This window comes from Leiobunum rupestre, chromosome 7 (genome assembly GCF_980474605.1).
Source record: "Leiobunum rupestre chromosome 7, qqLeiRupe1.1.hap1, whole genome shotgun sequence".
NCBI lineage: Eukaryota > Metazoa > Arthropoda > Arachnida > Opiliones > Sclerosomatidae > Leiobunum > Leiobunum rupestre.
In genome coordinates, this window is record NC_143390.1 from 36,702,700 (window position 1) to 36,971,925 (window position 269,226).

At 39.6% G+C, this 269,226-nt stretch overlaps 9 protein-coding genes across 24 annotated transcripts; 5 read left to right on the forward strand and 4 right to left on the reverse strand.

Annotated features, from left to right (window-relative positions):
* Positions 1-804: 804 nt before the first annotated feature.
* LOC149936139 (uncharacterized) lies at positions 805-1,626 on the reverse strand. Its single transcript, XM_090153638.1, has one exon. It carries the CDS (start codon positions 1,624-1,626, stop codon positions 805-807), a length of 822 nt encoding a protein of 273 aa, XP_090009764.1.
* A 170-nt stretch (positions 1,627-1,796) lies between these two features.
* Positions 1,797-5,630, reverse strand: LOC149936140 (uncharacterized). Its single transcript, XM_090153639.1, has 3 exons — positions 4,347-5,630; positions 2,506-4,296; positions 1,797-2,426 (listed from the first exon to the last, which is right to left on the reverse strand). Exons 1-3 carry the CDS (start codon positions 5,628-5,630, stop codon positions 1,797-1,799), a joined length of 3,705 nt encoding a protein of 1,234 aa, XP_090009765.1.
* Positions 5,631-7,614: 1,984 nt separating this feature from the next.
* Positions 7,615-16,397, forward strand: Rok (Rho associated coiled-coil containing protein kinase). The gene is made up of 24 exons (XM_090154895.1): positions 7,615-8,034; positions 8,205-8,311; positions 8,382-8,463; positions 8,530-8,690; positions 8,750-8,827; positions 8,894-9,154; positions 9,224-9,368; positions 9,431-9,661; positions 9,725-9,884; positions 9,949-9,997; positions 10,316-10,762; positions 10,829-10,994; positions 11,061-11,167; positions 11,225-11,703; positions 11,767-11,836; positions 11,897-11,979; positions 12,042-12,228; positions 12,311-12,404; positions 12,462-13,065; positions 13,128-13,206; positions 13,272-13,340; positions 13,403-13,538; positions 13,601-13,802; positions 14,088-16,397. Exons 2-24 carry the CDS (start codon positions 8,210-8,212, stop codon positions 14,164-14,166), a joined length of 4,071 nt encoding a protein of 1,356 aa, XP_090011021.1. The 5' UTR covers positions 7,615-8,034; positions 8,205-8,209; the 3' UTR covers positions 14,167-16,397.
* Positions 16,398-17,223: 826 nt separating this feature from the next.
* On the forward strand, positions 17,224-21,603 carry RabX5 (RAS oncogene family member RabX5). Of its 4 annotated transcripts, none has more exons than XM_090153008.1 (9): positions 17,224-17,501; positions 18,937-19,006; positions 19,138-19,229; positions 19,291-19,356; positions 19,425-19,526; positions 19,591-19,786; positions 19,860-19,950; positions 20,015-20,140; positions 20,779-21,603. In XM_090153008.1, the coding sequence occupies exons 2-9, from the start codon at positions 18,956-18,958 to the stop codon at positions 20,847-20,849; spliced, it is 795 nt and encodes a 264-aa protein (XP_090009134.1). In that variant the 5' UTR covers positions 17,224-17,501; positions 18,937-18,955; the 3' UTR covers positions 20,850-21,603. The 4 variants fall into 4 exon arrangements, with proteins under 4 accessions (XP_090009134.1, XP_090009132.1, XP_090009133.1 ...); XM_090153006.1 differs by lacking the exon at positions 17,224-17,501 and adding an exon at positions 18,278-18,553; XM_090153007.1 differs by lacking the exon at positions 17,224-17,501 and adding an exon at positions 18,583-18,732.
* A 38-nt stretch (positions 21,604-21,641) lies between these two features.
* PIG-F (phosphatidylinositol glycan anchor biosynthesis class F) lies at positions 21,642-22,082 on the reverse strand. The gene has a single exon (XM_090153640.1). It carries the CDS (start codon positions 22,080-22,082, stop codon positions 21,642-21,644), a length of 441 nt encoding a protein of 146 aa, XP_090009766.1.
* A 169-nt stretch (positions 22,083-22,251) lies between these two features.
* LOC149936144 (2,3-bisphosphoglycerate-independent phosphoglycerate mutase-like) lies at positions 22,252-24,499 on the forward strand. 2 transcript variants are annotated; one of them, XM_090153826.1, is made up of 6 exons: positions 22,252-22,320; positions 22,415-22,826; positions 22,888-23,252; positions 23,316-23,611; positions 23,671-23,966; positions 24,041-24,499. In XM_090153826.1, exons 2-6 carry the CDS (start codon positions 22,430-22,432, stop codon positions 24,214-24,216), a joined length of 1,530 nt encoding a protein of 509 aa, XP_090009952.1. In that variant the 5' UTR covers positions 22,252-22,320; positions 22,415-22,429; the 3' UTR covers positions 24,217-24,499. The 2 variants fall into 2 exon arrangements, with proteins under 2 accessions (XP_090009952.1, XP_090009951.1); XM_090153825.1 differs by having other exon boundaries at positions 22,256-22,343.
* Positions 24,500-46,579: 22,080 nt separating this feature from the next.
* Trim9 (E3 ubiquitin-protein ligase Trim9) lies at positions 46,580-196,652 on the forward strand. 2 transcript variants are annotated; one of them, XM_090181261.1, is made up of 8 exons: positions 46,581-47,816; positions 165,821-165,916; positions 169,674-169,907; positions 170,310-170,466; positions 186,104-186,243; positions 189,033-189,171; positions 192,507-192,731; positions 193,675-196,652. In XM_090181261.1, exons 1-8 carry the CDS (start codon positions 46,776-46,778, stop codon positions 193,998-194,000), a joined length of 2,358 nt encoding a protein of 785 aa, XP_090037387.1. In that variant the 5' UTR covers positions 46,581-46,775; the 3' UTR covers positions 194,001-196,652. The 2 variants fall into 2 exon arrangements, with proteins under 2 accessions (XP_090037389.1, XP_090037387.1); XM_090181263.1 differs by lacking the exon at positions 192,507-192,731 and having other exon boundaries at positions 46,580-47,816.
* A 31,312-nt stretch (positions 196,653-227,964) lies between these two features.
* On the forward strand, positions 227,965-235,971 carry LOC149936146 (uncharacterized). Of its 11 annotated transcripts, XM_090154591.1 has the most exons (19): positions 227,965-228,141; positions 229,431-229,911; positions 229,975-230,397; positions 230,487-230,911; positions 230,970-231,067; positions 231,127-232,114; positions 232,182-232,406; positions 232,466-232,558; positions 232,629-232,688; positions 232,761-232,772; positions 232,889-232,972; positions 233,124-233,150; positions 233,306-233,407; positions 233,477-233,662; positions 233,741-233,809; positions 234,037-234,150; positions 234,469-234,518; positions 234,928-234,946; positions 235,411-235,971. In XM_090154591.1, exons 2-19 carry the CDS (start codon positions 229,506-229,508, stop codon positions 235,429-235,431), a joined length of 3,402 nt encoding a protein of 1,133 aa, XP_090010717.1. In that variant the 5' UTR covers positions 227,965-228,141; positions 229,431-229,505; the 3' UTR covers positions 235,432-235,971. The 11 variants fall into 11 exon arrangements, with proteins under 11 accessions (XP_090010717.1, XP_090010721.1, XP_090010724.1 ...); XM_090154595.1 differs by lacking the exon at positions 234,469-234,518; XM_090154598.1 differs by lacking the exon at positions 234,037-234,150.
* Polr2I (RNA polymerase II subunit RpII15) lies at positions 235,962-236,719 on the reverse strand. The gene is made up of 4 exons (XM_090154600.1): positions 236,547-236,719; positions 236,402-236,456; positions 236,264-236,337; positions 235,962-236,194 (listed from the first exon to the last, which is right to left on the reverse strand). The coding sequence occupies exons 1-4, from the start codon at positions 236,624-236,626 to the stop codon at positions 236,005-236,007; spliced, it is 399 nt and encodes a 132-aa protein (XP_090010726.1). The 5' UTR covers positions 236,627-236,719; the 3' UTR covers positions 235,962-236,004.
* Between the last annotated feature and the right edge of the window lie 32,507 nt (positions 236,720-269,226).

The window sequence follows — 269,226 nt, forward strand, 5'->3', positions numbered from 1 at the left end:
GGTCCCAAACTTGAGGCAGGGGCTGTGTGCCTGTAAACCTCCAACTAGCACTCTTCGTGTCATTAATCAGTCGGTTATAGACAGCCTTCTCCTCTTTGTAGGCAACCTGGGGCCTATTCTGTAAATATTCTAAATTACAATTTTCGATCGAAAACTAGATTTCGAACTTCGAGATCTCGACGAATGGTATTCGGTAAAGATTTCGAATAAGCATAAATCAATGCATAGTGTCGAAGTCGATCTCGACATGGGGGGGCGATTCTGTAAAAAATCGAATGGGAATTCGATCTCGATACCTGTTCGTGATAGATGTCAACAGAATAAACGACGGTTCATGATATGCAAACTTTTAATTTAAAATCATATTTACAGGAGACGAACAGGAATCAAACTGACGCCTTTTTGAGATTTACAACGGTTTTTATACAGAATTTAAAAAATGTAATATTGATTAAGAAATGCTAATATCTGATTGATAAGCGTTAAAAACAATTATGATATAAGACAAACAAGAAGTCGCGTACGCCCAAACATCCCGCCCACCTTAAAATGTGAATTTTAAAGTTAAGGCTCCAACGGAAGTTTGGTGACCGGTCATTGCAATTCCCTGTCCGTAGTCTTGACCGTGACGACGCGAACAAGTTGATCGGCCCCTGGATGGATTTTAATGATTCTGGCCATCTTCCATTTGGTTGGCGGTAACTCCTCCTTAAGTAGTACCAAATCTCCGATTTCTAGATTGCGAGTACTCTTCGTCCATTTTGGACGTTGTTGGAGTCGTGACAGGTACTCGGCTTGCCAACGTCACCAAAAGTGTTGTAATATCTGTTGTCCGAGCTGCCATCGGGAGAGACGGTTGATGTTGGTTGAAGTGAAATCGGGTTCTGGTATGGACGTCAAGGAGTCCCCAATCAGAAAATGTCCTGGTGTCAAGACTGCTAAGTCGGCTGGATCTGATGTCATTGGAGTCAGGGGACGGGAGTTTAGACATGCTTCTACTTGACATAGTAGTGTCTGCATCTCTTCGAACGTCAGTCGTGTCACCCCGATGACTCTCTTCAGGTGATATTTCACTGATTTCACGCCCGCTTCCCAGAGGCCACCAAAATGCGGAGCTGCCGGGGGGTTGAAATGCCAGATGGTTCCTTCGTCGCTCATCCATTGCGCTATGGTCTGGTCTTTGGTGTTAGTTGAGACAATTCGGGTGAATTCCTTAAGTTCCTTGTTGGCTCCAACGAAGTTCGTCCCGCAATCGCTATAGACGTCGGTGTATTTGCCTCGACGGGAGACGAAGCGTTTGAAGGCTGCCAAGAACGTAGCAGTAGTCATGTCGCTGACCAGTTCGAGGTGCAGTGCACGGGTCGAGAAACAGGCGAATATGGCGATATAGCCTTTGAATGATCGGCATCCTCGTCCCTTCATGACTTTCAGATTGAACGGACCGGCGTAGTCGACTCCACTTTTGAGGAACGCTCGTCCGGGGTTGACTCTAGGAGCTGGTAGATTGCCCATAAGTTGAGTGATGGTTTTTGCCTGTTGTCGGACACATCTCAAACACCTTCGGACATGAAAGCGAACAGCATCACGAAGCCCTATGATCCAGAACTTCGACTGTAAGGACGCCATCATTAGTTGCGGCCCTCCATGTAGTGTTTTGGCATGTTCGTTGTTGATGATGAGATCAGGGAATGTACTTTTTCGAGGCAGGATGACTGGGTGAATTTGATCGATTGAGATTTTCGCATGTCGGATTCGTCCGCCAACTCTAAGGACACTGGCTGCGTCCAAGAATGGTGTCAGCCCCAGAATTTTGCTTTTTGTTGGTAGAGGTTTTCATCTTCCAGTTGTCGGATTTCTGCTCCGAAGTGAGCCGATTGAGTGACTTTTATCCAATGATTGAATGCGCGATCTTTCTCTTCCTTCGTTAACGGGCCCAGTTCTCTTGATTCCGGCAAGGTTCGGCTGTTGCGAAAATAACGTTGAATGTACCCGGTAACGTGAAGGAGCTTCGTTAATGATGAATATCGTTCTAAGAGACTGGTATCGCTCTTGGAATGCACAGCGATGACTCGTTTGATTCGCTCCTCAATTCTGCATTCGGGATACTCTTTAATGGGTGATTCATCGGTGTTGATTGGTTCAGTTTGTAGCCAGTTTGGACCATGCCACCATAGAGGGTGCGTTAGAAGTTCCTTGGCGTCAATGCCACGTGAGGCACAATCCGCGGGGTTGAGTTTACCCGAAACGTGGATAAACGGGTCGTATGTTTTGAACTTCTGACACCCGGTTTGCGATGAATGTCTTCCATCGTTGAGGATGTGAGGCCAGCCAGGACAGTACGATGCGACTGTCGCTCCATCCATGAGCTTCTGATATGGTGCTTCGTAGAGACTGTTGTACGAGCGTGATAAGTCGTGCGAGAAGGACTGTAGCGCATAGTTCTAGTCTAGGTAACGTAATTTGTCGAAGAGGAGCAATTCTGGTCTTGGCGACGATCAATTGAACCGAGACCAGTCCGGCTTCATCAATAGTTTTCAAATAAACCGCCGCCGCATACGCCTTTTCCGACGCATCGCAGAAGCCATGTAAGCTCAAGTTTGAGGCTTGAGGTTGACTGATGAAGCGCTGGATTCGGATATCTTCAATGCCGGTTAGATCTTTTCGAAAGGTATGCCATTTGTGAACGATCGTCGATGGTAACTCTTCATCCCAGGTAACCTTGATTTGCCACATATCTTGCATCAGGATTTTCGCTCGGATCAGGATTGGAGACAAGAGACCTAAGGGATCGAAAACCTTGGCGGTATCAGACAGGATGGTGCGTTTAGTAACAACTTCTCTGGAATTCGGTGATGTAAGAACAAATGAGAGGACGTCTATTGCCGGTGTCCATTGTAGGCCCAAGGTTGGGATTGATTCGGCGTTGTTGATATTTAAGGGAACCAGGATTTCCCTCTGCTCCGAAGGTATTATTTCCATGACGCCTGGATCGTTTGACGCCCATTTCCGCAATGGAAGTCCTGCTTCGCTCGTGGCTTGACTGAGCTGTTGTTGTAGTTTTATGGCGCTGATTGTATTGGTTGCGCCTGAAAGGAGATCGTCCATGTAGAAATCGTCCTTGAGGACTTGAGAAGCCAACGGGTACTTGGACTCTACGTCTTTAGATAACTGTTGTAAGACCTTAGTAGCCAAATAGGGTGCTGACTCTGTCCCGTATGTCACCGTACGTAGTTGATAATCTTCGATCGGATCTTCCTTTCGATGTCTCCATAGTATTCGTTGGTAGCGGAGGTCTTCGTTGTGAATTAAGATTTGGCGATACATTTTCTCGATATCGGCCATTAGTGCGACTGCGTGGCTTCGAAATCTGATGAGTAGGTTTACGAGATCTAACTGTAGTTTTGGACCTACGAGGAGGATGTTGTTCAAAGAGACTCCGTTGGAGGTTTTAGAGGACCCGTCAAATACGACTCTTAGTTTTGTTGTCGAACTTGATTCCTTGAAGACTGCATGGTGCGGTAAATAGTAGGTGTTATCTGCGAGTCTGCTTTCAGTGGCAACGAGCTGCATGTGACGCAACTGGATATATTCTTCCATGACTCTTCGGTATTTCTCGTAGTTCAACGGATTAGCTTCTAAACGGCGTTCGACGTATTTGAATCTTCGTAATGCTATACTCCTAGATTCACCGAGCGGCTCGGGACCCTCCTTGATTGGAAATCTGACAACGAACCGTCCACTAGCGTTTCGGCTGAATGTGTCTTCAAACTTCTGTTCGCACTGGATCTCGGTAGATGTGAAATTGGACTGATCTGCTAGTTCTTCGATTTCCCAGAACCTGGCGAGTTGGGTTTCAAGCTGGCAATGATGAACTTTAATTGACGATGTGGTACTGTTCCGGTCTTGGGTTCCGGTGGTACCCGCTACCACCCAACCAAAGACGATCTTGAACGCTCCAGGTACTCCAGATCTTCCCATTAGTTTACCATCTCGAATGAGGTCTAGGAAAACGTTTGCTCCAAGCAGTATATCGACTGAGCCTGGAATGTTGAACGTTGGATCTGCAAGTTGTAGTTGCTTGATGCGCGACCAGTTACGAGTATTGACGGCGAAATTCGGAAGCCTTTCCGTGACGTCTTTAAGGATCAGGACTTCAATTGTTGCCTTGAAGGTGGGATCGCTACTGGAACTGATGGACAGCGTTGCGCCTCCTCTAGATTGGCTGAGACTGGTCGCACCAATTCCACCTATCGTCAGGGTCTGATGAGTTTGTCTGACTTGTAACTTTTGCATGAACTGTTCGGAAATAAAACTCGCTTGCGAGCCAGAGTCGATCAGCGCTCTACTTGGCCAGATGGAACCGTTACCACCCCGGACCTGAATGATTGCTGCGGCAGTATAACTTGAGTAGGCTCGATATGCTGGCGGGATACATGTGCAAGGACTTCGCTTCTCGAGTTCTCACGGGACGTGGAGTTCATCTCTTGCGAATCTTGATGCAAAAGAGTGTTATGCCTCGCCTTGCATTTTCGACAATTACCGGATTTGCAGTCGTGGCTGACGTGGTCGTTTCTTAGGCAGTTGAAGCAAAGTGAGTGCGATTTGACTAAATTCCATCGAGCTTCATGCGTAGCCTTCAGCAAGGATGGGCATTTGAATGTGGGGTGCGAGTCAGTGCAGATCGAGCATGCGTTGTCTCGTATGGAACCGTGATGTGATACCGGATATTTCCTGGGAAATGGCGTTGATGCTTGCTTGCTTCTGGTTTCACTCGATGTGGATTGGGAAGCGGCCAAGGCTCGAGCTCTCTGTTCGAGAAACGTGGTTAATTCCTCATACGTAGGTCTCGTAGTACCTGTCAGCGATAGCTCCCATTGTCTTCTAGACTCGTTATCGAGTTTTTCTCCAATTACATAAATGAGTATGGCATTCCAGTGTTGGACGGGCTCTTGCAGAACTTTCAGAGAGCGAATACACTCTGCCGTCGTGTCAATCAAGCGTCTTAGCGAAGCTGCTGATTCGTCTCTGACAGAAGCTTGATTAAGTAGCCGTTTGATGTGAGCGTTAACGATCTCTCGAGTGTTGTTGAACCGATTGAGAAGAATATCCCATGCCTCGGCGTAGTTTCCATCCGTGACTGGGATCGCGTGGATAAGCATAGCTGCCTCACCGCGTAGAGATGTTTTGAGGTACTGAAACTTCTGGGCCCTTGATAGAGTTCCATTGTTATGAACCGTGGCTGTAAAGAGGTCATGGAACGGGAACCAGTCTATGTAGTTTCCTCCGAAGACTGGAAGCTCTAGTTTCGGTAGCTTAATATCAGCTGTCGGTAGACTACTTGGTACGGTTGGCACTTGAATATTGAGCGTGTCGAAGAATATAACTATGTTTTCCATACGGGTGACGAGAGCATTGTACTCTGCTTCGTGCGCATTGAAGTCATCTACTGGGCAGTTGGTACTGATGTACTGTTGAACTGTTTCCAAATCGGCGGCTAATGCATCGGCTTTCTTTTTGTACGTTGCCACTGCGACTGGTGTGATGGGCATGGTGGCATGATTCGTGATGACCGCCTCGAACCTGGTAATCTGACCCTTGATCGATCGTCTGCGAGCTGTATGATGATCCATACCGATTAATGATAATGGAAGTTACGCACTTGAATCGGACTCTGAATGGTGACACTACTTCCCACGAAGACTGGATACTGGTAACGGCAAGGAATTGGAAACCTCAACTAATTACCGCGACTGTATCCGGCTCGACGGACCAAAAATATGTTCGTGATAGATGTCAACAGAATAAACGACGGTTCATGATATGCAAACTTTTAATTTAAAATATTACAGGAGACGAACAGGAATCAAACTGACGCCTTTTTGAGATTTACAACGGCTTTTATACAGAATTTAAAAAATTTAATATTGATTAAGAAATGCTAATATCTGATTGATAAGCGTTAAAAACAATTATGATATAAGACAAACAAGAAGTCGCGTACGCCCAAACATCACCCTATACCATGTCGAAATCGACTTCGACAATTTGCATTGATTTATGCTTATTCGAAATCTTTACCGAATACCATTCGTCGAGATCTCGAAGTTCGAAATCTAGTTTTCGATCGAAAATTGGATTTCGAATATCTTTAGAATAGGCCCCCATGGTATAGGGTATCAAGATCAAATTCCCATTCGATTTTTTACCGAATCGCCCCCCTGGTCCAACAGGAGGCCCAACCGCTGGACCCTGCGATGGACCCGATGGACTTCCTTAGCCTTGTTAGAACAGCGTTCATCCCACCATGGAAGCTGACGAGGAGCCTAGCCTCCCCCACCCTTTTTATAGGAATCGTAGCCAGGAGAAGAATTTCTGCAGAGCGTTCCCCAGTGTGTCATCCAAAACGATTCTAAAACGTTTCCAGTCCACCGTAGAACGTGTAGTTTGTGCTGGATCACCTATAAATATAAGGAGGTGATCACTTGTTCCTCGGTTTAAGTCCAGGTGGGGAAAGCCAATGCGGAGCTCACAAAAGTGAGATCGAGGGCAGCCTCTGAGCCCAGGGTTAGCAGGCGGTGGGTGGTGTCTCCAGTGTTGAGGGAAATTAGATGATCCTGGGCTTCTAGCCAACTCTGGATGAGGTGTGTCAACTCGTAGGAGAAGATCATCGAAAATAGCTTGGTAGCCACACCACCCGGGTCATAGATGTTAAAAAGCGTAATCCATCCAGTGGCGAAGCGGATCTTAAGAGCCAGCACTTCCACACTTCCTGGGGAAGGAAGCGGTATCGTCGGAAGAGACCTAGAAACTAGATTCGCAACGTCGCTAAGCATCTAGTGTAGTAGAGGATGAACCAGACAGAGGAGGCTCCAGGTGAGGAGAGTCCTGACTTTGGGGGAACCGCGGTGCAGAATGAGCCCCCACTTTAGCGATCAGAAATGAGAGGTCACCCGCCGTCAGATAGACCGGTGCCGCCGCTACAGTGGACGCTGGAGGAGGTAGCCCCTGTGGAGGGGTTTCGCCTCGGCGTAAGACGTCTGTGTATGACCACCACTACAGCGCGAGCCTCACGGAAAGTTACATCATCCATGCGACTGACATGAAGAACTTATTGGGGCAGCCTTATTGAAAGGCCATCTGATGACTTGGAACTGAGATCCCATTTACAGTTTACCGTGAAAAAACTGGTTTCAGCCCCTTTCTCTCCAACGTCCATTGGAGAAAATGTTTGCCTAAACCGTCGAAAACGCTGGCCAAAGCTAACGATGAGCCGGACGAAAAAGGCTAGGAAACTAACGGGATGGGGACTGGAAAAACCTAAAAAAAAAAAATAAACTATGACCGAATGTCATTTAAGAAAAAAAGAACTAGAGAAAGGCGGAGAAGATGAAAAAAAGATGAGACGAACCACAACACGTCCAAATCCCCTAAAATAAATTAATTAAAGAAATCCTTGGCAGATGGCGTTTAAATCCGAGCGCTGAGTTCCTCACCTATTCCACCAGAGAAATTGACGCAAAGAGCAAGAAGTCAGAAAATTTCCCAAATCTCCGATTTGACGTCAATGCGCTTGTGGCTCCATCCATTATAGTGCTCTAAAAATAATTTTGACGAAGTTCGTCTAAATGTTAACGGTTGCCGATGGAGTTGCGAGATAAATTTAATTATCTATGGCGTTAATTTATATTTTATTATCCAAATGAAGAAATTTATTTCAAATATGTGGAATTAAGTGCGGTTTGCTTATAAATTATTTACAGTCACTTATTCTTCCTACCGAAACGAGTGCGATCACTGTTCGGCAGTTACGTACTTACGTTACGCACGGGCCTAGGCTTAATAATAAGCCTACTTCAAAACTGAAACAATCAAAATCAAAAGTTCAAAACCAACTTGCAAGTTGCACCTTGATTCAAAGAGTATCGACTATTATAATGAAATGAAATCATAAATCTACTTCAAGTTTTTTACTTGTTGTCAGCTATATATCATTTACCCAAATGATCCTTTTGAAAAAGTATAATCCAGTTAAAGGTAAATATGAAATTTAGATTATTTGATGTTCAAGGTGACAGGAAAAATATTGCAAATACGTTAGTTTTTTTTATTAACAATCAAAGCATTTTAATTTGTAAAACTAATTTTGTATTATGATCAGTGACTTTGGTTTTTATATTCTTTAATTATCATTGTATATTAACCAGGATAAATGGAATGCCATATCAGAGATATGAATAGATACAAACGGCTCAAAGAGCTGGAGGACAGGGTAGTCGATAGAAGATCAGAAATTAATCTTGATGGATTGCTGGTAAGCTTAAAAAAGGAAAAAACCTGATTTCCTTTATTATCAGGTTTTAAGAAATGTCATTACTTTCAAGGACACAGTCCAAGCTCTTGTTGTGGATTGTGATCATCCTGTTTTAAGGAGAATAAAAAATATAGAAAGCTTTCTTCAACGATGTAAATATTAACAGCTCTTCATATTGAATATTAACATCAGGATTTAATTAAAAATTTTAATTTTAGATGAAAAAGCGGCAGAATTGGTTAGTAGCTGCCGCATGAAGGCAGATGATTACACTGTAATTAAAGTGATAGGTAGAGGTGCTTTTGGAGAGGTTCAACTGGTCAGGCACAAATTTACCAAGCAAGTTTATGCCATGAAACTTCTTAGCAAGTTTGAAATGGTAAGAAAATTGTAAAAAAGAAAACCTAACACATTAAGTGAGTTTATAAATATTTTCAGATAAAACGATCAGACTCAGCTTTTTTCTGGGAGGAAAGGTTCATAATGGCACACGCTAATACAGACTGGATTGTTAAAGTACTATTATTATTGTAATTCTTCTCAGTTATAAGTTAACATAACGTATAACTTTTTACTTTTTAGCTTCATTTTTCATTTCAAGACAGCAAATACTTGTATATGGTAATGGATTACATGCCTGGAGGTGACTTGGTCAATTTGATGAGCAATTACGATGTTCCTGAGAAATGGGCTAAGTTTTATTGTGCTGAAGTGGTATTAGCCGTAGACTCAATCCACTCAATGGGTTTTGTCCATCGTGATATTAAGCCAGACAATATGCTCTTAGATCAGCACGGGCATTTAAAGTTGGCTGATTTTGGTACTTGTATGAAGATGGATCTGGTCAGTATCTGTAGAAAAAATGGTACCTTAAAGAATTTTATCGTTATTTACATTATCTTCATTGTAAAGGATGGATTAGTTAGATCTGACACTGCTGTGGGAACCCCTGATTATATTTCTCCCGAAGTGCTAAAGTCTCAAGGGGGAGAAGGTTGCTATGGCCGTGAATGCGATTGGTGGTCTGTCGGAGTTTTTCTTTATGAAATGCTAGTTGGTATGTTTTAGATTATGCTTGATTTTGTTCATTCTGCATTAAATATTATATTTTATTTCAAGGTGATACACCTTTTTACGCTGACTCTTTGGTTGGGACGTACGGGAAAATTATGGATCATAAAGATACATTAGATTTCCCAGAAGACGTAGACATTTCTAAAGAAGCCAAAAACCTGATTCATGCTTTTCTAACTGACAGTTCACACCGACTTGGTCGAAATGGAGTTGAGGAGATAAAGAGGCACCCTTTCTTTCAAAATGATCAGTGGACATTTGACAATATTAGAGAATGTACGTTTTTCTTCCGTTAACGCTATTAAAAATAATATAATAATAAAAATCTGACGTTTTAAGGTGTCCCTCCCGTTGTACCTGAATTAATGAGTGATGATGATACTAGTAACTTTGATGATATTGAGAATGACAATACCATGGAAGAAAATTTTCCCGCTCCCAAGGCCTTTGCTGGAAATCATTTGCCTTTTATTGGATTTACATACTCTGGGGATTATCAGTAATTGTCTCCTATTTATGTAAATGTTTTTCTTAACATCTTTGCTAATTAGCTTTTATTTTAGACTTTTAGCCAAGGTTTCTCAAAATGATGTTGTTTTAAACAGTGATGAGGTAAAATATATATGATTCAATTGTAGTCGTATTGAAATTTCTATTGAGTAACCTCTTTTGCATGTTTAAAGTCACCTTTAAGAATTAAATACCCTGCATGCTTTAATAAAGTAATCTAATTTTCTCTTTCTCCTAGTTTATTTTTATTTTACTTATTTTCTCTTTTTTTTGTTTTTTGCATGATTATTTTCCGCATCTTTTAAAGACTGATAAGGTATGTGCTAATGAATGCCCTTTTTTTTTATTTATTTTGAATTTACTCTTCAAACTTTTCTTTTTTAGTTTTGGTTCTATTTGATTGTTTATTGTAAATTTTAGTCTCTGGATCTCCAAAGGAAACTGGAAAGGCTGGAGAGTGAAAACCACGCTCTTTTGAACACTAAAGAAGAACTGGATCATAAATACAGAGTTACTCTAAGTCAGTTGGAAAAGATTGCCCAGCAAGAAGATCATTTCAACCAAATAAATATTGAAAATCGGGAGTTAGAAAAAACTATAGCCATCCTAAAACACGATTATAAAGAACTGCAGAGGAGGTTTGAGAATGAACAAGACAATCGCAAAAAAGGGGACTTTAAGGTTCAAGAGCTATGTCAGAAAATTGCTCAGGAACAAAGTGCTAGGGCGCATCAGTCACAGTCCACTCAGCATGTCAGTGAAAAAATTGCCAGTTTAGAAAAGCAGCTGATTGAGATGAAGGAAAAAGCAAAGATCGAATCGGAATCAGCCATGAAACTTAAAAAACTAAATTTAGAGCTTAATATGGTTGGTATTAGTTCTAACTATGCCTCTCTAGATGCAACTCACCTGATGAATCTAATTTTCTTTTAGTCAAATTCTGATAAAGAACAAACTATTTCCGAATTAACGAACAAGGTAACGTCTCTACAAGGTCAAAATTCCACCAGAGAAAAAGATATTATTAATTTGCAAACTCAGCTGGAACAAGAGAAAAACTCCCGAACGCAAGTTTCAGATAAAACTCAGGAACTTGAAAGTATTATATTTGAATTATTTTTTCCTTGTCAAAATGTTAGTTTTATTTATAATTTATTTTCAACAGGTCGTAGACAAGCTTTACAACTAGAGTTAGAAAGGCTTCATGATAGAGAAGCTTCTTTATTAGATGAAAATCATAGACTAGAAAATCGTATTATTGACTTGGAGAAGGTATAAATTGAAATTGAATATTTTAAGGGATTCCATCTAAAGTTACGCATTATTTAGGAAAGGGCCATGTTAGAACTCGATGTTAAAAACTTCCAAAAGAAATACGAGCAAGAAGTGGCTGCTCACCGAGAGGACATGGCCAATAAACATCATTCTACTCTCGATGAAACCAGCATTCAAACTATCCAAGTTTTGCAGACGAAACTAAATGAAGAAAAGAATGCCCGTACAAAAGCTGAAGGGCTTTGTCAAGAGAAAGAGTGCCAGATGTCCATGTTGTCAGTTGATTATCGCCAACAACAGCAACAGTTACAAAAATTGGATGGAGAATTGAGGCAAGAAGTGGAAAAGAACAAAGCCTTGACCATTTCAGTGGATGAAGAAACCCAGAAGAGAAATCAATTGCAATCCGAGCTGGCACAAGTCACTAATCAACTAACTCTGTTAAGGGTTAAAGAAAGGCAGCTTAACGTGGAATTGGATGACCTTCAAGGTGTTATTGCTGGCCTTAATGAAGAAATGAAGAAGATGAAAGTGTATGTATTTTATTGTATTTGATGTTCTTTGTTATTTTATCTGACTTCATTTTGTTAACATAGATCAAAATCAGTGGATGACCTTCAAATGAAAGAGCTACAAGATCAGTTTGAAGCGGAACAATATTTTTCTGTAAGATTGTTGAATATTTTATTAGAAAATGCTTTTCCAACACAATACGATTTTTTTCAGACTTTGTACAAAAATGCCAACTCAAGTTTGAAGGAAGATTTAGAAGAGAAACAGCAACTTTGCCAACAATTAGAGGAAGAAAAGTAACTTCTTTTAAATTTTTTTTTAAATTTCAAAGGCTAATATTGATTTACTGCGCGTACAGATTGAAACTTTCTCATCAACTGGAATTAGCAACTGCTCGAGCAGATGGAGATGCTTTGGCACGATCAATATCGGAAGAGAATGCTGCGGAACTTGAAAAAGATCTCACTCTAAAGGACTTAGAGATTAAAAATTTGAAGTCCATTTTACAGACTGAAATTGTAGCCAAAGAAAATCTCTCTTCCAGTGTACGTTTTAAATCCATTTTTTATGAAACTCAATTGATCTCCTTCAGGTTTTTATTGTTCTTGCGTATTTCTCATACCCTAGCTTAAAGACAAAGAGAACGAGTTCAAGAAAAACGCGGAGAAGTATTTGATTTATCAGGAAGAAATGGAGACCAAACTAAAGACGACCCAAGAAGGTAGATATAAAATTTAAATTATATCTTAGCTTTGCTCAACTTTACCTCCTTTTCCAGATCTGAACAATTTGAGAAATCAATACGCTTCCGTTGATGAGACTATCATGGCTTTAACAAAGCAAGTTCAGCAAGAAAAGCTACTGAAAAGTCAAGCTGTTAATAAACTAGCTGAGATTATGAACCGCAAAGACATGACACCCAATAAGAGCAAAGGAAACATTTCCGATTTGAGGAAGAAAGAAAAAGAATGCCGCAAACTGCAACAAGAACTCACTTCGGAAAAAGACAAATTTCAAAAAATGCAGTCGAGGCTGCAAAAGGACATATCAGAGCTACACGGTTTATTGTACGAAGAGAATCAAGCTAGAATGAAAATTCAAATGGAGCTGGACTCCAAGAGTTCCGAAATTGAGCATTTGCAGCAAAAACTTCACAGCTTGGCCAATAGCGAAACAATCAGTATAGGTAGTGGTCAGGATGATGTTGATGAGAATCTGTCGGAGACACGTCTCGAAGGTTGGATGGCTATACCTAGCCAGAAGAACATAAAGCGTCATCCGTGGCGGAAACAATATGTGGTTGTCAGTAGTCAGAAGATAATTTTTTATAACAGCGAAGCTGATAAAGCTAACGCTGACCCAACGCTTATTTTAGACCTTAAGTAAGATCCTTTTAGCCTAAATTATAATACACAAAGGGGTACTAATTATAATTGTTTTGCAGCAAATTATTTCATGTTAGACCTGTTACGCAAGGAGATGTTTATAGAGCTGATGCTCAAGATATACCTCGAATTTTTCAAGTATATCACGCTAAAATATTTTCCTGTTTAATATTTCAGTTGTAAATTGCCATTTTGTCTGTTAGATTTTTTACGCTGGTGAAGGTGAAAGCAGGAAACCAGGAGATAATCCAGACTTTCAGTTGCCAAAAGAGGTATCAGATTTGGAAATAATTCATTATTTACGTTAGATTAATAATCATTTTTGTCCCAACAGTCTTCCCAACAAGGTAATATTATCCTAAAGGGGCACGATTTTATCCCCATCACCTACCATATGCCAACAACGTGTGACGTATGCTCCAGACCAAACTGGCACATGTTCAAACCCCCTCCAGCACTAGAATGCAGGCGTGAGTATACTACAAAAATATTTACGTTAAAAATTATTAAAACTGCTTAATTTTTTCCAAAGGCTGTCGATTAAAAATCCATAAAGATCACTTAAACAAAAATGAAGATGAAATTAACCCGTGCAAAGTAGATTTCAACATGGCCAAAAATATTTTACTGCTGGCTGGATCAGCGGAAGAGCAGCAGCGTTGGGTTTCACGCATCAAAAAGAAGATAGATGCTGGAGGCTTCGCAGCTCATCAAAATACTAGGAGCTCTCCCAGGTTTGATAGAATACTTTATTTGGATGACTCTTCTTACGCTTGAAATGCATGAGTGATACTTCTTTCTGTTAAAAAAAAAGAAGCTAATAACAATTTGTCCGATACAATTGGATGCTTGCTGGTTTTAAAGTTTATCTTTTTGGGTTGTTTTTTATGTCATTTTGGTTTTTTTATTTATTTTTATATTGCTCATTTTTTGCATGCAATGCGAGAGCATGTGTAGTAAAAAACACTTAAAATATAATAACTATATTTTCTGAAACCTCTTTGATCTGAATTTTATAGAAATTCAATGAGATCTATAAACAAATATCAGCAAAAAGCCGCAACTCTACCTTCTTCGAACCAGGGGAGGAAAACCTAATTATATTTAAAAAAAAGTTTTAAATATAGGCTTATTCCTGACTATTGGATATTTATTTTCCACCTAAAACCATTTATTATTACTTTTTTTATTCACAACTTCCAAAGAAAGCTATTATTATAGTTGGTGTGTCAAAGCGAAATCAAAATGTTTCTCTCGCACCCTCTTGTTATAGAAATTGCTTGATTTTGTTTTTAACTAGTAATCTAGACATAAAATGACCAGAATTTCTACAAAAACAAAATTTACCGTAATATTTTTGAAATATTTTTTAAGGTTTTAAAAATATTTCCTGTGCCATGTTCCTTTCATCTTGTTGTCTACAAAATAATGTCGTCAGCAACCCAATTTTCCTATATTATACGGTATATATATTTTAGTTTAGTTAAGGAAAGCAACCCAAAGAAATATTAGAGTACATGTATAGAATTTCTCTAAAAAATGACAGTTTTTATACCCAGTTTAGGCTTATAGCGTGTTAGAGTTGTAGAGGATTATATTGTTTTGTTTTAACAAAATGTGAAAAAGGAAAATTAAATAGTTCCAGAGGGTTTTATTTTTTACCATTTTTAAACTTTCTCAACTTAATTTTAGTAGCTTGCCAAAAAAACTGGAAAGAATCAATTTAAACTTTTTTAAAGAATAATTATAGTACATGTACGTGTTGTTGTACAAAATATTATAGATCTAACGAAAATAAAACTCAAAGGAACAAAATGTTATATATTATGAACAGTTGTCAAACTTTAACAAAAAATATTTAGGGTATTGGTTAATGAATAATAAATTAGGCGCTTAATAAATCTATCCCTTCAATAGGTTATCTTTGCTCTAAAAATCTTTTTCAATTTAAAAGATTTGAGAGTCATAAATAGGTTCTAGAGGGGCTAACCACTTCACATTTTTCTGTACACCAATTACATAATCAGTGATTGATTACGGGTTGAATACAGAGTGATTACTGTAATTGTAGACAGAGTGTACACTGATTACACCCCTCGTAGGTTCTGCACTTTGAGCTTATAAATATTGGATATTTTACTGTAAAGAGATTAAAATAAGTTCATTATATTTTCCCCAAATAGATGCTAGATTTTTCTCAGAGGTTAAAACAAATGTAAGCACGTTAGTTTATTACCTTTTATAGAAAGTAGTTAGTGGGCTGTAGGTCGCTGTGAATCGAAATTTATTGCAGTGAGGGTTCCATGTGCAAATGAAGATTAGTGGGGAAAATAATTGGGAATACAAACCCAATGGGACCGTCGTTTACTTTTATAGAAAAATTCTATAAGCTTCTGTTTACACATTCTTCAAGGTACTTTTTAAGCTGTTATGCACTTTACATTCCTTTTATCTTCGCAGTTATTATTAAAATATCTAACTTACGAAATAGACCCATAGAAGGATAAAAAAAATCATGCTCAATATTTACAGTTTACGTCTTTTTAACTAATCGAAAGTTTTGAAACAAAATGTATGCGTGAACTAGCTAGATTCGGGGCTAGTTTATCATACCCTCAATTTTTAAATCCCTGTAAATTAGACCTATACTGCTCATACGCAGTTATTTTGATCAAAATGCCAATATTAAAACCAATTATTTCTTTGAATGGATTTATAAAAGAAATTAGCAATTTGTAGATGGCCTTCGAAGACCTATATTGTTTGGAGCCAAAACAAAATAGTGTAGATTCCATAAACGAAAATAAAATGCAGTACTTAAAATTAAAGTTTATTCGTCTTCCGTAAATTATACCGCCTTTAATGAGAAAAACCTTAATTGGTGCTCCTTTTTAGCTTTTGAAACAAGTTTATTACTTTATATTCTAAACTCTGTCCGTCCAAAAAAAGTTTCCTACTAAACTGGAATATTAATTAGGGTGTGTTGTTAATTTCCGTCACTCTAAAACGCCTCCCTTTACAGCCCACTATTAATATTATCATAACGGCGTATTTTGTATATACACCCAATATTTCGTTGTTTTTTTAATTATTGTACAAAAAAAGATATGAAGCGATATTTTTCTCGCTATTATAAATCGGACGTACTCTATCAGGAACAAACACCTATGCAGCTTTTGTAAATTTGTTAATACATAATTAATATAGGTGTTTTAAATATTTTTTCCTCCTATATTTTTTTGGCTATATAGAAACTCCGTTAAGTTTAAGATTCTTTCTTATTTTGATACCTTTTTTCAATTACAATGCCATTGTCTTTAAGTTATTGTCTGGAAAAGACTCTAGTCTTAAAATTAGCTTTGTATTTTATGTCATTTTGTCATTAAAATTATTGTTAATTTGCTGCAACAGAACTCATTTATTTTACTTATTACCAGAAGTATATAATATATTTCTCATATGAAAGAAGTGCCTAACTCTGTACATTAATTATGATATATGCTTTAAAACATGTTCCTTCATAGGATCCTATAATTTTTCGAAATGCGTTTCAGAAATGAAAAATTGTGTCAGGTGAAATAGAACAAATACTGACTTAGTATAGGCAAAATATACTCGGTTAAGATCCCTACACTTCTAAAGACTAATATGTCTTCTTTCTTATAGTTAAACTCAGAAATTCGAGGATTGGAAAGTACATTTATATCGCCTAAAATATTAATTTTATAATTCTGCTATTACTCGTTGCTGAGTTGTGGTTTGTCACCGCCAGGGGCCAGAGTATAGGATAAAAATACGACGGTGAAATTCGTCCTATTGAAATTATCATGTAATGAATTTTTAGGTAGATTCAATTGGAAATTCGTATCAAATAGCAACCACACAAATAAGATATTTTGATCAAAAAATGTTTATTGGCATATTCAGTTACAGGGAAATGACTAGACCCATTATACCGTACATAGTGTAAACAGTACTAACAGGGAATATATCCGTCAACGCGTTCCTTAGGGAATAACGACTTAACAATCAACTGAGCAGCGCCATCGGAGGGAGTGGTTAATATGGGAACCCCTTGGGGGGGGGGGGATGACAGAAATGCTAGAGGTTATATTCCCCTTTGAAGTTAATAGTGTGTCATTTGCAAATTCTTATTCCTCTCACATCAAATCGGCATTTAGTAAAATTGTAGAATTGGTGATTTCGATTAGGCATATTATTAAAGTGCAGTTGATGATTGTGATAATTATAGTAGTTAACGTTTGCGTCGTAGTGATTTCGTCCGCTCGTCATCATGGTAGGCGATATTGGTTTGGCAATGTAAGACGGTAAAAGAAATCGTTGTCTGGGTCCTCGAAAGTTAATTACGTTCATTCTGGCTGCCATTTCATCGTACGGAGGGTTTTCGCGTATCCATCTCGCCTTGATACCAGGTAATATAAGAATCCATAACAAAAGCAATGACAACTAAGTAATTAGAGAAGTTAGCCATGTGAAACGTGGTTTAGAAATAAAAATTACCGAGACAAATCAATCCATCACCCGACCACAAAAGCGAAAACCGAAAGACAATTAAAACTAACCCCAAAAAACCAAAGATTGGCTAAAGTTTAAATTACCTTTACAACTGATGCGCTCATAATTCAAAAATCGGAGAAAGCGCTATCGCAAACGTTACGAAATATTTAAAACCAAATATTTCAAATTTAGAAATTGACATCCCTTATTTATAGTTTGTGGTTGAAATACGCTCTCCCACCCAAATATAAACACAAAGAGATGCATTGTAAGAATGACGCTTCTGGTACTATATGCTGCCATTGACCTTATAGGGGTAACATTATTTTGACCGGATTTACGCTAGCCAGAATTTATTGAAAAAGGGACTGTTTTCATTCCTATTTTTCAATGTTAAATCTCCTACACATCCGAATTTATTTTTATTAAACACGCAAACATTAATATCCGCATGACCATAAGTCTATAAAAATTCCCTTAAGTATGTCTTCTTTGGTAATATTTTACCTCTTGAAGTTGACGTCAACACGAAAAGAAAATCGTCCCTAGTGGCGTTCTCTAAAAGGCTGCGTGAGACGCAGGAATGAGCGGATGTAAATCTTAATCAAAACTTGCTATGGAATCTTTGTCGCGAAAGTTTTGCGTGTGGAGAATAGAAAGTGTTCGACAGTAATATAGACTTTTGATATAAAAATATACCAGCGTAAGTTTCCCTTGTTTTCCGGAAGCTCGGTTCAGTTTATAATTTTGTTCCTATTTAAGACGGAACAATGTAACGTTATGCAACAGTTCGGGTTCAAAATAAAGTAGACTGTAGTGAAAGTTATGCGGAAACGTAATTTTATTTTTATAATATATAAAGCTCTCCAGTTTCCTACAAAACGCGTAAACAAACTGAACAGTGGAGTTTATTCATGCGTGCTTCTTCAGCAGTAGCGACTCCAGTCTGGAAAATTTCAAATTAAGCGTGAGTTTCATATTTTCCAACTAAATTCGTCCCCCAAATTTCGCGGCGTTTCGTTCTCACCCAACCGCTACATCGCCGAAGGTCCATTGTGGCCAGTTCACCTGTCGCACGTTTCCGAAAGAACGCTTCGGGTCTTTATTCCATTGAAAAGTTTTGTCAAGGTAACCTGCGATCGGTAGGTAAATCGAGTGCGCTATGATTCTCCTCTGGGTGGGGTTCTATAGTGGGGGTTTCCCGAGAATTACCTTATCGCGAGATGGTGCCGTATCCTCGCTGTCATTGAAAAGAAAAATGCTATTGTTCGTAGACTATGGATGTCGGACCGCGTTTATTATCTCAATTTAATTTACGATGTTTTTAAAATTAATATTTGAAAATTAAAGATTTTGATGCTAATAAAGTATGCTCAGAGATCAAGCCGCCGAAGATAGAACGCTCATTTTCTTCCCAAGGGTAATTTGTCATTTTTGCATTTTTTGAAATTGGGTCAATTTTCCTTTGCTTTAGTTTTGCTGTAGATTTACGCTAGACAAATAATAGACCAAAATGGCTATTTTAAAAAATATTTATTCCTTTACTGATAGGCTTTTTTCCCTGATGTCACCCCTCATCCAAATATTGATTATGATCAAAACGTTGTGGAAGCCTGTAGATCTGATTTATCCATTAGGATTAAGTAATTATCACATTAAATTAAATTATTTTAATTATTGAAATAATTAAAAACATTTGATTAGTATCAAGGTAGCCAAAGCGGTTATAGTTGGTGATATAGCAGTGGGAAAAACATGTTTAGTTAATAGGTATGCTCAATTTTTAACATTATCAAAACTTTTTTAAATATTAAAAAAAACTTCTTGATTACTCATAGGTTTTGCCACGAAGTATTTGACTCAAATTATAAAGCCACAATTGGAGTAGATTTCGAAGTGGAACGATTTGATATTCTTCAAACTCCATTCAATTTACAAATGTAAATGATTTTTATTATTATTTATTCCGTAATAATGACACTATATTAAATTGATGTGTTTCAGCTGGGATACTGCTGGTCAAGAACGTTTTCAGTGCATAGCCGCTTCGTATTATCGAGGAGCCCATGTTGTGATTGTTGTTTTTGATCTGTCTAACATTGGAACTCTACAAAATGCGCCTAAATGGCTAGAAGAAACTTTAAAAAATAATGTCCAGAAACCCTTAGTTTTTTTAGTTGGTTCCAAAAAAGATTTAATTGTATGAAAATAACTTAAATTAAATTTAAATAAATTTCATTTTGCTAATAATTTAAAAAAATATATATTTCCAGTCTGATGCTGCATATGCAGCGGTTGAAACGCAAGCAGTTAAACTAGCAAAGTCTTTAAATGCAGAATATTGGGCTGTATCTTCCAAAAATGGTATGCATCAATTTATTTCCACACTTTTTGTATTCTAATCATAAAATACGTTTATAATTAACAGGAGAAAGTGTTCAAGATCTCTTCTTGAGAATAGCAGCCCTGGCTTTTAACAACTGCGTATTAGCAGAACTAGAAGAGATAGAAGCTGAAAATGGAAATGTTCCGATGCCAGCGAAGGATTTTGTTAGTAAGTACCCCAAAGAAACCCCAAAATTTTAAACGGTCATCTCCACTTAGTATCAATTTTATTCTCATTGTTATACGTACAAGGAGTATATAATATACCTCTTAAAAGAGAAGTATCCATCCCGCTGACTATTTCTTCTTCCGAAACGTATTTTGAAAAATCAGCTGGAGCCTGCGAATAACATTATCAGAATAGGGAGATGCTAAAAGAGATTTGTTATATATTTCTAACAGGGTTGTCACAATATTATCAGATTAAAATTCCCTGTTTTCCCTGACTTTTAAAATTAGACAGTTTTTAATTTTACATTTATCAGAAGTTAGTAAATTTAATCAACTTGTATTTCAGTACAAAAGTTATTTCAACATTAAAAAAATGTAAATAATAATAACAGGATTTGCCATAGATCTAGAGTAAAATTATCTTAAAATAGTGTCCAGATAAAACTAAATTCCCCGACTTTTTACAAATTCTTAAAATTCCCCGACTTTATAGGCCCATTTTCAAATTCTCTGCTTTCCTTGATCTGTGGCAACCGTCTAATATACTTGCAGCTGAATGGCCTTACAGCCTATCATATCAAAATCCAGAGCAAATAAATGGGCTACAATTGATGTTTATACCTATTTTAATTTCAGAGTTGCACAAGGACAAGAACATATTTGAAATAGAGAAACCCAAGTGCAGTGCAAAGTGCAATATCAAATGAAGTGACAGGGTAGAGGGGTGTGTGTGACCTTATGCCCGAATTATTACCATAAAACCATACTATGTTGTCTATCTAAGTTCATTGCCATCAGAGTAATAACAATCCTGCCACTATTAGATTAATTTGCCAAGGTTATATTAACCGAATCCATTATGCCAACTCCTGTTATTTAAAAAAAAGGAGTATCAAAAATTTATAGATCTACTTATTTTTTACAAAATATAAATATATAGTTACAATTTAATAATGCGTAGAGAAAAAATTAATTCTAGCTCTACTCAATATTGAATTTTCAAATGTTCGTGCCTTTTTAGCCAGATAAAACTTAATTTTTATTTTTTAAATAGTGAAATATGAAATTACAAATATATGACTGGTTACGCGCCGCGCTTCAAAAGGTAAAACATTGGTTTTGAGATTTTAAATTGTTTTTACTCAAGTTTTTCACACCAAAGAAATTACAAGTACACCTAAAGAGATGTTTTAGAGATTATTTTTATTCGAGATCTACAAATATCTTGCGTAGTTTTATACCTAATTTATCCTTTCGTTATTTTAGTCACAATTTTTACAACCTATTACAAATGTTTGCATTTAAAATATTCTGTGATATTCAAATTGAATATATTGGCTTGTTTTTGACATTGTAGTTTTTATTTTCCCAAGCACAAATGTGATTTTTCTATTGAAGCACCCAGAAATATACGTTATTTGATTTGTAGTCAATAAAATGAAAGCACATCAAAATGTTTTATTTTAAATGGAAGTGTCTTAAATCTATTCTTTCTCGTTTTAAACTATTTTATCGCGTCTTTGAGTTAATGATAAAAAGGAATGTCCAAAAAATCCTATAATTGCCAAAACAGTTGATGCAAAGCAGCATGGAATTGGGAACTCTTGCCACCAACGATCCCAGTCTAAAGGTATGACAAAAACTCCGAACCAGGCCCCAATGACGGCACCGACTGAAGATCCCATAACTCGGGATTGGGAAAGATTGTTTGGTCTTTGCAACAAAAAGAGATTGACTAGAGACGTTGGGCTGCTGCATCCAATGTAACATAATGGCCCAGCAATCAAAGCTGTCATCCAAACACTGAAGCACACAGTTTCTAATATGTCACTCAAAACTGGGGCTCCAAACAAAATTGCTATGATGTAAAAGCTAACAAATACCATGCCCATTAAATACAAATGGTTGTTCCATTTTTCTGCTTTTTTGGCACTTCCCATCGTTCTTTTATGACCTCAAACAAACACAAAAATTAAATAAATTCGTTCATTTAAATTCACTTCCCATTTGTAAAATTTTATGTAAACCTTTACGCGGTACTCGGTGGTAGTAACACCGTTTGGCAATAGATGGCAGCAAGCTACCTTGACCATAAAATAAAAAAAATCGATAAAGGGAACGGAAAGTAGAAAGGTCAGCTGGCGCTGAAGGTCGTTTCTCGATTTCTTAGGGAAGTAGGTCAGTCTCTTTCAAAGCCGGTGGTAATTAACTCTGATTATTTATCTATTCATTAAACTTTTCAAAGATAATTATATATTTATAAATATTCCAGATATTAACAAGAAAAATGAGTGTTTGTTTAATCGTTATTGATGGGTGGGGTATCTCCGAAAACACTGATGGAAACGCTATTTACCATGCAAAAACGCCGGTTATGGATGAATTGGCGAAAAGGCCAAATCAGTACACAACCTTGGATGCTTCAGGTTTGTCTGTAGGTCTTCCAGCTGGCCTTATGGGCAACAGCGAAGTCGGGCACATGAATATTGGTGCTGGACGAGTTATTTACCAAGATATAGTGAGAATCAACTTGGATGTGGAGAGCAAAGACATTCACAAGAACCCCAATTTCGTTGAAGTTTGCGAAACTGCTAAGAAAGGCAATGGAAGATTACATCTCTTGGGTTTGATCAGCGATGGTGGAGTTCATGCCCATATCAACCATCTTTTTTGTCTCCTAGAAGGTTGTAATTTATTAACTTTCAATTGTCACTCTATTTAATTATTAACACTTTGATTATTTAGGTGCCAAAGTTAATGGGGTGCCTAACACCTTCGTTCAGTTTTTTGGAGATGGCAGAGATACAAGCCCAACTAGCGGGGTCAAATACGTTCAGCAGGTTCTGGACAACTTAAAACAACTTGGCTATGGTTCCCTTGCCACCATAACTGGTCGCTATTACGCCATGGACCGTGATAAGCGCTGGGAAAGAATACAATTGGCTTACGAGGGCTTGGTCCAAGGAAAGGGTGAAAAAGTTACTCCTGACAAAGTTGTAGAACTGATCCAGAAAAGATACGACGCTCCTGGAGATGAAAGACAATCGGATGAATTCTTAAAACCAATAATTGTTGATGAATCAGGATTAATACAAGATAATGATACTCTTGTAATTTGAGCTATTGATCTCCGTTTTTGGAATGTTTTTAAATAGATTTTAATTTTTTTTTAGCTATTTATTAATTTCCGAGCTGACAGAATGAGACAAATAGCTGAAACCTTCGGTATTCAAAGGAACTTCAAAACTGACAAAGAAGTTACGGGCAATAAAATCTACACCATGACGCAATACAAAAAAGAGTTTCCATTCCCAGCATTATATCCAGCCACGGTACCCAAAAATGTTCTTTCAGAATGGATTTCCACAAAAGGACTACCTCAGTTCCACTGTGCAGAAACAGAGAAATATGCTCACGTAACTTTTTTTTTCAACGGGGGCCAGGAAAAGGCATTTCCTCTTGAAGATAGGTAAAAAAAACAGATAACAGTTTACAAGTAGTGTGTATGTTTAAGATTATATTATTTAGGTCAATGGTTCCTTCACCAAAAGTTGCAACGTACGATTTACAACCAACTATGAGTGCTATGGGTGTAGCTGACGAAATGGTTAAAGCCATTGAAAGTGGAAAATACCCCTTTGTAATGTGTAATTTTGCACCACCTGATATGGTTGGTCATACGGGAAAATACGAACCTGCGGTGATAGGTTGTGAAATTACTGATACTGCCATTGGAAAGATTTTAGTCGCTTGTGACAAACATGGCTACACCATGTTGGTAACTGCAGATCACGGTAATGCGGAGAAGATGCAAGATGATAAAGGTAATTTAATAGGAAACAATTTCTTTTCAAGTCATCTTTATCTCAACATTTCATTGTTTTTCTTTCTTTTTCAGGAAATCCTCATACAGCGCACACAACTAACAGAGTCCCATTTTCCATGACTGGATGCCGAAAATTTAAAGAGATCAAACATAATGCAGCTCTTTGCGATGTAGCTGTCACTGTTTTAGAGTTAATGGGTGTAGATAAACCCGCTGAAATGGGTGGCCAATCATTATTAGCAGAGTAAAGCGTGTTAGAAGATTTAATGACATCCATGTTATCTGTTTTTAGAAATTTTTCTATTTAAAAAAACCAAACGGTGTATTCTTAGACCAAAACCATCAATCTAAATATTTGAATCTGTTGAAATTGAGATTGTTAGATTGGTGTAGATGTAAAAACAAATATTTTACAATATAATATATATATAATGATTCTTCTTTTTGAAAGAAGAATAATTAAATGAATTTGCTGTTAAATGTAATAAATACCATGTGGGATGTTAGAAATTGTAACATGTTATGTTTATTATTAAAATCTGTAAGAGTTAGAAAAAGTTTGATTTTTTTATTGGGTAATATTATTGCTTTGCTGGTGATTATGTGGCCTTGTTAGCTCAGTACTAAGAGGTGAGTTAAATGCTCTATGGTGTTCACCTCGTAGTCAATCCCAGGCTCTTCCATAGTTGCTGCATAGATGAATCTACTTTGGGCCAAAAAGTGCATTCCAATCCCAGCAACATTCCACTGTAGAAATGAAATGGGCTTTTAGCTCATTACTAAGAGGTGAGTTCAATGCTCTATGGCGCTCTGTCTATAAACATTTTGAACTTTCCCACCTGCTAAAGGTGCATAATCCAGTTTTGTGGCAATTACTGAAACTCACTGGGGCCCAGACCACTCTGATGCTGAACATAGCATTTCGGGATACTCCGTCTTTCGCATATGTGAAGAATAGGAAGGGTCACACTTATGTAACAAAATTATTAACTTATGATAAAACGCAACACCAACACTGACCCGTCTATTAGGGAATATCGAACTATTTATACAAAAGGTTAAAAAACAATATTATTGGTTTTGATATCATTTGTAAACCTTTATTGGAGACGATCTATTAGGATGAACGGCGAGTGTTGCCGGCTTCCGCCTCACCCGTTCTGACCGGCGTACGAGTTGAATCTGGGTATCTGCCTCGGGTATATTGAATCGGACATGGCGCTCCATGACTGGAACAATTTCCGTAGGTGGTTCTCGGGCTGGTAACGGAAGAAGAATACAGCATAGGAGTCGTCGTTGGGCCGGTACCCGTCCAGTTGCGTGTGAAGCTGGTTGACATGGAAGGTTTTGGTAGAGCCATCATCCATGAGAACGCTATACACGACACCCCGAACGGCTTTAACTCGTCCCGGGAGCCAGGTCTTGGAACTTTGCTGTCTGGAATATACGATGTCTCCAAGGTTGAACGTTCGCTGTCTGGCTGCATGATGACGGTTGGACTGTCGTTCCATATTACGGTCGTGGACCGACGATGGAGATTTTGGAGGGTGTAAAAGATCCAACCCAATTCGAAGTTTATGCCCCAGGAAAAGTTCCGCCGGACTTTAGCCATCGATAAGATAGTTTGTCATTGATCGGTACGTCAACCGGAAAGCATTCAGCATGTATTGAAAATTTCCCTTCTCCTTTCAGTTCCAACAGGGCCCTTTTGAACGTATCCACAAATCGCTCGACCTGGCCATTGGACTGCAGGTGGTAAGGCGGGGAAATATGTGCTGGATCCCTTTACTGCGACAGAACGTAAAAGAGAATTGCCTTTCATTGTCACTTACGATAATTTCCGGGTAACCGTAGTGTGCGAAAAGGTTGTCCAGCGTTGATATTGTGGCTAACGTCGTGGTGGATTTCCTGTTGAATATTTCAGGGTATTTGCATCCACCACGAGAAGGTACTGATGTCCGTGGTAAATATTAAACGCTTTAATATGTCCGTGGTGGAGACCCACCTAATCAAGGTGAATTCGCTGCCATGGCTTGTCAGTTTCCGGTCAGGCACATAGTACCACCTTAGGTGATAGTTTCGCTGCCGATACGCATTTAGGACATCGTGGGACGTACTGTTCGATTTTGGTATCTAGAAATGGCATATAGGTATGGGCGCGAGCTAAGGACTTCTACTGATTCCTGGATGTACGTGATGAAGGAATTTCAGAACCGTGGTCTGCAGCTTGCGAGGAATTACGAACCGGTCTCGTAGAAGTATGCAATCTTGTTCGATGGTGAACAGTTCCATGCGCCTATAGAATTGCTCCAGATCTGTCCCCTCCCGCAAGGTTTGTAGTTCCTTGAATGAAGGCCAATTAGTTTTTAAATAGGTCATTACCGTCTGCTGTTTGAATTTCCTGAAACGCTACGGGCAACTGTCTGACTTCGGCTTGAACATCTGATACTACTTGCAGACTATAGCAATGATTATGTCATCCTCTGGGGAAGGCTGCGATGAGATTAGGTGGGACAGCGTATCCAAACAACGTCGTTGTGCGGTACTTGATCTTGAAGATGTAGGCTATCAGAATGATTGCCGGCTGGTGGTGTGCACCGGAATCCCCTTCTTGTTTCCGAAAATTTACAGAAGCGGTTTATGGCCCGTAAGCAACGTAAAATGGCGACCATAAAACCTCTTGTGAAACTTCTTAAGAGCGAAAGTAAGAGCAAGGCCTTCTTTCTCTATTTGACTGTAATTTTTTTCAGCAGATGTTAACGCTCTGGAGACATGGCTTACGGCCTGAATCATCCCATTTGGCAACCGATGCTGAAGGACAGCCCCAATTCCGTAGTCCGAAGCATCCGCCGCCACGATGAGATCGAGAGTTGGATCGAAATGCGTGGGGAGAAGGTCGGATAGTAGAATTCCCTTGCTTTTCTCGAACGCTTCCTGACATTTGAAAATCCAGGACCATTTTCGGCTCGTATCTAATAGTTCATTCAGTGGCTGTTGGATAAATCGCATATTAGTGACAAAAACCTGGAAATAGTTTACGATTCCAAGGAACGAACGGAGCGTTTAGAGGTCGGTAACGGTTAATCATTATCCATGTTTAAATGGATTTTTTTCGGGGGGAAAATGTAATATTAATATTTCGGAAAATGATTAAAAAACATGTATTATTCGTAAAATTTGAGCTTTTTATCGAAAAAACGTCGTTTTTCCGATTAATTTTACAAATTTATCAAAATATTAATCGGATAATACAGAAATATAAATTAATTGATTAAAACATTTTACGAATAATTTTTAGAGCTTTATCTATTGAATAAAAGTTAACCATCCCCGACCTCTAGGAGCGTTGGAATGTCCGTCGGCGCTGGCATATGAACTATTGCCCTTATCTTCGCCGGGTTAGGGCGTCGGCCAGCACTGTCAATAATGAAATCAAGATATTTAATTTGCTTAGTTAAAAACTTGCTATTCTCGAGACGATGTAGGAAGCCATAATCTTGAATACGGGCGAAAACTTCCTGAAGATGTCGCTTGTGCTCTTCGAAGTCCCGACTGACGATACTGATGTCAACGAGCTAAGCTTTTGCAAATTCGAGGTCAGCAAGCATGCTGTCCGTTATTGCTTGGAAAGCGCCAGGAGCAGATTTTACTCCAAACGGAAGTCGTTGGTACTGGAAGTTTCCCTTGTGTGTGGAAACCGAACACAGACCTTTTGTTTCGTCGTCCAGCTCCACCTGCAAGTATGCTTCGGACAAATCCAATTGTGGGAAAACCTTTCCCCGTTGAGTGTGGCGAAAATGTCTTCCGGCAATGGTAATGGGTGCTGGTTGAGTGCTATGGCGTTATTCAACCCAGTAGAAAAGTCTGCACAAAGACGAATAGTACCATTAGGTTTCCGGATACTCACTATCAAAGTGGCCCAATCTGTAAGCTCGACTGCCTTCAGTACGCTTAACTCCTAGAGTCGCTTAATTTTGGTTTCGATGGTTTCACGAGTGGCGTAGGGAACTGGCCTTGCCCTACAATAGAGTGGAGTGCTACTAGGTTTCAGGGAGAGTCTAGCTTTAGCTTTAGTACACCGGCCAACGCCATCACTGAAAACGGCTGGGAATTCGTCTTTCAATGAACGGATGAACTAGCCTTCTTGGGACTTCTGGGATTGTTCGGTCTGTGTGCCGCAGAGGTTGACTGCTGGATCCGCGGTCGGGCTAACTTCACGGAGACTATAGAGCAGACAAAACAATCCAGCATCTCTACCCCTAGTAAATGCAATGAACCTTCTCTGGGGACATAGAAACTGTATTGAACCTCTCTCCCACCCAAATTGAATGCAGCCGTTCCTTTCTCAAAGAACGTGGTAGTAGTCCCATCAAATAGGATTTCCTGTTCGTGACAATGGTTTAGTTTTGGCTTACTGTTGTATGTTCAATAAAGACTTCAGTATACAATTAAAAGCATATATTTAATAACATAACTAATCGTGGCTGCTCTCAGAGCCGTGTCTACAAAAAGTGCCTAACTTCCCAAAGCTCACACGCCCCCTCACCTCTGCGCTCCACTAGCGCCATCTCTAGTTAACCTATCAACATCTCCCCTTCTTCATAACTTGAACATGTACAGAGATTAAATATTTAGTTACATTGCATATATAGTCAACATTTATGTATAACGACTTGGCTGGGCTATTTTGGAACGGTCCCGTAGCTGGTGGTGGTGAGGGTCCAAATGTTCTAGGAATTGACCATGACTAGGTTCGTGTTGACAATCCCTTTGCTGGAGTGCTTCCGTCTGTTCCATATTGTTGTGTCCTTCTTATTTAATAAGACACTCTTAGTTTAGCACAAATAACATTTTAATAGGAACAAACCAAAAACGACTTTATTACATCAGCCCACCGCTTGCTGGACTCCAGACCATATCTCCCATTATTACCTGGGAAGATGGCCTAAGATATTAAATTAAAGTTCAATGTTGAAACCACCAAAGTGGCGCCATCTATCCATACCTGGCTGGGTAGGAACATAAAAAAGATGTACAGTTTGTAATGTATATTACAGTTCCTTGTAGTGACCTTCTGCATCGTAGAAGCTCTCCGGGCTGTCTGCTCTTACCTGAACCCCCTCTGCTGGGTCGTCCGTTCGCTTCTGCCTGTGGATGTTCCAGCCTGGTAGAGCTGTGATATTCTGGGCCACCTGGGAATTGTAAGCGCTCCTTGTGGGACTTTGGATACGAATCCCGACGAATTGTTTTTCTCTGGCTTTGCTCTTTCCTTGTATGGGTCTATTATCACTCATTGACTCTTCTTCCCTCTCAACAGTCTGATGAGGCCACTCCGACTGGTGCTCTTTATCCCTCTCGTTGTTTTGTGTTGTTTTGTGTAGATGATCTTCGTCGCCACCTTCGTGATGTACTCGTGCATATAAACTGGGAGCGTTATGTGTTACAAGATCCGGCTGTTTCCATTTCGTCCTACCCCTGTCTGAACACATTGGCGCTCTGTTTCTCCTGTCTGTTGCCTTAGCTTGGTCGCATATTTCGCGTTCGGTAGTAGTTGTCTCTCTGTTGTTAACGGGGCGGAGATGCCGCCGATTCCTTCTATAGGTACGACTATTCGAGTATATGTCCACCATACAGTCTCAACTGGGTATCCGTCTGCTGTAAGTGAACACCTTCCTCCAATCTTAGTGCTTCCAAGTCGAAAATTTAAATGATGTTACAGGTGGCCCCGGTGTCCAGCTGGCATTTAATCTTGGTTGCTGGTCCGTGGTTATCGTATACTGTTAATAGTTTGTAAATTTTCTTCCTATTCCTTGCATTGAGCGCTGCGACATCTTCCACAAAGAAGAAGTCATTATACTCATCCTCTGTAATATCACGATCCTCGTCATCCAATTGATGTATATGTACGTTTCGACCTCTGCGGTTGTTATGCTGTTCTCTCGGTGGTCCCTGGATTCGTGTATGACGTAATTGGCCCTGCTGATTTCGAAATTGATTTTCATCTGGACAGCATTCAGCAAAAGGGTTTAGTCTATTACAGTTCGTGCACGCTCGCCCATATGCTGGGCATTCTTCCCTGCTCCGCACATGCCTGCGACGACAGAAACGACAGTCTACGGTCTCACTACTTCTTGTCCGCCCATATGGTCTACGGCTTCTCATCGGTCTACTGTTGAACCGGTCGTTTCTGCTGCTTGTTCTGTTCTCAAGGTTATTCCGGAAACCGGATCGCTGCGTAGTTTCTCCTAAATAGTCAATATCACTCGTGTCCGTTGCCAATGAATCTTCCGTATGTAGTATAGTCTGCGCGCTATCTGTAGTTTCATTGATAGTCTTCAACTGAACCCGTGAAGTGGCGCTCACCTTCAGTGTATGGATCACGTGAGCCAGTGAAATGTCAGTGGCATTAAATAGTGCTGCCCTGGCCTCTGTATCCGTAGTGGTAAGTACCAACCTATCTCTGATCAGCTCATCTTCCAGGCCTTGTAACTTGGGGTATTTGTACGGTTTGATTAGTTCTCGCAGACGCACGTAAAATTGGTCGACGGTTTCATTACGCTGCTGCTTTGCTTTATTGAACCTGTCTCTTTCAAATAGGACGTTATTCCTTGATTTAAAATGCTCTTGGAGGGTGTCTAGCACTTTCGCCTCGCAGCAAGAGGAGCCGGGTTCGATCCCAGCTTGTGGCACTGGGTGAAAACTCGGAACAACTCCTTCTGCGTTGAGTTTGCAAGTTCTCTCCCCACTGGTTTAAGGGGTTTTCCCCCGAGTTCTTCGGTTTCCCCTTCCATAAAAACTTGTCTAGGTTAACGGTAATAGTTAGTGTAGGGAGCTGTTGGCTCGATCTCGTGGCATGCAGGGCTTGCCACCACCCTCCTACGCATTGTAACCCGGCCACCTGAATTAAGGGCTTCAAAAGTCGCATGATGACTTAAGCCTAAGGTGGTGCCTTGGGTATTAGCCTAGCTGATTATATTAATTTTGTATTTAATTCGTCATTCTCACCCAGTGGCGGCTGTGGCAGATTCCTCCATATTCGTTTACATTCATCACCCATAATGCTGCGTAGCGAGGCACACTGCCGGACGTTTTCAGTTTTATCCATTTTAGTTGCGAGGTAATAATCTTCGAATGCATCCCTAAATATGGCAAAATGTTCTTCGGTATCGCCGGAACAGCACACAGGCTTAGGGATCGGCACGCTGTACGACGCCATCTTGATTGCCAAGGGTTAAATTCCGTCAATGGGGCCAATCCTTGGTGCGAAAATGTTCAACTAGCAATATAAACTACGGGACGGTTAAACTTGGGTACCTTTTCCGTCTGACACCATGTTGTATGTTCAATAAAGACTTCAGTATACAATTAAAAGCATATATTTAATAACATAACTAATCGTGGCTGCTCTCAGAGCCGTGTCTACAAAAAGTACCTAACTTCCCAAAGCTCACACGCCCCCTCACCTCTGTGCTCCACTAGCGCCATCTCTAGTTAACCTATCAACACTTACCAATACGCTCATCCGTTGATTGATTGATAATGTTGCCTTCGGCACCACTGTCTAAGTAGAACGTTACTGGTACGTTGTTATTTAGGAATTCGTGAGTGATGAGCTTCGATGGATGCATCGAATTTAGTTGAACCGCGGGGAAGAAAAAGTTTCCCCTTTTCCTCGAGTGCGGTCGACGCAAATGTTGATTCTTACATTGGGAGGCGAGATGACCAATTCTGGAACATTTGTGACACGTAGTCTTGGCGTGTGAGCCGTTTTTGACCCAGTGCATCTCCCCACACCGGAAACAAGCGTATGTTGGTGGTTTCGCTGACCTGGACGCTTATCGAGAGCTAAGCTTCCTTGGCGGTTTGGACGAACTCTGCTCGGAATCCTGGTTGTGGACGGTGTTCACCGGAATAGTGTTCCCTTGACACACGATCTGTTCAGCCCTCGTGGTAACGATGATTAGGACTATTACCTCCTTGAGTTTGATGCTGACCTCGGCATTCAGTCGCCGCAAGATTCTCGTTCTTATTGATTCATCTTCCGGCCGCGATAATCCACACAGGGCCCCTAGAATGCCAAATTGGTCTTCGGTCAAGTCGGCAAACGTGAACCGCCTTAGAAGTAGTTTGACTCGATGGAAATCTGACTATATTCTTCCTCTGGTTGACGCTGAATAGGCATGAAATTGAAACGTTCGGTGAAAAGAGCTTGTTTTTTACCGAAGAGTTTCTTGAGATTGGTTACGGTCGTGTCGTACGGGAATTCCGTTGGCTCTTTGGGCATTCACGATTTGTAATAATCGCTGAACGCTTCGTTCGAAAGTTTAAAAACTAGGTATTTGACTCGGTCAAGATTGGTGAGATTGGGAGCGCTGATGTCCAAGATATATTAGAATTTCTTCAAGCATTGTTCGAATTTGTCACCATCACTATCACCCCATTCCAAAACTGGAAATGTCGTGGAAGTGGACGTACTGGGAGGCCCGATATTTTTGGTTAGGAGATTGATGAGAACTTGGTTCTGTTGTTGAGCCGTCAGTTGTTGTCACATTTAAGCGTTGAGGAAATCTCCCAGATCAGCCGTTGCGGCTTGCGTACTGTGGGTCTTCTGTTTTCGACAACCTACACTGACCCCTCTACAAGGGAATATCGAACTATTTATACAAAAGGTAAAAAAAACCCTATTATTTGTTTTGATATAATTTATACACTTTTATTGGAACCGATCCAACACATCCCATCAATGGAATTGAACTATTTTTCATTGAAATGGCTTTCTCCTACGCGACGGCGCATCTCGAAAGTTATGTAGTTATCTGGTCTGTCTCCCGGAGTGCCATCTACTCTGCAACCAAATAAGAATTTTTCCTTATTTTAACCAAAAATGTTCCAATTTACCCAAACTTGATGAAATTTACCTAACTGTGGTTCAAATTAGTAAATTACCCATTTCCTGATTTTCAATTTTTTTTAATATTTTCAAACAGGGTACCCTGTGAAACCGAGAAAATCCCATGCTTTTTTAAATGGAGATTTTTTTGTTTTTAAGTGGTCCAAAATATTTTCGGTTGCCATGGCAAATCGAATGGGTAGTGCAACGTCTAAATTACGCCCGACTTTGAACAAAATCGGCAAAAAACACCTCGGTTACTCTCCTTGTTAGTCCCACGGAAGCCTGCCCCCTCTTCGGGATGTGGGAAGATGCTCTCCAAGTGTTATTTGACTGCTCTGCACATCAGGGTTCTCTTCGTTGGTCTCTTCGGAATCACGCTTTTCCTGAGACATTAGTGGGATTTGGGCCGCCTTCGTTACATGTCGCAAGATCGACTGGCAAAACAAGTCTTCGACTACATTAGCCTCCCCGGCACCCACACAAAATGGCTCAAGAGGCTAACGTATCTTGATCAGTTATACGGACAGGGCACTAACAGAGGAGCGGCGACGAATGAGAGAGAGGGGCGCGCCAAAGTTGGCAAGGGTGTACTGGAGAGGGCCCAAGTGGACTGGGTGTCCGAGGTGAAGAAACACCCCAGCCTAGCCCTGTATTCCTGCAAGAATCTCCGGCCACTGAAGCGTTCTATTCCAATGGCCTAGGAGGTCGTCTGTTTTTCCAGGCCCGCTGTGGAGCCCTCACCACTGGCCGTCGATTTCAGGAAATATTCCAAGAAGACCCGGCTTGCCTTCTTTGTGGGGCGCCAAATGAAGATCTCCTCCACATTATCCGAGATTGTCCAGAATTGGATCGCGCCAGAGTGGAAGCCCATCGACGGTTAACGCTTAAATCTCTCCTGGCGTTTGATAATGAGCCCGATATCCGGCTGATTGATAATACTAAAACGCGATGAAAAACGAAAGGCTACGCCATAGTGTTTGCCCCCTCTGACCGTGTTATACGTATCATTTCACCAATTTGTATATATTTGTATATAGCACTTGTTCATTTAACTTAAGTCTTTTTTTATTCCTTTTTTTATATTAACTCGAAACTTATTATATCAAAGTTTCTTATTGTTGTTTCTGTATTACCATTATGTACCTGAGAGCCTTTGCTCCTCCCTGATTTAAAAGGGATCTTATGCGGAAATAAAATTCATTAATTCATTCATTCATTCAGTGCTCACGGCTGTCCATAGATTTCAGATACTTGTGCTATCTTACGCCAGGCCATTCGTCCTTAATCGTCTCCTCCACCAATGACTTCCTTTTCCTGGCTCTGCGGTCCATGGTGGGCCTGGTGTGTAGGCCACTCAGGATAGACACCAACCTTGATTTACACAATACCCTTCGTTTTAGATGGGCGTTTTCCCGAAATCAGTATTTGAATCGGTCGACAAATATCGCCAAATTAAAAAGGTTTTTCTCTTTCGCTCGCTAAACTATGCGGATTATATCAGCGTTTGATTTTCCAGTCTACTTATTATTCCGTTTTAGAAAGATATCATTGAAATTTCCCCATATAGGTGCACTTTTCAGCCCCATAACCCCATGACGAATTTCTCATCAGTTGCATATGTCATAGCTATAAGTCTATAATATTGATTAATAAGCGTGACACTTTCAATTATTTTTTCACACGCAATTGGTTTTTTTTAACAGTGGCGGTTAGCCAACATACTGACAAGGAGACTACCCGAGGTGGTTATCACCGATTTTGTTGAAACTCGGGGTTTAGGTAGACCTTATGGTAGTATGAAAATTTCCAAAGGGAAAAGTTGCAATGGGCTTTAGTTTTTCCATGGCAACCGAAAATGTTTTTGATCTCTCAAAATAAAAAAACTCCATTTAAAAAAGCAGCAAGAGGAGCTGGGTTCGATTCCAGCTTGTGGCACTGGGTGAAAACTCGGAACAACTCCTTCCGCGTTGAGTTTGCAAGTTCTCTCCCCACTGGTTTATGGGGTTTTTCCCCGAGCTCTTCGGTTTCCCCTTCCATAAAAACTTGTTGCGGTTAACGGTAATAGTTAGTGTAGGGAGCTGTTGGCTCGCGTGACAAGAAGGGCTTGCCACCACCCTCCTACGCATTGGAACCCGGCCGCCTGAATTAAAGGCTACAAAAGTCACTTGATGACTTAGGCCTAAGGTGGTGCATTGGGTATTAGCCTAGTTGAAAGTCCAAGTGGGCCTACTAAAGCTCAAGCCTTAGGGGCCAGGGGATAGGCTGGTAGCTAATCATCCACTGGTCGCGTATAGCCTCTCTAGGGGACCATTGTTCATCTCTGATGACATCACTCTGTTAATAGCTTTCAGCCAGAAACATGATACTTACGAAAAATAATTATACATTTATGTCATAACGTATTAGCTTATTTAGTACGTTGATAAATAACTAGATGGCGTAGGCGTCTAGACGCAATGATTTTTTTGTTCTTTTAATGGTAAAATTTTACGTGAGAGTGAGTCAACAGTGGGAAAAAATTTTACGAAAAGTTGAAATTACTTCGTCGTTGAAAAACTGCAATAAATATCTCGAAAATAGACTTTCTTTCATCAAGAAACGCTGAAACATTCTCGCGCCAGAAATAAAAATAAATTGCTGGAAGCATAAATTCCAAAATATCAAAAATCATTCTAGTAAGAGTAAAAAATCGGTGGTTTATTTTAGGAAAGAACGGACTTTTTTCCTTTAGTGGCTGTAGGCCTAGATTCCTAATAGCTTCAGAATGGGAATTGGGAGGACGGTATATGGACCCACTTTAAGCAATACCCCTTTATCTCGGACAATAAAGCTCGCGTATAAAGGCTCTTTTTCTTCGCCGCCAATAGAACGTCACGTAAAGTGAAAATAGGGGGCCTAGTCTGCCACCAAAAAGAGAGGAAAACATTCTCGAGAGGAAAATACGATCGAAAATTGAAATGGCGCTATAAATATGTTTGCGCGGTATGGCAATATTCTTTATGGCGGAATCGAGGATCACCGAACGCTACTGACAAAGCGCACCGCGAAGGTATAGTTTAAAGGCCGAAAACATAGTTATTCCGTTTACTCTATCTTTCACTGGTAGCTGGCTGCGTGCCTAGCACATGCGTCTTGCAGCGAGCCAGCTTCCAGTGAAAGACAGAGAAAACCGAATGTAGTCGGCCCTTAACTAGATTTACTATGGATTTGCAATTACGTAGCTTTTTTTCGTTTCACCCAGTTTTTCGTTGAACTTCCACACGGTATAATGAATGTTAGGAAGGCACGCGAATAATAAGCCGATTCTTTTCTTACGAGTACAGAGTGACTTTCAACGATTGGTTCGTGTAGCATTTTTGGCATTTTCCTCGGTGCGACTTAATCGAAAACACCCTGTACGATAGCCACTCATTTCCTTCGTATTATTTTTGGTAATCACGTCGAAGGTTGAACTGAGACTATTCCCTTATTGGGGAGAAAAACTGAAGTCGTTACAATGTCTGGACCTTATGATCGGGGACTTATTTCATACGACCAATTCGACACGAGCGACATGGAAAGATTTGTAGGTTTTCGGTACGGCGTTACTAGCCATGTCGACTTCCACGAAACGGTACGTGCGAGATATGACCACAGCCCGAAGGAACCGCGCGAACGTGCTGCAGTCGCGACCCCTCCGAAAGCCATTTATTTGCGGTTTGGGCCGCGATTCCGAAATATACCGGGGTCCGAGGCCCTTAATTTTCCAAACACGTCCACGGATTAACTTTGGACCTGGACTATTCGGGCTAGCTGCTAGGTAGTTACCCTCGTACTTACCGGTACGCCGTTGTCTATTGCCTGGTAGAAATCAGAATCAACAATATAGACCGCGAGATTTAGACCTACAATCGTTGATGTTTTGACAAACAAACTTTCTCAAAGGCCAAATAGGGTCGAGTAGTACTATTTCAACCAGTAAGGACGCGTGTAATTTCCTCTCGGACCTCCACCCCGCGCCGTTCTCTCGACGCGGTTTAAGCGCGATCTAGTCACGCGCCGGTCATCTATCACGTGACGCGGCGGGTAGCTTTGATAGTCATCCGAAGGGGGAAACGGTCACAATGTACCTTTTTCGGTGGGAAAAATATAGGATGTTCTTTCCGCCTCGACACCGTAACCGGAATCCAAGATGGAAGGAAATTGCGCCTCTATTTGGCCTTCCACGGAATTGTCGGGTGATCCTATTTTTCGGTAAAGAGTACTTTCTTTGCCACTTAGTTTTTGGGACTGTTGATATAGGTGTTTAGCCGTAATTCGGGGATTTGGATTGATAAACGAGCTCGAAACCGTGGTACCGCGAAAGCTGTGGCGAAACACTCCGGAATAGACTTCCCGTCATTTCTTCCAGCCTTTCTGGCTGGCATCTCTCTTTGCTTTCTTATCAGTCAAAAACTGAACCGCACTCTGTGTTTTCTTTGAGGCTTTCTTATCCTTCTCCATTGCCGATCTTCTCGCTACTTTTTTTTATGGATCCTTAAAAATCGCCTGTTTTTCTTTCGGACCCAAAAAAAACGCTTATTTTTTGGAAAATATATTTTACGCTTCGGGACAATGACCGCGTGTATATGAGGCGGATTTTATGTTTGTGTATGCCGAGGTCGGGTACCGTATTACTCATTCTTTAGAAGGAGCCGAGTTAGTGTCAAACGGCTTTGATAAGGACATTTTTCAGAACTCCCTCCCTTCCCTCTACATTCATGATATGAAAATTTCAGCGTTTGCGGTTTTAGATTTGAAATGGGCGGTTTTAGACGAAACTTGGAACTAGCACAGCCAAACGCGATAGGCTTCGTCCCTTGTACTTATTATTCTAAATCACTGCCTCGAGCGTAGTCAGTAGCGTTTACCCACTTCCTGCCGGAACTCGGAAAATATTGCTCTCTGAATTCGAATCTAGGGTACGGAGTTCTTTATTATCTTTCTTCGTGAAACCTAGGAGCAACAAACACAGCACCCCACACAAGGAGAACGCAACCCGTCAAAAGTCGTGCATTTTCTTGTGTACAGTTATCATTGGTTAAATGCTTTAGCGCCTGCGCGCCGTTGGAAGGCGAAAATTCGGAAATTGTTTTCCACCTTTCCGTAAAACGTTCAGCGTAAAGGCTCGTCCAATTAAATTTGTACGCAAGACTGCGTTAGCGTGTTTAAAGACTAGCTGCGTTCTCTGGTGTTTGTTGCTCCTAGGTGAAACAGTATCAGCAAAATCACTAAAGCAACGAATTTCAATACACTATTTTCCGTAATTATTTTAACATAATAGGCGAAAATATAAAGTCAATGGGGATTGAAAAAATGGGACTCACGTGACTAATTGACGTCGTTAACTCGTGAATAGGTCTTTCTATAGGGTGTTTCAAAAGGTTATGCTAAAACATTTAAGGAGTTTTAGGGGGTGAGTTGAGAAGTATGCCTGTTTCCCCCCCCCCCCCCCCCATTTTCCTACGATGAGTTACAAGAGCGCTAGAGCTTCAAAGTGTGGCCTACTAGCCCCTGGAAGTAGGCTGCAACAAGCGCAAAACCAAGCAACAAGGACTTTAAATACTGTGTAAGTTATTTTTTTACGCTGGTAACCTCGATTTGTTTACAAAGTCCTTTTTTACCTATCACACAAACCCAAACCTTAATGTTCGCATTTCCCTGCTGCTTGGTTTTGCGCTTGATGCAGCCTACTTCCAGGGGCTAGTAGGCCACACTTCGAAGCTCTCTGGCACTCTTTTAACTCATCGTAGGAAAATGGGGAAAAACAGGCATACTTTTCAACTCGCCCCCTACAACTCCTTAAAAATTCTGCATAACCCTTTTAAACACCCTGTATAAAATACGCTGATTTTAACAGGTTGTGCAAGACTAAAAGAACTTTATAGTTTCACCTATTCGAAAATTAAAGGGCCAAACCGGCGTTTGATTTTGATCTGTTTCACGCGCTAGATTCCAGAATAGAATAGGTCGTATCTGCTACGTGCTAAATTCAGGTAGAATTTTTCAAACGCCGGTGTGGCCCTTTAAACGGGAGAATGCGAAAGTACATTTTTCAAGTGAAAAAAATTATTCTCGTTTATTAAAATTGAAACATTTATTTCGTTGGTAAGTTTATTCCATTTGGTATTGCTTCGACGCTTTCAGCAAACCTTGGTTTTGTATGTTTGCCTGAAACATTCGGTGTCGTAAAAAGAAACTAAATACTGTACGCGGAAATTGCTTTTCCCTTTGCCCAGTTCGGTCAAAGTTTGATCGCGCAGACTCTACCATCTCTATAACTTCGATTCGGCTCTCGGCTGGGTCGGACTGGCCATTAAAAATCCATTAAAAGAAATTGGCTGGCTCGTGACTGTCGCGGCGCGGAGAGAGAAGGACGTCGGGGGTATCACTCTTCTCCCTTGGCGCCCTATCCCAAATTCGCTCTAGTTCTTTTCAAATTACCCTCACGAATTTTTATCACAAATTGCTTTAAAAATCTACCGGGAAATCTTCCGTCGTCGGTCCACTTTTAAACGACTTTTTTTCTTCGTAAACCCTTCTTTAAAAGATGATCTCGGCTTTATCAAACCAATCGTATTATCTAGGGTCAAACGAAAAGGATTTACGAGCAGTCGACGCCGTAAAGGGAATATAAAGTTCCATATTTATGGTGGATCGCCTAATTTCAAATCAGTCATGCCCTTAAAGGCCCTATAAACCTTGTTGACACCTAAAAAAAAATATCGACTGGCTAACGTAGTTCATATATACGACGCTAGCTAATTCGGCGCTGTTTGCAACTTCTAGGTAACGATGACGATCATGGACTAAGAATCTAAGGAGACTCACTGTTCAGGCTTTAAAAAGCACGCATAGGAAAATGGCGGTAATTTTAGTTCAATGTGGACAAACTTGACGTCCCTGAAGTCGATTTCCGACGTAGTTTCGCAAAGAAGCTGGAGCATTCACGTTCAATTTTGACAAAATGGCGCCGTTCTTGTCCGTTAAATGATTAGGCTTAGTAAGTTTTCGACCTTTTATTTTTGAAGATGGTTCTTTAAAAGTTTAAGTAATGGTAATTAACCATTGTGTTAAGTAAAAATAACCAGTAAGTCGCGTATGGCTGAGGTTTTTTAATCAAATTCACTGGGAACCATTTCATTTCTAAACTTGATGAACTAAGCCTAACCTAACTTTATCGCGTGTACTGTCACCTAAGCCATAGAAATAGAAATGAGACTAGAACCACGATCGGATTGGGGGTGATGTACCATTTAGAAGGCCGCCATTATAGTGAAATTGGGCATAACCGCGCCATTTAAGAAAAAAAATTAAACTAAATATGAGCACGTGACATTGTAGAGTTGTAAAAAAGATTTATTATTTGAACGACATTATATAAGTTATTTAAACAACTATGAAAATTATAACTTTCACAAGAGTCTACATTACCTTAAATTAAAGTTTTGTAAACGTTTTAAATTTACTGGCCTTGAAATAAAATAAGCTTAGAAAGCTTATGTCTAATTGCTTACCCTTTCAGTTCCAGGTTTTTCTCTTTGGAAATTTAGTTCATGTGAACTTTGGCATACAACATCAAACATATGGTCTTGAAGTTCGCTGAAAATGGAAAACACTGATATTCCGAAATTAGTATAAAATAGTTCTTATAATATCACATAAAAAACGAAATTTTTTACAATTTTTAATTTTCCGCGGTTATGCTTATAGACGCGAAAAACGCAAACACAAAAGTAACGTCACGGCGCATGACGCGATGAGCAGTGGCTCGCAACCTTCAAAATTTCCGAAGTAACCATGGCGACAATGTTTAATGCGATTGTCAGATGGCGCGGATAACTCGATTCCATCCTAATGGCAGCCTTCTAGCTTGCCCGTTTCCTTGGGGATTTGCGAAAAGCGCAGTGATTCTAATCTTATTTCTATTTCTATAGCCTAAGCCCATAGATATTATGAAATAGTATAGATACCTTACGTTGCATACGGGCCCGTGGGGAGAACACGGAAGTGACAGCTAGCAGAAGACATGACCCATATTTTCTACGTAATAGTGCCATCTATCGGTGGCCAAAATTAGTATTTGAAAAAAAGAACGCGGTAGATTAGGCCTAATAATGTTGATAGCCCTAGAGTAACGTGGAGTTGAAGTCACGTGTCATTTTTTTGCTTTTGGTTAAAAGATGCCGCTATAATAATAATAATAATCAGCTAGGCTAATACCCAAGGCACCACCTTAGCACATCCAGAAAATACACGTTGTCTGCTAGTTGTAACTTCCGCATCAGTCCCTCGTAGAATTGCTGATCTATACTATTTCTTATATCTATGTCTAAGCCCCGACTAATGTTTTTAGACCAAGGTCTACCTAAACTAAGGCTCTCCTCGGCAGCCACACATTTCCCGCAGCTAGGTTTAGAAGACGCTAGAGGTGATTGGCTCTAGTTACGTTAAAAACAAAACGTTAAGTGCGTTAGCAGGCGGTTTTTCGATATAGTTTCTACTCCTTTTAATCGAAACATAAAATTTAATATAATAAACACTCGCTGCCTATGTGTAGGTACTCATTTTGAAGTTTTATATCGAAAACGTGTTTTTGCCATCAACGTAACCTGGTAGCATATGTAACAAAATCACACATTTTAAGTAAAACTTGGTCACGGGATATGACGTAAATTACGTCACTTCCTACACGGTCATCAGCTGCTTTACTGATTAGAAATGGAAGCTATAGTGAAGCGGATTTTGAAATCGCGCAGAATTAAAAGTGCTGAAGTCGTAGCAGAAGATTTTTTAGAATAGACTATACCCTCTAAGCTAAGCGTTATTAAGTTGAATAAGTGGGTATTTATTTAAAAGACTGCGATTTCCAATGAAAATACTTTAGTAGGCCAAACTGTAGAGATTAACTTCACCCTGAACACCTGTGTGCTGCGTATAGAACACTTTTACAGGCGTTTTAGCCTATTTTTCACCCTTTTCCCATTTTCACCCGATACTTTCGCGGTTCCTAATCTAATCTTTAACCAGTACCTTTAAAGAAAAGTGTTAAGAACGATACTTCTTTCTCCGCTAAGTAGCAGGCTGCGCTGTATCAATCCATTTAAGTTTATTTCGTGGCGAAAACCTGCTTTTTCCATCTTCTACCTATAGATATATATTTCCTCCATCCCCCCATAGATGGCACTCGAAAGGCCAAAATTTTCATGAAATAAACACCGAGCTCGAGCTGCTCTCTTAACCGTCGCGCGCCGTGTCTTTTGTCCTGCCGCTCGATGCCGTGGCTCCTATTTCCAACGCGTTGCGACTATGACAGCGGATACAAGTTTCCTGGCACAAGTCCTTGCTTGAAGTTGGCTCGTGCCGGGAGAACTGAATGGAAATATCTCGCGGTAACGCGTCGGTTGACGGTGACTGGACGACACTGACTTGACCTATTCGCTTTCCTCGATGGAACAGTCTGGTGATGGCGGTGTAGCTCCCGAATTCCCCGGACGCTAGGTGGCTCTGGGCTAGCATTGACTGACAGTAGCGCCCCCTTTTCCTCTTGGCCGTTGAATTTGGTGGACGAAAACGGATCAGGAAGAGGGAGAGCGCAAAATCTGAACGCGAAGTGCAGGAAACTCCAGGATCTAAACGAATTTATTTCGATTTTTTTTCTTTTGTTTTGTTTGGTGTGTAAACTATTTAGGGTTTTGGCTACGAAGTAAGCTTATTTCTGATAAGGTTTAAATTATTGCTAACGACGTCTGATTTATAGTTGTAAATGTATGTTACATACATTTACGAGTTAATGAGAACCACCTATGGACTGCAATTAAAATAATGTTAGTGTAGGGAGCTGTTGGCTCGCGTGGCTTAAAGGGCTTTCCACCACTCTCCTACGCATTGTAACCCAGCCACCTGAATTAATGGCTTTAAAAGTCGCTAGATAACTTAGGCCTAAGGTGGTGCCTTGGGTATGAGCCTAGCTGATTATTATTACCATAAGTGTATAATATTATTACATAAGTGCTGACACTTCCTATTATTCACATGAAAAAGTTTTACTGAAAGCTATAAGCTTCGTGCGTAGATTAAACTTTGGTCAGACGTATCGCCGCCTATCGACTGAGTTTTAAATCGAATGTGTGAAAGCTGTCTGCTCATTCAAAATCATCTCGATATAAAGACTGAATGTTTTAGTTAAAGAACATTAATATTCAAAAGTCGTCTGCTATTTCTTCACACATTTAGTTGACAGGTATTAAAGTAGAGGGCGCTATCTTTTCTAAGATCGAAGCCTATTCAAAAGACAGACTGCATTACGGGCTTCATCGCAGTTTTGCGTCCGCTTGCTAACGCGTCACACGAAGACTTTGACCGCAACTCGCTAGGGGGAGATTTTCTTCTTGTGAGGACGTCACTCCGTTACTAGCTCTCAGTATAATATTCCCCAAAGTAACAAACTTATGGAACAATATTATAGACTTATGTTATTATTAATGGTCAAACACGTGAAAAGGTAGAAAAGTCCATAATGAAATGAGGCAAAAAAAGCTAAACCTTAAACAAATTTAAAGAAATTAAAAAACCTACGAGTTACTCGTACCATATGTAACATAATCACTCATAAGTATGCCATAAAAGCATTTTCTTTAATGAAACCTTGTTCACGGGATATGACGTAAATTACGTCACTTACAACTCCGTGACGAAATACGCGTCATCAACTTTACGGAAGTTAATGAGAATTCCTCGCGCGTTTCGGGCTTTGCCCTTGTTAAGTTTAGCTCGTGCCTCGCGATCACATGATTTCATTTCCATGGTAACCTTTTCAATAGCGCAAGGATTATACGAGTTTTTGCATTTTTGGGTCCGCTTAATGTATGTTCCGTGTGAAACAAAGTCTCATTGAATTTTTTTCAATGGAAATGTTATGAGTAATTATGTTACATATGCTCGTACCAATAGGTCTTCGAGAGTTAATTTAAAACGCGAAACTCGAACCAAATAGATCTTCCGAGTCAAAAACGATTTAAAAATTAAATTAAATAGCCGGAATTTCCAACGATAGACCGGTTTCGCCCTATTTGGGGCTCATTAGCGGGAAATCTGGTTTGCGACTAACACTCTGAAAAAATAAGCTAAGCCTAATCATTAAAATTTTTAAAAACTCGTCGCGTAGCAACGGAAAGCCGAATAGGAGGAGGATAGTGGTGGCTAATAAAATATACGAAAATTTTAAGTTATTAAGAACTAAATATGAACTGCAATGCAAAGAACGATTTTATGGAATTTTTCTTCGTGAAACTCTAGGTACTCAAACTTCTAGAGTGGTTTGCTCAAAATTTCTACTTAGAAAATAGAAATATGAACGAGAGTCGAGCCATGTGATCATTTTCGGCGTTTTTCTTTTGGCTTTCATACTTCGAAGTCGAATACTTCAAGACAACTATTTCTGTCAAGTTTATGTAAATTAAATCGTTAAAATAAGAATACTGAATACTTCAAATTTCATTCTCAATAAATCGAGAGATAATTATTGTAAGTTGTCATGTTCTAGCAGCAAGCGTATTAAAAAGCGAATACTTTTAATACAGGTTTAAATTGAAAAGCTCATATGCCTTGCATAATTAAGGTTTTCAAGGAAGTACAATTGTGGTAACACCATTGTGTTGGGAATATAGTACTTCTAGAGTCAAAATTGTATTTGATGGCAGGGGGCACTTTCTGAAAAATCGTGTACGAAGCAAAACCGTTATCATTAGTCAGTGGCGCCATCTACCGCAAGTTCACGATGATAATAATTTACGCCAGTGCCGCTATCTACCACTAGCGTGAAACGAGTATACGCAGACGACATTTATAAAAAAATATATTTTCTTTGAAAGATAGGCGACGCCACCGACTAATGATAACTGTTTCGGTTAGTACATGATTTCCAGAAAGTGTTCCTCAAGACCCCAGCCACAGAAGATATAAATTGTGGCTCTTTAATGGGTTTCAAATCATTTTGTGTTTAGACAATATTAATACGCGCTCATAAGGAGCTTTTTAGCACTGTTTAAACACGCTTTTCTTTTCGACGTGTTAGGCTTAGAAAAAAATACTAAAATGTGTAAAATTATTATGGAGCAGTAATTAAATATCTAAAACACTTTACTTAACCTCTCTAATGACATTCAAAATACCGACAAACAAACCAGTGGGATAGACGGCCTGTGTTTTAAAGTGCTTTGAAACACAATTCGTTTTTCGCAATTTAATTGTCAAGAAAACGCAAACGAAGATCTAAGGAGATATTGATTGGTCTCGTGTAGATCTTCGTATACATGGTGAAATCTCCCTTTCCATGTTAATATTGGAACGCATTTTTGCGAATATTTTGTCACAGAGAGGGGGGAAGATTAATGGATTTGCTTCCCAAATTTTGTACGACATTATTTCAGAAGGTAATAAATTGGATTCCACCCTCTTTGCCCGCACCCCCCCCCCCGCCCTTGCAATGCCACTTTTTTTGCATATCTCGCTTAATTATTCCGTGTCGATTCGAGTACCAAATGTTTTGTAGCCCAAGTTGTCGTATTTGCCCGACTACTTATTTGGTTTTCGGTGTGATTTCTTTTAATTAGACACCGATAATTAGCGAAAGCTACTTTGCTTGCCTATTCAAATTATTCTTTGATTTAATCTATCTTGAAGTTTACTCCCACGTCTCATTTCACTGATTACTGCTTTTATTAGCGAGCGAAAACTATCGCAACGCCCCCTTTGGTTCGCCATTGAAACCTATATAGGTAGCGGCTAAAGCAGACGCTATTAGTTTTTACTCATTCGTAAATTTAACTTTATAAGTATTAATACTTGCATTTTAACATATTTTTTGCATCGTTTGCTTATATTTTGATAAGTTTACTTTTTAATTTGTCCGTAACAGACGCAAGATCATAGGTGCCACCTCTGAGAAGCTAGCGCTGCTAGGCCACCTAGACTCGATTCAGTCGCGAATAGATAATTAACATCTGTTAAGTCGGTCACGACGTCATAGCTTAAGATAGCAGACGATAGTTCCGAACATTTATTAAGAATATAGTAAATTTCTATCACGTTCTATAAGCCTTGCCAACCCAATGGGCGTCATTATGTTTTTAGGAATTCTTTTCGATACATTTTTGTACAGTTTACTATTTTCTAGGTGATGAAATATGTTCAGGTATTCTTTAACTTTATTTAACCATCGACTGAACCAACCAAAATAGCGGCCTATGAAGGTTGAAATCGTTGTCAAGCCTCACGACCTTTAGAAGAATTTCACATCTTACAACTGTTTACTCCCTACATTTTGTCATGATTGTTAAAATCTCTATAAACTTTAATTTAATTTGAAATTTAGTAGATTAGAGTATTAATTAAATTTATATTTCGTAAAAAAGTGGGTAAATTAAGTAATCATTTCATATTTATTTTAAATTTAACTAGCTGAATTTTATTTTATAGCTATTTTTCACTCATGTTTTTCAAACGCCGTTGTGGCCCTTTAAACAAACGCAATAATATCAGCTTTAGTTAGAGGAAAGATTCGTACAAGCTTCCTTAAACGTATATAGATGGCGCCACGGGTCCCGCGAGCTTAGAAAAACAATCGAAACTGTTCCTCTCGATTCTCGCTCTCCGTGGTGACGTCACATTTCCACCTACCCGCCGCGTTACGAAGAACGCGTCCCCCGCCGGCGGCTAGTCAGTCTTTGCGTCGATTGGGGAGGAAATGGAACTACGAAACTCAGTGTGGCGTTTCAAGTTGGAGCTATTTTGGAAAAGTTTACTTTGAAAACTTTCTCGATTATTCGTGCGAAAACTTTGTCCAATAGATCGTCGTTTCGGGAGTGTTTTCGAGAAGCTACGGCTACCGTCGCGATGGAGGAAGAACTGAAGTGTCCGTCGTGTAAAAATTTCTACCAAAACGCGGTGTTATTGCCCTGTTATCATTCGTTGTGCTTGAATTGCGCCGTGCTTCTGCAGCAACCAGCGGGGCCCGGAACGGGGAATCCCGCCACCGCGGCCGCCGCTCACACGAACGCGGCGGGGACTGGCGCGTCACCGCACAACGCCGGACACCACCACTCGCTACACCAACAACAACCCACGACCGCCGCCGGACCCAGTGGAAATGTCAACGTTCACGTTAACAACGTGCACGTCACTGTGGTGGCCAGTACGAACAATCCGCCGACCTTGGTTCAAGTACAAGGCCCGGCTAGTACCAGCAGCGGCGCCGGCGACGAGACCGCGTTGAGCGACACTCTCAGCGACTGTCCTTTGGTGGACGCCGACAAACTAAGCCTAGTCAGTGAAACGGATTCCGGGGTGGTTTGCAGTAGCCGCCCCAACAGCTACGTCGGGACGCCCAACATTCAAGGGATCTTGTTCCCGCCTTTACACAGCCCGGCTCTGTCGGTCACCTGCCCCCTTTGCCACAAGACGGTGTATTTGGACGATAACGGAGCCAACAATTTGCCCAAAAACCGGGCTCTTCAGAACATCGCCGACAAATACAGCGAAGTCAAACTCGGGAGCGTTCAGTGTCAACTCTGCGAAGGCGACGCCAAAGAAGCCACCGTCATGTGCGAACAGTGCGAAGTCTTCTACTGCGACGCTTGCCGCGAGAGCTGCCACCCCACTAGGGGCCCGCTGGCCAAACATTCCCTGGTCAGTCCTCTGGGCAAAGCGTCGCAGAGGTCCCGCTCGGTGTCCACGTCGGGCGTTTTGGGGCCCGGCGCGGCTACGGCCGCTTCCAAGCAAGCGGGTCGCGAACCACGATGTCTGGAACACGTCGAGGAAGCGCTCAGCATGTACTGTATGCTGTGCAAAACGGCCGTTTGTCTGTTGTGTCTTCAAGACGGGCGTCACATCAACCACGACGTTCAAGCGTTGGGATCCATGTGCAAAGCTCAAAAGGTCAGATTACTCTCCGTTTATTCGCCCCTTTCAGATTTATATTCGTTAATTAGCTTTTATTGGCGCTTTGGGGGAGCTACTAATTTGGCCAGAGAGCTCCTGATTAATTTGTCGCGCTTGTAATCTTACACGCGCCGCTTTTGTCTATGAATGTCATTAACGCCATTTTGATGGATAGGGCGACAGTTAGTGGCCGAACAATCCCCTCTTTTGGAAGGGCCCTAATTATAGCGATACTCTCCGCTATGCCCAAATTTAGGAATTTTGAAATCCTTTGGTTATTTTTATTGATCCTCGGCGCTTATCTTTGGATTATATTCCCCGAATTTCCTACAGAAATCCCAAGCCGTTATTAATAATATTATCTTAATAATGGCGGTGAGAATGGAGTCGCTGTCAAAAGGCATTCCCGGCCGAACAATTTTAGATGGACCAAAGGGAGCCCTACAGATTTCCGACGGATATCCCCAATTAATTGTCGGAATATTCAAGTATCTCTTTAAAGAGACTGATACTTAAAGGTTACTTATAAACGTACGCTTGGATTTTATATTTAAAATTAACCATGGCTATGAAAGTTTCTGTTAATGATTAATTGTTGAAATTGTCGCGTGGGTAGTCATATGGAAAAACTTTTTTCTCACCATATTACTGTTTTCCAAACACATTGTGATTACCAGTGATTTATCACAATATTTCTCAGATTTGCAAGGATTTCTGACCATATTTCTGAGATTTTCAATGATTTCTGACAATGTTTCTGAGATTTTCAATGATTTCTGACAATGTTTCTGAGATTTTCAATGATATCTAACAATGTTTCGGAGATTTGCAATGATTTCTGACAATGTTTCTGAGATTTTCAATGATTTCTGACAATGTTTCTGAGATTTTCAATGATTTCTGACAATGTTTCTGAGATTTTCAATGATTTCTGACAATGTTTCGGAGATTTGCAATGATTTCTAACAATATTGTTGTGATTTACAGTGATTTCTCACAATATTTCTGAGATTTACAGTGATTTATCACAATTGTTCTGAGATTTACTATGGAATCTGACAATGTTTCTGAGATTTGCAATGATTTCTGACAATATTTCTAAGATTTCAAAAAAATTATTAACATTTTTTCACTGATTTCCTATTATTTTTCACAATTTTTCGGTGATTTCCAATTATTTTACATAGTTTTTCGGTGATTTCCAATTATTTTACATATTTTTTCGGTGATTTCCAATGATTTTTCATAGTTTTTCGGTGATTTCCAATTATTTTTCATAGTTTTTCGGTGTTTTCCAATTATTTTTTAAAGTTTTTTTCGGGTATTTCCTGTGACTTATCACTATTTATCCGTGATTTCCATTAATTCCCCTCAATATTTCATGATTTCCTTTGCATTTACCTACGATTTGTACACCTGATAAGTTAAATCATGACTACCTCGTTTGAACAGATGCCTTCCACCCCTTTCCACCGTAAAATAGACCCGACCTCCGTCTCAACCTGACCTTGATATTTCCCCTCGTCTCCCTTATTTGAATTTGATCAACCGCTAAACCCAAAACAAGTCTAGAAAATGAGCGCTAAATATATGATTAGTCGCTTCTCCCCTCGTCAATTTTACCCTCAAAGCAAACAAACTCATTTTTCTAAATTCCTACTAAACTAAAGTGATATTTTTCGTCACGATTCGCTCGTTTTGAGAAGTTTTCTTTCGGGCTTTCGCCGTTATAAGCTTCTTTTGTGTATTAAAAAGTTTAAAAGGCGAGAAAATTCCCTTTTCACGTCCATCGTCAAAAGGTATAATCGGAGAGACAATCGGCGAACAATGCGGTCAAAGGCAAACGCGCTTTGTGCCTTTCGATACAAGCCTGAGCCGCATCTCGACGCCTTTAATATGTGAATACAAAAAAGCTTTATTTTATCGTCTATCATTACCCTCAATAGCCTCTTTTTCTCCACCGATAAGTCGCTCACCCCCTCAACACGCGCCCAAACAACACCCTCTCGCTTTAAATACGCTTTATTTATCCCCCTAGTGGCGGTCGCTTTAAGCTTTTATTTTCCAGCCAAGAACTAAAATATAAAAGTGACGAAAAAAGCCTAGTTTAATTCTATACTTGTTTTTGTTTGAAAATTTTTTTAAAGGGAGATTTCTGGAGTTATTTTGGTCTCACGTGACATGACGTCACCAATATTATTTTTCCATAGATAAATAAAAAGCCTTAAGAAAATGGCCGCCATAGCGTAAAGCTGCGGAATGATACCATAAGTAAAGTGATAACCGTAAGTATGACCATTATAAAAAATTATCATCGAACTGATTTTCAAAGTTTGATCAGTACAAAGCCCCCTAGGGTCCTAAATATTTCAAAGGCGAAAAACGCAACTACCCAGGACGGTTATGTACAAACACAGGGCTCGTACACGACCTGGAAAAGTCAGGAAATTTTAAAAAGATCCTAAAATGTCAGGGAAAAGTCAAGTAATTTTAAAATGGTCCTAAAATGTCAGGGAAAAGTCAAGTAATTTGGAAAAGGTCCAAAAAAATTAGGGAATTTTAAAATGACCCCAAAAAAATCAGGCAAATAAATTTTTGAAAGAATATTTTCAAGATTTTTACCTCAAACCATTCATTTTAATCATTTATTCTACAAAAATGGTCAGGGAAAATTGGTCAATTTTATTCCGGAAATTTTGTACGAACCTTGTAACAATTGAAATTTGGGTTGCGAGTCCAAGTGGGAGCTGTCAGTGTCGGGGAAGAGGTTGCTTAAGAAAATTAGCATTAAAACAATAGGAAGTGTGGAACTTACGGTGATAATAATTACATTTGAATAATTTCACGTGTATTTAAATTAATATGTAAATCGTCATTATTCAAATACAAGAATACATTTTCGTTTAAATATTGTCGGTTTAATTTACCTTTGGTTGAAATCGTTATATTGATTGCGTGTTTTTCCCTCGCTGCTACGCCCATGAGTAAATTACAAACTGCAGCAGCTGTTTGATTTGTCGGGACCCCGCAAATGGTTTTACAACGGCGCTAATGATAGGCGAATCGAGTGAACAATTTAAGTAACACGAGTTGACTTTCATCCGCTCTATGAAATGCCTGCCAGGTTCACTCTTAATCGCTCTCGCAGCCAAACTACCAAAAGACAACAATCAATTTTCCAGCGCGTCTCCCTTTCGCAATTAGCCTTTGCCTTTGCCTTTGCCTCGTAGAGAGATGGGAAGAACCTACAAAAGTACGGACTAAAGTTAGCTTATTTTCCCCGTAGGTTATTTTTAAAAACACGTTCAGTGTGTCGTCACCCTCTAGTCAATTTCGCTTTGCCAGGGTAACGTCGCGTCGTTCTTGGAATTAAAACGTCATTTTCCATCCCGCAGACTGTACCTTACAATTAGCCTTCAATTATAGCGTCACCTAACTATAAAATTTAAAGACCAGTATTATAGTTTCGACTGTAGCGTCAACAACGAATGACTAGCGTTTGGGAGAAAGGCGCCACGCAAATGTATTCCAAATGGAGAATTTCCAGTGAGATATTTCTTTAAAAAAAAGTACTTCAGGAAGGAAAAAAAAATCCTTCATTCTTAGGAAGTTAACGTATAAAAAAATATAAATTTCAAAGAATCCGAGAGAACGGGAGTCGCTTAACAATAGGTTATTGCGCCACGCTAGGTACAACTTACCTGCCCATTTTATAGGCGAATATACGCGTGCATAAGGCAAACCCCGTAACTTTGCAACTGATATAAGGTGAGGGGTGTTAGACCCCAAAGGACCCGTCATTTTTGCAGGCGCAAAAAATGGCTGTTTACCATTCCGAGTATGGTAAAATGTAGGGCCCCTCAGGTATTTCTTTTATTACGTATTTTTTTTTTGGGAAATATACGCCTTATAGACGATTTTTATGGCCCATGATGCCGCGGGAATTTTCATACATGGCCTTTAAATGCCAACTCTCGCGTAGATCATTGCACTATGGAAAATACGGAGATACGTAACCAACAGCGTAATGCTTTCACGTAAGAGAGATACGCGGTTTGGAAGTAAAAATGTATTTTTGTAAGATTTAATTGCAGGGCTCCCGTCAGGTCCCTAGACTACCCTAAAGTCCCTTATTTACTTAGAAGTCAGGGTTTCTACAGTATTTGGAAAACCTGGAATTCTTGGAAATGTCAGGGAATTTTTACTATGGGTCGAAAAGTCAGGGAATTTAACTATGGGTCGAAAAGTCAGGGAATTTGACTATGGGTCGAAAAGTCAGGGAATGCGACTATAGGTCTAAAAGTCAGGGAATGTCACTATCGGTCTAAAAGTCAGGGAATGTGACTATCGGTCTAAAAGTCAAGGAATGTTACTATTGGTCGAAAAGTCAGGGAATTTGATTCTGATAAAAAATTGGGTCTCTTAATTTGGTGACAAGCAGCCGAGGGTGTTCGACATTACTAAAAATCCGTACACTAGAGAAAAATATGGGAATCGACTTGAAAATCCCAAAATAAACTAAAAATCGGCCTAAAATAACAGAAGTAAACACGAAAATCATACTCTGAAATCTCAATCAGTTTCGGTTTTCTGAAAATCCAACATTCATTTTGAAATATGATACTAATGTCCCAGGGCATTTTAGAAAATGATCAAAGCTAAGGTGTTAGTGTACACAAGGACAGTTTTTGTAACCTTTAGGATCCAATAACTAAGTCAGATTCTACGATTAATTAGTTAAAAAAATTAAGATATCATTTTGCTTTACATTGGTCCTTATTTAAAAAATTCTGTTCATATTTGACCCATTTTTAACGTGAAAATTAAAATTTTTCTTTAATTATTTAACAGATTTCCATGTTTTCCCTGCAAATGCAACTGTAATTTTCAGTGAGATCTTGTACATAGCATAGGGAATATCTAATTTTCCCGACAAAAGCGATGTTATTTTTCGCGGTGCTATTTGGGATAAATCGAATAACGGGCCATAACTAAGTCCTTGTACCGTCTATGTTTATATTGCGATAAAAAAAAAGAGCGGGGGAAAGACTGTTGGTGGCAAGGCCTTTGCCCTTTAACAAAAACATCTGATTCTGGGAAATGTAACGCGAGCCCAGAAGAACTTCTTTTTTTCCTGGATAATATCGCAATCACCGAAGATGACTAACAATGCTTATTTATTTTAATAATTTCCACCGAAATTGCGCGATTAAGGCTCGCTGAAATTCACGGGCGCGTTTACTCTTCATCGTGTGCCAGTTTTCGCTTTTATAAGAAGACGAGTCGATGTACGATCACGAATTCTTTGGAGCCCACTTTTTGTCCTCGCATCTTCTCTTTTCGGGCGTATCCTCCCATTTCGGCCGACCGTACCATTAGTATTTATCTAGATATAAAAACGTATCGAATCCATATCTCAACATTCGTTGGCTCGCCAGCGCTGCAAACAGGAAGCGGATGCCGCGGTGTGGTCTCCTCCGACGCGTCGCTAACCGGCTATGAAAAAGATTTTCACTGCTTGACGCAACACCGTGTTCTCTTCTTATACCCACTGGAGTTACCTCGTAGTACCCCCGACTTTGACGGACGCTTAAGAGTAGTTTCGATCGAAGTAGCGGATGGAGAATTGGGAAAACGAAAGGGTTACCTGGTATTTCTACTAACCCGCGTACGCTCTATTCCCTTTCCTTAGAATGAAGGTTAACTTATCAAACGGGGGAATCAAAAATAGGTGGTTTGAAGATTTTTACGGTCGAGTTTCGCTAGCGTTATCGGACGCTTTATTCGAAGGTATAACCTTAGTCTAAAACGCGGTTCATCAACTGTCAGCTGAACGTTTTAGACTCGTTTGAGTCCCGATGATGATAATATTTTCTCTCTTTTTGCCTTACCAAAGACGCGCCGAAATCTTCGAAATCTCTTCCACTATTTTAGAGGCGAAAAATAAAAGTGAAGTTTTCGGGAGAGTCTTCAACCGGCTGGACTAGTTTCCGAAACTAGAACTGTTTTTTCTTTCTCATTTCTTTGGTTTTTATTTTTCGGGCGGATGAAATCTCCCAAGAGCGAGAGCATCCTTTTACGTCCTCCATCCATAGTCTGTTATTTTTGCAAAGTTTTCTGAACTCCTTTTTTTTATTTTCCTATGTAAAAACCTTTATCATTTTTGACAGAGAGGGCTCAGGGGCTGTCTTCTTTGCTCGGAAAATACATGCACGACTTATTCAAAAATATTAACTCTCAGAGTCTTGTTTTTCTTTGGGTGTCATTTTTTTTGGGGGGTAATATTTCTATAGAACGTTTTTTTAATGAAATATCGATTGAGGCTTAAGCTTTTTTCTTATTTATAAATATATCTATATATCCTTATCAAACTAAGTGTCATTTGATAAATTGAGAAAGAGTAATGATGAAATAATCTAGTCTTAATGACCTTAAGGAATAATTATTCTTACAGCCGGCCGCGGCTATCTTTTCTAATATTCATTTTTATTCTTAAAATTATATCTTGGCCATATATACCCTCGGGTTGTCCATTTTTCATTAGGCTAAGTAATTTAAAAATTTGAGGTTTTAATTAATTATGGTGGAAATAACGTGGTTAACAAAACGATTAAGACGTTCGTTACTAATGAATAACGATGTCTAAAATTAAATTGGGAATTTTATCCGGCACTGTTAAGTTCTGTTAACTCGCGAAGTAACGAACAATAATGGTTTTGTTATTGCGGTTTCATTCTCTTTAATCACTGTCACCTTTAGTTGGCATAATGGGGCCTTTCTTTGAGAGGCAGTAAATCGTCTCGAAAGATTGTTAGGGCGTAGAAAAATAGTCGATGCGAATAAAAGTGCCGATTTCGATAGGCGTATCCGGGTTTAGCACCTTCTCTTTTTCACATTGCGCTTATTAATCTACCGGTTTATATTTTTGGAAACTTGTAAAAAAAAATATATATTGGTTAAGATGGCGACTACCGCTTTAAAGCGATGAATAATGGGGGGGAGGGGATGACATTATCCTTCCATTATAGACCACGTCATCATGTTAAAGTTACGTAAACTTGCTTGATTTTTTTGACTTTTTCAAAATAGATTTATCAGTCTAGAAATCTGATTTTTAAAAACGCGAAATTTGAACGTGGGCGTTCGTATAAAACAAAAAATCTTCATTGCGAGACGAAATTTGCATGAGTATCTCATTTCGAGAGAATTGTTCGAAACTCCGAGCTAGTACGCGGACAATTTCAAAATTCAACTGAAAATAAAAAATGTATAATTTTTTTCCGGTTTTGGGCAAACTTTATTAGATTTTTTTTCTCAAGGATGAATATTTTATGGCATCAAGAAACGGTTGAGCGAAGTGGATCGAATCTCTCAGAATGGAGTCTCGACTAACATCCATTGTTAATAGTTCGGCGCGAGTAGAAAAAAGCCCGCTCGCGCAGTTAATTTAACGTAGCATTGTACAGCTGCGGCGAAAGATTCGGTTTCCCGCCCGTTTTCGAGTTCTAGGACCCCTTAACAAGCCAGCTGCTCACCTCAACAAAAAATTCGGTTTCTTGATACATTTACTCTAGCTACGTTATAAATGTATTTTTACGTTTTGAATACGGTGCCGAACGCCAACACGCAAATTCTAAAGGGACAAGGCGTAGCTGGAACAACGTTGCCAGACGTTCGATAATTATCGTACACTTCGATAATTTCTAACTAACGTACGATATTTTCAATGGCGTACTCGTAAAACATTGTACGATAATTTTTTAAATTATGTTTAAAAGTCGGTTTTCAATCGGTAGAACTTTAGGTGTTATTAAAAAAAAATATTTCGCAAGTTTAATGTCAGAATTTCACACAAATCTCTAATTTATCGCCACTTTTCAGGCGTACGATAATTAATTTACTGAAATTGATAATTTTATGGCTCTGGTAAGATAATTTGAGTTTCATGAACTAGCCACGCTGACTGGGTAGTCAATGCCGATTAGGATTTTCCATAAATTAGGTACGACTGTCTAGCTTGTTCTTAAAATAGTGGAGTCAAGCCTATGGACGAATTCACTAGCTCTCTTTAGTGGGAGAGCCGGGGAAGCATTGTAGAAGTGGAAAAATAAAGTAAACAAGAAAGCTACGTTATTTTATAGAAATGCCATTTATTCTTTTGTCATTAAGTTGTAGCACATTTTTTATTGGTTTTTAATAAAATAAAATTAATAAATTATTTTGCCTCGAATTTTTTATTTAAATATTTCTTAATTTATTGAATTTTTAATAATGAGTCTTTTATAGTCTAATTTATGGATACAGAATCTAAAATTAAAAGTAATTTTAATAAAATTTAATTATTAATTAAAAATGTAACAATTATGATTTTGAAATTTTTTATTTCTCGATTTAAATACGTGATTTTTGAAATCAAGCAACCAGCCCTGTCTATAAAATTACACTGAATGCCGTATAGTTTATCTCTTAATTTAATAACCGCGTTCGGATTTGGATATTAATTTTTACGGTCTCTGTTTACGGGTGGTCGGGTCTTAGTGACGGCGGTTTCGGGTTTTATGAACGTTGTTAACAGCGTTGTAACCTTCGTTGGTGGTTTGCTAATTTTACTTTCCATATAAACTGGCATTTTGCAGGAATGTATAAGCAGTTGGTAAGGAGTTAGCAATATGTTTGCGTGGGCGTTTTTACGATTGGTTTAAAGAGGAAATACATAACTATTTTGCTATTAAAAAATAATAAAAATCAAATGCAATAAATAAGAACTCTGAAAAACCAAAAAATGGTGGAATTTTCTCGTACAAATGCTAGAATACTATAAGGATATTTATTAGTTTTTTCTATAGACAAACTCTCATAATATAACCATAGAATAACTTGAGTCTCGACTTGAGTGTTGCTAATTTACTAAAGATTTTTGCTTTATTAATAATTTTTTAATTTAATATTTAATATTATATTTTTTTTTTATTGTTTCTTATATTAGATGACCTAAAATGTATTTACATTCTTGGTATTATTTATAGACACCCTTTATAATGATTTTCTCTAAAGGTTTTTCGTTAGAAATGTTTTAGAAAACTCTTTAGGAAGGCTGTAGAAACCCGTGAATTCTCTAGAATTCATTATAAATTATATTGAAATGTTTGGTACACATTTCGGTACTTTGCGCAGTATTTTAAATTTATTCGTTTTAAAAACGGGGTTTGTACACTAGCCCCTATCACGAGGTTTTTGAGCTAAACTTCATATTTTCGAGATGATTTCAATAATTTTTAATCAAGATAATCTGCTTATTTGGTACCGCGCTAAATCGGCTTGGTATGAATAAATTTCGCTATTGTAAAGGAAGCCAATTTTGGTGGTCGTGTCGTACTAAACCTTTCGGTTGTATCCTTTTGTATCGATTCGTTGGGCTTATTCGCTAGTCATACTCGCGTACGTAAGATAGCTTAGTGGGCCATTACTTTAAAGGCTTTTGAATCTTGGTATAAAGCGCGTACGGTTCCCCGTTTTAATTACATTTAAAGTCCCTTCATAAACCCTTATCGGGTCACCCTTGTTATTGCCCCGTGCCTAAATCCTCCCCTCCTACCCTCCCCCCCCCCGAGGGCTCCGCTCATTATTATTATAGTAGACCCCCCGTCAATCCGTTTCCTTCCCCCCCTCTATTCTCATTCTCTCTCTCGTCGTTCAAATTTGTCATTTTTAATTTTCTAAATTGATATTTAATTGATTTTACGACATGAGAGTTTGTTGGCCCTCCTGTGGGGGTCAGCGACAAAGGGAGTTGCAATTTTCACCGGGAGATGGCTCTGAGTCCGGACGATTTCTGGAAAGTATTTTCCCCCAATCACGAAACGTACTTTTTCAAGATTTCAACGTACTTTTCAGTAATACGCTTAGTTCGCCATCTATGGTGAAACTTTCATCATTATTTAAAAAGGCGCGAAATTTGAATTTAAAAAAACTCCAGCGTGAACAAAAAATCAAAAGGTTAAAACCCGACGCCTTCAAGTCACCAAACATACATCAAACTAAATATTGACATTTTACGGTTTTTTACTGAGAAAATATTCAAATTTATTTTTACTAAAACCATAAAAATTATTTCAATTTCTATTGAATTATAAATCGAAAACGTGTAAAATATTTGGAAACCAAATCCGAAAAGTACTAAAAATTACAATCGTGAATCAGGTAGACGTTTCGGAGGTATTCTTAATCCCTCGTCTCGCTTCTCACGGTTTCTATCGATTCAATTATCAATAAGGGTAAAACCATTTTGGTAATTTTCCATTGTTCTATCTCCTTTATTTATAGTCATAGGTTTTGAAAGGTGGCGCTGTCGTCGCCTCAATATCGCGGAATGTGGCGGAAATAAAATGACTGTTTCATTTGGCCGCGAAATTTTGATCGGTGGTGGCGGCGTGATCGGCGTGCGCCGTTTTTTTTTGTAGGCGGAGGCGGCGGCGGCGGCGGCGTGGCGCAGCGTTTATAATTGAATTCTTCGCCCCGAACCGTTCGGTTCGTACATCTTTAAAATTAGTATTTCTTTAAAATTCATAATTTTTGCACCATTAGGTTCCCTTTAATAAGTACGTTGGTAAGGTGGAACTAAAAAGTGAAAAAAATGTGGCGGGGCTAGGGTTCAAAATAGCCGATTTGGATAAATTTTCGAAATGAACATTTTGAAGGTCCAAATCACCATTTTCAAGGTCGAGATTACCATTTTCTAAAGATCTCCTATTGACCACCCTTCGAGTTGACCATACTACCAATCTCTGTAATATTATTTATTTTAATATTGTAACTTTATTTGCCAAGCAAATCGATAACAATATAACATTGCAATCTATATCTTCATTTTGATATAAAACATGAAAGATCTTATAGGGACCACGCCTAGACGATACTTTTTTTACACGTGATATCCTAAGTCTATAATATAATTCTATAAGTTTGTCACTTTGGGAAATATTTTACTGAGAGCTAGTAACGGAGTGACGTCATCACAAGAAGAAAATCTCCCCCGAGCGAGGCGCTGACAAATGGTACGTGTGACGCGGGAGCAAGCGGCGACGAAGCACATAATGCAAGTCTGTCTTGTGAATAGCTCACAGTAAATTTTTTTCGTGTGAATAATAAGAAGTGTCACGCTTATGTAATAATATTATACACTTATGATAATAATAATCAGCTAGGCTAATACCCAAGGCACCACCTTAGGCCTAAAGTAATCGAGCGACTTTTAAAGCCATTAATTCAGGTGACCGGGTTACAGTGCGTAGGAGGGTGGTGGAAAGCCCTTTAAGCCACGCGAGCCAACAGCTCCCTACACTAACATTATTTTAATTGCAGTCCATAGGTGGTTCTCATTAACATTACAACTCTAAATCAGACGTCGTTAGCAATAATATAAACCTTATCAGATTTAAGTAGTGTTGTTAATTTTCCGGAAAAATAAAATGCGGAAAAATTTCCAGAAAAATTTCCGAAATATTTTCAGCAAATCGGAAACTTAACTTTTTATCGATATAAAATTACTAATATCAGTAAACATACTACAAAACATTAATAGTGTTACATTGTTAATCAGTTTAAACTAGTCTAGCAGTTTAGTTTTACTTTCAGATCAGGCGAAAATGCCGCTTTATTTAAATTTACAAACAATATATTGGACTAATCATGGAACTAAAACTTTTTTTATTTTTTCGGAAAAATACGGAAACCTTTCCGGAAAAAAGGCCTCGTACATTTTCCGGAAAATTTTCCGACTTACAACACTACGATGATTTAGATAAATTTCATGGCCAATGACCTTTACTTTTAAACGAATAAATTTGAACTCGTAGATACACAATAAGGGGATAAACCACATCCGAATTCGTTCCTTACCTGGTGGTAATTATCATCGCCCTGGGCTGGTCTCATTTGAATACGGGTCATTGGAAGAGAGAGGACAAGAAGAGAGGGTTTTGTGTTTTTCTCGTTGATGACGGTCGCGGGTGGGGGCAGCGCGTTTCACTCGGCTTCATTCTCAATTGCTTGATTATCATTCCGGTTCTTCAAACAATAACCTCTTCATCACGACTCTTCCCCGCGCTCCGATTCAGACTTATAATCTCCCCCCTCTTCGACTCGTTTTGCGTCGCTCTACCCTTTTGTTTTGACTCTCATTAGAATTGCTGGCACGGATTTCGCGCGAGACGACTCGGGATTGCCTCCGTAAATACCGTCATCTCGCTTTCGTTTTTATAAGGTATAAGCGCAGACTGTACCTTCAATAATACCGTTCCTCGTAGCGTCTAGCGAGGAGTGTTGGTCGCGACTAATGACGAAGACGTTTCGCGAACGGGCTGACTCCAAATTTCGAGTCTGCCAACTCTTTGTTTCGCGCCACTTTTTCTTCTTCTTCTTCGGGTTCTGGCGTTTTTTGTCGACTAAACAGATTTTAATCTTATAGCTTGATGAATATGCTGTAAATGGTATAATAATTATACCCGATAATAATAATTATCCGTATACATGTATGGCGTGGGTCCTTGGGTCGCGACTCGTGCTTTAATTACTACAAGTGGTGATAATTACATCCGTTAACGGCAACTGCCTTTATAATTACGTTGGGTTTTTTTTTAAAGATTTGGAACATTTATTCCTTTTTGTTATTGTTGTTTCAGAATTTTTGGACAAATCGTGTTAGCCTTGTATTTTTTAGCCTCTTCCTCTAGTATAGAGGAAAGAGGCTGTTACTTTCGTTGCTGATGTAGGCGGTGGTGAAGGTGAATAATACAGTGTAGGCTAGGATACAGTGCAGCTATAACATTAATTTTGCTGGGCGCGTCCATGTTGAGTTTACCCCCCTTAACCCCCATTCTCCATATCCTGGGACCAAAGACCCGAGCCTAGACCCCCCACCGGTGGTTTCAGGTAATGGCCGACTAGCGGGCGGCCAAAAAGAGGGGTCGAAAAGACCGCGAAAAAGAGTGTATAGGACCCCGCGAAACGGCACTCGATATAAATTTAATTCAGGCGTAATTCTATTGGTACAGTTCTCTCTATCTACCTATGCCAGTGCCGAACCGCAGTTTTTAATCAAAGTGGTAAAATCAAGTGTGTTAGGAGGAAGAGGCTACTATTGTGGTTGTGCCATCTTGTTATAAGGTTTAAGATTAATATTCGGCTACCGATATCCTGAACAAAGTTTTAACGAAATATCAAGGTTATATATTACGCCTATAGACAGTGTTTTGGCTTTGCTATTAATAACGGGTTTAATTTGGTTTGAGCGGTTTAGCTTTTATGTGTTTGATATATTACGGAAGCGTGTTAAATTGCTAGTCACTTAACCAGGCCACCTTGTAATTTATTCACCTTCGTACCTTCGCGGGTAATTGCCTCTTAAAAGGTATGTCTTTTTTATGATGATCATTATTTACCCACCAGGGGGAAAGTTGAACAGTTTCATATCTCAGGCCAAAGTTTTAAAAAAAAAATTACAACGCTATAAGCAGGGCGCTCGATTATCGTATATAGTTTTGATTTGAATCGTACTACATTAAGAAGGATCGTATGTATGTCTGGAAAATAGTCAATTAAGCCGAGAAGCGTACCTTTTAAATTTATGTTTTAGAAATATTTCAGATTTTTGTCGACAAAAGCGACTAATTATCATGCCCAAACCAGAACCGTCCCTTGAGTAGGGCGAGCGGGGCAGTGGCCCAGGGCGCCAAAGTCTTAGGGGCGCAAAATCAAAGATTTTCATTTAAATTGGATATTGAAAAAATAAAAATTTCTACCTAAGGTTCTGGGGGCGCCATTTTTTTTTTTTTTTTGCCCAGGGTGCCATTTGGGCTAGGTACGACTCTGGCCCAAACCAAAACGCAATAGGTGATTATGAAAAATATCGGTGGTCACGTGATTTGGTTAAGTACTACCAAGTTGAAAGTATCAAAATTGGCCCTTTTTGTAAATTCGTCTGGCTAGTTGGGCAAGGGTTAGCGAGATTTCTATTATTTCATTGTTCAATCGAAAGGATTTTTTCGTTTTTAAAAGAAGTACGCAAAGTCGTTAAATTAAGGTAATTGATTTATTAAATGAAATATTTTTAAATTCTATACAAATTGATTTTAATTCTTTTTCAGGAATAATGGAAACATGTATGTAAATATAAGAACTATAAGAAATAAAAAAATATATAATAAATTTGTTAACTTTATGTATTTTTAATAATTTTAGAAAAATACTAACTTTTCAAACAATCAATCCATGGTTGGTGCTTTTTACTAAACGCGGACGACCGCGGGCCTCGGTAGGTGCAGACGAATTTAAGCAGCCGACGCTTTGTCAAAAAATAACCAACTCCCGTGAGCCTCTGCGCGCAATTCTTTTTCATAATCACCTATAGCGTGTTTAGAAGTGCGAGTCTGGAATTCGGGAGATAACCGCAATATTTACAGAAATAAAAAGGTTTCCGCTCTAAAGAAAACAGTTTTTACACGGATCGTACTTTGGATCGTATTTTTGTCATACGATCCAGCCTTAGGATCGTATATCGTATCGAGGGTTCAATTATCGTACAAACACAATCCGGATAGTAACGCTGGCATTAAGGTTGGTGCATTATATTTGGGAGGAAACGTTTTGGGGTGGAATGAAACGCACTCTTGACGTCACAAGCTGCCGAGAGAGGGAGAGTAGGTTGCAAAAGGGCGGGGAGGGGATAACAGGCCATCTTATGACGTAGAACAACCCGCGCTGTTGAAATAAACCTTGCGACCTTTTTACACTATTTACATCTCCCCAAATTTTGTGGAACCCACCGCGACAACACTGCTGTCCAAATAGGCCTTCCCATAAATTCGCTACGACCGCCCAACTTGTTCTTGAAATTGCGCAGTCAAACCTATGGACGAATTCATTAGCTCTCTTCAATGGTAGAACCGGGGAAGCATTGTAGAAGTGAGAAAAACAGTAAACAATAAGGCCACGTTAATTTATAGAAAGGCGCAGTCAGGGATGGCAAAAACATGTGGGAAAAACTGGTAAAAACCGGAAAAAACTCTTTTCATGCTAAATTAATCATTGGTATATCTATTAAGTGACTAATTTGGCCGTTGCAAATAGGAGAGATGAAAAAAGGCCGGGAGAAGAGTGAATAGCATAGAAGAATATACTGCTTTTATTATTTATTTTTTATTGAATTTTGCGACTAGAGGTGGAAAAAACCATAAAAGTACGATTTTCCCCACGGTTTATAACAGGAAAACAAATAGGTGAAAAAAACCGCGGAAAAATCTAGTTTTTTCTACCCATGGCAAAATTGTGCCAACTCTGGGCCGCGCAGTCAAACCTATGGACGAATTCATTAGCTCTCTTCAGGCCTATTGTACGAAAACTTTAATTTCCGACTACAGAGATAAAGACGTCACGTGAAAACTACATATAATGAAATATAATAAGAGCTTCAATAGTAGTGCCAAGTAAAACTGTCGGAAGATGAATATTTCAAATATATTTGATACGATATAACGGAACTGTACTTGGTTTCGATTTAAATGTTCACAAATACCGATTAAAATTATTCGTAAATTTTGCTGAATGGGTATCTAAAGGAAGAAGGGGGGGGGGGACTATGAAACGAAGCGGCGGTCTATCGCAAATTGGACGTTATTATTTCAGCATTTGCATAAATCCTTTATCTCTCTCTCTTTGCAGCGATGGCGTATAATATTGACTAAATCCCCGCCCGTCGGTCGGTTGTTGATTTGAATGCTGGCAGGGGTACTTTATACCGCGGGCATTCGAATCGCCTCGAGCCAGCGCCTCCACCCGAGACGTTCTCTTTTAAAATAGAGAGCCAGAGATTGGATCTCGGTATATTTCGGCGGGCCAACCTTCTTGTCTTTATCATATCTGCTCGGGAACAATAACAGTCTCGGGGAGAGCCTTTGGGCGACGGCGCTCGGTGGCAATCAACGAACGGCTCCCCATCCATCCCAGCCCTTACGGAGGCTTCCGCCGATATTCGTCCAACCCGTTCCATCTTTATAAAAGGCAGTCCGCGATCTAAAACGCCATCTAGCGAAGGCACTAGGAAAGGCTTTGGCCCGCCGTAAACAACGCTCACATTTCCGGTTGACTAGGACGGGTTGCGGAGCTCCTCGCGGTAGATTAACGGTTGAAAGAGGGCTAATTAGACACGTACCCCCGGCCGACCCCTTCGCTTTTAGAATGCCCCCCCCCTCCTCGACCCGGGTTTAAGATAATGAACTCACTTGTTTCGGACAGCGGGGAACGGTCCCTTTCGGGGGTTTAGGTCGTCTATTAAAATGCTCGGACTCGTGTTCGCGGATTTCCGAACTTAGATGCCGAATGCTTTCTCCATCCTTAGCTGATATTCGCGACTAACGGGTTTTCCTATCTCCTCCGGCTTGGACCGCGGTGTAACGTGACCCCGACACGTTTTAGCGAATTCTTCTATAATCGGAATGGATGTCGTTGGGCTTTTCGTATACGTCCCCGCGTGTTTGTCGTGGCCAAAAGAGCGCGGAATAAGGCGGTAATAATAGCCGAAAGGGTTGCTTCCGCGAGAAAACCCGAGCCCAGATCCTAATTGGAAGCGAAATCCCCCTCGCGGATTTATATTCGGTGATTTCAGAGGCTACCAACGAAAGGATAAATCTCTGGCGACGTGAAATGGGGAAATTTTCCCGCCCAATTTTAAAGAATCCGCCGCTTTTGGCGGGCAGTTTTCCAATCTTCGTACCGCGGCTAAATCTAAATTTCCACCCATATTTCTGCCATCCCTCCCAGTTCGTACTCGTTGACATTGAAAGATGTCGCCACTGTCACTCTTCGTTAACGTTTTATGATATACGATTTCCCGGTGAAATTGAGAAGACTGGGAAGTCACTATTTTCTGCCAGAGAGAGTACATTATATCAGCGGGCCCCAACGTTGTAACGCGCAATTTGAAGCTCTCGGTTGATCTATATGAGAGCTATATATATTTTAATGGGGGCTACTACGCTTAAGCTTCGTTCGCATTGTACAGTTTGTTAAACCAGGAAGTTATATAAATATATACTTGGAATTTCTGTCATCGGTTGCTACGAGAAACGTAGAATGTAAAACGTAGGGCGTGTTTTCAAATTCATTGCTAATGGAAGATACCTACTTGCAAAATACACTAACCAGAAAATGGATTTAAGAAATCATTAGAACAATTTTTAAAAAATGTGTTATGTTATTCACGAAACTGGTTTAGTTCCGCGTAAAATCACTTATTTAGATGCTTAAAAAGATCAACTGAGATCTTATGAAGGCTAAGGCTTAAGATCAGTACAGATTTTAACGTACGCGGCGATTTAAAACTCACAGCCTTCCTTAGACATTCCAAGTGTAGAAGTAAATATTTTCGTGGTTTACCCTTTTTATTCGCCAAATAGGTGTTTTCATAAAATAAATCAATAAAAGAAATTATGAATTGTTTTTATCAGCGTCACGAGCTTAAGGTTTTTAGTACTTTATTGGCACGCGCGTTTCACACGTGGACTTCGCACTCACTATCTTCAATAACATATAGTTAGTGACGTAGAAAAAAACATTTACACCCGACCTCCTTAAAGGGCCACACCGATGAAAAAATTCGACCATTCATATTCTGGAAACAAGCACGTGAAACAGGTTAAATTCATACGATGGTGTGTCCCCAGGTCCCGACAAGAGAGGGGGAAGCTGGTACAAATTCCCGGGGCCTGTGCAGCGTATGGGCCCGGATTTCAACAAACGAGGTATACTTTTCCAGTAGTAACGGCTCTCTTGGGGCCCGGAACTTAGGTTTTCCCGAAATTTTTGCGAACTTTTGTTACTGCAACACAAGTATTTGTTTTCATATTACGCATTATAGTTGAAAGGATCATTAAAGCACTGAAAAGTCGACCAACAAAGGCTGTGAAGTGTGAACTCCCCTTAAGATTCGGGATACTGAAGATGGTCGTGGTGGGAGTATCCGATTAAAGGGAAGGAGACTCGGGGTTTAATATCTGTGGCGCCGGGCTTGTTGCAGTTCTTCGAAACCGACCGTTTGAAACCGAAATTTCTCGAGTCATCCCTTATATCCGAGATCTGACTGCAATAGCGGATGACGGTTGGTGAGAACAGATCGTACCCTACGGTCCTACTTAGTCTCTAGTTTCGGTTGACTATTAACAGTCGCGTGATATATTACGACCATTTATCTTTTTCACTTCATCTCTCGCTCATTAACGAAGCAATTATTTTGTAAACATGAAACGGAATCCGAGACTATTAATTAACCGTTATGATTGTTGTCGAAACAACGTTACATGGTTTGGGATTACAAGAACATTAGGTTACAGCAGTGGCGTTTCCGTGACAACCCCCGCTAGGACGTAACTTTGACAATAGTCCAGTGCTGCCACGGTATCTGGAAAACTGGAATTCCTGGAAAAGTCAGGGAATTTGAATATGGGTTTAAAAATCAGGGAATTTTTAAAATTAGTCTAAAAGTCAGGGAATTTTTAAAATTAGTCTAAAAGTCAGGGAATTTTAAAAATTAGTCTAAAAATCAGGGAAATGTCAGGGAACTTTTTCTAAAATATTGGATAAAAATACTAAATCTTGGCGCAAAATAAGTCTGGGAAAATCTCCGGAGATGGTCAGGGGAAAACCTGGAAAAGTCAGGGAATTTGATTGTGAAAATACTGTGGCAATCCTGTAGTAAATTTTAACCCCCTACTCGACCGCCTGGATGAATTTAGGCCTACGCTACTGGTTGACACGTAAATAATTTAAAAGAGAGAAAGGAACTTTCCAAAAATGCCAGTGTATAAAAAATAGTGGGTCTTATTCTGGAAAGCCAGCCCGGAGAAGAACCCTTCCATTGTTTTGTCCGCGTAAGAACGTCACAAGCGGACGATCAATCTTTTTCTTTGTGACCGGAAGTGGGCTGAAAAATCGGAATTCAGGACGCTTTGACCGCTTCGGGTCGCGCGCCGCGAGTCACGCGAGGATGAATCGTTTGCCATTAATAGCTTTTAATATCTCCGGCTGGGTTGACGCGACCGCTGTTGCTAAAACCGTACATCGATAAAAGGCCCTATCTCGACCATAAATCGACCCTTACAGACAGGGCCTGTGGCGAATTCACTTCGTGCCCGGTTAGCTTCTTCCCTCATTACATCGAGGTCCACGTTTAATATCAATAATCATTACTTAAAACCCCAGCGGGTGGTCCCACATCCACCTTCCGGGGTTTCGTAGACGGCAAAACAAACCAGGCTTGGTCTTTTTCGAATTGGACCCACCCGTTGAGATTGACTAACGTCATCCAACTCCGCGTATTGAATCTACTCGAAGACGCGTTACGAAGTAGTGAGAAACCCGGAGGGCATTTCGAGCGAACTGTCCGTCCATCGATAGGGTTTAGGTATAATACGCTAGTCGTCGTTCGACCGACAATGGCTAGTTTATCGTTTGGCGAGACGGAGGGTGAAGTCTTTGACCTTCGAAACTGTCCGAAAGTGTCAGCGGCGAAACGACGCGTTCTTAGGCATCCTCTAATGGGTTGTGGCTGTTATTTAGACGTCGCGTTGAATGAAGGGACGAGCCGAAATTGGCTTCGCCTTTAAACGCGCGATGGTCGGTCCGCAACGCCGCCAACTATTGACTTTATATTCTCATTACGAGCGCCTTCCTCGGCGCGCTGTAGCTCGAAATCCGGATCGCCTCTCTTGATACGTTCCGAATTGGTCGCTTCTAATTCACGGCTCGTCGCTAATGTCCCGGCTCGTCTACTGGATGACGCCCGCCAAATACACTGGACGCGTATTTACGAAACAGATGGATTCTATATAGATATAATCGTCCTTATCTAACGCCTATTCGCCCGATGCTCGAGAAACAGGTGGACCGACTACGGCGATAGAATATTCTAATATATCTATTCCTCCGATCAAAACTAATAGTGCGAAAGCGGGAGGTACCGTATAGCGACTGAGCGGAAATTCCCTACCCATCAACATTAACGTTTCTAGTTCTTGAATGGGAAAACAAATCCAGAGATTTACCATGCAGCACCATTTACGCAATAGCGTATCATCTTATTTCTAGAAAATAATTTCCAAATAGTTTTTACTTCTCGACTCGCTATTGGTAAATAAGACATTTGGTCCTAAAATGTAGTCGCTAATTGGAACCGAATTTCTAAACCTAATGGTTCTGGAGATAATTTTTGAATGACCCTGAAGACGTGTGTCAAGGCTATACCCGTTTTCCTTGTCCAATGACAAGGAAAGTTACGAGGGAATTTCGCAGTGTTTAAAGATTTTGACTTATTAGCCATCAATTGATCATTTGTCTAAAGCCTATTTGAAAAATGACAAAAAATTAAAATACCTAATTTACTAATTAAAAAAACTTTAAAAAATCAATATTTTTTTACCAATTAAAATTTTAAAAACAACGGTATTTATGGCACAATATACAGTGGCGGCGCCAGGAATTTTCACGAGGGTAGGCAAACCAAATAAATGGGCCCCCGACCCGGGACCTCCCTTTTCTCAACGAAATGCTTCAATAAAATAAAGTACTGATGTACATGACGAACAAAAAAGTTCTAACAACAGTAAAACGAGTCCAAATATAACAGAACTGGTTTTATTTACTAGGAGATACCTAAAAAATTTCTAAATACATTATCGACAATTGTTTCATTGTTATTTATAAATAATTTTATCTCTTGGGACAATTTTGAGACCCTTTCTAGATCAATTTGGGGCCCCTTATAGGGTGATTTTGGGGCCCCTCAAAAATTTTCAGGTAGGCAGTGGCCTACCTGGCCTACCCCCTAGCGCCGCCACTGACAATATATTTAAAAAAATAACCTTTATCTGCGTCACGAGCGCAAGTTATTTAAATACTTTACTTGCACGCCAGATTTGCACGCGGGTTTCAGATTCTCGCGACTGCAGCACGTGCTCTCTACCTTCAAGAGCTACAGCTAAGTGACGTAAACAAAACATTGTCACATGACCTCCCGAATTTTATAGAAACACCTATTAATAACAAAGCAAAAAGAAAGAATGGTTGAAATCAGCGGTCCTCATTGAAGCGAAGCGCCATTGCTAAAAGGGTTCATGTCGAGATACGTCATTCGTGGCGAGGGTGATTAGCCTTCTTTCGCTCTAAATGACCCACCGACTGTTAATTAAATTAAAAGAAAACGATTGACAAGGTCCATTAAAGGGATACTATTTATTGGGCGTCACGATCGCGAGCCCATTATCATTTACATATCTTAATTGTTGGTACGGATACGCCTTCTAGCGGTGACCTTTCGTGGTAGAATTGATGTCACCATGATTTTTCAAAGTTGGCCGGAAATATAGCGGAGATAATATTTTTCCTTTGATCGCGTGTATCGTAGCGTGTTCCCCTCTTAAGTGAATTGTCTGCAAAGCGAAAAAGAAGAAAAGTTCTTATTATCGTGTCCTGGAATTTTCTCAATGCCCGCGGATATCGTGTTTTTTTTCCGCCGAGACAACTCTACCGTGAAATTTATGTATCCGATTTTTCCCCGTCTATTCGTCATTGGGTTACCCGCCTTTTATGGCGAAAGCGGCTGGAATGGTAAAGTCATTCTCTACTAGAACAACGACGTATTTCGGTATATTTGACTGGAGAAGAAACTCGCAATTTGTATTTAGACTAATACCTATTATAAGGCTCGGTGAAGTGCGTGATTCGAGTCTTTTCATCGGCGGCATAGACAAGGCGATGGTCGGTATACGTTGTCAGGTGTGGCCTTCTATATTAAAGTGAGGCTAATCCCGCGCTACAAAACGCGTAGAGGGAAACGTGTACGTGGCTTGTTTGTACGCAGACTACACGTTCCCTCCTAAGTGTTCTCCTCGTCGAAAGTTGTTTTAATTATAAATTGCTTCGTGTATCGGTGGTGTTTTAATGGTAAAAGGATATTTGATTAGGTTGCGAAACGAGCTCGTTCGAACGTTAAGTCAGCGGGCCGGCTTCTGGATCGGTGAAATTCGGCCCGCGAGGCGTGTCAGCGGATGAAAATAGACTCTGACAAGGCCGCTCCGAGATTGTTACGGTTCGGGGGATTTTCCAGGCGGCGCACTTTTCTTTCTGGAAAATTTCTCTTTATTCTCTCGAAGAGTTAAGACCGTTTTAAAAGAGAATTGTTCAGCGCTCTGAAAACCTTTGTAGGGCTGGCCAGAAATTAGCATTTTGTTTCAAGGGGCTTGTTTTGGGGTGGTGTGGCCAGAGAAATTCGATAGCCTCCTCGTAATCCCCTAATTATCATAATGTAAAAGGAGTTATATTTAAATCCACCCTCTATCGCAAACACGATGTTGGTGTGGTCGTTGACCCCATAATAACTAATTTATTCCATTATAAATTTATTTTAACAAGAATTAACTAGAGGGTAACTTAATAAGACCACCCTTTTAAATCTCTTCGAAGTGAGGACTCGGACATTGGTCAAAATCTCCTACACTTAAGAGAAAAACATTTCTTTGAAATCCACTTCAAAATCCCTAAATATGGGTAAAAATCAGTAGAAAAATCACGAAATCAGGATGAAACAAGATGGCACCGGTCATAATAGTAGTTTCACCCCTGCTCTTTATTATCGTAATTGTGTCATCAGTGGTCGCTGGAAAATGAAGGGCCCAAAGTTACGGGCCCCCGAGTGCCCAAACGGGGATCGCCCCTGAGAGCGTTTTCATGGACGTATCGTTCATATTTGTCACCTCTGTGCTCGCTGAAAAATCAAGGGCTTAAATAAAACTGGACAGTTTCGCGGGGACTTTTACGTCAGAGTTTTATTCGGGGGGCGAAATAACCCCTTTTGAACAACAAAAAAGGTTCAGCCCTGGTATAGTTAGATTGAGGGAACTTATACCAATCGAACGACGTATCAATTATTTTCTTATCGAGTGCCTTTAATGAGTAATCGACTTTTCGCGGAGTCCCTTAAGGAGCTAGCGCTGCGGTGTTATCACCATCACCAACAACGTCAAGAGTTAAAATAACAGCCTCAATCGCTCTATATTTAACTAAAGGGGTTATGCTAAAAACCCTCAATACGAACAGGGTTGCCACAAATAAAGGAATTTTGAAATAGACCTAAAAAGTCAGAGGTCATTTTAAGAATTTGTAAATATTGCAATAATATGACATGAATACTAAAATTTAAAAATATTTATTAACTTCTGATAAAAGTAAAATATGAAGTAAAAAATAATATAATTTTGGCTTTTTAAAGGTCAGAGAATTTAATTCTGAAAATATTCGAAGACTGAAGTTGGCCGTCCATATATTTGATACGGTTCATTAGAGGATTTACAGATTTGGTCGCGCGCACTTTATAGCTGCATCAGGAAAACTTTAATTTAGTTTATCCGTTACCTAAATAATAGACGCGGGTGAGCAACCTTTCCGTTTCGAGAGATGAGACTGACTTTACCCCCTTCGCAGTCTGTGTCGGAAGTGTCGGGTGATCCCGTTCGAATGCTAAATTGTAAGCATCCTGCTTTTGTCCCGTCATTCCGTCAATAATAATCAGTCCTCGGTGTGTCTGATAAGCGCGGCCGCTGTCGTAGTCGCTCTGCCTTGTATAATCGCTTCCTGCTCCCCCCCCCCCCCCCGTCCTTTCGTCCAGGGCGTTTCTAGCTTCGCGGTGAAGTATTTCCAGCAGGGGCTCTTACGGGGAAAGGCAAGGGAAAAACAGAGTCGCGTCTGAAAATCAAGAAATTTCTCGCTTTTAAAAGCGGCGATCTCGGGGTCCGCCGCGATAAGCTAATGTTTTAAACATTTAATGAGCTTTTTCGCTTTTAATGGTAATGGCTGGTCGGCGCCCTCTGACGGACCTCCGCTTTTGACGCTTTTTGCTATCCCTTTCATCGATCTTAATTCGATTGTTTATTTAACGGGTCTTAAGCTTCTTCGATAAGTGTCGCGCATGAAACTAGCCACCAACTCCAAAAAGCTTTTCGCTCGTTTCTCCACTTAATGATACACAATTTTTAGATTTTCTCGTTAAAAGGTTTTCTTCAGTACTTTTTTTTTATAAAGTACTTTTTGCCGTAGTTGAGTATTTTTTTTTTTTACCATAGAAAGAAAATAAAATTGGCAACGTTTGTAGACACGTTTTGTCTCTTAAGGGCGATGTATTCCTTTGAAATAAAACCACCCTTCTAAAAGAAATTTAATGTTACTTTGTTAACTTTCCCAACATTGCTATGGATCTTTTTCGTGTTGCGGTCACGTTTTTTGCGTTTCGTTTTTTTTTATACAAAGTTTTTATCTTTACATTTGCTTGGAAATTTTTATTATTTATCAAATGTACCATTTCAACATAGCCCTGTTTTTGGTCACCTTAATATTATGTACACTTACGAGTTAGTAAAGGTAGTCTTGAATAATACAATATATAATTGAAAATATAATTTCAGGGTTGCCACACGTCAGGGTAAAGTCAGGGAATTTAAAATTGGGCCTAAAATGTCAAGGAAAGGTCAGAGTTTTTTAAGAATTTGTAAAAATTCATGGAAAAGTCAGTTAATTTAAAATTGGGCCTAAAAGTCAGGGAAAGGTCAGGAAATTTAAAATTCTGCCAAAAAAGTCAGCGAAAAGTCAAGGAATTTTAAGAATTTGCAAAAATTCAGGGAAAATTCAGGGAATTCAATTTTATCTTGACACTTTTTGAAGGTAACTATACTCTAGATCTATGACAAATTCTATGATTATCATTTATTTCCTTGAAAATTTGGCTAATTTTTACCGAAAAGTTCATTTAAATTTAGTAACTTCTGATAAAAAAAATTGGCTTTAAATGGTCAGGGAACACAGAGAATAGAGTGATATGGGCGTGACGTATGTCGACGTCATCCATGTGTTTTCCTATAGATAAAAAACTGCCCTCAAAATGGCGGCCATAGTTCAAAGCTACAGAGCGATACTACTCTATAGTCAGGGATTTTAAATCTAAAAATTTTGTGGCAACCCTGATTTTTATTTAAATACATTCAATATATGCGTATCAGGGAGAATTACTATGTCTAGACGATTTTTAGCATTATTCCCAATTATAAAAGCACCTAATATTTCATCAAGAATGTATTTATTTATACTCAGGGAGAATGAATATGTCGAGACTATCGACGGACACGTTGAGGCCCTAACCCCGTCGCGCTAAGGGAGGGAGGGGGGAAGAAGGCTGTCTTATTTTTCCCGTCCTCGCAGCAGCGTTAATCGCGTCGAAAAACGTAATTTTTAAGAACCAATGATATTGCAGTATTATTTGATTTTATTAAAGCGGAGGAGCATACCGGGGGCCCCAACGGGTGGAATTGGAGAAACGCTAAAAATAATCTCGACATATTCATTCTCCCTGAGTATAAATAAATACATTCTTGATTTCATATATGGATATATAAAAGCACCTAATATTTCATATATGGATATATAAAAGCACCTAATATTTCATATATGGCTATATAAAAGCACATAATATTTCATATATGGATGTATAAAAGCACATAATATTTCATATATGGATGTATAAAAGCACACAATATTTCATATATGGATGTATAAAAGCACATAATAATATATGGATGTATAAAAGCACATTTAATATATGGATGTATAAAAGCACATATTTCATATATGGATATGTAAAGCACATAATATTTCATATATTATACAAATTATGTAATATAAAAATTAGTTATTTCACATATATCCCTTTATCCAACTTTGACTTTGGTTTCCACCTTGGTATAAGGAGCAGTGGGACGGAGGGGGTATTTTTTCTCGTTTCTACTTTCGCAGTTTTATTGAAAATAGTCGAATAGGCATTTCTGACGATATCGTCCTTACGTAATAGCGAAATTTGTGTGCCGCCCCCCTCTTTCACGGCGGGAATGCTTCCTAAATATAACTCGTGTATTACGGTCCCCCCCCCCTCGTTGTTTCTTTTCCCATCATTCCGCATTGTTCTCTCGCGTATATTGCGTAATGGTTATTCGATATTGTATTTCCCCATAGGTATTCGTCGTTACCGCGTGACTGGGCACAGCTGTTGGAAGCGGCCACCCGTTCCGACCGTAACTCTGCCTCGGGCCGACCACCTTCGAGCTTTCGGGCGCTGCCCAGCGTCTCTGTCGGACTTCGTAAATTTCCGCGGCCAAACGACGCCGAAACGAGAAAACGATATCCAATTTCTACGCGACATTTTTTCTTCTCGCGATAGGCACTTTGTTTCGTACTCGGAATTCGGCGAAGATGGAAATTCCGGTCGTACCTTCGCTCTTAGTGACGAGTTTAAATTGAGTAGGCGAGCGGTACGATTTATCCCAGCGTTTCTCTCCGGTCAGTGGGTATAAAGGCGACGGTAGCTCGATAGTTTGTTGACTTACGACGGTGAGGCGCGGAGGTAGTCTTCGGGAACCTTTCGACCGATTTATTGACGAGAGGGGTATGAAATGATTTCCTCCTGATAGTTTTCTTTCCCTCGTCGCTTTCTCAAACTCGCTCTCTGGCTTTCCGGCGAAGGCACTCCAAAAGATTGACTGCGGCGTATCTCTCTTCGCTTCTTTCTCGTATCGATGTGTTGTTGAAAATCGTCGACGCCTTTTCCAGACTTCATTCTTTTTGGGTCCCGCTACTAAAAGTGACGATTTCTTTTTTTTTACTTTTTGATTCGACGAATGGGCCGGCCGGGACTTATGTAAACTGTGACACGGTTCGTTCGAATTGATTTTAAATTCAAAATGGACGTTATATATATATTTTTTTGGTTCCCATTTTGTGTCGCCGTAGTTTTTCTTGCAAATGGCATTGACTTACGAACTCTTTTTCACCCCGCGGGTCAAGTCGAACGCTTTTTATAAACTGGTTTATTGAATACGGAATTTTGTCTGTCACTTTTCCTTGTTTGCGATTTTCGATTGAAGGGTTTTATTTTATTTTTAAATAATTGAATTGGATTAAACCGTTAGAATGTGTTTTTTAATTAAATAAAAAACCCATTAAAATGTCTTTATTTTTAATTAATTAAAACAAACTTTAGAATGTCTGCTTTTTTAGGGTGTCTTTCGTAACAACCTTGGGCTGAATTGTGGGGACTGTGTACTGAAACACATGGCGTGTCTTCATTTCGACACTTATCAAAACTGTTTTCCCCCCGTCGCGTATAACCTTGGATGATGTCTTCGGGCCTCCAGCTCTCCCTCTTGTCACCCACTTGAATACACAATAGCGTCAAATCATCGTGTTTTCCTTCCAAAACGTTGCCTCAATTTAATGAGGCCAAACAATTTTTTCTCCTTCTAAATCGGTTTATTTAGGGAGGGGGGGATGGGGGAGAAACTCTTGGTCGGGTCTAGGCTGACCTTTGACACTCCTCGATCTAGATTCCCTTCCTTTCGCCGTCTCATTTTGGTCGGCCGATGAAAGCTCTCCCAGATGTCGCTTCGGACGGATGACGTCATTGGATGACTGGTTTCTCATAATCCCCGTCTCTCACTTTTCTCCTTCGCTTCGTCGTCTATTCCCCTTATTACAGCGCCGCCTGGAAGAGATCATTTTCACCAAAGAGAATAGCGTTTGGCGAAAGTACGGTTATTCAACTAGTTAATAAAACATTTTCCGCAGATATTGAACTTCTAAAAGTCGTTATAAAGTTGTCTCGACCAACGGAGCAGTTTCCGGATTTTATGGGCGTAGCGGCTAAGACATCGGCGTCGGGGAACCTATCGATTAATAGTAGCTCTTCCATCGCCGACTTTGGAATTCTGTCACCGCTAATGGTTGAATAATGTCCCGCACTCTTTGTTGGTGTGAGACGCTGCCGGGGTCAGCGATGTTGTCAGCTTGATGCTTTTAAAATAACTTAGCCCCCCCCCTTACCATTTTCCCCCGATTCCCCCCGCATATTTTGATACCATTTTCGCTGTTTTGATGGTCATAAAGTTAGCTCGTACGTCATCAGAGCAGCCGAGTTTGTTAGCTCCATTAAGTTGGCCCCCCCTCTCTACAATTTTAAAAACTTTCATTTGCGATCGAATGCGACCTCGATGCGACGTTATGCGAAACTAAAAAAAAAAGATGCGACATAATTGTTAAGTTGGAATAATTAAAACAAAAGGGGGGGCTAACTTAATGACAGCCCCCCCACTTTCAACTATCAACCCGGAAACACAACCAATAGAATGCGACCTCAATGCGACGTTATGCGACACCCTTACTTTCGAATGCGACATCTTAGTTAACGAGATAATCGCTTTCGTAAGTGGGGGGGCTAACTTAACGCGAGCCCCCCCTATAACAGTTGAGGCCTCCAAACACCTTTATTCGATTGCGACCTCAATGCGACGTTATGCGACACCCTTACTTTCGAATGCGACAGCTTATTTAACGAGATAATCACTATCGTAAGTGGGGGGCTAACTTAACGCGAGCCCCCCCTATAACAGTTGAGGCCTCCAAACACCTTTATTCGATTGCGACCTCAATGCGACGTTATGCGACACCCTTACTTTCGAATGCGACATCTTAGTTAACGAGATAATCGCTTTCGTAAGTGGGGGGGCTAACTTAACGTGAGCCCCCCCTATAACAGTTGAGGCCTCCAAACACCTTTATTCGATTGCGACCTCAATGCGACGTTATGCGACACCCTTACTTTCGAATGCGACATCTTAGTTAACGAGATAATCGCTTTCGTAAGTGGGGGGGCTAACTTAACGCGAGCCCCCCCTATAACAGTTGAGGCCTCCAAACACCTTTATTCGATTGCGACCTCAATGCGACGTTATGCGACACCCTTACTTTCGAATGCGACATCTTAGTTAACGAGATAATCGCTTTCGTAAGTGGGGGGGCTAACTTAACGTGAGCCCCCCCTATAACAGTTGAGGCCTCCAAACACCTTTATTCGATTGCGACCTCAATGCGACGTTATGCGACACCCTTACTTTCGAATGCGACAGCTTATTTAACGAGATAATCACTATCGTAAGTGGGGGGCTAACTTAACGCGAGCCCCCCCTATAACAGTTGAGGCCTCCAAACACCTTTATTCGATTGCGACCTCAATGCGACGTTATGCGACACCCTTACTTTCGAATGCGACATCTTAGTTAACGAGATAATCGCTTTCGTAAGTGGGGGGGCTAACTTAACGTGAGCCCCCCCTATAACAGTTGAGGCCTCCAAACACCTTTATTCGATTGCGACCTCAATGCGACGTTATGCGACACCCTTACTTTCGAATGCGACATCTTAGTTAACGAGATAATCGCTTTCGTAAGTGGGGGGGCTAACTTAACGCGAGCCCCCCCTATAACAGTTGAGGCCTCCAAACACCTTTATTCGATTGCGACCTCAATGCGACGTTATGCGACACCCTTACTTTCGAATGCGACATCTTAGTTAACGAGATAATCGCTTTCGTAAGTGGGGGGGCTAACTTAACGTGAGCCCCCCCTATAACAGTTGAGGCCTCCAAACACCTTTATTCGATTGCGACCTCAATGCGACGTTATGCGACACCCTTACTTTCGAATGCGACATCTTAGTTAACGAGATAATCGCTTTCGTAAGTGGGGGGGCTAACTTAACGCGAGCCCCCCCTATAACAGTTGAGGCCTCCAAACACCTTTATTCGATTGCGACCTCAATGCGACGTTATGCGACACCCTTACTTTCGAATGCGACATCTTAGTTAACGAGATAATCGCTTTCGTAAGTGGGGGGCTAACTTAACGTGAGCCCCCCCTATAACAGTTGAGGCCTCCAAACACCTTTATTCGATTGCGACCTCAATGCGACGTTATGCGACATCCTTACTTTCGAATGCGACATCCTTACTTTCGAATGCGACATCTTAGTTAACGAGATAATCACTATCGTAAGTGGGCAGGGCTAACTTAACGCAAATGAATGGGCCGCCATGTTAAATGAATGCAAATGAATGCGACCTCATTTTAAATGAATGCGACCTCATGTTAAATGAATGCAAATGAATGCGACCTCATTTTAAATGAATGCAAATGAATGCGACCTCATTTTAAATGAATGCAAATGAATGCGACGCCATTTTAAATGAATGCAAATGAATGCGACGCCATTTTAAATGAATGCAAATGAATGCGACGCCATTTTAAATGAATGCAAATGAATGCGACGTCAATGCGAAGCAATGCGACACCATAATTATCGAAATAATCACCGCTATTCGAATGCGACAGCCGTGTTAACGAGATAATCGATTGAACCAGATCGAGAATCATCAAATATAAATACGGAAACACAGGTCGATTAAGTTGGCCCCCCCTTTTTTGATTTCCCAGAAAATTTATCTATGAATTTTATGCACCCACAATGCGACAGCAAGTGAAAGAGATGTGACTTAACCATTATCGAGATATAATTAAAATTAAAAGGGGGCTAAATTAACGTCAGCCCCCATAATTTCGTTATTCAACCAGAACAGAATATCATAGCCACTACATGGCAATGCGAAGAAATGCGACCGATATAATTTTGATTGCGAAAAATAGTTTATGAGAAAATTAATAGAGAAAGTGGGGGGGGGCTAACTTAACAGTAACCCCCCATATTAATTCATAATTTTAATTAACCTTAATATAAAGAGACGTCAATGCGAATTAATGCGACACTATTTTTAACGAATGCGACAAATTAGGTTATGAGATAATAGACAAATGAAAAAAGGGGGCTAATTTAATGGCAGCCCCCCCCCCCCGAAATATAAAAAATAAGTTCTATAAAAAAATGAAGTCGTCAACGCGGACCAAAGCGACAACCATTTATCCAAATGCGACATCAATAAAAATAGTTCTTCCTAACCAGATTGTTATGTGACCAATAATAGATAAAAAAGGGGGCTAATTTAATGGCAGCCCCCAAATTTTATATTTATAATTTGTAATTAAAAATAAATTACGTCGTTAACGCCAACCAATGCGACAATCATTTTTCCAAATGCGACATCAATAGAAATAGTTCTTCCTAACCAGATTGGAATATGACCAATAATAGATAAAAAAGGGGGCTAGTTAAACGGCAGCCCCCAAAATATAATGAAAAATTAAAAAAAAAATAATTTGCGAGTGTAACGCTAATTAACACGACAATCGTTTTTTCAAATGCGACATCCATAGAAAGAGTATTTCCTATCCAGAATTTTTTTTATCAGATTTAGAAAAAAAAACAATCTAAGGAGACGGCGATCAATTTAATGCAACACTGTTTTACACGAATTCAACAAATTAGGTAAAGTAAAAAGCTAATTTATTGGTAGCCTCAGAATATTAAAAATTAAAAAAAAATTAATTATGTTTTTAACGTGGACTAATGCGACAACACCTTTATTAATTGTGACAATATTTCATACCTGCGAAACTGACTACTAAATGCACTCCATTTATGTTTTCAAAGCGATAGTTTTATTCAAGAAAACTGATAGTAGCGACTGCGTATGATTACGAATCATCTCTTTTTGATAGCGACATCTGGGTGACTGCTTGAGACATAATTTTAATGAATGGGACATCATTTTAAGTGAATGCGACATCAATATAAATGAATGCGACATCAATATAAATGAATGCGACATCAATATAAATGAATGCGACATCAATATAAATGAATGCGACATCAATATATATGAATGCGACCTCATTTAAATGGACTGCGACCTTATTTTAAATTAATGCGACAATTTTAATGTGAAACCTTAAAATTAATGCGACATCAATATAAATGATTCCGACATCAATATAAATGAATTAGACCTCATTTTAAATTAATGTGACCTCATTTTAAATGAATGCGACCTCATTTTAAATGAATGCGACCTCATTTCAAATGAATGCGACATTATTGAAATAATTGCAATATAATTAGCATTGAATGCGATATAATTTGAATTGAATGCGATATAATTTTTAAATAATGTGACTTTAATTTAATTGAACGCGGGACCATATTTATGTCATCAAACCGCAATTGTACGACGTAAATAAATTCTATTGAGGGTGTTAAAGATAAGTTTGTCAAATATTAAGAGGAGTGGCGTAGACAAGGGGTTTCTGTGTCCAACGCCCCACCCCTTTTCAGCCAACCTTTTTCTGTTTTATATATCAACTCCTTCTTAACATTGACACTCGTCGACACCTTTGACGTATTTCCGGCTACGTCACAGATAAGGAGCTGTTTTCTATGGATCCTAATGAGTTGAACTTGTCTAATGAACATGAGTTGTAAAGTGCTTTGTTTCAGAGATTTGGCTTCCTAAAAAATTACTTGGAAAACCCAACACAGCCTTAATACTGATAATCGGTATTCTTCCTTAAACCAATTTTGATTTCATAAAGTGATTAGATATTTTTTATCAGTGAAATGAAATACTTTAATATGTGGCAAAAAATCATTATTGTACCTTTAGAAGTAATGTAATTCTGAAGAGGGATTCATGTTTTTTAAAATTAAACGCTCCAAAATAGTTATTTCCGTTTCGATGTCAATTTGAATGGCTATAAAATCACCGCCATTTTGTAATCCCTCAAGTCATTTTGTACCGCCTCCTTGCTAGAGGTCGGCGGAACAAATAAATTAACCGCAACAATTTCAATTAATCATTAAAATTAGTATTATCTGTTTTATACGAATAAACAACGATTTAACATGCACAATTTATAATTTTTTTCGAATATTTCTGAATAATTCTCGGTTATGGATAAATATTAACAATCGTATAATTTCTTATTCAAACGCCGACCTCTACTCCTTGCAGAGACCCTCTCAAAGATCAAATGGTTGTTCATCACAAAATCAAACTAAGACGCTGCAGTCGCTCAGAAGTGAAAATAAGAAAACTATAAAAAATAATTAAAAAACGACCGCTTTATGTTTTTAGCGTGGTTTTCGCTTGACGATTCCCCTGCAATATTACGAGATTATAAAGAACGATCTAAAATAAAATAGTGGATATTACTTTAAATTTAAATTGGGGCCCAGTTATTAACTGTTAGAAGGCCCAGAAAGTTGATATGGTGAAGCCCCAACCCCCCTGGAAGTTGGGCCAAATTTGTATATAAAAATACTTGAAACATTTTAAAATACTAGCACCACCTCTGGTTGCCCGTTTTTTGTGACAAACAAATTTATTCCGTTAGCCACAATAATGTTGTAACTTTACAATGCCTTTAATTAAATCGCTATTTAAAAAATGAACCAGGCTTAAATGAAAAACTCATTCACATTCATTTAAAATGAGGTCGCATTCATTTAAAATAGGGTCACATTCATTTAAAATGAGGTCGCATTCATTTAAAATGAGGTCGCATTCATATATATTGATGTCGCATTCATTAATATTGATGTCACATTCATTAATATTGATGTCGCATTCATTTATATTGATGTCGCATTCATTTATATTGATGTCGCATTCATTTATATTGATGTCGCATTCACTTAAAATGATGTCCCATTCATTAAAATTATGTCTCAAGCAGTCACCCAGATGTCGCTATCAAAAAGAGATGATTCGTAATCATACGCAGTCGCTACTATCAGTTTTCTTGAATAAAACTATCGCTTTTAAAACATAAATGGAGTGCATTTAGTAGTCAGTTTCGCAGGTATGAAATATTGTCACAATTAATAAAGGTGTTGTCGCATTAGTCCACGTTAAAAACATAATTATTTTTTTTTTAAATTTTTAATATTTTGAGGCTACCAATAAATTAGCTTTTTACTTTACCTAATTTGTTGAATTCGTGTAAAACAGTGTTGCATTAAATTGATCGCCGTCTCCTTAGATTGTTTTTTTTCTTCTAAATCTGATAAAAAAAATCTGGTTAGGAAATACTCTTTCTATGGATGTCGCATTTGAAAAAACGATTGTCGTGTTAATTAGCGTTACACTCGCAAATTATTTTTTTTTTAATTTTTCATTATATTTTGGGGGCTGCCGTTTAACTAGCCCCCTTTTTTTATCTATTATTGGTCATATTCCAATCTGGTTAGGAAGAACTATTTTTATTGATGTCGCATTTGGATAAATGGTTGTCGCTTTGGTCCGCGTTGACGACTTCATTTTTTTTATAGAACTTATTTTTTATATTTCGGGGGGGGGGGGCTGCCATTAAATTAGCCCCCTTTTTTCATTTGTCTATTATCTCATAACCTAATTTGTCGCATTCGTTAAAAATAGTGTCGCATTAATTCGCATTGACGTCTCTTTATATTAAGGTTAATTAAAATTATGAATTAATATGGGGGGTTACTGTTAAGTTAGCCCCCCCCCCACTTTCTCTATTAATTTTCTCATAAACTATTTTTCGCAATCAAAATTATATCTGTCGCATTTCTTCGCATTGCCATGTAGTGGCTATGATATTCTGTTCTGGTTGAATAACGAAATTATGGGGGCTGACGTTAATTTAGCCCCCTTTTAATTTTAATTATATCTCGATAATGGTTAAGTCACCTCTCTTTCACTTGCTGTCGCATTGTGGGTGCATAAAATTGATAGAGAAATTTTCTGGGAAATCAAAAAAGGGGGGGCCAACTTAATCGACCTGTGTTTCCGTATTTATATTTGATGATTCTCGATCTGGTTCAATCGTTTATCTCGTTAACACGGCTGTCGCATTCGAATAGCGGTGATTATTTCGATAATTATGGTGTCGCATTGCTTCGCATTGACGTCGCATTCATTTGCATTCATTTAAAATGGCGTCGCATTCATTTGCATTCATTTAAAATGAGGTCGCATTCATTTGCATTCATTTAACATGGCGGCCCATTCATTTGCGTTAAGTTAGCCCTGCCCACTTACGATAGTGATTATCTCGTTAACTAAGATGTCGCATTCGAAAGTAAGGATGTCGCATTCGAAAGTAAGGGTGTCGCATAACGTCGCATTGAGGTCGCAATCGAATAAAGGTGTTTGGAGGCCTCAACTGTTATAGGGGGGGGGCTCGCGTTAAGTTAGCCCCCCCACTTACGAAAGCGATTATCTCGTTAACTAAGATGTCGCATTCGAAAGTAAGGATGTCGCATTCGAAAGTAAGGGTGTCGCATAACGTCGCATTGAGGTCGCAATCGAATAAAGGTGTTTGGAGGCCTCAACTGTTATAGGGGGGGCTCACGTTAAGTTAGCCCCCCCACTTACGAAAGCGATTATCTCGTTAACTAAGATGTCGCATTCGAAAGTAAGGGTGTCGCATAACGTCGCATTGAGGTCGCAATCGAATAAAGGTGTTTGGAGGCCTCAACTGTTATAGGGGGGGGGCTCACGTTAAGTTAGCCCCCCCACTTACGAAAGCGATTATCTCGTTAACTAAGATGTCGCATTCGAAAGTAAGGGTGTCGCATAACGTCGCATTGAGGTCGCAATCGAATAAAGGTGTTTGGAGGCCTCAACTGTTATAGGGGGGGCTCGCGTTAAGTTAGCCCCCCCACTTACGAAAGCGATTATCTCGTTAACTAAGATGTCGCATTCGAAAGTAAGGGTGTCGCATAACGTCGCATTGAGGTCGCATTCTATTGGTTGTGTTTCCGGGTTGATAGTTGAAAGTGGGGGGGCTGTCATTAAGTTAGCCCCCCCTTTTGTTTTAATTATTCCAACTTAACAATTATGTCGCATCTTTTTTTTTAGTTTCGCATAACGTCGCATCGAGGTCGCATTGGATCGCAAATGAAAGTTTTTAAAATTGTAGAGAGGGGGGGCCAACTTAATGGAGCCGAGTTTGTTTATAAGCTCTTTTGTCGATATTGCCCGGGCTTTTTGGCGAGTTATGGCTTTCCAATAAACGTCGCCATAGAGGTCCCCTGAACCTTAAGAGAGCGCGGACTTTACCCCAACTCCCGCTTTTAACATCGCTGTCATCTCTCGGAATAGACTTTTGACATTTCATTCGTTTCATCCCCTTTATTCGTTGTACTTGAACGCGAGACAAACTGCACACTGCACCCTTCCACGCCACAGCGCCGTTAATTTGGGGTCCCTGTTTGCTTTTGAATAAAGTCGACGTGCCCTGTTTTTCCAAGCGTCGGATGTTTTATAATTTTAGTCCCGGTTTCAAAGTTGATCTTTCCCGCTGCCCCCTCCCTCGACGCAAACATTCTCTAATGAAGCGCCACTCTTTCGTTTCATATAAAATGAATAATTTGTTGGACTTGCTTAATGGCGTCCCTTTATGGCTACTAGCTGGCACCTGCCCACGCCACCGACGTGTTATGACGGTCTTAGCGCCTACCTTTTATCTTTCTTGGCCAAATGGCTTGATATCTTCCTTCTCCGGGTCTTTGAAGTTGGTGGCCGCTTTACTTTGGGGGGGGGGGGGGGGGTATCCTCACGCAGCCACTTCTTATGCACCCTCTTCTCGACAACTTTTAGCCTTTACAAGAGATGTGAGTCCGTGATAAAACAGCCGCTTACGGTGGAGTGTAGCTTTATACACCGTAACACGTAACTTCTCACCCCATCCGAGCGTGTAAAAGGGGATCGGATGCCCAAAGCCGGTCTGGATTTGTATCCTGTGTGGTCGATATTTCAGTTCTACCGTATCGTTTTCCACAACAGAAATGATTAAGATCGATTGCTTACTAGAATTCCGTAAAATGCGGAATCGTATTTTTCAAATTTTCTCTATACTTAAATAAATTTGGTATATTTCTTAATCTTGATAAAATCTAGAATTGTATTTTTCAATTTTCTTATATATCTCAATTAGTTTTATATTACTTGAAATCGATAAATCCAGAATTATATCTCTCCATTGACCTATATAAATAACTCAATGAATTTTATATATTACTTTAACTTGATAAAATTCAAAATCACATTTTTCAATTAATCGACGTACTTCAATAAATTATATATATTTCTTTTAAATCTATAAAATATTAAAATTAATTTTAAGTATTTAATAAATTTTAAAATTATAATTCTAAATTTCATTGATTTTAAGTAATTTATCGTAAAGTCATGTTAATTTGACCTGTAATGCTAAAACTTTTGATAATAAAATTTATTTAAAAAATATATTAAATTGCGGCAGTTATTTGACAAACTTCCTGTCACTGATAAATAAACGCAAAACTAATGTTGTTAATTTTCCGGAAAAATAAAAATTTAAACATAAATTACTTTTTAGGGTTTTTAATGTTTTTGAAGGCCTAATATTTCTTCTGTCTGTTTTCCTTTAAGTTTACTTCCCGCCGCGCAAATATCCTGGTGGTAGGCCAACCGCAAAACACGTTGGCCTACCACCAGGATATTTGCGCGGCGGGAAGAAAACTTAAAGGAAAAACAGGCAGAAGAAATCCTAGGCTTTTAACTTTTTATCGATATAAAATGTCTAGTATCGGTAAACATACTACAAAACATTAATAGTGTTACATTGTTAATAAGTTTAAACCAGTCTAGAGTATTTAGTTTCACTTTTAAATTCGAAAAAATTAGGTAAAAATGACGCTTTATTTAAATTGGCAAACAAAATATTAGACTAATCATGGAATGAAAACTTTTTTTTATTGTTTTCGGGAAAATACGGAAAATGTTCCGCCTTACAGCACTACGTAAAACACAATTTGTCGTTCGAAGAAATATTTCAATATTTAATTCTAAAAAATAAACATCGTCATAATAATAAAAATATTTAATATTTCAAACTTCAATTTCGAGAATCTCGCTTTTAATAATGAATAAATCAAAATTGAAATGAAAGAGTTTTCTCGGCGAATCGATACACGCCACCGGCAAAGGCCAATTCAACACCGGCAGAAAGGTGAAATGAAGTATTGGTACTCGGGAAGGAATGCAAGACTGCGAAGCGAGAAATAGGCTGAACAAAAGGGGAGGACGGAACAAGAAAATCCAAGTTCTAAAGAAAAAGCCAAACTGATTTTCTTTTAAATGTTAAACTTGGCAATCTTTCTTTCGCGAACCCCCCCCCATTTCTGAAATCTTCAACACTCTTATCGATTTACATCTATAGCTAGGTCGCCGTTCTTCTGACGGTACATCCGAAGGCGGGGAGAGGATACGGGTTTCGCCCGAAATTTGATCAATATGGCGGCCATGGCTCAAAGTAAGTGGGAGATGGAGGATAGAAGAATGGCACTAGCCTTCACCTAAAGTTACGATGACGCCACGCGAAAGTTACCTACCGCGAGTTTTTCTGGTAGCCTTTCCTCTCGCTAAGTAAAAGGATAAAGTTTTCCGCGGATAGCTAGTTTTAGCTGGCAGTAAGTGTAAAAGGTGGAAGGGAAGTACGGTAGGCGGCGCGCGGTATCGGTGTAGGCGGGCGGAAGCGACTAACCGTAGAGAACTCTCGCTTCACTCCCGATCTTCCTTTCTTGGCGCTTTCGCTTCTTATCTTTTTCAAAGGAAATACGAAACTGCGGGATAACTCGGATAAAGAAAAAACACAAAAGGAAAATCTGCCCTTTTTTAACGCTTTTAAACAATGTTAAATGTAATTAAAGAGTTTCGTCCTACAGGCGGAAGAAAGAACAACTGGCGTACGCCGTTTCGATGCGATTTCACCCACGCTAATTCTTTTCATCCACGCTCGTAAAGCGATTAAAACCAAACAGTCGATTTCAAATATTGCTAATGCGTTCACGGAATAAGCGTTAATTTATGCGTACGTGAACTTTTTATATTTTAAGGTTTAAGCCGAGCCCGAATGGTTAAAGGGGAACGGCCCAGCTTTTCCAAATGTGGCCTTATTTCCGTATCAAAAAATCAACAAGACGTACCTTTTTTTGTCTTGAAAAAATAGCTTTTTGCCAAAAAGGTTGAAACGAAAAATAACGCCAGGGAGGCTATTCTCTAATTTATCTCGATCTCACTCTCGATGTCGATCTCGAAGGCGATCACTTCGATCGAGAAGTCATTTCTCGATAAACGCTATTCTATACTTCATCGAAATCGACTTCGAAGTGATACATCTCGACTCTCGACAAGCGAGTAGACCACGTGGGTTCTACATATTGTAGTTTTTGTTTTATAGTTTAGAGAAAGGATATTTATTTTTATTGTAATACTGCAGTATATATTTAAAGTCCAAATAGAGCTCGGCGAAACAGCTAAATTAACCGCTAAAGTTTTGATTAACCATAAAAATTACGATTAACTGTTTATCCATGGATATTATACACGGCTATATAGCAATTTAACATGCAAAATAATCGTTTTTTTTTTCGGATAATTTTCGTTTGTGGATAAAAATGAATAAAGTTATTATTTCTTATCCAAACGCCGAGCTCTAAGTCCAAAGGATTTATTGTTTGGTCTCTTATAAATCTTTATCTTTGAAAATTACGCCTATTATCGATTTCTAAGGCTATATTTAACAATACAAGCCGAGCTATAGCAAGCGCCATTGCTTTTTTCCCTAAGAAAGACGGTTTGGGTAGTGGTAGCTTTTTGGCAACACGGGAGAAGGGGGGGGGGGAGGTAGTTAAAAAGAACTACTAGCTCGATGATTGGTTGAAACCTCTGTCGAAAGCGATCTCGTAAGCTTCGGACACGACGAGATCGACTTCGAGAAGTCCATCGAATTCGAGTAGCATTATTCGACAAATATTTGATAGAATAGCGTTTTTCGACATCTCGTGAGAGCGATTCGAGATCGAGAAGTGCTTACAGAATAGGGTCCCAGGTGTTTGGGTTTGAATTTTCGCCGCCATCTTAGGGGTTGCCGTCAGCGCCCCTAACCCCGTATGAGCGATTTGCGAACTATCCTAACTTTTAAAATCGCGCAATTTAGGCTTAAGTCTCTTATAACTGGAACGCGCCGCGCGTTCAAAACAAAACTTTGGCGTCTTTAGCAGCGCGCGTTTTTACGTTGTTTTTCTGTCTCACCGACTTATCACCAGGTGTCGCGGCGAACGTACGCTTTTCGGTTTCCCGAAATTTCTTTATTTTATTAAAAATTAACCACTCAATATTGTTTGATGCGGTTTTCGCCATAAATTTTAGTTTTTAACGGGCTATAGGGCTATCTAACTGGTTAAAGCTTGACCGTTCCCCTTTAAGTTTAGATCAGGTAATTGTTTTACGGTTAGTATTGGGCTGTTCATAGAAGAATGAAACCTATGAATTTATAAGCAATATATTATAAAAGGTCATTCAATTGGCCCCTAGGCCTTTCTTTAAGAAATCTTTCCCTTTTTCTCCGCTAAGGGAAAGACACTTCTGTACCCAGTCAGGCTCTCTGCGTGTCAGGGTTGGCTTAATTTAATCATGATTTAAATTAGAGTTGTGAAATTTCCGGAAAATTGAAATGCGGAAAATTTTCCTTAAATCGGAAAAATTAATAATTGAAACATCAATTACTTTTTAAGGGTTTTTTATTCTAGACTAGTCTAGAGGTTTAATATTACTTTTGGATTCGACAAAATAAGGCGAAAATGCCGCGAAATTTAAATTTGCGAACAATATTAAACTAATCATGGAATGAAAACCCTTTTTTCTTTTTTTTTTCGGAAAAACTCGCCCCTAAAATTTCTAATTTACCTGGTCACCCTAGACTAGATTAGAAATTTGTTTTTTAACTTTTATGTATTTTCTTTTGAAATTTTTATCGGTGACTGAAAATTGTGATTGTTAATCAAACCTAGGAGCAAAAAAAAAATAAAAACCACAGCACCCCACACAAGGAGAACGCAAGCCGTCAAAAGTTGTGGATTTTCTTGTGTACATTTTCCATTGGTCAGACGCTTTAGCGCCTGCTGCCGTCGGAAGGGGAAAATTTTGAAATTGTCTTCCCCCCGCCCGTAAAACGCTCAGCGTAAAGGTTCGTCCAATGAAATTTGTACACAACACTGCCTTAGCGTGTTTAAAGGCTAGCTGCGTTCTCCTTGTATTTGTTGCTCCTAGATTAAACGAAGACAACCAATAGCGTTTGGGCGTTTCTTGGTTATTTACTCGCTTTTGTATGATAAAACGGAAAGGCTCCTCGAATTCTCTTTGATCTCGTAGCAGCGCCGTCTTTCGCGGAGTTTTGAAAGACTAGGAAATTATTTATGAATAGACTCGCAATTTCTAAGTAAAATGTTGCTTAGTATCGAGACGGAAAAGCCGGGTTTAAATTCAAAATGTTTATTTTAAATACAATGTTTCCGAACTATTAATTAAGGACATTTAATCATGAATTATTTTCCTATTTTATGAGCTTTGTGAAGACGTGAGTTAAAGATATATTATTTGGATGATATTTGAGCTACCGGTATTGGTGCTTAATGCTTATGTACAAGAAAATCTCTCTTAATCGTAATATTTTGTGTGTTAGATTATAACCGCCTTGGTCAACTCCTCTTTTGTCTTAGCTGACGTCACTGTTTAAGGGCTCTTGAAATACACTAATTTGGCAGTGAAATCTAAAACTAACTTTAACTCTCGCGGCTGTAAAGTAATTGACCTAATTACCAACGAACTCTTGGCGGAAATACACGCTGTTCACTAGAATTTCAAGCTCTGGGTTGTCGTTGGCACTGCAGATGCAACATTGCTTGGGTCAAATTAGCTAGTTGGTGTGAAACTAACCCGCGTGCGTTACAGATGTTTCACACCTAAATGCGAACGGTCCGTGATATCAGTCACTTTCGATAAGAAATTTGTGCTTCCGAATCAGATCTGCGAAATATAAAGTTTAGGTTCCCCGTTTTTTCCCATGCTATTTTACGTAGACAAAACCAATGTCCATTAAAACTTTTCCCTTTAGGAGCTTTCAAGGTACATGAATGTCTACTTAACCCCCGAGTTAGCGGTTCCAAGTGGATCGTCCCAATATAGTCATTCTCCCTAATAGATGCTAGCATAAACTCTATTTATGTCTTATTCAACTTGTTAAAAAGTTCCACGCGCGTCTTGATATTTTAGCGTAAACGGGCTCGAGTGATTTCGCGCGTGCTCCCAGAAATATAAAAAAACGCGCGAGCCTTTTACGCTAAAATATTAAAGAGCGCGTGGAACATTTTAAAAAGTTGAACAAGACGTGAATAATTTATGCTAGCGCCTATTACAAATACGTTCTGGGTTTTGCCATAGATTACTCTCCGTGATTCTAGGCTAGTACTTTATTCGGCACTTTGGGACACTGGGAATATTCAAGTGAACTCGAACGTCTTTATAAATACTTTGGCGTTTTCGATTTAGCTGTCACTAGCGACTATAATTATTTGAAATATTCCTTTAATTATCGTAATTATTATTATTCAAAATCATTCGTTCTCTCTTTCCAACCATAGGACATATATTCGATCAAAAACTTTGCAAATTACTCTCGGAAATTACGTATTGAATTAGAGCCCTTCTTCCACCCTTTCGGAGAAAGTGTTCCTAATACGCGGCCCTGTTTTGGTCGCTTTGGTCTCGTAGATTGATAATCGGCGACCTGGTAATTAAACCTAATTAAAACTCGTTCGTGTTCCTCTCGTGGAAGAATCCTTTTCCGTGGGAGGAGCAATTATCTCTCTGGTGGCGGCCTCTGGCGGCGGCCTTAACGCGTACCTTTGTTTCGGCCAGGACGTCCGCCGCCCGAGAAGGCCCACGATCCTCTTTTGCAAATGGAAAAATAAAAAGTAAATAAATCGACGTTTGGCGTGCGCCCCGTTTTGGATTGTTAAATCAACTGATTAAATTTGGCAATTTTCTTTTTCCGGTATATCTCTCGCGTTTTTCATAAACACGTTTAATTCAATTTGGAAATAGTTTATGGCTAGCCCGCTCGTAAAAATAAGAAATTCGGCGCTAATTAAGAATCTGGTCCGGAGAAACATTTCCCCGGGGCTTCGTTCTCTCGCTGGCCGCTTTTAAGGATATGGTGGCGCCATCTGGAAAAGGCTTTTCGATTTCGGCCTTCTGGATTTTGTATCGGCAAAAGCAAAATGTAAATATTTATTCCCGCGACTTGAGCGGCCAACTTCTGTTCGGGTTCCTTTTAAGTCGGCCTTGAATTACGGCAGCGGCTATAATGGAGGGCGCCTTCGCCTCCGCTGCCATCTGACCTCTTCTTCGCTCGTAAAGCGCTTATCAGCGCGGGAGAGTTTCGCGCGCGAACGCGTCGGCCCTATCTTTTTGAAGGGATAAACTCGGTATCCATGGCAACCGCGTGTTGGGATGTTTTCTTTGTTTTGATAAGAAGTATTCGCTCCCTTCAGACGCGCCGAGGTCTAGTTTCGCTTATTTCCCCGAAGGGAAGATCGCCGCGAAAGCCTATTTCGGGCACTTTTCGAAACGGTTCTGTTTTTGCGTCTCCGACTTGATTCGGTTATCCGATTCCCGCCGTTTTACGGAAAATCTCTCTTTCGAGATTTTATTCCTGTTAGTTTTAAGGGTGCGTTGGAAGACCTTTATTTTGAAATCGTGGAGCGACGTATTTTACCATTTATTTTAATTCGGCCACTACTTCCGCCTTGGCTTTTCGGGCCTCTGTCCGTCCGCCCACTCTGTCCCTCCGTCCACTCTGTCCCTTTTCCATCTGGGATACGGACAAGGTTTTTCTGTCCCTAGCAGGTTTCGCGGTAGTATATAGATGATCTGTCCGGGGTTAGCGTAGGGAACCTGAAGAGGCTTTAACAGGCGGTAAAAGCTCTTGTTGAATTGTCAACGGGAATCGGGGACGGGGCTAATGGCGCGGATCCAATCGCTCCGCAGTCGAACATTTTATCCTTTTTTCTTCCTCTCTATCTCGACCCCTTTTCCCTCGCTGGAGGTGCTGGCTGGGCCATTCCTATTCGACGATCTTCCTGCTTCGCGAAGATAATCCCCGAAACTCAGCACCGAAGAATTCCTCGAGGGTCCCTTCCCCAAATTCGCGAACGGCGCATTTGCCGTAGCTATCTATGGTGTTTTAGATACCGGCACGTAATTAATTTCCGCAAATGACTCATCCGCGAAATCAATATATGCCCAGTTTATTTTATTAATTTTCTTTTATTAATTGCTGGTTTCCATTAATCCGGCTCGTTACGGCGTACGCCGTAAACAAATGCCATGGAAATAAGTTAACGAAGAGCCGCAATATTGACTATCCATTAGAGACGCGTTTTTCGGGGCTCCCATAGTTGCTCAAATAGTTTCCGCTTGTTTGTTTATTAAAAAATAGCGGTATTAGAGAGCCGTTTGATACCTCACATTTAGAGGGCAATTCTGAAATGGTCTTATTAAATCCTGTAATTCTGAAATGATTTGATCAAATCCTGTAATTCTGAAATGGGTTTCTAAAATCCTGTAATTCTGAAATGGGTTTCTAAAATCCCGTAATCCTGAAATGGGTTTCTAAAATCCCGTAATCCTGAAATAGGTTTATAAAATCCCGTAATCCGGAAATGGGTTTCTAAAATCCTGTAATTCTGAAATGGGTTTCTAAAATCCCGTAATCCTGAAATAGGTTTATAAAATCCCGTAATCCGGAAATGGGTTTCTAATATCCCGTAATTCTGAAATGGGTTTCTAAAATCCCGTAATTCTGAAATGGGCTTCTAATATCCCGTAATCCGGAAATGTCTTTCCAAAGTCCTATAATTCTAAAATCGTAACTATAGGTATTGTTATCAATACCATTAGATTAAACTATAAAATTAACAATTTATTCCGTAATTTTGTTTTAAATGTCAAAGGGTTCGGTGTGAGATAGCGCTATTAAATTACAATAAATGGGAGGCGGATTTGATAAAAGTTGGTCTCGCTTGGGAATCAATATTGTGACATTTTTTAGATCGCTAAAATATCTGGAATTAAAAAGGGAATGATTAAATCTGTGTAAAGTGGATTACCTGCCGGTGGAAAATGTCTCTCCCAGCGACCCTTTCGTTATTTGCCGGCAGTTATGATTCGATCGGCATTATTCCGCCGCAGCCATCAAACGGGGCATCTCTCTTTGGCTCTCCTCCTTTTCAGTGTAATCATCAGTTCTTTTGTCGAAAATCGCAGCTTCCCTCATCATCTCTAGCCGCGTCGCGTAAAGAGACTCGCTAATTTATGCCCACCCTGAACGCCCAATCTAATGGTACCTTTTTTGGTATGCCTTCTTCGAAAGATATCCTCCCCAGGTGAACTGATCATCTTTTAGTACATGTAAATCAATTTCAACTCCATAAAATAGAGAGGTTAAGAACGTTGGGCTGCACGGACTTTTTCGACGCGATTCTTAAGCCTAAAGACTTCCTGTCGGCTCTCTGCACGTGTTTGGCTTAAAAATTCCTTCGCGTATTCCTTAAACGTGTCTTGCGTTTCCAACCTTGATTATCGTTATGATTTTCATTGATTCTTCGTTTAATCTTGGAAAATTTTACCTTCTTCTGAATACGCTTTGTTGTCTAATATTTCCCATTTTATAGGATTGGCACTTTTTTTTAAATTTTATTGCATTGAATTTTAAACATTGTTTTTTCAAGTCTAATTGAGGATACTTTTCTTCTGTTGGTTATACAATCTAGAAATAAAACGTTAAATAAATGTAATTCAATATTTTAGTTTTTTCAAATTACCTTTTTTTGCCATTTTTAATTCAACGATTGAAATACAATAAGTGATTTAAATAAATATGAAAAAAACTTCACTTGATATTTACTAAATGGCTATCTCGCCCTTCAAAATGGTGATCTGTAAAATATACCTAAATCTTATTAAAAAGTGTAACATTAAAAGAAAATATTGATCTCGATCTTCAAATATTTTATCTCTAAAATATACAATTTTTTTTTAAAAGAAATAGCTAACATGAGCAAGGCGATCTGGACATGGAAAAATGATAATAACCACCTTAAAAATGGTTTGCAAATTGGGACTTCACCGAATTTAGTGATTAAAATCAGTCAACCCGGTCACTTTACCGAAAATAAATTACAAATCATCCGTATGGTTGAAATGGACGCGAATCCCAGTTTCCTATCGTGCCATAATGGTACATTATCGTACCATCCGCTAATATATATTTATTTCAGAAAGATAACGGGGCAACGTCTACGCAGAGAGGAGATGGTCGTTTAGTGGCGGATGCCCTTAAATGTCGTCATTTCCATCGAATTCCGGCGATCCCCCCCCCCCTTTTTTTTGGAGGACACGGCAGTGTCGCGCGAGGATATAAATCAGGGCCTTTCTGCTAGCGCATATTGCCTCCAAATAAGTGACAGGCGCCAGGTTTATCTCTTCTTCTTAAGTCGCCGATATTACATAGCGCCGCCGTCTTGGTCTTTCCGATGACGAACTAATGAAGTCTTTCCAGATTTTCTCCCTTTTCGAGCCACGCGACCAAGTTTGGGGACTGACGCGTGCGCTCCCTTTGGAAATAGCTCCAACAAATCCGCGTTAGAGGCTATAGAGATCTCTCCACATTGGAACAAGTCGTCGCGAACGTTGTAAACTAACGGGTACCCACTTTTAGACGGCTGCGAATATTGTAAACTATCGGGTACCCACTTTCAAACGGCTGCGAACGTTGTAAATGATCGGGTACTCACTTTCAAATGGCTGCGAACGTTGTAAACTAACGGGTACCCACTTTCAAACGGCTGCGAACGTTGTAAACTAACGGGTACCCACTTTCAAACGGCTGCCAACGTTGTAGACTAACGGGTACCCACTTTTAAACGACTGCGAACGTTGTAAACTAACGGGTACCCACTTTTAAACGGCTGCGAACGTTGGAAACTAATGGGTACCCAGTTTTAAACGGCTACCAACGTTGTAAACTAACGGGTACCCCCTTTTAAACGGCTTCGAACGTTGTAAACTAACGGGTACCCACTTTCAAACGGCTGCGAACGTTGTAAACTAACGGGTACCCCCTTTCAAACGGCTGCGAACGTTGGAAACTAACGGGTACCCAGTTTTAAACGGCTACCAACGTTGTAAACTAACGGGTAACCCCTTTCAAACGGCTGCGAACGTTGGAAACTAACGGGTACCCACTTTTAAACGGCTACCAACGTTGTAAACTAACGGGTACCCCCTTTCAAACGGCTGCGAACGTTGTAAACTAACGGGTACCCACTTTCAAACGGCTGCCAACGTTGTAGACTAACGGGTACCCACTTTTAAACGACTGCGAACGTTGTAAACTAACGGGTACCCACTTTCAAACGGCTGCGAACGTTGGAAACTAACGGGTACCCACTTTTAAACGGCTACCAACGTTGTAAACTAACGGGTACCCCCTTTCAAACGGCTGCGAACGTTGTAAACTAACGGGTACCCACTTTCAAATGGCTGCGAACGTTGGAAACTAATGGGTACCCAGTTTTAAACGGCTACCAACGTTGTAAACTAACGGGTACCCCCTTATAAACGGCTGCGAACGTTGTAAACTAACGGGTACCCACTTTCAAACGGCTGCGAACGTTGTAAACTAACGGGTACCCACTTTCAAACGGCTGCGAACGTTGGAAACTAACGGGTACCCACTTTCAAACGGCTGCGAACGTTGGAAACTAACGGGTACCCAGTTTTAAACGGCTACCAACGTTGTAAACTAACGGGTACCCCCTTTTAAACGGCTGCGAACGTTGTAAACTAACGGGTACCCCCTTTTAAACGGCTGCGAACTTTGTACACTAACGGGTACCCACTTTTAAACGGCCGGTCTTCGTTATATCCGCTCCTGGTATAGAGATATGTTTTAATCAGAATGATCGCGAAGACCTATTCGCTCGGGGATTTGACCGGCGAACTGTCCTCTACTTGGCAACGTCTTAAGTACGGCGATGGTATCAGCTGGCCTCATCCTCTTTATCACGGACATTTTTCCTCATCTTCCCGGATTCCTTTTCCCTCTATACATCCTTGACTGGCGACTGCGGAAGAAGAAGTAGCCGGGGAGACGGGTCCGGCTTAGTGTAATCGCCCAAGGCGGTGTTATTAGACACTTTCGCGTCTATTTCCGGTCTGTCAGTGTAGCTATACGGAAGTTGCTTCCTCTTTTTTTGCCCTCCCTCCCCACCCCCTTTCTGCACGAGAATGCTTAGCCAGCCTTGTCTAGTCCCCCGACGTTTGTTGACACTGTAAACAATGTTACGAGACCGGGTGGAGTCTGTGTGTATCTTTCCCGGGTCGAGTTGCCCCTTATCGAACGACCTCTTCCCTTCGGTGCGGCTGAGAAACGGGCCGACCTTCTTGTCGGTGTCACTTTCGCGCTCTTCCAGCTTATCAAAAGACGGCCGGGGAAATCCTTAACTGGTCTGTGCGCGCCTGGAAGAATCTTCTGATTGTGGAGGGGATATCGTGTTTTGAGAGCCGGATAGAAAAATCCGAGAAATCTTATTACTTTTGAGAGATATTATTGACTTTTGGAAAAGTGGAACCGAAACTTTCCATTTGGGGGTTCAAGGTTATTTTTTATACGGCAAAATACACTCATATTGGAGGATTTTATAGACTCGAAAGCACCAAGCAGACAGTTCGAACTTATCTTATGAGAAAAGTAATAATATCCGGTATGTCGTGCTAGACGCAGTTATTTAGGAAGATATAGGTTTGTAGGCAAAAATAGTATGGTGTGAATTTAACTTCAACTTAAAATTTAGCCATTATTTTAATTATTATCATCCCGCATTTTGTATATCGTAACCTATTTTTGAGCTACAAACGCCTGTAAAAGTGTTCCAACCTCAGCACACCGCTGCTATGGGCGAAGCTCCCCACCAGGATCCTTTTTTAACCCCTATTGCCGTATTTTTCAGTTTGATTATTTGGTCTCGTTTTATACGGGTATTTCCTTCCATTACGCGCGTGCGCGTTATAGTAGGGATTAAACTATAGTTGAAGCTAATTATAGGGTTATCTAATTATTTAGCTAGGGTAAATGGTCTGAAGCCCCTTTCCATCATAAACCTTGCAAGAGGAACCCTAAAATAGGGTCGGTAGTCGTCTCGGAGGCACGTGCCCTTTGGCCGGGATGATCCGGGCGTGTAGGAGGGGCTCTAATCTACGGCGTTTGTCATTGAAAGTTTCCGAGACGCTCCCATTGTTTATGGTGGCAATATCGATAATGCACTTTTGGATGCCTAATGACTTTCCGTCCATTCGAGTGTTTCTGCTTTTGTCCGCTGGCGGGCGCTATCGTCGCGCGGACAACGACGAGGACGTCTCGCGGGATCGAGATAGAAAGTCGGTTGCCATGACGACCGCGGAGTAGCTTCATTCTTATCCTCATTTCGTTCTCTTTTAAAAACGTAAACGTCGCCCGCGAAATAAACATTAAACGGGAGTTTTCCGGTTAGTTTTTCCATATAATTCTAGCCGTTACTCGCGAATCCGCATCGTTATGCCCCTGGCCTTCGCGTTCCTCGCTTTTATACGTCAGTAAACAACGCTCAAGAAGGGTTCGGATACGTTCCGGAGTAGGGATTACCGAAAATATTTAATTACGAAAAGTGTACGCCTAACATTTGTTTTGTATTTGCTATTTTGCTTCTTGCTTAGTCATTTTATTTTACCAAATGCGTATCTACAAAAGTATATAATATATCTAGAATTACAGAAGTATGCATCTCCCTATATTGACAATATTGTTTGCTTAAAACACGTACCTTCGCGGGCTTTTCTAAAACTATTACAGAGTTCAAATTTAATTTATAAATAAGTAAATATCCTTATGGAATATAATTTTAACATTTTCTATCCTTATGCGGTAAATATTGTGCCATGTTGAGAATTAGCAACCATTAAAAACCGCGTCGAGCCTGCTAAGGTTAGTGTTAAATTTTTATGACCTAGCTAGAGATACATCATATACCTTTGGTATTCGATGTATACGATTTCTGTGTTGTAATTCCCAAACACAAACAGTCGACACGTCCCTCGTGCCATCGTCTAAATTCTTAAGTTCATCTTAATGAAATTCGGATAAGTAATTCACGAGCGTGTTTTTATTTTTTTTACGTCTCTTACGGGCTTAAGGGCTTTTACGGCGTATGTAAATTAGAATGTTTCCTGCAACCCTCCAAAGCGGCAAAAATAAGGCGACATCGTCTGGCGCCGGTTCTAAGTTATTCCGGCTCATTCGTTTTCAACGGGCCGCGTTCAATATCGACTTTTTTAACTTTCCTTTTTCTTAGTCTGTTGAACGAGCTCAAATGAGAAAATGTTTGGTTTCTTACGACTGTCGGCTGGCTCGTAATTGAAAGCGATCTCCCGTAAGGTCCGAAGAAAAAGGACACCCGTTAGTTTTATTTTCTCGTTCGCTTTTGCTCAATCCGATCTTTTTAATTTAATTAAATGTACTTTTGCACAACGAAGTTTATTTCATTTTTGTTCCCACGTTCTTTCAAAACTTTGTCGCGAACAAACATTTCTTGTTTGCGTTTTATAAAATTTAAAGGTTTATTTTTTTATCGTTTATAGGAGGGCGTGTTTAACTTTATTTTATTGGGAAAATAATATTTTTGCCAAAAACCGAACGGCAGTGTCGTCCATCCAATCAATACGTCTTAATGTTTCAGCCCATGAACGCCGTGAAATCAAATTATGGGAAAGGCAGTCTGACCAGACTTCCTATATTTCCTTTATTTTTATTGCCTTCCTATAATTTCCTTTATTTCCCTATATTTTCCCATAATTTCACCGTCTTTTGAAAATGAAAGAACTTTTTTGTACGTGTCACGAAACATATAGTGTAAACACTGCCACTTTCGAACAAAATCTGGAAATGTATGAGCTTTGTAAATCCGCTCAGTTATACAATAATGCAAAAAAGCAGCAGTGTACAAAAATTATTAATATTCTAAGTGATTCGAGTCAAAGTATATTGATATGCAATAATTACCTTACTATTTTGCCTATTTTTTCCTAAATTTGCCTATTTAGTTTCCTATATTTTCTTATAATTCGCCCCTAAAATTTATATTTTTCCTATACAATTTTCAAAGCTTTTCCTTGGTCACCTTGGCAAGGTCTTAATTTTTCAGTATACGTTGTTAAGTAAGAAATATGGACAAGTTAAAAAAAGCCCACATATCACGACACTTGACATCAAATATGCTAGACCTGTTTGTACTATACAAAATTCTCAAATAAAGGTCTATTTCAGTACTAACTAACATCAGAAGAAAATAGGGGAAGTACGTATCTGTAGCTTTGAGCTGTAGAAGTCATCGTGTGACCCACGAAAACGCATTTTTACGCAAAATTAACCAAAATGAAAAAGTAGTTCCCCTTTTGTTTTGTTTCAACACGGCTATAAACGACGAAAGCAAAGACGCCTTAGCTCATTTAGCAGATAATGAAAAGGAAAATGTTACAATTGTTCAATTTGAGAAAAATTGATTATTTAAACGATGTATTCATCCGAGATTTCCCGCCAAACCGTTTTGGCGCGAAAATTCGTGAAAAGTGACGCCTTTCCAATGCTGACTAGAAGCGTACTTCCCCCTATTTTCTTCTGCTAACATGTATTTCGTTTCGCCAAAATGGTATAAAAATTGGCGACAACGCGAGCGTTTGAGTATAAATATTTTTCAATTAGGTAGATTTGAGCCTTCTTATGGCAATTTAATCAAACTATTTGCATTTCTAATTATATATGTTTCAATATTTGGATAAAATATCGTGGTGGGGCTAACTCAACGACGGTTAGGCACTGAGGCTTATCCGTTGGAATGCGACAATGGGAAACCAAGATGAAGGTGGATACTAATTTTCGTGCAAATCCCATAAGTAGCGTTTGCTCTAGAGCGGTCTGCTATTTATGACTACTTCCCATTATTAGCAATAACGATCCCAGAGTGATATTTTTAATAAATGTTTGTCGCGGCCTGTGGCCTTTCCAACGGTATATCACTTGTCTCTCTACTATGAGTGGTTGAGGAGTTGCAACGGGGTGAAATCGGCCGTTAGTTGCTTCGGGATAATATAACTTTGCCTCGGAAAGCTATAGTCACCTTCCCGGACCTTTGCTGTACTGGGCTTATCATCCCCTCTGATTTTCTCGAATAAAGTAAAAAAAAAAATTCGTGAAAGAAAAATATTTGTTTGCTTGAAAACAAAAACCTCGTAACCTTTCGGCGGGCAATTTTGAAAAATATTGATTTAAATACTGGAAACATAAGTGAAATTGTGTACAAGAAGGAGATACTTTTGGGAATATTTGCGATTTAAAGGCTGCGGGGTTTGGCAGTGGTTTCAGAATGTATCGTAGAATTTAATTAACTTCTAAACGGAAAAATAATGTAATTCGTTTTACGAGGTTTTTGTTTTCAGTATCCTCGTGATTCTTATTTGATGACTCTTGTTGGCAAAGTGTTGAGTTCGCGTGGTCAATGCGAGAAGACGCGAATGAGGTTAAACGAAGGGAAATTTATTCATATCATCATTATTCCATCAATAACGTAGTCCCAGACTCCAGTTACTATTAATATTACCATATGTAACATAATTACTCATAAGTGTGTCTCTGTTTAACATCTCGGTATTAAAAATTTAAATTAAACCTTGTTTCACAGCCACCAAAGAAAATACAGACTAACGCCGCGTAAAACTGGTTTTAACTTCCTTCCCTCCCCGCCAAAACTAGTTTTGATGACGATAAAACCGTCATCGACTGGGTAGTGACGTCAATTACGTCATATCCTTGCAACAAGGTCTCATTGAGAAAACGTTATTTCTGGTTGAAATTTGTATTTTTGTTATTCGCGCTTACAAATATTGTTCATGTTTCGAGTAGTATTTTAAGTGACCGGTTCTCGGGAAGTAAACAGTTTTTCTTCCTTTCGACGAAATAGGCCAGAAATGAAATAAAACGAGCATCTATTTTTATCGTCAATTTTTTGACCAATACGTTGGTGTAAAAAATAGCGTTGAGGGGCTCGTCAGAATCTCGTAAAACAGCTCTCCAGGCGGGGAGAAAAAGAACAGTATGAAGGGTTAAAGGCGGCTCTCGGGGTCTATATTTTGGTCGGTTTTCTCTCTCCATTGTAAGGGCCCGGCTATGAATACCAATAAGCCAGCCGCGCTGCGCGGAACAGACGAGAAGGGAAAGTATTTTCCAGCCCTGAAACCCGGGAAAGAGTTGCGGGCCAATCACGTTTCTTTCTTTTTCCTCTTTTCCCCGCTTTTTAAAAGGAGAGCGAGGGGATTTTCTAGCCGCTTTTTGTAGAGTAGACAGCTCGTGTTTTATTTGATGTCTATTATCGTTGTTGTTTTCGTCTGTCTGGTTTGCGAAATTGGCAATTCCGCGTAAATAACTCCGTTTTCCGTCTGTCTGTAGTTATTCAATTTATACAAACAAGGGATTCGGAGGCTTCTTCGAGTACTTAGAATGTTGTTTATTTACCCTAAAGGATGAAAGTTTATTATTTTTTCACGAAGTGTTTTTAGTGAATCGTATGTCTGTAGTGACAGACGAGAAATACGGAGGTTTATTCGGGTTTATTCTAGTAATAAAACGTTTAAATGCTATTTATTTACTTTAAAGAATACGATTTTTAAATTTTGCGGAAGATTTTTTAGATATTGTTTCAGGTTATTTAGTGTATCGGAAACTAAAGCCCACATTTTTTGTGGATTTCTGGTGTAATACTAAATAGAAATACTTTGATTAATAGCAATTGCATGGTCTTAAATGAAATCTATCTATTTTATTTACCTTTATATTTCATAAATAATAATACTTACAATTTATGGAAGTTATAAATGCAATTAACACTTTTTTAAATGCCGCCATTATTTTCACAAACATGATGGTGTAGTTTTTCATCTTAGTGGACCGTGGCCTAAACTTTTCAAAAACAAGGATCAATAGTTTATAGCTATAGTGTAGGCACTTATAAATCAGATTATTTATACTCTAGTTTTCACCCACTTTTACTTACTATTCCACGTTCCTCCGATATATCTATCCCTAGCTAACTTAGTTGTACGCGAACAATCCACGGACAAAACGGGATTGCCAGTTTTGGGTGCTAGTTATAAATCAAGTCGCGTTCGCACTGAAACATTCGCTACACCGAGCAATATTCTAGATGCAATTTCTAAATTTTAATAGGATAAAGCGATTAAAGAAAAGAAAACGCATTCTAGAAATTCAATAAGAAGTAGGAGGAGATACCGAAGGAACATTATTTTCCGCCGTTCGGAGAGTGGAAAAAAAGGCGCGGGAAAAAAGCGAAAGATAGGATGGCGAGGTAGAAACACCCCTTTTTTCGGTGTGATCTTAACTAGGGGCGATGCGGCCGACTCATCGCATTATGCTCCTTTCTCCTTCATTTTGACGGCAAATTTCTCTTCCCTATCTCTCGTTCACCACCTAGCCCGCCCCGAACGCTTCCGTACCGCGCGGATCGTACCCTCTACCCCGACTTTGAATGAACTGGCGGGTGAATTTGGGAGGCGGTTGAACGGGCGCGATGGCGTAAGAAGAGAGATCTCGGCGCTCGGGGCTATGGCCAACTGTTAAAGCGAGGAAGAGAATGTTGTAAAAAATAGTGACGGGAGAGTGGAGGCTTGCTGCGGAAAATCGTTGGAAAAGATGGTGATGATCTTTCCTCTCTCTCTAGTTGGCGGTGTTGGTGGTGGGCTCTTTGCGGATATTTTTTCTTCCTCCACGCTAGACTCGATTAAGAGAGCAGTCCATGTCAGATAGTGGCGCGGCAAGAATTCGCCCATGTACCCCGCGTCTCCTGGCTTACTTGACGTAACATTGGCGCATTCCGCTTAGCCTCGACGTGGCTGTAAAGCGAAGCGGAGGAATGGTATAGTCGGGCCGAGGGTCTAGAAGGGTGGCTCGCTCGGGGCGAAGTATAGGCTTCGAGATAGGACCGCCGCTTGATTTCCAGGGACATAAACACTATGAGGCTCGTAACGTCGCGGGGCCGTGAGGGGTTAGTCTTTATATAACGCGCGCACTCTCCGGTTGTTGCGCTCGAACGGCGCGCGAGAGAGGATCGAGAATGACACGTGTTTTGGAGCCTATTTTCTTCTTTTTATTCCCTTTGCTTTTGGGACGGTAATTCCGCCACTGGATGAACCCCAATTTCCTCTCCCGACGCCGTTGCTTCGATAGGTGACTTTCGCGTGACGCCATCTTCTCTATGGTTGAAATTGAGCGCCCCCCTTTAAGGATATGACCGCCGTATTATGTTTATTTTAGAGTCCGCAATTCAGATGGTTCTCGTTAAAGTTTTTATGGAGACCAGGTGTAAAAACAAATTTTGGGTGAATCATCGTTCCGAAATGACACGTCGCCGTTAAAAGACTCTTTAAGTACACTTATCGTCATAGGGTTTGCAAGCAGTCACTTTTTTCCACGGCGCTTCATTCTTACTTTTGTAAATAGCGAGTTAATTTATTTTTCAACAGCACATCTGCGGCATGGGCGTCAACTTAACGATGGGATATTATACTAAATATTTCCAAAACGGGAGAAGTAGATATTTACGTTTGTAAAGCGCATTTGGAAGATACCAAATTTTTTATCAAATAAAGGTATTTTACCTTTGATAAAAATTTGGCTCCATCAGTAACCCTAAATATTTTGGTATTTTAAAATCGTCAAAAGTTTCGAAATATTACGAAATGTTTGAAATCGTCACTACACATGTTGTGATTAATCATGTGTAACATACTCACTCATAAGTATGCCTCTGTATAGCATTTCCATAGAAAAAATTTCAATGAGACCTGGTTTCACACGGAACATTCAAGGAGCGAACCGAAAAATTAAAAAAAAAACTTATAATCCATGCGCTATTGAAAATCACTTAATCGCGAAGCACGAGCTTAATATACCCTCAAAGCCAGAAACGCTCGAGAAATATTGTTTTTTTCATAATTAATAATCAGCTTGGCTAATACTTTTAAAGTCATTAATTCAGGTGGCCGGTATACAATGCGCCCATTATGCCACGCTAGCCAACAGCTTCCTACACTAACTATAACCGTTTACCTCGACAAGGTTTTATGGAAGGGGAAACCGAAGAGCTCCGGGGAAAACCCATTAAGCCAGTGGGGAGAGAACTCGCAAACTCAACGCGGAAGGAGTTCACTTCACTAACTTCGGCTTTCCATGGAGTAAAGTTGATGACGCGTTTTTCATCACGGAGCTAGAAGTGACGCAATTTACGTCATATCCCGAGAACACGGTTTCATTAAAGGAAATGCTTTTATAGAATACTTATGAGTGATTAAGTTACGTATGATCCAATTTCATCAATCAGCGCGAAACACGTAATAAACCTTATGGTGTATTGTCGTTGAGTCCTCCGGACGTCATTTTCCTTAGGCTTAGTTTCCACTAGCACGCGTAACGGCGCGTCACTCAACTTTGGGACGTGTAAACGTTTTGACGCGCGAAGAAAAATGCATTATGACGCGCGATAGTGGAAACCGAGTATTAGGCGACAATTCAAGTCGAAGCCGAAGATTCACTCTTGACACACAGGCGAGTGCAATACGCAAATCGATGGCGGATATATATATCATTGGGAGGAACGAAGGGCGGGGGACCAAACATATTGGCGGAGAGGGTGGTCCCCCGGGAGGACCACGTCTTGTCGCGACTTCTCATCACTCATCGGAAGAAGGTGGCGCTGCGGACCCCCTAATCAGAGACTGTGCCACTCTCCCGGGGAATGGAATAGCGGCGAACGGGACTTTTATCGTAAAGACACGGTTTTTTTCCCCATCCAGTCGGGGCCTATCCCTAAACAAATCTGGAGCTTGTAATTTCTTTTCGTAAACACCGTAAAAAGGGAACGATCGCAGTTTTTTCGCGGACCTAAAATAGGAAAAGAAATTCGCTGTTTTCTTTAGCGGCAGGGCGGCAAAATGGCATTTCCCTTTAAGAGCTAGAGCCAGTCGTAAAAACAGCGCCGCCATTCGACTCCTACTTATAAACTTGTAAACCGAAGCGAGCTGACACGGACCCTAATTTAGTTACGTAGTAAATGCTATCATATAGCGCCATAACCTAGGATGGTGGTATACGGTAAACGTGCTTGGCAACGGCTCCCAATTTTCGTTGGACGAAATTCCTCCTGCAACCCAAAGTAATTAAGTTTTCGGAGAAAATTTTAAATAGAAGAACTACCCATTTGTAATTCTCCCGTTTAAAATGTAAACTAAAAGATCTTATTACTTTCGACAATCGACACGCATCGTTTTCAAATCTGAAAGCCAGCTCAAAATCGCTTCGTAATTTATTGTCAAACAGCGTCACTAAAACTCAGTCTAGGCAAATTTCGAATTGGATTAGGGGCCTCCTACCTTTGGACCCTATAGGTCTACGCCTACTTAGCTTTTTGCTTAGTATTCACGTAGGAACCTAATTTAACCTAAGCTTCAACTAATCTAATATAAATCAAACGTAAAAAACTATAGCCAGTAGTAGGAATCCATACCTCTACTTGGAATGCTTATCGCGGCAGACTTTCGTCTCGATGTGGCTGACGGTTTTTTTGACGTCACTATGTTAATTTAACAAACAACTTCGTGAGAGGGGAGCACGCGCTGAGGGGATTTTTCATATCGTAGGCGGGGTGATCTTACCATACGCGATACGGCAGGATAAGCATTCCAAGTAGAGGTATGGATTCCAGCCAGTAGCCATCGATTTTTAGTAGACTTAACAAACTACTTTTCTTAGATGGTTTATTATCTAACACACGCGTCCTATCTTTGTAACCTTACAATTTAAAACATGGTCACGAGAATTTAGTGGCCAAAAGTGAAATGATTGAACTTCCGCTTCTCGTTAGAGTCATTCCCGAACCACGTTTGTAGCAACTGAATTTGAGCAGATAGCGGAGAACGTCGATTTGGTCCCCGATTCCAAGGGTTACGGAGGAGACGGCCGTTTCGCGACACTATCAGGAAGAAAGGAGTGAATATGTCGGCAAAAATGGAGCCATAATTCATTATTTTGGTTGAATGGGCAGTGGAGTAGGGCTTCGGCGTCGTCTGTCAGTTGGCCGGGTCTCCGCCATCACATCAGAGGCCCCTGACGCCGGGGAATTGCTTTCTGTACAATTAAGGTTCTCCTCTACGCCGCGTAATGTATCAGAGCCAAAGGCGGATTTATCAGCGACCTACGCCTGCAATGGCGAGCAGAGGGGGACCCCGTGAAATAATGAGCCTTAGTTACTATTAAGCAAGAAACCGACGACTCAGGAACTCTTTTGACAACCGGGGAGGGGGGTTAGTTCCTCGATAAGGCGGAGAGACGGACCCCTTATCGAGGGCGAACGACGCTGCATTTAGAGTCCCTGTCTATCGGATTTTCGGTCCACACCGTACCCCTCTTCCTACCTTTGAATCTACCGTCAACTTTGACGAAACTGGGTGCAACCCTTTCTACCCCATCAGCGAAAGGTCACGAATCATCGTAACCCGTAAAAATACACCAGCTAGAAATAATTTTTCGTCTTTTTGAGAGAGAGAGAGAATGTGGGTGTGTGGTTCAATTAGCGAGGGGGAAATACGTCTCGTTGGAACAATAAGCGAGAGTTTATGAGTTTAAACTCGACTTATAGCTTTGGTAATCTAACTAGTCTTTTATATTACTTTGAATTTAAGGGCTTTAAAATGAAGGGTTTACGTTCGCACTGGGTGAAATTTGACAGGGTTTCGGAGTCGATTCTACCGTCTTTCTCGGTCTGTAGGGCGTGATGTGCCAGATATGGACGTCAACTTAGTCTGACGTTGGGTCTCTATAAATCGACGAACCTAGTTTGTCCAAATTAAAGGCTAAAGAAGTTAAAATGAGCCTATTTGCGGAGGAGACGCGTAAAAAGGTCGTCATGTCGTCCGGCGCCGGACCGTCTACGCCGTTACCACTCTCTCTGGCCAACCAATAAGCCTACGCCCCTATAATGTCCTCTCCGTAAAAAAAAAACGGGATTTTGTCAGGAAGTTTACCGGACTCAAAAGGGTAGTGAAATCGTCAACGTGTGTGTCAGTTATGTCGCGCTATAAACCCGTTATTCAAATCCTATCGTGGTACCGCCAATCTATGAACATATTTGAAGTTAGCCACGACCATCCAAAATTCGAAGCTTGGTAGTAAATCGAATGCAACTTCTCTATTTCCGATTGATTCCAGCTGGCGCGGTTCTAGTATTGCGGGAGAGCGTTTTAGACTGAAATTTTTTATATGGCGCGCGATATGAATGAATTACACTGGTTTAAATTTAATTGAACTTTAATGAGAATAACTACTGTAAAGGGCTTGTTTCATTGGCTGTGGCTTAGCTATATCAAAATTTTAAATATTTTACTGTATTGCCTAATTTAACCTTCTTTCCTACACTACGGTACGGGGGTATACAAATGTATTAGTCTATTACAAGATTTCGATTAATCGTAAATTTTTTGGTTAACTGTTTATTTATGGATATTATCCATGGATAAACAACGATTTAAAATGCAAAAAAATAATTTATATTTTCGGATAATTGTAGGTTATGGATAAAAATAAAATAAGTGGTTTATTTTTATCCAAACGCCAAACTCTAATCGTAAATTATTAGGAGGTTATTGCCCCTTATTGCAAAATGTGTCTAAATGCTGATCTGTCCGGTAAAAGTTATATCTCAAACCTGCAGAGCTACTGCCATCTATTGTCGGCTTACGACAGGTGGGCCCATACTTCAGGAAATAATAGGTAATCGAATATAAGTTTATTTAAATCGTAAATTTTTGGGTGGGCACGGGCCCACTGGGCCACCCCCTAGAACCACGCCTGGATACCAGTATGAGACATCGTCAATGGAGTTGAAACTGGACGCGATTTCCCTCCGTAAAACGACCACGAGACGCGTGAAAATTCTCGAGTCTAGTGGACCGCGGGTGATCTCCTTCCGCGCGTCACGATTGTCGTCTTGATGACTACGAATGGTCTCCTTAATATCCGCCAAGACATTTTGGGGCTTTTGTAAACGTACGTTTCAATTGAACAAGTCCCGGTGCTTCGCGACAGCCATCCACCTCGTCCTTCCCGTTTGGCTGTATCTCCGCGATATCAACTCTCAGAAGAATCAACAGCGCGTTTCAATCGCGGTAACAGTTTCCACTTAGACGACGTTTCCCAAGGCGGATTCGACCTAGCTCCCGCCGTTCTCTAATCCCGAATCTCTCTCCGAGACAACATCTACGCTTCTATCCCTACCTCGTTCTTAGCGGACGACTTACTTTAAGGCCTAGAGACGGGTTAAGTCACGCGCGCTTGACATTTGACCGGAGTGTCGGATCGGGTCGGTCTAACTAGCGCTCTAATAACGCGGGCGACTGCTAAAAGTTTAATCCAGAGTCGGTCTCGTCTCTCGGTTGGGTTTCCATCGCGAGCTATGCTGTAGCGAGGGGAATGTATCGTTTTATTCGATTAAAAGCGTGTAATCCGTCGCTCGTAGCTCGACTTTTCGGCCCTACGCGGGAGCTTTAATTAAAAGCGGGGAGAGGTGAAAGGGCGCTGGCCCCGGGCCCGCTTTTAAGGCCACGTACCGCCAATATAGAGCGATGATGCGCGATATATTTAACAACTCGATTAAAGTGTCACTCGCGATTTGTTCCGACACGCTCGAGTGACGCGTCAATGGATATATAGCCTAATTACGCGTCTCTATGGCGAGTCCTCCGTATAATCTACAGCCGGAGCCGTCCTGTTTTCCTCGCTGCTCGATCTGTTTGAAGAGTGACGTTCGTCGGGGATCTAAGATAGGAATTCGGGCAATCCCCTTATTTGGAGTTAAGGAAAATCAACCCTAGGATTTACCGAAACGAGGTTTGCTTCGAGAGAAATTGGGCCAATACCGCGTTTTATTTGATTAGAAATAGAACTGATGTGAAGTCCGCTTCGATGGCAGTTGCACCAATTTACAATAACAATAGTCATTCTCCGTGTCAAAAATAACGACATTTTAACATAAAAGCGATAACTAAGTTTATTTGTAATTTTCGAGATAACATACGGTAGCTCGGTACGTCTTTGAAATATTTAAGGTCCAAGGTAATTAATTTATTAATGATGCGCCCAAGAATCAAATTAGCGCAGTATTGTTGTAAATGTGAGTAATAGCATTAATGCTTGTTTAGATTTTTCGCTGTATCTTGGTATATTAGATTTATACGTGGTAAAGGTTGTATTAGATTTACACGTGATTTTACTAGGTAAAGGTTGAGAGTATTCGGTTTTGTTTAAGGCGAAAAGTGCACGCTAACTTCAGCTTTAGCCATCAACGTCCCAAAAGTTGTCACTACGGCAAATACGCCATTTGTAGCTTCTATTAGAAAATTTTTACTGAAGTGAAAGTTACCTTATTTCCATCTTGGCGATTTAATATAATTCCTTTAATTAAGCTTTTAATTTTCCAAGAAATTTAATATACGAAAACCCGTAAAATATTTTAGATAAAAATAAATTTGGGCTTTTCTGTGGTCACCCTGTTTTGGGAATTCCGATGGGCTTCTTGAATTTTCGTGGTATATTAAGTATGGGGTTCTCGGCTATCCAAAGATTTTTACGGGTGGACTTACAAATTATCTGATTTCTTTTAATTTAATGGTATTGTAATTATTTTTCCGAAGTTAGCTGGGAAAGTTAAAAGTTGTAAGGTTTGAAATGGTCAGGAATCCTTTAGTGGTTTTGCAATTGCTCTACGATGAGTAATATCTTCTAGTGCATGTTCTCGCTTTCTAATTTCCAATCTCAACATCTTTTAGAATTTAGTTTAATTCTCTTACCCCCGGTAGAAACTAATTATATTGTCCATAGCGCCGACTGAAAAACGCTATTTATACTGCATGAGTTTTGCCCGCTCGTATTTAGGGATTTCAAGAATTTAACTATTGTAACGAAAAGAACATATTTTATTGGTTCTGGTGAGAGAGTACCTGAATACATATTTGTTTGTTTGAATCGTCGTTTGTAAATTTTTAAGTTTGAATTTTTTTATTTAATATTTTTTTCACATACATTATTTATAATTACAAAAATAATTATATAGCATGTGACCCCTCTTACCTAAGCATAGCTTGTATTTAGGAGGGAGGGTTAATGTATCTTATAAAAATAATAGTATTACAGACAACATAGTATATTCTGATCGGGTGAGTATATTATTACAGTGAATTTTCAATAATGGTTATGAACTCAGAGGATTTAAATAATGAGTTAATTTCTATATGGAATTTGTCAAAAGATACTATTTTGTGTGTATTAAATATAGTGATTAATCTCTTGTACTAAGCTCGGTGTTAGAAAAGGACATCGCTATTATATCACTATTATATATTGTTAGTTAAATTTATTAGAGTATTAAAATTTTAAGTGTTTACGCGCAATGCCCAAGAGATTTGTGATTTTTAAAATCACGTACGGTGTGATCACCGTATTTTGTACGTAACTCTTCAACCGTTAGTTACATACGATGCAAATGGTATATAAAAATATTGAGCCTTCGCTGCAGTTATATCAATTTGGGTATTTGCCCGAGCTAAGCTTTTCTCGATATTCTGAACGCATCGTGGATGGAAGGAACATCTTGTTTTGAGTTTCATCCGAGTCTTAAATGAGGACTTTTATACGAGCATTCTTGTTGTTATAGACTACGCTCTACGTCAGACTTTTAAAGCATTCCTATCCCTCTAAAACCGTAACAAAACTTTGGCCACTTTAACAAATTAGCCACCGCGGCGGCTAAAATTCAAAAACCTTTTCCAGGATTAAAGCGAGAAAAATTTTAATAAGCGCTTTCTTTCTCTTTTGGAATTATATTCTCGCGCGACCCCAAATCTAGCTCCGAAACTTTCGCCCACAACTTCTGATGGTCCGCTACGTAGTTGTCATAACGCTTTCCACTAAACGGACCCGGATCCCGTAAGTTTACGAATTCCAACGGCGAAGTTGTCAAGTTTGACCCAGAGCGCGAGTGCCTCGACCACGGTGACTTTATCCAAAACTAATACCCTTCGCGACTTCTTAAGCGACGCCTCGCGAACGAACTGTTGGAATGGCAAAGGGCCTTCGCTCAGGCTCGAATGCAAATATTATCTTAGCTTCGTCACAAAGCCGTTTCCAGCTTAATTAGCGGGGCTGAGAAGTTACCCGCGCTTTTTACCCCGTTATAAATTTTTTCCTTTGGTTCTTTCCTTGTCAGATTAAAAGTCATCAAGCGGCTAATTTGAGGCTCCTTAACGCCGCCATTTCGACTCCTTAATAAGGGGGGGGGGTGAAACTTTACCCCCCAATTTTTGGGGGTCGGATAACTCCCGTCCTTTAACAAGGGATGTTTCTTTTTTGGCCCGGAGAAAGGGAAAATGATGAGCCCTACCGAAAAAACGCTCCCGCCCGTCATTCTCGCTTTTCGCTCGTTAGTTTCACTGGGCCTCTTTAATTGACGAACGAGCGGTTCGCCGTGGACCGTTGTTTTTGCGCCATTCAGTTTGCTATCACTTTTGACTCTCGCTTTAGTTAATAGAAGATAATTGTTCGGCTAGCCCACATTTGATGGGCTGCTCAGCCTGCTCTTCGTACTTCACTTTCTTTAATTCCATTTTGTGGCTGCTAGAAACCCCGGGGAACCTATAAGAGCAGTCATCCCACTATTCCTATAATTCTAAAATTATCTTATGAAATGCTACAGTTACTTTTGCAGGGCCCCCAGAGGTTAGCCCTATAGGCCCTATAAAATCCTATATTTTCAAAAATGTCCTATAACATCCTATTATTTTAGCAAAATCCCCCAAAAGTCCTATAAAATCCTATAATTTTGATATTTTGCCCATTTCAAATCCAACCACTCACGAGGAGTGTACCCGAGGTGTAAATCACCGATTTTTATGAAACTCGGGGGGTATGTAGACCTTAGGGTAACATGAATTTTCACCAAAGGAAAAGTTACGCTGTCTTCCGTTTTGCTATGGCAACCGAAAATGTTTTTGACAACATAAAATGAAAAATCTACATTTAAAAAAGCATGGGATTTTCTCGGTTTCACAGGGGGGTACCCTGTGAAAATTTTGGAAAACCAAAAATAAAATAAAAAATTTAAATTTCGACTAAAATGCTAAATTTGAACAATTTCGGGTGAAATTCACCGAGAAAATCCCATGCTTTTTTAAATGTAGATTTTTTCATTTTATGTTGTCAAAAACATTTTCGGTTGCCATAGCAAAACAGAAGCCCAGCGTAACTTTTCCCTTGGTGAAAATTCATGTTACCCCAAGGTCTACATACCCCCCCCCCCGAGTTTCATCAAAATCGGTGATTTACACCTCGGGTACACTCCTCGTCAGTTAAATTGCTAGATTTAGCTATAGGATCAATTCTTATACCAAGTCATTCTAGTCTATACTTTTGTTATTGTTAACATGGTTAGCTACTAGTATATTTTTGTGATAAAATGGTTAAATAGTTTCAATTTTTTAAGTGAAAATCAAAGATTTATTTATCTAAATATATATTTTGTTTTTAAATGCATAAAGTTAGTAAATTAAATTGCATATATAGTCCTATAAAATCCTATAATTTTGTAAAAATAGTCCTATAAAGTCCTATATTTTTAGAAATATATTCCTATTTTTCCTATAAAAAAATTGAATATTTGAGTGGGGGCCCTGCTTTTGGTATTACGCCTATTTTACGATGTAAAGTTTAGCTTTTAGACCCCAGTCACAATGACATTGGAAGGAAAATATTCGGTGGGGTACCAAAGTAAAAATCCGGGCCAGCCCAGAGCGTTCTGAGAAAATTGTTTTTTTGCTAAGCGAAAAACACTGATGCGGTTTTTTGTTGATTTTTATAAATTTGTTATATTAGATAGTGATTTTCAAGAGAACAGAGCAGTGTTTAGCAAATAGCAAGTCAAATTCCGTATTTAATTAAATACATTTATTAATTTGTATAATTATATGAATATATTATGTATAATTTAATTATTATATCTGAGGGTTTGTGAAAATTAATGATTAAAATGTAAAATGAAATTTGTGTAAGGGAAATTTGGGGGTACAAATACATTGCATTGATTGTACCTAAGCTTGAAATCTAAGAGGGTACAATGTTAAAAATATGTTTTTAAGAAATGTGTAAAAAATATAATCATTTTGCCGAGGATGTACTAAAAACCAGTAGATTCGGTCTTATTAGCTTTTCTGTTCGTCCACTTATGTTAGAGATATTTCGTTTAATGACCAAATTGGATTTTTAATTTTTGATTTATCGACTTAAAATTGGCCTGTTAGGTCGGCGGCTTAAGGTCATCCGAATGTTCGTTATATGACAGTAAAATATAAATTACGTGGAAAAACAGATTTTTAATTATAAACTGCGTATCGTTCCTTGAAGTAGAACCACTGTATTTAGCGTATCTCAATTTTTCTATATTTATGTCTGTAATTTTAGTTCTGTAAATCTCGTATAATATTAGAATTGAATCCTCTGGAGAGCTGTACGAGTATAGGCGCTATATTAGAAGCCGTAAATGCGCGAAGAGGTTTGGCAATCATCGGGAGGCACGGCTCCCCATCCGATTAAACGAGGTTTGCATCCTTTCGTCACTCCCCCGGGAATCAACGCCGCTACTTCGACTCGATTTGTGATGGATGAGAATCATATGAAGATGCCATTTCTCCGCCCTCCAATCCTCCCAATCTCCTCGGGATTATACCCTCCATCGCTCTATATAAATCAAAAGCACGCTGTATATTCTTGACCTCGTATATCAATGAGATTTCTAAGAGTCCAAGTTTAGCAAGAACGTATTCGGGTTAACGGAGAAAATGTCGCTTCGTGATACCCCGAAGAAAAACTACGCCTCTCCGCTTTTCCACTCCGGTTCGTCTCGTGATACCAGGAAAAAAATCCACGCCCCTCTGATTTCAACCCCTGTTCGTCTCATGATACCCGGAAGAAAAACTACGCCCCTCCGCATTTCCTTTCTTGTTCGTCCAGTGATACCAGGAAAAATTTTCCCGCCCCTCTGATTTCAACCCCTGTTCGTATCGTGATACCCGGAAGAAAAACCACGCCCCTCCCCTATAAACCTCAATTCGTCTCGTGATAATCCAAAAAAAACCACGCCCCCCCCCTAAGTTATAGAAAATTATTTGATTAATTAGATCGTGCTAATAAAATAAAGACCTGTTAAAATTTTAAAGAAGTACATTTTTAGGCAATATTTCAGGGATAAAATATTATTGCCATTTTATGCGAAAACTTGTTTTTCTTTTTTCGACAATTTAAAAATTTTGCTGCTTCAAAGAGTTTTTTGCTCAAATCTCGTATATATTTATAAACAGATTCAATATATTTCGAATTTGGTTTTAAAGAAGCGATATCCTTATTTCTCTGGGGTTTGGTCCCACGGTTTTATAGAAAGCTGTTTTATTTTGCTACAAAACCAAATAAAAGTATACCCAAATATAAAGAACGTTTTCAGGATATTATACATGGTTATAGCCGTTGTAAATATTAAATTGCGAAGAGAGGAGTGTCGAAAAATAAAATTACGAAAAAAAATGTAGCCTGAATATTTTATTTAGGTAAAATTGAAAATTTAAATTGATTTACTGTGTGTTTTAGAATAAAAAAATAAAATGCACTATTTCGTTGTAGGTTAAGAACGAAATAAAATTAATACGAAATCATTCGAAATGTGTTTACAAGTTTTCCTAAATCTGGAAGTTTGTTTGAGGATCTTCCTTATTATAGGCTATTTTATCGTTCACCAATTCGCTGATTATTAACGTATCGGTTGCCATGGAAACCGCAAATTCGGCCAGGCACGTATTCGCCATATATAACGTCTCCATTTTGTCTTTCAGTGCGGCTAAGGATTAACAAACTGCGGCTCCGTAAAATGCCGGATGAAACCGAAAGATGAGAGCGTAGACTTTACTCATTCTATAATAGCTGGTAAATTATCAGGTTAGCTAAGGGTCGTTGGCGAATTGTATCAGCTTTTGCCGTTTCCTTCGATATCAATAAAGGGCCTCTTATCTCATAGAACGGCGATAGAGGAAAGCTTTTTTTCGTCGCTTTTTCCTCTAAGTTTAAAACGTGCTTTTTTTTCGCATTTCCTCTTTTTTATTTTATTTCTGCGAGCTTAAAAAGGATCCCCTTCTAAGCCGGAGCAATTTCTTTTTTAGCGGGCAATTATTGATTGTTCAATCCTCTTAAGTCCCTGCGCTTCTTCGTCCTCCCTGCAGCCTTCCTCTTGAGCTTCTTTTTTCTCTCCATCTCTCTCCTCATCCTCCTCTTCTATGGTTCTTTTCATTTTCTTTCCTAATAATTGGTGCCAGGCTTCTAATGAAGATGTTTTTCTTACTCATCCTCTCTCTCTCTCCTTTATTCTGAAATTTTTTCCAACTGCAAATTAATTCGGAAAAAGGGGAGGAGGGGTGGAAAGATGGTAATTAATATCGCTCTGTATATTTTAATGATTTTTCTCTCTGGATTGTTTTCCAAGGTGTTTCAGTTCGGAATAAGAGGTATATTATATCTGTGGATTGCGAAAAAACCTTAATTAGGTTTTATATACCGCTGTATTAACGTAATACCAGAAGCCTATAATAAGAGAAGCCTCTAACACCCTATACCACTAACGGAAAACTTTTGAAACGTCTTGTTTTCGACACGGAGCAAAGATGAAATTAACGCGGCCTAGGACTAGCAAATCTAGTGAGCACTATATTTCGGCTTTGTCGCGAAAAAGTAGTTTGTTCTCCAAAACGTCGGTTGGCAAACCTGAAACGTAGGTATAGATCATCCTTTAAAACTTAAAACGTGAAAGGTGGGCTAGGCTTAAGGTTTTTCAAAGCGTATTGAGAAAATCATACGGAGATATCGCCTTCAGAATCACAATTATTGTTTATTAGTATGTATATTTATGATAGCAAATAATAGTTTGACATTTATTACCTTTATAATGTAGAAATTACCAAGTTCAATCTAAACGAGGCGAGTCTCTCAAAATTTGAAATCCTAAGCAAAATCCTATGGGAATTCTACGAGCTAAAATGTACAGAATCGTCTGAATTTTTCAAATGTTTTCTCCAATCATTCCAATGTTAGAAATTTTGTACAAGTTATTTCAATATTTAATTGATTAAAGTTATTATAGCTACTAAATTAACGTGATTTCAAGTTATTTCACTGCTGATTTGTACACCGGAAGTCCCTCGGTATGAATATATCGAAAGGACTTTTTTTCTGGCCACATATCGCCTTAACAAATCTGTATCCCTCCGAATACCTCTAGTTCGAAAACGAGACGTTTCACGAATTTGGGCTAGTTAGAATCTTCTCTTATTATAGGCTTCTGGTAATACGTTGGAAAATAAATTTTGGCCACGTCGATGTAGAAATTTAATATACTTCGGAGTGTCGGTGTTTTAAAATTTAGTTTGAGAAGATTCGTTTGGTTATAAAGTGAATAATCAATATGGTCGGTGAAAATTTTATTTTTCGCTCAATTTAGCCCGTTCTGCCGCCACGGATGATTTAACATTTAAATTGAATATTTTCTCCGTAATCTCAACTAATACCATTTCTTTAGCCAACTTTTTATTTTAAATTTTCTTTAATCTCCCGCGCCACTCCACCTTTTTTATTTTAATCTCTTCCCCGACCCCGAGTTCATTTTAAACCCGTACGAACCTTATTTTGTAGATGTTAATTGACAACGTGATAGCTATACGTGATTTGTTTCGCCAATTTAGGCTTATTATTTTTTGTCAAAAGTAACATAGTTAAGTTTATAAAAGAAATTTCCTTTTAAAACCGATAGAGGTCGTGACGAATATTAGACACTCGTTTAATAAACTTCTTTGGGTTTTATTTCTTTAATACGGGATAATAATCGGTTTTGAACCTGATCCACATCGACAAGAGGAGAGATAAATCTCAGAAGAAAAAGAAAATACCATCTGTGTGAACTTGACCTTAAAAATATTTTGCTTTTGTAGTGAGACGGAGCAACTGATTATGCCTATCCGCGACGAACTTGTTTTTTGTTACGGCAATTTCGTTTTTTTTCCTCTTCCGAGTTTCTATTTTTCTTTGGCTCATCGCGGAAGCGTGGATGGAATGCCGCCTTTTTTTGGAAGATCTCTTGGCGTCATAACTTGTTCATTTTTTTAGTGCCAAAGATTGTCGATAGGGGGCAGGAAGAAGGGGCCCCTAATCACGTTAAGGACGCGTCGCAAAAATGATGCCTCGCCTTCCACTCCGATGACTACTAATGGAAAATCGCGCGTTTAGAACCCTTTATAAGAAGTTGGAAAAAACCGATAAGCTAGTTAAAGAGGTGCCAATGGACCAGATTGCCAATTTCTTTTTGGATTATTAACTTACGGCGTTGAAACGACGACGGCTTGTTATAGAACATCAGTTAATTTTCTTGCTTTGGTCTCCATGGCAACGGGTGCCCTATATTCCGAGCGGATTCTTTATTTTTGCGCTGTCCGTCGCGTAAACGACACTTTATTCTTTCAAATTAGCTGCCATGGAAATCAGTCTAATTTGAGAACTACACTGACGTCAATTCGTCATCTGTTCGACGGTGGATCACCCAATTTCAAGTTAACTAGCCACGCTGTTGAAAAGTCTGTAGGGTCCTTAACTTCTATCGCTTTATGCAAAATTCGGACGTTCTTGTTAGCTTAGTCAACAGGGTTGACTGGTTTAAATTTGGGTTTAAGCCAAGTGGTTTAAAAAAATTACCTTTGTTTTTTTCTACGATTTACTCTAAATTATTCCCAATTATTTGTAAATTTTCTTCACTAAAACGTCTTCTTGGCCAAAATATTTGTGCATAATCGAAACTAAAAAACAAATTATGGACTAATTTACTTATTCGCGTATTTTAAAACACTAAAACATCGTATCTGGCGAGACGTTTGTAATAATTAAAATCGAAACTAAATCTAAATGTATTACAACTACACATCATTTTAAAACGATACTGCTGTTCTATAGTGGTTTATTGGCTAGACTGAGACTAGGCACAGAGAAAGCTTCTAAACTAATGTTTTTGTTTAAAGTCTTAAACAAATATGTTAATGAGAGTCAAACAAGTGTAATTCCTTTAACTCTTGGTATATAATTTTGGTAGTTTAAATTTTTAACTCAAATTAAGTTTTAGTAAAACATGATACATTCAAAGAAGATTCCACCCAACGACGGTCAGAAAAACCCCCGTTTTAGTGCAGATTTGTCGGAGTGTGAAATGGGAATTTAAAATGAAGTCACATCCTCTACAATACTTCCCCCAATTTTCAAAACACTTTCTACTCCCTTTAACGGATAATTAAAAGAAAAAAATTGTATATCCGACAGACTGTCTTGTTTGTACTTCCTAATAAGTCTTAAGCAGTCTTTTAAAATTGCCGGTTTGCCGCTCTCTGGCAGGCAGCGGGTAAACAACCCTCTGCCAAATGGCCGTGAGCGATTACGTCGCGGTAATGTCAGGTAAAGGTGGGTGTGCCGACATCGATTGCGCCTTATTTTAAAAACCCATTGAGGTCGAAATCTTGTTGCGTGTTAAGCCACCCCCGATTTCCGCCTACTGGCCCCTTTGTAGTGGCTTCGTTCGCTATCCTTCGACGTCACCCGGCATTGAAGGGGAAGGCGGGGAGACGCGCTTGATAAGCGAGTAAGGAATATCGCGATCGATGTACGAGTTTTTAACTCTGAAAAGAATGACTCTTGTTATGTATGTCGGGAAAAACGAGACTGGCTCTTCACGAAGCCTTTTTTTGAGGTTGGAACCGCTTCTCATCCCCCACCGTTCTCTTTTTACAATGCGGGTAGTGTATGTTTTTGCATAGAATTATGGCTACAGCCAGCCGCTTTTCTTTGCGAAAATGGCGCTTTCCGCGGCAAAGGATGTAGAAGAGGAAAACGTTGTACGGGCTTTGACTCTGTCGTATATATAACGTTCAAAAGATAACTTATTGGATTTTCTTTGGCTGGATGAAGAATAAACCCCGAATTACATCCCCTTCTCTAGTTTTCGATCAAGACTGCGAAACAGTCTTTTCTTCGGGATCAAGAGTGTAGGTGAGCGGGGGGGTTGCGATTGGGTTATCGATGCCCGACCTTTTTAGTCAGAATTTCAATTTTGGGGCTTTCCTTAAATTACATTTTATATACTTACAATCTTTGGTAAAAAAAAAGTCTTTTTTTTATTACGTAGCTTTTTCAAAATTTCTTCCAAATCGACCCTCCCTCGAAATATTGATTTAGCTATCTGGGATCGTATACGTGTTCGGAATTACTAATTTCGGACATTATTCAAATTTATTTCCGATTTGACGTATACAGAGTGATATTTTTGAGTGGTGAAACGGTCGGTACTTAACTTCGTGTATTTGAACTATAGTCGAATGACTATAATGCTGTAGATTTCTGGTTCGACGTTGTAAGCTGGTTCGAAGATGTAAGTACTTTAGTTAAGCGGTTTATTTTAATAGATTAATTTTGTTAGGTTGGAGAAATGACAACGATATTTAAAAAGAGGCACAAAAAATTGTTTTATTTCAAAAATTGAAAAAGAAAATGTTATTAAAGCCCAACTAGTTTCAGAAGCATCATCGGTCCTTCATCAGAGGTCATGATGCTTTAGAACTGAGAGGCAGCTCACTCCAATGATTATTAGGATTAGATTACTTTAATATTAAATCTGTAGCTTTGGCGTTACAAAGATTAAAAATGATTAAATCATGATTACATTTTTCTGCACCTCGGTTTGAACCTAGTTGGGCTATAATAATAATTTGTTTTTAATATATAAAATAATTTCTTGCGCACCTTTTTAAACATCGTTATCATTTCTCCAACCTAATAAATTTGTGCAAGTTGCTAACTCTTAAACTAAATATTAATTTGGTTAAGAAAATTGATCGTATAGCTCTTCTCTCTATAGTCGATGGGTTATTTTATCAGTAGTCTATGGGTTCTGTTCTTTAAAGTTCCTTTGTTAAATTATTTTATCTATTTCGCAACATGAAGGTCTCCATTACAGCGAAGCGCTTATAGGCCTAGGATTTCTTCCGCCTGTTTTTCTTTAAGTTTTCTTCCCGCCGCGCAAATATCCTGGTGGTAGGCCAACGTGTTTTGCGGTTGGCCTACTACCAGGATATTTGCGCGGTGGGAAGTAAACTTAAAGGAAAACAGGCAGAAGAAATAATAGGCCTTTAAGTAATACGTTACCTGTCTCTCTCGACATCTGGCTGCAGAGAATCGCGAGCCAGAACCAGATCTTTTAGCGTCTGGGCGGAATTCCTTTTAATTTCAACCGCGACGAAAACCAGAACAATATTTCTTCCTACTCTACGCTACCCTACTTCGCTAAATTCACTGAGATACAAGTTTCACGATATATCACGCGGCGTTACGTGCGCTAACGGAGCCAGGGGCGCGGGGGGGGGGGGGGTAGGGGGGTGCTTCCGTGTAACCACGCAACCGGGAGAGAGATCCGCTCTGTTGCGTGGTCGGAGGGGAAAACGAAGAGATAGAATGTGGATAAACGACGCTTATTTCTTTATAGGTTCGTGATGTTCTAAAGTTTTCATCCCATTCGCCTCGCACTCCTATTTCCGTGATCTTCTTAAAAGGGGAGTGTCCGGGTTACCACGTGGTCGAATTAACGCCAAGTACCCGGTAAAGTTTACTCGGAAATGTAAACGGGGGGAATGTTTAGACGCTATTGTTAAGTCTTAGCCCCCGCGCACCCCCGCTCGGCGCAATACGGCTCGCGGAGAAGGAAGAAGAAGCCAGCTGCGTCTCTTCAACGGCACGTGCCTTCCCTCCGCGCGTCACTCGTCAGCGAGTCTGGAAGGCTCCCGCCAGCCGTTAATCGCGGCCTACACTTTATAAAGACTTCAACTTCCGTCGCGATGACGAGCGACTACCGCGGCTTCGTTCTCCCGAACTAATACGCGCCGACGCTACGGTAGCCTTAATACCAACTGACTAGTTAAATGGTTTTTTTCGTAATAGAAAATCAAGGCGGGCCGTTACTTAACTTGTCAGTGGGTATTAGCGCGTACATGGCTTTAAAGGAGGTTGAATCCGGGAACGGGGAACGAATGACGGAGGATTGGAGAGCTTGGCACGTGCCTTTAAACCAGGCGGCGCTTTTGCCACGGGAGGAGACCATCTGGTTCCTACTCTAAACCTTCGCGAGTAATAGTTAGTAACGTCGGAAGCGTCGGCGAGGGTAAAGTCTGTCCTTCTTCTCGTCGTGCCCGACTGTCATCTGAGACCTCGGTTTCTTAAGGTTAAGTATACCTCTCGGCGGCGGGTCTCCAGCGAGGGTGTGTGATGTAGATGTATATGTACTTACCGGCCTGCCCAGAAATAATAAATACGCTTCTTTCTCCCGCTTTCAACCTTTCCCTTCGAGCTCGCTTTTTTGGGGGTAGTCGAAATTGAAGTCTTTCTTTAGTGGGTTTCTAAGGGTTCCGCGGTGTACTACCGTATGATGGTGGCCTCTCTCTATACTTCCTCCGCGCGCGTGTCTACCTTTATTTTTTCGCGAAGTTAATCCGGGTTGCGAAGACCACGCTGAAGGAGGAAAAAAGATATTTTATGTAGTCATAAAAAATAAAGGTTGTGTTTTCTCGCCGCGTCTCGAGCATCTGGTGTCGTAGTAAATGTTGCGAGTTTTATGGCGGTGTTGGTGAAGTGTTAAGCCAGGCGCCAAAGCTCCCAAAACCAGCCTGAGGTCCGTAAAAATGCTTAGCTTCAACGACGTAACTGGGGTACTATGTATAAATCGCAGATTTAGAGATTTAGTTACGTCAGTAAATTATACCCTGTTTGACCGGATTACAATTGAAGTTGCGTGAATCAACTGATTTTGTGACCAGGATATTTATCTCTAAAACCTCCATCCACGCGGACCTACGAGAAAAGCTTTTTCTACTCGGAAAAAAATAAGTCTTTCTCGTCTAATTAAATGGAATATCCCCCATATTTCTTTACTTGAATTATTAACGATATATCTAAAAGTGGACTTTGAAAAAAATATGAAAATGGCAAGGTGGAATGACTAAGGGTCAAGCGTGGTTATTCTATTAAAACCGGGGGGGGGGGGGTCGTTAATAATGGGTAGGGGGGATGACGGTAATTTTTGGGAAGGAGGCAGGGCGTAGTTGCAACGTTTAATAACATATCATTAGCCAGATAATTACGGAGGCCCTCTCGGGCTTACGTTTAATGGCTCCTAAATAGCGTTTTAAGACACTTACCGCAGCGGAGAGCGGCCAAGTAGGGAGATCTCCCCCTGGCCCAAATTAAAAAAGATAAAAAAGTGTACGGGCAATGTTGTGCCCGACCAATAAATGATTGGATACACGCGCCCATTGGTACCTTAATTTGACGTTTCGACCGCTTCATAAACGGAAGACCGTCGTGGTTGTTCGGGTCACTGACTTCACCCTCTTTTTTTAGCCGTGACTCGGCTGTCAGCTGAGTGGCGTGTCTTGATAGGTGTTGCGGCGTGGAAAAGCGTCCCTCTAACTTGACAAGAGATAAGAGAGGGGGGCCAAGTCTTGATTAATGGTAAGAGATGGCTTCTAATGCCGTTGAGAAATCGGACGGGGGGCTATTCGGTGCAGGGTCAAAATCTCTATCCACGGCGTGTTCAGGGTGGGGTGCCCATTCCCCGCTTTTGTTTTAAGTAAAGGAGCACTAAATTTTGGAAAAGGGGCGTGAGGGATATTCGTGGCACAGCCTGCCTCCCCGCTCTCTCGTAAATTATCGAAATCCAGGGTGTTCTTTTACAATGTTTCCGGATAGGATTCGTGACCATAAGCCTGATGCCAATATTCCGTTTTATTTCGTTTCTAAGTTAATTAATAATTTGTTAATTCGTACACTATTATTGTTCATAGTTTATTATACTTTAATATTTTATTTTAAAAATTGTTATTACGCTATTTCACGTGGGTTACCCTTAGTGTATCATTTTTAGACTTTGTTTATGGTCATAACATTTCGAAATTAATGTTTAAATTGTTTCGTATCGTTAGCTTTGAATTTTATATTTGCCTTGAATGTTCCACGGCCAAGGATTTTTAACGGTGCCCCAATCGTCTATCCCTTAAAAAGTCAAATCAGTTCGGTTTCTCATTGGTTCCCTAAAAGTGACATCTTCCGCCGATTTAAAGTTTACGTCGGGGAAATTTCGAACCCGATGCCCGTGGTCTTAAGAATAAATAAATACATCATCGGTTGCAAAATGTTCTAATTACCTACGTCGTATGCTTTGGACAAAGAATTAACACGTTAGAAATGGAAGCTCTAGCTCCCTTTGGTGGAACTTGTTTGTCTCTCGTTTCCAAAGGGAGGGCTGTGTCGACTCACTCATATCCGGTCCATTTGAACAAGGTTCCTCTTTAAATTCCTCGGGGCCTTACTTTGGTTCTCAGAAAATACTACGGTAGAAACCTATATTTGAAGATCAACTTTAAGTACCCAAATACTCCCTTTGCAGTTAATATAACCTTCCTACCAAAGGTGGATGTATTTCTAGAAGACATTTGTTGCTCCTCAAATATAATTATTCTCGTTTTATTTTGACAGTCCAGTACTTTGCCTGCTAAGTTATTTCTGTTAGCTATTTCTAAAAGCGTTGATATTATTAAATTGTATCACACGTTTCTTATTATTTTTATAATAATTTTAATATCCGGGCCTCCTTTGAAAATAATAAACATTGTTTTTCTTCTCAGTCCGCAAAACGGTTTTTCGAATACCGTTTGAAATGAGGTACATCTGTTGGAAGAAACGGTGTACGAGCATTCATTAGCCCGAGGGTGAGATATAACGAACTGCAGAAACGGAGAAAACTATCTGGGAAATTGGTGGCTGTGTAAGAAAATGGGATTCTCCCTTTTATACATTTCGAATGAGAAATGATCGAATAAAAACAAAAACACGGAATGAAAAAATGGTAAAAAACGAAATAGGATAGTAACGGAAATCGACTCTATGATAGCCCCGAGTTCCGAAATCGCCGTGCCAACATTCCAACTCGCCCGTCGTACCGAAAGGTAGCGTGGACTGTACCCTCTCGCGGCCTTTAAATTCCATCGTCAACTTAGCCGACTTTCTTTTCGCGAGTCTCCATGGCAACCCTCGTAAAAAGCGAGCGTCTCGGAGCCATCTCGGATTCGCGAATGTCGCCGGAAAAAAATGTGATGGCTGGAAATGGCGGCTATGGAGCGAAATTTGAGCGCGTTCGACTCGATTTGTATCGAGTTTTTGAGCGCAATCCCCTCCCGCCTATCGTCGCTTCTGTCGAGCTGTAAGCCACGCTGGAAAACCCGCTGGTTCAGCACGCGGCGTTGACACGAAAGGGAGTTGGGGAGTTTACCGGCGGGGTTCAATATGACTATGGCCTCCGCCTTTGGGGAAAACTTTCCCCTTGTTGGTTCTATCGGGCTATATGTTCGCGACAATTTTAATAAAGGTGGGGATCCGTAGTCTTCGTATGCCAAATTCGAAGCGCCGCTTTCGGACGGGAAAAGGCGTCTCCGGCGATTGTTTTCCGTCGTTCTCATCTCGAGGATACCAAAAGAAATCGGTTCTTTTACCAGGATTTGGAATAAATTGAAATTATAGGAATTTGACTGCAGTCGATTTTCACTCGTAATCGGTGTACACACCTGTAGCTTTGACTGTACTAAAGTGATTACGTAACTGATCACCAAAGGCTCACCAAAGGCTCAACTCAGTTTCATATGTCTGTAATTGGTGTACAGATTGTTAAGAGGTTTATTGCCCCTAGGGCAAATGATGGAAACACTTTTTTTTTTAGTTTTTAAACCAGGGGTGGACAAGTGGGAAATCTTTAGTAAATGGTGTTCTTAACCTGGAATCTGGGCATCATAACCTTGAATCTTGGCATCATAACCTTTAATCTGGGCATCAACCTTTAATCAGGGCATCACAACCTTTAATCTAGGCCTCACAACCTTTAATCTAGGCCTCATAACCTTTAATCTAGGCATCATAACCTTTAATCTAGGCATCATAACCTTTAATCTAGGCATCATAACCTTGAAACTGGCCATCTCGGCCTGGAAACGGTTTATCTCGTAAACATACTAAAATCTTTAATAAAAAATAACTAATATAAAAGAACGATCTTAACCTTGAAAATGGTGATCTTTTGAATTTGAAATTTAAGCACTCCTGTTTTAAACGAAGGTTAAAAGAGATGTTATTATTTATAAATAGTGTTGTAAGTCGGAAAATTTTCAGGAAAATGACCGAGGCCTTTTTTTCGGAAAAATACGGAAAATTTTCCGGAAAAAAATCATTCCATGATTAGTCTAATATATTGTTTGCAAATTTAAATAAAGCGGAATTTTCGCCTCATTTTTTCGAATCTAAAAGTAAAACTAAACCTCTAGACTAGTTTAAACTGATTAACAATGTAACACTATTAATGTTTTGTAGTATGTTTACTGATATTAGACATTTTACATCGATAAAAAGTTAAAAACTTTAAAAACCCTTAGAAAGGAATTTACGTTTCAAATTTTTACTTTTCCGATTTGCGGAACATTTTCCGCATTTTATTTTTACGGAAAATTAACAACTCAATTTATAAGTTAAAAATAAGTGAAACTGTTTTTGGATTATGTCACTGTTTTTATGCTCCGTAGAATAGAACATTTCCCCCCCGCCATTGGTCGTCCACAACGTAAATAGACGTGATGGCATATCGATCGAGGGACAACTCCCACGAAAGGGGAGGAAGCTTTATGTCTATTTCCTTCAAACACGCGTTTTACTACGTTACCAATAGAACCGAGAGTTCCCCCGTATCTGCATGGGTCCCAGGCGCCCCCCCCCCCTCGCGTCTCGTCTATAACAGAGAACACGCCGTAAGTGTACTCGTGGATATTATTTTGAGTTATTTCCCCCGCGCTCTCTCTCTAACGCCAGAGCTTCCTTGGCGTTCACGTGACGTAATCGTCTCTACAGTGAAAGGCCTCGATCCACCCCCCTTTGCTCCGTCACGCGCTTCCTTTAAACTACGGCCGCCATCTTGATACCATTTTCGGAGAAACCTACTGATACTGGAAGACAGGCCTCACCTGAACGCCCCCTTACGAATCGCCCCTCCTCGGTCGTGTTCGCGTGCGACTCTTGACGAATGTTCCGCTTGTAGATTAAAATAGGCCTATTTAGGAGTATACGACGGGATAAAATAGGCCTCGGAGGAAGGTATTTCGTAGCGTCGTACCTGTTTCCGCCATATTTCACTTTTATTAGTCCTATGACAGTCGCTTATTTCGTCCTCGTTAAGTTATCGAAAGCGAAGCTATCCCGGTCCAAGGACTATTTGTTACGCTCTCTCTGTGGACTGCGCGTTCGGTTCAGGTTGAAGACGGCGAACGTCATCGATTTCGGAAGAAGCTAATTCCGTGACTATAGAGGCTACACCGGCGAAGGTACGGGATAAAGGCGGGTGGGTAGCGTAGATTAACCCGCCGGGGATTGGCATTAAATCAAGCCCCTCTTCCGAAAATTACTTGGTCGTGATAGCCAGGAGAGAAAACTGGCGAATTTGTATTCATCTTCGACGCCCCCCCCCCCCCCCGAGCGATTTTTCTTTACTTTAGGAATCTTTGAGAAATCACGTGAAAAAAGAGCGTAGTTCTCATTTTAACTACAGATTGTTCCTATATAGGGTGGAGTTCTAGGGACGCGCCTTGTTTAAGCAAATTGCGGGAAACTGTAACACTCGATACAAATGTAAAATGATGTAGATTATGCTAAAATTGCGGTTTAAAACACGCAAGGTTTAATATAGAACGGCTCCTATGCCCTTTGAGTTAAATCAAAGAAATGCTACTATGATAGCGCTGTTTTCTCTAGCAAATGGCAATCTATCTTTATTTCCTGGCATATTAATAGTAAACTCATTTTGCGTGCGAAACTCGCTTATGCCCGAGGCTAGCTTGTTCGATCTGTTGTGCGTTTTTTTTTATTGTTCGCTTCTTCCCGGCCTTTTGGCTCTCTTCTTTTATCATAGGAATGAAAGAGGTTTAGCATTTCACTTAGCGCCCTCCCACGCCAAAAGGCCGAAATAACTAGCGTACTTATAGGACGTTCCAAGTCGAAGAAAAATATATAATAACGCACGCACCTCCTCCTCAGGGGTGGGGCGGCGATTGTTGGCTCGCGTGATCTCCTCTCATTACCGAAGACGCCGCCAGGGCACCGCTCCATCCAACCTCCGTTCATTCCGCTCCTCTCCGAATCTTCGTGCGGACGAATTTTCCTCGCAATTTAACGTTATTGCGTTTTAGTTATTTAAGGGCGCGGGTAAAAAAGTGGGCCGATCATCAACCTAGTCTCTTCCTTCTCTTAAAGGAGCGCTCGCTCTGACCCCAGGCGGGCATTTTGTCGACGGATCTTTTCCCTTTTCGATTTTCATCTTCATTGGCCAAATATATTACTCCCACTTACGGGACACCCGTTTAGTGGCTTCGCTTACATCACTTGGATGTACCTTAAATCTTCTAAGAGTGCGAGATGAGGCGAAATTTCCAACAGCGTAAAATTGTCGATTTAAGAGTGTTTAAAGCCATTTCTCCGCTCATTTGGTCTTATTAATAGTGTCGTAACGGGGAGTCAATTGAGTGTTTACTCTTCGTCATTTTGGTAAAATGCTCGTTATATATTATCGGTCGAGCGAAACGAGGTCTACTACTTGGCTTGAAATTCATTTTATCCGCGCTTGCGAGTAAGTAATTTATTTCCCGGATGCGGTAACTAACGCTAGATTCATCGGAGAATCTACAAATTCAAAAGTGCTAAGTTCGTTTCTCGCTGGACAGCGGTGTACCGCGGTTGGAACACTTCTACAGGCGTTTTGGGACGAGCCTTTACGCACGTTTTACGGAAAGGGGGAAGACAATTTCCGAATTTTCCCCTTCTGAAGACAGCAGGCGCTAACATTGAATTGGGAATAGTACCGCTAGAATGACTATTTCAATCTGCCTTCCGCGAAACAAAGTTTTTAAAATTGAGAACTATATCCTATACAATTGAATTAATAGTACTAATGTACTTTGAAAGTGATAGATGGCGCCACCCGTATAATGATAGAGTTGACGGCTGAGTGCGCTGACTCGAAATTTCAGAATTTATTTCGCGAATCCACGACTCCCGAACGCGGCTATGTCATTCTAGCGGTACCATTCCCAATTCAATGGGCGCTAAAGCGTCTAACAATGAAAATTTTACACAAGAAAATGCACGATTTTTGACGGGTTGCGTTCTCCTTGTGTGGGGTGCTGTGTTTATTGCTCCTAGCTGGTTGTAATTTCAATATTTTTGTCTCGAATGCGATGTGGCTATCTCACGGCAAGTAGGGGCAGTTTTGAAGATACAAAGATGAGCGACAAAAAAATGAATTGTAGAAGCTGACTCGCTAAAAACTTCACGCGCTATTTACTGTTTGCTGTAAAAAAAGCAGCGTCACTTTTTTTTCGAGGTTGATGCAAGTTCTTCTTGGGTAGGTGGTCTGTGGTTTGACAAAAGCGAGCTTTTCATTTTATTGATATTTCGCTGATGCGAGTGCAATTTTTGTGGAAACGACGATTCATTTTAACCCAAAGAACACCTTGGAAATCTATCACACCCTAGATTGTTAAAGATATACTACATATTCCCGTTATAGCAGACGAAATTTAGTAATTACACCACCGCCGTCTCTTTAGCAGACAACATATTCTAGAGTACCGAGAGCTTTTCTAATTAATAGTACAGCAATGAATCTAGAAATGGCGCCACGTTGTTGACAGTCGCGCCAGTCGCCATGTCAGTGTGGGAACGGTTATTTCGTCATATAGGTATTAAAATTCCTATCATTTTGTTCTCGGTACGATTCTTACATAAACCCGCGTTTGTATATTTATCTATTTTATCCCAATTACCGCTGTACACATCGTATATTGACGTCGATGGCGCTATAACGTTGCTTGTCCGTTTTATCACGTCATTAGAAGGACCCGAAAGACGGAAGCGGCCAATGGGGAGGGGTGCATTCAACGGCGGGACGTTATTCATATAAAGAGAGCCATAAGGAGTGCCTCTAATACTGATCATATCCTCTTAACATAATCCGCGCCAATTAAGGGCGGCCAAATAACAAGCGCTGTCCCTCCTCTCAATCTCTCTCCGTCTCATCTCCGGCGCTTGGGCGCTCGCCCCGCCCGACAGATATACGGCGGGGGCGGGCCAGAGAGAGGGGGTTAATTGCTTATAGCGCAATTTAGCCTAACTAATTAAGCAAACGAAATGGGTCAGGCAGGCCATAATATGCAAAACTGGGAAGGGGCGAAATTCCTCCTAAAAGCGACAATCTTTGGGAAGGCCAAGCGCGCTGTCCTTTTAATATTTAACAGCGCGCGCTTTTAACTTCGCCGTGATGGACATTTATTTATAGCCGGGATGCTATTTCATTATTTATATTTTACGTTTAGTGCGCTACAGTGTCGAAAGGGGTCGCTGTTACGCGGAATAGTTTGTTAACAGTTATAGTTGGGAAAATAGCCGCTTAATTGCCCTTTCGGGTCACGAGGCTTTTAGACTACGCCGTTCTGGAATTGTCTACTAAACTTGTATATAAACGTAACGTATTTAATTATAAGTGTGGCGGCTGTAGCGCGCGCAGTTTTTATCAATTCTATCTGAACAACATCACGACTGTGCAGATTCAAAATTTTATTCTCAGTATCCGTTGCTATTTTGTTAGTTTTGAGCGTCATGGTGAAAATTTAACCTATTAATGATGTAGTCTTTTCAATTAACATAGTGCCGTCTAGCGACCAAAGCGAGAAAATTACTTTGTGGTTGGATTTTCGTCTGTTAACAAAACGCTGTGTTTTAAAAGAACAAAGTTAATTCTTAGCGCCCTCCCACGCCAAATGGCCGAAATGATTAGCGTACTTGTAGAGCGTTCCAAGTTCAGCAGTTAATGAACTTCTCGCATTTGCCGCTACGTGGCCCTATATAAAAGCGAATTAACCGCTTCGGCATACTTATTACGAAAATTATGTTATGTAAAATATCATAAGAAACATATCATTAAGTATGTAAATTAGGAAAAATTATCATCTGATTTTCAGAGAAATTTCGCGATCAAGGTTTTGTTCTCGGCACAGAGCCCCCTAGTGTCTAAATATGCCCAAGACGAAACATACTTCTACCAAGGACGATAACACGCTACTCAGTTCGAGTGCGAGTCCAAATCGGAGCTTGGAGAGAATTAATTTTCAGTGTCGAAAAGAGGTTCGGTTATGGAATTAGCATTAAAACAATAACAAGTATCATACTTACAAGGAGAGAACCCGAGGCGTTTATTGCCGTTTTTGTTCAAAGTCGGCCGTAATGTAACCTATATGAGATATGAAATTTCCCAAAAGTAGACGTTCAGTGGCGTAACTATACCATCTGAGGCCCGTGGCAAATTCTTTGGATGGGACCCTCCCAGTAAAAATTGTCACATGGTTTAATTTTGTTAAAATATTTAGGCTATTTCTGAACTCGCTTGGGCCGGGGCCCTCTCGGGTCGGGGGCCCGTAGCATTTTGCCAGCCCTGCCGCCCTATAGTTACGCCACTGGAGACGTTGCACTACCTATACGATTTGCCATGGCAACCGAAAATGTTTTTGACCACTTAAAACAAAAAATCTCCATTTAAAAAAGGTTGAGATTTTCTCGAAAAGTTTTAAAATATTTAAAAATCACGAAATGGGTAATTCGGACCACATTTAGGTAAATTTCATCAAGTTTGGGTAAATTGGAAATTTTTGGGGTAAAATGGTAAGAAGTTTTGTTTAAAATAATGAAAAAATATTATTTTTGTTTTAAGTGGTCAAAATAATTTTCGGTTGCCATGGCAAATCGAATGGATAGTGAGTGCAGCGTCTCCTTTTGGTAAATTTCATATCTCATATAGGTCTACATTACGGCCGACTTTGAACAAAATCGGCAATAAATACCACGGGTACTCTCCTTGTTAGTGTTACTACGTTACTTACGATAATATAAATAATAACATTGAACTCGGTTTTAATATTTTTATTTTTTACCATATCTTGACACCACGCCGTCGTAAAAGGTAATTTTGAATCCTTTCGCGAGAGAAGCTGAAATACCCGAACACGGATGGATATATTCCCGGTACCGGGTGTATATTTTTCGTAGCGCCAAGAGATAAGACAACGGCTTGGCTTGGCTTCTCCGAAATTCCACGCCTATAAAATAATGGCGCCTTTACAACTCTTCGAGGCGGGTTCATATAATATAACGGGCGCCCCTAAACATAGGTGGCGCTTTTAGTGATCGTTAAATGTTGGTCATAATTTTAAAGGAGAGTGAGCCAACCCTTACGTGACCCGAATATAGCTCCCTCTACTTCGATTCTTTGTCATAATAATAAAAAAAGAAGAAAGAAAAAACGCTCATAAAGCAACGATAGCGGGCTTGTCCCTCTCGCACGCGGAATCATTTTTACGGGGGAACCGAATCCCGGTGTATATATTAATTCGAGCCCAAATATGGCCGCGTGTATACTTTACCCCACCGCTGGGGGGTCAGAAAGCGCCGGACACGGTACGAGACCCGAGGCCGGCTTATGGTCAACTACGAGAGAGTAGCGCGGGTATTTGACAGGGCGGCGTAACTACGAAGCGACCATCTGCGCCTTCTATTTCAGTGTCGGGTGATGCGTCCTCGGTATAGCGGAGTCGCTGCGAAAGGTTATTCGTGTACGTGATTGTGAAACCAATTACGAAGACGCCGAATGTCACCGCGTTCTAAATGAAATTTACGGGCTAGTAGAGAGAAGGGACGCGTATTAAAATCAACTCGAACTGGAGGGGCTCTTTGCCCGTGTACTGGCCAAGACTCATTACCGAACTCGGAGACAACTGTTTATTATAGATGGGTTTTTCGACCCAGCTACTTTAACGGTGTATGGCTCCGCTGGGAAAATGGCTTCTTGTTGTATTTACCGCGCTTTCCTCCGCGACAGAAAATGTTCCCTGATTTTTATCAGCGGCCAAGATTTACGTGTTCGCGTTACCAAAGTTATACACATTCGTTTCTTCACGAAACTTCGCTCGTTTGCGAAAATTGTTAGTGATTAGTTAACTTTCTATTTCTTCTCGGGTATTATTTATTTATAGTACGCGTTATTAATAATCGAATAACGATCTATATTTACATTAACGCGTTAACCGCGTACTTAAATGTCTTACGAGACCCATTCGAGTCGACCGTAAATTTTATAAACCATAAAACGAAACGTTTATAGAAAAATCGTTAAGTGACTAAATTATGGAATCGCGAACGAAAATGTAATTTGCCTCGGAAATAAGCTTTCACGTGACGTCACTATCTTTGTAAGTTAAAGCTAGTATCACTCTCCCTATTTGTCTGTCTTCGAACCATTGAAGAAATCCATAGAAAATATCAAAAAGGAATAGCGACTCTAGCCGTGACAAGGCCTGGAATGTATCTGTAGGCTCCCAAGCCAAAGTTTGCTATGAGTACTTCCGGTTGATATTGACATTACTGAAAGTTAATAGGCATAAAGTTGTATCACCCGGTCTTCGACACAAGGTAGCGTCCCATAGAAAATATAAGAGATGAATAGCAACAAGAATTTAAAAAAATATAAGAGATGAATAGCAACAAGAATTTAAAATGTATCTCCAAGTTTTCCAGCCAGGGTTTGCTATGAGTACTTCCGGTTGATATTGACATTACCGAAAGTTAATAGGCATAAAGTTGTATCACCCGGTCTTCGACACAAGGTAGCGTCCCATAGAAAATATAAGAGATGAATAGCAACAAGAATTTAAAAAAATATAAGAGATGAATAGCAACAAGAATTTAAAATGTATCTCCAAGTTTTCCAGCCAGGGTTTGCTATGAGTACTTCCGGTTGATATTGACATTACCGAAAGTTAATAGGCATAAAGTTGTATCACCCGGTCTTCGACACAAGGGGCGCGTCAAATTTCTAAGAAGGAATTCTTCTCTTGAGAAGAGTTCTTCGTGAGAATTTTTCTCCCCGTGAGAAAGCGTCAATTGTAAAAAGATTATTCTAAAGACGGCGGCTTATGAGAATGCCATGAACGTTGTAATCTAAGCCTTTGACAATAAATATTATTTTCACGACAATATATGAAAGAAGAAAACATTTTATATATAATTTAAAAGGGAATATTTCATTATAAATTAACTTAACATTCGGTTTTCTCTGAAATTCATTTTCGGCCACAAAAATATCATAATGTTTATTTTCTTCAGCATCAAGTAAATTGACTAGAATATTAGCTGCCATTTTTATTTATAATTTCCCCCTCTTTTGGACCAAGTGAGAATGCTCGGAGAATTCGTGAGAAGAGATGACGTCACCTCCTGTGAGAAGGAACGTCAAAGTTATGGGAAGTGATAATTCTTACTATCAAGGGAAGAAGTCTTAGAATTTTGACGTGACCAAGGTAGCCTTCCATAGAAACTACAAGAGAGGAATTGCAACAAGAATATAAAATGTATCTCCATTTTCTATAGCTAAGATTTCTTTGGGTACTTCCGGTTACTATAAGTTTCTATATAACCTTAACGGAAGTTAATAGGCCTAAAGTACTCCGAAACGATAAATCAGTAGAGTTGCTAACTCCCTATTCCTCCTATACGTTTTTAAGAACCATATCGGGCAGATTTCTGGGGAAACCTTCTTATATAGCGTGGGATTTAACAATGTTTAAGAAGTTGAGGTGGGCTGAGCGTAATATACAAACCGTAAGAACACGAATCTTCCATTTTCTCCCTTCTTTTTTGCAGTGAATATTTTTTCCCTTCTACAGTGTACTTTTTTTTCTACAAATCGAAACTCGGCTTTTTATGGAATGTCACGTTTCACTTTAGTGTTTAAGCGTCGTACGCTACTTGGAAGTAGTATTTAAGGCGGGTCGTAAGGTACAGTCTGGCGACTTTAGAGTTGGCACTCTATTTTATGTAGAACGAAAGGTTTTTATCCAACATTTTGAGTTGCCCCTCCTCTTTCTCATTTTTTCTTTCTTTCCTTTAGTGGTTGGTCTTTGGGGTGTTCTGGGATTATCATAAAACGAATGCACCTACGCGCGTTTCGCTAAACGGTTAAATTTCCTTTCTTCCCTTCTAAAATTCCTGCCGTTTCTACGGAGAAAAATGTTTAAGACGGCGCCTAGTAAAATGTAAAGTAAATACACTTCGGTATATCTATAACCATTTTTATACTTCCTTTTTTTGGCTTCAAAGGGACGAGAGGGGGGGGGGGGATCGGAAGAGGGTTCAGAGACCTTGTTATTTTCCAGAAAAGCGCCTGTGGAACGTTTTATCCACTAGGCAACGATGTATTGCCAGTAAACCCCACTAATGATCGTATTTTTTTCGTGCGTTTTTTTATACGCCTGTGTATGTAAAAGGGATACTCGGGGATTACTTTTTTGCTCCGTTTACGAAGTCGCCCAAAATAGAAACGTATTTCATTTTAAATTCATTTTGCAATTTTGTGGAAAAGCGCGTCCGGATCGTTTCCGGGCCATTAAACGTGAACATTTTTTCCTAAAGGAATTTGTCGAGATATTATTTTTTTAAGGTTTTTTCTGCTATTGGGCCTTCAATGTTAACTTTAATTTCTTGGCGCTCTTCGCTGAAAGATTAAATTGGTTTAAAGATTTGAGTGTATGCCCTTGTCGACACCGGAAATAAAAGTAATAAATTTATTTAAAACAAACGTTATTTAAGTTGGATCGCCTAGTCTTACGTTCCTGTCAGTTTTACCATAAGCTAGGGATGATTGGCGCTAGTTACGTAAAATTAAAGCGTGTTAGAAGGTGGTTTTTCGATTTAGAATATACTGTCTTTTAATCAATTAGGAGCATCTTAAATCAACAACAATATCAACTTGGAGCAACGCGGGACTCCAGCTGTTTTCGGCCACTTGTCTACTCAAGCAAAATTCACGATAAATCTTCAAAAGCTCAGAGCTGATCACGTGACACAAGAGTAGATATATTTCAAATCTTTACCGCCAGAGGACGCTCTCAACGCGTTGCCATTTGGAAACAATAAATCAGGGCACGTTTTAGTTCATTTCGCACAGACTTGGTACCTCCGCAGTCAGTTTCCGGTTATTTAAGCTCTTTCTTGACTTGAAAGGTAAGCCTTCCGTGTAATGTAGCAATCTAAAACGTACTAGCAAAGAAAGCTTCTAGTTTTGTCCATGATGTCAAATAAACGCCCGTATTAAAAAACAATTAATTTCTATACTTTTAGGAGTGTAGACCGAGGGTCATATAATTCCAATATTTGATTGTTAGGACACCCGCGTATGATTAAATCATGATTAGATTAGATTAAAATTAAATCTGTAGCTTTGGCTGTACAAAGATTAAAAATGATTAAATCATGATTATTGTAAAACAGTGATCTGCCCCTCGGTGTAGACTGTTCGCCATAAATCTACTCTTACCCCTTCTCCCTATTGACCTTTCAATTAACTACCTGCTTCCGTCTAAACACCTGATTAGCCCAATTAGAATAGCTAATAAGCAAACAAATGATCATAAATCATCTAAAAAGTACTAACACCCCTCTGAATGTTTGCGGAATAATTGTTGGATTAAAAGGTGTATACTTAATTGTTCGTAACAATTAATTAACGTCATTTTTATTAATAAATCTATCCAAGCGGTCCCGCCTTCGTGTCCCCCTGTCAAGTATTGATTGATCGCTCTATTAACGTTTTAGATTTACAGTAGGCACGTTTATTTATCCATTACACCGAGCCTTTTCTATTAAGCCAGGAATAAATGGATTCCGCATTTGATAGCAAAAAAAAAGAGTCAATTTTCGTTACGTAGTTTGTGTCGGACCTATGGTTAAATTTACTAAATGTGACTGTAATATCGAGAAGTAAGTATGGAAACGTGTAACTAGAAGCTCTTTTTGTAAGGAGGAGTGGAACGGCCCTCGCTCGCCCGCTTCGATGCCGCAATTTGGCCATCATTCCACCAACGAAGTGCGTATCGATTTCGACAGCGTCAAAATGAATGTTTCTTCCTCTATTTTTTGCACTCTTTCTCCCCACTTCTTCTAATTCGCCCAGTTTCCTTTCAATGGCCCGAGTCAGCTTTACCCGACGACGTAGAATCGAGCTGGTCCGCGCTTAGATTTGAGGACTCCGGATAGCTTTCACTCGTATAGCCTTCACCTCTTCTCGTATTTTGGCGCGCGCTGTCGTTCGACGAAGGGAATCGCGGGGTGTTTATGTTCGCGTGGCTGCACCGCGAGGATGTCCGCCCTTTTCCGGCGGTGAAACTGGCTCGTTAATGCATCACCTTCGCTTGTCTCGTTTTTGCCCTTCTTCTTCACTCGCCAGTAGCCGCTTCTTCTTCTCTCCTGGAAGACGCTTCTCTCTTTAAGTGTTTGTCAAAACAGCGGGAGTCGATTCCACCCGTTTTAAAATCCCAAATCGGCATTTTCCCTCCTTTTTTTCCGAGACCTTGAACGGACATTTTGACGTCTGTCACGCCAGAATGTTGCTGTAGTTGTAACTCGGTTTCAGTGAATAAAAACTATTAAACTGCCATTACAGCTTTTTATACCCACATTTAACATATGGAATTGTAGCTTGGGGAAACACGGCTAACTATAATATAGATAGAATGAAGAAACTTCAAAAACGCACGCTGAGAAGTATATATAATGTAGAATGGCTGTCCCCAACGAAAATACTGTTTAAAAAATGTAAAATGCTAAACATAAACCAGGTGTATAAAAACGCATGTTTAATTTTTATCTACAAAAACGCAACAAGTGATTTTAACCCATTTTTTAAAATTAATACAGCTATAAGAAATACAAGGTCAATTATATATTTAGAAATACCCCGGTGTAAAATTCAAAAAAAAAAATACTCTCTATTTTCTATGCTGGTGTCAAATTATTTAATGAAGTTTATTCGGAAGTAAAAAATCTCCAATCACTTGCGTCGGTTAAAAAAAAAATTAAAAATTTATTGGTAAATGACCTAATTTAAAAACATTTTTTCCCTGTTACTTTTGTTTGGTAATTGTTATTTTTAAAAAATACTCATTTATTGCATTATATTTATTGTATGTTGATAACAAAATAATTGCATATTTACCAATCGGGCTATAAGTCACTCATGACTTGGCCCGTAACCAAATATTGTAAATTTACTACGAATTAACAACAATAAACTTGAAACTTGAAACTTGAAACTTTATTTGACGCTCAATAGGTGATTCTGAAAGATAATATCGACAAATATATGTACAAAAGAGTAAGAGTTAATTTTTTTTGCTCGCTTTGTGACGAAAAGAATACACCTTTTACCCCAAACTACCAACTTCTTCCATTCAATAACAGCCAAACTGTATTTTAAAATTGCTCGCTATTTCCTAAAAATTACCCCCAAAACTAGCGAACAGGTTTCGCCTATTAGTAGATTGTGGCTCGCGTAATTTTGCCCGCGCGCGCTCCATTACTTTAACTACACAACATAAAGTTACCAAATCATGTGACCACCGATCTTTTTCGGAATGACTTATACACGCTTTCAGTTGACATCGGAGTCATCTCTAGAAAAATGTTTAGGTTCGTTTTCGTTGTGGGTTTTTTATTGGAAAAATAGCGTGTCTACCAGTAAAAGGAACTTACCGTTTTGGTCAGGAGATGTAGTACACTAAAATTAACATTTTAGCCTGCCTATAGTGTGGATAGAATTAGAAGAAAGTCGTGTAAAACTAAATATCCACAGCACCCCCACCAGTAAATATCGCATTACGGAACCGATGTCAAACCAAGATTCGAATATTTCAGGTAAATTATTTTCATAGACATTAGAGTCTGATAGTATCAGGGTTGCCACAGTACCTGAAAAATTCCTGGAAAATTCAGGAAATTTTAATGTGAGCGTAAAAGTCAGGGAATTTTAAAAGTTAGTCTAAGAATCAGGGAAATGTCAGGGAATTTAATTTCGGTTGCAAATAGAAAACCTTCACTATATAGGTTAAAAAATAAAAAAAATTGGCACAAAATAAGTCGGTCAAAATCTCCGGAGATGGTCACAGGCAAAACCTAAAATAGTCAACCCTGAGTATTTACGCTCAGCCAAATCTACCCATCATTATGTTACAATAGGGATTTCCCCAAGTTTACGCGGTGAATTGTTTGGCATAATCTTCTTTTGGAAGAATCATATTACACTAACAATGTAAGTTAGGAGTTAAGTGACGGCTCTTGAATTTTGCAAAAAGTTGTAGAAATAAAGTTGGCAAACAAAAAGTCAATCCGAAGTGCTCCTAAAGATAAAAACATTAAATTCGTTAGTCCACCGTCGAACGTTCTACTTTACACTCGTCGAATTTTTAGTTCTGTTCTTATCGATGTGAAATATTGGGCGTTTGATCAGGCCCGCCTTGTTGATTGCCTCTGACTGTTCGTCGTCTGGAAGCGTGTTGGGTGAAATGGTACCGAGCCGTGACCAAATCATACGTACTAGAGGAGGAGGAGGAGGAGGAGAGGAGTGCCCGCCTGTTGTAGGCGGAGGCTTAGTAGGCGGCCAATATTGGCGCCAAATAAGGCGTCGGATCGTCACGGGCTGTTAAACTCGCCTTCAATTTTTGACGCGTATTTTTTCCCTAGTTACTTTCGGCGGCCACCGTCCCAGGCTGCTGGAGGGAAGGGGGTTCGCTGGTGTGAAAAAGAGCCGCTTTACGGGAGCCAGTGAGAGAAAGAGAGCCTTTCCGGCTCAGTATTCTAATTGATTTTCGCCGGCTAAGAAAGAGAGAATGCCGGGGAGGGAGGCAACGGCATGTGTGGCTTTTACAGAATCGTAATTGCGTCGCATTCCGTCCGACGCCGAATACCACCACCAGGGGGAGTCCGGCTCTCGGGCGCGCTCGGGGGGCACCCTTCGGGAATGACCTTTGACCTTCATTAGGCTAATAAAGCGACCTCTCTTCCATAACGGCGAGATATTCTTCGCCGAGCTGCCCTTTTTGTGTCGCCGCGGCGAAGAGGCAAATGGCGCTCCTCGAAAGGGAGGACATCCATAATTCAACTGGTTCCTGGCGCTGTCTTTGATAGACTGAGACGATAGCGGCCAGCGTCATCCGGCTTTATTAATGGCCGCTCGCGCGTGTTCTCTGTTTTAAATGATTTACAACTCTCCCAAGAATTCTTTCCCCTCGTAATTGTCGTCGCGTTTCCTTTCGACCAGCGAGAGCGAGTGTCCACGACTGTCCACTTTTAAACGCTAACAACAACGTTTCGTGTCAATTAACGAACCTATTGCGGGACTCCCGCTTGGTCCCTAGAATACCCCAAAGTTACTATTTTTCTTCCAGCTCTTTAAACCACCCTTATTTAAACAGTCCCTTATTTTAAAACAATTTGGTTTGAAAGCGTCCTCGACTTGAAATATTTTTTACTACTTTCTGTTAGAAGGCAGTTTACAAAATAGTCAAAACTGAGGAGTATCGAAATGCAATTCAACTCTTGTCAGTTTTTTGCTATAACAGGGTTGCCACGGTATCTGGAAAACCTGGAATTCCTGGAAAGTCGGGGAATTTGAAAATGGATAATCAGGGAAAAGTCGGGGAATTTTAAAATGGATGATCAGGGAAAAGTCGGGGAATTTTAAAATGGATAATCAGGGAAAAGTCAGGGAATTTTTAAAATTAGTCTAAAAATCGGGGAAATGTCAGGGAATTTAATTTCGGTTGCAAATAGGAATCTTTTTCTAAAATATAGGTTAAAAAATACAAAATCTTGGCACAAAATAGGTCAGGGAAAATCTGGAAAAGTCAGGTAATTTGAATCTTAAAATCCTGTTGCAACCTTGTATAATCAAAATTTAAGTAAGTTTCGACTTCCAACAATTAAAGATTAAGTCACTTTGTAGAATAAATTAGTAATAGAATATCCATTACAGATTATGTTTCGTACATTTAAATTAGGGATAAAATCTTCACTAGCGTTCTTAAATTGAAATATGCAAATCTTCACATTATCGTAGAGACTGCAATATCCGGTTTGTTCCGATTGGGGTTCAGCATTGGTAAAAATCCTTTCACGGAGGACGTGAAAAACTACGGTGCAAAGTATAGAAGGAATTCGAGAAGAGCATTTCTCTGCCTTGGACCACAAAAGAGAGAGAGCGCGCACCATGCCCGAGAGGCGAGAGGGGCGGAATAGGTCTGGATAATTAAAATGCGCCTTATAAGCCAGAGGGCCGGGTGGGATGGGGAGAAGCCCCCTAGGAGTTCAGCTTCCGCGTACGGGGTGAAGGCTGCGCTTCGTGCCTCGGGCGGCAGTGTCAGGTGACAGCGATGTCGGGCGCAGTGGGGAGGGCGGAGTGCATTAGCCCCGCTTGTTTTATATGGATGGGGCCCTAGAGGGGGACGCCGATGGAAAATGTGTGCTTTGCAGACAATTGGAGTCTCTTTAAGAATTATAAAAGGGTCCCTCTTTCTAATATTGATCCGCGATTAATAATATATATCGGGCCTACCTCACCTCAATCCGATAAACGTTGGAATATGGGGTTCGCCCCGCTATTGTCAGCGCTCGTAGGTGAAGTATTATGGCAACGGCGAGAACCTTACGGTATAACGTAGCTTCAACGTACAGGGTGTTTATACTTAATTTTATCCCTCCATATCCTTTCCCTTGTGTATGGCGATTTTCAACAGTTCTCACAAACCTAGCTTAAACACGAAAGCTACCGCGGAGTCATACCCGGCGTAATCCCTCGTAGGAAAAAAGTGTTCATTCTTTAAAATACCCTGTATTACTGGCGAATATCAATGGGAGCTTATGTAATATACAGTGGTGAAAATGGTGGGGTTTTTTTTTATCAAGGCAGACTTAAGGGAATAATTCCTTTAGCCTGCCCGCCTTTTAATGTCTGAGGGAATTATAATCATAAAAAGGTGGAGGGAGAGGAGACTGCCTAATGGCTGTGTCCTAAGGAGGGGAATCTCGTAAAACGACGGTGACACACGCGCGCCGCCGGATTCCATTCTTGCGCGCTGACTTGAATTTCCCTCCCTCTGGTTTTTATTAAAGCCGTTTATTAGGGCCGCGCTACCATATCCTCTCCCTCCTTTAAAACTATTTCACAATGCGGGCATAAAATTTGTATCTATTAGCATTCTGAAGTAGCCATTAGGTTTCAAAAACTTTGTCGCAAAAATGCATCTCCATTCTTCCCAAGATATTTTGGCATACTGGCGCCTGTAGAAGTGTTCCAACCGCAGCACACCGGTGTTCAGGGTCAAGTTAATTTACAGGGGTTCGTATACTACCGCCATCTCTACGAGGACGCGTGTAGAGGCGGAATTTAACTCGAGTATTATATCAGAATAATATTATTATTTAGGAAATGTATTATTATACAGATTATTAAAATATTATTACGCTATATAAAGGATTATGTTCTTTTTGGAGTCGGGCCGACGTCAGCCAAAGCCGTTACGTGGCTAAGCCAGCCGATTGTCGGCTGACCTTCGGTTTTACAGTCAAAATGTCCTAGGGGAGCTAGGGTCGGCCGTACTTTAAAGTTTGAATCTCTGCCGACTAAAAATGTCTCTGTTATAAAAGAAACTTATAACATTTTAAATATCTTTTGTAATAGTAAAATAAGACATTATTAAGTTCCCATATTTTTATACGTTTATAAATACTAGTGGTATTTGATAGTTGAATACCTTAAAGTTGTTTAAAAAAATAGTTTTGTAGAAAAATATCTTGACAATTTTTAAGTTTTATTTTTTTAATAAAACTAAAGATGTTATTGTCTCTAACAATTTATAATATATACTTGTAGGTATATGATACGTGAACTAGAAATAAAACCGCACTCTGTTGAAAATTTACTGTTCCGTTTTATTTGTAATTCATGTATTACATGATATTTAATCATTATTAACATTGATTCTCTTGATTTCTCTTTTTTTGTAATACCTAATTGAGTCTATAATTTAACCCGTAATTGACTAAAGAATTTAAAAACACCCCCCTAAGTACAAGCACTGCTTAGGTAGGGGGGTTCTGTTGTGCACTATTTTATGTACTACTTTATTTTCAAATTTTTATTTTTTTTTCAAGCGCAATAAACAATAAATAAACAAATAAATAGTCAGTTTTGAGTCGGAAATACGAAATTTTATGCAGTCGGCCCAACGTCGTTTTGGAGTAGGTACTTTTTTAGCCGGTAGAGAGTCAACCTTTAAAGGTCGATCGACTCTAACTCCCCTAGGACATTTCGACTGTTGGCTTAACCATTTGAAGGCTTTGGCCGAAGTCGAACCGATTGGAGTGCTACAGCGGATAATAAAAAAGATTGTTACTTGAAATATTCACAACAAAACGTCATTAAATATTAGCGATATTTTTCGCAATTGAGATCCATTAATTTAATTTTTTCGAGTTGGCAAGTTTAGCGTTTAGAGTCGGCATTTGGACCAGGTCCCAAAGCGACTTTTCGACCAAGCCCGACCCTAAATCGACTCTTTGTGCTACAGGCGTTGCTATCTTTATAGAGTTTAATTGAAATGTTCCAAATTGTAGAAAAGTATTTTTCCGCGTATCTCGTTGGAACTTAAATACGTATTTCCGTTCCCACACACCTAACGAAGCCTTAAATGTTACGCAAACCTATAGAAATGTTATAAATAATCCAAACTCAATAGGTAATTCTCGATGTTGACAAATCCGAACTGAATAAAATAATAGACAATTTGAGATCAAGCGCAGCACCTGGAGAAGATGAAATCTCGCTAAAATTAATAAAAATCATAAAAACATACCTCACTGACCCTCTAGTATATCTAATAAACCTAAGCTTTGAGGTTGGAATGTATCCATCTCGACTAAAACAAGGTATAATATGTCCAATCTACAAACAAGGCGACATAACCGACCCAGGAAACTTCAGACCCATTACAGTACTCTCGCCGTTTGCTAAAGTTTTTGATACATGCAATTATTCACGTATTTCTAGCTTTTGTGACAAATTTAAGGTAATATCGGAAAAACAATTTGGTTGTGTGGCAATGAAAGGAGTAGAGCATGCTGTAGATAGAGTATATAAAAATAAAATTGATAATCTTGATGACGGCAAATATGTAATTGGTGTTTTTCTAGACTTTAGAAAAGCGTTTGACCTAGTAAGCCACGAAATATTATTAAAAAAACTGTTTATTATCTGAATTCGTGGAAGATCGCACGATTGGATAAGTTCTTATTTACATGCTCGTAGATAAAGACTCACCTACTCTATTCTTTGTTATTGGACAACAAATATAACTTAACTAAATTAGTCGCCAATATCAATTCGGCACTAAATAAAATAAATAAGTGGCTCGATAATAATGCCTTGGAACTGAATCTTTCGAAAACAGTCTATATGCTCTTTTCAAATAAAAATATAAAAATTGACCTTAACTTTAATTTATGTATCAATAATTATAATATTACTAAAGTTCAGGACTTTAAATACTTAGGCGTCTGGTATGACGAGAGATTATCTTGGAATACACATATAGATAAAATTGCCCAAAAATTTACTTACGGTATATATACAATAAATAAAAACCGAAACCTATTCAATGAAAATTTTTGTATACAATTGTATTACGCGCTAATACACCCACATATTATTTTTTGTATTTCCGCTTGGGGTTATACATTTGAATCGAACCTAGACCGTATACATAGACTACAAAAGATAATTGTTAGGATTATCAAGAGAAAACCCTACTTTGAAAAATAACTTTTTGGCCCTCGGTTTACTAAATGTACGCGAAATATATAAATATAATTGTCTAACTTTTATTCAAAAGTCACTGCTATGCTCCAATAATAGGTGATTCTGAAATATAATATCGACCAATACATGTAAAAAGAGTTAATTTTATGGGCGCGCGCTCTTGATTTATTAGTAGATTGTGGCTCGCGCGATTGTGCACGCGCGTTGAAAATGAAAAATAAAGCGCGCGCTCAAATACTTTAACCATACAACAGAAAGTAACCAAATCATGTGACCACCAATCTTTTTCGGAATCACCTATTGGTTTCCATTGGCTACTAATCACTTAAATTTAAGATATAATACTTTTCTTCATATCTCGCATGTTAACACGTCTAAAAAACTAAACTCTATTTTCTACGAAGGCATTAAACTATACAACTCCCTAAAGCTCCATGTCCAAAGCTTAACTAACCTAAATTCATTTAAAAAATATGCCAAGCACTTCGTATTAGATCTCTCAAATCGAGTTTTTCTTTTAACGTGTCTTGATACCTGAATTATACTTTGTACTTTTTCTTTTTTCCTTTTAAGCCAATTTTTTTTGTATTTAAATAAGAAAAAATTGTTTACTGCCAGTTGCGAGGCCCAAAGGTCTTTTGAGACTTGGCCAACATCAATGCTAATAATGTTTTTTTTGTTGTAAAAATAAATTTTGATTTGATTTGATCTACTAAACCTTTTGCCTATTCTTCCCCCTTTCTTGAATCCCAATATACGATAGTACTGGCATCTTGTAGCATATAGCCGTAGTGAAGGGAAGATTCTAGAGCCGAGCCTCCGCGTAAATTGGCGGCCTAGCTATTTTTATTAGGGGCTTTTGTCCCCCGAAACACCAACACCCTTCCCTCGCTCCTCCCCTCCCCTTTCTTCGAATCTTTTACAAGGTTACCCTCACTCGGACCTTATCTGACGGCTCTCTAAAGGCACGAAGGCCTTCTCCCCGCCTTTGACTCTACTGGCAACTAACCGCGCCTCTCGTAACTCGCGATTCTGGCACGCGAAAATCCACTTGCCTCGCTCGTAACTCCGAGGAAAAGGCTAGCTAGGGAGAGAGTGAATTGAGATATTCTCTATGGCAACGTTAGGTCTTTTCTATCTCATTCTATCAGAAATGACCGAAATTCCATAATGGGGGTTCTTTGCCTTATCAAGAAAATAGCCTATTTTTTAAACTCAGTTTACACTTACAATGAATGCCATCTAGTGGTGACTTTTTAAATTATAATTTAAAGAATTTGTCAACCATGCTTGACTTTTTCTTCGTAGATATTGGAGAAATTTTTTCATATATTTTTCGAATGTAGAAAAGTTTTTAATAAAGAAAAAAATCTAAGGTATTCACCAGAAGCGGTTTATTTTCAATTTGCAATAGATCTTTTGATAAAGTAACGTGGCTTTTACGTCACAGTCTCTTACTTTTAGCATATGTAACATAATTACTCATAAGTATGCCATTGTACCTTTATTCCATTGGAAAATCTCCACTAACGGTTTGTTTCACCACTAACCAGTAAAAAGGTGGACTACGTTATATTTTAACTTTTTTTTATTAATCCTTGTAATTTTGGGAGTCACACTATTGGCTACTAACATATGTATTTAAGCCAATGGACAACTTTTAAATTGAGAAGGAATTTTTTGCGTCGGAATTTTAGTTAGCCCAATGTAGCTTTATTGAAATTTATAAACTCGCTCGGTTTGTGCGGATGAAGTTAAATTATGAGTAATTAAGAAAAATAAAAGGTTGGGGAAAATTACCTATAAGTGATCGCTTTCTGAAAATGGAACAAGTCGTCGAAGTGGGATATTCCACCAGCGTTATTAAAACCCATATCAAGCCTAGAAGAGTTAGGCCTAGGCTCAAAAACCTTGTAGATGGCCCAGAAAAGCTCAACCTGAATTTCAACTATTTTTTCCAATGAACCTGCTTCTTTTATCTCACAATGAAAATTTATTTTAGACCCTGAGTCTCCAAAAACATTAATTTGCATATTAATTGCATTAACAGCAGTTGATAGTATATTGCAGTTCAAACCGGTTGGTTTACTAAAATAATGGCAGTCGGTTTATCAAACGTAGAGCTAATTGTGCGACGTCATAATCGGCATTTGAAATTCGATGACGTCAAATATGACAACAAATATTACGTAGGGTACGGATGACGCAATATCCGTGAAACAAACCGTTAGTGAAGAAATAGAGCTAGTGGCATACTAATGAGTAATTATGTTACATACGCTTTTAGACGTCTACGAGCACGCGCTACAGCCTCGTGGAATTAACCGTTTTCTAGCGCGCCTGCAAATCGCTCGTGCGAAAAATACGCGAAAAAAACTGTCTTGTGACGTATGAGCAACATTTTAACAATTTGGGCGAGACCACTTTTTATTTTATAAAGGAATTTAAATCTTGCTAGCTACGTTAAATGAGCTATAGAAATGCCACAATATGATTGGCCTTAGGAAAGAGGCGGAGCTGCTAAATTTTCACCCAGATTTTTGGAACGCCGGATTGTGTCCCTTTAATATTGATACTCGTTGTGTTTTATCAGTTTCGCGTTCCGACAGTAGATCTCGCGCTAGTATTTTTATTTCTCTTATCTGGGCACCTTTTCGCGCTGGAGAAGGAAAATTTTCCGCGCAGTTTTAGCAATCTCTCATTCCCCGCGTGATATGCAGTCTGCGTCGGTGTGCCAATGATTTATCTTTCTGGCAATGAAGAGGGGGGGGGGGGTAGAAAGACCACGTATTCAGGGGCGCTTTGTCCCGGAGGTTTGCGTGAGACTTTGTCGCTTATTTTCTGTCGCTGCGTTTAATGAAAAAAGCCAGAAAAAAAGAAGGAGCTCGCTGCTGCCTCTTTTATGGCGCGCGGTTTTTATAGTTTGAAGCGTTTTCAGATAGAGAGAGTCGAGCTAGCTGCGGAGAAAATTTACGATGTCAAACTGTTATTAACAACGCGACGCGTGTACGTGTAGGCCAATTGCCATCCTGCCTCGCCGTTTTCCCCAAATATTTCACAGGATGGCGGCTACGGTTCGAAGGCGAGGAGTGACGAGGAGAAAGGCAGTTAATCCTCGCCTTCCCCAGTAGAAACGATGACGTCACGCGAAAGCCACCTATTCTTCATGAGGGTAGGCCCGAAAATTTAGTGTTTAAAAGAGAGACGACAGTGGAAACGTGCTCTCTATTAATAACCTGTATTGGTCCAAGCAGTCGCCTAATGGAAGTTTATCAAAATTCCAGCGATGTGCTGCGGTCATTTTCCCCGTATTTTTCAGGTACTTCAAGTTGATAAGAATTCTTACTAGAATAACTACTTAAGGTAAGAATGAAGAAATTTTCGCTGTTCTTGCAAAATTTTACAAAATTGCTTTCCTGGTACTTTACGACGGTCGGGTGTTCAATGGAAGGATGACCTATATGCTTCGTTAAACATTTAAATTTAGATTAAATTAAATACTTGGATGTACAAGTGTCATCTAACGATCGATAATTACAGTAGTTGTTATTAAGGTTTATTTCTAACATAGCATATACGTATTTTCCCCAAAGGATTCATGCTGAAAGTAAGGAGTTAAAAAATATACAAATTTGAAAAGTGACTTTTTCTAATTGTGAAAATTGGGAATCATTGCTACGTTCAGTGACGCTTAAAATTTCAGTAACTGCTTATCTATGGAATTTGAACCCCCGCTTTTCATAGAAAAATTTATTCTGTTAATTTTTTAGTGGGAAAACATGTTAAGCGCGTGTTAATTTTAAAGTAAATAGACTTTTTTAATTCTTTTTACGATAAAGATATGGCCACCTGGAGGCGCTTTTAACCTACTAACTCTAAAAAAGCGTCGTGTTTTTTCGGCTTAAGTAAATAGAGAAGAAAAGCATTTTCCTTTGGCAATTTTCCCGGGGCACGTTTTCTTGAAGCGCGCGTGTAGAAACTGCATTAAACCTGCCCCTATTCCCGACTCTTTCCCGCACCATTAATACCTTCGCACCCCCGCAATGAAAAAAATAAAATAGCGAAAAAACCCGATTTTTATTCCATAACGCGTTGAAAGAAAAACATTTTCCTTCCCTCATACGTTGCAGTCTGAGTTATTACACGCTAGAAGTCCCGTTCGGTCTATTTTAATGGAAAGCCTCCGCTACAGCAAAAAAAAGAAATGAGATTTAAAAATGTATCACGCTCCCTGAAAGCAAACACCGCGTAACAACACCGCGTAACACGAGTTAGCTGGGTTTTGCTTTAATCGTTGATTTAAATTCTACGTGGAGTTTATGATACCGCAATGACGAAAACGTAATCTTTTAGGACAAATATTTGATTTGAATATTTTTATTTTAATGAGCCCGTAATATGAGAATTCATATTCACCACTTAATATTTAAATCTATATTTTTCATAATGACCGCCAAAATGTCACCCGTATTTTGCTTTCAGTCGACGTTAAAGTTCGTAGAGAATTTATGCGGGGTACCATCGTAAAAATGGCGAAGCGTCAGACACATTCTACCCACGAGAAAGCGCTATAAAATATAAATATATTCATCTCCCCATATGGCTAAATATACCTTTGCAGGCTTCCGTTAATTTTTCAAAAGACGTTAGAAGAAACAGTATTTGGCGAAATACATCATATATAGATTTTAATAATAAAAATATAGATAAATAATATTATTTATAAATCAGACAATACGCTTAGAGGTAATACATTTTACATCCACAGGTGGAGTAACGGAAGCTATGAATTTTTACACATAACTGGAAATTCGGGTCAATTGAAAACTGCCTCGAGCCTACTACTACTGCCATCTATCGAAACATAACTAAAACACTCAGTGGCCATATGATTACGGTTTTATTTCATTAAATTTCCACGTTTTAAGTATAAAATAACTTCACTAATTTGGTTTATTTCGCAAAATTTATCCTTTCTGGATAATTTAATCAGTCTTATATAAATTTGTTAAATATCAATACGCTTTAACGTTTAATCCTGTTTGAAGTATTAATTTTATTTTCCCTTTGCGTGGTTTAAATATTTAATGACAGCTTTTGTTAAATTCTTAAATTATGGCCTATTTTCTCCCATATTTTTTTTTCATTTCCAGGAATTTATTTCAGAGGGAGGCTCTTGAAATGTCGACTTATTTTGAAAAACTAAATTATTTATTGCCTTTCCGTCACGGCTGCACGTATGTCGCTGGTGCAGATAATTATGTTTTAAACCAAATCGTTTGTTATTTTGAGGGTGGGACTACATAATCACGTGTTTTGGGAAGCTAAAATGTATGTCCGAGTCCCGTGACGAAAGGGCTTCCTGAAATTGATCCCGAATTTTAAAATGATTTTGTAAACTTTTAAAAACCGAGCTCAAAGTTATTTTTTTTTGTGCTATAAGACCATTCTTTTAATGTTGTCTAGAAGTGCAGGGGTTAAAATCATAATATAAAATAATAGTTTTTTGGGTGATTTTTCTCCGGGAATTAAAAGGCGAAAATTGAGTTGCCCATATACATTCTTGCAAAACTAAATTTTTAAATACCATATGAAACTTTTATTAATGATTGTAACTGTACTTTTAACACTCTTAAGTGAAGGAAACGTAGTGAAGTTCGTAGAGTTCGTAGAACTGGTGTTTCTGTAATAATCATTTCATCATTTTACATTTGACATTGAAATACGTTTCGGCAAACCCTTTTCCGAAACATATTAATCGAAAGAGAGAGAAAAAAATATAACTAATATCCCATCTCATTTCTTTCGTCCGTCGTTTGATGGTAGTTTCGTTTGATGATCGATTATTATTCGAGAGGAATCGATTAGCGGCGATGCGAATCTATATAACGTGGGCTTTCTCTTTTATTATTAATGATGCTCTCTTCATCGATTAATTTTATCCGCACCCCCCCCCCCTCTCCTGTCGAGATTGTTCCCCCCTTCTACTATTATACGGTGGTGGCGCGTATAGTGAAATGTCGAATCCATCTTGTTCTCGTGAGTCGCGTCACGGCCATATCACAATGTAAGCAATTAAAGGGATGTTACTCGAAACTCAATCGCTGACGCTCGCCGCTACTAGTAAACAAAAATATTTTTATTTTATTTTGGCAGATTATCTGTAATGTATCGAACCGAGTACAGGGTGGAAAATAAAGCGGAGTATTTTTTCAGAGGATAAGAGTTTGCTAGTGTGGTTTGGGTCATAACCAAGGCGGACTGTCCAAGGTGGGTAGGTGGGTACGAGAGCAAATATTGCGTTCGGGGGCCAGTTCGTCTTTGACTGCAACGTAATTCACTTTAGTGTCATAACAAGTCAAATCGACCTTTCACCCAACCATGTGTCAACCGATTGCAACGCACTCCGAGTGTCAGTAAATCGTACTTTGTTCCGTTTTAGTTTTTGATGGTTTATGTTGCACCAGCCGTGTGCTGAGTCTTCAATTTTTGCTAGTGACGCTAATGTAAAAACACGAGAACCACCAATGGTCTAGAGAGTGAGGAGTAAAAACGCGAACAAGTAAAGAGACCAATAAGTAGGGGATAAAACTAAGCTTTATTGGGGTACTTCGGCTTGAAGTCCCGAACAAGGGCTGAAATCCAATTTTGTACGGCAATCTTCTTAGGCGCTATAAGCGATTTGATAAATTTCTAGAAATGTAACGCTAGTGATGCAACGATACCCCGTAGAACGTAATTTCGCTGGGAGTAATGTTATTCGACGGAGGCATCTTGGCGAGTTGTTTCGAACGGCAACCAAAAATTACGCAAAGAAGAACGGAATCCTCCACGTGGGTTTCGAAACGTATTTTGTAAAATTATCAGGAAACCTTTCGAGCGAATAACATTATCAGTGCAAGTACACGAATGCTAAATATCAGTGGGAAAATATGTCGAAAACAATGCGCATTAAAATCCGCAACCGACTTACTGGTCTACTATACAACCGTAACATTTTCGCCATTCGATTTTGTAATATTGACACGATTTCGACAAGCTTCGGCGACGTCTCATTCGTCAAAGATGAGAATAATAAACTTCCATCCATCATCGAGCCCCTGACGGGGTCATCGCTTACCGCCGGGCTTAGATCCCGCGTGGCCCGAAGCTTTTGTTGGTGGAAGAAGGGATTTATAGACCTATAAGCCGATACTCCGCGGTTTCGTTTAAAAATCTATCTTCGGTGGTTTGATCCTTCACTAAGGGAGGGAGAGGTTAAATGAAGAACCTCCAAAGCTGACTGGCGTCTTGTAGGCTTTGATTCAGACTGGTATTAAAAGGACATCTTTGACCGCCCACCGCCCTCCCCTCGCTACTCTTCGCGATCGAATATTTCGTCTGGAATCAATCCGTGGCCCTCGCGACAATTTGACCTCCAACCCACCCTTCGCTCTCTCTCTCGAGTTAATTCACCGCTCTCTTTCCCCTCGAGACGACGCGATTGATTTTTAAACCGGAGGATCTAGCGTGGAAAAATTGGGTTCTCGGAGTTGAGTTAGTTTATTTTTGAGAAGCGCAGTCGCGTGACCGACCTTAAGGGAACAAGTGGTTTTATTTCGATTGATTCGTTTCTTCTTCGACCTGTTTCATTATACACCCTCTTCTTTAAAAATAAACTCGATTTTGGATGATAATTGAATTAGCATCAGTCCTTTAAAAATTGAATATGCGCCGTGTTTTCAAAACATTTATTTGGTTGGGAGCGAAAGGAAATGACTTTTGGATGGGACGCGATTAATGCCACTTTTAACGCTTTTTAAATTCGGACGTTTGCAAAATCGAGTCGTCTGAGATCGTCTGATTCAATTTGGAAATAGTATTTTGGTGATGTAATAGCGGTATGTTTTCTTGTTCGTAAGCCACACAAAGTGTGTCTCATTATTTAAAAGGGATGTGAAGTTAAATATATATGGTGGATCACCTAATTTAACATTTATTCCACCAGGTTTAACAGAAAGAAGGGTAACTGGTGCTAGCTACGTTTAAAACAACTTGTAAATCATTTGAGCCGTCGATTTTTCGATTTAAAATCTACTTCAGGGTTCATACACGACCTGGAAAACCTGGAAATTTGAAAATGTTTCCCAAATATTTGGGAAAAGTCAAGGAATTTGAAAATGGTACCCAAAAGTAAGGGAATTTTAAAATGACCCCAAAAAAAATCAGGCAAATAAATTTTTGAAAGAAAATATTTTTCATACATTTTATCTAGTGTTGTTAATTTTCCGGAAACATTTCCAGAAAATTTTCCGAACTGCGGAAAGTTTTTCGCAAATCGGAAAAATAAAAAATTGAAACATAATTTCCTTTTTAGGGGTTTTTAAGGTTATTAACTTTTTATCGATATAAAATGTCTAATATCAGTAAACATACTACAAAACATTAATCAGTTTAAACTAGTCTAGAGGTTTAGTTTTACCTTCAGATTCGAAAAAATTAGGTGAAAATGCCGCTTTATTTAAATATGCAAACAATGTATTAGACTAATCATGGAATGAAAACTTTTTTATTTTTTTCGGAAAAAAAAACTTTTCCGACTTACAACACTATCTCAAACCATTCATTTATTTTACAAAAATGGTCAGGGAAAACCTGGAAATGTCAGGGAATTTATTTCCGGAAATTTTGTACTAACCCCGTCCGACATCTTTGCCTTAACACTAGCTAGCTTTTTTACATCAGTGATGACCAAATTAGCAACGTTAGTCTGTTAGATTTACACTCGTTGACTTATTCCCATTTATCAAAACTATCCGCGTCTTTCGAGGGGTCTGGGCTGAAGATGATTTTGATTGGGCGCGAACTCCCTGGCACCTCGTCTCGCGTTACCTCTTATCTTTTGTTTCAATACTTATCTCTCTCTTCTCATCCTCGAGACGGCTCCCCCGTTCTTCAGTCGGCCTCCAGGAGGCTCGAGGCTGTCAAACAGAGCCAAACGAACCAAGTGAGAGGTCCTCTTCCATCCCTCATACGGCTAAAGAGCCGAGACGCCCTCCTCTCCTTTCGTCATATTTTAAAGCGTCGATATCGATTAAATATTTTAAGAGTGTTAAGTGAAGCGTCAAAACTTCATTAGAATTTTTGAGGATTTTCAAAGAGCGAAGAGCTAGGTAGGGCCCTCACCTCGAGATACCTTTGGGCCCTGTTTGTCCCCGTTCAAAGGGACGAGAGGAAAACGTCTCCCGCTCCTCGACTATGGACCATTCAACCGGGATTTTGCTCTTATGACTGTCGCGCCTTCTCTATGTATATACAGTTTCCATGGAAACTGTTCGCCTTGGCTATATATATATATATATACGTACTCGGCTCTTTATCCCCCTCTAGCGGAGAAGCTAGCAAAAGGGAATGTTTGGACTTCCGCTGTTTGAGATTCTTTAAAAGGGAAATGATTGTCTTATCCGTAGCGGACTCTCTCCCCTAGAGATATTTTACTTATTTGTAACGATGGGTCGTATAGCGTTACTTGGTATTCCGTTTCGAAAATATGACGGCTAATTTTGTCGCGTGTGGAACTGCCCACGGGCCATCCGTTGCCCTAATGTAACAACCTATTTATCTTCATAATACGCGAATTTCAAACGTCCGTTCATTTCCTTCTTCGTTATATACAGGGTGTTTCAAAAGGATATGCAAAACTTTTAGGGAGTTGTAGGGGGGAGTTGAGAAGTATGCCTGTTTTTCCCCCATTTTTCTACGATGAGTTAAAGGAGCGCCAGAGAGTTTCAAAGTGGGGCCTACTAGCCCCTGGAAGTAGGCTGCAACAAGCGCAAAATCAAGCAGCGGGGACTTTAAATACTGTTTAAGTTTACTTTTTTACGCTGGTTACCTCGATTGGTTTACAAAGTCCTTTTTTACCTATCACACGAACCCAAACCTTAATGTTCGATTTCCGTGCTGCTTAATTTTGCGCTTGTTGCAGCCTACTTCTAGGGGCTAGTAGACACTTTGAAACTCTCTGGCGCTCTTTTAACTCATCGTTGGCAAATGAGGAAAAACAGGCATACTTCTCAACTCACCCCCTACAACTCCATAACCATTTGAAACACCGTGTATATTCGTTTCTCTTTAATATTTTAAGGTCATTTTTAGGCTTAGTCTCATTTCGTCCTAACAAATAAACAATTTTTGGGCAATTTCAAACCCTTATTTCGGCTTCCTTAGCTCGTGGCAAACGCTTATTGTTTATTTAGTCGAAATCCCATTCAGCGTTTTTGTTTGTTGTTCTTCTTTGCGTCTCCACGAAAGGAAATTGGGAGGCTAATGGATAGTCCCGTAACTGCCGTCTTGTCTGAGCCTCCTCTCCGTTAGAGAAAAACCATTTTTAGTAGGCGATAAATCTTTATATAAGATCCAATGTATATAGAGCTTGGGTGCAGCGGGGATGAAAAGCGGTTTCTTTTTACAACGAGCCAACGCGTACATTTCCATTTTGTCGGCGTGGTGTCCTTGGTCGCGCTGTCTAGAGATTTGGGGTGGTGCCGTTGGAGGTCAAGGGTCCCGAATCCCGACGACCACCCTGACGCCTTGTCGGTGACAAATGAGCTTCGACCTCTCTCGACCCATTCGCGCCCGTTGCTTTTTTTACATAAGAGTTCCATTGTGTGGAAGATTCCCCCCCTTCTTATATCGTATAGGAATAACGTCACTCCCCTTTAAACAAGAAATCACGTCTAATCCGTTGGTGCGTCAAGTTCGAAAAGATTTTTGACTTCTATCGCTATAATGATTCAAGTTATACCAGGTTCTATTTATGAAGAGGTTTTTTGGGGAACTGGCTCGTCACTTTCAAATCAGCAAAGAAATCTCACTCTGCTGTTTTACGCCATCTATACTGGCACCTCAAACTACATAAGAAATGTATGTAAAATTCATTTTGTGGTAACAATATAATAATTTTCCCTTAATTATTTTTAATAATATTATAATATTTAAGTAAAAGTTCTATAATAGATGAAGATGTCAGTCTATTGTAATTTTATCGCAAAACATTACATTAGTTTCAATAACGGACGTTAGATGGCGCGACGAGACACTCGAATATTTTTCGCGTCTATGTACTCCGTTTCTCCCCACGAGGAGAAGATTACGTCACAATACACAGTTTTATTATTATATTCTTCGCACACGCGAATTTCACGCGCGCTCGAAGACATGTAAAAGTAAGAGACTGTGACGTAAGATCCACATTAAAACAAGAAAGCCACTGCTATTGAACATTTTTAATTGTGGTTGGCATGTTTTTAAGTAACATTGTACTGTTCTAGAGGGTTACGGGAAGAGCTTGGAACTTCTTTTGAGAATAACAAATTATCCAATTATATAGATCAAAAAGCATTTGAAGTCATGGTTTCAATATTAGAAATTAAAATTTTTTATGTATGCAAAATTATAATGATATAAAATAATATGATAATATAAAATAATATAATAATATAAAATAATATGATAATATAAAACATTATGATAATATAAAATGTAATTGTATAAAATAATATAATATAAAGTGAAATATGTAATATTTACTGCGGTAAATAGTAATGTTTTTAAAATAATTTCTAATTAACCGATTTAAAAAAATTCAATCATATAGTATTATTACACTTAAATTATTTTATTTAAAAACAATCATTTTAGTAATGGAAATAAATAACAGTGGAATGTAATTTAAACAGTAACAATTGTAAGTTTAGTTTTGCTTAATAAAGCCTTTAAAAGCGGTGAGATTGAGGGTTGAAATCAAAATCTTTAAAAATAATATTTTCCCTACAAATAGTTTGTCAGTGCTAGCCAACCTGTTCAAAACTTTCTCCATAGAAAGATCTAATTTTTAAAATAAATCACTTACAATAGACCTTGCCATTCAAAAGTGTTTTCTTTCATTCGTAGTGTGACGTCATTACTCGCAGTCGGGCATGAATCAACCGTATAAAATTCCTAGAAAATTCGTGTTTATCAGTATATGTCCTATTTATATACGTTACGTTAAATAAATCCTAGGAAATATTCGGCTTTTTCCGCTTAAATAGTAAAAGTGTGAGACAAAAAAAGAGTTCCTTTCCTCGAAGTTGGCTTCTAAAATGCCCGCTATAATAAGCGGGCTGGCCTTTTTTGGTGAATTTGTGTGTGGAGAGCCACTGAGACTATCATAGCTCTCTCTCTCTCTCTCTCTCTCTCTCTCTCTCTCTCTCTCTCTCTCTCTCTCTCTCTCTCTCTCTCTCTCTCTCTCTCTCTCTCTCTCTCTCTCTCTCTCTCTCTCTCTCTCTCTCTCTCTCTCTCTCTCTCTCTCTCTCTCTCTCTATCCTTGGAAGAAGAAGAAGAAGAAAAGCCATTGGGGAAAGAGAGATAATCTGGATGAAAAGAGATCTTTCACGATCAAGAAAGCTCTTCTTCCTCCAGCGCGCTTCTGAAAAGCCCGTTGCGAGGCGCTGCTTGTAGAGTTTCCATCGAACCTTACTCGACACTGAAATCAAAGGCGGCGTGAGAGGTTAAGTCTGGATCTCTCGTCGCTTACCGCCCACATTCTATATATTCACTTTTAGGCGTGAATAATGAACCCCATTTTTTTTTGCTCGGAGTATTCGTTGGCGCTTTCGGTGCGGCCGCCATTGTTGGGTTTTTGTGCCTCGCCGGAGCCGACCTCGATCGTCATTCTTCAAAGAGTGACGTTTTGCTTGTTTAAATCTTATATAAATCTCGATTACGGTCCGCGCTGCCCTCTGGCCTATTTTACGCACACTGAGGCGCTTCTGTCGTGTCGTCATTGCGCGCGTTTCAATACATTCACTAAAATAGTCATCTGGTAACACTGCTCCTTAAGGAATCTATTAACAATAGGCGAAATTATAAAGTAAATTTGGTCTACCTTTTCACAGCCAACTTCGATTCGGTAACTCGTGTTCAAAGTTGGCCGTGCGACGTTAAGGGAAAAAATTATTCCTTTGAAATATTGCAGACAGCTAATTAACTTCCACTTTTCTATTACAAAGTGTTTTAAATAATAATAATAAATAGATAATCGATCGAAATTTAAACCACCATTAGTAAAATGAATAATAGTTCGTATTTCTTAGGATAGATGCCGCTGCAGCTCTCCTCAAAGTCACGTGACTACCATCTTTTCAGCGCCTATGAACATAATAGTTTCGCCTATTGTGTCTCCGCTAGTGCTGAGAAATGATAACGAGTAACCTACTGATTCATTCATTCGGGTATATCCGCTTACTTTTATTAGAAATCTAGAAGAAGCTTTTAGAATTCTTTGTCACGTGTCTATACGCCTATATTAAAAGGTGGGTAAAAATGCCGACCCACCCAGCTAAATTTGAATTTATATGAAATACCAATAAGAAACTATTATTTTTTTACAAGTCGTCTGAAACCGAAAACACGAAACAAGACAGGAAATTCTTCTCCATATAAATTCAAATTTCATAGGGTGGGTCAACATTTTTAACCACCTTTTAATATAGGCGTATATATAGTTTGTATTGAAATTTATCAGATTCTACAAAATTATTAAAATAAGAAAACTTACCAAAATGTCTGATTTTAAAATTTACAAAATCATCAGCTTCTAAAATTTATCTAAAAATCAGAATCTAAAATTTACTAAATCATCAGCTTCTAAAATTTATCTAAAAATCATATTCTAAAATTTACTAAATCATCAGCTTCTAAAATTTATCTAAAAATCATATTCTAAAATTTACTAAATCATCACCTTCTAAAATTTATCTAAAAATCAGATTCTAAAATTTACTAAATCATCAGCTTCTAAAATTTATCTAAAAATCAGATTCTAAAATTTACTAAATCATTGGGTTTCAAAAATTACAAAATTATCACATTCTAAAGTTTACAAAAGATCAGATTCTTAAGTTTACAAAAGATCAGATATTAAAGTTGACCAAAAGATCAGATTCTAAAATTTACAAAATATCAGATTCTAAAATTTACAAAATATCAGATTCTAAAATTTACAAAAGATCAGATTCAAAAACTTACAAAAGTTCATATTCTAAAATTTACAAAAAATCAATGTAAATAATTAAAAAAGATCTGAAATTTGAAAAAAAAAGCATCAGTTTAAAAAATTACATTGGATTCTTACTATATTATTAGTTTACAAAATATGCAAAAAACATCGTAGTTTTACAAAAATATCAGATTATAAAATTTACTAAATTATCAGGCTAGAAAATGTCGCCGTTCTTTTAAAATGTCGGCGTGGCTAACCTCTTTTATTATTCTCCAATCGCCATACGAGAAGGGAATTCAATGAACTGTGTTAAAGATACGAGAAACGATAAAATACAGTTGTAAATAAGAGCATCTTAAAACAATAAGAATTATTTGTAACTACACACTTATTTATCACTTGTGGTATAAACAGGTCGTTGTCTAGGTGGGAAAATGAATTTATTTGCTCGCCGCTGTGTCGGCCGACGTTATATTGGTATAATTCTTGTCCGGCGATATTTCGCCATGAAATTGACCAGCCTAGCGTCATAATAACGGTCATTTCTTTATTGCCGGCCAAAAGAACGCCTGCCAGTTTCCAGAGCATTATAAAGCCATTACTTTTACTTGTTTCTTTTTCGGAGCTCATAATCCTTTCGATTGGTGTGCGCCAAAAAAAACAACTAAAAAAGAAATTGGGGGGGGCGAGCCTCGAAAACCATATTTTTTTGTGGGCACTCTTCTTCGGCATCATAGATATAAACGGATTGGATGATATCGCGTTATTCGATAGTGGCGTTCCAAAATATCGCGATATTTTTATAAAAAAAATTCGATTACTTATTATACATAAACATAAATAATCAGACTTGAAATCACAAGTCACAGTGTATTTTAGCTTTAACTGCGTTTGACATGTTTTGAAATGCGCTCCAAACCACGTGACTAAAAGAGCCGATAGAATGGCTAGGAACTTGCGCCTTTTCCTTTAAAAGCAATTGTTTTATTGATAAGGCAAAATTATCCAATTATTGCACTTCTATTACTTTTAACAAATGAAATAAATAACTACGTGAGAAACTGCAGAATGTATTTTTTATTTTTTTTAATTAAAGCTAATAAAACTTAAAAAAAAACTTTTTACCGATGTAGAGTACATGTTTAATAAAATGGGGGATGAAGTCTGAAAAATAATTTACCACTCAAATAGCTTCATGCCTTAGAGAAAACCGGCCCGAGACTTTTTCTCCTATTTACTTTTAATGTAGTACAGTACACGAATCAATGAAGTTATTTACAATAAGCAGGGTTAGGAAAAAAAGGTTTTTTTTTAAAAAATACCCAAAAAATCAGGTTTTTTTAAACACTGCTTTATTTTACTTTTCATGTATTTTTCGTTTTTGTTTAACAGTGTGTAATACATATTACAATTCAACTAAAAATTGATATGAGTATTATTACAAAGTTTTAGTTTTGGTTTCGTTTTTTACAAGTCTCACCAGAACGAAGTTTTAGTTTTAGTTTCATTTTTGATTTTGTAAAAATGCAGGGTGACCAGGAAAATGCCTTGAAAATTTTATAGAAAAAATAGTAATTTTTCAAGCTAATTAAAGGAAAATATAGGAAAAACCATAAGCAAAAATAAGGATTATTATCGAAAAACACTAGATAAAATAAAGTTAAATATAGGATGAAGAAGGGTACACGACGACGGAATGTTTTCGGGGTATATACTACATGAGAAAACCTAAGGAATTTATAGGAAGGTATTGAAAATATAGGAAATGTGGTCACCTTGTAAATGTTTTAGAAATGTAATCATTTCGGTAAGAAAAAGTACGAACATTTTATAATAATTTTTAGTTAATTAAAAACACAAATTATTAAAAAAACCATTGGTTTTTAAAAAAAAATAACTTGGTTTACACCAGTGTGGCTTAAACCAGCTAACCCTGACAACAAGTAAGAATATTAGATTAGTACAGGTAACTGCATTTAATGTTATTTTGAAACTGCGCTCTATTCCCTTAGCGTAAGAGTATCTCTTCCAGGTCGACCTCTCATTTCTGATAAAGCAAGATATCTTTTTCTCTCGCGCACACTTCTTTCGCTCGCTTTTCCCAATTACTTTCTTTACAGTTATTGATCGTTGCTTGGTAACTCGTTTTATACGTTTTTAGTGTTTCTTCTTTTTTTTAGTTTTCCCTCCCGAATATTTTTTTTCAAAGCCAGCTTCGCAGCCAGTTTTTCTTATTTGTTTTCTATTACATCTTCGGCTTTTTTCTTTTTTGATTGACTATTTAATATTTTTTGCCGTTGCTTTACGACCTTTGTAAAGAATTCGTCGTCTCGTGCGATTTAGTAACTTAATCGTTAGTTATTTGCTTGTAGGTTTGATATTACGCGTTTGGAAGTTGCGCGAAAGGAAACGTTGAAACAAAAACCCTTTGAATACGAAGGCTTCCTTTCTTATTTCTTTGAAGGATCAAAAAACGGTTTTAATTGCCTTTTTAATCTTATTGGTTTTGGAGATTCTGTGAACATTTTTAATTAAGGTAATTGTGTTCTTTCGTGGGTTGAAAATAAGAATTTAATTTCATTACGAAATAATTTGTATTTACGGAAAACACTTCACTATTTCCCATATAAAAATAGGTGATTCGCAAAATTGACATTAGATTTGTTATACTTTATACGGGATGTTCAAAAGGTTATGCAAAAGTTGAGAAGTATGCCTGTTTTTCCCCCCATTTTCCTACGATGAGTGAAAAGAGCGCCAGAGAGCTTCAAAGTGGGGCCTACTAGCCCCTGGTAGTAGACTGCAACAAGCGCAAAACCAAGCAGCATGGAACATTAAGGTTTGGGTTCGTGTGATAGGTAAAAAAGGACTTTGTAAACAAATGGAGGTAACCAGCGTAAAAAGTTAACCTAAACAGTATTTAAAGTCCCTGCTGCTACTTCCAGGGGCCACACTTTGAAGCTCTCTGACGCTCTTTTATCTCATCGTAGAAAAATGGGGAAAAACAGGTATACTTCTCAACTCAGCCCCTACAACTCCTTAAAATTTTTGCATCACCTTTTGAAACACCCTGTAAAATATAAATCCTATCCAGTCCATTCTTATCGTAAAAAACACGAGGAAGAAAAGACAAATTAATTTTAATTGAGCATTACCTATAGATATAATTTCCATCAACTTGGGAAAACACGGAGAAGAAAAGGAACTTTATGACTAATCCCTTACAGCCCTTCGGAGAAAAATTCCGAAGCTATTATACAAGCGGAGAGATACTTTCTTCATTCCAGCATTGCGGGAAAGAGTGCGTTAAAGACGGCGAGCTTACCGGCATCCCCCGAATATTAAAACAAAGAAGCCGACTATACCCTCCCCAATAACCTCGTCTTTACTATCATGTGTGAAGAGTGGCGTCGCCTTCTCCTCGAGTGTATAGTTCTTTCGCCGTCCGCGGCTCGGCGCCTCGCTCGCCCGACGTATCCCGGATCCGTTTGCTCCCGCGCTTCCTCTCCATCCCGGAGACGCGCTCTTCTCTTCTGGCCGTAGGAGAAACCAAGAACGCGTGAGATTAGATTATTCTTATCGGCTCTCTCGTTACACGGCCCCTGCAATACGGAGAACGGACGTTTGGGCTAAAACTGGGATGTGCCAGAGCCGGGTTTACCCTCTCTCTCTCTCTGTATCGGGGATACGTATAACGTAGTGGATGCGGTGAACTTCACTACGTTTGATATGGCCTTCCTCCTTTATAACCCCCCCAGTTGCGTAGTTTGCGAATTTCCGGATTCAAAGCTGCTCCTTTTCTGGCGAATACCATTTGTCAGCGCGGGTGGGGCATTCCCCCGAGGTATTTCCATCCACCCCCGCCATCCCTATATTTTAGCGAAGGATCCTTTCCCTCGCCGCGTTTTTGCGCCTTTCCTCGCGGGAATTAATAAGGAGATATTTAGCAAAGATAGTTTCGCCGCTTCCAGCCTTTCCTCTCTGCCCGAGAGATACCAGAACTTATTCGTTGTTTGCTCGCTCTCCGGGTAAATACGATTGTGTTTATACTGTGTTTCCTTCTAGCGGATTCGCGATTAATTTAAGCGTTTCGTATCTTCGTCGAGCTCCGAGTATCTCTTCAAAATAAATTGTATCATGTGAATGATCGTTGTATGATCAATTGAAAACCTTGTTTCTTTAGAATTTTTAAAATTTATTTTCAAGGTATTTCCCTAAAACGAATGTCCCTTATATAATAGGAACTCTGATGAATTTCGCAAATTCAAAAAGGAAATATAATGAATATACAAAGTTTTTCTTTTGAAAATGTCCCTTACATAATATTAAATCTGGGAAATTCGGTAAATTGAAAAATGAAAATAGATCAGGATTGTTTTCCTAAAATTGGTTAATTTTAAAATAAAAAAACTGACGTTTGTAGGTTTTTATGCACCGAATTAGGGCACGTGTTTTTGACTTATTGACGATAGCCACGATCACGTGACAATTAAAACCAATAATATATTTGGGTTTTACTTAAAGGGAATAAAACCTCAGGTATTTGGTGTGGAACACCAACGTTTGTAGCTCAGGCCGCTCTTGCCTTTGGCTTTAAAAAATTTTGGTTCCACTGTTCAGGGAAATTTGAGAAATTGTAGAGGTCTTCCATAAAGATTGCTTTGCAGGTTATATTCCCTTTAAGTGTCATGGAAACACGCGTCATATGTTTGTTACTTGGCTATCAATAAGGTCCCATTCCGGCATATGAAACCCGATGACGTTTTAAATTTGTCTCCTAATTCCTGAAACCTCGTGTATTCTTAAATTTGCAGAAATAATTATTTCGATTCCTCCCGCGACGAGTGCGCCAGATTTCTTAATCTCGTGCCAATATTGAAAGTCATGGAAAAAGTAGTTCCGAATGCAATAGTAATATGGCTCCGCATCCAATAAGGGAAAGTGGCGCGCCTTTTTGCAATCTTCTCTTCCTTCGCTGTTGATTTAAAATACTGATATTTTAAACATAAGTTGCTACAGTTTGACGTAACGCGCGTTCGTATATTGAAAAAGGAAACGGAGCCCATATAGAACTACCATTATAGAGCCCCCTTATCAGAACATATACGCGCGGCCTTTACCCTATCCTTACCATTAAGTGGCACTTCCAGTTGATACATTTCGTTGCCAGCGACCCGTCGTCCATTTCGGAAATGATGCTGCGATCATATTCCCGCGCTTTTTATTCGCGTGTTCGGACTCTTCCGCCGAAAGCCGAATTTGTTTTTCCTACGAATATACTCTTCCGTTTCCGCTTCTTTCCCCGTCTTTGTATTCCTTAGCGGCTAACGTCGCGCGCGCCGACTTTACTCCGTGCGCCTTCCTTCGAGGTCCCTGCCAAGTGACCTTATATTTATTCCAAAATACATCGGAAGAAGAGAGAGAAAAGCGGAGGTCTTCTCCGGTGTTTATCATTTATTGCCGTTTTATTCGCGAAATCTCCTTTGTCACGCTGATATCCCAGAAATGGCGCGCGAATTGAGAGTGCGGGCTACGCTAGGCGGCGCAACAATCGTTAAATTTAAACGACATGCTCCCCGTTTTTACTTTATTATTTCGACTGGGAGGGAGGGAGGGTCGGAAGAATTCAAAAATGTACGCCTCCGCGATGGCTCTTCTGCCCCTCTCGCTTCCTCGCATATTTACGATGTGTCCGGGTAATATTTATTGTCGCGTACGACTAGGGCGCCATCTCATTGTTGATATAGCGAATATTAATTCAAACAAGTTTGCCGTAATCATTTTTGCGTTAAACCAGAAATGTTAAAATTCCCCGTTGTATTTTTACTTTTTGATAACGGCGATTCCCGCGTGCAATTGTCGCTGAGTTTTGGAAATTCAGATTTAAATGATCAAAGAAGTATCTAATATATCTCTACGCAACTTTAACGCTGATTTATACAGTTTATACCATAAGTAATATAATATAAATAAGTATAACACTTCCTGATCTCCAGACAGTGACCATATAAATAATTGCTTTGTTAACTAGACTTCCGAAGTGGTAGGTAACAGGCCCCAGAAATAGCTGCGGCAGGCTTTTTATCAGTATCAGCCAAGGCCTATTAAAAAGAACCTTTACTTTTTCAAAATCACACCAACTTGGCAGTATTAGAAGAAGAGATTAGGGACTTTCCTCTTCCGTAACTTCCGATTACGCAATCACTTCGTGACAGACTATCATTAACCAAAATCGTTCAATGTCATACTTTCGTGATTAATTTACTTATGCTTATAGTAAATTTGTGTATAGGCAATAGACAAGCTAAGTAAGTACCAGAAAACGCCCACAAAACGCGTAGTGGTAAATTTATAGGAGGTGCAGTCTGTCAGGGTTGCCACACGTCAGGGAAAAGTCAGGGTTGCCACACGTCAGGGAAAAGTCAGGGAATTAAAAATTGGCCTAAAACGTCAGGGAAATTGTATGATTATCATTTATTTCCTTGAAAGTTTGGCTAATTTTTTCAACATTGCGATCACGATTTTACTGAAATATAAGTCGATTTAAATTTATTAACTTCTGATAAAAGTAAAATAGAAAGTAAAAATTTTTTACTTAAAAGTCAGGGAAAATATCTTAAAATGGTCAGGGAAAACAGGAAATAGTCAGGGAATCTGAATCTCAAAATTTAGTGGCAACCCTGTCTGTTTGTGTAGACACAAAAGCAGTCTACGCATTTTCGGGTGCTAGCCTAACCTCTATATTGTCTAATGAGATCCACTAAATGAACTAATTTATTTAAGAATATTAGCACTTTCTAAGCGTCCGATTTATTAAAATTATCTTAGCGAATTCTATGAAATACGACAATATTGATGGTATGTAAGATGGCTGAATAAATGTTTCCTCCAACCGTCATCGCGAAAAAATGGAATGACTGGCGAATCAATTTTGGTTTCCTGGTTCTGGTCAAATGTAAACGGAAAATAGACCTAAGAAGGAACGATATATGACTTGGATTCCGAGAATTACATCTCTTACAAAAGGGCAGCCTCAAAGGAATAATGAATAGGGTCAATGATAGGTCTCTATGCTGGCGGGGAGTAAGGCTCAATTCACGTCGCGCTATGTTGAAAAATGAGCGCTAGATATTCTCAATTTTGGGAGGAAAACACGGTGGAGGCCCGCTTTTCATCTTGAAAGTAGCATACCCCAAACAAATCATCTCTATAGACCTATAGAAAAATAGGGAATACGACTTTTTCGTCTTTAGTAATTGTTTATAGTTGAGCTAAGTGCCACCCGTTTTCATACCTTTGAATCTGGGTTGGAAAGAACCAGCCAGACTGGTTTAAACCACCAAAAAAATCCATCGTTAAAGCCACTTTTTTTATAAAAAAAACAAATATTGAGAAATGAATTAAAAATATTGAAAAAAAACTAAAACTTAACCTTCACTTTTTGTCGTAAGTAATGAGAGCTACATATAAGCCATTAGTGGATCTTAAAATCCATTTTGCGCGCGAAAATACGCCGCCATGTTAGGGTATAGAAGTAGGTAAATAAGTCTGCTATACCTCACAATGTAAAGGTACTGTCACGCGCAAAAACGTAATTTTGAAATCGGGCAATTTGAGCTAGTTATAAGCAATTTGAGCATTTTTTATTAATAGATTTAATCGGTTTCAACCACCGATTACAACAGGTTTTAAGAATACTGGATTTTTAAATTTAAAAAAGCCGGTTTTTTGCCAACCCTGCTTTTAACATTTACTTGTCATTTGAATCCCTCTTTTAAGACTTATTAATAATAATAATAATCAGCTAGGCTAATACCCAAGGCACCGCCTTAGGCCTAAGTCATCAAGTGACTTTTGAAGCCATTAATTCAGGTGGCCGGTTACAATGCGTAGGAGGGTGGTAGCAAGCCCTGCATGCCACGCGAACGAGCCAACAGCTCCCTACACTAACTATTACCGTTAACCTCGACAAGTTTTTATGGAAGGGGAAACCGAAGACTTTCATATTCGAAGTATTTGTATTAAATATTCTGTTCCTTTTGTCTCTTTTCAGACTGAACTGTCTCAGAACTTGCAAGCGCTGTCCGAAAAAGCCAAAAGCGCCACGGAATTCATCCAGAGACTCAAAGGCATGACGGATAAAGTCAGCGTAAGTCATCAAATATTTTTTTCTCTTTAACAAAGAACGAACCCACTAGAGTTTTTTTTAGCTTTTATTTCCTTTAGCTTTTATTTCCTTTCTATATGGGAATTAAATTTTATAACGACGTTCTCGGTGCTTGGCCTCACTGTTGGTCATTTCACCGCGAGAACCATTAACCACGGTAGTCACCTTCTTCTCGAACACCCGCGTACTGCCACGCGAACACTTCTACAGGCGCTAGTAGGTCAAAAATAGACGGGCATAAGTTACGATTTTATTTTAACATTTGTTTACGTTTACAGATATTTTGAAGATTATATTCAAGGTTAGAATCAACAGACGCTAGCATAAACTCTATTTAGGTCTTATTCAACTTGTTTAAAAGTTCCACGCGCGTCTTGATATTTTAGCGTAAGCGGGCTCGGGCGATTTCGCACGTGCTCCCTGAAATAAAAAAAATGCGCGAGCCTTTTACGCTAAAATATTAAAGAGCGCGTGGAACATTTTAACAAGTTGAACAAGACATGAATAATTTATGCTAGCGCCTATTTAACGGCTTAAGCCCCATTTTCATGCTCGCTGGTAGCGGGTAAAAATCGACAAAATCCGCTTCAGCTATACACTTTTTCACTTTCCGCGTCGATCTGTTTCAAACAGATATTTTAGCTTTATTTTCACGCTTGCGAGTAGCGGATGCGAATTTTGATTATTTTTATCCACTACCAGCGAGCATGAAAATGGGCCTTAAGGCCCGGTGCAGAGACATTTTTAAGAATCGGCAAATTGCGATTCATCGCCAAATTAACAGAAAACGCGCGTGCTATCGAACTTCGCGCCGAATCGGTGTGCAGAGACATCTCGCTCGCAAAAATAACAGGAAGTCGCTCTGTTTATTTTGCGAGTGGTCTTGGGCAGTCGCTAGCCGCCGAAAAGCTCGCAAAAATAATGGCAGATTGTGTTACATAAAGAGCTCGGGAAATAAATTGAGAAGTAAACGCTTTTTACCTACTTTAATAAGATAAATTTTACAACACGATAGGTCAGAATCTTTTAAATTATTAAAATTTGAGTTTCTAGCTCATTATCGCTTCCCGAAAAATGTTTTTGTCGAATTATTGTCAGAGCCAAGGCCTAACCACAATCACGATTTACGAAACACTAAAATAAGCCAGCCACTCTTACAAATTTTACAGGTAAGAATAAATTATAATAGGGAATCTTATACACTACTACTTTGGGTGTATTCAAAGCCTTGGTTTATTTATAGATCCTTATTTGCTGGTACTGTATGCAGTGGGTTTTAACTAATGAGTCGGTAATGACATGGTGAATTGGTTCAGTGTATCAAGGATCTTAAGCTATCAACCAGCGTTTATACCAATTCATCTACCGAGAAGAAACCTTTCCTCAGGTAGACTAGGGAGTTGCGATAAAAGATGTATTGGAATATTCAAGTTTATTTGGCATGCATCAAGAGCTTACCGAGCCAATAATTTGATGTATTACCTTAAAAGTGTTCGTCAGTTAATTCTACACGCTTATATCATTTGTTACAATTTATACCTGGATTAGGCTATGTAAATGCCAGATAATTAGGTAGAACAACAACTTTTATCAAATACTAGGACCATTGTTTTACGTGTGATCAATATAGGATATTTCGCTAGAAATTGCTTTAGACAATTACCATTTTTTGTAACCTCGTGAAATTGCTGTTTTTTTATTTATTGATTTATGTTATAACTAGTTTTATTTTAATTGCTATCAGCTAAGTTTTTAAATAAATATTTTCCTAAAAACCAAATGATACGGCTCATTTTCTAACAGAGAATCATTTTCGGAATATGTTGGCTTATAATAGTAATGAATCTTTTTTTAATTCGTTATTTTATTGATGTACCAACCATATTATAAAAATATATCTTTAAAATAACAAAACCATTAAACTGTGTAATAAATGCAACCAATCTAATAAATAATAAGAGTAAAAAAATGATATAATCAGAAGAAACTAATTTTCATGCACTATTTAAGGCTTTAAAAAAGATTTTGGATAACCTCTCATTCTTCAGAAACTGTTTTGCTTTCCCTTCGTGGCTATATTATATAAATTTATTTTAATAAAATAACGGATTTAACTATAAAAATTATAAAACCTAATAATATAATTAGAGTTAGGAAATTATTAATTAGAAGAGCCAGGATTTCATCGTCAAAATACAAACCAAACATAACCACGTGATAGCTTTTTGCGTCAGAAATGGAGCTCTCCCATTGGTCCGTTACTTGGTTAAAAAAATTTGGAAAAATAACAGCGTCGCCGATTAACAGGAATCGCTAAAACGTCTCTGCACCGCGATTTCGATTGCGAGGATCGCCAAATAAACAGCTCGCCAAATCTGAATCGCTAAATTGCGATCGTGTTAAAATTAACAGGAATCGCAAAACGTCTCTGCACCAGGCCCTTTAGTTTTGGAGTTATTATAGATATTATATTTGGATTAGTAATTTTTTTAACGATCCCTCTCATTTTTACCTAATAAAATGCGGAAAAGTTTCCGCAAATTGAAAAAAAAAAAATTAAACATAAATTACTTTTCATTTTTAATGTTTTTAGATTTTTGTCGATATAAAATGTCTAATATCAGTAAACATACTGCAAAACATTAATAGTGTTACATTATTAATCAGTTTAAACTAGACTATAGGTTTAGTTTTACTTTTAGATTCGAAAAAATTAGGCAAAAATTCCGCTTTATTTAAATTTGTAAAAAATTTAATTCTAATCATGGAATTAAAACTTTTTTTATTTTTTCGGAAAAATGCATCGGTCATTTTCCGACTTACAACACTATTTTTACCGAATTTTAAAGAATCCGCTTACGTTCAGGCCTTTTATTTACTTCAGATTTCGTATTAAGTTTGAGTCCAATTCAATTTTTAAGATGTCAAAGATTTTAAACCCAATAATATTTTACGAAAACCGTATGTTTAAAAAAAAATTCATTTTCTACATTCTGAAAGCGGCGATTTGTCTAGGCGACTACTTATTTTATTTCCGGTATTGTCCGGGAGAATTGGAGAGCGGACGTTTAACAAAAGATAGAATGTCCGGGGGCAGGCAAGGGGGTAGGGAGACGCTTTTTAAATATATATTTTGTATCGCTCTCTTTCTTTGGGCCTCTCTATCTTTAAACCTTCTCCGACTGATAAGTTGACACTGAGCCCCTGAGGGATTAACTTACCTTTTTACGGCAGCGTATCGTTTCTTCCTCTCTTATAAGTAGACACTTTGAGAAGAAAAAGTAGTTGGAGTGGCTCCGATGCAATTCCTCGGCTGTGACTTCTTCCAAAGCCCTCCGAATTTCCCCGAGATTCCGATCCACTCTTGGGAGGAAACCCACTTTTAGTCCCCGCCGCCGCTAAAGAAAATAATGATTACGGTGTTGGATTCTAAAAGGAATAAAAAAAATAAACCCAGAGCGCCTTTCCGCTACCGTCCGTGTACGTATAAAGTTAGTTGGAAATGCCCCCATTTTCGTTTTATTTCTCGACCAGATTGGGAAGAGAAATGAGGGGATATTATTCTCGTAGAGAGCCCCCGAAGACTGGCTATATTTCGGCGAATGTATATTTATAAGGTAGGCCGGTTTGATAGACTTTGCGGGGATATTTTTTATTCTCGGAATAATAATGCGGCTGACAGTGGCTCCATCTAAGTTTCGACCCTAACTTTCGTTTTTCTTTCTCTAATTTCCTAAAGGAAAATTGCGGCGAATTCGAGCTTTCGATAGTGGAGCATTGCGACGCTCTGATAGAGGCTATCCAGGCGAGAAAACTTCAACTGTTGGAGTTTGTCGGGAAGGAGAGGGACTACAAGGTCAAGACGCTGAGGGAACAAGTTGGTACTTGCACCAGCAAGCTTCAACAGACGACGGGCTTGTTGCAGTTTTGCATAGAAGCCCTCAAAGAAACCGACCCGACCGCTTTCTTACAGGTACTCCGGCCATTTATTGCTCGTTTACAAATTTGGCGACCATCCAGGGTTGGTGATTTTATTTATAAAAAAAACTATTTACTTTATATAAATTTAATTTCTAAATATTTTATGACCATTTTTCTTGGCAATTTGATAAATAATTGGCGTGCAATAGTTATGTTAACCAAAATTTTCATTAATCTTAATTAAGTTTAATTACTTAAAAATTAGTGCTTCTTGTAATTCAAATTGCTATAAATTAAAATAATTTTTGTAATTTTATTCGGCGATTTAGATCGAAGATTTTTCAATCATTTAATTTAAATCGCGATATAATTGACTAAATGAAATCAGACCACCCTCGACTTATGTCGTTGTTTCCTCCGCAAAATGTTAATTTTTGTTTCGTAATTGAACAAGGTGGGTTCGGCGTTAATTAACCGCGTGTCCAACGTGGACATGATGTGGCATAAGGAGGTGACAACAACGCCGTGGGTGTCGCACGAGTTCGACTTGACTCTCGACCACCAGTCCGTCATGAGCCACATCGAACAGATGACCTTCACGCAAATGAAACGTAAGTCACGAATCCGAACTAATAAGTCTTTATCGCGCACGTTTATAATCCGCGGGCTTTTACGAACTTGATACCGAACAAAGTGAAAGTCACGGCCCCTATTTACACAAAGCCCGCGTTGTTTCGCGTTTCTACGCAAAATTTGAAATCCAATTATGAAAGCAATTACCTGTTTTGAATACAATTTCTCTCTTTCGCGGAGGTAAAATTTAGCCCGGGCCTGACTTCACTCCATGCAGAGGCAGGGGGGAGGGGCGGCGGGAAATCTGATTAAGAATGTAGAATATTCCGCCTTTGCAGAATGCGCCGAGTTTGCGAGAAACGTTTGAGTGGTAGCGGGTGCTTTCGCGTGATGTCCTCATCTCTATAGTGGAAGGATAACGGCGCCTCATTTTTCGCAGCCGCCTTCGAAGCCTGGCCGCCATTTTGCCTCCGCATTGCGCTCGAAAGCTTATTGCGTAAACAGGAAACCGCGTTTTGTTGTAATCAATCATTGGCACGCTCGTCATTTTGCTGTTTTTTGCGGCGGCACGAACTGGCGGCCTCTTCGGAATACAGTCGCTATTAATGAAAGGTAAAATGAGTAATAGGTCACTACCCTTCTTAGTTCTACCTTCCGCGCTTCGGACGGACTTTCTCTAATTAGAGATCTCGCCGGTAGATGGTGGACTAATCTCCATCTCTCCCGCTCTTTTCTCCGCCGTTAGACTCCGCTTCCCGTCGCTATTCATTAAAGAAGAGATAAGTCCGAACTCCCGCGAAAGGTCAATTCGACGAAATACGAATACTTAGTTCGGGATTATTCTCATTATAAAACTCCCGTGACTTTGTCAACTTTAGTACTTGTTAGTTGCGGAAAAGGCTTATTTTACATTATTAGGCGTCGCTTTATCCGTTTCTAGCTTATAGGTGTCTTTTACGTAACGTCATTATTGTTATTCCCGTCCTCACGAACATACGCACTGTCTCGACCTCATTTGGCACGTAATAACTTTGACTTCCACGAAATGACTTTGACGTCAACGAAATTACTTTCACTTCAACGAAATTACTTTGGATTCCACTTGGTATTCCAAAATATTTCTTTGGGTTTCACGAAATAAATTTTTTTCCCCGCAATATCTTTGTATTTCACGGAATCACTGGGTTACACGAAATTTCTTAACATTTCATGAAATCACTATGGGTTACACGAAATTTCTTAACATTTCACGAAATCACTATGGGTTACACGAAATTTCTTAACATTTCACGAAATCACTATGGGTTACACGACATTTCTTAACATTTCACGAAATCACTATGGGATACACGAAATCACTATGGGTTACACGAAATTTCTTAACATTTCACGGAATCACTATGGGTTACACGAAATTTCTTAACATTTCACGGAATCACTATGGGTTACACGACATTTCTTAACATTTCACGGAATCACTATGGGTTACACGACATTTCTTAACATTTCACGAAATCACTATGGGTTACACGAAATTTCTTAACATTTCACGAAATCACTATGGTTTACACGACATTTCTTAACATTTCACGAAATCACTATGGGTTACACGAAATTTCTTAACATTTCACGGAATCACTATGGGTTACATGAAATTTCTTAACATTTCACGGAATCACTATGGGTTACACGACATTTCTTAACATTTCACGGAATCACTATGGGTTACACGAAATTTCTTAACATTTCACGAAATCACTATGGATTACACGAAATTTCTTAACATTTCACGGAATCACTATGGGTTACACGACATTTCTTAACATTTCACGAAATCACTATGGGTTACACGAAATTTCTTAACATTTCACGAAATCACTATGGGTTACACGAAATTTCTTAACATTTCACGAAATCACTATGGGTTACACGAAATTTCTTAACATTTCACGAAATCACTATGGGTTACACGACATTTCTTAACATTTCACGAAATCACTATGGGATACACGAAATCACTATGGGTTACACGAAATTTCTTAACATTTCACGGAATCACTATGGGTTACACGAAATTTCTTAACATTTCACGGAATCACTATGGGTTACACGACATTTCTTAACATTTCACGGAATCACTATGGGTTACACGACATTTCTTAACATTTCACGAAATCACTATGGGTTACACGAAATTTCTTAACATTTCACGAAATCACTATGGTTTACACGACATTTCTTAACATTTCACGAAATCACTATGGGTTACACGAAATTTCTTAACATTTCACGGAATCACTATGGGTTACATGAAATTTCTTAACATTTCACGGAATCACTATGGGTTACACGACATTTCTTAACATTTCACGGAATCACTATGGGTTACACGAAATTTCTTAACATTTCACGAAATCACTATGGATTACACGAAATTTCTTAACATTTCACGGAATCACTATGGGTTACACGACATTTCTTAACATTTCACGAAATCACTATGGGTTACACGAAATTTCTTAACATTTCACGAAATCACTATGGGTTACACGAAATTTCTTAACATTTCACGAAATCACTATGGGTTACACGAAATTTCTTAACATTTCACGAAATCACTATGGGTTACACGAAATAACTTTGGAATTCAAGAAATATCTTTGGATTCCACGAAATAACTTTGGAATTCAAGAAATATCTTTGGATTCCACGAAATAACTTTGGAGTATCCAAAATGACCTTGGACAAAGATATACACACCAAAAAATTTCGTTTAACGGAATCGAATTCTGCAGTCAATACGATAAAACTTTTTCCATTCCTAGGCGGATTATTCTTTGCGTTAATAATTTTCACAGTGAATTTAACTACTTTATTAAACAATCAGAAACCAGGTGCTCCGTTATTCCCACTCTAGTTCGTATTAATAAATGGGTGCACGTCTAATAATTCAACGGTGGCGTATGTGATGCAATTTTAATGATATCAAATAATTGTCGGTCTTGTTAGGAAGACCAATCACTGGTGTCTGCTTTCCCACCCTGGGCGTAAAATCCCTTTCGATTTCTCGGCGAGGTATAGACGAATATGGTGTCGGAAAAGGAGGCCTCCAGATAAGGTGACGATTCTCCTTCTCTTTGAATCTCGGTCTTCTTCGTAATAAATTCAAGGGCCGTATCGCCTTCCGTTCACCATTCTCTCTCCGCCGTGTTTATATTCGTCCTAATTAATTTCCACTTTCCCGTAATTCGCTCTCCTTCGAATACTTCTCCTCCACCTTTCTCACACGCGCCTTTTGAATAATCGAGATTCTAGTAGGCGTTGCACTCGGAACCAAATTGGCCACGTTTGCACGGAGTGAAGGAGCCAAAACTAAATAAGATTGGAGGAGTCGTGAACTAGACGCGTCTTTTAGCTTTAACCGCAATTGACATGTTTTTAAATAGCTCGAGAGTAGGTGATTCAAAGAGGACAGAGAAAAGTGAACCCTTTTCTCTCAACTTTGGGAAACAATTTCATGACAATTTGATAAAGATAAATTTAAACAATTATTTGTTCTTTTAATTTTTTTAATTAAATTTGATGTATTAAAACATGAATGTTAACAGATAATATCAATGATATATAGAAATCAATTTTTTATGCAGCTCAACGATACTACATGATTTTTTTAAATCGTTTAATTAAAACTTATTAAAACATTAAAATTTTATGTTTCAAATAAAGAAATTGATTTATAATATTGCAACCATGACTTTAAATGCTGTCAATATACAGGGTGATTCAAAAGGTTATGCAAAAATTTTAAGGAGCTGTAGGGGGTGAGTATGTAAGTATGCCTGTTTTCCCCCCCATTTTCGTACGATGAGTGAAAAGAGCGCCAGAGAGCTTCAAAGTGTGGCCTACTAGCCCCTGGAAGTAGTCTGCAACAAGCGCAAAATCAAGCAGCACGGAAATCGAACATTAAGGTTTGGGTTCGTGTGATAGGTAAAAAGGACTTTGTAAACCAATCGAGGTAACCAGCGTACAAAAGTAAACTTAAACAATATTTAAAATCCCCGCTGCTTGATTTTCCGCTTGTACAGCCTACTTTCAGGGGCTAGTAGGCCACACTTTGAAGCTCGCTGGCGCTCCTTTAACTCATCGTAGGAAAATGGGACAAAAACAGGCATACTTCTCAACTCACACCTACAACTTTCAAATATTTGCATAACCTTTTGAAACACCCTGTATAGAAAAAAGAATTGGTTCCCGGCTTTTTAACTTTCTAAATTCCGCTACACTGGCGTCGTGAGATTAAAATTTACTTCTTAGTTATTTAATCTGGAAACGTTTTTTTTTTATTCCTTTCTCGATGACTTTGTTCGTCGAGGGAAAGAGAAACTCGCGGGAGGGTAATAAGATCGCGCTTTAGCCGTTTCTGCAGGATGCTAAGAAATGTTTTCGTTACTCCAGAAACAGGTCGAATGTTGTTGTAAAAGGCGGAATGAAAGAGGGGCTATAATCGTAGTTAGTCTCGCTAATCTTCCCTTTCGAGCGTTCCGAATGCGCGCGTTTTACAAAATCGAAAAGAGGGGTAAAAATCGCCGACTTGGTTGAAAATGCCTAATTGATGACGAGAACGTGAATTCAGCGGTTTCTTCGATCCCGGGAGTAAAACCGTTTTCCCTTCGTCGAATTTGAATTCGCCCGGAATTGCAGAATGGAAAAAATCCAAATCAAAGAAAATATAAATTATGAGAAACATAATTCAATACTTTCATTTGACATCCACTCCTAAATTTTTACCTCTCCGAGGGGACTTTGTACCCTAGGAGGGGTTATTACCTCTCCGAGGGGACTTTGTACCCTAGGAGGGGTTATACAACCACCGTGTCTGTCTGTGGGTGGGTCTGTCTGTCAGGCCTGCGAACGCATTTTCGAGGCAAAGGGTAATCACTGTGTACGCAGTTTCTTAGAATCAGGGAAAAGGTTTTTCCAAAAGCGCCCTCTTTTTGTCATTGGGTGTAGTATAATGTTTTAATCAGCCGGGATTCGAACCCGAGCCCTCTTGAACGACAGGTGAGCGTTCTACTACAGAACCAACTTGTTTAACTAGCGCAGTTTCAAAAACAATTTACGCAAATAAAACTACAAAAGATATTTGTTTATTTTACACGTAAGCATTTTAGAATTTACACCCTTTGTTCTTAAGATTTCAAATTGCATTTGGGCCAAGGTGGGAAAAAACACTTTCAACAAGATAATATTCTTTCCTTCGGATAAAGTGTCATCGTCGTTATAGGGGCTATAAAGGCCTAACGGACGGCTGAAATGAACCAATAAAGACGAACCAAGTACAAGCGTTTCTCTCAACCACGCTCTTCATTCTTCGTGGCCCACCGAAAGAGTGGAGCGCTCGGGCAAAGACCAAGAGCTTTTTTTATCGCGTCTCTATTTGCTTCGTAGCGGGATGAAACCCTCCGCGGAAAATATCTTTGTGCCGATTCCCTTCGCGAGACGATCTGAAACCCACGCCGACTGTACTCTATTTCTCTTTCGAACTCGCAACTACTAGGCTATCTCTCTATCCCGTCCGCGATGTCCAAGACGAAGAAGAGTTTGGCGGCTCATCTAATCCTTCTCCGTGATTTGAGAGGGTGGGTTTGCGAAAGGGGGTTTCCGCGTTGGTCTTCGGTCGGTCGCTCCTGTCAGGAGATGATCAATGGTCGCCTCGCTGACGAAGAGCGGCCAGGCCGAACCTTGTCAGCTGAGCCAACAGGAATCATCCGGCTATGCCTGGCTAACTCTCTCCCGGCCCCCCGCGACATTTTTTTAGGCTCGGTCTGGTGGTAGCCGAACAGACTGCGAAAGGGGGACATTCGTTGAGAACTCTCTCTTTCGAGCTATCTTGGTTTTTAGTATAGCGCCGACGTAAACAATTTTTCGCGTCTTGTCTATTTTTGGGGCGGTCGCGCGATTTGTTTTATCACGCGCTTTCTTTTTGGTATCTGAAACATTTCCTTAATTTGTCATCGGAAGAGATGGAGTTGACGGCCAAAACTGACTAGGCGCATTCCCAATGTAGTTCTCTGCCCCTTTGTCGTTAATGTACTCGTTTTCAATACGCTTAACTTCGTTCCGGTAAGGACCAAAAGTGAGAACATTTCTAAAGTAGTTTTAAGTGACTTAAAATCTACTTTTAATAAATTCTTTTGTTGACCACTAACTAACTAGGAGAAAATTCGGAAATTGTCTTCCCCCTTTCCGTAAAACGTTCAGCTTCAAGGCTCGTCCAATGAAATTTGTACACAACACCGCGTTAGCGTGTTTAAAAGCTAGCCGCGTTCTCCTTGTGTTTGTTGCTCCTAGATATAAACTCTCGCGTATCTTTTTAGAATACGGTACCGCGATATAGAGAGTGTGCCGTCTATAAAGTAAATCGACGCTGTCTTCTCGTGACAGAAGGAGGTCAGAGGTTGTCGGGACAACTTAGCGCCATCCGGGATTCGAGACGATTTATTTTCGCCCGTTTCCAAAATATAAACTCTCGGAGAAGGCTGTTTGTTCAATTCGAAACGCATTTGCCTTTGGCTCCAAAGTGTCACGATAGAGGAAATGACAGCGAAACCCCGAGATGTATACGCGATTTTAAAATTTATGGCCGCTCCCTTCTTCTTCGCTTCCACCCGCGGTGCACTAATGGTAGAGTTACTTCCAGCGCCACCCGGCCACGACGCCCAAAGACGCCTCCGTATAAACCGTACCTTCCTTTACGGCTTCGACGAAGGTATCGGATGACCCCTAACAACGGTACTTCGTAGTTCAAGGGCCAAAAACAGTGGCCGGATAGTGTCCGAATGCTGTAAGAGAAAAGAGTCGGGAAGGGATTTCGATATCCCGCGGCGGGTCAAGCAACGACCAACGCGCGGAAACCTCCGACCTCCTTCGAGGCGCCTTTGGTCCGAGTATCAGCTGATGGTAGGCGCGTAAAAGCGACATTTCTGAAGGAGTAAAGCGAAGTTCCTCCTTCGAAAGGATCATTTCTTTTTATATAGATAGACGTACGATAGGAGAGTGGGCCTTTTCGCTCGTTCCTGGGGAATTCCCGGCCGTGGCTCGAGGCCCTCTTCGCCTAAAAACGCCGCGTTCTCTCTCTCCAACCCTTCTCGCGACGATTTCATTCCCCGACTGCTTCGAATTCGCTTTTTTCCCCTTCCAGGCGCGCTCTTGGCGCGTGGGCTCTTCTTTTATCGTATATCACGTAACGTCGCTCGCTTCCCGAGTAATCAGCCACATAAAGAAGCCTTTTCGCCACGATGGATGGAAGATAACGAAAAAAATGTCTAGGATGGTGGAAACAATTTACCCTAGGGAACACGCCCCGTAAATTAATACTAATTTAAGAGGCACCTTCTCGTAATTCAGAGATACGTATCAACGTTTTTCCGTCATCAGAAGTTAACAATATATCTCTTATACGATTGTTAACTAAATAAGTTGGCAAGCCAAGCAAGTGACTCGTAACGTGTATCGGTGGTTCTATGGTAGAACGCTCACCTGTCGTGCAGGAGGGCTCAGGTTCGAATCCCGCCCGGTACTGACGAGAATTTAAAAATAATTATACTACACCCAATGACGAAAAGAGGGTTCTTTTGGAAAAACCTTTTCTCTAATTCTAAGAAACTGCCTACGCAGCGATTACACTTTGCCCCGAAAATGCGTACTCGTTCGTAGCCCAGACAGACAGACAGACACACCACCATTAAAGATAGAAACTTGGTTACGATAAATATTTTGTGTTTCCCATCACAATTTATGTTCAAATGGTGTAAACCCGACGTAATTTGAGAAATCGAAGCCTGATTAATTTCATACGTTAGTTTTAAGGAATTAATGAAATGATTTGTTTTGGGGGGGAGCTTACTCTTTGAGCGTGAGGGGGATTGGAAACCACATATCATATTTTCCATCTGGTATAGCTTTAGAAAACTGCTATATAATACCATTTTTACGCCCAATCTAAGGTATTTATGTGTATTGGTTTCACGTACAGTGTAGCCGGTTCCACCGTGTCGTACATAATTCTTTACCAGGTAGGGTTATAAACAATATCATAAGTTAATGATACCTCTAAGTAGACAAATAAGCCTTTTTAAGGTGGAATCTTTGTCCAGAAAATGTGATGTCAAATGTTGTCTCTCCGATTCCCGCGAAAATGAAAGATTTGAAAAATATCTCGGACCCAGCGCCGCTGTGCGGTCGAGAATGAAACTATATTGGGCTGAGATAAATAAAACAATTGCAAAAAAAACGTTCTTTTGCCTCTGTGGGGGAACGAATTTTCTAAGGGAATACCGAAATTTATCTCTTTTGGGGAAGTTCAAGCTAGCCTTGCACCAAACGGGATTAAAGAAACGTCAGCTTCGGAAGTTCCAAGTGCATGTTAAGGCTACTTTGATACGCAGTACGGAGAGACATAGGTCGATTTGGACAAGCATATCCGCCATAGGCAGCATAGCCATTTGTCTACTTAGAGGTATCATTAACTTATGAGAATATCTAGTTCGACACTACATTTACCGGCCTTGGTTTCCCAATATATTTTTTTTTTAAATTTGAGCACAAGAAGCTAATCATTTTTCCATTTTAGTGGTTTTTGACCATTTTTGCTTTAAAAATTACCTCTTTTTTAAATTAAGAGCGATTTGGTTAAATATTACGTTTTTATTATAAATATTTTCTTTTATTACCATGGCGAATAATATTATTGTATTTACTAATAAACAAAAAATCTGCTACTTCATGGTTTTTTGTTTTTCTTTTAATATCGGGGGCATTCATTTGTAAAACGCGGCTGAAGAAGGTCCGAAAGCTCCCGAGATTTAAAAAAATAAATACCATGAAGTAGCAGATCTTTGGTTTATTAGTAAATACAATAAATTTATGTTTTTGATCATTTCTGAACTACGGTTTCGGTTGCATGAAGAAATTTTAATTTTAAGTGCGATTTCTGGCCAATTCGAGGGACCAAACAACCAGTGTACGCATTATTGTCAAATTTGAATTTATTCCCAATTGAGACAGGCAGGCGCGGCGCCATCTAGCTCGTTCGCGTTTCGTTACTTTATTTCCAAAACCAGGTAACTCGAGAAATACATTTTCGATTAAATTCCTCTTGGGTTTATTAAGTTAATGTATAAGATGATTGAAAATTTGTTGAAATTTAAATTTAATATATAGTTAATACATCGGGAGGATTGTGTGACATCTTGTTTCTTCCGAAATGAATTTTTAAAAACAGCGAAAATGCATGTTTTAAACGAATAACATTAGCAGTATTGGGAGATAGATACCTCTCCCGTAAGAGATATATTATATACTTTTGATAACAAGAAGAGTCCACAACAAACACAGCAACCTACACAAGGAAAACGCAACCCGTCAAAAGCAGTGCATTTTCTCGCGTACAATTTTCATTGGTTAGACGCCTTAGCGCCTGCTGCCGTCGGAAGGGGAAAATTCGGAAATTGTCTTCCCCCTTTCCGTAAAACATTCGGCATAAAGGTTCGTCCAATGAAATTTGTACACAACACCGCGTTAGCGTGTTTAATGACTAGCTGCGTTCTCCTTGTGTTTGTTGCTCCTAGGACGATAACACGCTACTCAGTTTGAGTCCAAGTCGATCATTAAATTAGCATTAAAACAATAGCAAACTTCTGTCATAGTTATCGTATTTTTACGTTACTTATGGTTAGCCTAGTGTAAAAAAACATTATACGATTCGAATTTCTTTCAAAAGTAACGAAACTTTGGCAATCATATTGTGCGTTCGCTCTTATTTACATTATTTGCGTATTGTAAAACCTTGATTGTACGGGGGGTTTCGATGGATAATCACCAAATCCATTATGATCTTCGTGAATAGGCATCGTTATATTTGAAGGTGCAGAAAAAGAGGCGTTCATTCTTTATCCGATATCTTTTGTTCTATCCTAATTTGGTTTGTTCGTTATTCTTGGAAATCAACGGTTTCCGCGCTGCGTTGGGGGGGGGGGGGGGATGGCTTCCATTTAATCAGTTTTGCGTCGATCCCGAATCCCCCGCCTTCCTTCGGCGAGGTCTTGCGCGCTTTCTTTGGAGAACACCTTTTCCTATTCCGTGTAATAATACAATATGGAAATTATTGTAGCTGCGCCTCGGGAACGACTTTTTCGTGTTTCGCCGCGGTGAAGGGCAGCGCGTGGGGAAGCCGACATCGAAGGGGCGGTTTTTAAGGCGTGACTTTTCCCCCAGTCATTAGTAAAACGTTTTTTATCGTCCAACGCGACACACTTTTTATATTCGAATGTAGAAAGAAATGAGACGATTTCGTTTCGTGTTGTGTCTTTGTTAAACGTAGTTGTTGTTCGTTCTCATAAATTGTGTATTTTTGCTTAGCTGGCGTTCGTGATCCTTCGACGGAAATCATTTTTTCAGGTACGACAAAACGTAGATGTGTCAGCACTGACTAACCGATTCCATTCTGAAGCGCGGGCGGCTGTGTCGCGTAGAGTGAAATGAAGGTAGCCACTGGGTGGAATCGGTTACTTACGTATCTTTGCGCTCACTCGATGTTGAATGGCATAAAACTTCTATTCTATCTCTGTCTTCCGCTCTTCGTTTCTCTTTCGTTTTCTGTGTCGCTCTATGGCTTACAAGCTCCGTAATTACGTTTATAAGTCTTTAAAATAATTTAATCTAATTCGTGATTTCCCAAATTTTAAGTGATTTTCCGTCAAATAGCAATGAAATAATATTCCATAGAAATGAAATAATATTCCATAGCAATGAAATAATATTCCATAGAAATGAAATGAGATTCCATGGAAATGAAATGAGATTACATGGAAATTAAATGAGATTCCATGGAAATGAAATGATATTCCATGGAAATTAAATGATATTCCTTGGAAATTAAATGATATGCCATGGAAATGAAATGATATTCCTTGGAAATTAAATGATATGCCATGGAAATTAAACGATATGCCATGGGAATTAAACGATATTCCATGGAAATGAAATGATATTCCATGAAAATTAATTGATATTCCATGGAAATTAAATGGTATTCCATGGAAATTAAATGATATTCCATGGAAATGAAATGATATTCCATGGAAATTAAATGATATTCCATGGAAATTAAATGATATTCCATGGAAATGAAATGATATTCCATGAAAATTAATTGATATTCCATGGAAATTAAATGGTATTCCATGGAAATTAAATGATATTCCATGGAAATGAAATGATATTCCATGGAAATTAAATGATATTCCATGGAAATTAAATGATATTCCATGGAAATTAAATATGTAATAGGCATAAAAAATTGAAACTTGTACCTTCGCAGGCTCGAGGCAGTTTTCAATGGTAGTATTTCCAGGCTGGTGATGCAAAATATTAGTATTTCACTCCGCAAAGAGATATTTGCTTATTTTCAATATATAATATTTATATAGAATATTTATTTAAAATAAACATGTATAATTAAACCCCTGTAATACTTTCAGTATAATAATGATTATTTTATTCCAAAACGTCTTTTGAAAAATCAAATTTAAAAATTCTAGAGATCGTCATTTTGAAGGTCAAGTTCGCATTGTTGATATTAATTATTTTATATTAAAACTTAAATATATTTTTGAGAAATACCTTTCGAATATCGAATGGGAAACTTCTCTCGTACGAGATATATTATACGCTTATGACAATAACGGATATTTTTGCCCTTGTGGTTTTCTCGCGAACAAAAAACGCATTGACTTTCGAATTGATCATTTAATATTTAAAAGAAATAAATTGGTATATTTGTCTATGGGGGGTGCTGCCTATATTTCGGCACCGGCAGGCCCAGCTGGATACGGCTAATCTTCTTCGAGCCTTACGCACGCGAACGCTTTTAATTTTTAATGACTTCATTTTCGTTCTCTTCGAGAGATGTCCAATATAATCTAACCAAAGGATCTCTCTCGATTCGAGTTATTAGGCGTAGAAACTTTTAGCCAATTAGGTGTGTACTCGTTTGCCGAGACTCTCGTCTTTGATATACACGGGCCGTTCGTTATATAGTGGAACGATCAGTCGACAGTACCGCTAAAGACGGGTAAAAGGTAAAGTTTGTTCGTCCAGTTAATATTTAGTTTCCATCGTTTATTCGTTTAATGGAACTCGGGTGTTTATACTTCGAACGAGGAATGATTTGGGACTCGGTGGAATAGACTTTACCCGCGTTTTCCCTCTTACGAGAACCGTCTTTCGAGGATGGGTTGCGGTATAGATGATCTTTTTCCTCTAAGAATTGGGGAGGCAGTTTCATCTCGACGAAAGATCCTAAACCGTTGCCGTCATTACCGGCGGACGTTTACCTTGGGCGCTCTCTGGCGGCGCTATTTATTAATAATCCCGCTCGGGCCTCCCCACTTAAATAAAGAGTGAAGCTCTCCTACGCTTCTCATTTTATCCATCCCAAGAATCTTTTTTCTTTTTTTTTCAACACAGCGGAGATCAGATTATGAAATTTTACCGAGGGCACTTTGGTTGATAAAAAAAACTAAATTGGAAATGCAGAGCTCTTTCGAAAGGTGTTATTTATTTATAGTTAATACGCGAGACATCTCTTACGCCTAATTAACAGTGAAAGGCTTTATGTAATTATCGATTCACGGAAATATTTTAAACGGTATGGAAAATATGCCAACACTCGCTCTATACAGGGTGTCCGCGTTTACGACCATAAGTGAAATAAATTAAACGCAACGAAATTGGACAATGAAAATTCGGATGACCTTGCAAGGTCAAAAAAATTATGAGGATATTAGGTTTAGGTGGGAATTAATTAATCAATGAGAAGATTACGCTGATAGGCTAATAAGTCGGAAAGTATTTGTTTCCAATTTCGAAATTTTACGATAATGTAAATTGAAGACATGGTTCGAAATAATTCCAAAAGTTTTCTCCAGAACGAAACTGTCGCCATGACGACCGTATATACTTCAACAAGAATAGATGAAAATTTAATTTTCTGAACCAATTGCACACGTTTTGAAATGGAATTTTCTCTCTAAACCTGATTGATATCTTTTGAATGACCTTAAACCAGAGATCGAACAAAGGTTCGGTTTAAAAATGTTCAGTCATCTGATTTTTCATTTAAAAAAGACCGCCTGTCTGAGGAAAGTGAGCTGAAAATTTCAACTCCATAGAATCTAACTTATTAGGCTTTGATCGTTTTTAACGAACACCCTGTATATCTATCGTGGCTAATGAAATGATAAGTTTGTCTCGGCTTTATCAACCCCGTGGAAATCACGACGGGCCGTCTGTAGGTTCAATATCCTCTCCTTTGCGTACGTAAAACCAGAAGTGTACCTTGAGCCTACCCCAGGTACATGTTTCGTGCGAATAGCGTATATGCAGATGCGTACTTCTATCGTTAAAAGACATATATCCTTCTGATATAACGCGACCCAGCGATATATTGTAACGTCCACTTTAAGCGAAATAAGGGGTACTAAGAAGAAGTAAATGGGCTTTCCTTTTTTTGATCATCGCCGGGCGAGTGGTCAGCCCCAGAAGCGATGAGCGGGTCATCTTGTTGATCCAACCACCACCCGTGGCTCTCAGCACGGACGCGGACATCGGCCTTCCTTTTAGGGCGGTTGTCTTTGTTTCTACTCCTTATTATTTGAGCTCCCTAATGGGAGGACATTTTGGTCGTCTTAAGGGGGAAATTACGTTAGCTCTAATCAAGGAAAAGGACGACCGCCTTTTGTTTCATTAACGACGACGTCCCGCGTCGCTCCCAGACGCGCAGCCCTCGCCTTCCGTCCTCCCTACGTCCGACCCTTATTAAGTCGCAGCGAACTCGGCGCGTTACTTTGTCCCATAACGTGCCGTCGTCGAGAAGAAAACCGTTTATTTTCCAAAAGCCTTCTTTTCTCGGAGAGCAAAAAATCGGCGAGTATAAAAGTCCAGTCTTCGCTGTCGTTGTGAGTCTATGGCGGGGGACGGGGTAAAGTCTCCGAAGGATTCCTCGAAATTAACCGCTTACCAAGAACGACCTTTAGCGGAGTTGTTAGTCTTTATTTATCACCCGCCATCTCTCATATAACGTCTTTTATGGCGCTTAACACGTTTTATTACTTACGCAGCCAGCTCGGCTTCTTAAATCTAACAGGACTTCGAATTACGCCTGGCACTCCCGAGACGCCCTACTAATTCAATATTCATTACAACCAAGATTGCCGTCATTACGATTTCTTAAAACCGATAATTTTCAGTTTAAGGCTTAATATGAGCGGAAGTTTATCATATATCGCTTACGAGACGGAAGTATCCCGGCTTAATATGAGCGGAAGTTTATCATGTATCCAAAACGCGTACGTTCTTATGATTGAGACTGTTTTCAATTTGTGACATTTCCCAAGGCCAAATCAATTTTCACGGCTCAAAATTTAACAGGCCTCCTGAAAATCAAAAATGACAAAAAACTCTCGATCAGTCAAAAATGGCAATGCGCGTGTGGAGAAGGGGCGGGTATTGAAATATCAAACTATCGATTGTGTTCAATTTTAAGTAGTGGCAGTATGTTACGCTATATCCGGTATTTGAGTCAAATCATAAACTAAATGCTTAAGCGGACGTAATATACCTGTTAATTTTTGGTGCCCAAGACTTAAATTGGCACCATCGATCGTATGTCGAAGCATTTCATTAAAATCACTTACTGCGAACGCAGTGATTACACTTTGCCCCAAAAATGCGTACGCGTTCGCAGCCCAGACAGACAGACCCACAGACAGACACGCTGATTGCCCTCCTAGGGGGCATAGTCCCTTCGGAGAGGTAATTATATTTTATAGATGTACTCGTCTTAGAAACTCGTGTTTCTGAAATGCCTTTTGAAAAATTATCGAGTCGCTGTGAAGATGCCGGTTTCGAGCGAATAACATTTTTTATGGACTTCTGAAGCGAGTGATAAAAATTCCCATACACTAGTTTATTAAAATGGTCATAAAATTAAGAATGAAAATCTAACGAAGGTTAAGCCAGCACCAGAAAACCTTTATGAAGTGCAGGCTCTACACGTTTTCGGGCGATGGGTTAACCTCTATTATAACCAGTACGATTGTATTTTTCGGACAACCTAGTTTAACGTTTCAAAAACGACTAATTTTAGTATTAGGAAACGCTAATGTTTTTTTTTTAATTTCGATCTTTCGTTACTTAATTCGCAACAACAAATTGGATAACAAAAAAATTCGACCTTTTTTCATAACGTATTTGGGCTGGCTTCCAACGACGCGGACTCCCATCCCAAATTAACCATGGCCAGAGTAAACTACGATATACAGATTAGTCCATCGATCGGATGCTGGGGAGGGGGGGGGGGGCAGCGCCTAAAGCAAGCCGATCTCATCACGAATTAATGCTGTAAGCCAAAACAACACCTCTTCCTAAACATAACATTGTTTCTATCTGACTCTCCATAGACACCAGCTAACGAAGGCTTCGGCACCAACATTATCGGGGCTAAGAACTTGACTTTATTAGAATCGCGCGTTGGTGGCCCTTACATCTTTTTTGTTGCCGGCCTTTTATGATTGTATACTGAATTTCTCTCTCTCTTCTCTTTGGGCGGAACAGCTCCCGGAGCGCCCGTCATGATCCCGGAGGAATGCAGCGCCGAGAACAACAGCATCACGGTCGCCTGGTTGCCCTACCCGTCCAGCTTCGTCGAAGGCTACGTTCTGGAATTGGACGACGGCAATGGCGGCGCCTTCCGGGTAAGTTCCACTTTCACTTCCGCTACACCTGGCAATACGTACTTTTTCGCCCTTCGTATCTCGGCGCGCGCCATCGACCCTACGACCTGGCTTCGACTTCATTGCCGGGTAACGCTGGCAGTTCAACTTGCCGGCCTTTTAATTGGCCCATTTTTAATTTGGCTAAGAGCAGCACCTCGAAATTGGGATCGTCATTTAGTCGGGGCCTCGCGGTTTTGCCTCTCGCTTAATGAATTAAGCGCCCTACGCTCTCTCGTATCCGATCCGCGCGTGGTCAGTGGTGGCGGCCACTGCCCTTCATGACGCCCCTCATTACCACCTCGACCCCCTCCCCCCCCCCCCACGCCTCATGCGGCCTTAATACACTTTCGCTTGTAATCTAGAAATTACTATTTCAGAAACCAAAATATTCAGCCGTAATCAGCTTGGGTTTTTTCACTACCAGTTTCCGTCTTTTCGCGTGATTAATTTTAAAATAATCATTTACTTTGTTGTAGCGAAATATTTTTCAGGGTTGCCACAGGTCAGGGTAAACGGAATTGAGGGAAAAGTCGTGGATTTAAGAAATATACCTATAACGATAAAGTAGAGTCGGGGAATTTAAGATTATCATGAAAATTTAATGAAGGTGATCTAAATAACTAAGGTTTTTAAACGATGCTATAAAATGTTTTAATTTAAAACTTTATACTAAAATATAAGGATAAGTATATTCTTCTTTTATCTTATCTTCTGATATAAGTGGAATATTTATAAAAGTTCAGGGAAAAATGTGAAATATTCCTAGTTGCAACCCTGTTCGTATTTATAATTCATATACATATTATATTATTTTGCATGTTTCCCTCTTGCGAATTGAAATAATCTTTGTATTATGATTATGGTGTGATAGGGTACCAGCTCAACCGAGTTTGTCCAAACCTTTTCTGACAGAAAGTGGGTAAACGATGTTGACTACGCGCAAAGCAGTAGTTAGTAGTAATAATAATAATCAGCCCAAGTCATCTAGTGACTTTTAATGCCTTTAAATCATGTGGCTTCGTTTTACTGCGTAGGAGGGTGGTGGCAAGCTCTTCGTAACACGCGAGCCAACAACTCCCTACACTTACTATTACCATAAGACTATAATATTGTTCCATAAGTTTATCACTTTGGAGAATATTTTACTGAGAGCTAATTACGGAATGACGTCATCACAAGAGGAAAATCTCCCCTTAGTGAGGCGCTGTCAAAGGCTACGTGTGAGGCGAAACGGTGACGAAGCCCGTAATGCAGTCTGTCTTGTCAGTGAAACTTTTGCATGTGAAGAATTGGAAGTATCACACTTATGTTACAATATTATACACTTTTGCTATTACTGTTCACCTTAACAAGTTTTTATGGAAGGGAAAACCGAAAAACTTGAATGGGATCATGGGAAACTCCTTTAACCAGTGGTGAGTGAACTTGCAAACTCAACGCAGCACGAGTAGCTTAATTCTTGTTAACATCTTGTTAAACATCCCTATTATGTTTTGCAACTTTTGTAGCGGAAACATATTGCTACTCTTCGCGATTTCTGTCCAGTTTGTTTATTCTATCCCGCGGAAAAATTGATAAAAAGGTGCGCCTTCTCTCTTTCATATTTTGGATGTCGGCGGCCACCGCTGTAGCCGAAAAGGCGTCTAGTTTGATTTAACAACGCCGTTCGTTATATTGCAGTTTTTTTTATCTATTTGAACAGTTTTATTTCCGGCGCGTCTAGCTACGGTACACCGGCCTTCTTTTCAACGCGCGGCACTTCCTTCGGCAAATAAATGGCTGGACAAATATTAATCACGAGAAAAAGGGAGCCCTTCCGTGTTTTGGCCCCAAAATCCGATATAAACTTTATTGTTTATTCCCAATTTGGTACTCGTTGATCCATTTGGGAAGACGACAGAGAACGAGTTAATTAAGTGAATAAATATCAATTTGATTCGCTAAAAGTCCACTTCAAAAACGCGACTAGACGGAACTGGTAGACGGAAAAAAATTCAAGAAGGCATAAGATCCTTTCACAAATGGTTACACCATGAGGAATCGATATCTAAAAACCCGAAGTCTTATCAGATGGCTGCCACTAGATTTAACTTGGCGCTAGTCACGTTATCCGACAATTTTTATATTTAGTTCATACGAGTGGTGTAAGTCGGAAAATTTTCCGTATTTTTCCGAAAATAATAAAATTTAAAATATTTTAATTCCATAATTAGTCTAATATTGTTTGCAAATTTAAATAAAGCGGAATTTTCGAATCTAAAAGTAAAACTACACCTAGCTGATTAACAATTTAACACTTAATGTTTTGTAGTATGTTTACTGTTATTAGACATTTTATATCGATAGAAAGTTAAAAAATTAAATGCCATTAAAAAGTAATTTGTTTCAATTTTTTTTTCCCGGAAAATTAACAACACTAGTTCATACTCTCATTAAAACCGCTAAAAATATATTGTTTTCGTGTTTGTGTTTTTTCATGACTAATTTCAACTTTGGTTATTAGTTTTTGCATGAAGCATCGCTGAAAATAATTGTTAGTATTTGATTTTTTATGATAAATCAAGAAGTATTTTTTCCCTACCAAAGGCTTAAATTGGCGCCATCTAGTTTAAATGAAAGTATTAAAATCGTACCTCTAAATGGCTTCGCCCTTAATGTTTGTTTCCCTGTAAGCAATTCGGGAACTACTTTGAATGCGAAATTGGGCGTACCGCGTTGACCAATATCCGTTTCTTGAAAGCTCTTTTATTTGGTCCATGTTGATACAGGAAGTGTACTGCGGCAAGGAGACGATCTGCACGGTGGACGGACTTCATTTCAACTGCGTCTACAACGCCAGGGTCAAAGCCTTCAACAGCACGGGCGAGGGTCCTCACAGCGACACGGTAGCGCTCCAGACGGCGGAAGGTGAATATTGAACCTTTGTTTAACCTCCCGTCTCCTCCTCCTATCTGTCTGCCTGTCTAGAGAACGCGCCGCGGATCGGGGCATGGTGGCCAAGTGCTAATGCAGACCGTAGTTTCTCTCTCTCTCTCGTATCATTCATATTTCTCGCCGTCCGTAAATATATACCACTTGACACCCTCACGAAACCTTTCTTCTCCGCTTTTGATTGACATTTTATTGGCGCGTGAATGCCCGCTGCCACCCACGCCGACTCACTCTTCATTTCCAATTCACGACCAAGTTGTTGAATATATAACCAGTTCGGTCGACGTTCAAGTTGGCAGCAGCGATCTGTTCAATTATTAATTTCACGCAGTTATTAAATTGCGTTTAAATTATTTACTAAGTAGACTAGTACTCCTATTTAACACCAATCTGTTCGAAATTCGTCATCTGTTAGGGGTAGTTAGTCTGGTAAATGAGGATGTTCGTTTGAAAAAAAAACCAGTTCAACAAGTTTATTCAATAACATGAGGTCACTAATCTCTGTGACCAGTCTTTTTATTCGAAATTATCGTAAAACGTGATAGGTAAAATCATTCTTATAATGGATATGTGTCTCATCGCAGTTAACTTAAGATCACTAACGAGGAGAGTACCCGAGGTGTTTATTACCGATTTTGTTCAAAGTCGGACGTAATGTATACCTATATCTGAGATATGAAATCTCCCAAAAGGAGATGTTGCACTACCCATTCGATTTGCCATGGCAACCGAAAATGTTTTTGACCACTTAAGGAAAAAATCTGATTTTTGTTTTATTTTACCCATAAAGTGTTACAATTTTAACCCAAAAATGTTCCAATTTACCCAAACTAGATTACATTTACCTAAATGTGGTCAAATTAACCATTTCGTGATTTAATTTTTTTTTTAATTTTCGTAGGAAACCGATAAAATCCCATGCTTTTTTAAATTGAGATTTTTTTTTAAGGGGTCAAAACATTTTCGGATGCTATTGCAAATCGAATGGTTATACAACGTCTATAGTGCAACGTCTACTTTTGGGAAATTTCATATCTCATATAGGTCTACATTACGTCCGACTTTGAACAAAATGGGCAATAAACGCCTCGGGTACTCTCCTTGTAAGTGTTGAAGTTTTATAGCAGAAGCGCTTCGCATAGATGAACTTGAACTCTTATAAATGATAAACTGGTTTAATTTATTAAAATAATAAGAGCAAGTTACATGATTGAAAACTAATTATTTAGTGACACGCAGTGCAAAGGGTTTTGATATTAAAACCAGAGTGGAATAAACATATTTCCCGCTGCATTAAAGAACTATCTTCAACACTAAGCCTCGTTACGGAACTAGTTCTTCCAAAGACTGGACGTATATAAGAACTTTTGAGTTAAGGCTGGAACTTTTACAATTTGCGTGTAATTTGAAATCGTGACTTGTATGGCCAACTGCGTATTCGACCATATCGCTTATAGAAGCGTATATGAAACCGCGTTTTATCGATTGGGAGTCGCTCCTCTCGTGATGAAGAACTTGTATATTATACGTTCTGTAGCTCGGGAATAGTTTCATTAAAATATTTATAAGTTAGGAATATGTTTGAACGTCGAAAAAGAGGAGAGAACACGCGCGAACGCCAGTCGAACAGCGCCGCCTTTTAAACGTTATTTAATGGCCTTCAATCGATATTCTGATCTCTCTTCTTTCGCTTGACGATTTCGTTTTTTATCGCGCTCCGTTTTGTGTCTCGTTCGAGCCTATTATTACTTGTTAAAAGTCTTTTCATATTTGGTTCTCCAAATATTCGCTTGGCGGACTCAAATTCAATGTTTTTTGATATTTACAACTTCGTTATGACTTTGTAGCGTGTAACGGTGAATTAACAATTTTTCCAGACGTTTATAAAACATTAATGGGAGACGTATCGATCTCCTTAGAAGTATATAATATAGCTCTTACGACAGAAGTGCTTATCTTGGGTTTTTTTTATTCGCCTGAAACATGTAACTTCGCAAGATCCCGTTGATTTTTCAAAACACGTTATGGGAAGAAAAAATAGTTCCGATCAAAGGTTTCTGGCCGTTTTCTCTTGGCAGCCATTTTGTTTCTATTTTAACTATTTCATCGTTAAAATTTGGTTTATTAATAGTTAAATATCCCATCGTAGTGTCATTTTTACATTTTACACCCTATAGACTCGAATAGACTAGCTATATTTTAACCCGCGATTTGGCGGGAAATTCGTGCCCAACGGAATCTGCGTCGAACCTGCGTAGGTATATGTTTCGTGTTAAGGCCTAGATGGTTACTTCTCTCGTAAGATATATATTATAAACTTCTGCTCATACTGATAATATTATTCGCTCAAACTCCATCAGCTGATTTTTCTAAAACGTCATTAAGTTGATTTTCTAAAATTTCTATATTGGTTAAAGATGGTTTATAAATAAGTTAATAGCCTTACTAGGCGTAATTTTCACATTTTACATCATTGGGTTAAGTAAATTTAAACAGTGATGTTGCGTATGTTTCCCCGGTTTGCCGGTATATTTCTTCTCATTGAAATCTGGCTCGTGCCTACGAAGGTGTACGTTTCATTTTTACGACCTTGACGAATACTTCTCACGTAAGAGATATAGTATAAGTAACGGAACTACGATCTGAGTAAAAGTGTATATATTAATATTGGAAATATATGTAAGAAATATTTCTTAAATTACGGTTAGTTATATTTGAAAAATGTTCATTCCTATCGCCACACAGTGCCATTTACGGTGTATTTCAAACAAAACAATCCGAATTTAGCAACATTGCTTTATTTTTTTAAATTATCGACTTATATTCTTTTAAAAACACACTGAAAAGAGTATAACACGACGAATAAAAAACCGAATTGGCTAATAATAGAAAGGTCGAATGTCTCGAAACTAGATGGCGCTTTTTCAATCTACGTACGGGGACTATGGTCATCGCAATTGGGACATCTGGCCAGTGGAAACGTCTTGGAGATAAAACGAGTAAATGTAGAAAGTTAATAATCACCCTGTATATTATCGGCTGGGCCGGGCTATAGAAAATCACGTTCGTAGGTAAGGGCCTCGACATCGGGCCCTGATTACTCGAGTAGCCGCGCGATAAAAGTTCTTTTCTTCCTCCGCCGCGGAAAAACGACCCGCGGGAACCGTAAAAAGCTTTTCTTTCGGCACCCAAACTCCGAAAGCGAGAACGAAAAAAGAACTGAGAGAAGATGTTGATAGTCGCGAAATCTCCAAAGTGTCTTTTTTGTCTCTTCTCGATTTGATTTCTTTGTCTATTGTTGTTGTTGTAAGTGGCCTGGTTTATGCTGGACCCGACGAAGGCTCACCCGGACATAGTTCTGTCGAACGAGAACCAGACGGTGACTTGCGACAGCTACGAGCACAGGGTCGTCCTGGGAAACATAGGCTTCTCCCGGGGAGTCCATTACTGGGAGGTCACCGTCGACAGGCACGACAACTGCGCCGATCCTGCTTTCGGAATTGCCAGGTTCGATGTCTCCAAGGACGCGATGCTAGGTCAGTACCGGATATCCCGACATCATCGCCGTATTTTTATTTCCTAACTTACCCGACACCGCGCGCCGTAACGGCGGACGAGCTAGCGCGCTTTTTGACCAACTGTCGATTCGTTCTAGTAATTTATCCGCATTATGCCTATAAGCGCGTAACTCGACAGTTATTCGGAAAGCGCCAGTGTCCGCCGCCGGAACAAGAAAGCGCTCTGGACGCTGGGCTGGAAGCCATCACTTTCCCCCTTCTTTTTCCTACGTACCGTCATTTAGTTTCTTCAAATCTATTTCCTATGGTAATATTGATCGGCGGATATACGAAGTTACCGCTTCGTGGTAGCTGATAAATATGCAGTCATAACGCTTTCCTTTATTGCCTCGTATCCAGAATATCGAAAACTATTTTTTCGCCTTCCCTCCCAATTGGTCCTACTTGGGTTTTTTCCTACTGTGCCCCCGTAAGAAGGCACTCCTATGTGCAGGGCCAAGGCAATTTACAGGGTTTTGTCTTACTGTATCCCCGTAAGAAGTCACTCTTATGTGCAGGGCAAAGTAAATATACAGGGTTTTGTCCTACTGTGCCCCCGTAAGAAGGCACTCCTATGTGCAGGGCAAAGTAAATATACAGGGTTTTGTCCTACTGTGCCCCCGTAAGAAGGCACTCCTATGTGCAGGGCAAAGTAAATTTACAGGGTTTTGTCCTATTGTGCCCCCGTAAGAAGGCACTCCGGTGTCCAGGGTGAGGTTAATAAACATGTTCCTTTTCCAATGCACATTAGCTGTAAAACGCACTCTGGTGTCCTGGGTGCAGTTAATTAATATGGTTTTGTCCCTCTAGGCGCTTATAAAAAGACTCTCCGTCCTTGGTGAAGTAAATTTACAGTGGTTCCGGCCTATACCAATGCTTTTAACTGGAGATGCTTATTCGCGTTACTCTTTGATTCGTGCAGGTAAAGATGACAAAGGCTGGAGCATGTACATTGACCATCAACGTTCCTGGTTCTTGCACGCGGACGGCCACGAGAACCGCTGCGACGGCGGCATCGAGTGCGGTTCCGTGGTCGGGGTCCTCTTGGACCTGGAGCGCCACCAGTTGAGCTTCTACGTCAACGACGAGCGGCAAGGGCCGTCCGTGGCCTTCGAGGGACTTCACGGCGTCTTCTTTCCCGCCGTCAGCGTCAACCGCAACGTCCAACTGACCATTCACACGGCCCTTGACCCTCCCGTCACCGACAGCGAGCACGAGAGCGAGCCAGACGAGAAGATCGCCACGTAATTACACCGCGTCACGAAATATATCAGCCGAAATTACCACGAATTTCTTTTATTTCAACCGGATTTCGGTGAAACTATTAACCTTTTTATTTGGACGTGATCAATGGAATCGGCCATTTTGCAACCATCTGAGTCAAAATGGCCGCGCCCTTTAAAAACTAACTATAAATGACCTTCGAAGGCGATTATTTGACGACACAGTTAGAGATACTAAACCAGTGAAGTCTGCGCTGTAGTGTCCGTGAATAATTCTTAGTTTGGTATTAGATTTATTCAACTACGATTATTTATACACGATTACAGCGACATCTCAATATTTCACTCGTGTCGTCACTCAAAAATACCAAGCATTTAATGTTAAATTAAACAAATTGACAGTTTTTTAGGTTTTTTTATTAATGCCAAATTCATATATTTAATTTCATTTTACTTCATCATTCAGAGTTTCCAATTTCTTCTCGGAGGGGGGAGTTAGCGAACACGACGCGGAAAAAAAATAAAACCAAGTGCCCTTCAATTTATTACGATAAAAAGTGGTTCTACAGAAGAAGAAAAAAGTAAATACATAATTTAACAAAATATATATACGGAACGTTCTTAGCCGAGACAATTTACGGCTAAATATTGTCTTCTTACAAGTTAGTATATATAAAAAAATAATATAATAATTAAAAAGATAAGATTAAATGAAAATAACGCTGTCAGTAAAGGTGCTCACAGTAAATAAAATTACTTTTTTGGTCTCGAATTCAAAAGAAGAAAGATTTCGTTTTGTAATTATATAAAAAAAGGAAAGGGGGAGGAGACGAACTATCATTATTTCGTGTTTATATATAACGAGAAGAAAAATATATATATATGAAAAACAAGATGGCGGCCAATTTAACTATCGGACAATTATTTAGCGCCACCCTTCGTATAATATTTGTAAAATTGGATACCTTTTTCCAATCATCAACTTGATAATTATTCGGACAAAGTTGGATTCCGAATTTCTGATTAGTTTTTGTTGATAATTTGGACAAGACTGCCGTGAATATTTTTAGGTTTTTAGAAGTTAACATAGTTTTTAAATGATTTACAAAACAGCGCGGGTATATTTCGAGATTTTGAAATTGACGTTTCGTATTTGAATACATTTCGCGGACAACCGAAAGAAAACTGTCTAATCGAGTAAAATCATCTTCAAACATTTTTCTCAAGCGCGTAATAAAAGGTGTATAGGTTTGGACTTTCCAAATATAAGTACTTAAACAACTACAAAGTGATTAGTAAATTTCCACAATCGTAATTAGTTAGAAAAAAATCATTGCAAGTAACAAAGTTTGAAAAATATATTTATTTGCGAGGTAGAAGTTAAAAGGAAAACTTCAGTTAGCTTCGAGAAACGTCTGCAAAAGCTAGATGGAAACCGCAAAACACGTTGGCCTACCACCAGGATATTTGCGCGGCGGGAAGAAAACTTAAAGGAAAACAGGCGTAAGAAACCCTAGGCCTTTAACCTCACGGAAATCGCCGTAATTTAAATGAGTCGTTTTTACAATAATTTAAATTTAAGTGAATCCCTGTAATGTGTTAATTTTAATACATTTTAAACCGTGGAAACGTTTTAATCACTTGGTAGTTAAAAAATACCGCGTTTCTTATTCAGTATACTCGCTATTTTCAACTTTTTTTTTGTTTTCGTGTTGAACGGATTTCAAAACTTATTTATTTCACGAATACGTAGAATTTCGTATTCTTTGATCTAAGCCTTATTTTGAGCGCTGAATAAAAACGCGGAATTTCAAAAGCGGTATTCTATCAACGAAAAAAAAACAATGTATAGAGAAATATATTATCCTCCCCCCGGTTATAATTTATAATTCTATGTATAAAGAAAATGAGGTATTTGTCGGACCCTTTTTAAAACGTCTATTCATTTTTCAAGAACATTTTCATTTCATATTCGTATATTCCTATTCAGAGATATTGTCCAATACTTTGTAAATGTATCGGCAAAGAAGGGGAAAGAGACAATTGAGACTCCACATATCATCCAACACTTTATCATTCTTGTATCGTATATTATATTTAAACAAATACGACCAACTCTGTTCCGTCACTCGGCTATCCCTTTCGACTCGAAATAGTTGGCCGTGATAGACTGAAAATATTTAGGCTCCACGATTTCGGAATATTTCGAGTTTTGTAAAGAATGTATTCGGGTTTGGTTTCGTGTATAAATATCTCAACATTTATTTTTATGTTCTGACTGCTTAGGATTAAAAATCCTATTTTATGAAATGATCTCCCTGTTTTGTTTACACGTGTTTCGTTGAAGCCCTATACAGTTAGATGGTGTATTTATTCTTTTTTTTTTAAGTCGAAATGTCGTATGAATACGGTATTTTTTTTTAGTTTTAATGTTTTGTTCCTTTATGTTTTGAAATTTTAGCGTAATAAGGGAACAAAATAGAACATTATTTGAACGAGCGGAACGAAGTTAGGTAAAATAAAACTAAAAACAAAAGACGTTAAAGAAAACGTAATATACAAGATTGAAAAAGACGAAAAACGATTCATGTCTAAAAATAGTTGTTGACACTTGTAAATACATTACCCATTCCTACGTGCCTACACTCGATGTAGAAAAAGTTCTGTACAATAAAACTGAAAACCAGAATTTTTACTGTTGTAGTTCTTTAAATTGCTTAAATGCTCTTTAGATTTGTAAAAACACATTGAATTTTTCTTCTTAAGGATTGGAGTAATATAATATTCGTTATGGAAAAATGTACCTCAAATTTGATAGAAAAATTTAAAGTCAAGTAAGTGTTTTTTAAATATTTTATTATTATTAATACTCGCAATTCCTCGGGGTTAAAGAAGGGAAATTTTGACAAGCGAAAACGAAAATGTATTTATAATTTTGAACTTTCTCTGTCGATTTAAGAAGTATGCCAATTTTAAACGAAGAATCGAACTTATTTCACTTGGTAAGTTTTGTTTTTTCGTAGAAATGTTGGGTTTGTCTCGTAAAATCCTACTACTTACCAAGGTTACCGCGAAGGCTCTAGAGAGCTAAATATGGTAATCCTAAAATCCGATTACTTCCCTTCGTTGGCTGCTCTCCTGTAAAGATGCCACTGACATCTGTCGCCTACAAAGCGCGAGAACAAGAATGAATGAACATTTCCCACCCTGACTCCCTTTTTTTTTCACTCCGCGTCTCCTTTCGTTCAACTTTTATCCGGAGAAACGAGTTGGCCGAGAATGCCATAGTATTATTTCGTTGCCCAGTCCCATTTTAACGGGGTATCATTATGAAATTATTATAAGCCTTAAATTTCAATCGAAACGTATCATTTAGTCACGACCTTTAACTACAAATGAACATGGTACAAGTTTTTTGGCTCTCACGAGCTTTACGCTTAAGCCAAGTTACTAAAATAGCTCTCAATATAGAAATAATCACGCGTATTTTAGTTTAATACTTATAAAAGAGTTAACATAATATATACAACTTCACCCTCCTTGACTCGATTTCATAGAATACTTTATCTCAATACGACTTATCTCTCTATATCCACTAACTCACTAATGTCAACACTAAAACTAAAAATTAATGCATTACGGACCAAAAACCCATAGCATCCAAGGCTGAGACTGACTTGAAGATTCATTTCGCTTTGCACAATATCAATAACAAGAAAAACAAAATGTATTTACGTACTGGGAAGCAAATATTTACAGAAATTCCAAATATCGGAAAATGTGAATGACTGTTCGTACAAATAACTAAAAACAAAATTTTTCATTTAAGTTGTTTTTTGCGACGGCGGAAAACCAGTACATCAATATTTCTTCACCCCTCTCACTGATGGGGGCAGCAAAGTAAAACAAAAGTATAAATTCTCTTAGTGGAAAACCCCGTTGAAAAATTCAATTATAATCCAGAATTCTTTTTACATCGAAACGACGGAAAAACCCTTTCAGATAAGTTGATAAGTTATAATCAAAGACCATCCTTCTTTAGGTATAATTTTTTTGCCCAATATAGCTAAATGGTTCGCGATTTTAATGACTGACTAATATTTGACGCGCTAAGTGACGCGATCAATATTAAAACATTTTTGGAAATACGAAAGATAAACTTTCATTTCTGCCCTTTAAAAATTCCCCCGGGGAAAATTCCGCCGATAAACATTGCCCGAATTTCTCACTTTTCTGAAGATTTTTGGAAGACGCGCCAGCTATGTTTATTAATTAGCTGGAATTTGGTTCTTTTTGGCTGTCTTCCGTGGCGGGTTCATCAGCTGGCGCTGTTCCTTCGTTCCTCCACTTCTTTTCAGTTCCTCCCGAGTTAATAACTGTCAACGTCTATCTCGAGGAGAGAGGAGCCCCCGAATGGCGGGCTTTCGGTTCGAACGCCGCCGGCTGTTTTGATAGCACCCAAAAATCCTCTTTATTCTAGACTTTCCGAAGCGACGCCTACATTCCCAAAAACCGCCAGATTGTTCCTCCGCTTCTCCTTGGTTTTTTCTTCGCGTCTTTTTATCATTAAGATTCTCCCTTATCTCATTCTTTTTCATTCTCGCACTTACGTCTATAAACTAAATAAAACGTCCACTTTTGGAAGAAGTTTATCAGAAAAAGAAAAATATCGTGAGGATCAATTTTTTTAACTCATTTAGCGAAATTTAGCTTATTTAATATCGGATGGTAACGGGTTTTTTTTTTCATTCTAACTACGTTATAGAACGAAAACTGTCGGTATAGTTGGAGAAAAAGAGTAGATAAGTAGGGGAGGGAACTAACGCGGACGAGTGCTATTCAAATTTAAAGTGACGTCATGGCGCGCGCGCAAGAGTGGAACTCCCTGGGCGCTCAAAACGGATGATGGCTCCGCGGGTGTCCCCCTCTCTGAAAATCGGGTGAGGGGGGATTCGACTAAGGGGAAGAATCTGGAAAGAGAGAGTTTGAAAAAGCAATATAAAACCTTTTAAACATCTTTCATTTGGGATTCGAAGGGGGTGCCATCTAATAGCTATAAATCAGACAAGTTTGGCGATACTTGCAGGCTAAAAGCGGGGGGATTCGGTACAGTACGATTACCCAAGTCCATTACGGAAACAAAATGTTTTTTTTTATATGCCTCTCGGTGTTCTTGGTCGTGAAATCGGCTGAAATCTAAGAATCGGATCAATATATATTACGATACCTTTATCGGAGTCGGAGGGGGTTTGGTTCCGAGGCGAGTTGTAAGCTCGGTATTCGCGACCGCGACTCGGTGGGTGAGTCAAGAAAGGTGACTCAACGGTGACAGGAAGATTGATACTATACGCCGAAGGACGACCAGAAGTATGAAAGGGAATATTGGGGACCCCTCCGTTGGAATACGTGAAGTGAAAATTGTTCGAGGATCCCTCTCTTATTTTCCGCCCTATACCTAGAGAAGACTGTCGTAAAATAGGATGAATTGTCTCAAGTTATTTCCATAGCTAGACAAGGCTCCCCCTCGCTCCGCTTTTCGCTACAAAGGGTCGGGGACTTGGAACGTGACATGACGTCATTTATGAATGGAGGAATATTGAAACGCTCAAGGTGAAGCCAAGATGACGCTTCTATTTAGAAGGTAGGGGACCCCGAGGAGAGACTACACTCTTAAAAAGGTTGGGTTGTTTTCAACCCAAAAAGGGTTAAAATTCAGCCCAAACCTGGGTCCGTATTTACCTAGCCCAAAATTTGGGTTGCTTAGACTCAACCAATTAAACCTTAAAAATTCAGCTTGATATCTACCCCACTTAGGGTTGAAATCTACCCCGCCTTCGGTTGAAATCTACCCCACCTTGGGTTGAAAACTACCCCGCCTTGGGTTGAAAACTACCCCGCCTTGGGTTGAAAACTAACCCGCCTTGGGTTGAAAACTAACCCGCCTTGGGTTGAATTTTAATCGCGTGATTTGCCGTGCAGCTAGGTAGGTAAATTTTAGACCTGAAAATTTTGGTGTGCTTATATAGGCCTAAGACCAAATTAATGTCCCTCTTCGATATGAATCATTTACAGGATCCATGGAGAAATTACAGGAATAAAATTTCAACGGAGGCCACATGTGGATTATTATTCCTCAAGATAATTACTGACTTGAGCTTTCAACCCGCAGGTCTTTGTTAAACTAAACGGAATTAAACCAATTTTCTTATATATATCGTTCCGTAAAAAACCTACAAAGTTATCAATTGTTAAAATTAAAATTACATTTATTTAACGATTGATAACTTTTTAGGTTTTTTACGATACGATATACATAAGAAAAAATTTTTGGTTTCGTTCAAGTTAGTTAGACAAAGACCCGCGGGTCGAAAACTCAAGACAGTTTTTGCCTTGATAAATAATAATCCAGGTGTGTCCTCCATTTAACTTTTACTCCTACAATTTCTCCATGAAAAAACCTTCATATCTAAGAGGGACGTTTAATTTTTCGTATACAGGGTGTCAACATTTGATCGTCCCAGGAATTTTTCTCAAAATCTATACTGTCTAGAAATTTGTAATATTCAGTATGCACGTTCTCGGGGAGATCGTTATTTTTTGTAAATTTCCGAAATATCATGAAATTTTTCACGACTTTAGAAGTGTTTAGTTAATAAGAGATTATTTAGACCAACCGCGAAAGTTCCAACCAATCCTTCAATTCCGAAATGGTCCCATAAAATCCTATAATTCCATTTCTGTCCTATATTTCCTATGTTATTAGCATATCGGCGGTGAAAATTCAACTGAGAAGGTAAAAAGCAAAATTGAATTTGCTTCTACTTCATCCACAATGTTAAAAAAAATTGTTCTAATTTGAACAAATCGCCGTTCGTTCGATAAAGAACGATGGTTGATGGTTCAATATTGAACTTAGATGTTCTATATAGTAAAAACCTTCTTTGTTCAAATTAGAACGTTTTATCGTTCGCGGTGGAACGCTTTGTCGTTCACCGTGGATCATTTTCTGGTTCGCCGCGGAACGCTCTGTCGTTCGCGGTAGAACGCTTTGTCGTTCGCTGTGGATCATTTTCTCGTTCGCCGCGGAACGCTTTGTCGTTCGCGGTAGAACGCTTTGTCGTTCGCCGTGGATCATTTTCTCGTTCGCCGCGGAACGCTTTGTCGTTCGCGGTAGAACACTTTGTCGTTCGCCGTGGATCATTTTCTCGTTCGCCGCGGAACGCTTTGTCGTTCGCGGTAGAACACTTTGTCGTTCGCCGTGGATCATTTTCTCGTTCGCGCGGAACGCTTTGTCGTTCGCGGTAGAACGCTTTCTCGTTTGCCGTGGATCATTTTCCCGTTCGCCATGGATCATTTTCTCGTTCGACCACGGAACGCTTTGTCGTTTGCCGTGGATCATTTTCTCGTTCGCCATGGATCATTTTCTCGTTCGACCACGGAACGCTTTGTCGTTCGCGGTAGAATGCTTTGTCGTTTGCCGTGGATCATTTTCTCGTTCGCCATGGATCATTTTCTCGTTCGCTATGGATCATTTTCTCGTTCGACCGCGGAACGCTTTGTCGTTCGCCGTGGATCATTTTCTCGTTAGACCGCGGAACGCTTTGTCGTTCGCCGTGGATCATTTTCTCGTTCGCCGCGGAACGCTTTGTCGTTCGCCGTGGATCATTTTCTCGTTCGCCGCGGAACGCTTTGTCGTTCACGGTAGAACACTTTGTCGTTCGCCGTGGATCATTTTCCCGTTCGCCATGGATCATTTTCTCGTTCGACCACGGAACGCTTTGTCGTTCGCGGTAGAATGCTTTGTCGTTTGCCGTGGATCATTTTCTCGTTCGCCATGGATCATTTTCTCGTTCGACCGCGGAACGCTTTGTCGTTCGCGGTAGAATGCTTTGTCGTTTGCCGTGGATCATTTTCTCGTTCGCCATGGATCATTTTCTCGTTCGACCGCGGAACGCTTTGTCGTTCGCCGCGGAACGCTTTGTCGTTCACCGTGGATCATTTTCTCGTTCGCCGCGGAACGCTTTGTCGTTCGCGGTAGAACGCTTTGTCGTTTGCCGTGGATCATTTCCTCGTTTGCCGTGGATCATTTTCCCGTTCGCCATGGATCATTTTCTCGTTCGACCACGGAACGCTTTGTCGTTCGCGGTAGAATGCTTTGTCGTTTGCCGTGGATCATTTTCTCGTTCGCCATGGATCATTTTCTCGTTCGACCGCGGAACGCTTTGTCGTTCGCGGTAGAATGCTTTGTCGTTTGCCGTGGATCATTTTCTCGTTCGCCATGGATCATTTTCTCGTTCGACCGCGGAACGCTTTGTCGTTCGCCGCGGAACGCTTTGTCGTTCACCGTGGATCATTTTCTCGTTCGCCGCGGAACGCTTTGTCGTTCGCGGTAGAACGCTTTGTCGTTTGCCGTGGATCATTTCCTCGTTTGCCGTGGATCATTTTCTCGTTCTCCGCGGAACGCTTTGTCGTTCGCCGTGGATCATTTTCTCGTTCGCCGCGGAATGCTTTGTCGTTCGCGGTAGAACACTTTGTCGTTCGCCGTGGATCATTTTCTCGTTCGACCGCGGAACGCTTTGTCGTTCGCGGTAGAACGCTTTGTCGTTTGCCGTGGATCATTTTCCCGTTCGCCATGGATCGTTTTCTCGTTCGACCACGGAACGCTTTGTCGTTCGCGGTAGAATACTTTGTCGTTTGCCGTGGATCATTTTCTCGTTCGCCATGGATCATTTTCTCGTTCGCCATGGATCATTTTCTCGTTCGACCGCGGAACGCTTTGTCGTTCGCCGTGGATCATTTTCTCGTTCGCGCGGAACGCTTTGTCGTTCGCGGTAGAACGCTTTGTCGTTCACCGTGGATCATTTTCTCGTTCGCCGCGGAACGCTTTGTCGTTCACGGTAGAACACTTTGTCGTTCGCCGTGGATCATTTTCTCGTTCGCCGCGGAACGCTTTGTCGTTCGCGGTAGAACGCTTTGTCGTTTGCCGTGGATCATTTCCTCGTTTGCCGTGGATCATTTTCTCGTTCTCCGCGGAACGCTTTGTCGTTCGCCGTGGATCATTTTCTCGTTCGCCGCGGAATGCTTTGTCGTTCGCGGTAGAACACTTTGTCGTTCGCCGTGGATCATTTTCTCGTTCGACCGCGGAACGCTTTGTCGTTCGCGGTAGAACGCTTTGTCGTTCGCGGTAGAACGCTTTGTCGTTTGCCGTGGATCATTTTCCCGTTCGCCATGGATCGTTTTCTCGTTCGACCACGGAAAGCTTTGTCGTTCGCGGTAGAATACTTTGTCGTTTGCCGTGGATCATTTTCTCGTTCGCCATGGATCATTTTCTCGTTCGCCATGGATCATTTTCTCGTTCGACCGCGGAACGCTTTGTCGTTCGCCGTGGATCATTTTCTCGTTCGCGCGGAACGCTTTGTCGTTCGCGGTAGAACGCTTTGTCGTTCGCCGTGGATCATTTTCTCGTTCGCCGTAGATCATTTTCTCGTTCGCCGTGGATCATTTTCTCGTTCGCCGCGGAACGCTTTGTCGTTCACGGTAGAACGCTTTGTCGTTCGCCGTGGATCATTTTCTCGTTCGACCGCGGAACGCTTTGTCGTTCACGGTAGAACACTTTGTCGTTCGCCGTGGATCATTTTCTCGTTCGACCGCGGAACGCTTTGTCGTTCGCGGTAGAACGCTTTGTCGTTTGCCGTGGATCATTTTCCGGTTCGCCATGGATCATTTTCTCGTTCGACCACGGAACGCTTTGTTGTTCGCGATAGAATGCTTTGTCGTTTGCCGTGGATCATTTTCTCGTTCGCCATGGATCATTTTCTCGTTCGACCACGGAACGCTTTGTCGTTCGCGGTAGAATACTTTGTCGTTTGCCGTGGATCATTTTCTCGTTCGCCGTGGATCATTTTCCCGTTCGCCATGGATCATTTTCTCGTTCGACCGCGGAACGCTTTGTCGTTCGCGGTAGAACGCTTTGTCGTTCACCGTGGAACGCTTTGTCGTTCGCCGTGGATCATTTTCTCGTTCGACCGCGGAACGCTTTGTCGTTCTCCGTGGATCATTTTCTCGTTCGCCGTGGATCATTTTCTCGTTCGACCGCGGAACGCTTTGTCGTTCTCCGTGGATCATTTTCTCGTTCGCCGCGGAACGCTTTGTCGTTCGCCGTGGATCATATTCTCGTTCGCCACGGAACGCTTTGTCGTTCGCGGTAGAACGCTTTGTCGTTCGCGGTAGAACGCTTTGTCGTTCGCCGTGGATCATTTTCTCGTTCGACCGCGGAACGCTTTGTCGTTTGCCGTGGATAATTTTCTCGTTCGACCGCGGAACGCTTTGTCGTTCTCCGTGGATCATTTTCTCGTTCGCCGCGGAACGCTTTGTCGTTCGCCGTGGATCATATTCTCGTTCGCCGCGGAACGCTTTGTCGTTCGCGATAGAACGCTTTGTCGTTCACCGTGGATCATTTTCTCGTTCGACCGCGGAACGCTTTGTCGTTTGCCGTGGATAATTTTCTCGTTCGACCGCGGAACGCTTTGTCGTTTGCCGTGGATAATTTTCTCGTTCGACCGCGGAACGCTTTGTCGTTCGCGGTAGAACGCTTTGTCGTTCACCGTGGATCATTTTCTCGTTCGACCGCGGAACGCTTTGTCGTTTGCCGTGGATAATTTTCTCGTTCGACCGCGGAACGCTTTGTCGTTCGCGGTAGAACGCTTTGTCGTTTGCCGTGGATCATTTTCTCGTTCTCCGCGGAACGCTTTGTCGTTCGCGGTAGAACGCTTTGCCGTTCGCCGTGGAACGCTTTGTCGTTCGCCGTGGATAATTTTCTCGTTCGACCGCGGAACGCTTTGTCGTTCGCCGTGGATCATTTTCTCGTTCGCCGCGGAACGCTTTGTCGTTCGCGATAGAACGCTTTGTCGTTCACTGTGGATCATTTTCTCGTTCGACCGCGGAACGCTTTGTCTTTTGCCGTGGATAATTTTCTCGTTCGACCGCGGAACGCTTTGTCGTTCGCGGTAGAATGCTTTGTCGTTCACCGTGGATCATTTTCTCGTTCGACCGCGGAACGCTTTGTCGTTTGCCGTGGATCATTTTCTCGTTCTCCGCGGAACGCTTTGTCGTTCGCGGTAGAACGCTTTGTCGTTGCCGTGGATCATTTTCTCGTTCTCCGCGGAACGCTGTGTCGTTCGCGGTAGAACGCTTTGTCGTTCGCGGTAGAACGCTTTGTCGTTCGCGGTAGAACGCTTTGTCATTCGCCGTGGAACGCTTTGTCGTTCGCCGTGGATCACTTTCTCGTTCGCCGTGGAACGCTTTGTCGTTCGCCGTGGATCATTTTCTTGTTCGCCGCGGAACGCTTTGTCGTTCGCCGTTAATCATTTTCTCGTTCGCCGCGGAACGCTTTGTCGTTCGCGGTAGAACGCTTTGTCGTTCGTGGTAGAACGCTTTGTCGTTCGCCGTGGATTATTTTCTCGTTCGCCGTGGAACGCTTTATCATTATCCAATGCAAAGAGTACATAATGTTATTGCTTTCAAAATTATAGCTCATGTCTCCTGCCGGCGGTTCATCATGCTAAATTAATAAAAGTAACCTAACCTAACCCATTGCCCACCGAAAAGGAAAACCAGGCCTAAAACTAGATTATTTGAATTTAGTTCCAACCTCAACTACAACCATCTTATTAAGCTTAAAATATCTACCACGAAAGTGCTATGCGTAAAATAAATAAAACCTTTTCATAGCGCAAAAGATATTACATTCTATTCTTAGCCGAAAGGCCGAGAACTGGAAACAAACGATTTTAGAATTTATTTCGATGCTGAAAACGTCAGTATATTACGAAATATTTTTCCGAACGAATTTCGTCTACCTTGCCAATCAAATAAAAATATACTTAAAAATCGGTGTCCTATAAATTCGGAGCTTTCACAACCCTTTTTCGTTTTCCACTTCGTTAGGACACGGAGGTTATTTATATCGTTATTTGCGTGAAGTTTTTTTTCAATAGGTGGGGTAGTTTCTGACCCAACGCCATTTGAGTCCAACAATGAAATTGAATCTTCGGTAAATTTCCAAACACACTGTACATACAACTACAAAAACAACTTCATTACAACATGTTCTAACTCACCCTGTAAATAAATTACTACGAGTAATAGTTTAATCAACCAGTACACTAACTTAAAACAACATAATAATGTACGAAAAAAACTACCTATAACAAAGCGCATTTTAAACCACTCATTTATTACTTTATGGATGTTATATGGAAGTGTTACACTTATTTGTTACTTTTGGCCTTACGACGTTTTCCGCAAAATAGTGTCACACTTATTTGTTACTTTTGGTCATACTTTGAAAGTGTCACTCTTATATGTTAGTACATGTACATGAAACCAATACAAAGAAATCTATATAGGATTGTATGTAAAACCTGTTTTAAAGAGAACGATCTCCTAGCTATTGGAACGAATCTATTCTATTGTGTAGTTTACAAACCTTCCTCCAGAGGGCGAAAGAGCATTCGTTCTTATTTGAACGAAATAAAATATCTTGAACACACCGTTCTCTGTTACATACCTTTAGAACGCTATCGTTCATTTTTGAACAGACTCTTCTAAGTTGAACGTCTTCTGAACGAATTTTTTTAACAGTGCATAGTAGAAATCTAATACTTAACCGCTAATACGCTATACCTATCTAGTTTTCGTCGGCTACCAAAAGAGGGTGTAGCGATAGCTTTGGGTCGCGAATACATCGGTACTTTTAAATCCTCTAAATCTGCAGTAATTTTTAAATTTAGATAAATAATTCTTATACTTTGGCTTAGAAGTCCAGCAACTAGCAACTGCTTTTGAGGGTATGAATGCTTACTCGTTTTTCGTGAAGAACAGCTCTTTAGCTTTGTCCTTCTTAGAAACGTAGTAGGCTAAAGTAAACACTATTTTCTTCTGGTAAACATAATTTGCAGACTAGAGGAGGGACAGCGGTGCTTTATCGTCAAGTTATCTATAGGAGCACGCGGGGTTTAAGTAAAAATAAGCGGAAGTAAGGAAGCTAAAGCTCGTTACGCGAGTGCGAAAAAGTCGATGGAAGTGGGAGGTGTATGGGCCCGCGTCTGTTACTGCCTACGCGGAGGACGCGCTGATTTTATAGTCTCGGTTGGCTTCCTCGCTGAAGCCACAAGGCGGACGGCCTGACACGCGCCGTGAATCAGTGGTTTCTACTCTCTCGCTTTTGGCCCGCTCCGTATTCTCAGGCTATGAGTCAGGGGTCCTCGCTTTTATATCGAATCGAGGGCTCCCGGTGTCGGCCAGTGACTCAAATGTTTTAACGCCGAGTTGGACCAGACGCGAATTAAGGCAGAGAGGAGAAGTAAGGGACCACCCCATCCGACGTGGTGTTTGTGGAGCTCGAGGACACGGGGGACCCCCAAATTTAATTGAGTTTGGCGGAGTAGCTCCATTTCTCAAAATGACCCTATCGGAACCTTTTAGACACGCTTCTGCCCTGACTAGAGACTTTAAACGGGCCACTGTCTATAGCGGGTCATCAAATAGACAAATCTCTCTTGGATGCCTTCATTTTAATGCCTTCATTTTCTCCTAAACAAAAATGTTTACTTCATTTACACTTTGGAAATAAAGCGGAATTGAATTAATTTCCTGGCTCAAATTATGTGAGTCGGAAAAGGGGAGGTTTTTTCTAAGTAGCGTTACAAAATGTTATACGCCCCGGGGTATTAAAAATGTGTTTGTGGACTGAGGTGGCAGATAATTCGCTGGTCACTCAGCCTAATCACTAATGAGTACGTAATATCGGTGTAACCCGCTTGCAACGTATACTCTGCGTAATCTCGGGTAGTATATGTAATCCGCGTAATCTCGGGTAGTATATGTAATCCGCGTAATCTCAGGTAAATTTTTGTAATCTGGGCGTACTCCTCGTAATGTCACATACACCGAGTAACCACGTAATCGGTGTACACTCTTCCCTTAATGAGTACATAATATCAGCGTAATCCGAGTACACCGTGTACTACGCCTAATCTCAGGGACTCTGCGTACTCCGTTTACTACGATCTTCATAAATTAATTTCGCGGTAATTATTTTTCAAGTGATCCATTTATTTGGCGGTGAAGGCTCCTTACCGACCGTGGCCAGCCAGCGGTAAGGGGGAGGGGACTCTATTCGTACCTATCTCATGGCTGTGGCTTGTGTTCGTTGAAATAGTAGCTCGTATAGATCGGCAATGACAATAAGACGTGGTCTCGTGATAAACTATATTTTCCAGATGGAATGGGGCCGTTCACAAAGTATGTATCGCGGTAAGGGGGAGGGGACTCTATTCGTACCTAGCTCATGGCTGTGGCTTGTGTTCGTTGAAATAGTAGCTCGTATAGATCGGCAATGACAATAAGACGTGGTCTCGTGATAAACTATATTTTCCAGATGGAATGGGGCCGTTCACAAAGTATGTATCGCGGTAAGGGGGAGGGGACTCTATTCGTACCTAGCTCATGGCTGTGGCTTGTGTTCGTTGAAATAGTAGCTCGTATAGATCGGCAATGACAATAAGACGTGGTCTCGTGATAAACTATATTTTCCAGATGGAATGGGGCCGTTCACAAAGTATGTATCGCGGTAAGGGGGAGGGGACTCTATTCGTACCTAGCTCATGGCTGTGGCTTGTGTTCGTTGAAATAGTAGCTCGTATAGATCGGCAATGACAATAAGACGTGGTCTCGTGATAAACTATATTTTCCAGATGGAATGGGGCCGTTCACAAAGTATGTATCGCGGTAAGGGGGAGGGGACTCTATTCGTACCTAGCTCATGGCTGTGGCTTGTGTTCGTTGAAATAGTAGCTCGTATAGATCGGCAATGACAATAAGACGTGGTCTCGTGATAAACTATATTTTCCAGATGGAATGGGGCCGTTCACAAAGTATGTATCGCGGTAAGGGGGAGGGGACTCTATTCGTACCTATCTCATGGCTGTGGCTTGTGTTCGTTGAAATAGTAGCTCGTATAGATCGGCAATGACAATAAGACGTGGTCTCGTGATAAACTATATTTTCCAGATGGAATGGGGCCGTTCACAAAGTATGTATCGCGGTAAGGGGGAGGGGACTCTATTCGTACCTAGCTCATGGCTGTGGCTTGTGTTCGTTGAAATAGTAGCTCGTATAGATCGGCAATGACAATAAGACGTGGTCTCGTGATAAACTATATTTTCCAGATGGAATGGGGCCGTTCACAAAGTATGTATCGCGGTAAGGGGGAGGGGACTCTATTCGTACCTATCTCATGGCTGTGGCTTGTGTTCGTTGAAATAGTAGCTCGTATAGATCGGCAATGACAATAAGACGTGGTCTCGTGATAAACTATATTTTCCAGATGGAATGGGGCCGTTCACAAAGTATGTATCGCGGTAACGGGGAGGGGACTCTATTCGTACCTATCTCATGGCTGTGGCTTGTGTTCGTTGAAATAGTAGCTCGTATAGATCGGCAATGACAATAAGACGTGGTCTCGTGATAAACTATATTTTCCAGATGGAATGGGGCCGTTCACAAAGTATGTATCGCGGTAAGGGGGAGGGGACTCTATTCGTACCTAGCTCATGGCTGTGGCTTGTGTTCGTTGAAATAGTAGCTCGTATAGATCGGCAATGACAATAAGACGTGGTCTCGTGATAAACTATATTTTCCAGATGGAATGGGGCCGTTCACAAAGTATGTATCGCGGTAAGGGGGAGGGGACTCTATTCGTACCTAGCTCATGGCTGTGGCTTGTGTTCGTTGAAATAGTAGCTCGTATAGATCGGCAATGACAATAAGACGTGGTCTCGTGATAAACTATATTTTCCAGATGGAATGGGGCCGTTCACAAAGTATGTATCGCGGTAAGGGGGAGGGGACTCTATTCGTACCTAGCTCATGGCTGTGGCTTGTGTTCGTTGAAATAGTAGCTCGTATAGATCGGCAATGACAATAAGACGTGGTCTCGTGATAAACTATATTTTCCAGATGGAATGGGGCCGTTCACAAAGTATGTATCGCGGTAAGGGGGAGGGGACTCTATTCGTACCTAGCTCATGGCTGTGGCTTGTGTTCGTTGAAATAGTAGCTCGTATAGATCGGCAATGACAATAAGACGTGGTCTCGTGATAAACTATATTTTCCAGATGGAATGGGGCCGTTCACAAAGTATGTATCGCGGTAAGGGGGAGGGGACTCTATTCGTACCTAGCTCATGGCTGTGGCTTGTGTTCGTTGAAATAGTAGCTCGTATAGATCGGCAATGACAATAAGACGTGGTCTCGTGATAAACTATATTTTCCAGATGGAATGGGGCCGTTCACAAAGTATGTATCGCGGTAAGGGGGAGGGGACTCTATTCGTACCTATCTCATGGCTGTGGCTTGTGTTCGTTGAAATAGTAGCTCGTATAGATCGGCAATGACAATAAGACGTGGTCTCGTGATAAACTATATTTTCCAGATGGAATGGGGCCGTTCACAAAGTATGTATCGCGGTAAGGGGGAGGGGACTCTATTCGTACCTAGCTCATGGCTGTGGCTTGTGTTCGTTGAAATAGTAGCTCGTATAGATCGGCAATGACAATAAGACGTGGTCTCGTGATAAACTATATTTTCCAGATGGAATGGGGCCGTTCACAAAGTATGTATCGCGGTAAGGGGGAGGGGACTCTATTCGTACCTAGCTCATGGCTGTGGCTTGTGTTCGTTGAAATAGTAGCTCGTATAGATCGGCAATGACAATAAGACGTGGTCTCGTGATAAACTATATTTTCCAGATGGAATGGGGCCGTTCACAAAGTATGTATCGCGGTAAGGGGGAGGGGACTCTATTCGTACCTATCTCATGGCTGTGGCTTGTGTTCGTTGAAATAGTAGCTCGTATAGATCGGCAATGACAATAAGACGTGGTCTCGTGATAAACTATATTTTCCAGATGGAATGGGGCCGTTCACAAAGTATGTATCGCGGTAAGGGGGAGGGGACTCTATTCGTACCTAGCTCATGGCTGTGGCTTGTGTTCGTTGAAATAGTAGCTCGTATAGATCGGCAATGACAATAAGACGTGGTCTCGTGATAAACTATATTTTCCAGATGGAATGGGGCCGTTCACAAAGTATGTATCGCGGTAAGGGGGAGGGGACTCTATTCGTACCTAGCTCATGGCTGTGGCTTGTGTTCGTTGAAATAGTAGCTCGTATAGATCGGCAATGACAATAAGACGTGGTCTCGTGATAAACTATATTTTCCAGATGGAATGGGGCCGTTCACAAAGTATGTATCGCGGTAAGGGGGAGGGGACTCTATTCGTACCTAGCTCATGGCTGTGGCTTGTGTTCGTTGAAATAGTAGCTCGTATAGATCGGCAATGACAATAAGACGTGGTCTCGTGATAAACTATATTTTCCAGATGGAATGGGGCCGTTCACAAAGTATGTATCGCGGTAAGGGGGAGGGGACTCTATTCGTACCTAGCTCATGGCTGTGGCTTGTGTTCGTTGAAATAGTAGCTCGTATAGATCGGCAATGACAATAAGACGTGGTCTCGTGATAAACTATATTTTCCAGATGGAATGGGGCCGTTCACAAAGTATGTATCGCGGTAAGGGGGAGGGGACTCTATTCGTACCTAGCTCATGGCTGTGGCTTGTGTTCGTTGAAATAGTAGCTCGTATAGATCGGCAATGACAATAAGACGTGGTCTCGTGATAAACTATATTTTCCAGATGGAATGGGGCCGTTCACAAAGTATGTATCGCGGTAAGGGGGAGGGGACTCTATTCGTACCTAGCTCATGGCTGTGGCTTGTGTTCGTTGAAATAGTAGCTCGTATAGATCGGCAATGACAATAAGACGTGGTCTCGTGATAAACTATATTTTCCAGATGGAATGGGGCCGTTCACAAAGTATGTATCGCGGTAAGGGGGAGGGGACTCTATTCGTACCTAGCTCATGGCTGTGGCTTGTGTTCGTTGAAATAGTAGCTCGTATAGATCGGCAATGACAATAAGACGTGGTCTCGTGATAAACTATATTTTCCAGATGGAATGGGGCCGTTCACAAAGTATGTATCGCGGTAAGGGGGAGGGGACTCTATTCGTACCTAGCTCATGGCTGTGGCTTGTGTTCGTTGAAATAGTAGCTCGTATAGATCGGCAATGACAATAAGACGTGGTCTCGTGATAAACTATATTTTCCAGATGGAATGGGACCGTTCACAAAGTATGTATCGCGGTAAGGGGGAGGGGACTCTATTCGTACCTATCTCATGGCTGTGGCTTGTGTTCGTTGAAATAGTAGCTCGTATAGATCGGCAATGACAATAAGACGTGGTCTCGTGATAAACTATATTTTCCAGATGGAATGGGGCCGTTCACAAAGTATGTATCGCGGTAAGGGGGAGGGGACTCTATTCGTACCTAGCTCATGGCTGTGGCTTGTGTTCGTTGAAATAGTAGCTCGTATAGATCGGCAATGACAATAAGACGTGGTCTCGTGATAAACTATATTTTCCAGATGGAATGGGGCCGTTCACAAAGTATGTATCGCGGTAAGGGGGAGGGGACTCTATTCGTACCTAGCTCATGGCTGTGGCTTGTGTTCGTTGAAATAGTAGCTCGTATAGATCGGCAATGACAATAAGACGTGGTCTCGTGATAAACTATATTTTCCAGATGGAATGGGACCGTTCACAAAGTATGTATCGCGGTAAGGGGGAGGGGACTCTATTCGTACCTATCTCATGGCTGTGGCTTGTGTTCGTTGAAATAGTAGCTCGTATAGATCGGCAATGACAATAAGACGTGGTCTCGTGATAAACTATATTTTCCAGATGGAATGGGGCCGTTCACAAAGTATGTATCGCGGTAAGGGGGAGGGGACTCTATTCGTACCTAGCTCATGGCTGTGGCTTGTGTTCGTTGAAATAGTAGCTCGTATAGATCGGCAATGACAATAAGACGTGATCTCGTGATAAACTATATTTTCCAGATGGAATGGGGCCGTTCACAAAGTATGTATCGCGGTAAGGGGGAGGGGACTCTATTCGTACCTAGCTCATGGCTGTGGCTTGTGTTCGTTGAAATAGTAGCTCGTATAGATCGGCAATGACAATAAGACGTGGTCTCGTGATAAACTATATTTTCCAGATGGAATGGGGCCGTTCACAAAGTATGTATCGCGGTAAGGGGGAGGGGACTCTATTCGTACCTAGCTCATGGCTGTGGCTTGTGTTCGTTGAAATAGTAGCTCGTATAGATCGGCAATGACAATAAGACGTGGTCACGTGATAAACTATATTTTCCAGATGGAATGGGGCCGTTCACAAAGTATGTATCGCGGTAAGGGGGAGGGGTTGTATTCGTAGCTCACTCATGGTTGTGGCTTGTGTTCGTTGAAATAGTAACTCGTATAGATCGGCAATGACATTAAGACGTGGTCACGTGATAAACCATATTTGCCAGATGGAATGGGACCGTTCACAAAGTAAGCATCGCGGTAAAGGAAAGGTAATGTATTCGTAGCTCGCTCATGGCTGTGGCTTGTGTTCGTTGAAATAGTAGCTCGTATAGATCGGCAATGACAATAAGACGTGGTCACGTGATAAACTATATTTTCCAGATGGAATGGGGCCGTTCACAAAGTATGTATCGCGGTAAGGGGGAGGGGACTCTATTCGTACCTAGCTCATGGCTGTGGCTTGTGTTCGTTGAAATAGTAGCTCGTATAGATCGGCAATGACAATAAGACGTGGTCACGTGATAAACTATATTTTCCAGATGGAATGGGGCCGTTCACAAAGTATGTATCGCGGTAAGGGGGAGGGGTTGTATTCGTAGCTCACTCATGGTTGTGGCTTGTGTTCGTTGAAATAGTAACTCGTATAGATCGGCAATGACATTAAGACGTGGTCACGTGATAAACCATATTTGCCAGATGGAATGGGACCGTTCACAAAGTAAGCATCGCGGTAAAGGAAAGGTAATGTATTCGTAGCTCGCTCATGGCTGTGGCTTGTGTTCGTTGAAATAGTAGCTCGTATAGATCGGCAATGACAATAAGACGTGGTCACGTGATAAACTATATTTTCCAGATGGAATGGGGCCGTTCACAAAGTATGTATCGCGGTAAGGGGGAGGGGACTCTATTCGTACCTAGCTCATGGCTGTGGCTTGTGTTCGTTGAAATAGTAGCTCGTATAGATCGGCAATGACAATAAGACGTGGTCACGTGATAAACCATATTTTCCAGATGGAATGGGGCCGTTCACAAAGTATGTATCGCGGTAAGGGGGAGGGGACTCTATTCGTACCTATCTCATGGCTGTGGCTTGTGTTCGTTGAAATAGTAGCTCGTATAGATCGGCAATGACAATAAGACGTGGTCACGTGATAAACCATATTTTCCAGATGGAATGGGGCCGTTCACAAAGTATGTATCGCGGTAAGGGGGAGGGGTTGTATTCGTAGCTCACTCATGGTTGTGGCTTGTGTTCGTTGAAATAGTAACTCGTATAGATCGGCAATGACATTAAGACGTGGTCACGTGATAAACCATATTTGCCAGATGGAATGGGACCGTTCACAAAGTAAGCATCGCGGTAAAGGAAAGGTAATGTATTCGTAGCTCGCTCATGGCTGTGGCTTGTGTTCGTTACTATTGTAACACGTATAGATCGCCAATGACATTAAGACGTGGTCACGTGATAAACCATATTTTCCAGATGGAATGGGGCCGTTCACAAAGTAAGCAACGAGGTAAAGGGAAGATAATGTATTCGTAGCTCGCTCATAGCTGTGGCTTGTGTTCATGGCCTTTGTAACACGTATAGATCGCCAATGGCATTAAGACGTGGTCACGTGATAAACCATATTTTCCAGATGGAATGGAGCCATTCACAAAGTATGTATCGCGGTAAGGGGGAGGGGACTCTATTCGTACCTATCTCATGGCTGTGGCTTGTGTTCGTTGAAATAGTAGCTCGTATAGATCGGCAATGACAATAAGACGTGGTCACGTGATAAACTATATTTTCCAGATGGAATGGGGCCGTTCACAAAGTATGTATCGCGGTAAGGGGGAGGGGACTCTATTCGTACCTAGCTCATGGCTGTGGCTTGTGTTCGTTGAAATAGTAGCTCGTATAGATCGGCAATGACAATAAGACGTGGTCTCGTGATAAACTATATTTTCCAGATGGAATGGGGCCGTTCACAAAGTATGTATCGCGGTAAGGGGGAGGGGACTCTATTCGTACCTAGCTCATGGCTGTGGCTTGTGTTCGTTGAAATAGTAGCTCGTATAGATCGGCAATGACAATAAGACGTGGTCACGTGATAAACTATATTTTCCAGATGGAATGGGGCCGTTCACAAAGTATGTATCGCGGTAAGGGGGAGGGGTTGTATTCGTAGCTCACTCATGGTTGTGGCTTGTGTTCGTTGAAATAGTAACTCGTATAGATCGGCAATGACATTAAGACGTGGTCACGTGATAAACCATATTTGCCAGATGGAATGGGACCGTTCACAAAGTAAGCATCGCGGTAAAGGAAAGGTAATGTATTCGTAGCTCGCTCATGGCTGTGGCTTGTGTTCGTTGAAATAGTAGCTCGTATAGATCGGCAATGACAATAAGACGTGGTCACGTGATAAACTATATTTTCCAGATGGAATGGGGCCGTTCACAAAGTATGTATCGCGGTAAGGGGGAGGGGACTCTATTCGTACCTAGCTCATGGCTGTGGCTTGTGTTCGTTGAAATAGTAGCTCGTATAGATCGGCAATGACAATAAGACGTGGTCACGTGATAAACTATATTTTCCAGATGGAATGGGGCCGTTCACAAAGTATGTATCGCGGTAAGGGGGAGGGGTTGTATTCGTAGCTCACTCATGGTTGTGGCTTGTGTTCGTTGAAATAGTAACTCGTATAGATCGGCAATGACATTAAGACGTGGTCACGTGATAAACCATATTTGCCAGATGGAATGGGACCGTTCACAAAGTAAGCATCGCGGTAAAGGAAAGGTAATGTATTCGTAGCTCGCTCATGGCTGTGGCTTGTGTTCGTTGAAATAGTAGCTCGTATAGATCGGCAATGACAATAAGACGTGGTCACGTGATAAACTATATTTTCCAGATGGAATGGGGCCGTTCACAAAGTATGTATCGCGGTAAGGGGGAGGGGACTCTATTCGTACCTAGCTCATGGCTGTGGCTTGTGTTCGTTGAAATAGTAGCTCGTATAGATCGGCAATGACAATAAGACGTGGTCACGTGATAAACTATATTTTCCAGATGGAATGGGGCCGTTCACAAAGTATGTATCGCGGTAAGGGGGAGGGGACTCTATTCGTACCTAGCTCATGGCTGTGGCTTGTGTTCGTTGAAATAGTAGCTCGTATAGATCGGCAATGACAATAAGACGTGGTCACGTGATAAACTATATTTTCCAGATGGAATGGGGCCGTTCACAAAGTATGTATCGCGGTAAGGGGGAGGGGACTCTATTCGTACCTAGCTCATGGCTGTGGCTTGTGTTCGTTGAAATAGTAGCTCGTATAGATCGGCAATGACAATAAGACGTGGTCTCGTGATAAACTATATTTTCCAGATGGAATGGGGCCGTTCACAAAGTATGTATCGCGGTAAGGGGGAGGGGACTCTATTCGTACCTATCTCATGGCTGTGGCTTGTGTTCGTTGAAATAGTAGCTCGTATAGATCGGCAATGACAATAAGACGTGGTCACGTGATAAACCATATTTTCCAGATGGAATGGGGCCGTTCACAAAGTATGTATCGCGGTAAGGGGGAGGGGACTCTATTCGTACCTATCTCATGGCTGTGGCTTGTGTTCGTTGAAATAGTAGCTCGTATAGATCGGCAATGACAATAAGACGTGGTCACGTGATAAACCATATTTTCCAGATGGAATGGGGCCGTTCACAAAGTATGTATCGCGGTAAGGGGGAGGGGTTGTATTCGTAGCTCACTCATGGTTGTGGCTTGTGTTCGTTGAAATAGTAACTCGTATAGATCGGCAATGACATTAAGACGTGGTCACGTGATAAACCATATTTGCCAGATGGAATGGGACCGTTCACAAAGTAAGCATCGCGGTAAAGGAAAGGTAATGTATTCGTAGCTCGCTCATGGCTGTGGCTTGTGTTCGTTACTATTGTAACACGTATAGATCGCCAATGACATTAAGACGTGGTCACGTGATAAACCATATTTTCCAGATGGAATGGGGCCGTTCACAAAGTAAGCAACGAGGTAAAGGGAAGATAATGTATTCGTAGCTCGCTCATAGCTGTGGCTTGTGTTCATGGCCTTTGTAACACGTATAGATCGCCAATGGCATTAAGACGTGGTCACGTGATAAACCATATTTTCCAGATGGAATGGAGCCATTCACAAAGTATGTATCGCGGTAAGGGGGAGGGGACTCTATTCGTACCTATCTCATGGCTGTGGCTTGTGTTCGTTGAAATAGTAGCTCGTATAGATCGGCAATGACAATAAGACGTGGTCACGTGATAAACTATATTTTCCAGATGGAATGGGGCCGTTCACAAAGTATGTATCGCGGTAAGGGGGAGGGGACTCTATTCGTACCTAGCTCATGGCTGTGGCTTGTGTTCGTTGAAATAGTAGCTCGTATAGATCGGCAATGACAATAAGACGTGGTCTCGTGATAAACTATATTTTCCAGATGGAATGGGGCCGTTCACAAAGTATGTATCGCGGTAAGGGGGAGGGGACTCTATTCGTACCTATCTCATGGCTGTGGCTTGTGTTCGTTGAAATAGTAGCTCGTATAGATCGGCAATGACAATAAGACGTGGTCACGTGATAAACCATATTTTCCAGATGGAATGGGGCCGTTCACAAAGTATGTATCGCGGTAAGGGGGAGGGGTTGTATTCGTAGCTCACTCATGGTTGTGGCTTGTGTTCGTTGAAATAGTAACTCGTATAGATCGGCAATGACATTAAGACGTGGTCACGTGATAAACCATATTTGCCAGATGGAATGGGACCGTTCACAAAGTAAGCATCGCGGTAAAGGAAAGGTAATGTATTCGTAGCTCGCTCATGGCTGTGGCTTGTGTTCGTTACTATTGTAACACGTATAGATCGCCAATGACATTAAGACGTGGTCACGTGATAAACCATATTTTCCAGATGGAATGGGGCCGTTCACAAAGTAAGCAACGAGGTAAAGGGAAGATAATGTATTCGTAGCTCGCTCATAGCTGTGGCTTGTGTTCATGGCCTTTGTAACACGTATAGATCGCCAATGGCATTAAGACGTGGTCACGTGATAAACCATATTTTCCAGATGGAATGGAGCCATTCACAAAGTAAGCATCGAGGTAAAGGGAAGATAATGTATTCGTAGCTCGCTCATAGCTGTGGCTTGTGTTCATGGCCTTTGTAACACGTATGGATCGGCAATGACATTAAGGCGTGGTCACGTGATAAACCCTATTTTCCAGATGGAATGGGGCCGTTCACAAAGTAAGCATCGTGGTAAAGGGGAGATTAATGTATTCTTAGCTCACTCATGGCTGTGGCTTGTGTTCATGGCCTTTGTAACACGTATGGATCGGCAATGACATTAAGACGTGGTTACGTGATGAACCATATTTTCCAGATGGAATGGGGCCATTCACAAAGTATGTATCGCGGTAACGGGGAGGGGACTCTATTCGTACCTAGCTCATGGCTGTGGCTTGTGTTCGTTGAAATAGTAGCTCGTATAGATCGGCAATGACAATAAGACGTGGTCTCGTGATAAACTATATTTTCCAGATGGAATGGGGCAGTTCACAAAGTATGTATCGCGGTAAGGGGGAGGGGACTCTATTCGTACCTAGCTCATGGCTGTGGCTTGTGTTCGTTGAAATAGTAGCTCGTATAGATCGGCAATGACAATAAGACGTGGTCTCGTGATAAACTATATTTTCCAGATGGAATGGGGCCGTTCACAAAGTATGTATCGCGGTAAGGGGGAGGGGACTCTATTCGTACCTATCTCATGGCTGTGGCTTGTGTTCGTTGAAATAGTAGCTCGTATAGATCGGCAATGACAATAAGACGTGGTCACGTGATAAACCATATTTTCCAGATGGAATGGGGCCGTTCACAAAGTATGTATCGCGGTAAGGGGGAGGGGTTGTATTCGTAGCTCACTCATGGTTGTGGCTTGTGTTCGTTGAAATAGTAACTCGTATAGATCGGCAATGACATTAAGACGTGGTCACGTGATAAACCATATTTGCCAGATGGAATGGGACCGTTCACAAAGTAAGCATCGCGGTAAAGGAAAGGTAATGTATTCGTAGCTCGCTCATGGCTGTGGCTTGTGTTCGTTACTATTGTAACACGTATAGATCGCCAATGACATTAAGACGTGGTCACGTGATAAACCATATTTTCCAGATGGAATGGGGCCGTTCACAAAGTAAGCAACGAGGTAAAGGGAAGATAATGTATTCGTAGCTCGCTCATAGCTGTGGCTTGTGTTCATGGCCTTTGTAACACGTATAGATCGCCAATGGCATTAAGACGTGGTCACGTGATAAACCATATTTTCCAGATGGAATGGAGCCATTCACAAAGTAAGCATCGAGGTAAAGGGAAGATAATGTATTCGTAGCTCGCTCATAGCTGTGGCTTGTGTTCATGGCCTTTGTAACACGTATGGATCGGCAATGACATTAAGGCGTGGTCACGTGATAAACCCTATTTTCCAGATGGAATGGGGCCGTTCACAAAGTAAGCATCGTGGTAAAGGGGAGATTAATGTATTCTTAGCTCACTCATGGCTGTGGCTTGTGTTCATGGCCTTTGTAACACGTATGGATCGGCAATGACATTAAGACGTGGTTACGTGATGAACCATATTTTCCAGATGGAATGGGGCCATTCACAAAGTATGTATCGCGGTAACGGGGAGGGGACTCTATTCGTACCTAGCTCATGGCTGTGGCTTGTGTTCGTTGAAATAGTAGCTCGTATAGATCGGCAATGACAATAAGACGTGGTCTCGTGATAAACTATATTTTCCAGATGGAATGGGGCAGTTCACAAAGTATGTATCGCGGTAAGGGGGAGGGGACTCTATTCGTACCTAGCTCATGGCTGTGGCTTGTGTTCGTTGAAATAGTAGCTCGTATAGATCGGCAATGACAATAAGACGTGGTCTCGTGATAAACTATATTTTCCAGATGGAATGGGGCCGTTCACAAAGTATGTATCGCGGTAAGGGGGAGGGGACTCTATTCGTACCTATCTCATGGCTGTGGCTTGTGTTCGTTGAAATAGTAGCTCGTATAGATCGGCAATGACAATAAGACGTGGTCACGTGATAAACCATATTTTCCAGATGGAATGGGGCCGTTCACAAAGTATGTATCGCGGTAAGGGGGAGGGGACTCTATTCGTACCTAGCTCATGGCTGTGGCTTGTGTTCGTTGAAATAGTAGCTCGTATAGATCGGCAATGACAATAAGACGTGGTCACGTGATAAACTATATTTTCCAGATGGAATGGGGCCGTTCACAAAGTATGTATCGCGGTAAGGGGGAGGGGACTCTATTCGTACCTAGCTCATGGCTGTGGCTTGTGTTCGTTGAAATAGTAGCTCGTATAGATCGGCAATGACAATAAGACGTGGTCACGTGATAAACTATATTTTCCAGATGGAATGGGGCCGTTCACAAAGTATGTATCGCGGTAAGGGGGAGGGGACTCTATTCGTACCTAGCTCATGGCTGTGGCTTGTGTTCGTTGAAATAGTAGCTCGTATAGATCGGCAATGACAATAAGACGTGGTCACGTGATAAACTATATTTTCCAGATGGAATGGGGCCGTTCACAAAGTATGTATCGCGGTAAGGGGGAGGGGACTCTATTCGTACCTAGCTCATGGCTGTGGCTTGTGTTCGTTGAAATAGTAGCTCGTATAGATCGGCAATGACAATAAGACGTGGTCTCGTGATAAACTATATTTTCCAGATGGAATGGGGCCGTTCACAAAGTATGTATCGCGGTAAGGGGGAGGGGACTCTATTCGTACCTATCTCATGGCTGTGGCTTGTGTTCGTTGAAATAGTAGCTCGTATAGATCGGCAATGACAATAAGACGTGGTCACGTGATAAACCATATTTTCCAGATGGAATGGGGCCGTTCACAAAGTATGTATCGCGGTAAGGGGGAGGGGTTGTATTCGTAGCTCACTCATGGTTGTGGCTTGTGTTCGTTGAAATAGTAACTCGTATAGATCGGCAATGACATTAAGACGTGGTCACGTGATAAACCATATTTGCCAGATGGAATGGGACCGTTCACAAAGTAAGCATCGCGGTAAAGGAAAGGTAATGTATTCGTAGCTCGCTCATGGCTGTGGCTTGTGTTCGTTACTATTGTAACACGTATAGATCGCCAATGACATTAAGACGTGGTCACGTGATAAACCATATTTTCCAGATGGAATGGGGCCGTTCACAAAGTAAGCAACGAGGTAAAGGGAAGATAATGTATTCGTAGCTCGCTCATAGCTGTGGCTTGTGTTCATGGCCTTTGTAACACGTATAGATCGCCAATGGCATTAAGACGTGGTCACGTGATAAACCATATTTTCCAGATGGAATGGAGCCATTCACAAAGTAAGCATCGAGGTAAAGGGAAGATAATGTATTCGTAGCTCGCTCATAGCTGTGGCTTGTGTTCATGGCCTTTGTAACACGTATGGATCGGCAATGACATTAAGGCGTGGTCACGTGATAAACCCTATTTTCCAGATGGAATGGGGCCGTTCACAAAGTAAGCATCGTGGTAAAGGGGAGATTAATGTATTCTTAGCTCACTCATGGCTGTGGCTTGTGTTCATGGCCTTTGTAACACGTATGGATCGGCAATGACATTAAGACGTGGTTACGTGATGAACCATATTTTCCAGATGGAATGGGGCCATTCACAAAGTATGTATCGCGGTAAGGGGGAGGGGACTCTATTCGTACCTATCTCATGGCTGTGGCTTGTGTTCGTTGAAATAGTAGCTCGTATAGATCGGCAATGACAATAAGACGTGGTCACGTGATAAACTATATTTTCCAGATGGAATGGGGCCGTTCACAAAGTATGTTTCGCGGTAAAAGAGTGGGGTTGTATTCGTAGCTCGCTTTCGATCTCGTTACTAAATCTGTATATGATGGTGAATCAGTAGACCTGATATATCTCGATGTGCGTAAAGCATTCGATACCGTTCCACATTCCCTCCTTATCCGTAAATTAGAATTTCTCGAAGTCCACGCTTTGCTAATAAACTGGATAACTAATTTTCTTAACGAGAGGGTTCAACGCGTGACACTAGGGGATGTCGTTTCCTCCTGGTGTCCCGTTAATAGTGGTGTTCCTCAGGGTTCGGTGTTAGGGTCTACATTGTTTGTCACATATATCAATGATCTCCCGTTAGCTATTAGGGAGTCTTTTATTAGGCTGTTTGCACACTGAGAGAAATTTATATTGTATGAATTACAGAAAACAATCATTCCAGAAATGTTCTGATTTCTTTACAGACATTTCCGAAATAAAATTTTACAGTAACAAACTGTTTTTTTAACAGATAATGTTTTTTCACTTACAGATTAATTATGTAAAAATTACAGATATTTGTATTGTAAATTTCACAGAACAAATATGTTAATTAAAAATGTAAGGTTTTTTTTTTTAAAAAGTCATTGTTCTGTACATATTAAAGAATGTTTTGTTTTAAAAACTGAACAACTTGTGTTTCTATAAAACGTACTTCTGTAAATATCGCATACATTTCTGTAGGAGAAACTGAACAACTTGTGTTTTTATAAAACTTTCTTCTGTAAATATGGCATACAGTTCTGTAGTACGTCTTATGTTTTGCAAAAAACGGAATTCTGTAAACATTACAGATAATTTCGGTATAAAGCACTTAGCCCCGATTTTCTTAAATACTTTGAATTCGGTTTATTAAGGAAACTTCTTTTGACAAACGGACATTCCGTTGTGATAAAAAACCTAAATTCTGCAAATATAAATATTGGATACAATTTCGAAAAAATCATTTATTAATGAGCCAATTTCCCAAAATTACTACAGGATTTTATTTTTAATTCATATCCAATAATATTGGGATATTTTGTTTATCAAAACAAGGATCTTTACGTTTATAACCTCTTTCCGATTCTCTGGATTTATCTTGGCGATGCATCTTAGTTTCTATAATATTGCCCTCAATAATTTATGTTTAGTAGTAGAGTCAGCCCGCATTCAAAGAAAGGACTTATTATACAAGGAAAGATTATTCCCTCTAAATGTTAATCCGGGTTGCCACAAAGTTTTCATTTTAAAATTCCCCGACTTTTCCAGGTTTTCCCAGACAGTCTAACACAATTTTCATGGACCAATCAGTAGCGTAGCAAGGGGGGCGGCACTTTTCACTTCGTGGTAACTGAAGCGACGGTCAATACTCCATTTTAAACTATCTTTGAAAACTATTTCTATGTATTAAGGGGGCGGCAAAAGGTCTAGCTACGCCACTGGGACCAATGTACCTACTTTTATGAAATAACGTTCAAATCTTACAATTAAATTATTTTAAGTTAAACCATAACTTCTTTTGAAGTGGTAATTAAATATGAACAAGAGCACATAATATGCTGACGTTAGAAGGCTATAAAGACGTTAAAGACAGTAAATCTAATGCATGTGGTCACCGGCCAGTGATGGTCGTTGCTCTACCCCTGTGAGAACAGGGTGAGAATCTGAGAGGAGGTGAGATGCGCGAAACTTCAAAAGGAGAGGAGCGTGAGAGGAGTTTCACAAAGTATGCGTTTCAGAGAGAGGAGATTGTAAGGAGGGATTTTACGACTTCCATAAACGGAAAAGAGTGTGAGATGAGATCAGAGTTTTCAACAAAACTAGTGGGAGTGTGCGCGAGGTTAGATTAATTAGCGAAATTCGATGAGAGGAGATGAGATACAAAATTAGTTTACGGTGGTTAGAGGAGATGAGTTAGAGTTTAAAATTTTAGAAACGGGAATGAGGTGGAGTGAGAGTTATCACGAAATTTTGAAAAATGCCCATCACTGCCTAAAACTGACGCAGGGTTCATACGCTGGTAACGAAAGTTACGCCATCAGCGCTGCACTGGTGAACCACGGCCATTTTTGTTCACGCTACAGTGGCCAACGCATTCGTCGAAATTCCGCGAGCAAGGATTTCCCCCTATAAACTGTACTATAACGTGTTCAGCGCCACGCTCGTTTTTATATTGGCTTCAATGTAAAAACTATTCTAAAAAAAAATAATCCGCTAGGGGCGCTCAAATCATACACATAAATATTTAATTACACAAATTAAATATTTATGTTTTAAATAAATCTTGTGCACTAGAAAAATTCGTCGTCTACGACTCTACGTTATTTTAATTTTGGTAATTTTTTCGCAAGTTGCTAAACTGTAATTTTAAAAATAAGACATTCAGTTACCATAGAACCTTCCAGTGGCCAACACGAGAAGTTCGCTAAACTACTGGATTACCGTCTGCTAATTCGTCTACTCACAGTCTAGAGTAGAGAAAAAACAACGCAATTTTATTTGATGTTGTGATAACTGACCGCTCTTTTTCTGATACCTCAAAATAATCACGTGCTTAAGGTTTGAGTTATAAAAGAGGTGAGAGTCGCTTGTCGCGTCATGGCACGAGAAGCGACCCGCACAGTCATGCTGCCGTGAGCGACATTTTAAATCGTGCCCTTGTGCGACGACGATAAACGACCTGACGGATGACAAAGGCTCCGTATGCTTAGGTGGCAAATCTTTGGTGTGGGATTTCACCTAATCTGCTATAGAGTTTATTTCTCAGTAGCATGAATGTTACATAAGTAAGCCTATAATCGAGAATTAACTTTTTAATTTATTTAAAAAAATTGGTTTACAAAAATGAAACAGTAAAAATTAGTGGAGTTTGTAAAGAAATTCATCAAGAGAGGAGCCTGGTGGGAACGTGTTCAAGACGGCGGCCGCGTTGCCCCGCTGCACGGCAATGGCTATGCGTTGGCTGATGTATTCCACGGAACGCGGCTACCCGGTTACTTCGCGAATTTTCCGGCCAGTCGCGTGTTCCAGGGCCAAGCCAAGAGTTTCAACAGCCAAAGCACAGAACTCGAAGCGATGACCGAGGCCCCCATATATTTGGCGTTTTTCTTCAATTCAGCCTGGATGGCGGCCCAGAGAGGAGCGCCAGAAGACGAAGCCAAATACGAAGGTGCTATGGGGTCGGACCATGTGAAATCCCATACTAATGATTTACCACCGGACCAAGGGACAAGGGTCATGCCATCTGGGCGTTTGCCGTCGTCCCTCGACAAACTGCGGGGGCTCGAGGACGGAGGGCACACAGGCGGACATGTCACGAGAGCGCGCCGTACGATGTCGTTGACGGCGGCGTGGCGGGACAGATGACCAGTGCTTTTTTGCAATTTAACCATGGGTCCCGAACAGGTCGACATGGGCACCACAGTTGCAGATGCGCGGAACGCAGATATGGGCACCCAAGCGAAGACCGATGGCGATTCTAAAAGAATCATTGTCGAGATGAGCACCCAGAGACGGAGAAAGAAGCGCGTTCAGCCAGGCGCTTGATTCCTTTGAAACGACAGATAGGAGCCGAGCTTTATCGCGGTGGCAAGAGACGCGTTCCGTTAGGTGCGAGAGTGGCTATCATAGGCTTATGGTAATAACCTGAGAAATTTAGAAAATTTCGTTTGTATTACAACTACGGATATACATATAAAACTTCCATTAAATAATTGTAGCGCAAATTACAAGACGAGATCTGTCTTTTTGCAGTTTTTGGTGAAAATTACAGTGCCACAAATAAACATATTTGGTCATTTTAACAGCCAAAATCGTTGATCATGGATTACAGAAATAGTTCTGTAATCTCTACAGTTCTTAGTACAAATAACAGTTCTGTAACTAAAATATACATAAGGATATTGTACAAAAATAAAATGACTGAACTGTTTTACTTGCTTACAGAAACCTAGGAGGATTCAAGTGTACCTGAAGAAGAATTCGGGGGCCACGGGAGAGGCTGCTCAAAGCCTCAAACCCTTGGACATAAAACTACAACGGAGCCATATAGTGGGGAAAATGTGAACTATGACCACGTGTTTGGTTTAGGAACTGGATAAAAAATTATATTTTTATGGCACCTAGAATCGCTACGACAGTTGTCAAAGCAACAATATTTCATCATAATTAAATTTAAAACTTAATATTCATTGCAACTTTCTTTGAAATTATATAGTTTTCGGGCAAATTTCTTCGACGTGGCCTAAGCTAAAAACCGTTAAAGTTCGAAATACTGTCTAGCAGACGAATGTTTTGGTAGCTCCTAGGTTACTTTGAAGCTTTGTAGGTGGCGCTAAAAACGTTATGTCCAAGTATTTGACACACCAGGCGACAGCTGTAGTCGAGCCGCGAGGCATTGGTCGGGGGAATACAAATTTCTTCTCCAGGTACACTTGAATCCTCCTAGCAGAAACGTACTGCAAAAATTTCGCACACATTAATACTTTACAAAAACTCTGTAGAATGTACAGAAATTTCTCTCAGTGCAGATGACTTTAAGCTTGGGCGCGAAATCAAAATTTCGCACGATTATCTATTGTTGCAAAGTGACTTAAACGCTTTGCACTCCTGGGCCTCAACAAATGATTTTTAACCCTGATAAATCCATGGTCCTCCATTGTGGTCCTAAATATCCCCTTTTCCAGTACCGGTTGGGTGGTCGGGTCATCAAGGCCAGAGAAATAGTTCGTGACCTTGGCATCATGTTGGGCACCACTCACAGCCGGGTGGCTTCTGCCTGCAGCCTACGTGGCTTCTGCCTGCAGCCTACGTGGCCTGTATGTTTTAAAACGTTCGTTTTCCCATTTCTCTATCAAATCCTTTAAGGTGTTATTTTAATCTTTTGTCCGTCCGCATCTCGATTATTGTTCGAGTATTTGGCTAGGAGTAGCAAAAACACCCCCCACCACTTTTTGCTACTCCTAGCTCATAGCTATTAAAGATATTAGCTATGAGAGACGCAAAAAGGAGAATATTGTATAATAATGCCAACAGAGGACGCTACCTAACAGGATCGCTCCGTGCCGTGGCGTAGACCAGGGGGGGGGGGGTTTCCACGTCCAGACCCCCCCTTCGGTCTACCTAAATTTACATTCCCTTCTAGACCCCCACTTACCATGCACATACCTCGACCCCCCCCCCTTGAAGAATTTCTGGCTACGCCACTGGCTCCGTGTGATACTTTCGTGCTTGCGCAAAGTGAGTAACGCATTTTTTTGCCAGGTTGAGGGATGACCTTATGTGTGGCTTACGTTTTAGGGTAGCCGAAACGTCCTTTTGTAATTAGTCCAATAGTGATCAACCATTTATATGCAACTTTATACTCCCTTTGAATATTACTCAATCCATGATCGACCAACGGGCGCTAAAATCGAACCTAAAATAGTTTTAAAGTTTTGCAACCTCATGTATTTCCAATTTTACAAATTTTAACTCCATATTCTTATTGATAATAAAATTTGTTTTTGAATCAACTTTAAATACAACATTTTCCACCACCAAAAGATGGCTCTTCTTAGTTTATAAGTCGATATTTTTAATAGTTTCGGGTAGGCGTGGTCCCCTGCTCTTGATTTCTATTCAATATTCATATTTAAAATGTATTAAGAAAAGCCACTTTGGTAAAATATAAATTATTAAATAATATCACTCATTTTTAATTAAGAAAACTATATCTTAAACTATAACAAGAAACCGGTGATTCAAAGTACACGTGACATCATACATTAATACAAAAGAGAATGTCATCCTTAGTTGGTAGTAGGTGCAAACTCATAGTAGTTTTCTCTTTGATCTAGATTTGTCGTTCTTTCTTACGTAGTCTGCCAGAATCAGAGGTGGTGACGCGGCGTCGGAGCCCCGGAGGTCTACTTACATCTGGTTTAATGAGAGCCGGTTTTCCTTCATTAAATTAATGAAACAAATTTCATAACCATTTAAACAGTTTTGGTAAGTACATAAATTCATTATAATTGTTTATTATTTGAATTTGTTAAATAGAATAAGAGTTTAGTATGAATCCACCTGCTTTGATTTGACCAAGGCCTTACTGACCATTTAAAGATCCATAAATAAAAGCATAGATAAAGCCGAGAGGCCAAAAACCGTGATCATGACGCAGGAATTAACAAAACTTTTAAGGACTCGGCTATACCGATATTGGTTCCCTACTTTGATAAATTCACATGATCTGTTCATTTTACCAGTAATTATGCATTGAAGTTAAGTGACCTCATGCTTTTTTTAAATAATTCATTAAATGATATTGGTATAGGTTAGGTTCACTTGAAGTATATAATATCTCTTAATGAGAAGAATTCATCTTATACTGTTAATGTTATTTTCTTGAAAAATTAAACTGGGGAAATATATCATGATAATTACCTAATGAAACTAATACCGTGCCAAAATTTTTATAAATAATGAAATGTCACTTGAGAGTTACATTTTTACATTATATATTGGTAGTCTATTTAAATTTGGATCTGTTTTTGTACGCTTATGTAGTTTGCCTACAAGTTTGCGTCCATTGCAATTTGCCTTTAAGGTACATGTTTCTTTTTAAAGCCTAGATTGATACTTCTCTTGTAAGAGATAAATTTGGTTCATGATCACGGCGTAGTAGCTGAATATGACATGTTAACCTAAATTGTGCACCTGTGTTAGTGTTAATTTTTTTTAATGAACATTTTGAACATTAGTTATTTATAGAGGTTGGGGAATTTTAATAATGCATGACATGTAAGGTTCATGTTTCTTTCTAATATATGTTTTTTATTTGAATTTAAGCTTTTTAGTGAAACTTAAAATTGCTGAACATATGCTACATTTCTTTCTCTTTTATCTATGCCTATGTAAAAGTAGTAGCTGCAGCTTCACAGAAGTCTATTATCATGCCTTTTATATCAATAAATTTTATCTTATCATTATTTAAGTTGCTTTTTAAAACCACGAGATATTTAGTACATTAACCGCACTGTGTTTGAAGAGTAGTCTTTCAGCCTTGTAGGAATTGCTTACTCTACCAGTTTTTTCGATAAATTTTAATTTTTTTGTATGTGAACCCCGATGAGTCTGAATTAAGGCAGAAACCAAAACGTGTTAATATGAAAATTAATATTAGAAAGTGTCTTGGCTAATCAAGACTTACTTTTTAGAAAAAAGTTAGCTTGGCTCTTGTAATGTTGATAATTTTACTAGCTGTTGTAATCTTTTAAAGCTGTTTTTAATTTTTTTAGAGTGACTTTCTGAAGTGCAACTTTGTCCCTTCCGTTAAGAAATCTTAAAGCTTAAGATTTAAGCTAAGCTCTAAGATGGATCTACAGGTGGCACTGGTTTCGGTGGGCCTGTGCGTCCTGTCGGCTGTTGTAGTATATCTCATTTCTGTATTTGGGATGAGAGAGAAGACCTACGAAGAAGCGATTGAGGAACAGAGGAAACGTAACCAAGAAGCCCTTTTAAGTGGTAGCAGCAAAAGTGACAAACCCAAGAAGGAAAAGAAATACAAGAAAGCCGGCTCTGGTGCCAACAAGAAAAGTAACAAGGAAAGCAATTCTGGCAAAAATTCCCACTCTGAAGATTCTGAAGGAAATAAAAACGAGTCAGTTCCAATTAAGGCTGAGAAAGCTATGGACCATCATGGTGAGAGAGTTGACTTCAAAGTGGAAGCAGAAATTATTCCTCTTGATGCCACACCTGAGTTGAATAATGCTAAAACAGGTTGGTTTTTACTACTCAGCCATTGTATTGTATGAATAATAAACTTACCATTGGAATTTCTAGCCAAGAATAGCAAAAAGAAAACTAAAAGCTCACCAGCACCTAAGTCAATTTTAGTCAATAAGCAAGAACAAACTCCTTTAAATGCAAATGCAAAGCTCTCTACTAATATTGCTGATGACGATGATTTAGATGACTCCCCCTTGGATTTGCCTGCCCCAGCCTTTGTTCCAAAGGATGAGGTTGAAAGAAGGCATTCAATGGATTTGGTCTCTAAAAAACCAATCCAGCTTCTTGGTTCAGCGCCTGTTGCCGATTCTGCTCCAAAACTAACAGATATTAAGAAGAAAGAGGAGAAAAAGGAACCTGAGATGGATCCCAGCCCTCCTAACCCACAACCGCCTGTAACTAAGGTTGAAAAAACTGAACTAGTTGTCAATTCTTCTCCCAATAAAAAGAATAAAAAAGGAAAGACTGATGAAAATTGTAAGTTGGTAACTCATGCACCCTTAAAATATATTATTACATTTTATGTCAGATAAAAAGTTATTTCCCAACTACATGTTTTTCCACAGCAACTGCTAATGCAAATGAAACTGAAATTTCTGGGAAGAAACTGCTTCAGCTTGTTAAAGTTTCACCACTTCAGGATGATGAAATTCATCTTTTGATTGAAGTGCTGTTGAATAAGCAACAACATGAAGGCTCTGCTGAATGGACCAAGAAAAATGACCCAGTTGCTGCTCTGAAAAAACAACTGCAAGAAAGAGAGCAAGCTTTAGAAAACGAGCAACGACAATATCAGGCAGTAAATTCCAAACTGCGCGAGGTACGCCTGGAATTGAGTCAAGAGAAAACCAGGAGTTCCCAGTCCGAAAGAGTTATTAAGGAAAAATTAGCGCAACAAATCCAAGAGACCCAATCGTTGCATGCCCGCCTTCAACACGCCCATGAGCAACATTTGGCTGAGTCTGGAGCTCTGCAAAATAAATATCAACAAGTATGTTTGGTGAAAATGAATAGTTTAAGAATTTTTTCATTTTATTTTATTTTAACAGCTTCAAGCAAAGGTTAATGATGAACAGTCTGTGGCCCTTCAACATCTTTCGGAAGAAAATGGCAAACTTCAACAAAAAATGTCTAGATTGGAGGCTGAGTAAGTTGAGTGCTGCTCTAATATTTTTAAATGTATACTAAAATTGTAGGTATTTACAGACGTCAGAGTTTAAGCAACTCTGAAAAACAGCTTCAGCTTCAAATGAAACAGTTGCAGAGCGCTTGCGAGCATTACGAAACTGCTCAAGTCACGAATCAACAAAAGATTGACACTTACGAAACCCATTTGAAACAACTTCAAACTAGCAAACAAGAAGACGAATACAAATTTGCCCAAACCATAACTGAATTAAGTCAGAAAGTGGCTGATACGGAAAATTGTCTCAACTCCATCACCAAGGAACTTCAACATGCTAATGCAGTGGCAGGCTCGGCTGAAGCTGATCGCCTAAATTTGGTTTCGAGGCTCGAGCAAATGGAGTCTGCTAGTCGGAAATTTGAGGAGGAAGGGTCATTATTGAAACAAGCTTTGGAAAATGAAAAATCAGCATCTCACGATGTCAGATTAAGGCTGGAACATACTCAGTCACAAGCAATGTCTGCTACTGCGCAGCATACAGAAACTAACAAGATTACAGTGGCTCTCAGGGAGGAAAATGAACAGTTAAAAGCTCAGCTTGCGCAAATAAGCGTCCGTACAGCTGCTGAAGGACAAGAATCTAACACTTCTAACCAACAGAATGGTGAAGTTCAAACATCAGAGAAAGAAGTTAAGGATCTGACTAAAGTGCTAGCGGAGAAGGAGAGCCAACTTAGTAAGGTTAGTGAAGAGCTGAGGAAGAATTCTTCGAATATCAGCGGCCTTCGACAAGAGTTGGAGGAACAAAAAAAGAAAAACAACGAGTTGAGGGAGAAGAATTGGAAGGCAATGGAAGCTCTTAACGAAGCTGAGAAAGTCAAATCAGCTGCCTTAGCAAAGGGTCAAAGTATAGAAGAGATTGAAAGGAGGTTGAAAGAAGCCCAGGGTAAACTGCAAGAAGCGCAAAAAAATAAAGAAGATCTTCATCTAAAACTTGAAACTGAACAACTAAAAGATAGAGAAATACTCCATAGGCTATTACCAGAATTTAAAATTGACAAAAAAATGGTATGCGACTAGTTTCTTCATTTGCTTACAGAATCATTTTACATTCTTTGACTAATTTATTTTTCAGGAACATTCAATTTGGGTAGAAAACTTTGTCAATGAAGTTGGTAGGAAATTGAGCGCAGTCTCTTCTACACTTCCTCCATCTCCTCCAACAACACCGAGTGATGCAAATGAAAAAGTTATTAATGGAGAAGTGGGAGGCGTAGACCCCAAACTAATTCATCTCAAAGCGGAAAACAGTTCGCTACAAGCGCAAATTAATCATTACAAAACGGTTCTTGATGAAACTGTATGTCTTCAATTGTTCTATCATTTTATACCACTAGTATAAACAAAAAAATTCATTAGGAGGATATCTTGAAGAAATTGCAATCTGGTGTAGAAGCTGAAGAAGACAAATGGAGAGAGAAACTAAACGAAAAAGATAGGCAATTAACAAAAGTATGTATTTCTCAAAAGTGCTAAAGCATTTTTGAAGTTACTTTTTACATTTTTGACTAAATTTTCCAAGGCCCTCGAGGAGAAAGCCAAATTAGAGAAGAATCTTGAAGAGCTTCAAGTAGTTGAAGAGGTACCATTTGGTTTTCATTGATTATTATAATGGATGATCCTTAAATTCAAAGGATTTGCTTTCTTTTTTTAGGCTACAGCTGAGGTGACGGGACACTAATATTTTTAACTTATTGCATGATTTTAAAGCTAGTCATCCTTTCTTAATGGGTCACTAGCTTTAAAAAATGAGCCATTTACTTATATGTCGCTTAATTACAGATGCAAAGTAAACTTAAAGAGTTGCAAGCCAAATTGCAAGAGGAGGAAAATGAAAAGAAAAGTTTAGAACTTAAGGCTGACGAGGTATATATGTCTTGGCCATTATTACCCAGTTCACGTAGAAAGCTTTCGATGATTGGCTTATATGGATGTTACTCTTTTGTTTAATATTTTTTAACTGGGTCCTTTGTAATTGTTTCTTTGCAATTGTGGTTTAATTCTTCTTGGTACTCAGGCCATCAGGTTTGGAAATTTCCAAGAGGTAATTCACGTAATGTTATTGTCATGTGAAAAAGCACGATTGTTTTGTCAAATGTCTTACATCTGTATGCATTAATTTTATCACATCAAATTGATTAATACACACTTACAAGTGTTAAATTGAATTATGCTGAGGATTTTGGTTTTCAATTTTAGGTAAACAAAATTGCTGATGATTTAAGACAACAGCTTGAGTTAAAGACAAAGGAGCTTGATAGTCTTGCAGGAGAGAGGAAGGCCTTAACAGAGTCACAAGATGTAAACTTGCCCATTTTCACCATAATGTCTGAAACCCACTAAATAAATAAATAAAAATGTTTGATTTAGAAATTGCAAGCTCTTCATTCTCAGTTAGAGGAGGAGCGTAAAAAAACTAAGGATTTGAGCTCTCAGACTGTGAAACTAAATTCTCTCGTCAAAATTGGTCAAGATGCTCTCAGGGCTGAACAGGAACTTGTCAAGGAGTTGCAAGCCCAACTTATACAACAAAAACCGAATGGAACCAGTGCTCTAGTATGAATTTTGCTTTGTATATACTTGAATTACTTTAATTTTCTTACTAATTCGGTAATACTAATAATATATTCTTAGGTAAGCGAGGCTCCAGTTAGTCCAAAACCTGCAAATGGTCAACACAATAATAGCATTGCCGAAGCAGACGTAAGTATAGATATCATATAATAAAGAATTGGCTGGTGATACTTTTATATTTGCTCGGAAATATAAGTCTGCGCTTTAATTGGTTATTTTTTAAATTAAAAAAAATTGATGCAAGAAATACAGTTAGCTATGTTTCATAAAGCTTTCGCTGTCTGTTACCATATGTTAAAATAAAATGATAGATCAAATTAAATAATATTTAAGCCTAACACGCTCTTTGATCTCAGTCTAGCTGCATCTCTTCAGCAGCCCCTAGTTCCGCTTCTTCTACTTCTTCTAGTACTACTCCTATCTCTTCTAACCCTGTTAAATCTGAAAAATCGTCAAAACATAAAAAACGGGTAAGAGATTCGTCTTAACTTTAAGCACTTCTCACATCACTTACACCCGTTTTAGAGTTCACGATCACTTTGGTTTTAACATCACTCGCATGTTTTTTACACTTTTATGAATGAGTTTCGTTATCTTTTGAATGATTTCATTTTGATGCATATGGGTATTAAGTACCTCTGTTATTTGTCGGTAGATAATTTTTGCTTGATTCATTAATCATATCTCAATACGTTTAATCATATTTAATAAAGGCGAATTCATATATGTAGTGGGAAGTAATTTCAATCGAGGCTCCGTAGTGATAAAAAAAAATGTTTAAATTACAGAAAATCAACCTGCCAAACCATTTTTACGATTTCTTTAACAAAAGAAAATTGTAAGTTTATTTTTTTCCTGGTTAGGCGCTAAAGTTTTTAATTTTGAATACCCTTTTTCGGATAGATTTGCTAACCAAAATAGGCACACCTACAAGTCTACAGTTAGCTAATTTTAACACAAATAATCAAATTTAGCTAAAAATTACTTGTCAATTAATATTCAATATAAGGAGTTGAGGATTAGAATTGCCACTCCTTTAGTGGTGAAGGCTCCCTAACTCTTGAAACGTTTACTATATTTTTCTATGTTTCCTGACTCAAATAAATTTTTTTGTTTTTCTTTTTCTCTTTTTTAAATCTTGGTTCTTAAAAATTAAAAAAAAATTATGGCTGTTGAACTTGATGCTATAATTTTCCTTCTGTATCTCTCTCCTTCTGAAACAAATTTTCAATCTTTCAAACCAACAGAGCAGGCCAAAATCAACAGGTATGTGATTGAGGTGGCAATTATGAAACAATCACTATTCGCGATTGTTATAAACTAGAAAAAAAAGCAAAAGATTCACAGAAACTGCTCTTGGGTATTATCACAAAAATACTGCTGCTATTTGTCTTTTAAGATTTCAGGGTTAAAGGCTGCTTGGTTTGTCACATTCTTAAGTCCGACAATATTCTATATTTTTACATTGTTGCAAAATATCTCCAAGTGCATGTTTAATTCATTTCATTTGAATGCTTCAGCACCTTTGAGTTTTGATTGCCATATTTCCAAGCTTTTACCAAAATTTTGTTCGAAACCAAACTTTTGGAATGTTTTACCAGTTGCATGTTAATTTGAAAATAGTTTTGTGGCTACAAAATGCTTTTTAATCAGAATATGCTAAAATTCCTGGTTTTTGCTACAGTTTTTATTTTAAAGTAAATTTAATAATTATGATTTTTAAAATATAGGGTGCTTCAGGTAAAAAGTAGTCAGAATGAACCCATTCTGGAATTTTCCACACCTCTACAAAATTCACTGCATTTACAATACCAGTCATTCTTTGTCCAAAATTTAATCCGCTTTGTTGTCTACTCATTTCTTGAACAATATCGTCTATAGCGGAGATGTATGCGCAATAGGATTTGTTTTTAAAAAAATATTGGAGATGGTGATATATTTCGGAATTTGGTAGATGTTAGCTAAACAAAAGTTTATATCAAAAATTTCTCATTGCTTTTGAGCTATTGACTAAGGAAAAAGGCAACGTTTGTCAATCTTAAAATTAAAGACTAATATATAATATCTATTTAAATATTCTCATTGCTGGTATTTTCAATTGTAAAATTAAGCAAATTGTCCAAGTTCCAGTAATTATTATTTTAGACATCGTCTAACTTTTTATTATTTAAGAAAAATGGGGTTAAAATTTTTTTACTTGGGGATGTTTAGAAAAAGTACATGTACTTATTTCCAAACTGTGTGTACTTTTGTTAAGCAAAAAAAAGAAAAATTAAAAAGATTAGAAAATAGTTGGTCTCTTTATTTAAAAGGTCAAAAGACATTCACTCGGTCCACCTATGAGTGCAATTTGCATTGGTACAGACATAATATAATTTCATTTCATCTTCAGCTCTTCTGCTTTGAGCCTGAAAAAATACTGCTTCACGGTTAGAACATTTTGGACATTGATGCTCCTCTGTTCTTGGTAGTGTTGGATCATGGATCACATCAGACACAATTTGCGTTAATTCACTAGATGAGAAAAAGCCAGTATTAATCTGAAATTTTCATAATGAACATGGTTAATTGAGAGATACGCACTCCACTTCATGTGTGATTTTGTTGACATAAATACAATTATTATCTGCTATTTGTTGATAATCACAGTTACGACACTAATTCAAAATAAACTCTATAAGTAAAAGTATTTTTATAAAATAGAGAAGGGAAAGAACATACTGCATAGAGTAAAACTTTATTTTCTTTATCTTCCTTTGGATAAAGCATGTTATTACTAAATAGAATATGTAAAGTTAGAATGCAAATAGGTAGTGTAACCCCATAATTGAGTAAGCCTAAGTCGATCATTTCTAGGTTTAATTACCATTCTTGACAGAATTTAATACCAACAAATCCCAACCCGTTTTCTTTATTTAGGCCGACGTCTTCTTCGGCGATAGGCATGACTAATTCCTAACTAGATACTTAATTAATTTTTAGATTTCAATTAAACCGTCCAGAAGTTTTTGTAATAAGAAAAACAAGATGTGAAAATGCGTATGCGTCGTCAGAGGGCTCTGGATTCGCGGTTGAAAGTATATGCACGGCCAACTTTGATCACGCGCTGTTCGCGAGAATAATAATCAGCTAGGCTAATACCCAATCGAAGTTGGCGGTGGTATATGGGAAGGTGAAAGGTTTACAAGTTCACACCAGGCGCGCAATTTGAAAAGGAAGTTAAGGAACAAAAAAATATCTCCTGTAAGTGGCAGCTAGGAGCAACAAACGCAGCACCCCACACGGGAACGACTCATAATTTCGCAAACCACAACCCCGAATACAAAATTCCCATATCTCCGAATTCCCATAACTTCGATTTCCCATAACTTTTAATTCCCATAACTTCGAATAGTAGTTTTTTGGGTGAAGTTTGTTTTCGTTGTAAAGCTCTCTTGCGGAAGTGAATAGGATCAGGCGTGTTGATTTCAAATAAATGATGAAACAAGTTCGCCAAGAAGGTGATAATATTATTTCATTGCTCTCAATCGAACCGTTATATATCAAGCAGAGATCGGCATTCTAATATACAAAAGAGAGCCCCAGCATAACCTAGGGCGATCTTTGAAGCCCAGAGCCCCCCGACCTATGATATCAAGTTTAACAGTGTTAAATTGGTTTCTTTAAAATTTAATTTAACAACACTCTCTAGTACAAACGTTTTTACTATAGTGTTTTTAAATTAAAGCCCGCGACCTTCTGAATGCCAGAAGCCCACGCTGTGTAATCATAGGTTTCACAAGGACATTTCGCGCACGAATTTAAAACCATGTAAAGTCGATTTGGTTAGTCCAACCCTATGCATTAAAATATCCGATTAGACCACTTTTGCATAGTAAAAACGTTTTTACTATGCAAAAGTGGTTTTAAATTCTTCTAATCAGACCATGTAAAGTCTCAGCACGGGAGGGCGCCACGTATATCAAAAGGGTCGGCCTCACAACGCCGAATTCTCCTTTCTCCGAAATCCCATATCACCGAATTCTCTTTTCTCCGAATTGATATAGTTCCGAATTGCTTTTACTCCGAAAGTTCATATCTCCGAAGTCCCATTTCTCCGAAATGTATTTAGTGACCTCACATCTCCGAATTATCGTTTCTCCGAATTCCCATTTCTCCGAATTCCCATTTCTCCGAATTCCCATATCACCGAATTCCCCTTTCTCCGAATTCCCATATCACCGAATTCCCTTTTCACCGAATTGACATATTCTTGCTTTTACTCCGAAAGCTCATATCACCGAAGTCCCATTTCTCCGAAATGTATTTAGTTACACTATGCAGAGTTAAACATCCTGTGTCACGCCCGCTTGTGGCTAAAGCAAGATTATTGAAATTAAATAATCTTGACTAAAGTTTTCCCTTTATTTTAATTTTTGGTCGTAATTAAATATGATGTTTTATTACAGTATAAGAAAATTGTTTGGTAGCATATTTTATTGTTACAATACAAATTCTATAATGTAGATGGCATTGTGTTTTCCGTCCTCTGTCAGAAGGGGACAGAAGAATGAATTTTTAATATAAAAACACATATTAAGCTTTCAATATCCATGTCAGCTACAGTACACAATTAAATAAAAGCAGGAGCCGCGGAATTGGGGGGCAGGTAGGGCCAAATGCACCCCCATTTTGCATGGTAATGTAGGGTTATTTATGCTTTAGTCGTAGGAGCCTAGGAGGAGCTAGTCATGGAGTACTTCCGCGGTTACTGAAAAAAACAGCTTTCAAAAAAAAATTCTTACAAAAAATGTCAACGTTTTGTAAGTAGAATATGATACTTAAGACAATATAAATTGCGGTAGATAAATAATTTTAAATAAAAAACACCAATATCAAGACCCTAAAAACTACGACTTTTTAAAATCGCGCGGGCAGACTGCCGTGGCTCCGGACAATCGTACCTTTATAGTACAGGCAAACCGGAAGGTGGGAAACATGCATTGAAACAGGGTCAGTCGATAAATTTCTTGAAATCCAAAATTCCACATACTATAATTAAATAATTTGTTAAAATTTCACTGTTTAAATAGTATGAAGTGCTCTTCTACGAATTATTGCCTATCACACGTTTAAAGAAAAGAAAAAAATCGCCATTTTGGTAAATGGCGACCTAAATTATGAAAAAGTCGAGCGAAAAAAGCTACATTAACTTTAAAATCAGTAATAACAATTAAAATTTGTGTCTCACCATTTCTTTCTAATAAGTCTTTATCTTTAAAATGGGCGCTGCAAATCTGTGCCCACTAACTAGGCATCTTCCCTGATTTTATATTAGTTAACCACACATTAAAAAGATTTTTGCATTTCGGAAAATTGTGAAACGATAACTCCAACGTTCTTTTCTCACCATTTACTCGAATTGTAATATTTTTAAGGGCAGTATTACTACAGAAAGGTACTTTGCAATTTATGCCACCTCTGCGCCTACAATCCGCCATATTAATCGTTTGTTTTGATCAACAAAGTACGCAGACAAACCAAGCTGCAGGGGTAGCGACTGTGGCGCCGCCTATACCCGTTTCGCTAGCGAATAAAATGAGCACATACGGTTAAATCCGGTAGGGGATCTTTCCTTGTGGTCCCCCTTTTCCCTTCCTGCCCCCGAATCGGTCCTACAGCTGGGAGCGGCGGCGGCGGCATGACCTTCTCCAATCTTTCTTTGCCACATATGTGTGGCAATGAAATAAAAAGGACTATAATTCGCTGAAATAATGGAAAGATTCAAATGGCCATATCATAAGTAACATAATAACAGTATGACAATTAACGAGATTTGCAAGGGAACTGATTTTCCTAGCTATTGCGCAATCAAGATGTTTTATCAGCACAGAGCCCCCTAGTGACTAAAACACGCGAGACTTTCGCCTAAGCCGAAATATCTGGTTTCCGATAGATCGGCGGAATAAAATAAAAAAAAAACGGTGGCACGAGCCCAAATATGTTTTTTTTTTGGCACGCCTGATTCGCACGCGGGCTTCAAAACAAAGGCAAAGTTCCTCGCTACTCCAGAACGTGCTCTTTGATATTCGAAAATTATTCCCCAAGAACGGTAAGTTGCGAGTCCAAGTCGCAGCTTGAAGAGAGTATCAGCTAGGAGCAACAAACACAAGGAGAACGCAGCTAGCCTTTAAACACGCTAACGAAGGGTTGTGTACGAATTTCATTGGACGAGCGTCACGAGCCATTACGCTGAACGTTTCACGGGCGGGGGGGGGGGAGACAATTTCCGAATTTTCCTCTTCCGACGGCAGCAGGCGCTAAAGCGTCTAGCCAATGAAAAATGTACACAAGAAAATCCACGACTTTTGACGGGTTGCGTTCTCCTTGGGTGGGGGGCTGTGTTTGTTGTTCCTAGGTTTCAGTGTCGAAAAAAGGTTCGGTTAGAAAATTAATATTAAAGCAATAGGAAGTGTCATACTTATAAATGTTATGTTACTTATGGTCATACTAAAATTTAAACCCAAAATTCCAGTTTAAGGTTAACCTAAAGGCTCCGGTAGTTCCTCAAAAATCCGCTAGGACACCAAAAATCGTGAAATGGGAATACGTAGAAAAGGGGGAAAAATCGTGTCCAGTATAGAACACAGAATCGTACTAAAGAATTGAACGAGATAGACAACTGTAATCGGTGAATTCCCGCGACTTGATTGACAGGAGATAAGCTGATTACACTCCTTTGTCATAGTAAAATAGCCATATAGTGTAGAAAGAAGCGATAGAGAAAGAATGGGACGGGTTGGAGTAAAGGTTACGACCCATATCTTTTGACACCAAAGGAAGAGGTAAAAGCACTCTACAGATAAACCCGTAAAAGGGGAGCCATCTCTCGCGGTAATAAAGTGTAGAAAGGCAAACGATACTATTCATACGTGGACCTAAAACGAAATATCAAAATAGAAGAACGATGTTGAACCAAGGATCAGTTGAACGAAGTTTTGAAAGAATTATAGTAACAAAATTATATAAAAAAATGTGTAAAAATTTATTACGGGTAAAAATATAGTTGGAAATCTAGGAATAGGAACGAATGAAATATTAAAGGTTTTTAATTAAAGACCGAGAATCGGAGAACAGAGCGAAAATTCTCGTGCGCAAATTGAGTAACCCTTTCTGAATTTGCAGTTTGATTGACAACTCCCGGAGAGCGATCACGATCGCCCCGAGCCCCTCTCCTCGTCTCTACAGCGCTAACAACTTTTCTAGACTGTCTCTTGTTATTTCTATCCGATGGCAGTGAATGCTTTTAGTAGAGATAGTAGGGGCGGCTTTTAATGACAAAAATAAGAGGGTTATTAATATAAAAATTAAAGTTATTCTATTTCCACACCACCCTTGATGTAAGAATATGGCGCTTTGACTTTTATTTGTTTATAGATAGGAGGTTCCCCAGTAGGCCTATAACTCCTATCTTGATACGAGACTATTTATGGTAGCGAGAAGATAAGTCGGACATCTTCACTCGAGCTATTGTAGCGAGAAAATGTCTCGTTCATTTTCACTCTAGCTACTTACTAGCGAGAAGATATGGCGGCCTGAATCCTCACTCAAGCTACTCATTAGCGAGAAAATATCTAGAAAAGATATTCACACTCAAGCTATACTCATTAGCGAGAAGATATCACGGTCAGATATTTACACTCGAACTAAAATGTAACCGAATTTGATTTTGGCGGCTTGGGTTTTTGGTTTTTCAAAGCTTCAATTACGTAATTAGCTTCTCGTACGTTCATACTCCGATGACTACGAGGGTCTACTAACTCCGGTAACAAGCCTTCGAAATAAAACCTCGATAATTTGCCAAGTAGCCCTGCTCGAGATCAACAAACAAGCCGTTGGAAATCACGGATTCTCCCGTTTTTCTTTGATATTCCGCTATGGCGGTACTCTCGTTGAGTCTACCGTATTCCATGGCCGCTGATGTTATTCTCCCGCCGTAAAGAAGTCACTTTACTAGCGAAATCACCGACGTCGTTTCTTTCATTTTGCAAATACGACCAAAGTTAGAAGCCGTTAGTCTCGAACGTCGTTCCGCAAACCAGACTTCACTGTCAGCCTGGTTTCGGGTGCTTTTTTCGATTTCATTTCTTTTCTCTACGTCGACAGAAATATTTTCGACGAACTCGAGTGTAGCTTTATGATAGGCATCTTCGTCCATATCAGGTTGCTGGGCGTTCGGACCATAGTCCACAGATTCTTTTGGCGTTGAAGTTAATTTGTTATGTTTCCTTTGTTTCTCCACTTCGGGAATAGAAAGGAGTCTACGAGCCTTCATTCGGCTTCTGTCAATCCTCGAGGCGTACCGTTTCAAAACCATCGAGTGACTTTTTTTCAACACCTTTCTCCACGTAGACTCTTGCCATTTTGCGCCATACTGGTAGCTTAGGCCCGCACCATTGACCCTAACGTTGTAGGATCCTCGGCGAGACCTGCAAAACTGCTTGTGGCCAACGAATTTGGAAACAATATTCATATAAGTCTCCGCGGCATTGCTGGTCTCGTCAGTTAGGAGCTTTCCAGCCTTTTTTACCAAATTGCCAACGGCCGATTGAATTTTTAAAATTAAACTCGCTGGTAGGTCTTTGAACTGGTTGACGCTTGTGGCCTTTTTACCGTCTTTAGCGGGGCTGCAGAAGTATTCTTTGCATTTGGAGTGATCTCCGTAAACATGGTGAGGCCCGTTTCTGAGGTCGTAAACCAAATCTTGCTCAGATTGGTTATTTACCGAATTATATCTAATAGCTGCGCGGGCGCAAATGGATAAACGTTTAATTCGGGCTTTACTCAAATGCTTAGCCATCTGAGCTCCCTCCTTGTTTATGCCGTGTAGAGTGACTCCGTACCGTCGGATAGCGTGATTGGCGCACTCAATTTTTTTAACTCGATGTCCATAGGGTACCTTTTCTCTAATTTTAAAAAGGGTACTAGAGTCGCCGTCACCTACCAGTTCGATGAACCTGAGATTATGCAGTTCGACGCTTTTACAAAAGCCTTCTACAATAATGTCCGCTTCCATCGCGCACGACGAACCATTCCAATTACGGAAACATTCGTGTTGTATTTCAACGCCTTTTTTCTCGGCCATGAAACAAATACTGCAATATTTGTTTCTGACTCCGAGAAAAAGCAATTTCTTGGTTTCGGCTCCTATTATCGCGGCAACTCCCGAGTTCGCCAAGTATCTCCCGTTATATGCCCGCTGAACCCAGCCTCCGTCCGCGATAACTTTGATCCGCGCCGCGGAATCGGCGTCTACGTGACCTTTGCCGCGAGCTATCTCGTATTCCAAAACACCAGCGGCTAAAATTTCCGCGTGAAGATGTTCAGCCCAGTCCTAAGGAAAGAAAACGGATGAGTTTGTGAAATTACTTTGATCACAATCACTGATATCCCGTAATTCATTTTCGCTAAATAAATGAAATTGTAACAGCTAATATTGTTTGCCATTTTGTATATCAGTTACACTATGCTCCAGTGACGTAGACAAGGGGGAGTTCCCCCTTAGACCTACCTTTGGCTGATTTTTACCCCCTTCTCGCGACCCCCTCTTAACATTCACATACTTCGCCCCCCTCCTTTGACGAATTTCTGGCTACGCCACTGGTATGCTCTCTATTAAATTATAGTATGTTTAAATAATAGTTTGAATAAAGGATAAATTAAATATATAAAAGTTTAGTTAAACTATAATATAAAAATACTAGTTATAACCTATCAAAACCAGGTTTTATCAAACTATATATAGTATATAAAAACTACAGATAAAATGAACTAATAGGTATAATCAACCTGTTTTATCAAACTATATATAGTATATAAAAACTACCGATAAAATGAACTTATAGGTATAATCAACCTGTTTTATTACGTCGTATTTTATATATTTTAAAGCTAAGGCTGCTTGGTTTTTGTTAGTGAAATTTCGAAATTTTCTTTTTGGCAGGCGAAATGGAAAACGTTGAAATTACACTTTCTATTTCGCGTTTTTTTTATAATTTCCGTTTGTAAAAGTTATATTCTTAGTAAGAGAAATGTTTCAGTGGGGACGGAAGACTATGGACTACAGAGCGTTTCACCAAATATAACTTTGACAACAAAGTAAGCTTGGCAAAGCGAGGGGGAGTACCAACTTTTCCATCGATTTTGCAAAAACTAAAGAAATCAAACTATGCAAAACGTTGATATATTTATAAAAGCTACGTATCTAAGATATCAAAAAAATATTCGTACCTTTCCTACTTGGTTTTCAAGTTTCGAATACGTAGGAAAGCTCATGGAAGGCACATTTAGCACGGATAACACTTCATCCTGCTGGGCGTGACCCGCTCCAATTGATGTAAAGGCCCACGCTCCGACGTAGTTCACGCTTTTATCATTTTCAGTTTCTTTGTTTGTTGAAATTTTTTTGGTGGCTGAACACGAATTGCATTGAAAAAAGAGATGGCTCTGGAGTCCAAGAACCAATTCTTTTTCAAACTGAAAATGGCCTTGTTTTTTGCATTCGTATCGATGCTTCTCTAACGCGCTAATCTCGTCTAAAAAAACCAATATCAACAATTCTGCGCCCTTCAAGCTTTTTCATATTTGGAGATGAAAACCCATATCCCATTTGTTCCGACGACAAATTGAATGATAGAAGTTCCGGTCGCTCCGGGAACCCTTCAGCTATCCTACATGGTAAATATCATTATAATATGCAAAAACAAAATACCAGATAATTATACAATCGTGAAAGTAAGATGGGGAATACTTACGTCTGAAAACTTTCATCCGCAGACCTATTATCGGCATGATGCACTATATAACCAAATCCTTCCGGAGATGATTGAGAAATCGGTAAAGGAGGGCGCGCTAACGGCGAGAAATTAGCTAAATCCTTTGATGAACTACCTAATTCGGACGACGAATTTGCGCGCGATGACTCTTTTTCGCTACAACGCTTGCGTAAATGAATCCCTCGGTTGTTCACCTTTTTCTTATAATATTTTTGAGATTTCGGTGCCATCTCTTTACAAACTTAATTTCAAAGTAAATGTAGTGTGGACAATTTTGTCGGGCTGAATCGATAAAAATTGTAAATTTTTAAACGGCTGTAACACACGTCTTACACTTACAAGAAATCTAAAAAGTGACACAACCCTCGCTGCCTCGCACAAACCGGACAGAGGTCAAAACTATTTTTGGGAAACCCTCCGCTCCCTCCCCAAATTTGAGCCTCAACGTCGACTTTGGAACATTTCGCGCGAAGGCCGGCGTATTCTTCTATTTGGACAATAGAACAATACGCCGCTCTTATCCCTTGACAGTGAAGGGTTGGGAAAGCTCTTTTACCTACATTTTTTTAAATAAGTATTTACCGCCATCTATCGGAGAAATGGTGAACTAAGACCATAAACAAAATGCATAGTGGAAGCTACAGCTTTTAGCGTTTTAAAGATTACGACTTCATTTTTGATGTTAAAAATTTTAAAATGGTTTTAAAATTAAGTTTACCTTATGTGTTATATTTTGTTTTTGACAGAAACAAGAATATTTCGAAATTAAATGATTTTTTGGGTGAAATAAAAATCTTTAAAAACGTTTTTTGTTAATTAAACAAAAACTAAGTAATAAAATTAGATTTTGCCAAAATTAAAAAATCGTCCTTATAGCCCATTGTTTATCTTCAAAATTTCAATCGTATTAAATACATAATAACGGAGCAATGTTTAAAACGCTTTTAAAACTTTCAAGTTTTCGAATAATTATAGTTAATTTACCACTATAAACTTATGTATAAAAAAATAAGGAAAATATAGAGTGTAAAAAGGTCTTCACGTTGATATATGGTAGCATCAGTAAGATATTGGCGAGTTCACTTTATAAGCCTTTGAAAAACGGTCTCAATTGAAAACAAGATGATCAAGACGTCTTTAGGTTAACCTTAACGAATAAAATTGAGAGAAATTCACCGTGAAATCTTATCTAATTTGGTCTTTTTGTTATATTGACCAAAACTAAAATAAATTACCGCATTCTGTTTGAGGAAATGATTTTAAATTATTTGAAGTTGTAGTACTACAAAGTGATAAGTTTCATAAAACCTTATATCTCAAAGATATAAGGGTTTACCTTTGGATCCCGTACTATTTTAAAAGTTAATTAAACTTCGACAGTTTCCATGGAAACTAATATCTATGAAACATTAGACAATTATTTTTCATTTTTTGGTATGTTTCGAAGTTGTTAAATCTCGATTGTATATTTTATGTTTTTATTTTTAATTAAGTCAAAGCGAGAAGCCTTCACATAATGCAATTTACAAACTTTTACCCGGAAATGGAGCTGCGCTTCCTAATATTCAGCCTGGGCGTACAAAAATACAGAAGAGGGCCCAGAAAAATAAACAATTTAACAAAAAATTAAGTGCGAATAGCTTGTCGCAATAAGGCACACGCAGCTGTGATGACTGCTGGAGAACCCCTATGCACCGCCGTGAGAACCCCAACGACAGTTTCTAGAAATGCACAGTTGTTTAATGTCTGTAGAAGAGAACGTCGGCCCTTACGGTGCTTGGGGCAGTCAAATAAAACTTGCTGAGGATCTTCCCGTGCGTCACAGTGAGGGCAAGAGTCTGTGGGACTTAAACGAAATCGACTGAGGGTAGAATTGGTGGGTAGCCGTCCACACCCGAGCCGGGCCAGTAGAGTGTCGTCACGCCGTGAGAGTTTAACGGTGAAGACATCCCTAGAACTGGGGAATGGCTTCGCTTCGCTCAGGGGCCAGGAGCCCGGAATAGACTACCAGCGCTGTGTCCACGCGGAGAGGACCGACCACGCACAGGCACACTTTAATTCCACCAGAGTAGAAGGTAGAAGGAAGTCTACCTTCGAAGGACGAATCAACCGAGTAACAGACGCGAGCCGATCGGCGGCCTCATTACCAGGAACTCCAACGTGAGCCGAACACCACAAGAAGGTAATTGGGCTAGTGTACCGATCGCGTAAATTATAAATAAGCGTAACCACCGGGTCAAGAGATCACTGGCATAGTTGCGTGAGAGCACTTTGTGAGTCTGAACAAATCACTACAGCTCCTTTAAGATGCGTGAACGCGTATGAGAGGGCCATTTGAATCACGAAGAGTTCTATCCTATTAATAGGATGAACCGAGTCAACCAGTGAAGTCGCACCCACCTTATTTATTTATTTATTTATTTATTTAAATACATAATAGACTGCTAAGCAACAGTAAGCTTTTGTGCAATCTTACAGGTTGTGGCTTATGGAGATACGACAATAAAATGATATAAAAGAAGAAAAAAAAAGAAAAAAATATATAAAAAAAATACGTTAAACATGAGAAAAAAGAAACAAGCTGGCAAGCCAAAATATACCTCTCCTCGGAAGAATTGTCCCTAGCGGTATTAATTTTTCGAGATGACTTTTAAAGATATATCTCCGCAATTCCGAGTTATTCACTAAAAACGTAATCCCGGTTCAATCCCGCCCGATATAAAATTTTAATTATAATTAAAATAATTGAGACGAAACAACCGAGTATAATTTATTCCGAATATTATAAATTAAGTAGTTACAACAGCGAGTTAGACGTACTAAAACAATGCTCAATTGAATTTAACCCTATTTACGGTACAAGTTTATCAGTTAAATATAATACGAAGCAAATTTTAATGAAAGAAATATCTACAGAGGGTATTTGTATTTTTCTCGCTTACGAAATACTTGCCGCATCTTTAACGCTCATTTTATTTCAAATTAAACATCTTAATCAGTCGAGAAAACGTTTAAAATAAATAACGAAGTAATGACGACCCAGTTAAAAACCAGACCAACATAAGTGTAAGCGCACGATGTATACAACTCGATAAAAATATACGACTGAAAAAACGAAATAAAATACAAATAAAACGAAAGATATTTAAAATTAAAAAAACTGATCCTAATAAAACGTAAAAATACCCTCCACATCACGCACATTCGGAATACGCAGAATTAACGTTATACTATATCCAGTTTAAAATATTAGAGTATCAAAAAATAAAAATAACGAATAAAAAAATACACAATAACAACCCAATCAATCAGACTTCAGAAACAAAACTCATAGAAAAATATTATAACGCAGTCAAGCAATCAGACTTCAGAATCAAAATAACTCATAGAAAAATATTATAACGAGGTCAAGCAATAAATTAGTTCAAATACTTAGAAATCAAGCAATAGAAAATATAATATCAAGACGCGCAACACCTTACCATTCACAAGTACGATTTTTCACGTTATTATAATGAAACCGGATAAGCTTTTGGGCATGACTTATGCTCTGAAAGGTTCCTCTAAGAATGGACGATTTTGCGGGAAAAAGGAAATAAACTTAAAAAATAGTAGATACAAATATAAGACAGAAAAAACCAACAATACCAAAGATTAGACAAAAAAGAACGTAATCGGGATCAGTTAAAAAACACAACAAAAAAGTGTAACATGTATCGGTGGTTCTTTGGTAGAACAATCGCCTGTCACGCAGGAGGGCTCGGGGTCGAAACCTGGGCGGCGCTTTCGTTTTTAATCAACAGAGAATACGCTACATTAGAATTACTTCGATGCAATAATTTAAATGGAACACGAAATTTCGTTCTATTTAGTAACAACCAAAATTTAATACTCTGTTAATTTGTAATAAACGCTTCCGATAAAGCTGAGGGTCTAATTTTCAATTAGGCGTAATAAGTGTCGGTGGTTCTGTGGTAGAACGTCCGCCTGTCAAACAGGACGTCTCGGGTTCAAATCCCGCCTGATGCGATCGCAAATTGATACTAAGACGAATACCGTAAACAATTGGTGGAAACTCTGCCATTTGGACGTTGAGACGTTTGTCGTAACCCTCAGCACGCGGTCCGTCCCAAAAAGTCAATAAGAAGAAGTTGGAGAGCAAAGACGCATATGCAAATTCAACACTCACAACCGCCATTACACAAACTCAACACTCACAACCGCCATTACACAAACTCAACACTCACAACCACCATAACAAACAAACTCAACATTCCTACACTTCACATAATCATTGCAACAAATTCCCATTACAACTGAACCGAAACCGAAACGGCAGCGAGCGTTAACGAAAGAAATGACCAAACCGCACCCTACGAAATCGCAACTTTACCCGTTAACGCTCACCGTCAGACGGTGGTTTTACCAACCTTTAACAACGATTTCACGACTTTTCACCGGTAACACGTATTGGACTTTGCCCCCGGTAATGCGTTTTGGACTTTGCCCCCGGTAATGCGTTTTGGACTTTGCACACACACACACACAGACACACAGACAGACAGACACACACAGACACGATGATTGTAAAACCCCTCTTAGGGGACTTTGTTACCTCGGAGAGGTAACAAGTTGGCAAGCCAAAATATACCTCTCCTCGGAAGAATTGTCCCTAATGGTATTAATTTCTCGAGATAACCCTTAAAGATATATCTCCGCAATTTAGAGTTATTTGTTAAAAATGTTATCCCAGTTCTATCCCGCCCGGTATAACATTTTAATTATAATAATTGAGACGAAACGACCAATTTTAATTTATTTGGAATATCATAAGTTAAGTAGTTACAACAGTGAGTTAGACGTACTATAACAATGCACAATTGAGTTAAACCCTTTTTACAGTACAAGTTTATCAGTTGAATATAATACACAGCAAATTTTAATGAAATAAATATCTACAGAGGGTATTATAACGACCGTTCGCTTTTTGGTTTATAATTTTAACGGAATCGGGCAGATTTTAATTAAACGATTGTTTATCGAAATTTGGTTAAAAGAATATTCCCTAAGGCCGCGGGATAAATTTACGAGAATAATTTCCCGTCGCCGTTATATCGAAAATTTATTTGATTCGGGATTGCCAGAACTGTAATGTTGTGGGCCGCGGACGAGTGATTAGAAAATAAATTGGCAACCAGAATTATGCAAAATTATAAATGTTTATTTTTTTTCAGAACAGTCTATGGAACGTTCTAGATTTAACTTTCATCAATATCCCAACAATATATATCCTTCTACGTAATTGTACAGAACTGGTACTCAAGTGTCTAAGACTAGATTTGTCTTAGTTCATCGTGATTGAAAAATAAACCAAAACACACTTACACTTAATTAGCCTCACAGGTTGAGTTGATAATTTCAAGGGTATAATTAGGTTATTCCAATTCAAAAAATAATAACAATCAATTTTATCTTACAACTGCCTTGAGTTAGTTTACAATTACTTTAACACTTTCAGTCTTAAACACGCACTGTTCATACACTTAAGTCCATTCACTCACGTTCCAAACGCGAAACACAATTTAACTCTTTTCTTGACCGAAGACCGAACATACTAATTAAAACCGCAAAGTTACCTCATAACTTTTAATTAAATATAAGATTAATATAATTTATAAATATTTAATTAAATATAAGATTAATATAATTTATATTGACGAAAAAAAGACAATCCCAACCAAACCCTTCGAGAAACTGCGAACGCAGAAATTTCGAGTAACTGCGTACGCAATGATTACCCTTTGCCCCGAAAATGGGGACTTCGACAACTAAATAATAATTAGTTGTTTTATATACTAGCGCTTGCCTTTTATAACAGAAAAAAAAGCAACGTGTGGTAAATTTTACGCATTTTTGAAGTAAAACGTCAACCACGGTTTCATATTCTTAATTTTAATATAACTGACATTTTAAAAACAGAACGAATATGAATTTTTACAGTCGCTACTGTTTTCTTCAAAATACAGCAGAAAGCTGTAAATTTTACGACAAACTGCTGTTAAGCCACTTCAACTGCGCCTTGATGTAAAATATAAACCGTATTTGCTGTTTTTTCAACAGTAAGTTTTGAGTGTGTTGAGCGGCCGTAGCCAAACGGAGCGAGTTTTCTGTTGCCCGCCTACCCTTGCGGAACCCCGATTGCTCCGGCGGTAGGACGTTATTAATCTACAGAAACCACAAACCAAACTAGTACCAGTTTTTCGTAAAGTCACAGGGGCAGGGCGATGTTAGGAATTTGTTTTTAATTTGGCGCCACTGGTACGTTTTCGCTACAATTTAGCAACTATTGGCGCCATCTCTCGATTGAAAGAAGCTAAAAAAATCTGAGTTTTTGTTTACCCCTGTAAAGCAAACTCTGCGTCGAACGAACTGTAAACCGACCTATATCGGCATTTCGTGTTTAGAATTCTACAGAAGTAAAATGGATTTATCAAGGTTAACGTCCAGGCCCGAGAAGAGAAGGGGGAAGCCGGTACAAATTACCGGGTCCCGTACAACCTTGGGCCCTTGGGGGGTCCGGGTCTGAACCCCTGTACTAGGCTTCTACCGTGAAACATTGATATTTCTAGGAAAAAGCTATCTCTTAGGGCACGGAAGTATACGTTTTTACCTGGGCCCGATTAAGACCAGGGTTGGCAAAATCCTTGTTTTTTTTAAAAAGAACAAAAACAATGTTTTTTATTGTTTTAAACAAGATTCATTGTTTTAAACTGTTTTTAAAGCGAACAATAAAAAACACATAATAAACAATAAAAAACTATGTTTAAAACACGTTTTAAACTAATCATTATACTTATGAATCACGAGTAAACTCATTTAAAGAAATATTACGTATCATTAAACGTATTGTCATAAGTGGCATAATTACCCTAAGTGTGTCAATAAGATGAATTTTTCCATGATACCTTGTTTAACGAAATTGACGTAAATGACGTCATTTTTCCAGTGACGAAATTTACGTAATGTGTTTGCGAAGCGGCGTCTGCGGCGCGAGCATTAAATATACCATAAAGAGTACTTGAACGGAATTCGCGAGTCCTACGGTTCTTTGGTCTGTTTAGAACAAGCTCAAATTGAAGATTTTCTGTGGGAAAGGCTCCTATTGGCACACTTAGGGTAATTATGCCACTTATGGTATTATAAATAAACTCACATTGAGAAGAACCAATGAGTACACGCTTATTTAAACGAGCCAAGAATTTCGCTAAGCGTTGTTGACCAACCATTGACGGCCTTAGGGTTTTCGATGCCCCATGCAAATACTACCTAACCCGTAGTAGGGTTTTTAATATAGTTATCATCCTGAAATTTTTGGTCGCATAGAACTAAGAAAAGGGAAAATATCCACATATTGTTTTTAGTTTTGGTTTATTGAAATGTGCACGTCTGCAGTCATAAATCATCACAAATAAACAATGTTACATAAAATAAGATTTTAGGTACCTCTATAATCTTAAAACTTCCATCACGTCATAAAATTTCTAAAAAATCGAGAAAGGGGACCGAAATCCCTTGATTTTTATCTTGGAGTGCCGCCTAGTCGGTTTTAGCCCGATCTGTCCAGACCGGCCGTGTTTCTTGTTACTTAAAACCCGGCACAACCCGACTAAACAGCAACCCTACTTTTATCTCGTGCATAGGTAGTGTCCCAAATAGATGTATATTGGCAGCTATATAAATTCTATTTAAACAAAAAGACAAAATTCAATGCGCTCGTAGGATTTTTGCACTGGTATGAAATTTATGAAATCATATCGAGCCTTTTCAGTCGCTCTTTTCAGAGAATCTTTAAATCAAACTACCGTTATAAATACAATTTACCTTTCTTAGAGCCTTGGAATGGTTTTTTCTACCTTTTCCCTCATATTGAATAACGAAAATCTTACAAAAAACAATGAAAATTTACCTTATAAAAAACATGTTTAAAACAGATAGTTTAAAACGTTTAAAACAAATTGGTGTTTGTTTAAAATAATTGTTTTAAACGTGTTTTAAACACTTGTTTTAAACCTTTTGTTTAAAACTTGCCAACCCTGAAATTTAAGACCCTTGGGGGGCACCTAGGCTATCGGGGGCCCCTTTAATACAAGTAGAGGACTCAAGGATGGAATAAGTGGGTAGCTAACCAAACCAACTTTTTCTAAAGTTGACACAATGACCATTTTGAAAATTTGAAATGGTGTTTTTCCATGGGCGCCCGCAGAGGTGGGCAAACGGGGAAATTGCTCCACCCCCCCCCCCTCCTTTCATTAGCTTTAACGTTACATCAATTATGAGAAACTTTTATCCCTATTCCTACTAAGTTTTAGCTAGAGCTCGTTCATTTATCGGATCGTTTTATGTATAATAAATAATAATTTATATATAATAAAAGTGAGTTCACTTTATGACTCCCCCCTTGAAATAATTTCTGCCAGCGTCCATGCTCTCAGTAGCGTAGCCTGGATTTGATTTCGGAGGAAGCACACAATGGGAAACAAAAATAAATAACCCGTGAATGAATGAATGAATGAATAGTTTATTTGATTTGCGTACAATACGCACCCTTTTAGATCAGGGCGGCTCCGCTTTGGGGAGCACAATCAGTTATCAGGAATATACAAAATATTATTACATATTAATTAAAAATATATAGTTATACACTGTTAAAAAAATTCGTTCAGAAGACGTTCAACTTAGAACAGTCTGTTCAAAAATGAACGATAGCGTACTAAAGGTATGTAACAGAGAACGGTGTGTTCAAGATATTTTATTTCGTTCAAATAAGAACGAATGCTCTTTCGCCCTCTGGAGGAAGGTTTGTAAACTACACAATAGAATAGATTCGTTCCAATAGCTAGGAGATCGTTCCCCTTAGAACAGGTTTTACACACAATCCTCTATGGATTTCTTTGTATTGGTTAAAATTAATACAGCTATAAGAAATACAAGATCAAATATATATTTAGAAATACCCCGGTGTAAAATTCAAAAAAAAATACTCTCAATTTTCTATGCTGGTGTCAAATTATTTAATGAAGTTTACTCGGAAGTAAAAAATCTCAAATCACTTGCGTCGGTTAAAAAAAAATTTAAAAATTTATTGTTAAATGACCTAATCTAAAAACATTCTTTCCCTGTTACTTTTGTTTCGTAATTGTTATTTTTAAAATTTATTAATTTATTGCATTCTATTTATTATATGCTGATAACAAAATAATTGCATATTTACAAAACCGGGCTATAAGTAACCAAATATTGTAAATTCACCATGAAATAACAATAAACTTGAACTTGAACTTGAATTTGAACTTGGTTTCATGTACATGTACTAACATATAAGAGTGACATTTTCAACGTATGACCAAAAGTTACCAATAAGTGTGACACTATTTTGTGGAAAACATCGTAAGGCCAAAAGTAACAAATAAGTGTGACACTATTTTGCGGAAAGTTTCGTATGGTCAAAAGTAACAAACAAGTATAACATCCATAAAGTAATAAATGAGTGGTTTAGAGTGCGCTTTGTTATAGGTAGTTTTTTCGTACATTATTATGTGGTTTTAAATTAGTGTACTGGTTGATTAAACTATTACTCGTAGTAATTTATTTACAGGGTGAGTTAGAACATGTTGTAATGAAGTTGTATGTACAGTGTGTTTGGAAATTTACCGAAGATTCAATTTCATTGTTGGAGCGTAGCTCTTTCACTCAAATGGCGTTAGGTCTGTAACGCTGTTTCTCAGAAACTACCCCATCTATTGAAAATAAACTTCACACAAATAACGATATAAATAACCTCCGTGTCCTAACGAAGTGGAAAACGAAAAAGGGTTGTGAAAGGTCCGAATTTATAGGACACGCACCGTTTTTTTTAAGTATATTTTTATTTGATTGGCAAGGTAGACGAAATTCGTTCGGAATATACTGCAATTTGGTTTGACGTATACCAATGCGTTTTCCCACTTTTCAAGGTAGTTCTGACTAGAACATAACTCAATACCTAGGTATTTATAAGAGTTAACAACGTCCATTTTACCTTCCTGAAGAGAAAAATCGCAATTTAAAGCGGGCGATTCCATCAATATAGCCATACGTTTCGGGGGGGGGGACTTGGGGGTGGGGACTTGCCCCTTGGCCCACCCATCTGGCTATGCCCCTGCATGCTCCTCTCAATTTGAACTCTGTTTGAAGCCAAAAACCAACCTTTTTCTATTTGACTAGGCAAAAACCTAACTTTTCGCCCTATCCCTCTAAGACCGAGGGGTAAGACAGTCTCAAATAATCTGTACACCGAGTTCGTGTATTTAGCACTGTTAAAGGTTCATATTTTCAAGAGTTCAAGAGTTCCATTTAGCAGTGTACACCGAGTTCTAAGACGAAGCACTTAATTTCCTGATTTCCATACGTGACAATTCACAACGTAACTAAAACCAAAAAAAATGCCATAGCACCCACTCAAAGGAAGAAACAACTGGACCATGATTATCCAAATTATAGTTCGACTATTAAAATTTGTTTAATGCTGGGAAAATGTGGTCAATTCAAATCCTAACGATGTTTATATGAAAGACTATGTTGGGGTCAAACAAAATGAACAGGGGTAGGGCAACCCCCTCTCTGCTGAGCGACCTGACACGGAGTCACAGAATGGACAAGCAGTGGCGTCGCTAGGCTGTTTTAGGCGGCGCTTGAGCCACCTGTAATAATTCAGAAGCGCCCCCTAAAATTTCTAAAAAACACCACCCAAAATTTCTTATAAACGCCTCCTAAAATGAAGCTATTGCTTCTACTAAAATTCTAGTAAAACCATCAAAAGTCTGTCCTGCTTCGGTCTTGAGTTTTTCAAATTTGTCGTTAATATACCTTTATTTCTATGTTTACTGGCTTCTCTCGTAACTCTCCTATTCTAAGCAAAATTAAATTATTATTTTTTGCTATGCTGGTTTACCCGGTGAAAGTTAATATTAAGAACCACATAAAACAGGGCGTACCGAGGAGGAGGATTCGAGGATAGCGCCAACTCCATCTTAATTTTGGCGAAATCTTGGAATTTTTCTTGAAAAGAGTTGTTCCAAAAAAGGTTCGTCGAAAACTAAACTTTAGGGGTGATACTCCCCCTCCCCCCAACTGACATCCCTGCCGGATTTATGGCCTAAGCGCCCCCTAACTTTAACCCCTGGCGACGCCACTGTGGACATGTTGTCAGAATTTATAGCCCGGTGTACCGGTAAAGAGAACCACACCACCGGAGGCCTATCATCAGAATGCCCTACGCCAGCGTCCACAAGCCCGGACGGGTGACAAAACCAGCATGGGTAGCAGAACCCCACTACTGATGGTCGCACCCTCGACGCAAGCCGCTCAACCCAGCAGAAGGTGCAACAATGGGACGACCAGCCCGCCACTTCGCACACAGCAGTGGGATAGAGAACGGATGCTCTAGCAACTCCGGCCGACACCCCACCTACAAAGGCAGGGAGCCAAGCCCTTTGGAGAGAGCTCCTAAAGGGGAACGGCGGGCACACAGCAGCCCGCATAACCCGGCACAGCTGGCACCGGAGATCCCGGTGGGAGCCCAAAAGGCCGGGAGATGGGTCCGCCGTGCCCTCATACGGAGGCCCGCAGCCCCACAGCAGGCTACTCAATCCGCCGAGGCGGCCAGTTTGCCCGGTCCCACTCCATTAGCCTGGGCCGAAGCCCAGTATCCAGCCCACACCTGACCGAAGTCGGAGGTCGGAGATAGGACGCCACTGTGGACAAGAGATTGGTTATGTAAGGTTACAAGGTAGTCGTTTTTGTACGGTTTTACCTCTATAGATCACCGTAAAACGAAATAGAGGCTACGCCGTACCTTATTTCGACTTACTCGAATTCGTTTTTTAGTGTTTTTCGAAAGAGTATTTCATATTTCGTTTATACTATAAATATTAAAAATAGAATCCATATAGTTTCAAAGTTATTGATTGTTTTCATTTTGAAAAAGCATGGCGTAAAACTGTTATTAAATTCAAATAATTGTTTTTTTGAACTAGCGTATTGACGTGCCTAGTGTGCCTAGTTCTTAATCCGGCACTGGGAGGCCCTGTTAGCGTCAACATTAAAATATGTTTTTGGTTGTTAATAACTTGGTGGAAATCACGGCAGTGTGGTCTCCTCAACTCGCCCCCGTGGGCAAAATTCCGCCATCTTGGAAAATGCACGCCAAATTTAATGAAACTAATCAAATTTCTGGATGTAATTATCTGATTAAAATTTAGCTTAGTTTGTTTTCTATGCGTCTTCAGGGCCGTATTTCCGCCTAGTCACACCTAGGCCTAGGCCTAGGCGCCCATCCTTGGAAGTGGCCCTCCAGTGACCGTAAGTAAACGAAGGCATGAATCTATAATGTTAATCGTAATTTAAATTTGAGAAATTGCTAGGTTGAACTGCGTTGAAGATTTTGTTTTACAATTACCAAAATTTACTAAAATTTTCTAAAAAGGGGCCCAGACTCCTTATCTGCCTAGGGCCCCTGTGCGCCTTTAGCGTTATACAGCAAACCGGAAGCTGTCAAACATGCATTGAAACCGGGTAAATCGATATTGTTTCCACCTAGGAGCAACAAACACAACACCCCACACAAGGAGAACGCAACCCGTCAAAAGTCGTGGATTTTCTTGTGTACGTTTTTCATTGGCTAGACGCTTTAGCGCCTGCTGCCGTCGGAAGGGGAAATTGTCCTACCCCCCCGCCCGTAAAACGTTCATCGTAAAGGCTCGTGACGTTCGTCCAATGAAATTCGTACACAACCCTTCGTTAGCGTGTTTAAAGGCTAGCTGCGTTCTCCTTGTGTTTGTTGCTCCTAGGTTTCCACATATTACAATTAAAGATTTTGTAAAATTGCGATGTTTAAATAGTACGAAGCGCTCTTCTATCACACATTTAAAGAAGAGTAAAAAATTCGCCAAAGTTATAAAAAAGCTATATATTCACATACTGAGTAACATAATTCTATAAGTATGACACTTGCTATTCTCCCAATGATAAATTTCTTTCTGCCTCGGCAATGACCATATAAAACATTACATCCTAAGGACTGTTGCATCGGAACACATTTTAAACTTTATTTTTGTTTCTGAAGGTAGTTTTGTTCGAATTTGAGAGTATATACAGCCGTAAAGATAATCTTTAGACGAATTTCAGGTTTCGAATCCTCCGTTTACGCAATCACCCCACGACAGACCATCATTAATATCATTAACCGACGTTTTTCAGTGTCATACTTATGGTTATTATGTTAGTTATGATATTATATTAAATGGTATATTTTATTTTTAATAATAAAAATATTTTGGTACGACCTTAAAGCAAAGAGTGTTTATGTAGTCTCAGGGGATTTTAGCGTATTTTACAATTGATCTCTTTCTGTAAAATGAATAGCATCGCTCTTCGATTAGGAAAGCCCCTAAATTTGTCATAATTGAGAAAAAAGGCTCCGTTGAAAATTCTTAGTTTTTAGGTTTGGCCTCGGGTTTGGCCCCGTTGGGCGCATTTCATTTCGCCGTCTAGAGCCACGTTCACACTAGAGCCTAAAACCCAGTTTAGGTCGGTTTGTATGCCAGTTTTGACCGCCTACGATAATTCTTAGTTCACACGTGCGAAATCGCTTCACCCCGGTTCGCTTATAGCCAAGGCTTAACGCCATTTCAAATTATGACTAGAATTTTGAAAATACTAAAATGTATCCCAAAACAATTAGTTAATCATGTTTACTATACATATAGTATTATTATTTGACATTATTTAGAATTTAATCCCCATTATTTTTGAAAATACGAGCAATTTTACTTCCCCGCCTTGTCGTTTTGAAAGCGATTCTAAGCGAACCGACTTGGACAAGTTGCTTCCCGAACCAACACGAAGCGATTTCTCACGTTGGTTTTAAAAACCAGTTATCTAAACGAAGCGAATTTAGGTGTAGGTGTGAACGTAGCTTAGCTTACCTGCAAGAAGTTCCGATTCCTCACCTGCTATTATTTTTTGTTGACGTGCTTCGGTAAAACTAAATTGTATCCAAAAAATTCAAAATTCGATTTCAAAGAACAAAATGAGCAGAAATGTTTAAAAATTTAAGACTCGATGCAATGAAGTGAATAAACGACTACAGGCCAGCTCTTATTTTAAACAAAGAATATTCTTTGTTTTAAAGGAGTCGGATTCTACCTAATCTAACGTTCATAATCTCAGAGTGTTATAGAATTTAAGGAACGTGTGAAAAGTATGGGAGACGTCACACTGATACTACTCTATTTCCCATGTTCTGTATTTCTGCTTGAAATACTTTAACACAGTAATAATAATCTAAACTACTAACGCCCCCATTTCGAGTGAAAATGGACTGCAATTTCTTGAAAAAATATAATAACTTACGAAAGTTGGTTAGTTTTTAATTAGTCCATGGTTAGAATAAAACGAAACAAGACTCCGCGGTAAATGATATTGGTTATAGCTACACTGCGCAGGCGCCAAAGAAAAGAAGGGGAAATTCCAGCTACAGGTCTTTCAACTTATCGTTATAGTAGCCCAATTTGGCTATATACAACAAAACATTGAATGTTTATTTACGTTATAACACGTTGTATTTAACAGCACTATTTTGTTCGTTGTTCGTATTTTCGAAAAATGCCTATATCATTCTGTATTTTTAAACAGATTATTTTAAGGTAGTAGAGCGAAACGTTTATTTTAATTTATTTCATTTTCTTTGGCGGTATTTATCATTGGGCCTGGTTCAAGGTTTCATGTTAAAATTGTGTATATTTTAATAATAATAATTTTATTAGTCAGGAAAAGAAAGTGAAATACACTTATTGAGCCCTGAAACACGAAATAGACAAACAAAAGAAAACAATATGAACGAAAGTGACATACAATATGCGTATACAGCAGATAGAAAATTATGTAGATATATATACATTGTAGTTTTTTTTTTCATTTAGTTTTTTACCAGCCACAAAACTTATCAAGGTGGGTCTTGAACGCTGAGGCTGAGGATTTAACCTTCACAATTGTCGGGAGCCGATTCCAATCATTTACAACCCGTGGAGTGAAAAACACACGGCGTTGCGCGCTATTACAGCGCTTTTTGACAATTGTGGGGGCTTTGCGCCCAGACCATTTGACCTAAAAAAACTCGTTATATTGGACATTGTAGAGACCATGAATAATTTTGAACGTCTCAATGAGGTAATTTCTTGCACGCCTGTCCTTAAGGGACATTAAATTTAAGCGTTTAAGGCGCTCTTCGTAAGAAAGACAACGCGTACCATTAAACAATTTCGTGGCTTTCCTTGTGTACTCTCTCGATATGCTCAATATCTTTGACTAGATGGGGCGACCAAATATTCGAGATGAGGGCGAATATATACATTGTACAATATTGTAAACGACTTAACACTGAAATGCGAAAAGGAACGGCGTAGTAAATAAAGAGCGCGCATACCACGAGAAGCGGCAGCACGACTATGAGTAGCTCCAAACATACGGCCACTGAGCATAACCCCAAGATCACGGACTACAGTTCGAGCCTCAATCAGCCTACCACCCAAACGGTACCCAAAACAGGGGTTTTTATCCCCACAATGTAGTACCATTGACTTAGAGGCGTTGAAACCCACGCTATTGGAAGACACCCATTGCTCAAGAGCTTGGATGTCATTCTGTAGGGACGTCGAGTCACCCAGTGACGAAATTTTGCGGCCTATTTTGTTGTAGTCCGCAAATAGTTCCAGAAAAGACTCCTTGATAACCTGGGGCATGTCATTGATGAAGATGACAAAGAGAGTTGGACCTAAAACCGAACCCTGGGGGACACGGCTGGTCACCCCACACCAAGAAGAACGCGCACCCCCCAAAACAACCCGCTGAGAGCAACCAGTCAAGAATTCAGAAATCCAATTGACAATCGTAGAGGGGACCGCTAAAAGCTCCAGTTTACGAATAAGTAGAGAATGTGGCACCGTGTCGAAAGCTTTCCTCAGGTCCAAATAAATTAAATCAAACGAGTTACCACCATCAAGACATCGAGTGACCTCCTCGTTAGTGGACAACATATTAGTGAAACAAGATCGCCGTAACAGGAAACCATGTTGATCTTTAGAGAAGAACGATCGACTCTCGAGGAAAGACACCAAAGTATCTCGAACATTTGTCTCCAAATGCTTACAAGGGATACAGGTGAGACTTATACCCCTTAAATTATCACAGGAGCCAGAGGTTTTACGGATAGCAGTGATGTTCACCTGTTTCCACAACCCAGGAAGTCTACCAAGTGAGATAGAGCGCGTATAAAGCGAAAGTAAAGGCGAGGCTAAAATCGAAGCGCCCTCACGTAACAGCCGAATGTGAACATTATCTGGACCCGGAGATTTAGTAACCGATAACCGTTGTAGGTAGCGTCTAACAGTGGAGTACGTCAAACCGAAGTCAAGAGGAGTTAGAACGCTAGGAGGCGAAGTAAATTGAGAAAAGAAATCTCCTAAATACACAGCCTCCAAATGAGACTCCACAGTGAAAATAGATTTAAAGAAAAACATTTAAAGTGTCAAAAATTAAGGCAGGGTCCCTCAGTGTTTCCCCCGCTTAATCCTCAACCAACTGGTGTTTGGGGTTGAGGGAACGAGCAACGTGAGAGTAAAGGGCCTTTGGGTTACTGGGAATTTCATCAACTAAGCGGGTCTCATATTTAAGGTTAACCTAAAGACGTCTTGATCATCTTGTTTTCAATTGAGACCGTTTTTCAAAGGCTTATAAAGTGAACTCGCCAATATCTTACTGATGCTACCATATATCAACGTGAAGACCTTTTTACACTCTATATTTTCCTTATTTTTTTATACATAAGTTTATAGTGGTAAATTAACTATAATTATTCGAAAACTTGAAAGTTTTAAAAGCGTTTTAAACATTGCTCCGTTATTATGTATTTAATACGATTGAAATTTTGAAGATAAACAATGGGCTATAAGGACGATTTTTTAATTTTGGCAAAATCTAATTTTATTACTTAGTTTTTGTTTAATTAACAAAAAACGTTTTTAAAGATTTTAATTTCACCCAAAAAACCATTTAATTTCGAAATATTCTAGTTTCTGTCAAAAACAAAATATAACACATAAGGTAAACTTAATTTTAAAACCATTTTAAAATTTTTAACATCAAAAATGAAGTCGTAATCTTTAAAACGCTAAAAGCTGTAGCTTCCACTATGCATTTTGTTTATGGTCTTAGTTCACCATTTCTCCGATAGATGGCGGTAAATACTTATTTAAAAAAATGTAGGTAAAAGAGCTTTCCCAACCCTTCACTGTCAAGGGATAAGAGCGGCGTATTGTTCTATTGTCCAAATAGAAGAATACGCCGGCCTTCGCGCGAAATGTTCCAAAGTCGACGTTGAGGCTCAAATTTGGGGAGGGAGCGGAGGGTTTCCCAAAAATAGTTTTGACCTCTGTCCGGTTTGTGCGAGGCAGCGAGGGTTGTGTCACTTTTTAGATTTCTTGTAAGTGTAATATGTGTTTTATAGCCGTTTAAAAATTTACAATTTTTATCGATTCAGCCCGACAAAATTGTCCACACTACATTTACTTTGAAATTAAGTTTGTAAAGAGATGGCACCGAAATCTCAAAAATATTATAAGAAAAAGGTGAACAACCGAGGGATTCATTTACGCAAGCGTTGTAGCGAAAAAGAGTCATCGCGCGCAAATTCGTCGTCCGAATTAGGTAGTTCATCAACGGATTTGGCTAATTTCTCGCCGTTAGCGCACCCTCCTTTACCGATTTCTCAATCATCTCCGGAAGGATTTGGTTATATAGTGCATCATGCCGATGGAGTCGCCATCACCGACGGTGCTCCCGCCGATGGAGCAGCTAAGGAATACAGAGCGGTAGCAGTGGGGCCCAAAAAAAACAAAACATTTAGAAGATCGAATGTGGTTGGTGAGAAAGTTGCGCTGAATTGCGAAAGAACGGCGGCAATCACTAGATGGAGAGATTCTAAAAGCGCGAAAGGCGTCTCTCTTGGCCCAAATAAGCCTAGCCGTCTCACTGGACCACCACGGTTCCCCGCGTAATCCCGAACGCTTGCGAGAAGGTTTATTTACCGATGGGACACACTTATCCCTAGCTTCCGCCACGAATGATAGAAAAATATCAAACATCGTATCAATGGTAGGTGCGTTCAGGCCCGTAGCCAGGGGGGGGGGGGGGATCTCTTTCGCCCGACCTAGCCTTTTCTGTAACTCAACTCCGACGCCCCCTTTTGGGACAATTCGCCCCTCCTAAAATAAGGTTCGCCCGCTCTATATCGATGTACTGGCTACGGCCCTGGGTGCGTTGCGAACTAGAGACCGGTCCTTGGTTTGCCGCGCTAACCGAAATAAAACATAATCCCCGAGATTGTAAGCAAAACGAGATGGAAGAGGGGGAGAGTCGGGAACAGAGCGCCTTACAACAAGTTTAAATGCGAGCACATCATGATTACCCTTCCCAAAGGGTGGAAGATGACAGAGATCAGTAATAGGGTCTCAGTCAAAAGTAATAACTAGGTCAAGAATAGATGGGATATTATCCCCCCGACGAAGGGTGGGAGACATAACATGCTGTCTGAATTTACAGGAGGTAGGAGATTGAGTCAAGGGCTACGTTCAGTGAAGCTCAACGGTCTCAACGTTGACAACTTTTTTTCACTGAACGGTTTTAGTAATTTCCGTTTTGACGTCACGGTGGCAACGTTAGCTCAACAAACTCAACGATTGAAAGAGTACGGGTACGTTCAGCAGAGCTCATCGATTACTAATCGGTGACATCGGTTTCCTACTGTACGCTTTGTCGCGTTTCCGGTTTTGACGTCACGATAGTCATCGGTTACTCACCGAAGTCATCGACTGGAAGAGTCGGTTTTTTCCGATTACTGACGTAAAACTACTATAAAAGCTACGCCATTTTAAAAAAACACCGATGACTGAATAAAAGCTTTAAGCAACTTACGACGTCATTATGACGAAAAAGCTCATCGAGTCATCGGTGGAAAATATCAAATCCATCGGGTTTTTTTCCGTTGACTGCTGCTGAACGTAGCCCAGGTTTCTTCGTTGTTAAACGGAATCGTGACGTCACAGCACACGGTAAGGCTAGATGAGGACGACACAGCAGACGATATTTAAAAAAAATTACAACAATCGTAAAGAAGCATTCAGCAAAAGTCTCAACGGAATTAACGCAAACGTAAGACCGTTAAGCTTCACTGAACGTAGCCAATGAGTCTCTTCTCGACAGAGCGAACTCCTTTACAAGTAGTAAAGGAAGACCAATGAATTTCAGGGGCATTAAAGTCGCCTAACACAAAGTAAAAGTAATGTTTTAATTTACAATTAATTTTCATTACACTACGGAAATCTTTAACTTTTTTTCAAAACGTATATATTTTCATATCAATACTGTATATTAGACCGTATTCTTAAACTAGCGAAGTAGATAGTAGTAAGTACAAAGGAAAATTTTAAATCTCAATTCATAAGATTTAATACTTAGAATGTTAGTAAAATATCCTAAAAATTATGTATATAAGCAAGAATGTATTTATTTATACTCAGGGAGAATGAATATGTCGAGATTATTTTTAGCGTTTCTCAAATTCCACCCGTTGGGGCCCCCGGTATGCTCCTCCGCTTTAATAAAATCAAATAATACTGCAATCTCATTGGTTCTTAAAAATTACGTTTTTCGACACTATTAACGCTGCTGCGAGGACGCAAAAAATAAGACCGCCTCCTTTTGACCCCCCCCCCTTAGCGTGACGGAGTTAGGGCCTCAACGTGTCCGTTGATCAGGGCTGCCAGTTGGGCGGTTTTCCAGCCCAATTGGGCTACTTTCGACAGTCATTCACGATAAATTTATCGTTGGGCTGTTGGGCGATTTTTTGGGCTAGTCGATAGACTCCAGCTCGCTTTGACCTTCGGTATAGTATTTATTTTTAGCAATTGATGGAATTTATTGTTCTTTATTATTTCTTTCTGAAAAACTATCGACTGCAATTACGTTTTTACACCTGTTACCTAGAGTCCTAGACGGCTCTCCAAGGGGTCTATACATATAATACTTTTTTATAGTGGGATTTGATTTTTCTGTACAGGTGCGTGTTTAGTTTTCTACTTAATTATTGTTTATTTCTACGTACAAAGACCCTAATATAGTAATATAACCTAGGGTCGGAGGTCGGGGGTAAATAGGGGGGGGGGGAGAAAGACTCGAATACGTTTTTAGGTCATTTTCATATTTGCGATTGGAACTTAAGAGTCATTCTTACGTCATTTTTATTTTTAGTTTAGGAATTGCATGGGATTAGACTTGTTCGAAAGCATTTTATACGTTAGGTTTGGATTATCAAGACTTGGGATAAAAATTTCGCAATTTATCCGTCCACCAAGTCTTTTAAAATTTAATAGTTCCATTTACGAATGATGAATCTTGGTATTTTCGTCCATCAATAACAGGGTTGCCACAAAATGTTTAGATTCGTATTCCCCATAGAAATCGGATAACAAACTAGAACGATTTTTGAAATTTTGTCGCGGGTTCCGATTAGAACTTTTAAAAACCCTGCCTTTGGCCCATGCTTTTCGTTTGGCTGGCAACGAAAGTTACGCCATCGGTGCCAAACTGGTGAACTAACATTCTATTTTGCCTAAAATTAAATGGCCGACTTTAGCTCGACGCTAACGCGGTTTTTTTTACATCTTTAGAGTAACTTATGTTTAATTGAAGTAATCAAATCGTGTAAGAGTACATACTCAAAAGAAAACATAGTTAATGTTAGAAATAGTTTTCTTTTTACCATAATTTCCAATCGCTAAGAACGCACTAGAAAACGCGTTTCTTTCAAATCATAGAAAGATAGTTTTTTAAATAAAAAATGAAGAATGGTTCAAAATTCCGTAATTAAATATTTAAGGAGTAATTACTCAAACAAAAACATATCTTTTCACAGGTTACTGTTAGAAATAGTTGTTTTACGAGCAATGCTTGTGGGGAAAACCGGTGCACAGTAATGGTTTATCGCGAATATCTACGTTAGTATTGTATGTACGGCTATAAACCCAAGTATGAACATTAGGGTCCGGCTGTTTGTAGGAGCGAATTAACCTACCAAATGATATAAGAAATATTCAACATACAAATTTTCCCGTTTATATGAACTTAAATGTAATATAAAATCGTCTTGAAAAACCGTTTATTGCTTTATAACATTCAATAATAATATTAAAATTATTAACATTAATAATATAATAAGTTGCGTTGTCAACGCGCGTATTTTGAAACGGAAAAACCCGATTACTATTGTTAAATCTTGGATTAATAATATGATATTTTTAATACGAAACAAATAACGAAATACGTGGAATTTTTGGCGTTAAATAAGCTTAGAACGTATTTCGTTATTTGTTTCTTATTACAAGGAGCGTTCGCCATCATTTAACCAAGATTTAACGATAGTAATCGGGTTTTTCCGCAGTAGATTAAACCGAGGCTTAAGACTGGGCAAGATTCAGCGCCTTAAAATTTTCGTCTACTTTAAAGATACATTCTGAACGAACCAATGGATGAAAAGTTATGAAACAAAATTCGTGAAAAGTATTAATATCGTTCCGAATTACAACCTACTTTCTAAAATCTCATTCTGCTTTCTAATACGCGTGTTGACAACACAAACTTTACCTAGACGAGCAGATGTTCGGTTATCTACATGGTGCGGGAAAAATATTATTTTTGAATGTTGTAAAGTGATAAACGATTTTTCCAGACGATTTTATATTACATTTAAGTTCATATAAACGGGAAAAATTGTCAGTGGAATATTTCTTATATCATTTGGTAGGTTAATTAACGTTTAATTATCGCCAACTTTACATTAATTTCAATGGGGTGGCGGAAAACTTTTAACCAAGTTACGCGCGAGCGCGCCTCTAGAGGCAGCGCAGATGGCGTTACTGTCGTTTTAGCCAAGAATCTAATCGGTACCTTGTCAGCCATTCGATTAAGCGTTCTAGTTTGTTATCCGATTTCTATGGATAAAGACAAACGTAGCCACCCTAGAAATCGCTCTATTGAAAATCTAGCCAGTGACGTCACTGGTTAGATGCCTCTGAGTTTCGACTTTCTCGCCAAAAACGAGTATTAGCTGGGCCTCTGCTCACTAGCCTCACTCCTACTCAATAAAACCAAGGATTCTATATTCTTACAATATAGAATCCTTGATAAAACTGCAGACGCTTTTCAAAACGCAGACAATTTTGTAAATAGCGGCAGTCCACGCGTCAAAAACCCCTTAAAAAAATCATGGGACTCCTAAAAAAATTACTTTAGAAGGGGGTAAGGAGTCCACGGGACTCCTTCAAATTAGATGTGTAAAAATAGGGAAAATTTCGATAATTAAATAAAAAGTAGAATTATTTTTCTCTTTGAGGCATCTGTATTAGTTGGACTCCCCGCGGAGCTAGCGCTCCCCTTTCTACTTATCTGTGAGGTCTATAGAAATTAACAATGACCAATGAAAATTTTGGAAAACTTGGGCCTACCAGGGAAAAACCTCTTTTAACTTAAATAGGTGTGGCCCATGTGGGGAATAATTTCCATACTTCGTTAGTCTTAGACTAACGAAGTATGGAAATTATTAGTCCATAATTAATAGTCTTGCTCTGTATTCCATTAGGCACAGTAATTGTAACAGTGCCATTGAAGACCAAAATTTTGCTTTATTAAAATGAATAAAGATAGAAAAAAATTAAGCTCTATGGGTTTGGAATAAAGACTTTAATGGTTAAATTAAATGGGATAATATTTACGAGCATTTTAATTTACCCGATCACGATTATGTCAACTTTGATGCTGTAGTTCGATTACTGACTGTCTCTTTTATAGGCCCACGAGGGGTCGGAGTGTGCAATAACTGGCGGCTTTACCGAGGAGTCGGGGTCCGGCTCTTGTAACCCTTCACGGGCGGTGGCGCGCTGGGAGATGGTAGCTCCGTCCAAATGGTCCTATCTCCACCTCCGACTTCGGTCCGGTGTGGGCTGGTAACTGGGCTTCGGCCCAGGCTAACGGAGAGGGTCCGGGCCACCTGGCCGCCTCGGCGGATTGGGTAGCCTGCTGTGGGGCTGCAAGCCTCCGTATGAGGGCACGGCGGTCCTGTTTCTCGGCCTTTTGGACTCCCACCGGGATATCCGGTGCCAGCTGTGCCGGGTTACTTGGACTGCTGTGTGCTCGCCGTTCCCCTTTAGGAGCTCTTTCCAATGGGTTTGGCTCTCTACCTTAGTAGGTAGGGTGTCGGCCGGAGTTGCCAGAGCCTCCGCTCTCATTCCCACTGCTGTGTGCGAAGTGGCGCGCTGGTCGGCCCATTGCTGCACCTTCTGCTGGGTTGAGCGGCTTTCGTCAAGGGTGCGGCCATCAGTAGTGGGGTTCTGCTACCCATGCTGGTTTTGTCACCTGTCCGGGTTCGTGGACGCTGGCGTAGGGCATTATGATGAAGACCTCCGGTGGTGTGGTTTGAATCTTACCGGTACACCGGGCTATAAATCTGATGCGTGTCTCTTTTATAATTACAATAAAACTTTTATAGGCTTTGCCTGGTTAGGTGCCATTTATTTTCGAATATAATATGGAGGAATAAAGAGAGAATAAAGAACATATAAATTTAAACGAGGGGGGGGGGCGAAGAAAGAGGGAAGAGTCCAGGACTCGTCGAAAAAATAGATCGGCGGAGGGGTCCGGGTCCAGTGGACTCTCTTAAAAATATACACTATTTACAAGTCTGCTAATGAGGTATTCTAGCTTGAAGGTGATTGGTAGTTGGTAAAGGGGGGTTATCTCCTCTCCTCTAGTTCCTCATTCTACATGGCTACAACCAAAGATAATATAACTACGTACCCTAGATTGGAAATCAAGCTCCTTGAACGTAACGCAGGCTCTTACTGAGTTCCCGGCGGAAGTCGGAAAAAATGGCCTCCATGGAGCTGGCAGGGCTACCGACATATAGTTAAAACGTAAAGTTTTAGTGAAAATTGTGCCGTTGTTTTTGACTCGTGGTTTTCAAGATACCAGATATTTTTGCGTTATATGGTTTTAAAACAATAATGGATCATGCCTGTACAGTAGCGACGCTAAGGTTTTTTCACGGGTGGGCTAAATATTTTGTGGCCCCTAAGAATTTTGTGGCCCTTACCATTTTAGTTACCCCTTATAATTTGGTGGCAGCTGTGGCTTGCCCTCCAATATGTCTCTTATAGCTTCTACATATTTAAAAATTTGAAAATTTAACTCAAAGTATAAATTGCACTCTTCTCTTTTTTTTTACTAAACTCGTCAACAACCAACAAAGGATTGTCTCTTAACCTATTAGATAAATCTCTATTTATAGTAGGGCTCGGTGTCGGTAAACTTTTAACCGTAACTAAGACACAAACGAATTTTTTCGAAAAATATTTCTTTGAATAAAAATGTTGTTAATATTTTTCGATCAATTTTATTCGTATAATTTGATTAATACGTATATTTTTTTAAATAAAGTTATCATTTGATGTAATTATTAGCAAATATGTTCAATAGTTTTTTTCTTAGTTCAACTATTATCCAATAATCTAAAATTCACCTAAGGTT

Excerpts from the sequence above, each read along its gene's own strand:
- LOC149936139 (XM_090153638.1), bottom strand. The coding sequence starts at position 1,626 with ATGGCGTCCTTACAGTCGAAGTTCTGGATCATAGGGCTTCGTGATGCT.
- LOC149936146 (XM_090154588.1), top strand. The coding sequence starts at position 229,506 with ATGGATCTACAGGTGGCACTGGTTTCGGTGGGCCTGTGCGTCCTGTCG. Across the intron at positions 229,912-229,974 it reads GTTGAATAATGCTAAAACAG|CCAAGAATAGCAAAAAGAAA; the intron begins GTTGGTTTTTAC and ends TGGAATTTCTAG. Across the intron at positions 233,663-233,740 it reads CGAATGGAACCAGTGCTCTA|GTAAGCGAGGCTCCAGTTAG; the intron begins GTATGAATTTTG and ends ATATATTCTTAG.
- Polr2I (XM_090154600.1), bottom strand. The coding sequence starts at position 236,626 with ATGCCTATCGCCGAAGAAGACGTCGGCCTAAATAAAGAAAACGGGTTG. Across the intron at positions 236,457-236,546 it reads ATTAAATTCTGTCAAGAATG|TAATAACATGCTTTATCCAA; the intron begins GTAATTAAACCT and ends TATTCTATTTAG. Across the intron at positions 236,338-236,401 it reads ATAAAGTTTTACTCTATGCA|TGTCGTAACTGTGATTATCA; the intron begins GTATGTTCTTTC and ends ATTTTGAATTAG.
- LOC149936144 (XM_090153826.1), top strand. The coding sequence starts at position 22,430 with ATGAGTGTTTGTTTAATCGTTATTGATGGGTGGGGTATCTCCGAAAAC. Across the intron at positions 22,827-22,887 it reads TCTTTTTTGTCTCCTAGAAG|GTGCCAAAGTTAATGGGGTG; the intron begins GTTGTAATTTAT and ends TTGATTATTTAG. Across the intron at positions 23,967-24,040 it reads GAAGATGCAAGATGATAAAG|GAAATCCTCATACAGCGCAC; the intron begins GTAATTTAATAG and ends TTTCTTTTTCAG.
- Trim9 (XM_090181261.1), top strand. The coding sequence starts at position 46,776 with ATGGAGGAAGAACTGAAGTGTCCGTCGTGTAAAAATTTCTACCAAAAC. Across the intron at positions 47,817-165,820 it reads CCATGTGCAAAGCTCAAAAG|ACTGAACTGTCTCAGAACTT; the intron begins GTCAGATTACTC and ends GTCTCTTTTCAG. Across the intron at positions 189,172-192,506 it reads AGCGCTCCAGACGGCGGAAG|TGGCCTGGTTTATGCTGGAC; the intron begins GTGAATATTGAA and ends TGTTGTTGTAAG.
- PIG-F (XM_090153640.1), bottom strand. The coding sequence starts at position 22,082 with ATGGGAAGTGCCAAAAAAGCAGAAAAATGGAACAACCATTTGTATTTA.
- LOC149936140 (XM_090153639.1), bottom strand. The coding sequence starts at position 5,630 with ATGGATCATCATACAGCTCGCAGACGATCGATCAAGGGTCAGATTACC. Across the intron at positions 4,297-4,346 it reads TAACGGTTCCATCTGGCCAA|TTCATGCAAAAGTTACAAGT; the intron begins GTAGAGCGCTGA and ends ATTTCCGAACAG. Across the intron at positions 2,427-2,505 it reads ATGAAGCCGGACTGGTCTCG|TCCTTCTCGCACGACTTATC; the intron begins GTTCAATTGATC and ends TATGCGCTACAG.
- RabX5 (XM_090153008.1), top strand. The coding sequence starts at position 18,956 with ATGCTCAGAGATCAAGCCGCCGAAGATAGAACGCTCATTTTCTTCCCA. Across the intron at positions 19,357-19,424 it reads AAAACATGTTTAGTTAATAG|GTTTTGCCACGAAGTATTTG; the intron begins GTATGCTCAATT and ends GATTACTCATAG. Across the intron at positions 19,787-19,859 it reads GTTCCAAAAAAGATTTAATT|TCTGATGCTGCATATGCAGC; the intron begins GTATGAAAATAA and ends ATATATTTCCAG.
- Rok (XM_090154895.1), top strand. The coding sequence starts at position 8,210 with ATGGAATGCCATATCAGAGATATGAATAGATACAAACGGCTCAAAGAG. Across the intron at positions 9,662-9,724 it reads ATTTGACAATATTAGAGAAT|GTGTCCCTCCCGTTGTACCT; the intron begins GTACGTTTTTCT and ends TGACGTTTTAAG. Across the intron at positions 11,168-11,224 it reads GTATTATTGACTTGGAGAAG|GAAAGGGCCATGTTAGAACT; the intron begins GTATAAATTGAA and ends CGCATTATTTAG.